At 32.3% G+C, this 269,549-nt stretch overlaps 22 protein-coding genes, 1 long non-coding RNA gene and 6 pseudogenes across 32 annotated transcripts; 12 read left to right on the top strand and 17 right to left on the bottom strand.

Annotated features, from left to right (window-relative positions):
- Window positions 1–23,491: 23,491 nt before the first annotated feature.
- On the bottom strand, window positions 23,492–27,864 carry LOC105776131 (disease resistance protein RPP8-like). The gene is made up of 2 exons (XM_052622947.1): window positions 25,087–27,864; window positions 23,492–24,468 (listed from the first exon to the last, which is right to left on the bottom strand). The coding sequence occupies exon 1, from the start codon at window positions 27,862–27,864 to the stop codon at window positions 25,108–25,110; it is 2,757 nt and encodes a 918-aa protein (XP_052478907.1). The 3' UTR covers window positions 23,492–24,468; window positions 25,087–25,107.
- Window positions 27,865–35,656: 7,792 nt separating this feature from the next.
- LOC105776138 (disease resistance protein RPP8-like) lies at window positions 35,657–58,532 on the bottom strand. Of its 2 annotated transcripts, XM_052622946.1 has the most exons (3): window positions 56,573–58,532; window positions 36,057–36,960; window positions 35,657–35,783 (listed from the first exon to the last, which is right to left on the bottom strand). In XM_052622946.1, the coding sequence occupies exons 1-2, from the start codon at window positions 58,450–58,452 to the stop codon at window positions 36,078–36,080; spliced, it is 2,763 nt and encodes a 920-aa protein (XP_052478906.1). In that variant the 5' UTR covers window positions 58,453–58,532; the 3' UTR covers window positions 35,657–35,783; window positions 36,057–36,077. The 2 variants fall into 2 exon arrangements, with proteins under 2 accessions (XP_052478906.1, XP_012454091.2); XM_012598637.2 differs by lacking the exon at window positions 56,573–58,532 and having other exon boundaries at window positions 36,057–39,014.
- LOC105776139 (protein NEDD1-like) lies at window positions 52,308–54,592 on the top strand. Its single transcript, XM_052622949.1, has 3 exons — window positions 52,308–53,742; window positions 53,920–54,096; window positions 54,183–54,592. Exons 1-3 carry the CDS (start codon window positions 53,569–53,571, stop codon window positions 54,288–54,290), a joined length of 459 nt encoding a protein of 152 aa, XP_052478909.1. The 5' UTR covers window positions 52,308–53,568; the 3' UTR covers window positions 54,291–54,592.
- Window positions 58,533–59,006: 474 nt separating the features above from the next.
- On the top strand, window positions 59,007–68,544 carry LOC105775696 (protein NEDD1-like; annotated as a pseudogene).
- Window positions 68,545–68,951: 407 nt separating this feature from the next.
- On the bottom strand, window positions 68,952–72,301 carry LOC105776132 (disease resistance protein RPP8). The gene is made up of 2 exons (XM_012598630.2): window positions 69,366–72,301; window positions 68,952–69,101 (listed from the first exon to the last, which is right to left on the bottom strand). The coding sequence occupies exons 1-2, from the start codon at window positions 72,119–72,121 to the stop codon at window positions 69,092–69,094; spliced, it is 2,766 nt and encodes a 921-aa protein (XP_012454084.1). The 5' UTR covers window positions 72,122–72,301; the 3' UTR covers window positions 68,952–69,091.
- A 12,439-nt stretch (window positions 72,302–84,740) lies between these two features.
- On the bottom strand, window positions 84,741–88,205 carry LOC105776133 (putative disease resistance protein At1g50180; annotated as a pseudogene).
- Window positions 88,206–95,939: 7,734 nt separating this feature from the next.
- Window positions 95,940–96,779, top strand: LOC105776140 (protein NEDD1-like). Its single transcript, XM_012598639.2, has 3 exons — window positions 95,940–96,078; window positions 96,146–96,211; window positions 96,377–96,779. Exons 1-3 carry the CDS (start codon window positions 96,052–96,054, stop codon window positions 96,557–96,559), a joined length of 276 nt encoding a protein of 91 aa, XP_012454093.2. The 5' UTR covers window positions 95,940–96,051; the 3' UTR covers window positions 96,560–96,779.
- Window positions 96,780–97,576: 797 nt separating this feature from the next.
- Window positions 97,577–101,260, bottom strand: LOC105775694 (disease resistance protein RPP8-like). Its single transcript, XM_052622948.1, has 2 exons — window positions 98,338–101,260; window positions 97,577–97,866 (listed from the first exon to the last, which is right to left on the bottom strand). Exon 1 carries the CDS (start codon window positions 101,122–101,124, stop codon window positions 98,431–98,433), a length of 2,694 nt encoding a protein of 897 aa, XP_052478908.1. The 5' UTR covers window positions 101,125–101,260; the 3' UTR covers window positions 97,577–97,866; window positions 98,338–98,430.
- A 634-nt stretch (window positions 101,261–101,894) lies between these two features.
- On the bottom strand, window positions 101,895–103,650 carry LOC105776135 (probable disease resistance RPP8-like protein 2; annotated as a pseudogene).
- A 4,027-nt stretch (window positions 103,651–107,677) lies between these two features.
- LOC105776213 (probable glycosyltransferase At5g11130) lies at window positions 107,678–109,052 on the bottom strand. The gene has a single exon (XM_012598753.2). It carries the CDS (start codon window positions 108,959–108,961, stop codon window positions 107,915–107,917), a length of 1,047 nt encoding a protein of 348 aa, XP_012454207.1. The 5' UTR covers window positions 108,962–109,052; the 3' UTR covers window positions 107,678–107,914.
- Window positions 109,053–117,586: 8,534 nt separating this feature from the next.
- Window positions 117,587–120,825, top strand: LOC105776216 (uncharacterized). Of its 2 annotated transcripts, XM_012598754.2 has the most exons (6): window positions 117,587–117,803; window positions 117,952–117,988; window positions 118,091–118,168; window positions 118,765–118,930; window positions 119,358–119,631; window positions 120,195–120,825. In XM_012598754.2, the coding sequence occupies exons 1-6, from the start codon at window positions 117,747–117,749 to the stop codon at window positions 120,387–120,389; spliced, it is 807 nt and encodes a 268-aa protein (XP_012454208.1). In that variant the 5' UTR covers window positions 117,587–117,746; the 3' UTR covers window positions 120,390–120,825. The 2 variants fall into 2 exon arrangements, with proteins under 2 accessions (XP_012454208.1, XP_012454209.1); XM_012598755.2 differs by lacking the exon at window positions 117,952–117,988 and having other exon boundaries at window positions 117,590–117,803.
- A 2,857-nt stretch (window positions 120,826–123,682) lies between these two features.
- On the top strand, window positions 123,683–131,126 carry LOC105776210 (delta-1-pyrroline-5-carboxylate synthase). The gene is made up of 20 exons (XM_012598750.2): window positions 123,683–123,875; window positions 125,004–125,075; window positions 125,180–125,283; window positions 125,459–125,561; window positions 125,719–125,880; window positions 126,318–126,595; window positions 126,985–127,135; window positions 127,299–127,463; window positions 127,675–127,752; window positions 128,003–128,092; window positions 128,361–128,447; window positions 128,546–128,632; window positions 128,730–128,826; window positions 128,931–129,034; window positions 129,152–129,227; window positions 129,539–129,689; window positions 129,801–129,869; window positions 129,959–130,025; window positions 130,110–130,180; window positions 130,732–131,126. Exons 1-20 carry the CDS (start codon window positions 123,819–123,821, stop codon window positions 130,811–130,813), a joined length of 2,151 nt encoding a protein of 716 aa, XP_012454204.1. The 5' UTR covers window positions 123,683–123,818; the 3' UTR covers window positions 130,814–131,126.
- A 388-nt stretch (window positions 131,127–131,514) lies between these two features.
- On the bottom strand, window positions 131,515–134,020 carry LOC105776217 (uncharacterized protein At2g39795, mitochondrial). Its single transcript, XM_012598757.2, has 3 exons — window positions 133,688–134,020; window positions 132,759–133,096; window positions 131,515–131,923 (listed from the first exon to the last, which is right to left on the bottom strand). Exons 1-3 carry the CDS (start codon window positions 133,955–133,957, stop codon window positions 131,764–131,766), a joined length of 768 nt encoding a protein of 255 aa, XP_012454211.2. The 5' UTR covers window positions 133,958–134,020; the 3' UTR covers window positions 131,515–131,763.
- Window positions 134,021–143,315: 9,295 nt separating this feature from the next.
- Window positions 143,316–144,604, top strand: LOC105776215 (NAC domain-containing protein 1-like; annotated as a pseudogene).
- A 542-nt stretch (window positions 144,605–145,146) lies between these two features.
- On the top strand, window positions 145,147–152,690 carry LOC105776211 (uncharacterized; annotated as a pseudogene).
- A 4,900-nt stretch (window positions 152,691–157,590) lies between these two features.
- LOC105776214 (NAC domain-containing protein 1-like) lies at window positions 157,591–158,870 on the top strand (annotated as a pseudogene).
- A 335-nt stretch (window positions 158,871–159,205) lies between these two features.
- LOC105776212 (uncharacterized) lies at window positions 159,206–163,524 on the top strand. Its single transcript, XM_012598752.2, has 11 exons — window positions 159,206–159,549; window positions 160,268–160,311; window positions 160,766–160,846; window positions 161,051–161,158; window positions 161,263–161,354; window positions 161,529–161,603; window positions 161,670–161,739; window positions 162,011–162,112; window positions 162,334–162,442; window positions 162,876–162,938; window positions 163,207–163,524. The coding sequence occupies exons 1-11, from the start codon at window positions 159,330–159,332 to the stop codon at window positions 163,308–163,310; spliced, it is 1,068 nt and encodes a 355-aa protein (XP_012454206.2). The 5' UTR covers window positions 159,206–159,329; the 3' UTR covers window positions 163,311–163,524.
- Window positions 163,525–164,252: 728 nt separating this feature from the next.
- On the top strand, window positions 164,253–166,626 carry LOC105778559 (CASP-like protein 5B2). Its single transcript, XM_012602280.2, has 3 exons — window positions 164,253–164,592; window positions 165,412–165,544; window positions 166,263–166,626. Exons 1-3 carry the CDS (start codon window positions 164,465–164,467, stop codon window positions 166,458–166,460), a joined length of 459 nt encoding a protein of 152 aa, XP_012457734.1. The 5' UTR covers window positions 164,253–164,464; the 3' UTR covers window positions 166,461–166,626.
- Window positions 166,627–172,596: 5,970 nt separating this feature from the next.
- On the bottom strand, window positions 172,597–175,271 carry LOC105777133 (mannose-1-phosphate guanylyltransferase 1). Of its 2 annotated transcripts, none has more exons than XM_012600209.2 (5): window positions 175,104–175,271; window positions 174,078–174,210; window positions 173,922–173,984; window positions 173,577–173,816; window positions 172,597–173,484 (listed from the first exon to the last, which is right to left on the bottom strand). In XM_012600209.2, exons 2-5 carry the CDS (start codon window positions 174,186–174,188, stop codon window positions 172,813–172,815), a joined length of 1,086 nt encoding a protein of 361 aa, XP_012455663.1. In that variant the 5' UTR covers window positions 174,189–174,210; window positions 175,104–175,271; the 3' UTR covers window positions 172,597–172,812. The 2 variants fall into 2 exon arrangements, with proteins under 2 accessions (XP_012455663.1, XP_012455661.1); XM_012600207.2 differs by having other exon boundaries at window positions 175,090–175,268.
- A 10,574-nt stretch (window positions 175,272–185,845) lies between these two features.
- On the top strand, window positions 185,846–188,382 carry LOC105777287 (uncharacterized). The gene is made up of 2 exons (XM_012600464.2): window positions 185,846–186,280; window positions 187,668–188,382. Exons 1-2 carry the CDS (start codon window positions 185,947–185,949, stop codon window positions 188,204–188,206), a joined length of 873 nt encoding a protein of 290 aa, XP_012455918.1. The 5' UTR covers window positions 185,846–185,946; the 3' UTR covers window positions 188,207–188,382.
- An 895-nt stretch (window positions 188,383–189,277) lies between these two features.
- On the bottom strand, window positions 189,278–193,547 carry LOC105777916 (wall-associated receptor kinase-like 20). Its single transcript, XM_012601431.2, has 3 exons — window positions 192,743–193,547; window positions 192,593–192,652; window positions 189,278–190,494 (listed from the first exon to the last, which is right to left on the bottom strand). Exons 1-3 carry the CDS (start codon window positions 193,512–193,514, stop codon window positions 189,437–189,439), a joined length of 1,890 nt encoding a protein of 629 aa, XP_012456885.1. The 5' UTR covers window positions 193,515–193,547; the 3' UTR covers window positions 189,278–189,436.
- Window positions 193,548–196,624: 3,077 nt separating this feature from the next.
- On the bottom strand, window positions 196,625–202,573 carry LOC105777001 (ultraviolet-B receptor UVR8). Of its 3 annotated transcripts, none has more exons than XM_012600023.2 (12): window positions 202,214–202,573; window positions 201,243–201,316; window positions 201,047–201,131; window positions 200,493–200,624; window positions 200,172–200,408; window positions 199,802–200,041; window positions 199,253–199,296; window positions 198,115–198,297; window positions 197,800–197,890; window positions 197,674–197,717; window positions 197,298–197,553; window positions 196,625–197,015 (listed from the first exon to the last, which is right to left on the bottom strand). In XM_012600023.2, the coding sequence occupies exons 1-11, from the start codon at window positions 202,422–202,424 to the stop codon at window positions 197,335–197,337; spliced, it is 1,560 nt and encodes a 519-aa protein (XP_012455477.2). In that variant the 5' UTR covers window positions 202,425–202,573; the 3' UTR covers window positions 196,625–197,015; window positions 197,298–197,334. The 3 variants fall into 3 exon arrangements, with proteins under 3 accessions (XP_012455477.2, XP_012455479.2, XP_012455480.2); XM_012600025.2 differs by having other exon boundaries at window positions 197,298–197,457; window positions 202,214–202,569; XM_012600026.2 differs by lacking the exon at window positions 202,214–202,573 and adding an exon at window positions 201,813–201,881.
- Window positions 202,574–210,568: 7,995 nt separating this feature from the next.
- Window positions 210,569–213,875, bottom strand: LOC105776254 (BTB/POZ and MATH domain-containing protein 3). Of its 2 annotated transcripts, XM_012598817.2 has the most exons (5): window positions 213,206–213,875; window positions 212,343–212,475; window positions 212,127–212,267; window positions 211,588–211,864; window positions 210,569–210,999 (listed from the first exon to the last, which is right to left on the bottom strand). In XM_012598817.2, the coding sequence occupies exons 1-5, from the start codon at window positions 213,595–213,597 to the stop codon at window positions 210,785–210,787; spliced, it is 1,158 nt and encodes a 385-aa protein (XP_012454271.1). In that variant the 5' UTR covers window positions 213,598–213,875; the 3' UTR covers window positions 210,569–210,784. The 2 variants fall into 2 exon arrangements, with proteins under 2 accessions (XP_012454271.1, XP_012454270.1); XM_012598816.2 differs by having other exon boundaries at window positions 212,127–212,475; window positions 213,206–213,874.
- Window positions 213,876–219,087: 5,212 nt separating this feature from the next.
- Window positions 219,088–225,396, top strand: LOC105776252 (probable methyltransferase PMT11). Its single transcript, XM_012598810.2, has 9 exons — window positions 219,088–219,936; window positions 221,132–221,284; window positions 221,387–221,657; window positions 222,063–222,173; window positions 222,402–222,561; window positions 223,240–223,497; window positions 223,586–223,708; window positions 223,956–224,033; window positions 224,630–225,396. The coding sequence occupies exons 1-9, from the start codon at window positions 219,226–219,228 to the stop codon at window positions 224,835–224,837; spliced, it is 2,073 nt and encodes a 690-aa protein (XP_012454264.1). The 5' UTR covers window positions 219,088–219,225; the 3' UTR covers window positions 224,838–225,396.
- A 1,191-nt stretch (window positions 225,397–226,587) lies between these two features.
- Window positions 226,588–230,336, bottom strand: LOC105776253 (protein HESO1). Of its 4 annotated transcripts, none has more exons than XM_012598814.2 (10): window positions 230,171–230,336; window positions 229,848–229,953; window positions 229,266–229,413; window positions 228,777–228,941; window positions 228,446–228,624; window positions 228,275–228,370; window positions 228,043–228,112; window positions 227,712–227,842; window positions 227,461–227,571; window positions 226,588–227,359 (listed from the first exon to the last, which is right to left on the bottom strand). In XM_012598814.2, the coding sequence occupies exons 3-10, from the start codon at window positions 229,402–229,404 to the stop codon at window positions 226,766–226,768; spliced, it is 1,485 nt and encodes a 494-aa protein (XP_012454268.1). In that variant the 5' UTR covers window positions 229,405–229,413; window positions 229,848–229,953; window positions 230,171–230,336; the 3' UTR covers window positions 226,588–226,765. The 4 variants fall into 4 exon arrangements, with proteins under 4 accessions (XP_012454268.1, XP_012454266.1, XP_012454267.1 ...); XM_012598812.2 differs by having other exon boundaries at window positions 229,266–229,429; window positions 230,171–230,334; XM_012598813.2 differs by having other exon boundaries at window positions 229,848–230,336.
- A 3,464-nt stretch (window positions 230,337–233,800) lies between these two features.
- Window positions 233,801–235,634, bottom strand: LOC105776034 (uncharacterized). The gene is made up of 3 exons (XR_001127832.2): window positions 235,506–235,634; window positions 234,984–235,056; window positions 233,801–233,969 (listed from the first exon to the last, which is right to left on the bottom strand). It is a non-coding gene; the product is annotated as an uncharacterized LOC105776034 (long non-coding RNA).
- Window positions 235,635–241,543: 5,909 nt separating this feature from the next.
- On the bottom strand, window positions 241,544–243,488 carry LOC105777578 (protein phosphatase 2C 37). The gene is made up of 4 exons (XM_012600923.2): window positions 242,904–243,488; window positions 242,494–242,817; window positions 242,153–242,258; window positions 241,544–242,058 (listed from the first exon to the last, which is right to left on the bottom strand). The coding sequence occupies exons 1-4, from the start codon at window positions 243,363–243,365 to the stop codon at window positions 241,715–241,717; spliced, it is 1,236 nt and encodes a 411-aa protein (XP_012456377.2). The 5' UTR covers window positions 243,366–243,488; the 3' UTR covers window positions 241,544–241,714.
- A 19,364-nt stretch (window positions 243,489–262,852) lies between these two features.
- On the bottom strand, window positions 262,853–263,473 carry LOC105775912 (probable transcriptional regulator RABBIT EARS). Its single transcript, XM_012598407.2, has one exon. The coding sequence runs from the start codon at window positions 263,471–263,473 to the stop codon at window positions 262,853–262,855; it is 621 nt and encodes a 206-aa protein (XP_012453861.1).
- Window positions 263,474–266,296: 2,823 nt separating this feature from the next.
- LOC105775693 (probable transcriptional regulator RABBIT EARS) lies at window positions 266,297–266,809 on the bottom strand. Its single transcript, XM_012598177.1, has one exon. The coding sequence runs from the start codon at window positions 266,807–266,809 to the stop codon at window positions 266,297–266,299; it is 513 nt and encodes a 170-aa protein (XP_012453631.1).
- Between the last annotated feature and the right edge of the window lie 2,740 nt (window positions 266,810–269,549).

Raw genomic sequence — 269,549 nt, 5'->3', positions numbered from 1 at the left:
TGCCATTTGGGGTACGGAGGCTGTGGAGGTTTCGTGTAGAGAGGAGCGACAATACGCGCGTTGAATAAGCTTTGATACAGCTCCTTATACGACATCGGAATTGGCGTGAACTGGAGGTTCTCAGTGCCTTGTTTCACATAAGATTCTTTTCTTGATGAACCTTGTTGACTAGCGACCCCTTTACCTGGATGACTTACTAACCTTGAGTAACCTGTGTTGTTCACCTTATTTTCCCTTCTCCTTGGGGTTGACCTCTTATCACTCTCTTCCGCCTTAATTTTTCCGGCTCTTATAGCATTCTCAATCATTTCACCATTCATACCTATGTCAGAAAATCTTTTTGTTGCGCTTCCTAACATATGCGTAATGAACGGGGCCTTCAACGTATTGATGAAGAGCATTGTTGTCTCTTTTTCCAGGAGTGGTGGCTGAACTTGTACGGCAATCTCCCTCCACCTTTGTGCGTATTGCCTAAAACTTTCATTAGGCTTTTTCTCCATATTTTGCAGGGTAATTCTGTCAGGGACCATATCAGCTACATGACTGTATTGTTTCATAAAGGCTTGTGCTAAATCCCTCCAAGAACTAATCTGGGTACCCGTCAATTGATTGTATCACTTAGACGCTGCCCCTGTGAGGCTATCTTGAAAGTAGTGTATGAGCAGTTGGTCATTGTTAACGTATCCAGCCATACGCCTACAGAACATAGTAATATGTGCCTCCGGGCAACTAGTCCCATTATACTTCTCAAATTCTGGCATTTTGAACTTATGGGGCAGTACCAGATCTGGGACCAAGCTTAAGTCTTTAGCATCAATCCCTCGATAATTCTCAATGCTTTCCATGGCCTTGAACCTTTTCTCGAGCCATTTGCATCTTTCTTCTAACTATTTTGGCAATTCTTCTATCGTTTTTTCTTTCTCAGCCACTTCGTCGAAATCTGGGACGATAGGGTTGGTAGGGTTTTCTCCGGGGTTAGAGCTTACTCCAATTTGGAAGTTCGTTGGCATCGAGGTGCCTGTCGGAAATAGCTGAGGTCTAATTATAACAGGGGATTTGTGTAGGTACGCCTCAGTTTGAGCTTGCGCGTGCGGAGGGGTGAAACCTGGGGGATAGAGGGGGCTATCATTATTTCCTTCTTCTGTATTAACCACGGGGTCCTTTCCTTTGTCGTTTCCCCTTTCAACAACGGCGTCAATTCAGCTATCATGCTTTTTTGAGACTCTGTCATTTCGTTCCTCATATCTTGTTGAATCTTCTCTAACCGCTCTTGCATTTGTTCTTGCATCTCCTTTTGGAGTTGTTCGAATCTTTCAAATATTTGATCCATGGCTTTTGTTTTGCGACGGGTACCGTAGTGATAAACGGTTGGTGAATTTTTGTTAGTTTCCAGGGTACTTCTGTCATAATTTTAAATTAATTAGGATCCCTTTTTAAAACTTTAATGCATATGATGAATGATGATATGTAGATGCATGAAATGAATGCCTAAAGAGACGTTGATTCTAATTCAATTACATTTAGGAAACTTTTCTAGAAAGCAAATTCCTTTACATAAAGCAAATTTATGTACGGCTTCGCCCTTATATTCCAAGAGGCAACATCGATCTTTTTCTTCATCCGCAAGTTGGAGATAATCTCGCCAATTTCCAAAAGATGCCACTACTAGCTCCTTTTCTTAATCTTTTGTCGCGATCCATCATCTGTCCATCTTCATAAAGCTCGTCAGCTTCTTTAAGGGAGTTGGAATGTCAAAGGCTCTTGGACAATCGTCTTGAATCCTTAGGCCACGAAGTAAAGGTCACGAACTCTTTCATCATCCTTCTTGAGTTTCTCAGAATATATTCGGGAAGTCGTATTGTTTTCCACTTTATCAAGGAATTCGTATTCCATGACAAGCTTTCTAAGTTAGTAATCAAACTTGAATCAATATCTCCTTCCTAAGATGCTAATGCAATGCAATCATAAACAAAACGAAACAAGATAGGTTAGTACCAAATAGAAACAAACAAGGAAAACAGAAAGTACCTAATCAGGTAACCACTAGGGATTTGGAGTGGCTCTACCTAGGTTAAGTTCCTAAGTCCACTATATGAGGGTTGGTTCTAAAGTCAAGGTACCCGAACCAGCAGATTCCTCGATCCTCACCCATTATAGGCTCATACGGACTGAGTTCGGTTCAGGGGAATACATTTCCTTATGGCCATGCGGAGATGAAAATCTCACGAAGACATAGGTACGGATGTATCCTGGAAGCGATTCACTATCCCATGCGGAGGTGAAAACCTCACAAAGGCGTAGTTTCTCACTCCCACTTAGAAGGGTGTGACCAACGGTTATGCAATGCAATGTGCAGAAATATACATCTAAACGCAGTAATTACAAGCAAGATAAAAACTGAAATAAAGACGAATGAAATGCAACACAAGGATCGTGTCAAGTTTTCTATCTTTGACAAAAAGACAAAGTAACCAACACATGGCTCGACTCTCTTTTTGTTTGTCCCCAGTGGATTCGCCAAGCTGTTGACACCATTTTTTGGATGGAAACGGGGTCGACTTGGATTTTGAAAACGAAAATAAAAATGGGAGTCGCCACCAATATTTTTTGATAAGGTGTGATCGGATCACCTTGAAAAAAATGTTGTTTTCAATAAACGATTTGATTTTATTAAAACAACGATTTTGGTCCACGAAATTCAGAAAAAACGGATTCGGGAGTCGGTTACGCACGAGGAAGGATTAGCACCCTCGATACGCCCAAAATTGGTACCTAGTTGATTACTTAATGTCTTAATGTCGAAAATTGAGAACTTTGGAGAATTTTAAAAATACAATCCTTGTATTAAAACATTGAAAATTTCCAGGAAAATGGCATGTTTCACGTTATTCGAGAAAGAGAATCATATCCAGTAAGTTAGGACACGATGTCTCGAATTTCCGATACGCGAATGAATGCCAAAATTTTATTTATTTAAAAGATATTTTATTATCTCGGGTTTAGGAAAGGGATCATGCCCAGTAAGTTAGGACACGATCTTTTCTTAATTCCCGAGATCATTTAAAAACTTGAGTTTGAAAAGATTCGTAGATTTAGATTTATTGTGAAAATCGAAACCCAGTAAGTTAGGGTACGATCTTCTCAAAACTAAACACGAAGTGCCATTTTTTAAAACAAATTTTGTTATATCAAGTGAAATAAAAACACGAAGTCGTAGTAAAAATGTGAAAGCAAATTACATTATTATGCATGGAAAAACCATGATGAATACAAAAGTATAAAAATAATATGGACAATAATACTAAAATAAAATAAAAAAAGAACAAATCGATAACATGTGAAATAATAAACTGTAACATATAAATAAAATGCTAAATACGTATAAATATTATATAAATATATATATAAAATATATATAAAAATGTGCATGTGAGATATACATAAAAAATAATAAAATAAAATAAGATAAATATATATATATATATATATATATGTATAGATATAAAAGAAGCCATATAAAAATATATAAATATGTATACTTATATTCGTGAGAAAAATGGAAAGTATATAGATAGACATATATATAGATATACATATATAAAAAAGTATTTATGTATATATTAAATAAGTTAGAAAAGAATGCATATACACATACGTATATACATATATAAGCAAATATATAATAATATTAATATAATAAGACACATAAATTTAAAATTACATAAGTAAATATAAATGAAAATATATAATGAGAATAACAATGATATATAATAATAATAATAATAATAATAATAATAATAATAATAATAATAATAATAATGATGAGGACTAAATTGCAAATAAAACAAAATCTCAGGGGATAAATCAGAATCAAATAAGGCAAAGGACCGAATTACACTACGCTAATGAAATGGAGGGACTGAAATAGTAAATATCCCGTACTCCAAAACGCATCACTTTGCGTAGGACTAAAATGAAACAGCATTAAAGTTATGCGACAAAATTGAAAGATAAAAAAAACTCGATTGCAAACAACTAAAAATGGAGAAGGACTAAAAGGGTAAATAACCCAAAAGTTGAAAACGCGCGGATCCTCCCTGGAGCGGGTCGGGTTGCCCGCGGGTCTCTCTTGCCGAAACGGCGCCATTTTGAAATGATTATTTAAATCCAAAAATTTTTATAGCTTCATTTTCTGCGTTTTTTCTCAAAAAAACTGAAACAAAAACCTAGGACTCATTTTCTCTCCCTTTTCCCCCTCAATCTCAAATTTTAAGTTCAGCATCCACCGCCTCCATGGCCATGGGTCGGAGTTGCGCAACTTCTTAGCCCTCCCTTCACGGCGTCCCTGAAGGCTAAGCCTTCTCAACCGCGGGACCGAGAGGAAAAAGGAGGCTTTCCTCCCCATTCGACTCCGGTGACGGCGAAGGAGGGCTCTGACTCTGGCCCCCGAAATCAACAGGTATTTCTTTTTTAGTTTCGTTTTCGTTAAGAAAGATTGTAGAAAAACAAACAAAAATAAAATAAAATAAAAGGAAAATAAAGAGAATACAAAAACGCAAGAACAGAAAAAAGAACCGGAATCAACCTTTTTGATCTGTTTTTCTTTTTTGAATTCAAAACGCTGTAAAATTGTACAAAGATATTATTTGGCTTTTATAGCCAATTTAGATTGTATTTGACTGTATTTTGTTGTCTTGCATTATCTGTTGCGTGCTCCTGCTTTCTTTCCTGCCATTTTCGCAGATGTTGATGGCGCTAGTAGCGGTGGGTGGCGATGGGACAAAGCAAACAATGATGGCAGAGGGATGGGTGCGGCGCTAGGCTTGGCTAGGGTTTCCACTTTCTGAAACCCTAGTCTGACTGGATTTTGGGCCGGTTGGGCTTATTGGGCCGTTTGGGCTTTGCTAATTGGGCCCGGGCAATAATTGGACTGTACAATGAAGGTGCAAAGAAAGAGCACCTACCCAATGATAAGAAGCCATCCTCCCTGCTGTTTCCTTCTGGCAGGAGGTTTGCTTTTGCTGATGATGGAGCCAGTGATCACCCAATACTTGATTGGAAGTCCAGTTCAATGTCTCAACAGGTTTTTTGCTTTTTGCTTTTTTGTTATTGATAACAGTAATGCATAACATATTTATTTTGATTTTTTTGTACAAGATATTACTTTAAATCTTCATGATAATGTTCTGATAGTTTCATGCAAGTATATGAGTTGATCCTAAGTTGTCATTTTTGCATAGAATGGGCATGTAATCTTTTTGTGCATTATGTTGTATGTTTGGAGCATTATGAGTGTTTGTATTAACAAGTCCAATAGATCAATTGTGTTTTAGTATGGATTTGCATGTTTTGAGGATTTCTCTGATTTACAATTGCAGACAACTTATTATCATCTGCTGGGATGTCATTTCCAACAACTTTCATTTCTCTTAATAAATGAATTAGCTGAGCTTGATTCACAGGCTATTATATCCTATGTTCTTTTGTCATAGAACTGTTTCTGATACTTAATTTGGTTTTTTGAGAGCAATTGATATGGCTTTCCAGTCTTTTTCCCCATAATTATGTTTGTACACCACTTATCTTTACAGGATGTGACGAAGTCTTTTACAGTATTGGAATTTACCCCTACACCATCTTCCAAGAGTGAAGAGACCTCCATCACTCCTTCAGAAGCTTGGGGTGGTGAGAAGATATCTGACAAATTTGCTCACCTTCGCCAGCTGCCATCTCGTTTTGGGATGCCAGCTTCTGGTGGTCTGACAACGAGCTCTATTTATGCTGGACAAGATCAGTCTTCAATGCTCAGCCAGACCATTTCTAACATGAGCTATGAAAACGTACACACGAAAGATGTCTCTTCAAATCAAGAGACTTCTTCATTGGAATTTCCTGAACATTTCTCCTCGAGCTCCATGTCTGCTTTATCTTTTGGTTCAAAAGGCATTACTAGAGCTGGCAGCCTTGACTCTCCAAAACTAGCATCTTTAGCACTGCCTCGAATGTTTTCAACATATGCTGAGAGAATTAGTACTACATCTGCTTTTAGTGATGGAACATCCCATTTGGTGGCTTCTCCAAAATAAAGAAAATGAGAGTGAAACCGAGAAGATCATTTAATAGCCTCGTTATCGAGGTCCGATTCATTGATCAGCAAAGATCGTGAGTTCTTCCAAAGAATGAATGTATGATATCCGGTTTGGTTAAATAACTATTCACTACATTAATTTCTCTAATCACTTTGGTCTTTTGATGCATTTGAGTATTGAAGTCATCCCGGATGAAGGATTTTTACAATTTCTATATATTTCATAGTTTTTTTCCGCATGACATCGCATTGATTGTGACCTTAATAGGAGGAACATTACAACCCCCAAGGCATCTCAACAAGATCCCCAACAAGGAAGCAACTTTACTCTTCAGCTATTTCAACGAACTCTAGAAGAAACCCTCGATTCATTTCAGAAATCCATTCATGGGGATATGAGGAATTTGCTTATTGAAATTTTAAGACAATTCCACATGCAGGAGGTATTTTCCTATCAGTCCTTTCCTTTATGTTTCTTTGGCTTTCATGTACATATTCTCAGCTCTAATTTGCGGAAATTATTGGAACAGATGGAGATGTCTCGTGTGATGAGCTCCATATTACAGAACCAAGCTGAACTGATGGAAGAGGTGAAGTCTCTCCGGAAAGAAAATCAGCAGCTTCGTCAATTGCCTTGATCTCTGATTAAACAACATTATCGTGTGAGGTTAGTGAATGCCTCTTCTGATCACCTTGCCGTAACTTCTGTTTCATCAGTAGGCTTGTCTCATATCAGAGTAAAACTGCTTACAAATGTGAGGCTAAGATTTTTACTTTTCAGAAACATGTATATAAATGTTTCTCGGTTGACTGAAAATGAAGCATTTAACACGATTATCTTAGTACATAGAGTTCCCTGAATTTACTACATTTTGATTTGTGTAACCTTATTAAAACAAGTCTTCAATAGAAAGTTGAGTCGCTACTTTGTTCTTATTGTTTATAGGAAGAATAAATTATGTGAAACTCAACTTTCTTAAGCACACAAACTTTTGTGAATTTAGATTAAAAGGGAGTTTAGTTCACAAAATGTTTGATTAACCTGATGATTAGCGAATTACGAGATATGTTACAGTACCGTGTTTGGTTCAAGGTAAAAGTTGAAATAAATCTAGACTCAAAGAAATTTAATTATCGGTTTATTCTTAGTAAATATTAAATAAGTAAAAAGTATTTAATATCTTGTGTGATGATTTTGATTAAAAAACTTTATGGAATGATTAATATCATTGATTAAACGGTTAAAAGTTTCAAAATGATTAATGTTGACTCTTTTATATAATATTCGGTGGGGATGGAGTCATATAGTTTGAACTTGTGCTAAACGGGTACTTGATAAAAAGTTTAATCATCATTCCACATAAGTCATTTTATACATTTGGTTATAAAAATCGTATATATTTTTGTTATGTCATATAAAAGTATACACGTTATATGTTATATGTTTTGATTGACATTGAATCATCTAATTTTAATAGAAATAGTGAGTTGTAAATTTAAAGGCGTTATTTTACTATTTAAATAATGAATTTAACCATTTAACATCTAATGAGTTACTTAGAATTTCTTTCTTTGGTTTAAATTGATTAATTTCAATCAAATAGATGCAAATGACCAATTAATAAGAAGATAAATGTTAAAAAAAAAAGCAAATTGGGAAGCATTAGATATATATCTATCACTTTAATCCTTTCTTTCAATGACCAAGATATTCCTCTTAAATTCAATTCTTGGAGAGTAGTAATGTACCTCAATCCTTCTGGAAGCATCCTTAATCTCCAAACTTGGACCAACCCCAATTCTCGAAGGCATGTCATTGCACCTTCTTCTATTTCCCATTCCTCCAACTCAAGTAACGAAGACATTTGAAGATAATCAAGTTTAGGAAATCCATTTGCAGAGCACACCATTTTACTCCCAATATATGCTTCCGTCAAATAGAGAATCTTCAAATGACATAGCTTTTCTAATACCGCCATTGGATCTTGTCTCAGCTCATAGCCAACCAAAGTTAATTTGACAATATTTGATGGATGAAATTTCAAAACATGACCGTTCGGACGTGGCTCATCTTCTATCCGCCCCCATAATTTAAGTTTGGAGAGGTGATAATATTGAGAAAGGGGTTCTAAGTTTAGGTGTGAGCCACCAAAAAAACATAAGGACAGTGACCTAAGGCGTTACAATTTGGGTAGCAAGATTAGGGTAGGCTTCACATATTCTGCACCAGTAAATGCTATTTCTAAACTCTGAATATTAGTCCACCTAAGAACCGCATTATTTTCAGCCGCCTTCTCATCCACCACTATGAACTTCAAAGTTTCAATATTTTTTGAAGTGAACCTTTGCCGCCAACGATATGCGGTTAACTTAAAATCCACTTTTATTACAAAATGCCTTAAACGTTCTAACTTAAACACACCATCTGGAATTACAATGTCATGACAGTTGATGTATAAAGTGTACAGATTCTTCAACCTGCCAATAGATCGAGGCAAAATCATGTTTTCAGTGTAGTATAACTTCAAGTATCTCAAATCTTGGAGATTACCAATTTCAGTCGACACATGCCACCACTCATCGCCCCTTTTTGCAAGAGTCAACACCCTTAAAAATTTGAAGCTTTTGTATTTTGAAATGCTTAATTCTACCCATTTCTTATTCTGAGAAAACAACAAAGAGCGTAATTTTGGATGCTCTTCCTTCAAATAAACTTTCGATTTACTAGGATGAATAGAAATTCTTCGTAGCATAGATTCTGCCAATGTCACTTCAAGTTCATGCAGTGGTTGTTGAATAATTTCCAAGAACTTCTCCTCTCTTGCTTTCTTCATACACAAGTCCCTCAAGAGATCATGCACTCGACATGTCTCCACATTTGTTCCTGTATAGTCTCGCCTGCTAACTTCAACCAAGCTCCTATCTATAAGCTCTTCTAGGAATTTTTCGCCTAAATCCTCCATTAAGAATTCTTCGTTTTCCAAAATGAAACCTTCAGTGATCCATAAATGAATAAGTTCTTTTTTCGGTATCTCTCAATCTTCTGGATAATGACTAAGATACAAAAAGCATGGTTTTAAAGGATAAGGCAAGTCATTGTAGCTTAAAACCAAAATTCTGTTCACCGCACCATATTGACGATCTTGGTGTGGGAGCTCATTTAAGTGTCCATGGATGTTTTTATGAACCATCTCCTATTGAGCCACTGACTGTTTTGTTGCCGACAAGCAACCCAACACAACAATTGCTAAAGGCAAGCCTCCACATTTTTTACCATATCTTTCCAAGCTTCACAAATTCTTCCGAGCAAGATTGAGAACCCATTTTGCTCCGTGGGAATGCTTTCCTACATAAAAGATTCAAACTTTCATCATCTCAGAAGTTAGAGCTCCACGGAGTGCTCCAAGGATCGCACGTGAAGCTACATTTTTTATTCGTGTTGTGAGCAATATTTTGCTTCCCTTTCTTCCTCGTGGAAAAGCAGGTTTAAGAATATCCCAGTCCTCGCTTCTCCAAATATCATCGAGGACCACCAAATACCGCTTTTCTTTCAAAGCATCAAAAAACGTTTTCCTTAGATCAATCTCATCCATTTTCTCAATTTTTCTCTTTCATCGTTAGAAGGAGGGAGAACTTTCATCAAGACACTAAGCAAAACTTCTCTCGGCTTCCATTGTTGAGAGATAGAAAACCAAGCCAAGAAATCAAAATGGCGTTTCACATCATGATGATTATATACTTTTCTGGCAAGAGTTGTCTTTCCGAGGCCCCCCATACCGACTATGGAAACCACAGCGTGGGGCCTATCTTCTTCAGTTATAAACTTGGTCATGACATCCTTCGTGCTAACCTCCAAGCTAACAACGTCCTCTTCCTCAGCATGTGAGTATTCCCTTCTTAACTGTCATTGCAGGTTGAGAACTGAGCTAGAACCTTCTCCATCGCGGGATATCTCATAAGCTGAAAGATTCTTGGAAATGTTTTGGAGCTTGGTCTGGATTGCTTTGAGCTGCACCCCGATTTTGTGCAGATGATAAGGTTTGGTGCAAATGGAGGTGAATCTCTTGACGATTCCTTGAAAGCCTCCTTGATGTGCATGTTCAAGGATGAAGGAGTCGATAACCGTTGAAAGTTGGGCTGCATTACAACACAAAACCAGCAGCCACTTACTGTCAAGACCAGCAGCAGTTATCGAGTTCAGCCGATTTTACTTGGTGCGCAAGTTTGAATTTTGGACCGAATGAAGCAACCAACTTTGTTCTTTTGTTCTGTTGTAATTTGATTTGGTTCAACTTTAGTTTACTCACAATGTTATTAAAATTAAGCTAGTGATAAGATCTTTTGATGTAATGGCTGATTGGTCAGCTATATTTTAGCTAATGTTTAGGTTTATATTAGTTGGGGGCAGTTAAACACATTAGGTAACTGTCAAATTGTATTGTAACTCCTTTATATTTCAAATTTTGAATGAAAATGGGCAATGTTCAGTTACAATTTCTGCTGTGCATTCAAATTTCATTTTGCTGTTTTGCTTGTTTTCTTTTCCGCTTCGATTTTTCTTTGCTCTGCTTGCAAATTTAATTATTGTATGTTGCCAATGTTCCAAAAAATGGTATCATGAGCCTGAATCTTTAAGGGGCCTTTGCATTTTGTTGTTTTCAAACCAAAAGCAAAAGCATAGCTTAGAATTAGAAGAGATCGAAGCCTTTGAACTCAGTTAAGCAGAATGAGTTTCACTCTACCACCTCCATCAGTGTTCACTGGAGAAAACTATCACATTTGGATAGTCAAAATGAAGACTTACCTCCAGGCACATGATCTTTGGAGTGTAATCGAAAATGATGCTGAGCCACCTCCATTGAGAGCTAATCCCACCATTGCACAGATGAGACAACATGCTGAGGAGCGAGCCAAGAAGCACAAGGCTATGGCCTGTCTATAAAATGGAGTGTCTGATGTGATATTCACTCGCATCATGGCCTGTGACTCATCAAAGCAGGCATGGGAGAAATTGAAGGAGGACTTCATGGGAACTGACAAGACAAAGTAACAGCAGGTGATCAACCTCAGGAGAGACTTTGAGAATTTGAGGATGAAGGAGTCTAAGACCATCAAGCAGTACTCAAACAGGATAATGGCCATTGTCAACAACATAAGGCTCCTAGGAGTGGCCTTCACAGAGAGCAGAGTTGTTGAAAAGGTCATCACAACTCTCCCTGAGAAATTCGAGTCAAAAATCTCCTCACTTGAGGACTCGAAGGACTTATCATCCATTTCATTGTCTAAGCTGATAAACTCCCTGTATGCACTTGATCAAAGGAGAGCAAATAGGCAGGAGGAGTGTAACACCCCTTACCCGCATTCCTGATCAGAACAGAGTATGAGGTATTACTAAATTTAAAAAAAAAATTCGACAGCATTTCTGCTTATTTTTGCTTAAACCTCCTGCAAGTTTTCAAACACAATTCAATATTCCAACCAAGTTCAGTTGTATAAACATACACAATTTAACCATTAATAAACACTACATTTTAAATCGAACCATAACATATATTTACATGGTGACTCCACATTACATAAGTCGTCTATACATGCCATAATTTCCGGAATACTAGTAACAAAATACCCAAACGTGGATGATAGTGTAGATGATTGTCTGACTCCGTTCCAATTCTGAGTTGATGGAAATCACTATAATCAAGAGAAAAATAAAAACAAGTAAGCATATAGCTTAGTAAGTAAGCATATGACAAATAAGTAATTTCTCACATGACTACACCATAATATAAATTTATTCACAAATAAATTTCATTGTTTGTGTAATTTCCAGTAAGCTGGTTTTCTGCATCATGACCACTAATTTATTTTTATCCGGAGCTACAGGGCTCCAAATTGAATTCTGTAAAATTTCCCTGAAACTAGACCCATAAGTATTTCTACCATAAAATTTTCAGAATTTTTGGTCAAGCCAATCAGTACAGTTTATTCTTTAAATCTTCCCCTGTTTCCCTGCCCGACAGTCCTGACCTCCCCTTACAAAAATTCACATAACTCTCTGTACAAGTTTCAAAAATGTTATCCTTTGTTTCTATTAAAAATAGACTCAAAAAGTAATCCAGGAATATAGATTTCAAGCCATAATTATTTTTTTATAATTTTTAGTGATTTTCCAAAGTTGGAACAGGGGATTTCGAAATCACTCCAGCCCTGTCTCAGTAAAATTCAAATATCTCCAAAAATACAACTCTTTTACTTGCTCTATTTCTTTCATATGAAAATAGACTCATCCAGCTTCAATTTCATATATTATTAAACCTCCCATTCATTTCCCGCCATTTATGGTGATTTTTCAAAGTTTCCCAACTGTTGTTGTTCAACACAGTTTTGTATTTAAATTGTTTCTTTTGCATTTTTGATATTTCCTCCCATCTTATACATGGGTTGATTCTGTATCAAACCCAATATTCCTCCCATAAACTTGTCCACCACATACATGAATATTCACCTTCCCAATTTACTCGTTGAAGACTCAAAATGTTAACCGTTTTCGGTGGATTCCGCACTTAGCAACCACCAATGAATCGGGGAATCAGCACACAGCAACCCCTTGGGGGAATCAGCACTTAGCAACCCCCTTTACATTTCAAAGATATGGTGGAATCAGCACTTAGCAACCACCAATAGGTAGGGGAATCATCACTTAGCAACCCCTCGGGGGAATTAGCACTTAGCAACCCTCTTTCACATTTAAAAATACGGTGGAATCAGCACTTAGCAACCACCAATGAATCGGGGAATCAGCACACAGCAACCCCTTTTTATGCAATATGCTCCGGCCTATTCCGAGTGTTCAACCAAAAACCGTGTTTTGCAACCCCTTACCACATTTCTCTATTTAACAAAATTTTTGGAATCTTGCCAAATATTTATTTTATATTCAAATAAATCTCAACACATATCAAATAATATCAAAATAATACATTAAGTCACGTGTTTACTTACCTCGGTGCAAAATATCGTAATTTTGCAATTTACTCCACTACTTTCTCTTTTCCCCGTTTGAGGTAGTTTTCTCGTCTTTCTTGATCTATAATAGCAAATTTAACTCATTTAATGTTCACATTTATTAAAATAATCCACCACCCAACTTTTTGAAAAATTACAATTTTGCCCCCAAACTTTTGCATAATTACACTTTTGTCCCCAAGCTCGGAAATTAAACTTCATCTCTTATTCTTATATTTTATGACATACTGAACATTTTTCCCTTCTATGGTAACATCAAATTCCCACTCTAACACATACTTTTGAACATCAATTATTTTTACCGATTATGTCTATTTACCCGTTTTCGCTTAAAATCGCTTAGCAAAAGTTGTTTAACATAATTTCTAGCTTCATATTCTGCCATAAAACAGCAAAATAAACACTTTTCACCTATGGGTATTTTTCCAAATATGAACCCTAACACGAATTATTGCTAGAATAAGCTAAACCGAGCTACGAGGATTCCAAAAATGCAAAGAACATTAAAAACGGGGCTAAGATGCACTTACTATGAGCTTGAGAAAGCAAAGAAACCCTAGCTATGGTGTCTTCCAAAATTTGGCAGCAACTATGGAGAAGATGACACAATTTCTCCATCTTTTTCCCATTTTATTTCTTTTTATTACCAAATAACTAAAATGCCCCCATTTAAAAAAAATCTATTTCACCCATTCCTTATGTCTATTTTTGTCCATCAATTACTAATGGTCTAATTACCACTTAAGGACCCCCAACTTATAATTTCATAACAATTAGACACCTCTAAGATGTAGAACTCAATTTTTGCACTTTTTATAATTTAGTCCTTTTGACTAAATTGAGTGCCCAAACGTCGAAATTTTCGAACGAAATTTTTACGAAAATTTTCCGTGAAATTGTAGACCATAAAAATATAATAATAACCATATTTTCCCTCGTCAGATTTGTGGTCCCGAAACTACTATTCCGACTAGGCCCAGAATCGGGCTGTTACAAGGAGAATCCAGAGGCAGCTTTTCAGGCCAAAGCCAGTGAGGGCTCGAGTGTGAGTGCAAAAGGCAAAAAGCCTTGGCACAATAGGAGGACCAAATCAGGAAGAGATGAAGCAAAAATGGTGTTTCCACCATGTGCTCATTGTAAGAAGACAACACACTCAGAAAAGTACTGCTGGTTTAGGCCAGATATCCAACACAGAAAGTGCAAGCAGTTTGGTCATGTGGAGAAAGTGTGCAAGGGCAAACCAAAGGAGACCACTCAGCAACAGGCTCGACCAGCTGAGGATTTGCAAGCACAGGAGGAGCATGTGTTTACAGCAACATGTTTTGCTGGCACAACAAAGGCCAGCAATGATTGGCTACTAGACAATGGCTGCTCACACCATATGGCAGCTGATGAGAAGCTGTTTAAAGACTTAGACAGAAGCTTCCACTCGAAAATCAGAATTAGAGATGGTAAGCTGATTGAGGTTAAGGGCAAGGGCAATGTGCTGGTAAGCACTGGTTTAGGTAACAAGCTAATCACTGATGTGCTATTTGTCTTGATTTAGATCAGAACCTGCTTAGTGTAGGCCAATTAGTGGAAAAAGACTATACTTTGGTCTTTAAAAATGGTTGCTGTATTGTTCAAGACATGCATGGTTAGGAGCTAGTCACAGTCTCTATGGCTGATAGGTGCTTTATGCTGGATGTTAGCCAAGTGGAAAGAAAGGCATACACTAGTCTGGTTGATAATACAAACTTATGGCATAGGAGACTAGGCCATGCCAATTTCAGATCCATTGGTCTGTTGCATAGGCTGAATTTGGTTGATGACATTTCAAATATTGAAGCTAATGAGACTGTTTGTGAGGTTTGTCAGCTTGGCAAGCAGGCTAGACTGCCTTTTCCTGCTACAGTGCTTGGAGAGCTTAAAACAAGCTCGAATTGGTGCACTCTGATGTTTGTGGTCCTATGAAAACACCTTCAATCAGTGAAAACAAGTATTTTGCTCTGTTTATAGATGATCTAACAAGGATGTGTTGGGTCTACTTTATGAAGCAAAAGTCAGAAGTATTTGAAGCCTTCTGCAGATTCAAGGCATATGCTGAAAATCAATCAGGCTGTAAAATTAGAGCCTTAAGGACTGATAATGGCTCAGAATATGTGAATGACAAATTTCAAAAGCTTTGTCACGGTGCTGGGATTCATCATCAGCTCACAACAGTTTATACTCCTTAACAGAATGGAGTAAGTGAAAGGAAAAACAGAACTGTGTTGAACATGGCCAGGTGTCTGTTATTTCAAAGCAAACTTTCAAGTCAGTTTTGGGTTGAAGCAGTCAACACCTCAGTATACCTGCTAAATAGGCTGCCAACTCGAGCAGTCAAGGGCAAAACACCTTTTGAAGCTTGGTATGGAGTCAAACTAGTGGTAACACACCTGAAAGTGTTTGGCTGTGTGTGTTATGCTCTTGTTCCAGTGGAAAAGAGAACCAAGCTCGAGAGTAGAGCTATTCCAGGAATCCTTGTTGGCTATAGTAGCAACAAAAAGGGTTATAGAGTGTATGACCCTACAGCAAAGAAGGTCTTAGTCAGCAGAGATGTGAAATTTGATGAAGAAAAGGTGTGGAACTGGAATGGTGTTGAAGCAGGCATGTTTGAGATGGACCATTTGGACTTGATAGCTGAGCATACAGAAGAGGGACCAATTGATGATGTTGTTGATGATATACCAGTGAGGGGCACCAGAACTTTGACTGATATTTATCAAAGGTGCAGTGTTGCTGTGATTGAACCTTCAGATTTTGAGGAGGCTGCCAAAGATAGGAATTGGATGAAAGCTATGGAGGCTGAATTGGAAATGATTAACAAGAATTAGACATGAGAATTGGTGAATAGACCAGAACACAAGAAGATCATAGGTGTTAAGTGGGTGTATAGAGCCAAATACAATGCTGATGGCTTATTGAACAAGCACAAGGCCAGGCTTGTGGTGAAGGGCTATAGTCAGCAATATGGTGTGGACTTCTTGGAGACATTTGCTCCAGTAGCAAGGCTGGACACAATCAAGCTCCTATTTTCTTTAGCTGCTCAAAAACACTGGAGGGTTCACTAATTGGATGTAAAATCAACATTCCTGAATGGCTTTCTCAAGGAGGAGATCTTCATCGATCAACCAGAAGGTTTTGAAGTTACAGGACATGAAGACAAAGTGTACAAGCTGAGAAAGACCCTTTATGGCCTAAAACAGGCACCAAGGGCCTGGTATGACAGAGTTGATAGTTACCTGACCAAGCTTGAGAGTCCTAGTGAACCAACCTTTTCTGTTAAGAAGTCAGAACAGGAAACTTTGATGATTGTCTCCTTGTATGTGGATGATTTGTTAGTGACAGGGAGTAAAGTTGAGCTCATTGACGAGTTCAAGGTTCAAATGCAGCAAGTGTTCGAGATGACTGATTTGGGAATCATGACATACTTTCTTGGCATGAAAGTTCACCAGTCTGATCAAGGCATCTTCATCAGCCAACACACATTTGCTTTGAAGATCCTTGGTAAATTCTACATGCAAAACTGTAAAACAGTAAGACACCAGTGGCTCAAAGAGAAAAGCTGACAAAAAGTGGTGATCAGCAAAGGGTTGATGAGAGACATTATCGAATCCTAGTAGGTTGCCTACTGTATCTAACAGCAACTAGGCCAGATATCATGTTTGGTGTCAATTTGCTATCGAGGTTCATGCACTGCTGCAATGAAGCTCATTTGAAGGCAGCAAAGAGGGTTCTTAGATACATCAAAGGCACTGCCAACTTTGGTGTAATGTTTAAAAGTGGAAAGGAATTGAAACTTGAAGGTTTTTTAGACAGTGACTGGGCAGGATCCCTTGATGACATGAAGAGTACCTCTGGATACTTCTTCACACTTGGATCGGGCATGTTTTGCTGGAGTTCAAAGAAGCAATAGATCGTTGTTTCACCCACACCAAGCAGAGTACATCTCAAAGAGAGCGATCAATCGTGCCATTTGGCTCATGAAATTGCTTCAAGACCTTAATGAAACACAAGCTGAAGCAACTGAAATTTGGGTGGACAACCAGTCAGCAGTTGCTATAGCCAAGAACCCTGTGTTCCATGGTAAAACTAAGCATTTTAAAATCAAGTTGAATTTTGTTCGAGAGGCTGAACAAACAAGAGAAATCAGCCTTGTTCATTGTAGCTCAGGTGCACAACTGGCTGACATGCTAACCAAGCCTTTAAGAACTGCACGATTTGAAGCATTGAGAAGTGCAATTGATATGTGTTGCATACAGTCCAAGGAGGAGTGTTGAAAGTTGGACTGCATTACAACACAAAACCAGCAGCCACCTACTGTCAAGACCAGCAGCAGTTATCGAGTTCAGCTGATTTTGCTTGGTGCGCAAGGTTGAATTTTGGACCGAATGAAGCAACCAACTTTGTTCTTTTGTTCTGTTGTAATTTGATTTGGTTCAACTTTAGTTTACTCACAATGTTATTAAAATTAAGCTAGTGATAAGATCTTTTGATGTAATGGCTGATTGGTCAGCTATATTTTAGCTAGTGTTTAGGTTTATATTAGTTGGGGCAATTAAACACATTAGGTAACTGTCAAATTGTATTGTAACTCCTTTATATTTCAAATTTTGAATGAAAATGGGCAATGTTCAGTTACAATTTCTGCTGTGCATTCAAATTTCATTTTGCTGCTTTGCTTGTTTTCTTTTCTGCTTCGATTTCTCTTTGCTCTGCTTGCAAATTTAATTGTTGTATGCTGCCAATGTTCCAACAATAACATCTTCAGCATCGTAAGCAAGATCTCTGATTTCGGATACCCGATTACGGAGACGCGCATCTTGTTCCGCCTTCCCATTAACGTCCTCCAAGAAACACTGCATTCTCTTAAGTTCAGTGTTTAGGCTCTCAACTTCTTCCTTGACATCTTTGAGGAAAACTGCTTCACGGATGAGTAATTCTGAAATTCTTTCAACAGCCAAGGACACAATAGCCTCTGCCATTTCTCTAGTTGATGAAAAAAAAGAGTCTGAATTTCTTTTTTTTTTTTGGTGTGGATGTCCAACGGATTGATAATCAGTCTGTGTGTATTTTCTGATTCCCTTTTTTTTTGTTATTGTTGTATCAAAAGTAAATGATAATTAAAATTGAACAAGAAGAAAGCAAAAGTAGATTCTTCTTTCCTCTTTAATTAAATTCTAATTTGCTTAAGAATATGGGGATTCTTTTTCTAACTTTCACTACTCCTTGATTCCTTGCTTAGCAATGAAATAACCCCAAATGAATTCCCAAAGCTTTACTAATCTGAAACTGAAGCATCCCTCATACCTCTTCAAATATCTTACAAAGATATGATATTATAATTATAAATAACTTTAAATTAAATTAAAAATAAAATTCTATTCTATTCTATTACACCCATTTTTAAAATTTGTATTTTGTTAACCATTCGAATACTTTAATTCATCAATTTATCAATATTCCCCGTAAACTTTAGTTTGGAAAGACTGTGACACTAAAAAAGTTCTAAATTTAGATCTAATGGTTTCAACCTTATTAAGTATAGCATTAAAATTAGAAATAATTTTAGTTTTTCTAAATTCGAGTCTATAATTCATAGTAATTATGAATAATTAATAAAATTATTAATAACTACTAGATAGTTAATAGATAGGATAAATACTAAAACTATACATGAACTATGGGTTAATGTGTAATTATATACATAAAATTTTGATTTGATCCAATTCTTGTTAAGTATTAAAATAATTATTGATATAACATCATTTTTTATTTATAAATTGCATATATAAATAATTATATCTATCCAATATAAAAATAAATTGATATATTTTTTTAAATGTATAAGATTAAAACAAAATTAAAGTTTCAAGTATACATTTGAATTACAATTAGAGTTTCACGTGTATAATTGCATCAAATTAAAATTTATTAACAATTATATATTAAATAAAATTTATGTATAATTGTGATATTTATCCTAATAGATAATACGGTAATAATTTGTTGAATTCCAATGAGTACAAAATTTCTTTATCATTTGAGCCCACTTAGCTCATAGGTTGAAGCATCATGCATAAAAAAGACAACTTAGATGCTAATATTAAATTCTTTTAATTAATATTTTATTAATTAAAGTATTTAAAAATTTATTTTTGGTAAATTTAAACATTTAAGACAAAAATGATGTATTAATTAATTAAACTATTCAAAATTCCATAGCATTGTTTCAATGTTTTCTTTTATTTTCTCAGCGAAAGTCCATTTTATTAAGCATAAAAAAAAAAACAATGTTCTAAAACTGTGATAGAAAACCGTAATGAAATCAGCATCATGCATTGAAGCAAGTAATTTTGTACACTCTGATCCACCGGAAAATTCGGCGACATATTCATTGACGAGGCACGAGAATGGCACTTGTCGACGGCAGCATTGACTAAGTCTAGTGGGGTCTTGGTAGTAGAGTTGCCGTGGGGAGATTGGTTGAGAATGCAGAAAGCTGGTTTACTGGACTAGGAAGTACACCATGAATTTACTAGAACTAGCGGTGCAACTAAAACTGTCATCAAGCTTATTCATTTTCAAACAGACAAAATTACATTGCAACTACAACTGAAAACTTCTTAATGTAGCATGCACAAGAGCTGCAACATGCAAATAGACTGCATGCACTTCAACAAAAAGGGAGGAGAAATGAAAACAGAAGGAAAGGGGTATTCTTCATTGTTTCTGAGTGGTAAAAGTGAGGATGAAGATGATTAGATTTTATAGAGAGCACTAGTAGTCTAGCAACCAAACTAAATTCGGGGTAATCGAGAGCCGAGCTTGAATAATAGTAAGTTCAAGTTTGAAGGGGCTCAATACTAAGTTCAAACTTGATTGTACATTAATCTTTAAATTTAAGTTTGACTTGAAATATAATCAAGCTATTTGAACTTAAGTTTAATTAAACTCGTTTGTATTTAAACTCGAGCTCACTTGCACTATTCATACGTAAGGTTTTTAGCTGCGAATGCATACATCACGAAATAGAAGTTACCAAATGGGATGTGTGTTGTTGATTGGCAGCTGACTTAAAAGATATTTTGAATAACACTCATTGCAGATTATAAAATCATGTAGTAAATTGAGTAACTTATGAACAAAAGAGACAAGTTTCTTCTTTATTAATGTCAGGCCTTGATTGGTTTACATGGTTACTGAAGTCAAATTTAGCAAGCACGTTAGTATCTCAGGCTGCAACTATTTTTAAAAAAGTAAGACTAAGTACTAGGGAGATTTGTTAGCTTGCTAATAGGAGTAGGAGTTGTTAGCTTGCTAGTATGAGTAGCAATTTGAATTTTTGTTGAGGTTGTTACTTGAGACTTGTATATAAGGGCTGCATTGGTAATGAATTAAATCATCTTTTCATTTCATCTTTTGTTCTATACTTTAATTAAGTCTTTGCTAAACCAACAGTGGCATCGAGAGCCATTTTTCTTGAGGGACTTGTGAGAAAAGTTTTGTGAGAGTTTTGAGAGAAAATTTGAGAGATACACTTGTGAGGTTTTGAACTTGATCAGAGAAAATCTAAGAGGATCAAGAGCATGAAGGTGTTGAACTTGATCAGAGAAATCGAGAGGCTACAAATGAAGGAGTCTGAGTCAATCAAAGAATACCCAGACAAGCTGATGGATATTGCTAGCAAGGTACGAGTTCTTGGGACTGATCTCTCTGATTCTAGACTGGTGCAGAAGATACTTGTCTCTGTGCCTAAGAAATATGAAGCAACTATTGCCTCTTTTGAGAACACTAAGGACTTGACTCAATTGGGAGTAGTGGAGTTGATCAGTGCTTCATAGGCACAAGAGCAAAGGAGACTAATGAGGCAGGAAGGAAGCATAGAAGGAGCTTTAAAGGCTAAGATGCAATAGAGTGAAAGAAGAAAGGACCAAAAGTGGAATAGAAAGGACCAAAAGTGGAATAGAAAGAAGAGTGGTGGCGGTAGTGGTTCAGAAACTGCTGCAAAAGGTAATGGTATTGGAAATTTTCACAAATATTCTCCATGTAAGTTTTGTGGAAAACATAACCATCCTCATTTCAGGTGTTGGAGCTCATTTCAGGTGTTGGAGAGGGCTAGATGTAAAGTGCAGAAAGTGTAACTCGATGGGGCACATTGAGAGGTTCTGTAATGAATCAAAAAATTATCAGCAAAGTGGAGCACATGCTACAGTTAAAGAAAAAGAGGAACAACTATTTGTTGTCTCTTGCTTCTCATCAAGTACTCCATGTGAAAATTGGTTAGTTGATAGTGGTTGCACCAATCACATGACTTGTGATGAGAAGTTGTTTAAAGACCTTGACATGTTATTGAAGTCAAAAGTAAGGATATGAAATGGAGAATAACTAGAAGTGAAGGGAAGAGGCACAATACCAATAGACAGCTGTGCTGGAACTAAGTTGATTTCAGATGTTCTATTTGTACATGAGATTGATGAAAATTTGTTGAGTGTGGGGCAATTGGTAGAGAAGAAATTCAAGGTGATGTTTGAAGAGGGAATGTGTCTGATCCTTGACTCTAGTGGCAATGGATTGTTTAGAATCAAGATGCAGAAGAAGAGTTTCTCATTGAATCCATTTGAGGAGGAGCAAGTGGCATCCAAGTGTCAGGAAGGAATGACATCAATGCGACAAACAATTACGAAATTGATGGCACAATGTAATGAAAAAAGTTTTGAGCTTGAGATAAAATCGACAGATAATCGTATAGTGCAAGAACAACTGCAAATCAAGTGTTTTGAGAATAAGGAGTTGCATGCAAAGGTAACTGTTGACGCCATTTTTTGGATGATGAAAAAACGGGGTCTACTTGGGTTTTAGAAAATGAAAACGAAAATGGGAGTCGCCACCAATCTTTTTTTGATGAGGTGTGATCGGGTCACCTCGAAAAGTGGTTGTTTTTAATAAACAATTTAATTTTTATTAAAACAACGATTTTGGTCTACGAAATTCAGAAAAATAGGTTCGGGAGTCAGTTACGCACGAGGAAGGATTAGCACCCTCGATACGCCCAAAATTGGTACCTAGTTGATTGCTTAATGTCTTAATGTCGAAAATTAGGAACCTTGAAGAATTTTAAAAATACGATCATTGCATTAAAACGATAAAAAAATTTCAGGAAAAATGGGCATATTTCACGTTATCCGAGAAAGAGAATCATATCCAGTAAATTAGGACACGATCCTTTTTAAATTCTCGATATCGTTTAAAACTTGAGTTTGAAAAGATTCGTGTAATAAAGTTTAAAAGAATATTCAATTGTTTAAATCAAATGAAGAAATCGCAACCCAATACGTTAGGGCACAATTTCTCAAAATATTAAACATTTGAATATTACCCTTATTTCGAAAAATCCTTGTCTCGAGAAAACAACGGGTCACATCCAATGCGTTAGGACACAACGTATTGAATTCTTGATAACAAGCTTTTTATCATTTTTTTTAAAAGAGTAATCTCGATTTTTTTTAAAATTCAACGAAGAAAATCAGAACCCAACACGTTAGGGCTTGATTCTCTCGGAGATCTAAAATGCCGAATATTACTCATATTTTTAAAATTCCATTTTTTAATCTAAATAAAATGGGTGTAATGGAATGATGATGATGTAAGCAAAATAATACAGGCAAAGGTTACGAAGTAAAATAAATATAAAGACAAATTAATATAACACACAATCGCAAGCATAAGCAATAAAATTAAAACATTTATTCCAAATAATGAAAATGTAAATAAAAAACAAAAAATATAAAACTATAAAAATATAAAAAGATATATATATGAGTATATCCATAAAATTATTAAAATATATAAAACATGTGTATATAACAGTATGTATATATATATGTATACTTTTATAAAAAGAGGAACTATGTGCATATAAATATATTATGTAAATGTATTCACGTGTGTATATATATGTGCTTTGAAATTATAAAACATATGTACATATTTTAAAATTATTATATAAAATATATATGTAAGTAAGAATATACATATTCGTGAGAAAATATAAATATACATATATAAATATATATATATATACAAAATGAGTATTTATGTATGTATTAATATATATATATATATGTAAGCAATTATATAATAATAATATAATATGTCACATATATCTAATATTTATATAAGTAAATATGAGTATAAATATAATGATAGTAATAAATATATTAGTAATAATACCAATAATAATAGCAAGGACAATAATAATAATAGTAATAATAATAATAATAATAATAATAATAATAATAATAATAATGAGCAACATAATAAAACTACTAAAAAAGGACTAAATCGAAATAAAATAAAAATACTGGACGAATTTGAAAATAAAAAAGGACCAAAACGCGACGCGCGCTGAAAGGAAAAGGGCTAAAATGGAAAATATTCCAATTATTGGGACATGTGTCCCTTTCAGTGCGTTAGTGGGTTAGGGACCCGATTGGAATCCAAACAAAATTACAGGGCAGAATTAAAAGAAAATGAAAATAAGAGAAAAGGGAGCAAATTAAAAAGAGCATAAATGTGGAAGGGCCACGATTGTAAATAACCCACCCGTACAAAAACACGCGGACCCTGGGTTGCGGGTCGGGTCGACGCGCGGGTAGGAGTCCTTAAGGCAAAACCGGCGTCGCTCCGGCCACCGTGTATTCAAAACGGTAAAAAATTTAATTTTTTTGTATTTTTTATGCTTTTGCACAGATAAAGAAAGAAATAAAAAGGCTAATGCGTAAAAAAAAAGTCACCTTGAGTGTTTGATTTTTTTTTAGATCTGTTTCTTTATTTTTTTCTTTCTTGAATCTTTTTTTTTTTTTTTGCTTTATCTATGAAAATGTTAGAAAGAAAAAAAAAGCCTTCCCCTCCGATTACAGTAAAAAAAAACCCCCTCGAAAATGATAGCCGAGTTCGGCTTTTATACACCACTTGTGCTATCCTTTTCCCTTTTCTTTTTGCTTGCAGGTACTCATTGGTGCAAGTGGAGATGCGGTGGCTGGCAGAGGCGAGCTGTAAAGGGCGGTGGCAGCATGCATGTGGGCGACAAAAGGCTGCGGCGATGGTGCTAGTGGGGCAACGGCGCAAGTGGGTGGGGCACTAGGGTTTCAGTTTCTGAAACCCTAGTCTGATTGGGCTGGAAGATTGGGCCGGCCTTTTTTGTTTTGGTTTAAAATTTAAATGGGCTAAGGGTTAAAATGGGCCTGTAACAGTAACTCTCTTGGAGCAGCAGTTGACATCTCTCTCTGATAAACTATCATCTTTTGCACATGAAATATCTGAAGAACATGCTGATGAGACACGAAAAAAGAACTTATCTCAGGAGATCAAGAGTAATGTGTAACTTTTAGAAGAGAATAGTAGGTTATGTTTCCAAAATCAAAAGCCGACTGAAGAAGCTTCATATGCTAAAGAATTGACATCTGTAGATGTTATTGAGTTTAAAAATTTAGTTGGTAAGGTGATCAAGCTTTCAGTGCAAAATACAAAATTGAAGGAATTATTAGCTGCGAGAAACGAGCCTTAGATATATAGCAAACAATCACTTCATTCAAAGCTCATACTATATAGTAATCTAATTCTTATAAAAAATACATACACACACTTAATGAAATTAGATATCTCGGCAAAGTGTATTCCAGGTAAACTTACATCAAGAAAAAAATGGTATGGATATATTATCATCTCTTATGTATTAAAATATGAAATAATAAAATGATATTAAAATTTAGTTTTTCTAGAAAAATATTCAAAATTATTATTTTTATATTTTAATTATAATTTTTTTGGTAATTAAAGATATATTCTTCTATTCTGTTATTTTATCAATATTATATCAATCTCTAACTCTATGGGTGAAAAAGAAAAGAAAAAGAATGTAAAAATTATTATTTTATAGAAATAAATACCTCACGTGATGTTGGCTCCTATTATTTTGGGATCGAATTAATAATGTGGATGGAGGGAATGTGGCGCACTTTATAGAATTCCTCTCCTTCTCTTCCATCTATCACTTCAATCCTTTCTTCCAATGACGAAGGCAGTCCTCTTAAATTCAATTCTTGGAGAGTAGTAATGTACCTCAAGCCTTCTGGAAGCATCCTTAAACTCTCAACATATACCAACTTCAATTCTCGAAGGCATGGCATTGCACCTTCTTCTATTTCCCATTCCTCCAACTCATGTAAGCAAGACATTTGAAGATAATCAAGTTTAGGAAATCCATTTGCAGAGCACACCATTTCACTCCCAATATATGCTTCCTGCAAATAGAGAATCCTCAAATGGCATAGCTTTTCTAATACCGCCATTGGATCTTGGCTCAGCTCACAGTCAACCAAAGTTAATTTGACAATATTTGCTGGAAGAAATTTCAAAACCTGACCGTTCGGATGTGGCTCATCTTCTATCCGACCCAGTAATTTCAGTTTGGAGAGGTGATCATATTGAGAAAGGGGTTCCAAGTCTAGGTGTGAGCCATCAAAAAAACTTAAGGACACTGACCTAAGGCGTTGCAATTTGGCTAGCAAGATTAGGGTAGGCTTCACATATTCTGCTCTGGTAAATGCTATTCCTAAACTCTGAATATTAGTCCACCTAAGCACCGCATTATTTTCAGCCGCCTTCTTATCCACCACTATGAACTTCAAAGTTTCAATATTTTTTGAAGTGAACCCTTGCCGCCAACGAAATCCATGTACACCCAATTTTATTACAATATGCCTTAAACGTTCTAACTTAAACACACCATCAGGAATTACAATGTCACAAAAACACTTGATGTATAAACTGTACAGATTCTTCAACCTGCCAATAGACCGCGGCAAAATAATTTTGCTTTTGCAGTGTAACTTCAAGTATCTCAAATGTTGGAGATTACCAATTTCAGTCGACACATGCCACCACTTATTGTAGTTGCCCCTTTTTGCAAGAGTCAACACCCTTAAAAATTTGAAGCTTTTGTATTTTGAAATGCATAATTCTACGAATTCCTCATTCTGAGAAAACAACAAAGAGCGTAATTTTGGATGCTCTCCCTTCAAATAAACTTTCGATTTACTAGGATGAATAGAAATTCTTCGTAGCATAGATTCTGCCAATGTCACTTCAAGTTCATGCAGTGGTTGTTGAATAATTTCCAAGAACTTCTCCTCTCTTGCTTTCTTCGTGCACAAGTCCCTCAAGAGATCATGCACTCGACATGTCTCCACATTTGTTCCTGTAGAGTCTTGCCTGCTAACTTGAACCAAGCTCCTATCTATAAGCTCTTCTAGGAATTTTTGGCCTAAATCCTCCATCAAGAATTCTTCGTTTTCCGGAATGAAACCTTCAGCGATCCATAAACGAATGAGTTCTTTTTTCGGTATCTCCCAATCTTCTGGATAATGACTAAGATACAAAAAGCATGGTTTTAAAGGATAAGGCAAGTCATTGTAGCTTAAAACCAAAATTCTGTTCACTGCACCATATTGGCGATCTTGGTGTGGGAGCTCATTTAAGTGTCCATGGATGTTTTTATGAACCATCTCCCATTGAGCCACTGACTGTTTTGTTGCCAGCAAGCAACCCAACACAACAATTGCTAAAGGCAAGCCTCCACATTTTTTCACCATCTCTTTTCCAAGCTTCACAAATTCTTCTGAGCAGCATTGAGAACCCATTTTGCTCCGTGGGAATGCTTTTCTACACAAAAGATTCCAACTTTCATCATCTGTAAGAAGTGAGAGCTCCACGGGAGTGCTCCATGGATCGGCACGTGAAGCCACATTTTTTATTCGTGTTGTGAACAATATTTTGCTTCCCTTTCTTCCTCGTGGAAAAGCAGGTTTAAGAATATCCCAGTCCTCGCTTCTCCAAATATCATCGAGGACCACCAAATACCGCTTTTCTTTCAAAGCATCAAAAAGCGTTCTCCTCAGCTCAATCTCGTCCATTTTCTCAATTTTCTCTCTTTCATCGTTAGAAGGAGAGAGAACTTTCATCAAGACACTAAGCAAAACTTCTCTCGGCTTACATTGTTGAGAGATAGAAAACCAAGCCAAGAAATCAAAATGGCGTCTCACATCAACATGATTATATACTTTTCTGGCAAGAGTAGTCTTACCGAGGCCCCCCATGCCGACTATGGAAACCACGGCGTGGGGTCTATCTTCTTCAAACATCAACATGGTCATGACATCCTTCGTGCTAACTTCCAAGCTAACAACGTCCTCTTCCTCGACATGTGAGTATGTCCTTCTAAACTGTTGCTGCACCTTGAAAATTGAGCTAGAGCCTTCTCCATCATCGGGTATTTCAAAAGCTGGAAGATTCTCGGAAATGTTTTGGAGCTTGGTCTTGATTGCTTTGACCTGCACCCCGATTTTGTGCAGATGATAAGGTTTGGTGAAAATGGAGGTGAATCTCTTGACAATCCCATGAAAACCTCGTTGATATGCTGCTTTAAGAATAAAAGAGTCGATGACATCTTCAGCATCATAAGCAAGATTTCTGATTTCCGACACCCGATTCTGGAAACGCGCATCTTGTTCAAGATTGCGATCCGCGTCCTTCAAGAAACACTGCATTCGCTTCAGTTCAGCGTTTAGGCTCTCAACTTGATCTTTCACATCTTTGAGGAAAACAGCTTCATGGATGAGTAAATCTGAAATTCTTTCAACAGCTAAGGACACAATAGCCTCTTCCATTTCTCCTGCTGGTCCAGAAAAGATTCCACAAACTGAACTGCAAGTATTAGTAGAATATTTTATGTATTAGTGGAGAAGTATTTGTCTTTGTCAGAAGTTTTGAAGAGCTGTTTTTGGGGGTGAGGTTGGTAATTACTGTTCTTTGGACAGCAAATAGCTGAACTTATTATTATTATTATTATTATTGTCCTAAGTTAGTCAAAGCCCTTCTAATATCGATCTTGCTTAAATTTTAAACACTTCATATTTCCTAATGTCATCGACTAATCACATAACTAATTACTATTAGCATTTTTAATGACTCTTCCAATTACAACCGTGTGAGCTCTAGACAAAATTGTACAATCTGTATTAAGCTTAACCCAACCACTTTTCGGAGCTAACCATTTTGAATCAAAAGCCATAGAATTCGAATGGAACATAGCCATTGAGGGTGGCGAATAACTTCTCGTCCAACTGATACTTGTATCTACCACATCCTGAACAGAGCTATAACTATTGGAAAGCACAAACATATTCTTATTTTTCTATAATAACCAACATAGTTTTATTGATTAATAGTAATGTTTATAAATAAAATATAGAGTAAATCAAATTTATTTTGATATCAATAGATGTTGATTTAATAATGAAAAATTCATAACAATTATAAAATAGTTTCTTCCAACTAAAAAGCAATATATATTATTCTTAATTTAATATTTAATATTTCTAATAATATTTTTTATTAAAATTGAAATTTATACAATATTTTTTATGTTTAAATAAAATTTATACAAAAGTCTAAAGTGAGTTTGTAACACCCCTTACCCGTATCCAACACCGAAGTAGGGTACGAGGCATTACCAGAACACATACACTTGTAAACGTATTTAACCGAGTTATAAAATTCCATCTAAATTAAAATTTTCAAATTTATTAACATGCTTTTATAATTCTTCAGATCATATCCCAAAATATTATATTCATAATAAATAGGGCCTACGAGACCCAGTACATACTTAAACAATTCAATGCATCATTCCCGTTTCATTCAAATCACAATTTCTCATGCTCACAATTCAAATCATATCACTAACAATTTCCGTTTAATTCACGTACAATTCAATATCATTAAGTTCAATACTAATATGCATTTACCATTTAACTCATTATTAATCCCGTTGAACACTCGAAATATACACGGATACGTAAAGAATTAGCACATAAGTGCCACACTGATATGTAGCTGAAGCTACCACTGATACGTAGCAGTTGCTACCACTGAAATGTAGTTGAAGCTACCACTAATATGTAGTCGTAGCTATCACTGAAATGTAGCCGAAGCTACCACTGATATGTATCCGTAGCTACCACTGATATATAGCCGTAGCTACCATTGAAATATAGCCGAAGCTACCACTGATATGTAGCCGTAGCTACCACTGATCAATAACACTGGAAAAGTCCACGGGCCTGCTCACACAAGCTATCAGGTGTCTGCAACACATGCTAGATCACCCAGCACCCGGGATTCACTGTAACACTGCAACACTGGTATCTAGTCACATGTCACTTGTATCCACTTCTATTCCTATATTCAACTGGGAATTTACACTTAACACTTAAACACTTTATTTTAAACACTTTATCACTCGAATAATTCAAGAACAATTTTCCTTCCACATTCAATATTAATCCACATATCAAATATAATTCACGAAATTAACATTTAATCATTAAATTTCCGCCATATGAACTTACTATTTTATTACCTTTCCACACTCGTTTCCTATGCACATCACACAAGATATAAACATGTCATTCAACCAAAGTCGCAAGCTAGTGTATTTAAACATAACTCCTTTTGGAACTAACTGCATGATAAACCATTTCACTAGAGATTACATAATTTAAACCTTACCATCCTTTTCATGATCACAAGCATATTTCCAATTAGGCACTTATCATTTCAATGCATAACTTATAAATTTAACGTGGCATAATTCAACCACTACTTGGCCAAAGCCTAAGCATGTATACCAAATATGTTATCCAAATACACATATAGCATAAGCATTATAAGCATGGATGAGCACAACATTTATTAATGTACCACACTTACCAACATGTGTTAATTCATAAATCATTCATGACATTACTTCATGCCAAATCATATACCAAATATACTTTCACACATACTATGAAACTTTATTTTCACACATGAGCTTAAACCGTGTCCAATAATGCACAAATATAAGCATCATTTTGATAACACTCTAGAATAACATATTTTTATGTATTAATTATGTATTTATTCTGAGTATGATCCTGCTAATTTGAGCTATTTATGATCTTTTATCTCATACGGACTAAATTTGAGGCAAAAACAAAATTAAGGGCCAAAAGCGTGAATTTAGAGATAAAATGGGCCAATGTGCAATGCAATGAAAAGTTGGTGCCAAAAGTGCAAGCATGGAGGACACAAGGGTTGAAATGCAAAAAGAAGAGATTTTATTCTATTAAACTCTATTTTAATTATATTAGGATAATTAATATTGAGATAATTATTAAGGATTATTTTTAGGATTTTATTTTATCTTTATTTATCTTCAATTAAATGTATTTATCTTTTAGGAATTTAAGTAGGATTAGACTATCTCCCCTAACACTATAAATAGGGGGTGAAGTAACTCAAAAGGGGATCCCATCTTTTTCTGTAAACACTCTCTCCCCAAAAGTCTGGGCTTTTGTTCTTCTCATATTTCCTTTCAATAAAATTTCTATTTTTATTTTATTTTATTTATTTTCTTTTCTACCCCAACCATGAGCCACTAAACCCATCTAGCCTAAGGTTGTCGAAAATCCCCAAAAAGGTTTTTGAGGCTTAGAATCCGTACTTAGCCTTTTCAACGAGTATTCATCGTTTCTTCGCACTACGGGGCTGACGCTTCTGTCCATGTCTCTTAAGAAGTAAGCTTTTCAATGTATGCAAAGGCGGCCGCTTTGTATGTTTTGGGAAGGTTGCACAGTCGGTTCGTTAGCTTACTGCGTCAGAGGTTGGTGAGCCCAAGAGACAAAATGGCCTGGGATTCACCATTGAGAAGCATTGATCTAGCATAAGACGATCCCATAGAAGCGATTGTTGGCTAAAGTCAGGTTCTACCACATCATAAGTCTAAATCATTGGAGCTGGTGGTCGTAGGCGTCCTCTTCCACTATAACTGGTTTATTCGGTTTGGGAAGGATCATCTAAAAGCTTAGGATTGAACCCAAGGCGGAACGAGACAACTGGAGGCTGGAATCTCCCATAAGAATTTCCTTTCTCTCAACTCTATTTTTAATTTCTCTAATTTTCGATTCAATATTCTTAAAATTTTTTTTATTTTATTTTTCATTTTCAAATCCAAACATTTAATTCTGTTATTTTTTTGTTTTTATTTTTTTTCAGGAACGCAGGTTGTCTTGGGCAAGACTCTGCATGGGATTCCACAGAACAAGATATTGTGCAAATCCAGTCCCTGAGGATTTGACCCTACTTCCCTTTTACTATTATTTTTCATTATTTATTAGGGATAGGATATTTTTGGTGCTTTCAACGACCGCATCATGTTTCTATTTTATCGTTTATCAATTATAATCAAGCATATGACCAATTATACACAAATCATTCATATATTTCCCAATTATTCTCCTCCTCCTCTTCATTCCACATCGTTAATGTGTATAACACACTTAAACAACATTAACTATAATTTCACTATTCACTCACATGTATATTCAAAGCTGTTTATTCGAGTCAGAGTCACTAAATTATTTTTATCCGGAGCTACAGAGCTCCAAATTAAGATCTGTTAATTTTCCCTAAAACTAGACTCACATATCTTCTTGCCATAAAATTTTCGAAATTTTTGGTTTAGCCAAATAGTACAGTTTATTCTTTAAAGTTTCCCTTGTTTCGCTGTCTGACAGTTCCGACCACTCTTCACTATTCACTATTTCAAAAAATTTCCTAACTTCACATTTAACTTATACTCACTAAATTAATAATATTTTCTACTCATTTTTCGAATTTAGTGATCTCGAATAATCGTTCCGACACCTCTAAAAATTCAGGCCATTACAGTTTTTTTCCTCGTCGAATTTGTGGTCCAAAAACCAATGTTCCGACTAGACCCAAAATCGGGCTATTACAGGGTTGGGTTTAGAGGTGATCATGGGTTGGGCTACCCAGCCCGGCCCGAAGGTCTGCCTGAAAAATATGAGGGTTCGGGTAAAAATATAGGCCCGAAATATGAGTTTGGGCAAAAAAAAGAGGCCCGTTTAGAAAACGAGTCGGGCCTCAGGTAAAACTATTTTGGCCTGGGCTCGAATTATATATTAAATATATATTTTTTATTTTTAATTAAGTATACCTCTAATTCTAGTTTGTTGATTATATTTTGCAGGTTTTTGATGCTATTTTGGTGTTGTAAAATTTAATATGGGTTGGGCCCGGCCCGACCCATAATCACCTCTAGTTGGGTTAGATTTGAGAAAGTTGAAGCTTAAGTACCACGCATCCTACTCTCCTACATCCATTAATCGATGGAGTAGTTCTTAATTAATGCAAAAGTTGTATCATACTCAATTCCTACGGGACTTTAATCATCCGACCTAAAAAGAAACAAAGAGACAATCTAAAAGAATCAAACCCTAAAAATCAACTACATCCTAATTTTTAGAAGAAAACAAAAACCCCATCACTTTCTCCTTTAGCAATCCACTCTTTCATCCACCACCATCGTTCCACCTTGAAATGATCTATACTTTTAGTATCCTTGATGGAAATTCTTGTTGAAAAAAGAAATCGTTTTATTCGGTTTTGTTTTTTTTTATATATAAGATGGACATTTGAGCTTAAATAAATAATTGAACTCATAAATAGAGGCTTTTTTTATAAAAATAATTCAAAATTTTTGATTATTTATGAAAATAATCCATTTTTTATTAAACATGTAAATGATCTAAAACTTACAGTAAAAGTTGGTGGAGTCAAAGAGTTTGACGTCACTAACATACCACGTCAGCAATCGAGATAAAAATTTATTTTTTTGGTAGAACCATGTAGAATGACGTTACCTGTATAAATATTAAAAAAATATTACTATTTTTGAAAAATTGGGGGACCTTAAAAAAACTTTTTTTCTGGTAAAGCTAAATAATTTGACGCTACCAATTTCTAAAACTACCTGCGTCATCCATTTTTGAAATGTGGTTATTTTATGTCATTTATGTATTTAATAAAAATAAGTAATCAAATTTTTTGAATTATTTTTTTATAAAAAAGCCTTAATAGATCAATTACCTAATCAATCAAGCACCAATTATCAAACTATTCAATCAAACAAGACAGGTTTTAGCCTCACTCGGAAAAGCCATAATAAATTTAATTATTCAAAAGCAGTGTGCCGTTCGACTAAAACAAAACTCCAAATCAAGAAGCAATTTTTTAAAATAAAAACAAACTTGCTTGTAGAAAAAGCTTTAGGTGGACACAAAATTCCAAAATCACCAACACATTTTCCACACATTGGGAATAAAACTTGTTTGCAATTCATAATTGATTGGATAAGACCAAAAGAAAATAAAGATAATTATTTGGATAAATTATACTCAACTATTAATAAATTTATATTTTAATTATTTAACTTCAAAAAGTTACAAGATAGTTATTGAACTAAGTCAATTTGATGGTCGGTATCGAAGAACTGTTTAGATTTTAGTTCGTAGATACATGATATTTAAAGTTATTTTATTAAAAAAACCCTAAATTGTAGAAGAGTAAGGGCAAAGAGTTTATTATTGGTGCAGACGATGTGAACAATAAATACCATATAACAAAGATTTTCATAGTCCAGTTACTTAAATGAAAACTTTCGAATAATTTAGTGACTATATTGTAACTTTATGAAATTAATTGACCGAAATAGTAATTTAGTGACCTTTGGTGTTATTTAACTACTCCAATTATTTATTATTTTTACTGTGTTATTTTTTATACAATACTTAAATTAATCATAAATAAAATTCACAATGCGGATATTACACTCTTATTAACGTTGAAACCCAAAATGTTTTTTTGCCCGATTAATAAAATTTTTCTATCAAAAATTAAAGGACCACTTTGAACACCCAACAGCCGTTGCTCATAATCGATAGGATAAGACCAAAAGAAAAAAAATAATTATTTGGATAAATTATACTCAACTTCTCTAAACTATTAATAAATTTATATTTTAATTATTTAACTTTAAAAAATTACAAGATAGTTATTAAACTATTCAATAGTTTTTATTTAAGTTATTAAATTATTCAAAAATTTTTGTTTAAGTCATTGAACTATTAAGTTCTTTTTTTTTTTAAAGCAGTTTGACTAGCTAGGTTCAAGCGACAATTCGATGAACAGTACAATGGATCAATACTCATCAACGAGTAAAAGAACATATATGGTCGGTATCGAAGAACTGTTTAGATTTTAGTTCGTAGATACGTGATATTTAAAGTTGTTTTATTAAAAAAACCCTAAATTGTAGAAGAGTAAGGGGGTTGCAGGCAATGTGAACAATAAATGCTATATAACTTAAATGAAAACTTTCGAATAGTTTAGTGATTATATTATAACTTTTTAAAATTAATTGACCAAAATAGTAATTTAGTGACCTTTGGTGTTATTTACTCCAATTATTTATTATTTTTACTGTGTTATTTATTATACAATACTAAATTACTCGAAATATTTTAAAAAAATAACATATAATCGAAATATTCAAGGATTGGGGATGGAACAAAAAATAACAAAAATTAAAAAAAAAAAGATTTGCCGTAACTTCTGTTTCATCAGTAGGCTTGTCTCATATATATCAGAGTAAAACTGCTTACAAATGTGAGGCTAAGATTTTTACGTTTCAGAAACATGTATATATAATGCTTCTTGGTTGGTCGAAAATGAAGCATATAACACAGTTATCTTAGTACATAGAGTTCCCTGAATTTACTACATTTTGATTTGTGTAACCTTATAAAAACAAGTCTTCAAGATCAGTCGCTACTTTGTTGTTATTGTTTATAGGAAGAATAAATTATGTGAAACTCAACTTTCTTAAGCACACTAACTTTTGTGAATTTAGATTAAAAGGGAGTTTAGTTCACAAAATATTTGATTAACCTGACAATTAGTGCATTACTAGATATGTTAAAGTACCGCGTTTGGTTCAAGGTAAAAGTTGAAATAATTCTAGACTCAAAGATATTTAATTATCGGTTTGTTCTTAGTATATAGTAAATGAGTAAAAAGTTTTGATTAAAAAACTTTATGGAATTATTAATATAATTGATTAAACAGTTAAAAATTTTAAAATGATTAATGTCGACTCTTTTTATAAAATATTCGGTGGGGATTAGTATAAATCTGTTACAAAATTTAATCATCATTCCACATAACTCAAGGTTAATATAAATCTGTTTTATATATTTTGTTATAAGAAAACACACATATTTTTGTTATGTCATATAAATATACATGTTATATGTTTTGATTAACATTGTATCATCTAATTTTTAATTGAAATAGTGAGTTGTAAATTTAAATGGGTTATTTTACTATTTAAATAATGAATTTAACCATTTAACATCTAATGAGTTATTTAGAATTTCTTTCTTCGGTTTAAATTGATTAATTTCAATTAAATAGATGCAAATGAAGAACCAATTAATAAGAAGATAATTTTTTTAAAAATAAGCAAATTGGGAGGCCGGAAACGAGCCTTAGATATATAGCAAACAATCACTTCATTCAAAGCTCATGGTATATAGCAATCCAATTCTTACAAAAAATACATATACACACTTAATGAAATTAGATATCTCGGGAAAGTGCATTCCAGTGCTGATTAGATAACCTGCATCAAGAAGAAAAATGGTATGTACATATCATCATCTCTTATGTATAATAATTAAAAATATGAAATAATAAAATGATATTAAAATTTTAGTTTTTCTAGAAAATGATTCGAAATTCTTATTTTTTTATATTTTAATTACAATTTTTATGGTAATTAAAGATATATTCATCTATTGTATTATTTTATCAATATAATATTAATCTCTAACTCTATGGGTGAAAAAGAAAAGAAAAAAGAATGTAAAAATTATTATTTTATAGAAATAAATACCTCACGTGATGTTGGCTCCTATTATTTTGGCATCAAAAAATGTCGGATGAAGGGAATGTGGCGCACTTTATAGAATTCCTCTCCTTCTCTTCCATCTATCACTTTAATCCTTTCTTTCAATAACGAAGATATTCCTATTAAATTCAATTTTTGGAGAGTAGTCATGTATCTCAATCCTTCTGGAAGCATCCTTAAACTCTCAACATTGGCCAACGTCAATTCTCGAAGGCATGGCATTGCACCTTCTTCTATTTCCCACTCCTCCAACATAATTAACATAATTAAAAGATAATCAAGTTTAGGAAATCCATTTGTAGAGCACACCATTTTACTCCCAATATATGCTCCCTTCAAAAAGAGAATCCTCAAATGACATAGCTTTTCTAATACCGCCATTGGATCTTGTCTCAGCCCACAGTCAAACAAAGTTAATTTGACAATATTTAATGGAAGAAATTTCAAAACATGACCGTTCGGATGTGGCTCATCTTTTATCGGACCCAGTAATTTCAGTTTGGAGAGGTGATAATATTGAGAAAGGGGTTCTAAGTCTAGGTGTGAGCAATAAAAAAAACACAAGGACACTGACCTAAGGCGTTGCAATTTGGCTAGCAAGATTAGGGTAGGCTTCACATATTCTGCTCTGGTAAATTCTATTCCTAAACTCTGAATATTAGTCCACCTAAGCACCGCATTATTTTCAGCCGCCTTCTCATCCACCACTATGAACTTCAAAGTTTCAATATTTTTTGAAGTGAACCCTTGCCGCCAACGAAATCCATCTACGTGGAATTTCCCAACCGATTTTATTACAATATGCCTTAAACGTTCTAACTTAAACACACCATCTGGAATTACAATGTCATCACAAAACTTGATGTATAAAGTGTACAGATTCTTCAACCTGCCAATAGATCGCGGCAAAATCACTTTGTTATTGTAGTAAAACTTCAAGTATCTCAAATGTTGGAGATTACCAATTTCAGTCGACACATGCCACGGTTGATTGCAGTCGCTCCTTTTTGCAAGAGTCAACACCCTTAAAAATTTGAAGCTTTTGTATTTTGAAATGCACAATTCTACCAATTTCTCAGAATGAGAAAACAACAAAGAGCGTAATTTTGGATGCTTTCCCTTCAAATAAACTTTCGATTCACTAGGATGAGTAGAAATTCTTCGTAGCATAGATTCTGCCAATGTCACTTCAAGTTCATGCAGTGGTTGTTGAATAATTTCCAAGAACTTCTCCTCTCTTGCTTTCTTCATGCAAAAGTCCCTCAAGAGATCATGCACTCGACATGTCTCCACATTTGTTCCTGTATAGTCTCGCGTGCTAACTTGAACCAAGCTCCTATCTATAAGCTCTTCTAGGAATTTTTCGCCTAAATCCTCCATCAAGAATTCTTCGTTTTCCGGAATGAAACCTTCAGCGATCCATAAACGAATGAGTTCTTTTTTCGGTATCTCCCAATCTTCTGGATAATGACTAAGATACAAAAAGCATGGTTTTAAAGGATAAGGCAAGTCATTGTAGCTTGAAACCAAAATTCGGTTCACTGCACCATATTGACGATCTTGGTGTTGGAGCTCATTTAAGTGTCCATGGATGTTTTTATGAACCATCTCCCATTGAGCCACGGACTGTTTTGTTGCCAGCAAGCAACCCAACACAACAATTGCTAAAGGCAAGCCTCCACATTTTTTCACCATGTCTTTTCCAAGCTTCACAAATTCTTCTGAGCAGCATTGAGAACCCATTTTGCTCCGTGGGAATGCTTTCTTACACAAAAGATTCCAACTTTCATCATCCGTAAGAAATGAGAGCTCGATGGGAGTGTTGCAAGAATCGGCTCGTGAAGCCACATTCCTGTTGCGTGTTGTGAACAATATTTTGCTTCCCTTTCTTCCTCGTGGAAAAGCAGGTTTAAGAATATCCCAGTCCTCGCTTCTCCAAATATCATCGAGGACCACCAAATACCGCTTTTCTTTCAAAGCATCAAAAAGCGTTCTCGTTAGCTCAATCTCGTCCATTTTCTCAATTTTCTCTCTATCATTGTTAGAAGGAGAGAGAACTTTCTTCAAGACACTAAGCAAAACCTCTCTCGGCTTACATTGTTGAGAGATAGAAAACCAAGCCAAGAAATCAAAATGGCGTCTCACATCAACATGATTATATACTTTTCTGGCAAGAGTAGTCTTACCGAGGCCCCCCATGCCGACTATGGAAACTACGGCGTGGGGTCTATCTTCTTCAGTCATCAATTTGGTCATGACATCCTTGGTGCTAACCTCCAAGCTAACAACGTCCTCTTCCTCGACATGTGAGTATGCCCTTCTTAACCGTTGCTGCACCTTGAAAATTGAGCTAGAGCCTTCTCCATCACCGGGTATCTCAAAAGCTGGAAGATTCTCGGAAATGTTTTGGAGCTCGGTCTTGATTGCTTTGAGCTGCACCCCGATTTTGTGCAGATGATAAGGTTTGGTGAAAATGGAGGTGAATCTCTTGACAATCCCATGAGAATCTCGTTGATATGCTGCTTTAAGAATAAAAGAGTCGATGACATCTTCAGCATCATAAGCAAGATCTCTGATTTCCGACACCCGATTCTGGAAACGCGCATCTTGTTCAAGATTGCGATCCGCGTCCTTCAAGAAACACTGCATTCGCTTCAGTTCAGCCCTTAGACTCTCAACTTGATCTTTCACATCTTTGAGGAAAACAGCTTCATGGATGAGTAAATCTGAAATTCTTTCAACAGCTAAGGACACAATAGCCTCTTCCATTTCTCCTGCTGGTCCAGAACAGATTCCACAAACTGAACTGCAAGTATTAGTAGAATATTTTATGTATTAGTGGAGAAGTATTTCTCTTTATCAGAAATTTTGAAGAGCTGTTTTTGGGGGTGAGGTTGGTAATTAACTTATTATTATTATTATGGAACGTAACTTTTTTTAAATAAAATAACATATATTATCGATAACCCTTGTTCTAAGTTGGTCAAAGTCCTTCTAACATTGATCTTGCTTCAATTTTAAGCACTTCATATTTTCTTAATGTTATTAACTAACCACATAACTAATTACTATTAGCATCTTTAATGATTCCTTCAATTACAACCGAAATTGCACCATCTGTATTAAGTTTAACTAAATCACTTTCTGAAGCTAATCATTTTGAATCAAAAGCCATAGAATTCGAATGGAACATAGTCATTGAGGGTGACGAATAACTTCTCGTCTAACTAATACATGTATCTACCACATCCTGAACAGAGCTATGACTATCAAAAAGTACAAACATATCCCTATTTTTTATAATAACCAACATATTTTTATTGATTAATAGTAATGTTTATATATAAAATATAGAGTAAATCAAATTTATTTTGCTATCAATAGATGTTGATTTAATAATGAAAAATTCATAACAATTATAAAATAATTTCTTCCAATTAAAAAGCAATTTTTAAAAAGGACTAAAAGAAAACTCGCTTGTTTTTTTTTTTTTATTATCTTTTTAAGAAAGAAAAGGTAAGGTGTACACAAAATTCCAAAAGCACAATAGATTTTCCACATTGAAAACAAAAGCTGCTTTCAATTTCCACATTGGATTCCACACAAAATCGATAAAGTAAAATGGCATGTGAAGAAAAATTATAATCACTCACGTTAGTAGGCCAACCCTCATAACAGTCATTTCTCATAACTGATCTTATAAGAGTGAATTTAGATGAGCGGTGCGTCTATTTGTTATTAGTGTAAAAATAACGGTGGCGATGAGATTAAATACTGTAGCAACATTATAGCGTGACGCACCGTACCACACCTAATCGCCCATCCAAACCCAACTTAAGACAAAAATTATATTATAACTTTTTAATATTAATTGACCAAAATAGTAATTTAGTGACCTTTGGTGTTATTTACTCCAATTATTTATTATTTTTACTGTGTTATTTATTATACAATACTAAATTACTCGTAAATAAATTTCACAATGCGGATATTACACCCTTATTAACATTGAAACCCACATCCCAAATGTTTTTTTGCCCGATTAATAATTTTTTTTATCAAAAATGAAAGGACCACTTAGAAAATATAGTATAAAGGATGTTGAAAGAAAATAAGAGAAAATTGAGTAGTACAATAAACAATAAATAAATTTCTAAGATTTAAATCTAAATCTTTCCTTAAAATCCATCAACTTAAATCGACGAAGAATCAATTAATGTTGAGCTTCTTTGCAGGCTTGCATTTGGAGATGAAAGAAAGCATCCAACCCTACCACCACCAACATGAAATTGGTATATCATCTTTTATCTATACTAATAATAATGATAAAAAAGAATATAAAATAGAAATTATGAAATGATATTGCAAGTTTCGTTTTAGAAAAAACGAAAAAGAAGTAGAGAAGAGTATTATTTTGGAGAAATAAATTTCTAATGCACCTATTTAGATATAAGCAAATTACTGTATTTGGATAGAGGGAATGTGGCCTACTTCATAGAAATCCTCTCCTCTTTCATCTATCACTTTAATTATTTCTTTCAATGACTATTAACATTGACCAATTCCAATCTTTAAAGGCGTGCCATTGCGCCTTCTTCTATTTCGCACTCCTTCAACCCTGGTAGAAATCTAATTTCAGGAGCATCAAGTTGAGGAAACCCATTGGCAAAGCATATAATCTTACTCTCATCATATGTTGAACTCTCTAACTTCCGAATCCTCAAACAATGTAACTTTTCCAACACACCCATTGAATCATGGATCATCATAGAGTCATCTAAAGTTAACTTGACAATACTTGACAGAAGAAATTCCAAAACATGATGGCTCAAAACATGATGGCTCTGATGTGGATCTTCTTTTATATGCCCTATTAACTTCAATTTGGAGAGGTGACGACACTAATAAAGAGGTTCCAAGTCTAGATATGAAGAATGAGTTCACTTGTCATGGTTCATATAGTCAAGCAAACACATGTACGATGACCCAAGGCGATCCAATATGATTAGCAACAGTAAGATAGACTTAATATCTTTTGAACTCTTAAATATTATTCCTAAACATTAAATATGAGTCAACCTAATTGCCTCATTATTTTCAATAAACCTCTTATTTACCATCATGTGCTTCAAAGTTTCAATATTTTTTGAAGAAAAGCTTTGGCACTGTTAGTACAAAACTCCGGTAAGGAAAAGAAAAGAAGAAATAGGACAGGCTCCAAGGCGTGTATCAAGCCACTATCTTTAAGGTTATATTCGCCCCCACTTATCTTCAGTGTGCAAACGAGTTCCAATTCCAATGAAGCCAATGACTATTTGTGTTTTGCACTGACGAGAATAGTCCACTATGCACTGAGTAATGTATAACAAAAACTCAATTTCTACAAAGGATTTCTGCAGCAATACTTTATAGAATAATCTAATAATATTAGAAAATGAAGGAAGAGAAGAAATAAAATTAGAATTTGTTGATATCTTTCCAAATGAAATCCCATTCCTATTTATAGGAATTTTCATGTCTCTTCATAGAGACATCTTTCAATAGGTGTCTTTATGAATAAATAAATAATAATATTTATTTATTTAATTTTGTAACTATTCAAATAATATTTTTTGAATAGCTATAATTCTTTTATAAAATCAATGGTATAACTTTTGACCAATGGCCAAAAGTTTTATCTTTTGATTAATTACACCCATTCATTTATAGTTATTGGAATACTATAAATATTTGAAAATGTTCCAACAATCTCCCCCCATTTTCAAAATATTTAGATTTTGATATTCTTGGAAATCAATTTGCATAAATGAAGGTGTCTTACGATTGAACCTTCACTTAGTGAAAACATGTTAAAGTTAATCGAAATTGCATGGTAGACTAAGCTTTGAACCAACTATTCCATTTGATTAACTGAACACATCTCACACAATGATTTCAACATCAGTCAATGCATAGTATCTAGGGACACTATTATGGCCATGTGTCTATGTCCTCTTTTCATGAGTGCTGTCAGAGCCAAGCCCTTAAGCTCCTAGAAGCGGCCACACTTCTACTCACATAGGTAGATCCCATCAAAAGTGTTCCCATAATTATAACACTCTAACATATTTATGTTATGGGTCCATTAAGAGTATATTACTCATCCTTCCCTTATCATTACGGGTACCTAGCACTTTAATCTTAGGATGAATTTATTTATAGTGCTAACAGTCACATACTAATGATGTACTTTGTCTCATTAAACTTAAGACTTGACGTTATACCAAGCGTTGAGTCGAGTTTCCATCATGGGTGACTCTAATTAATAGGCTTGAGTCCCATCCCTTTTGAGGTCCTTTTTATCGCATCTCTAGCAAGACTTTTGTCAAAGGATCTGCCAAATTTTCACTTGACCTCACATAATTAATAGTGATCACTCCATCAGAGATTAATTGTCGGACATAACTATGTCTTAATCCAATGTGTCTAGACTTTCCATTATATACTTGGCTATATGCCTTTGCTAGAGTAGCCTCACTATCACAACGGATAGAAATAGGTGAAATTGGCTTAGGCCATAAAGGTACATCATAAAGCAAATTTCTTAACCATTCTCGCTTCTTTAGATGCAATGCTAATGCAATAAATTCTGCGCCATGGTGGAATCAGTAATACATGTTTGTTTCTTGGAACCCCAAGAAATGACTCCTCCACCAAGAATAAAGATCCATCCACTAGTAGATGCATGATCTTCCAAACTTGTAATCCAACTAGCATCCGAATACCCTTCTAAAACTGGAGGATATCCATTATAACACAATCCATAGTTAATAGTTTTCTTTAAGTACCTACGTACTTTATTCAAAGCTTGCCAATGCAAACTACTTGGATTACTTGTGTACCTACTCAATTTTCCAACAGCATATGCAATATCTGGTCTTGTACAAGTCATTATATACATAAGACAACCAATTAGACTTGCATATTTCAATTGATCAATTTTCCTACCACCATTAGATACTAATTTTAATTGAGGATCCATGGGTGTAGATGCTGGTATACAGTTGAAAAGATCAAACTTTTTAAGCACATTTTCAATGTAATGTGATTGTGATAAAGCTATAGTGCTTTCATCTCGGGTTATTTTAATCCCAAGAATAACATCTGCTACACCCATATCCTTCATAGCAAAGTTGTTTGACAAGAATTTCTTTGTGTTTTCTATTTGTTCCAAATCCGTGCCAAAAATGAGCATGTCATCTACATATAAGCAAATTATGACACCCTTTCCATTATCAAATTTACTATATATGCACTTATCAGATTCATTTATTTTATAGCCATTAGCTAAAACAACCTTGTCAAACTTTTGGTGCCATTGTTTTGGTGCTTGTTTAAGCCCATATAAAGATTTAACAAGCTTACATACCTTATGCTCTTGTCCTGGAACAACAAATCCTTCCGGTTGCTCCATGTACACTTCCTCTTCCAATTCACCATTTAAAAATGCAGTTTTAACATCCATTTGGTGAACAACCAAATTATATATAGAGGTAAGTGATATTAATAGTCTAATTGTAGCAATTCTTGCTACTGGAGCATAGGTATCAAAGTAATCAATACCTTGTCTTTGTGTAAAACCTTTTGCTACCAACCTTGCTTTTTATCAATGGTTTCATCGACCTTCATTTTCTTTTTGAAGATCCATTTACAACCTATTGGTTTGGAACCTGGTGGAAGATCAACTAAGATCCAAGTTTGATTTCCCATTATTGAATCTATTTCATCATTTATTGTTTCTTTCCAAAAAGCAGAGTCTTGAGATTTCACTGCTTCTTCAAATGTAATAGAATCAGATTCGGTATTATAACAATAAGGTATCTTATTGCATATACTTTCACATTTTCCTTCTATAAGAAACATAATGAAATCTGGTCCAAAATCTTTGACCTTTTTAATCCTCTTACTTCTTCTTAATTCTTGACAAGATTCATCATTATTATCAATTTGTTTCAATGGAATCTCATTCTCATTTGAAGAATGAATCAATTGTTGTGGTTGTAATTGTCTTGATCTAGAATTAAATCTATTTTCATCAAAAATAGCATCTCTTGATTCAATAACCGTATTAATTGAAATTGAATCATTTGGTTCAATTACTATGAACCTATATGCCTTGCTATTATGTGCATAACCTATAAATATGCATTCACTTCCTCTTTCACCTAACTTTTTACGTTTAGGTGTTGGAACTTTTACAATAGCTCTACAACCCCAAACTTTCAAATAATTAAGGTTTGGTTTCCTTTTCTTCCATTGTTCATAGGGGGTTATTTTAGTTTCCTTATTAGGAACTCTATTCAATATATGACAAGCTGTTAGAACAGCTTCTCCCCAAAAACCTTGTCCAAGACCGAATATGATAACATTGAATTTACCATTTCAGTCAAGACTCTATTTTTCTTTCACTACACCATTTTGTTGTGGTGTGTAAGAGGTGAAACTTGATGGACAATTCCAGTGAGTTCAAAATAACTTGGATTATAGTATTCTCCACCTCTATCCGATCTTAAGCACTTGATAAATGATTCACATCAAGTTCAACTTGATTTATAAACTTTAAATTTATCAAGCGCTTCATCTTTTGAATGCAATAAATATACATAACAATATCTAGAACAATCATCAATTAAAGTAATAAAATATTTCTTTCCACCTAATGTAGGAGTATTATGCAAGTCACATAAATCACTATGTATCAAATCAAGCAATTTTGTTTTCCTTTTAACCTTATGGAAATGATTTCTTGTAATTTTAGTCAACATACATGTATTGCATTTTTCAATATTATTATTAAAAGCAGAATTAAATCTAATTTATACATGTCATTCAATTTCCTATAATTCAAATGACCTAATCTATAATGCCACAAACCAAAAGATTCAACCATATAAGCAGAAATAGTATTTTTATTCTTATTAATAATATTGAGTTTGAACATGCTCTCATACATATACCCTTTCCCCACAAAAATACCTCCATTAGACAAAATAAACTTATCTGCCTCAAAAACAAGTTTGAAACCAAACTTATTCAACATACTTCCAGACACTAAATTCTTCCTAACTTCTGGTACATAATATACATCATTTAAGGTTAAAACCTTTCCAGAAGTGAATTGTAGTTCAACAGACCCTTTGCCTTTAATTGCTGCGATGGAAGAATTTCCCATGTACAAGACATTGTCATTTTCACATTGTGTGAACTTTGTGAACATGTTTTTGTCTTTGCACACATGTTTGGTTGCTCCGGTATCAATCCACCATGTATTATCATCTTGTGCCATATTAATTTCAGATATCATTGCAACGAACTTTTCGTTATTATCAGCCTTAGAAGATGATTTCTTCTTTAAAAATCGACATTCATTCTTGAAATGTCCTGGCTTTCGACAATGATAGCATGAGCCCTTTTGTTTCTTTTTAAACTTAGGTGCTCTATCAGTCTGATTGAACTTTCTCTTGAATGGTTTAGTAGTCTGTACTTCCTCCGTAACATGTACTTTGGCATTTTTAGAATTTAAGTTCTGATCTTGTTTTCGATACTCTTCTTCAATACGAAGATGATTTGCCAAAGCCTCAAGAGATATTTCCTCTTTCTTATGTTTTAGACTTCTTTTAAAGTCTTTCCAAGATGGAGGAAGTTTGACTATTATGGAGGATACCACAATCATTTCATCCATTTTCATATCATATCGCTTAAATTGATTCAGCATCTTTTCAATATCACGAAATTGTTCCATAACAGAACGACCATCAACCATTTGATAATTATTGAAATGACTGACAAGAAATTTCTTACTTGTAACATCTTCGGTCATGTATCTTGTCTCCAATTTGTCCCATAATTCTTTAGCGGTGACCTTGTTTTGGTAGGTGTCGAACAAACCATCAGATAAACCATTCAATATGTGGCCCATGCACATGTAATTAGCATTGTCCCATTTTTGTCTTTCTCGGGTTGCAGCAACAGATTCGTTTTCATTCTTTTCAGGTCTTGGAGTATTCAAAACATAAGCAATCTTCAAAATTGATAACAAAAAGTGCATCTTTTTCTGCCATCGTCGAAAATTGCCACCATCAAAACGATCAAGTTTAACAAAGTTGGAAGCCAACTCCCTTAGTGTTCCACTTTCATGTGTTGTGGTAGTCATCATGAATTATAACCTTAAAATTGTTAGTACAAAACTCCGGTAAGGAAAATCTCGAACACACGATCGGAACTTGAAAAGAAAAGAAGAAATAGGATGTCTCCAAGGCGTGTATCAAGCCACTATCTTTAAGGTTATATTCGCCCCACTTATCTTCGCAGCAAACGAGTTCCAAGCAAATTAACCTCGAGGATACAATGAAGCCAATGACTATTTGCGCTTTTGCATCGATTTGAGAATAGTCCACTATGCACCGAGTAATGTATAACAAAACTCAATTTCTACAAAGGATTTCTGCAGAATACTTTATAGAATAATCTAATAATATTAGAAAATGAAGGAAGAGAAGAAATAAAATTAGAATTTGTTGATATCTTTCCAAATGAAATCCCATTCCTATTTATAGGAATTTTCATGTCTCTTCATAGAGACATCTTTCAATAGGTGTCTTTATGAATAAATAAATAATAATATTTATTCATTTAATTTTGTAACTATTCAAATAATATTTTTTTGAATAGCTATAATTCTTTTTATAAAATCAAATGGTATAACTTTTGACCAATGGCCAAAAGTTTTATCTTTTGATTAATTACACCCATTCATTTATAGTTATTGGGATACTATAAATATTTGAAAATGTTCCAACAGGCACAGGAGAAAACAACTTTTTTAACAAGGGTATGTATACCATTTCATCACAAATTGCCTTAAACATTCCAACTTGAACACTACATTTGGAATTACAGAGTCATAATGGCATTAGAGGTATAAAGTGTGTAAATTCTTCAGCTAATTTCCAATAGCCCATGGCAAGAGTATTTTGAGTTTGCATCTTAAGCTCAAATGATGGAGATTACCAATTTCACTTGACACATGCCACTCCTCAACATTCCTCGTCAGTTTCAAGAATAGAAAAACTAACGTTTGATGGAAATTCTTGTAGAAAAAAGAAATCGTTTTATTCGGTTTTTATATATATATATATAAGATGGACTTTTGCGCTTAAATAAATAACTGAACTCATAAATAAAGGCTTTTTTTTATATAAAAATAACTCAAAAATTTTGATTATTTATGAAAATAATCCATTTTTTATTAAACATGTAAATGATCTAAAACCTACAGTAAAAGATGGTGGAGTCAAGGAGTTTGACGTCACCAACATACCACGTCAGCAATCGGGATAAAAATTTATTTTTTAGTAGAATCATGTAAAATGACGTTACCTGTATAAATATTAAGAAAATATCGCTATTTTTGAAAAATTGAGAGAACTTAAAAAAAATTTTTTTTTTCTGGTGAAACTAAATAATTTGACGCTACCAATGTCTAAAACTACCTGCGTCATCCATTTTTAAAATGTCGTTATTTTATGTCATTTGTGTATTTAATAAAAATAAATAATCAAATTTTTTGAATTATTTTTATAAAAAAGCCTTAATAGATAATTCATCAATCAAACTATTCAATCAAACAAGACAGGTTTTAGCCCTACTCGGAAAAGCCACAGTCCACTCCCGTAGAGCAGCCATAACATATTTAATTATTCAAAAGCCGTGTGCCGTTCAACTAAAATAAAACTCCAAATCTAGAAGCTATTTTTTTAAAATAAAAACAAAATTGCTTTTAGAAAAAGCTTTAAGCGCCAACAGATTTTCCACACATTGGGAATAAAAGTTGTTTGCAATTCATAATTGATAGGATAAGACCAAAAGAAAAAATTATAATAATTTGGATAAATTATACTCAACTTCACTAAACTATTAATAAATTTATATTTTAATTATTTAACTTTAAAAAATTAAAAGATAGTTATTAAAATATTCAATAATTTTCATTTAAGTCATTAAACTATTAAAATTTTTGTTTAAGTCATTGAACTATTAAGTTTTTTTTAAAAAAATAGTTTGACTAGCTAGGTTCAAGCGACAATTCGATGAACAATACAATAGATCAATACTCATCAACGAGTAAAAGAATATATTTTAGACTAAGTCAATTTGATGGTCGGTATCGAAGAACTATTTAGATTTTAGTTCGTAGATACGTGATATTTAAAGTTATTTTATTAAAAAAACCCTAAATTGTAGAAGAGTAAGGGGAAAGAGTTTATTATTGGTGCAGGCGATGTGAACAATAAATGCCATATACTTGTAATGCTCAATTTTAGCCCGGGCTCACAAAAAATAATAAACCCAAAATAATAAAATAAAGTCTAAGTCTAGTATAAAATTATATCATTTGGCCCGATCGGAATGACCCAGTACTTGAAAAGGTTGAAGGTCCATCTACAAGCTTATGGAAACATAATCTTCAAGGATATGCAATCTTAGATATGATATATGTAATCTTGAATATGATATGCAATCTTAGAAAATATGATTTTGTAATCTTAGAGATTTAATTTGTAGATACCCTTTAATCTTAATCGTTGATGTAATTGATCTGTACCGTTGGATTTGGGGAGGCTCAGCTATAAATAGAGGCATCTCCCTTTATTGTAGAAGGAGGAGAAAAATCAATAAAAAAATGGAGAACGATTGGCAGTTTTTTAAAGGTGGCTTACTGTTTTTTTTCGATTATTTTTTACTTATTTACGATTTTAAAAAAGGGAGAAGGTGATACCACTACGAATTTTATTTATTTATTTATTTAGTCCTAATAAAGTGACGCGTTTCAAAGGATGGATATATTTTCCCATTCGAGCCCTATAAGTCATTCGCGCCTTTTAATTGGGCCCTTCATTTTTTTTTCCTTTAATTCTGTTTGGAGTTCAATTTAAATCCTTATTAATTCAATGTGCTTGATTTCTTACTCCACTATTTTTAAAAAAATATATATATTTAATTTTGAATCTAATACTATTTTAATGATTAAGCTTAGTATTTTCTATTTTATTTTACGTTTTATATGTATTATGGCTATAAGTTTATTGAATTATATGTATATATATTACCCTTTTTAAAAATTATAATGTATCATTATTTTGAAATTCAATATATATTGCTATTATTTGATTTATCACACTTTTTATATTTTAGGTAAATTCAACATGATTTGTATATATTCTTTGATATTCCTATTTTGTAATATATTTTGAAATTCACTTTACATGTTTATATGTCTTAAAGATTTATATGAAAATATTTTTATACAATACTATTTTATATATACATATATAATTTGTAATAACTTATTTTTATTCTATATATTATTGATTTCATATTATTTTAGCTATTACCTTTAAATTCTCTCTTAAATAGGTTTATGTATTTTCTTTCGAATTCATTTGTTATTTATCATTCATTAGTGTATGTTTTATTTACGAATTATCGCTCCCTGTTGTATATTATCATTTATTGCATTCTATTCGCTTAAAAGGCTATGTTCGATATCATTCAAGCATCAAAATCATTTTATTCAAAAGTTTTCAAAATAAAGGCAATACTCGTATTTAGAATCTTCGAAAAGATTGAGCCCTAACGCATTGGGTTCCAATTTTCTTCGTTGAATTTAATTATCGAGAATGTTTTTTAATCAAACAAAAAAACTTGTTGTCGGGAATTTAATATGTTGTGTCCTAATGCATTGGATGTGACGTGTAGATTTCTCGAAATAAAGATTTTTTTTTCTAAAAATTAGTAAAGGAAATATTCAATATTTGGGATTTTGAGAAATTGTGCCCTAACGTATTGGACCGCGATTTCTTTATAAATCTTAAACAAATGAATATTCTTTTAAATTTTATTATACGAGTATTTTGGACTAATTCATTTTTGAGGAATTAGAATGTCGTGCCCTAACGCATTGGGTGTGACATTTTTTTCTCCGAAATGATAAGAGTCTTAATAAGTAACTTTTTTAAGTTTTTATTAAGGATCATATTTTTAAATTTTCGACATTAAGACACTAATTAATTAACTAGGTATCAATTTTGGACGTTACGAGGGTGCTAATCCTTCCTCGTACGTAACCAACTCCCGGATCCATTTTTCTAAAACTCGTAGACCAAAGTTATTTTTTAGGTGATCCAATCACACCTCAATAAAAGATTGGTAGCGATTCCCAATTTTTAATTTTTGTTTTTTAAAAAAAAATTAAAAAAATGGTTTCGACAATAATAAAGATTTCAATAGTCCAATAACTTAAATAAAAACTTTCGAATAATTTAGTGACCATATTGTAACTTTTTAAAATTAATTGACCAAAATAGTAATTTAGTGACCTTTGGTGTTATTTACTCCAATTATTTATTATTTTACTGTGTTAGTCTTTATACAATACTTAAATTACTCGTAAATAAATTTCACAATGCGGATATTACACCCTTATTAACGTTGAAACCCACATCCCAAATTTTTTGCCCGATTAATAAATTTTTTATCAAAATGAAAGGACCACTTAGAAAATATAGTATAAAGGATGTTGAAAGAAAATAAGAGAAAATTGAGTAGTACAATAAACAATAAATAAATTTCTAAGCTTTAAATATAAATCTTTCCTTAAAATCCATCAACTTAATAAATCGACGAAGAATCAATTAATGTTGAGCTTCTTTGCAGGCTTGCATTTGGAGATGAAAGAAAGCATCCAACCCTACCAGCAACAACATGAAATTGGTATATCATCTTTTATCTATACTAATAATAATGATAAAAAAGAATATAAAATAGAAATTATGAAATGATATTGCAAGTTTCGTTTTAGAAAAAAAACGAAAAAGAAGTAGAGAAGAGACTATTATTTTGGAGAAATAAATTTCTAATGCACCTATTTAGATATAAGCAAATTACTGTATTTGGATAGAGGGAATGTGGCCTACTTCATAGAAATCCTCTCCTCTTTGAAGACCCAACGGTCATTGCTCGTAATTGATTGGATAAGTCCAAAAGAAAAAATGATAATTACGTGGCTAACTTATACTCAAAGCCATTAAACTATTACTAAATTTATGTTTTGATTATTTAATTAACTCCAAAAAATTACAAAATGATTATTAAATTATTTGAGGATTTTCATTTAAGTCACTAATTTATCCAACAACTTTTATTTAAGTTATTGGACTATTAGTTTTTTCTTTAAAAAAGTCCGACTAGCGAGGTTAAAGCGACAATTTGATGAATGGTACGATGGATAAATACTCATCGACGAGTAGAAGAACATATATCAGATCAAGTCAATCTGATGGTTGGTGTCGAAGAACGGAGAAAAAAAGCTATTTAGATTTTAATTCGTAGATACGTGACATTTAAAATTATTTCATGAAAAAAAACCTAAACTATAGAAAAGCAGGGGTAGAAGAGTTAGCGGGCAAACAATGAATGCCATATAACTGTGATTTTAACAACCTGATGACTTAAAAGAAGACTTTCAAATAATTTAGTAACTGTTTTGTAACTTTTAAATGTTAATTAACCAAAACGTAAACTTACTAGTAGTTTAGTGACCTTAAGTGTACTTTACTCCAATTATTTGTTATTTTTATTATATTAATTTTTTTATACTATACCTAAATTACCCATCAATAAACTTCACAATTTTAGTACTTGTTTATTAACGTTCAAACCCACGTCCTCCAAATCTTTTTTGCCGGCCAGTAAAAAATCTTATCAAGAATAAAAGGACCACGTGGAAAACAACAGTACAAAGAATGTTGAAAGAAAATAAAAAAAAAATTGAGAAAATAAAACAATCACGATTTTTGTTTAATTTTAATGGTGAAAAAAAGGTTTTAAAAGAGAATTTATTTATTTGAGGGGTTTCATATATAATTTATACAAAATAAAATTTAGAATTTAGAATTTCAAAATTCCTAACAACTCAATCTTATCAGTGAGTTGGCGAGCTTCATCTATTTTAAAAAATTCTATTAAATCGATGAAATAAAAAGCTAACCATTTTACTTTTATTTTAAAAAATTCGATTAAATCGATTAAATAGAGCTTCATCTGTGCAACACTAACCATTTTGAAAGTGACTACTGTAGATTTTCGTAACTCAAAGCTAGTACAATAAATAATAAATAAATTTCTAAAGTTCAAATTTAAATGGGTTGTTTTACTATTAGAAGCCAATTAGAAGCCATCTATGGCCAGGTGAAACACTAACGAGATTACATGCTCCTCGTTCTACATTCAATTTTAAGGATGATATGGAGGTATTTTCCCCTCTTGTGGATGTTCATCCTATTACACCCTCGCTGGATAAGCTGTGGGATGGTCATGATGGTGCAAAAAAAGAGCACCTACCCAATATAAGAAGCCATCCTCCCTACTGTTTCCTTCTAGCAGGAGGTTTGCTTTTGCTGATGATGGAGCCAGTGATCACCATTACTTGATTGAAAGTCCAGTTCAATGTCTCAACAGATTTTTTGCTTTTTGCTTGTTTATTATTGATGACAGTAATGCATAACATATTTATTTTGATTTTTTTTGTACAAGATATTACTTTAAATCTCCATGGTAATGTTCTGCTAGTTTCATGCAAGTATATGAGTTGATCCTAAGTTGTCATTTTTGCATAGGATGGGAATTTGCTTTTTTTGTGCATTATGTTGTATGTTTGGAGCATTATGCATGCTTGTATTAACAAGTCCAATAGATCAACAGTGTTTTAGTATGGCTTTGCATGTTTTGAGGATTTCTCTGATTTACAATATAATTGCAGACAACTTTTTATCATCTGCAGTGGGATGTCATTTCCAACAACTTTCATTTCTCTTAATAAATGAATTAGCTGAGCTTGATTCACAGGCTGTTATATCCTATGTTCTTTAGTCATAGAACTGTTTCTGATACTTAATTTGGTTTTTTGAGAGCAATTGATATGGCCTTTCAGTCTTTTTTCCCCATAATGAAGTTTGTACACCACTTATCTTCACAGGATGTGACGAAGTCTTTTACAGCGTTGGAATCTACCCCTACACCATCTCCCAAGAGTGAAGAGACCTCCATCACTCCTCCAGAAGCTTGGGATGGTTAGAAGATATCAGACAAATTTGCTCACCTTCGCCAGCTGCCATCTCGTTTTGGGATGCAAGCTTCTGGTGGTCTGACAACGAGCTCTATTTATGCTGGACAAGATCAGTCTTCAATGCTCAGTCAGACCAGTTCTAACCTAGCTATGAAAATTTGCACACGAAAGATGTCTCTTCAAATCAGGAGACTTCTTCATTGGGATTTCCTGAACATTTCTCCTCGAGCTCCATGTCTGCTTTATCTTTTGGTTCAAAAGGCATTACTAGAGCTGGCAGCCTTGACTCACCAAAACTAGCTTCTTTAGCACCGCCTCGAAGGTTTTTGACATATGCCGAGAGAATTAGTACTACATCTGCATTTAGTGATGGAACATCCCATTTGGTGGCTTCTCCAAAAACAAAAGGAAACAGGAGCTGAAACCAGAGAAAAGCGGTTTAATAGCCTGTTATTGAGGTCTGATTCTTTGACTGCAGCGGCCTCAGGAGTTCTTCCAGCAATGAATGTATGATATCTGGTTTGGTTAAATAATTATTCACTACATTAATTTCTCTAATCACTTTGGTCTTTTTATGCATTTCAGTAGTGAAGTCATCCTGGATGAAGGAGTTTTACGAATTTCTATATATTTCATAGTTTGTTTTTCCCGGGCATGACACTGCATTGATTGTGTCCATAATAGGGAGGAACATTACAACCCCCCAAAGCATCTCAACAAGATCCCCAACAAGGAAGCAACTTTACTCTTCAGCTATTTCAACGAATTCTAGAAGAAACCCTCGATTCATTTCAGAAATCCCTTCATGGAGATATGAGAAACTTGCATATTGAAATTTTAAGACAATTCCACATGCAGGAGGTATTTTCCTATAGTCCTTTCCTTTATGTTGCTTTGGCTTTCATGTAAATATTCTCAGCTCTAATTTGCGGAAATTATTGGAACAGATGGAGATGTCTCGTGTGATGAGCTCCATATTACAGAACCAAGCTGAACTGATGGAAGAGGTTAAGTCTCTCCGGAAAGAAAATCAGCAGCTTCGTCAATTGCTTTGAGCGCTGATTAAACAACATTATCGTGTGAGGTTAGTGAATGCCTCTTCTGATCACATTGCCGTAACTTCTGTTTCATCAGTAGGCTTGTCTCATATCAGAGTAAAACTGCTTACAAATGTGAGGCTAAGATTTTTACTTTTCAGAAACATGTATATAAATGCTTCTCGGTTGATTGAAAATGAAGCATTTAACACGATTATCTTAGTACATAGAGTTCCCTGAATTTAATGCATTTTGATTTGTGTAACCTTATTAAAACAAGTCTTCAATAGAAAGTTGAGTAGCTACTCTGTTATTGTTTATAGGTAGAATAAATTATGAGAAACTCAACTTTCTTAAGCACACAAACTTTTTTGAATTTAGATTAAAAGGGAGTTTAGTTCACAAAATGTTTGATTAACCCGATGATTAGCGCATTACTAGGTATGTTTCAGTACCGTGTTTGGTTCAAGGTAAAAGTTGAAATAATTCTAGACTCAAAGATATTTAATTATCGGTTTATTCTTAGTAAATAGTAAATGAGTAAAAGTATTTAATACTTTATGATGATTTTGATTAAAAAAACTTTATGGAATGATTAATATCATTGATTAAACGGTTAAAAGTTTTAAAATGATTAATGTTGACTCTTTTATATAATATTCGGTGGGGATGGAGTCATATAGTTTGAACTTGTTTTAAACGGGTACTTGATAAAAAGTTTAATCATCATTCCACATAAGTCAAGATTAGTATAAATTTGTTTTATACATTTGGTTATAAGAAATCGTACATAATTTTGTTATGTCATATAAAAGTATACATATTATATGTTTTGATTGACATTGTATCATCTAATTTTAATAGAAATAGTGAGTTGTAAATTTAAAGAGGTTGTTTTACTATTTAAATAATGAATTTAACCATTTAACATCTAATGAGTTACTTAGAATTTCTTTCTTTGGTTTAAATTGATTAATTTCAATGAAATAGATGCAAATGACCAATTAATAAGAAGATAAATTAAAAAAAAAAAAAGCAAATTGGGAGGCCGGAAGCGAGCATTAGATATATAGCAAACACACAATGACATTAGATCTCGGCAAAGTGCATTCCAGTGCTGATTAGGAAAACCTACATCAAGAAAAAAATGGTATGTATATATCATCATCTCTTATGTATAATAATTAAAAATACGAAATAATAAAATGATGTTAAAAATTTAGTTTTTCTAGAAAAATATTCAAAATTCTTATTTTTTTATATTTTAATTATAATTTTTATGGTAATTGAAGATATATTCTTCTATTATGTTATTTTATCAATATTATATCAATCTCTAACTCTATGGGTTAAAAAGAAAAGAAAAAAGAATGTAAAAATTATTATTTTATAGATATAAATACCTCACGTGATGTTGGCTCCTATTATTTTGGGATCAATATTTAATGTGGATGGAGGGAATGTGGCGCACTTTATAGAAATCCTCTCCTTCTTTTCCATCTATCACTTCAATCCTTTCTTTCAATGACGAAGATATCCCTAACATTAAATTCAATTCTTGGAGAGTAGTAATGTACCTCAATCCTTCTGGAAGCATCCTTAAACTCTTAACATGGATCAACTCCAATTCTCGAAGGCATGGCATTGCACCTATTTCCCAATCCTCCAGCTTTCTTAAAATCATTCCAAGAAAATCAAGTTTAGGAAATCCATTTGCAGAGCACACCATTTTACTCCCAATATATGCTCCCTCCAAATAGAGAATCCTCAAATGACATAGCTTTTCTAATACCGCCATTGGATCTTGTCTCAGCTCACAGTTTATCAAAGTTAATTTGACAATATTTGATGGAAGAAATTTCAAAACATGACCGTTCGGATGTGTCTCATCTTCTATCCGACCCAGTAATTTCAGTTTGGAGAGGTGATAATATTGAGAAAGGGGTTCTAAGTCTAGGTGTGAGCCTGAGCCATAAAAAAAACGTAAGGACACTGACCTAAGGCGTTGCAATTTGGCTAGCAAGATTAGGGTAGGCTTCACATATTTTGCTCTGGTAAATGCTATTCCTAAACTCTGAATATTAGTCCACCTATGCACCGCATTATTTTCAACCGCCTTCTCATCCACCACTATGACCTTCAAAGTTTCAATATTTTTTGAAGTGAACCCTTGCCGCCAACGAAATCCATAGACATACGATTTTATTACAATATGCCTTAAACGTTCTAACTTAAACACACCATCTGGAATTACAATGTCATCACAAAACTTGATGTATAAAGTGTATAGATTCTTCAACCTGCCAAAAGATCGCGGCAAAATCATTTTGTTATTGTAGTATAACTTCAAGTATCTCAAATGTTGGAGATTACCAATTTCAGTCGACACATGCCACCACTTATCGTAGTTGCCCCTTTTTGCAAGAGTCAACACCCTTAAAATTTTGAAGCTTTTGTATTTTGAAATGCATAATTCTACCAATTCCTCATTCTGAGAAAACAACAAAGAGCGTAATTTTGGATGCTCTCCCTTCACATAAACTTTCGATTTACTAGGATGAATAGAAATTCTTCGTAGCATAGATTCTGCCAATGTCACTTCAAGTTCATGCTGTGGTTGTTGAATAATTTCCAAGAACTTCTCATCTCTTGCTTTCTTCGTGCACAACTCCCTCAAGAGATCATGCACTCGACATGTCTCCACATTTGTTCCTGTATAGTCTCGCCTGCTAACTTGAACCAAGCTCCTATCTATAAGCTCTTCTAGGAATTTTTCGCCTAAATCCTCCATCAAGAATTCTTTGTTTTCCGGAATGAAACCTTCAGCGATCCATAAACGAATGTGTTCTTTTTTCGGTATCTCCCAATCTTCTGGGTAATGACTAAGATACAAAAAGCATGGTTTTAAAGGATAAGGCAAGTCATTGTAGCTTAAAACCAAAATTCTGTTCACTGCCCCATATTGACGATCTTGATGTGGGAGCTCATTTAAGTGTCCATGGATGTTTTTATGAACCATCTCCCATTGAGCCACTGACTGTTTTGTTGCCAGCAAGCAACCCAACACAACAATTGCTAAAGGCAAGCCTCCACATTTTTTCACCATCTCTTTTCCAAGCTTCACAAATTCTTCTGAGCAGCATTGAGAACCCATTTTGCTCCGTGGGAATGCTTTCCTACACAAAAGATTCCAACTTTCATCATCTGTAAGAAGTGAGAGCTCCACGGGAGTGCTCCATGGATCGGCACGTGAAGCCACATTTTTTATTCGTGTTGTGAACAATATTTTGCTTCCCTTTCTTCCTGGTGGAAAAGCAGGTTTAAGAATATCCCAGTCCTCGCTTCTCCAAATATCATCGAGGACCACCAAATACCGCTTTTCTTTCAAAGCATCAAAAAGCGTTCTCCTCAGCTCAATCTCGTCCATTTTCTCAATTTTCTCTCTTTCATCGTTAGAAGGAGAGAGAACTTTCTTCAAGACACCAAGCAAAACCTCTCTCGGCTTACATTGTTGAGAGATAGAAAACCAAGCCAAGAAATCAAAATGGCGTCTCACATCAACATGATTATATACTTTTCTGGCAAGAGTAGTCTTACCGAGGCCTCCCATGCCGACTATGGAAACCACGGCGTGGGGTCTATCTTCTTCAAACAGCAACATGGTCATGGCATCCTTCGTGCTAACTTCCAAGCTAACAACGTCCTCTTCCTCGACATGTGAGTATGTCCTTCTAAACTGTTGCTGCACCTTGAAAATTGAGCTAGAGCCTTCTCCATCATCGGGTATTTCAAAAGCTGGAAGATTCTCGGAAATGTTTTGGAGCTTGGTCTTGATTGCTTTGACCTGCAACCCGATTTTGTGCAGATGATAAGGTTTGGTGAAAATGGAGGTGAATCTCTTGACAATCCCAAGAAAACCTCGTTGATATGCTGCTTTAAGAATAAAAGAGTCGATGACATCTTCAGCATCATAAGCAAGATTTCTGATTTCCGACACCCGATTCTGGAAACGCGCATCTTGTTCAAGATTGCGAGCCGCGTCCTTCAAGAAACACTGCATTCGCTTCAGTTCAGCCATTAGGCTCTCAACTTGATCTTTCACATCTCTGAGGAAAACAGCTTCATGGATGAGTAAATCAGAAATTCTTTCAACAGCTAAGGACACAATAGCCTGTTCCATTTCTCCTGCTGGTCCAGAACAGATTCCACAAACTGATCTGCAAGTATTAGTAGAATATTTTATGTATTAGTGGATAAGTATCTCTCTTTATCAGAAGTTCTGAAGAGCTGTTTTTGGGTGTGAGGTTGGTAATTACTGTTCTTTGGACAGCAAATAGCTGAACTTATTATTATTATTATTATGGAACGTAACTTTTTTTAAATAAAATAACATATATTCAAACTTAACATGTGGATAACCCTTGTCCTAAGTTAGTTGTAGCACTTCTAACATCGATCTTGCTTTAATTTTATACACTTCATATTTCCTTATAATGTCATCGACTAACCACATAACTAATTACTATTAACATAGTTAATGACTCCTTTAATTGTAATTGAGTGAGAGCTAGACGAAATTACACCATTTGTATTAAGCTTAACATAACCACATTTTGGAGCTAACTATTTTGAATCAAAAGCCATAAAATTCGAATGGTACATAGCCATTGAGGGTGGCGAATAACTTCTCGTCCAACTGATACCATCTACCACATCCTAAACAGAGCTATAACTATGGAAAAGCACAAACATATTCCTGTTTTTATTGATTAATAGTAATGTTTATAGAAAAATATAGAGTAAATCAAATTTATTTTGATATCAATAGATGTTGATTTAATAATGAAAAATTCATAACAATTATAAAATAATTTCTTCCAATTAAAAAGCAATTTTTTTTCTTTTTTTCTTTTTAAGAAAGAAAATACTAGTGGACACAAAATTCCAAAAGCGCAAGAGATTTTCCACAATGAAAACAAAAGCTGTTTTCTATTTCCATGTTGGAATCCACACAAAATCGATAAAGTCAAATGGCATGTGAAGAAAAATGGGCAGAGGATTGGAACAATTCCGGTTGATGGGACTGATAGTGGAGATAACATTGAGGTAATCCTTCTCTAGACTTAGTTAACTGTTGAATATTGTTGAAATACTTTTATTTTTATTGTTTTGAATCGAAGCCAAAATTTTTTTGGAGTGGGATATAATGTTCATTTCCAGGTAGATTATGCATGTTAAATTCCGAAATTGTTATACTTTATGTTTCTAACCATATTGTCACGCATAAGGTTTTTAGTTGTGAATGCATACATCACGAAATAGAAGTTACCAATAGGATGTGTGTTGTGGATTGGCAGCTGACTTAAAAGATATTTTGAATAAAACTCATTGTAGATTATTAAATCATGTAGTAAATTGAGTTACTTATGAACAAAAGAGAGAAGTTTCATGCTTTCTGAACTTTCTTCTTTATTAATGTGGACGAGTTGTGCTATGCATTATTGTCTGTAGTGTAGGACTATAATGTGCAAAATATCATCGTGACTTGAAATTTCTGTCTATACAATTACCATATGTTTCTAGCTGACATTAGTGGAGGTACTTAGCAAGAGAGGAGGATGCGCTTAAGTAGCATGGACAGATAAGCTTGCTTCAAACATTTAGCACTTTGCATTGCATTTGAATGATGTCCTTTTCCTCAAATTTGATGTCACAATGCTTTAGGCAAAAAAAAAAAAAAAGGGAAAAAAGAAAACGAGTTTGTGGCCTCATTTGCGTAACTAAAATCCTCAAGTTTTTTACTCGACACCCAAAATTGATTATTCGTTGATGACACCTGAAATTGCTTATTCATTAATGTCAGGCCTTGATTAGTTTAAATGGTTACTGAAGTTATATATAATTATTTCCATGGCATTCTTTGTCAAATTTAACAAGCAGAATATCCCTTTTATTTACAGGAGTCCATTTTAGCTATTAGCTTTAGCAACAAGGGATCCAGATACATATGTTCAGGAGGAAGTGGTCAAGTTGTAAGAATATGGGATTTGCAGCGGAAGCGTTGCATCAAATGGTTAAGAGGTCATACCAGCTCAATAACAGGTGTTATGTATAACTGCAAAGATGAGCACTTGGCCTCCATCAGCCTAAGTGGGGATCTGATACTTCACAACCTTGCTTCTGGGGCAAAGGCTGCTGAATTAAAAGATCCCGATGCACAGGTTGTTGAGTTTGTTGCATTTGGGTGCTTATGTTAAGTTCTTAGTCATGTTTGCAAGCTAATTTTCCTCTGATGGATTTAAGACCAGGAACTAAAGGTACTTGATTATTCGCGGATTAGTCGACACATTTTGGTGACTGCAGGTGATGATGGATCTGTCCATTTATGGGATACCACTGGTCGTAGCCCAAAGGTTCTCTTCTCTCTGTCTGTCTTAATATTCTTGATGTTCTAAGCATATATGTAATCCACTGGCTTTTACAGGTCTCTTGGTTGAAACAGCACTCTGCTCCGACAGCTGGCATTAGTTTCTCACCCTCCAATGATAAGGTCTCATTGTTTCTTCTTTTCCTTATTAAGGCTTAATTAAAGGAATAGGCTGACTTTTTCTGGAAGGTTGAGATGAAGGAATTTTTTTTTTAATGGTTAAGATATCTTTCAAAAATTGTTAAATATTCTGACATTTCATTATTCTTTTTCCTTTTCAACAGATTATTGCTAGTGTTGGGTTGGATAAGAAGCTATACACTTATGACTCAGGGTCTAGAAGACCCTCAGCTTTCATTTCATATGAGGCACCTTTTTCTTCATTGGCATTTAAAGATGATGGTTGGACACTGTCAGCTGGTACTGGTAATGGTAGAGTGGTGTTCTATGATATTCGGGGAAAACTACAGCCTTTTACTGTTCTTCGTGCTTATAGTAGTCCGGAGGTTGGTTATCTTTTGCTCTATTATCACTTTTTAATATAAAAAGAGACCCAGGCCCTGATAAGTTCTTGTAGTTTGCACTTGCTTTCTATTTTCCTTCAAGAACTCTAACTTGATATGGAATTTTGAATGGTATTTGTATAAAAGATCATGTTCTATAATGGAACTAATGATATTAATTGGATGTCACTGCTTGCTTGTTTGTGCTCCAACTTCAACGTGTTTTGTGTAAATAGAAAGTAATAAGCCTTATTCCTTTAACATTTTAAATCCTAAGTGTTTATAGCATCTATCAGGCTGTTTCAAGTTTATGTTGGCAAAGATCAAAACTTGCCATTGTTAATGAGAGTACTTGCACTGCTGAGACTGCTCTTTTGGGAGGTGCAATAGAGGATTCTGTTCTTATGCCAGACCCACTTCCATCTGCGACATCAACAAGCCTTTCGTCATCCACAGCAGTTTCTAGTTCTCGTATCACTGGCTGTTCAGGTCCTGCAGAAGTATCTTCTCTTATTAGTAGTAGTGGATTGTTAAAGATAATAAAACGGTTAGAGAGGTAGTTAGTGAGGGCTGGTAAGTTAGCTAGTTTGTTAGAGATAGCAAGTTATAAATACTATCGTCTGGCTTTGTATTGAGCCAAGTAACAGTCTAAGTTCATTTTATAAACAGTTTGTTTAGTAAATTTCTGAAGGTTACCTAGTTTTCTTCATGGTATCAGTCGCTAGGGGTTCTTGATCATGGCAACTACAAACTCTGCTGCGTCGGATTCTGCTGAAGTGCATGGCTCGGTGTTTGCTGCTGAGCGTGTGGTGAATTCGCTTCCTAGACATGACGTTGTGAAACTTGATGAAGGAACGTTTCTTCAATGGAAGCAACAGGTAAGATTCATTGTTAATGGCTATGATCTCTTCGGTTTTCTTGATGGATCTATTGCAGTGCCGTCGAGATTTGTACAAGCACCGGATGGTGCGCTTGTGGTCAATCCAGTGGCATCAGTGTATCACCAACAAGATAATCTGCTCACGTCTTGGCTTCTCTCCACCATAAGTTCATCAATTCTTTCATCCTTTATGGATGTCCAATCGGCGAACGACGTATGGACCATGGCGTTGGAGATGTTTGCGGCCGATTCCGATCAAAGGCAGTCACGATTGCGTCATGAGCTTCACTCTCTCAAGAAAGGAAGCATGTCGATCCGTGATTATGTTGCGAAGTTAAAACGTGTGTGTGCTCTGTTGGAATCCTCTGGATCTTCCATTTCAATGGCAGAAAGGACGGCGGTGCTTCTTGCGGGGCTTTCGTCTGAGTTTGAAGGCATCGTCTTGTCGGCTTCGTTGTCTCCGACTCCGTTGCCGTTTCCACGACTAGTTGAGGCGTTACTAGAGTGTGAAACTCGGCATGCTCAGACCAGTCAAGAGGTGGTGTATGCTGCAAATCTGGTGGAGGATGTGTCTACAGATGCTGCGTCGCGGGAGGGCGATCGGGGGTGCGTGGTCGTGGAAGGACGTTTCGGCCGCGACTTCAATGCCAGATCTACTCTCGGTTTGGACACGTGGCTCAAAAATGCTATTATAGGTACCATCGTGATGAGTCGTCTCCGGTGCCACCTCCGCAGCAAAACCAGATGCTGAATCTTTACTCCGGTGATGGTGGCTGGCCGTCTTATCCAAACACTAGACCTAAGGTTTCTAATTTTGGTCAACAGCATTATGGGACTAATCAAGTTAATTGTGCTACAGGTCAAAATTGTTTTGGGCCTGGTCAAAATTCATATGATTTTGGTCAAAATTGGTGTGCTGAAGGGGGCTTCAATGCGCAGCGTGGAGGCCAGTAGGTTGGGCCAAATGGGTGGCCTAAGCCGAGTGATGAACGGCGAGATTTTAGGCCTCCAACTCCTGGGCCGCAAGCTGGTGGGCCAAATGATGGTGTACATGGAGGGTTTGGCATGCCGTCTTATGTTGGGCCAAATATTGGGCAGAATGTTGGACCAAATGTTCCTCCTTCGATACCTACAAATCCATTTGTCAATAATGTTCAGCTCAATCCAGCTAATCCGATCGGTACCACGACAGTTCCATGGCGAACCAAGCTGCGTGCGCGAGTATTTTCCGCCTCAAACCCTTGTTTTGGACTTCCTAGGTTGGGAGATATACATGCGTCGGACTATTCTGATCCGTCGATCTCTAGTTCTCATGCTAACTCCGATCGACATAGAGTGAGTGGGGATGCGTCTGACTCGCCGATTCCTGGACCAGTTGGGACGTCGTCTTGGTATCCTGATTCAGGAGCCAGCAATCATGTTTGTCAGGATACGTCAGATATGCATAATGCTACTCCTTATTCAGGTACGTCTTCTATTTTAATGGGTAATGGTACGCCCGCATTAATATCGTCTGTTGGTCAAAGTGTTTTGCCGACATGGTCTATGTTGCTTCGGTTGTCTAACGTGTTATGTGTCCCAACTATTCGAAAAAATTTGTTGTCAGTATCACAATTTGCTACTGATAATGGGGTATTTTTTTAGTTTCACTCTACTTATTGTGTGATAAAGGACAGCGTGACACAGGAGGTTTTACTGACGGGGCATATTCATAATGGGCTATATCGGTTTACTATGCCGGATGGTGGTTCTTATCTGTCTGCTACTCAGGTAGAATGTTTGACCTCGACTGCTGACAGTGAGTTGTTTTCGTTATGGCACAAGCGACTTGGACATCCGTCGTCAACTGTTGTTAAAAATGTTTTACATAAATGTGATGTTCCTTTGAATAAAATTGCTGTTAGCGATGTTTGTACTGCTTGTAAAAAGGGTAAGTTTCATAAGTTGCCATTTATGGCTTCCAAGACTGAATATACTGATCCCTTTACGTTGGTTGTATCTGATGTATGGGGACCTGCCTCGGTTGCTTCTAGTAACAATTGGTATTATGTGTCGTTCATTGACATGAGTTCTCGGTTTACTTGGGTATATCTAATTCGACAGAAGTCTCAAGTTATGAATTGCTTCATTCAGTTTCAGAAACTTGTTCACACTCAGTTTGGCAAGACCATCAAGCAATTCCAGAGCGACTGGGGTGGTGAGTATCGAGCGTTGGCTTCGATTTTGGCGTCTCAAGGCATCGTTCATCGTGTTTCGTGTCTGCATACTTCTGAGCAAAATGGTGTCGCCGAGCGTAAACATAGACACATTGTCGAAATGGGGCTTACTCTTTTAGCTCAAGTGGGTCTTTCGATGGAGTTCTGGGCATATGCGTTTACATGTGCAGTTCATTTAATAAATCGTCTTCCCACACCAGTGTTGGATGGTAAGACTCCATATGGTGTGCTTTATGGACGAGACCCTACTTATGATCACCTGCATATCTTTGGATGTTGTTGCTATCCGTTTTTACGCCCGTTTCAGGGTCATAAATTAGAATTTCGGTCTCAACCTTGTACATTCTTGGGCTACAGCCCTTGTCACAAAGGGTACCAATGTCTGTTGCCGGATGGTCGCGTTATTGTTTCTCGACATGTGGAGTTTGATGAATCTAGGTTCCTCTCTCCACCAAATATATCTCGGTCACGCGAGGTGAGTACTATACCTACTTATTTTCCTGTTCTTGAGACTAATCCATTGTTACAACGGAACTCTGTTATTGGTCCTGTTTGTCAGCCTAGTGTACCTGGGGCTCGGAGTCCTTAGAGTAGAGTGGATGTTAGTCCAACAAATACTAACTATCGTAATACTCCCTTATTGAATGAGTTTTTGACTGAAGAAGATATTTCTCATCATGGTGTCTTGCATTCTGAAAATCAATCTCCCACGCCCACTGTTCCAATTCCGTCTGACCCTACAGGACCAGAGGTGTCTGTGCCTAATGTGAATATTCATCCTATGACTACTCGTTCAAAAGCTGGCATTTTTAAACCCAAGGTTCTTGCTGTTGAGGTTGTAGAACCGTCAACGATTGAAGAAGCTGTCGCTAGCCCTGAGTGGCAAATCGATGCTCAAACGGAATATGATGCCTTAATTCGTAATGGTACCTGGGAACTGGTTCCTATGCCATTAGGTCGCAAAGTTATAGGTTGCAAATTGTTGTTTAAAGTAAAGAAAAACCCAGATGGATCGGTTGAACGGTACAAGGCCCGTCTGGTTGCGAAAGGCTGTTCTCAAGTTCTGGGGTGTGACTTTCAAGAAACATTTAGTCCAGTTGTCAAACCTGCCACTATAAGGGTAATCTTGTCGATCGCGGTTACTAAAGGGTGGTCACTTAGACAAGTTGATGTTAACAATGCCTTCTTAAATGGTGATGTTGATAATGAAGTGTTTATGCAGCAACCTCCGGGATATGTTAAGCTTGGTTCTGACGGGAGACCTTTGGTTTGTCGATTAAAGAAGGCGTTATATGGTTTGCGACAGGCTCCACGAGCTTGGTTTGAGAAGTTGAGGACATTTCTTTTGCAAGTTGGGTTTGTTGGCTCTAAGTCGGATGCTTCTCTTTTTGTTCGAGTTCGCTCAGACTCTACTCTCTATGTTCTTGTTTATGTTGATGACATTATCATTACTGGTAATTTGGCGTCGGCTATTGACTGGTTTGTACAGATGTTGAATGATGAATTTTTGTTAAAAGACATGGGTGATTTACATTACTTTTTTGGGAGTTGAGGTTACCAGGTCGCCTTGTGGGAGCCTTCATCTGTGTCAAAAGAAGTACATCCGGGATATGTTGAAGCGTAGTGGTTTGACGAATGCTAAAGGCGTACATACGCCCATGATTAGCTCGTTCCATATTTCTAAAAATGATGGTGAGTTGTTATCTGATCCGACTGAGTACAGGAGTCTGGCAGGTGCGTTACAGTATGTGGTCATTACTAGGCCTGATATTGCTTATGCGGTTAATAGGGTATGTCAGTTTATGCATAGTCCAACCACAGTTCATATGACTGCTCTTAAAAGGATATTACGATATTTATCTGCTACACTTGATTTTGGAATTGTTTTTCGACGGTCTGATTCTCTGTCTTTAGTTGGGTTTTCTGATGCAAACTGGGGATTAGATTTTGATGATCGGAGGTCTACTTTGGGGTCTAAGTTCATTTTATAAACAGATTGTTTAGTAAATTTCTGAAGGTTACCTAGTTTTCTTCATGGATCAACATCAAGCACACTCAATCTCTCTTCTTCTCTCGAAACACCAATTAGAAGCCATCTATGGCCAGGTGGAACACTAATGAGATTACACGCTCCTCGTTCTACATTCAATTTCAAGGATGATATGGAGGTATTTTCCCCTCTTGTGGATGTTCATCCTATTACACCCTCGCCGGATAAGCTGTGGGATGGTCATGATGGTGCAAAGAAAGAGCACCTACCCAGTGATAAGAAGCCATCCTCCCTGCTGTTTCCTTCTAGCAGGAGGTTTGCTTTTGCTGATGATGGAGCCAGTGATCACCCAATACTTGATTGGAAGTCCAGTTCAATGTCTCAACAGGTTTTTTGCTTTTTGCTTTTTTGTTATTGATAACAGTAATGCATAACATATTTATTTTGATTTTTTTTGTACAAGATATTACTTTAAATCTTCATGGTAATGTTCTGCTAGTTTCATGCAAGTATATGAGTTGATCCTAAGTTGTCATTTTTGCATAGAATGGGACTGTGGTCTTTTTGTGCACTATGTTGTATGTTTGGAGCATTATAAGTGTTTGTATTAACAAGTCCAATAGATCAACTGTGTTTTAGTATGGCTTTGCATGTTTTGAGGATTTCTCTGATTTACAATTGCAGACAACTTACTATCATCTGCAGTGGGATATCATTTCCAACAACTTTCATTTCTCTTAATAAATGAATTGGCTGAGCTTGATTCACAGGCTATTATATCCTATGTTCTTTAGTCATAGAACTGTTTCTGATACTTAATTTGGTTTTTTGAGAGCAATCGATATGGCTTTTCAGTCTTTTTCCCCATAATGATGTTTGTACACCACTTATCTTTTCAGGATGTGACGAAGTCTTTTACAGCTTTGGAATCTACCCCTACACCATCTTCCAAGAGTGAAGAGACCTCCATCACTCCTCCAGAAGCTTGGGGTGGTGAGAAGATATCTGACAAATTTGCTCACCTTCGCCAGCTGCCATCTCGTTTTGGGATGCCAGCTTCCGGTGGTCTGACAACGAGCTCTATTTATGCTGGACAAGATCAGTCTTCAATGCTCAGTCAGCCCAGTTCTAACCTGAGCTATGAAAATTTGCACACGAAAGATGTCTCTTCAAATCAGGAGGCTTCTTCACTAGGATTTCCTGAACATTTCTCCTTGATCTCCATGTCTGCTTTATCTTTTGGTTCAAAAGGCATCACTAGAGCTGCCAGCCTTGACTCACCAAAACTAGCATCTTTAGCACCGCCTCGAAGGTTTTCAACATATGCCGAGAGAATTAGTACTACATCTGCTTTTAGTGATGGAACATCCCATTTGGTGGCTTCTCCAAAAACAAAAAAAACGGGAGCTGAAACCAGAGAAGAGCTGTTTAATAGCCTTTTATTGAGGTCTGATTCATTGACTGCAGCGGCATCAGGAGTTCTTCCAGCAATGAATGTATGATATCTGGTTTGGTTAAATAACTATTCACTACATTAATTTCTCTAATCACTTTGGTCTTTTTATGCATTTGAGTAGTGAAGTCATCCTGGATGAAGGATTTTTACGAATTTCTATATATTTCATAGTTTTTTTTCCGGGCATGACACTGCATTGATTGTGACCATAATAGGGAGGAACATTACTACCCCCCAAGGCATCTCAACAAGGAAGCAACTTTACTCTTCAGCTATTTCAACGAACTCTAGAAGAAACCCTCGATTCATTTTAGAAATCCATTCATGGAGATATGAGGAACTTGCATATTGAAATTTTAAGACAATTCCACATGCAGGAGGTATTTTCCTATCGTCCTTTCCTTTATGTTGCTTTGGCTTTCATGTACATATTCTCAGCTCTAATTTGTGGAAATTATTGGAACAGATGGAGATGTCTCGTGTGATGAGCTCCATATTACAGAACCAAGCTGAACTGATGGAAGAGGTTAAGTCTCTCCGGAAAGAAAATCAGCAGCTTCGTCAATTGCTTTGAGCGCTAATTAAACAACATTATCGTGTGAGGTTAGTGAATGCCTCTTCTGATCACCTTGCCGTAACTTCTGTTTCATCAGTAGGCTTGTCTCATATCAGAGTAAAACTGCTTACAAATGTGAGGCTAAGATTTTTACTTTTCAGAAACATGTATATAAATGCTTCTCGGTTGATTGAAAATGAAGCATTTAACACGATTATCTTAGTACATAGAGTTCCCTGAATTTACTACATTTTGTTTTGTGTAACCTTAATAAAACAAGTCTTTAATAGAAAGTTGAGTCGCTACTTTGTTCTTTTTTGGTTAAACGGGTACTTGATAAAAATATTTAATCATCATTCCACATAAGTCGTTTTATACATTTGGTTATAAGAAATCGTACATATTTTTGTTATGTCATATAAAAGTATACATGTTATATGTTTTGATTGACATTGTATCATCTAATTTTAATAGAAATAGTGAGTTGTAAATTTAAAGGGTTATTTTACTATTTAAATAATGAATTTAACCATTTAACATCTAATGAGTTACTTAGTATTTCTTTCTTTGATTTAAATTCATTAATTCAATCAAATAGATGCAAATGACCAATCAATAACAAGATAAATTTTAAAAAATAAGCAAATTGGGAGGCCGAAAGTGAGCCTTAGATATATAGCAAACAATCACTTCATTCAAAATTCATACTATATAGCAATCTAATTCTTATAAAAAAACATACACACACTTAATGAAATTAGATATATCGGCAAAGTGCGTTCCAGTGCTAATTAGGCTAACCTACATCAAGAAAAAAAATGATATGGATATATCATCATCTCTTATGTATAATAATTAAAAATATGAAATAATAAAATGATATTAAAATTTAGTTTTTCTAAAAATATATTTAAAATTCTTTTTTATATTTTAATTATAATTTTCATGGAATTAAATATATATTCTTCTATTCTGTTATTTTATCAATATTATATCAATCTCTAACTCTATGGGTGAAAAGAAAAGAAAAAGAACGTAAAATTATTATTTCATAGAAATAAATACCTGTCAATGTGGATGAAGGGAATGTGGCGCACTTTATAGAAATCCTCTCCTTCTTTTCCATCTATCACTTTAATCCTTTCTTTCAATGACGAAGATGTTTGTATTAAATTCAATTCTTGGAGAGTAGTAATGTACCTCAATCCTTCTGGAAGCATCCTTAAACTCTGTCCATCGGCCAACTTCAATTCTCGAAGGCATGGCATTGCACCTTCTTCTATTTCCCACTCCTCCAACTCAAATAACCAAGACATTTGAAGATAATCAAGTTTAGGAAATCCATTTGCAGAGCACACCATTTTACTCCCAATATATGCTTGTTGCAAATGGAGAATCCTCAAATGACATAGCTTTTCTAATACGACCATTGGATCTTGTCTCAGCCTACAGGTGCACAAAGTTAAATTGACAATATTTGATGGAAGAAATTTCAAAACATGACCGTTCGGATGTGGCTCATCTTCTATCCGCCCCCATAATTTCAGTTTGGAGAGGTGATAATATTGAGAAAGGGGTTCTAAGTCTAGGTGTGAGACATCAAAAAAACTTAAGGACACTGACCTAAGGCGTTGCGATTTGGCTAGCAAGATTAGGGTAGGCTTCATATATTGTGCTCTGGTAAATGCCATTCCTAAACTCTGAATATTAGTCCACCTAAGCACCGCATTATTTTCAGCCGCCTTCTCATCCACCACCATGTACTTCAAAGTTTCAATATTTTTTGAAGTGAACCCTTGCCGCAACCGAAATCCATATAAGGGTAATGTCCCATTCAATTTTATTACAATATGCCTTAAACGTTCTAACTTAAACACACCATCTGGAATTACAATGTCATAACAATACTTGATGTATAAAGTGTACAGATTCTTCAACCTGCCAATAGATCGCGGCAAAATCATTTTGTTATTGTAGTATAACTTCAAGTATCTCAAATGTTGGAGATTACCAATTTCAGCTGACACATGCCACTCTTCATAACTGTATTTTCCTTTTTGAAGAGTCAACACCCTTAAAAATTCGAAGCTTTTGTATTTTGAAATGTGGAATTCAACCGGTTCCACATTTTGAGGAAACAACAAAGAACGTAATTTTGGATGTTCTCCCTTCAAATAAACAAAATTCCGTTCACTAGGATGAATAGAAATTCTTCGTAGCATAGATTTTGCCAATGTCACATCATATTCATGCAGTGGTTGTTGAATAATTTCCAAGAACTTCTCCTCTCTTGCTTTCTTCGTGCATAAGTCTCTCAAGAGATCATGCATTCGACATGTCTCGACATTTGTTCCTGTATAGTCTCGCCTGCTAACTTGAACTAAGCTCCTATCTATAAGCTCTTCTAGGAAATTTTCACCTAAATCCTCCATCAAGAATTCTTCGGTTTTCGGAATGAAACCTTCAGCGATCCATAATCGAATGAGTTCTTTTTTAGGTATCTCCCAATCTTCTGGATAATGACTAAGATACAAAAAGCATGGTTTTAAAGGATAAGGCAAGTCATTGTAGCTTAAAACCAAAATTCTGTTCACTGCACCATATTGACGATCTTGGTGTGGGAGCTCATTTAAGTGTCCATGGATGTTTTTATGAACCATCTCCCATTGAGCCACGGACTGTTTTGTTGCCAGCAAGCAACCCAACACAACAATTGCTAAAGGCAAGCCTCCACATTTTTTCACCATCTCTTTTCCAAGCTTCACAAATTCTTCTGAGCAGCATTGAGAACCCATTTTGCTCCGTGGGAATGCTTTCTTACACAAAAGATTCCAACTTTCATCATCCGTAAGAAATGAGAGCTCGATGGGAGTGTTGCAAGAATCGGCTCGTGAAGCCACATTCCTGTTGCGTGTTGTGAACAATATTTTGCTTCCCTTTCTTCCTCGTGGAAAAGCAGGTTTAAGAATATCCCAATCCTCGCTTCTCCAAATATCATCGAGGACCACCAAATACCGCTTTTCTTTCAAAGCATCAAAAAGCGTTCTCGTCAGCTCAATCTCGTCCATTTTCTCAATTTTCTCCCTATCATTGTTAGAAGGAGAGAGAACTTTCTTCAAGACACTAAGCAAAACCTCTCTCGGCTTACATTGTTGAGAGATAGAAAACCAAGCCAAGAAATCAAAATGGCGTCTCACATCAACATGATTATATACTTTTCTGGCAAGAGTAGTCTTACCGAGGCCCCCCATGCCGACTATGGAAACTACGGCGTGGGGTCTATCTTCTTCAGTCATCAATTTGGTCATGACATCCTTGGTGCTAACCTCCAAGCTAACAACGTCCTCTTCCTCGACATGTGAGTATGTCCTTCTAAACTGTTGCTGCACCTTGAAAATTGAGCTAGAGCCTTCTCCATCATCGGGTATTTCAAAAGCTGGAAGATTCTCGGAAATGTTTTGGAGCTTGGTCATGATTGCTTTGAGCTGCAACCCGATTTTGTGCAGATGATAAGGTTTGGTGAAAATGGAGGTGAATCTCTTGACAATCCCATGAAAACCTCGTTGATATGCTGCTTTAAGAATAAAAGAGTCGATGACATCTTCAGCATCATAAGCAAGATTTCTGATTTCCGACACCCGATTCTGGAAACGCGCATCTTGTTCAAGATTGCGATCCGCGTCCTTCAAGAAACACTGCATTCGCTTCAGTTCAGCCCTTAGGCTCTCAACTTGATCTTTCACATCTTTGAGGAAAACAGCTTCATGGATGAGTAAATCTGAAATTCTTTCAACAGCTAAGGACACAATAGCCTGTTCCATTTCTCCTGCTGGTCCAGAACAGATTCCACAAACTGATCTGCAAGTATTAGTAGAATATTTTATGTATTTGTGGATAAGTATCTCTCTTTATCAGAAGTTTTGAAGAGCTGTTTTTGGGTGTGAGGTTGGTAATTACTGTTCTTTGGACAGCAAATAGCTGAACTTATTATTATTATTATGGAACGTAACTTTTTTTAAATAAAATAACATATATTCAAACTTAACATGTGGATAACCCTTGTCCTAAGTTAGTTGTAGCCCTTCTAACATCGATCTTGCTTCAATTTTATACACTTCATATTTCTTTATAATGTCATCGACTAATCACATAATTAATTACTATTAACATATTTAATGACTCCTTTAATTGTAATCGAGTGAGAGCTAAACGTAATTACACCATTTGTATTAAGCTTAACCTAATCACTTTCTGAAGCTAATCATTTTGAATCAAAAGCCATAAAATTCGAATAGAACATAGTCATTGAGGGTGGCAAATAACTTCTCGTCCAACTGATACTGTTTACCACATCCTAAACAGAGCTATAACTATGGAAAAGCACAAACATATTCCAGTTTTTCTATAATAACCAACATATTGTTATTGATTAATAGTAATGTTTATAGAAAATATAGAGTAAATCAAATTTATTTTGATATCAATAGATGTTGATTTAATAATGAAAAATTCATAACAATTATAAAATAATTTCTTCCAATTAAAAAGCAATTTTTTTTTCTTTTTATCTTTTTAAGAAAGACAAGGCAAGTGGACACAAAATTCATTAAATTTTAAAAGTTATAAAATGATAATTGAACTATTTAAATATTTTTATTTTAGTCACCGATCTATTCAATAATTTTTATTTAAGTCATTAGATTATTAGCTTTTTTTTAAAACGTCTGATTAGTTAGGTTAAAGCAACAATTCGATGAATGGTACAATGGATCAATACTCATTGACGAGTAGAATAACATTTACTAGATCAAGTCAATTTGATGCTTGGTGCCGAAGAACGGAGAACAAAACTATTTAGATTTAGATTCGTAGATACGTGACATTTGAAGTTGTTTCTTAAAAAAAAAAACTTAAACTATAGAAAAGCAGGGGTAGAAGAGTTAGCGGGCAAACAATGAAGACCATATAGTAGTGATTTTAACAGCTTAATGACTTAAAGAAAACTTTTGAATAATTTAGTAACAATTTTGTAACTTTTTAATGTTAAACGATTAAAACGTAAACTTACTAGTAGTTTAATGACCTTGAATGTAATTTACTCCAATTATTTATTATTTTTAATGTGTTGTTTTTTTACATTACCTAAATTACCAATCAGTAAACTTCACAATTGCAAAAAGTGAAGGATAGTGCTCGTTTATTAATGTTTAAACCCATGTCCTCCAATTCTTTTTTGCCCGGCCAATATAAAATTTTATCCAGAACGAAAGGACGACTTGGAAAACAACAGTACAAAGAATGTTGAACGAAAATAAGAGAAAATATTGAGAAAATAAAACAATCACGATTTTTTTTTTTGTAAAATTTAATGGTAAAAAAAAGGTTTTATATAAGAGGAGAAATTTATTTATTTTGAGGGAGTTTCATATATAATTTAAATTTAGAATTTCAAAATTCATAACCGGCCCGACAGCTCACACGTAAAATGGGAGAGTTTGGGTAAAAATATAGGCCTGAAATATGAGTTTGTGAAAAAAAGAGGCCCGTTTAGAAAACTTATTAAAAATTTATTAAAATTTTAATAAATATGGATCAATACTCATCGACGAGTAAAAGAATATATATTAGATCAAATCAATATGATGATCGGTGTTGAAGAATGAAGAAAAAAAGTATTTGGATTATAGTTCATATATGACATTTAAAGTTACTTTATGAAAAAAAAACTAAATTGTAGAAGAGTAGGGGCAAAAGAATTTTTTTTATTGGAGCAGGCGGTGTGAACAATGAAAGTCATATAGCAATATTTTAACAACTCAATAACTTAAATAAAAATATTTAATAGCTTAGTGATCATTTTGTAACTTTTTGAAGTTAATTGAACAAAACGTAAACTTACTAGTAGTTTAGTGACCTTTGGAGTAGTTTACTCCAATTATTTATTATTTTTTGTGTTTTTTTTATATAATACCTAAATTACCCATAAATAAACTTCACAATTCTTAAAGTGGAAGATATTAGGCAATTCTTTTTACTCAGCGAATATAAAATTTTATCAAGAATGAAAGGACCACTTAGAAACCAGTAGTACAAAGAATGTTGAACGAAAATAAGAAAAATTTGAGTGAAAATTGATGAGTGAAAAAAAAAACAATAAAGCCCGTGACCATGGCACAAGATGCGCCCCATTGAGATCTGTCGATAAGATGTGGATCATTTAGCCCACTAGAACTGACCCGATTCAAAGAACTATTGAAGAAGACTGTTAGATTGAAGCCTGGTTGGCTCGATAATGAAGATATGGCAACTTAAGCTATTTTGGTAACTAATCTTAGAAGATTGATATGAATCATATCTTGTAAAGATTAGATTAGATTTGATATATGACATATCTTGTAAATCCCTAAAATCAAGGGATATGGTTAATCTCGTCCGTCGATGTAAATGTATCTTGACCGTCGATTTTGGGGGAGCTCAACTATAAATAGAGAACCTCCCCCTCATTTGTACGGACTCCATCCATTGTAACTTAAATTCTTAGGAGTAATAAAATTTTGAGAGCATTTACTCAAACACTTTGTTTGTGTTCTTTTCTGTAGCTTTCTGTTGTTCTTTGTGGCTTCTTTTGACATTATTTGCTTCTGCTATATAAACTGGTGCGTTTGAGGAGTTCTTAAGGAATCCTCACTTAAGTGAAGGCTGACTTAGGCGAGTTTGGAAGAACGGATCGCCTAAAGTCGCACGGATTGCGAGATGAAAGACTTAGCCCCGTGACAAGTGATATCATTTTGAGTTTTAATGGTGATTTCTTTAAGAAGGGAAATTTATTTATTTGAGGAGGATACATACATAATTTACATAAAATAAGATTCAAAACTTAAATTTAAAATTTCAAAATTTATAAGACTTCAACCTTATCATTAAAATAATGTGTTGTTAAAAAATTTGATTAAATTGATAAAATAAAAAGTTGTTGGATGTGGCATTGCGTCTTTTTATTATCTCTCACTCCTCTAATTCCTTTAGATCACGCTATGAAGAGAATCAAGTTGAGGAAATCTATTTACAGAACAAATAATTTTAATCCCCTCGCATTCTTCACCCTATAATCTAAGATTCCTCAAACAAAGTAGCTTTTTAATGCACTCATCGGATCCAGCTTCATCAAATCATCACTTAATTAACTATCAGTTAAAAGATGATTATAATTTAAATTTGACATTATTATAAAAATATTTTTTTTTTTATTTAAAAAATTTATGTTAATTTTATTTATATAAAATAAAGTTATTAATTAAATAAAATTCTAACAATTTTAATTATCATTTATTTAGTAATAAAATTAAATGTCAATTAATTCCACATTGGATTGGCGTGCAATAATTTTGTAGGAAACAGACATTAAATTCTATGGTTTTCAAATTTAAAACTTTGAGATACAAAATCAATAACGTAAAATGACATGTGAAGAAAAGTTAGGATCGCTCACGTTAGTAGGCCTACCCTCAATTCATTTCTTCCACCCAACAGTCATTGCCCATAATTGAAATATTTGGGTAATTTGCATTCAATGTCACTAAAATATAATAAGTTTACGTTTTGGTTATTTAACTTTAAAATTTTATAAAATAATCATTTAATTATTCAAAAGTTTTCATTTAAATCATTAGCTGTTCAAAAGTTTTTTATTTAAGTCGTTGGACTATTAAGTTAAAAAAAAAAAAGAGTCTGGCTTACATGGTCCAAGCAACAATTCGATGAACGGTACGATGGATCAATATTCATTGACTAGTAGAAGATTATATATTAGATCAAGCCAATATGAAGGTTTGTGTCGAAGAACGGAGAAGAAAACTATATGAATTTTGGTTCGTAGATATGTATCATTTAAAGTTGTTTTATGAAAAAAGAAACCTAAACTATAGAAGAGCAATGGCAGAATAGTTTTCTATTGGTGTAAGGAGTGTGAACGTTAAAGGCTATATAGAATTGATTTTAATAATCTAGTAATTTAAATGAAAATTTTCAAATAGTTTAGTAACCATTTTATGTATAACTTTTTTACGTTAATTGAGAAAAACGTAAATTTACTAGTAGTTTAGTGACATTAGATATAATTTAATCCAATCGTTTATTAATTTTATTATGCTATTTTTTATACCATACCTATGTCACTCATAAACAAACTCATTTCTACCAAATTGAATTTCCAAATTGAAAGCAAAAGATGTTTTGAATTTCCACATTGTAAGGCATGCAAAAGTAAAATGGCATGCGAAGAAAAGGTAAGGGGAAGTTATTATCACTACATTAGTAGGCCAACCCTCAAATTCATATCTTCCAAATAATAAGATGAAGTTATTATGACTGACATTAGTAGGACAACCCTCAACTCATATCAGTTATTATTACTGACATTAGTAGGCCAACCCTCAACTAATTTCTTCCAAATAATAACTCAAAAGGAAAAAGATAGTTATTTGGGTAAATTACACTCAAGGTTATTAAACTATTAATAAATATATGTTTTGATCATTTAACTTTAAAAAATATAAAATGATCATTAAACTATTTGAAGGCTTTCATTTAAGTTACTGGTCTATTCAAAAGTTTTTATTTAAGTAATTGAATTATTTTTTTTAAAGTCCGACTAGCGAGGTTAAAGTGGCAATTCGATAAACAATACGATGGATCAAAACTCATCGATGAGTAAAAGAACGTATATTAGATCAAGTCAATCTGATAGTGGATGTCAAAGAACAGAGAAGAAAACTGTTTGGATTTTGATTCGTAGATACATGACATTTAAAGTTGTTTCATAAAAAAAAAATCTAAACTATAGAAAAGCAGAGGTAGAAAAGTTTTTTATTAGTGTAAGCGGGCAAACAATGAAGGCCATGATGACGTCACGAACTAACTAAAATCACGACAAATGCAAGCGCACCTATCGAATGGTAGTATAGCTATTGTGAGTCGGGAATATAGTATCTACGAGGACTAAAAGTACTAGTAGTTACTATCTTTTTATTATCTAGCCGAATAAATTGAAGGGATTTATTTTAACCTAATCTTAACTAACCTAATTACTAAGACGAAACAGAGAATAAAGTAGGAAAATATTTGAAGAAAACCGATGAGAGAGACAATAACCCAGGAAAGAATCCGCCTAGACTTCACTTATTATTCTAAATATGAATTAAACAATTTATTCACTTGTCTTGATCCGTAGAAATCCCTAACTTATGTTAATATCTCTTTCGAGAATAAAAACAACTGACTCTAGGTTGATTAATTGAAATTGCTTTCTAATTAAAACCTCTATTGCCGCATTAACTCGATCTATAGATTACCCTTTTAGATTTGACTCCAATCCGGTAGATTTATGTCGTCCTATTTCTAGGATTGCATGCAACCCCACTCAATTATGTCAGATCTACTCTTAAAAATGGACTTTTGCTTTACTGAATAAGCACATCAATCATGAACTAATATCCTGAAAACATTAAAACATGAAATAAGAACACATAATTAAGATCAAGAACAAATATTTATCATGTTTCCGAAACATCAAATAATAAGATCTGTCTTAGGTTTCATCTTCCTTAGGTATCTAGGGAATTTAGTTCATACTTTGGGAGGAAAACATCTCCTAAGAAAACAACAAAACATAAAAAAACCCAAAAACTTTGAGAGAAATTGAATGGAGATCTTCAGTCTTGAAAGAGATCCTACTTTTGAGTTTAATCCGTTGGCGTTCTTCGAGTCTTTTCTTCATTTAGCTCTGTATCTCCTCTTAGGTCTTCTTCTAATAAGTTTTTATAAACTTTAGAATGCTCAGAAACCCTAAAAATTAGGTTTTTCTGCGTAACAGGGAAGCAGGGTGCAAAATCGACACAGGCTGGCACATGGGCGTGTGGCCAGCCCGTGTGGAAATGCCTAGGCTGTGTGGATCCTGAAAACAGCTCTTTTTGCCCGAATTTGGCTCGTTGTCCCTATGCTCACCTAAGTATAGAAACATTAATTTAAAGGATTAGGAGCATCAAATTCACTAATTCACATATAATAAATCATCCAAAAAATGCATCAAGAATGGGATTAAAAACATGTTACTTTTATGGCTTATCAAATATCCCCACACTTAAGCGTTTGTTTGTCCTCAAGCAAAATCCACAACTCACAATTAAAATTAATCTTTCTCAACTTGTAATTCTCATCAATAATGTTTTGTCATAATTCACAAATAAGCATACATTGATAATTCAACTAAAAGAGCATTAAAGATTCAAACAATCTAAGTCGAGTATTTTGAAATCATGAAAACATAGGTATTTCCCCTTATTTAAGTAATTACCTTTAATTCAAAATCAAAAACAATTGACATCCTCACTAAAGATTCACTCAAATTACTCAAAGTATTTAAGGTTCAAAAATTAAGTACTCAACAGTCAAACATGAAAAGTCATTACCATAGGCTTGCATGAAAATCAAATCTCCACCACTATAAAATGAGATGATACACAAATCAAAAGGTCTTTATAAGGTTGTAATGGGGATTAGGTTAAAGGTGTGGAGAAAGGCTGAAAAAGAAGGTTAGAATTGAGATTGAATTGATAAATTACCAAATTACAAAAATAACAAATGCTGAATTAAAAATAATTACATCAATCGGAACTATTCAAGAATAACACAAGCTTCTTCTCAAAATATGAATTTAACTATTCAAGCTCAAATAACAAAGAACTAAATAACTATATATGTATTTTTTTTATATGTAAATAAGAAGAAATAATTCAGCAACTTAATCAAGAGGCTTAATCAGGCAATTAACTAAATCAAAGCTCGATAAAAATGGAGTAAATAAAATGGGAAAATTTCTCAATGAACAAAAAATGAGTTATGGGTTATTATCATTAATGGGTAAATCAAGAAACGGTGTGTTAGGCTCGAAGGGGTTTACTAAGGGTTAATTATGTAGGTAGGCTTTTTATGGAATAAGTGAGTTAAAACCTAAGTGTCTTTATCATCTCAGTATATCAACTCAAAGGTGTGGTCTTGACATGCATAATCGAAGCAAGTTCTAGAATAATAAATCAAATTGACACACTCATAACCAATAATAAAATAAGCAAGAAAAGTGTATGCTCTAAACGCTCAAAATCTCACAAAAAATTATGGTTTTTGATGTCAAACTTGTAAATTTAAAACTTCAAAATAATACATCAATTCAGGGAAACAACCTAAATTTTTTTATTCTGAAAATAAACTTATCATGCTTGATTCTCTTATGTCGTAAAGTTTAAAACAACCAATGCACAAATATTTATGAATTTAATCCAAAACACATGAATAAAAATCACAAATCGATAAAAATTCATTCTAATAGTAGTATGAGAAAATTACTTAAATACAAGACATAATTCATGGATTTTCTAATAATTATATGGATAACCTCCCCACACTTAAATGTACATTGTCCTCAATGTACAAACATATATAATCACAGTATAAACAGAATATCATAAGAGAGGGAGAAAACTGAAAGAGCCCTGAATATTGGATGAAATACTCAGAATAGTAAAAAGCAGAATTGAAGTCAATCTAAATGTAACGCATGATTCCGAGCAAACTAATAAGGAAATAAACACAAATAATAAAGAAGATTAAGAGGTTATAACTCGATTAGAAACAACCATATATATTTCAAAAGATAATAATGAAAATAAGTTGAAGAAAATAATAATAATAAAATAATAAAGCAACTAAAACAAAATTAAAAAGAAAGATAAAAATAAAACGAAAAAAAAACTTAATGATACCAATAAACTTAAAGGTAATTGTAATAATAATAGTAAAAAAATATTAAAAAATAGAAATAGCAAAAAAATTTAAATATAAGTATAAGAATAATAAATAAAAAATAAAAAATTTAGTAAAATAAAAATAAATAATATAAGAAATAATAATAAATAAAATAAAATAAAAATGGGGTGATTAACCCAGTGTCACATGGCCATGGACATGCCTGTGTGTCCAGGCCGTGTGGGTCATACGGCCATATGCCAGACTATGTATGTTTTCCTTCGCTTCTCCAAAACACCTAGCGCGAGCTTACGCTCCCAACTGGTATCCTAAGGCTCGCAGGTTCAATACTGCAGTCTCTAAAATAGTAAAACATATATAGTAAGCCCCAAATTACACGCACTTCATAAATATCAGATAATTTAAGAAGAGTTACAATATAACTCTTCTTCAGCTAAGTGGGGGACAAATTTTTATAAGATGATAATAATTTTTATATATTTATATTTTATTATATAATAGCCCAACCCGGTATAATAAAAAGAGACGGACTTTAGACCATTTGGGGGATCTTTCTAATGGCTCTGCTTCTAGACCACTGTCTCACCTTTCCATTTCTCTTCCCATCTCTCCATTTCTGTTGATAAATAATATCAACAAAATTTATAAAATATAAGCATGAATTTGAAAGAAAATTGAAACGATGAGAATATCCTTTATTTTCATACTCATTATGTTGATTTTCAGGTAGATCATGTTGGTTAAATTCCAAAATTTTTATATATTATGTTTTTAACCATTTTGTCATGTGTAAGGTTTTTAGCTACGAATGCATACATCACAAAATAAAAGTTACCAATGGGATGTGTGTTGTTGATTGGCAGCTGACTTAAAAGATATTTTGAACAACAGTCATTGTAGATTATTAAATCATGCACTAAATTTACATATGAACAAAGAGAGAAGTTTCATGCTTTCTAAAGCTTCTTCTTTATTACTGTGGACGAGTTGTGCTATACAATTACCATATGTTTCTAGCTGGCATTAGTGTAGGTACTTAGCAAGAGAGGAGGATGCGCTTAAGTAGCATGGATGGACAAGCTTGCTTCAAACATTTAGCTCTTTGCATTGCATTTGAATGATGTTTTTTTTCCTCGATTCTGATCTCATAATGCTTTATGCAAAAAACAAAAGTTCATGGCCTCATTTGCGAAACTAAAATCCTCAAGTTTTTGACTCGACACCCAAAATTGATTATTCGTTGATGATACCTGAAATTGCTTATTCGTCAATGTCAGGCCTTGCTTGGCTTACATGGTTACTGAAGTTATATATAATTAATTCCATGGCCTTCTTAGTCAAATTTAGCAAGCAGAATATCCCAGGAGTCTATTTTAGCTATTAGCTTTAGCACTCTGCTCCGACAGTCTTCAATGCTCAGTCAGACTAGTTCTAACCTGAGCTATGAAAATTTGCACAGGAAAGACGTTTCTTCAAATCAGGAGACTTCATTGGGATTTCCTGAACATTTCTCCTCGAGCTCCATGTCTGCTTTATCTTTTGGTTCAAGAGGCATTACTAGAGCTGGCAGCCTTGACTCACAGCCTAGAACTAGCATCTTTTGCACCGCCTCGAAGGTTTTCAACATATGCTGAGAGAATTAGTACTACATCTGCTTCAGTGATGGAACATCTCATTTGGCAGCTTCTCCAAAAACAAAGAACACAGGAGCTGAAACCAGAGAAGAGCTGTTTAATAGCCTGTTATCGAGGTTTGATTCATTGACTGCAGCGGCATCAGGAGTTCTTCCAGAAATGAATGTATGATATCTGGTTTGGTTAAACAAATATTCATTTCTACATTAATTTCTCTAATCACTTTGGTCTTTTTATGCATTGGAGTAGTGAAGTCATCCTGGATGAAGGATTTTTACAAATCTCTATATATTTCATAGTTTTTTATTTCCGGTCATGACACTACATTGATTGTCAATTGCTTTGAGCGCTGATTAAACAACGTTGTCATGTCAATTGCTCTAATTCACGAAAATCATTGGAACAGATGGAGATGTCTCGTGTGATGAGCTCCATATTACAGAACACAGCTGAACTGATGGAAGAGGTTGAGTCTCTCCGGAAAGAAAATCAGCAGCTTCATCAGTTACTTTGAGCGCTGATTAAACAACATTATCGTGTGAGGTTAGTGAATGCCTCTTCTAATCACCTCGCCGTAATTTTTGTCTCATATTAGAGTAAAACTGCTTATAAATGTGAGGCTAAGATTTTTATTTTTCAGAACCATGTATATAAATGCTTTTCGTTGATTGAAAATGAAGCATTTAACACTGTTATCTTAGTTTCCCTGAATTTACTACATTTTCATTTGTTAACCTTATCAAAACACTATGCTTCGGTTATTTTGAACATGTAGAGACGTTGTTTTAACACTAACCCGTTGGCCAAGAATTTCCAGTTTCTTCAATAATGTATACATTATTTTTTCCTTCGGTAACTTTTGTAACATATTATTTGTTAGACATAATTGAATTGTGAATAGAACTTTTTTATCTAACCTATCTCATTGTGATTGATCCATGTCTGTGGACATCTTCTCTGTAAGGATTCTTTCAAGATCGCTCTGAATCAGTATTACTGACATATGAACTTACCACATATTGAAAATTTGTGATGTCGTCAAACTTATCAATATCAAACCTTGATGCAGCAATCTCCGAATGAGTTAAATGCGAAAACCAAACTATCTCTGATATCAGTTAATTAGGAATTAACCCCGGTGTATACAACGAACAAGTAAATAAAGTAGAAATCGAAAATATTGAACACACAAATTTACGTGGAAAAACTCCTTAAAAGAGGATAAAAACCCATGGATAAAAGGAAATTTCACTATAATAAAAAGAGAGTACAAAAGAGGGAGAATAAAAAAAACCCAAAGCCCCAAAATAAAAACCTTTCAAACTCAAAGAATAGAATTATCTCGATCTTAATATTTCTATTGTATAAAACCTAGAGTAACTAAGACTATTTATAGGTTGAAATTGATAGCATATATGATTTGAATATTATTAGGTTAATCAGAGTTTAAAGTGGGAAACTAAAACAAAGTTTAACTGATAAAAGAAAGCCAAAAAACTTAAGTAACATGTCGCCAAATTGTGATGTAGCGTTTAGTTGTCGGGACGAAGGAGGATCACGTCGTTGGGATGAGGACTTTCTTCTTGCCGTGACGTCGGCTCCTCATCAGGACGAAGAGCTTCTTCTCGTTGCGACGTCACACACTGTTTTGATCAAAATGCGAGACATATTTCCACATATAACCATATCTATATTAATAATAATTAAAAAAATAAAATGAGTAATTCTCATACTTTTTTTTTTGTATTCTCCATGTTCGTTTTTTGATCAGGGTTGGTGGCTACCACTCCCAAACAAAGTACTCCACTTGTAATGTATAGGTTTGTACGTGCATTCCCTCCTTGAAATATCATCGATTAAACGGTTAAAAGTTTCACAATAGTTAATGTATGGATCTATTTTTTATACAATATTGGGTGGAGATAGGCGTTATACGGTTTTGACTCTGTGTCAAACAGGAGATTTGGTAAGAAATTTAATCATTATTGGTCCGTATAAGTCAATGCATGTATGAATCTGTTTTATATATCATTAAATGAAAATAAGTATTAATAATAAGTTTTTTTTTTGTTATAGGAAATTTTAAATAGTTTTATCATATCATCTAATTTTTAATTTTAAATAGTGACTTGTAAATTGTAATGTTGTGCTACTTCTTTTACTTTCGGTTTTGTTTTTCAGTGCAAGGGATATATACACTATGGGTCATTCGGAATTTCTTTTGTTTGGTTTAAATTGATTAATCTCAATCAAAATAATTAGATGCAAATGAAGGTGAGCATGGGCCGGGCCGGGCCCAAAAAAATTTTCAGCCCATGTCCTAGGCCTGGCCCAGCCCGGGAAAAAATTCTAAGCCCGAGCCCAGCTCGGCCCGGCCTTTTTTTTAGTAAACACCAAAATTATATAAAAAATCTACAAAATAAAATCAACCAACCAGAATATTCATACATTAACCAATCAACATATTTAATTTTATAATAAAATATAAATTGTAAGCTAAATTAAATTTTCAACAATTAGAAATGAAGTATCCTAAAAAGCAACCGAAGAAACATCATCCTCATCGTCCTCATCGTCCTTTTTGCAACCAATTTATTATATTCGGAAATGTATTTTAAAATTAAAAAATTAAAAAAAGTATTTTAAAAATACTTTAAAATAAAAAATATATTTATTATATAAATACTAAATGTCTAATGGGAAATGGGGAAATGGGAAATATATTTTAAAAATAAAAAAATATTTATTATATATTCGGGCCGGGCCAGGGTCAAAAAAGTTTTACCCGACGATGGGCCTCGTTTTTTGCCCAAACTTATATTTCGGGCCTATAATTTTATCCAAACTCTCTCATATTTCGGGCGGGCCGTCGGGCCGAGCCGAGCCGCCCAACCCATGATCACGCAAACCAACCACTTATTAAGAAGATAACTTAAAAAAAGAAAAAGAAAAAGCAATTTGGGAGGGTAGAAGCAAGCACTAATGCTAAAAGACAAATGAAGAAAATATTGAATTGATCTCAAAACTAATATCATAAGCAAGAGAACTCTGATCAAGTTATTGATAAACAATCACTTCATTCACCAATCCAATTCTTAAAAACACACATTATGGAGTTGAATATCCCGACTGAGTGCATTTCAATGCTGAGAAGATTACCTACATCAAGAAAAAAAATGGTATACACATATCAACATCTCTGACGTATATCAATTAAAAATATGACATGGAATTTATGAATTAATAGAGTGATATTAAAATTTTAGTTTTTCTAGAAAAATGATTTCAAATCCTTTTTATTTTATTTTAATTACAATTTTTATGTTAATTAAATATTTTTATTTTTATTTGGTTATTTTATTAATTTTATATCAATCTCCAACTATATGAGTGAAAGGAAAATAAAAAATATATTATTTTACAGAAAAAAAAATACCTCGCGTGATGTTGGCTCCAATTACTTAGATCAAAAAACGTGGATCAACTCATATTTTGGGATCAATTAATGTGGATGGAGGGAATGTGGCGCACTTTATAGAAATCCTCTCCTTCTCTTCCATCTATCACTTTAATCCTTTCTTTCAATGACGAACTCATATTTGTTAATATCATTTCTTGAAGAGTAGTAATAAACCTCAATCCTTCTGGAAGCATCCCTAAACTATCAACATCGGCCAACTCCAATCTTCGAAGGCATGGCATTGCACCCTTTTCTATTTCCCACTCCTTCAACTCTTCTAGACCAATCATTTGAAGAGACTCAAGTTGAGGAAACCCGTTGGCAGAGCACATCATTTTACACCCGTTATAGACTCCTTCCAAATAGAGAATCCTCAAATGACATAGCTTTTCCAATACACCCATTGGATCCTGGCTCATCCTACACCAAAACAGAGTTAATTTGACGATATTTGGTGGAAGAAAATTCAAAAGATGACAGCTCGGATGTGGATCGTCTTTTATCCCCCCAGCTAATCTCAGTTTGGAGAGGTGACAGCACCGAGAAAGAGGTTCTAAGTCTAGATATGATAGGTTTGAATCGTCTAAAACCTCCAAAGACACTGATCCAAGGCGTTGCAATTTGGCTAGCAAGATTAGGATAGGCTTCACATATTCTGTTCTTGTAAATACTATACCTAAACTCTGAATATTAGTCCACCTAAGCACCTCATTATTTTCAATCGGCTGCTCATCCACCATTATGTACTTCAAAGTTTCAATATTTTTTGAAGTGAACCCTAGCCGCAAACGAAATCCTCTTCCGAACAACGCAATCCTTTTTATTACAATATGCCTTAAACGTTCCAACTTGAACACAGCATCTGGAATTACAATGTCAGTATGATACTTGATGTATAAAGTGTATAAACTCTTCAATCTGCCAATAGATTGCGGTAAAATCATTTCGTTCCAGCATTCTAACTTCAAGTATCTCAAATGTAGGAGATCACCAATTTCATTTGACACATGCCACTTTTCGACGTTCCTTTTTAAAAGAGTCAACACCCTTAAAAATTTGAAGCTTTTGCAATTTGAAATGCAAAATTCTACCAATGTCTCATTTTGAGGCAACAATAAAGAACGTAATTTTGGATGCTCTCCCTTCAAATGAACTTTCCTTTCGCTAGGATGAATAGAAATTCTTCGTAGCATACGTTCGACCAAAGTCACATCAAATTGAGCCGATGATTGTTGAATAATTTCCAATAACTTCTCCTCTCTTGCTTTCTTCGTGCACAAGTCCCTCAAGAGATCATGCACTCGACATGTCTTAACATTTGTTCCTGTATAGCCTTGCCTGCTAACTTGAACCAAGCTCCTATCTATAAGCTCTTCTAGGAAGTGTTCGCCTACATCCTCCATCGAGATTTCTTTGCTTTCCAGTGATGGTGAAATGAAACCTTCAGCGATCCATAATCTTATGAGTTCGTTTTTTGATATCTCCCAATCTTTTGGATAATGACCAAGATACAGAAGGCATGGTTTTAAAGGATAAGGCAAATCATTGGAGCTTGAAACCAAAATTCTGTTCACTACACCATTTTGATCTTGGTGTGGGAGCCCTTTTAAGTGTCTATGGATGTTTTTGTAAACCATCTCCCATTCAGCCAATGATCATTTTGTTGCTAGCAACCCTCCCAACACAACAATTGCTAAAGGCAGACCTCCACAATTTTTCACCATCTCTTTTCCAAGCTTCTCAAATTCTTCCGAGCAGCATTGAGAACCCAGTTTGCTTGATGGGAATGCTTTCCTACACAAAAGATTCCAACTTTCATCATCAGTAAGAACTGAGAGCTCAATGGGAGTGTTGCAAGGATCGGCATAAAAAACCACATTCCTATTGCGTGTTGTGAATAGTATTTTGCTTCCCATTCTTCCTCGGGGAAAAGCAGGTTTAAGAATATCCCAATCCTCGCTTCTCCAAATATCATCGAGGACTACCAAATACCGCTTTTCTTTCAAAGCATCAAAAAGACTTTTCATCAGCTTACTCTCGTCCAGTTTCTCAATTAGCTCTTTTTCATCTTTAGAAGGAGAGAGAACTTTCATCAAGACACTAAGCAAAACTTCTCTCGGCTTACATTGTTGAGATATATAAACCCAAGCCAAGAAATCAAAATGGCGTCTCACATCAAGATGATTATATACTTTTTTGGCAAGAGTCGTCTTACCGATGCCCCCCATGCCGACTATGGAAACGACGGCGTGGGGTCTATCTTCTTCAGTCATCAACTTGGTCATGACATCCTTGGTGCTAACCTCCAAGCCAACAACGTCCTCTTCCACGACATGCGAGTATGTCCTTCTTAACCGTTGCTGCAACTTGAAAACTGAGCTAGAGTCTTCTCCATCACTGGGTATCTCATAAGCTGGAAGATTCTTGGAAATGTTTTGGAGCCTGGTCTGGATTGCTTTGACCTGCACCCTGATTTTGTGCAGATGATCAGGTTTAGTGAAAATGGAGGTGAATCTCTTGACAATCCCATGAGAATCTCGTTGATCTGCTGCTTCTAGAATAAAAGAGTCGATGACATCTTCAGCATCGCAAGCAAGATCACGGATTTGCGATACCAGACTATGGAGACGCTCGTCTTGTTCTGGCTTACGGTCAACGTTCTCCAAGAAACACTGCATTCGCTTCAGTTCATACTGTAGGCTCACAACTTGATGTGCCATATCTTTGAGGAAAACTGCTTCATGGATGAGTAGATCAGAAATTCTTTCAACAACTAAGGACACAATAGCCCCTGCCATTTCTCCTGCTGGTCGGTAAATAATTGTATAATATTTGATGTATTAGTGGAGGAAGTATTTCTCTTTATCAGAAGTTTTGAAGAGCTGTTTTTGGGGGTGAGGTTGCTGATTATTTTTCGTTGGGACTTAAATTTTTAAAATAAAATAGCATATGTTCAAAGTGGACGGAAATAGGAAATTTGGAGGAAGCTACCTGAAGTTTAACTGGGGAATTTTTTTTAATTATTATTATTTATGAAATTCAGAATAATAACAAGAAATTCAAAATAGAAAGTTTAATAAATCCAACTTATAATTAAGTCATAAATTTTTATTTTTAAAAAACGTTAGGTGGACACAAAAAGTGATGGGTGACAAAATTCCAAAAGCACAAGAGATTCATGCAATAAATTTGTAGGAAAGTGACATTAAATAGCTGCATTCATGTATTTTTTTTTTTATGATTTTCCATAGTCAAATGACATGTGAAGAAAAGTCATGATGAGTGACATTTGTAGGCCAATACAACTATTTGAACACCCAGCAGTCATTGCTCATAATTGATAGGATAAGACCAAAAGGAAAAAAAATTTTAATTTGGGTAAATTGCACTCAAGATTACTAAACTATTAATAAATTTATATTTTGATTATTTAATTTTAAAAAATTATAAAAGAGTCATTGAACTATTTAGTGATTTTCATTTAATTCATGGACCTATTCAAAAGTTTTTATTGAAGTCATTGGACTATGAAATTCTTCTTTTTTTAAAGTCTGGCTAGCGAGGTTTAAGCGACAATTCAATGAATGTTACGATGGATCAATACTTATCGACGAGTAGAAAAACATATATTAGATCAAGACAATCTAATGGTCGGTGTCGAAGAACGGAGAAGAAAGCTATTTGGATTTTGATTCGTATATATATGACGTTTAAAGTTGTTTCATAAAAAAAAAACCTAAACTATAGAAAACCAGAGGCAGAAGAGTTTTTTTATCAGTGCAGGGGATGCAAACAATGAAGACCATATAGCCCGATGACTTAAATAAAACTTTCGAATAGTTTAGTGGTCGTTTTGTAACTTTTTAAAGTTAATTAACCAAAACGTTAACTTTCTAATAATTTAGTAAACTTGGGTGTAATTTACTTCAATTATTCGTTATTATTTTTACAGTATTATTTAAAAAAGTTATTTGAGGAAGAAACTATACATAATTTATGATTTACATACAATAGATTTCAAACAATGTGTTGGCGAAGTATTTTAAAATTTTGATTCAAACGATGAAATAAAAATTTGTTGAATGAATATTTTCATCTTTCAAATTTACTTCATTGCAGCACCAACTATTTCGAAAATGACTAAATGTCTTGACTCAAAGCTAGTACAAGAAATAATAAATAAATTTCTAAAATTTAAATCAGAATATATATAAGATGGATAAATCTAAATCCTTCCTTAAAATCCATAAACTCAAATCGATGAACAATCAATTAATGTTGAGCTTCTTTGCAGACTGGCATTTGGAGATGAAAGAAACCATCCAATTATAACCCTACCACCAAGAACCCCTACATTAACATGAAAATGGTACACCATATTTTATCAATACTAATAATAATGATAAATATTAGTCCGCTTCATCCTGTAAGCTAAGAATCCTCAAACAAGGCAGCTTTTCTAGTGCACTCATAAGATTTAGTTTCATGCAATTATCTCTTAATTAATTAGCTATTATAATTATATTTTAAATTTGACATTATTATAAAAGATGACTTTATTTTTATTTAAAAATGTGCTAATTTTATTTATATGAATACAACTCTAATAATTTTAATTATCACTTAATTAGTATTAGAATTATATACCAATTAAAATTTAATGTTAGCTTTATAAAAAACATATTCCATCATTAAGTATATATATTTAATCAAGTAGCATTAAAGAAAAATAACTTAAAATTATATAAAAAGAATGAAATGTTAAAGTAATGATTCTTTGAAAAGGAAACATCGAATCATACTCAAATAATAATAACATTGAAGAAAGATAGAATATTATTTTTAAAATTTTTTAAAAAATTTAAATTATCTATACTATGTGAAGTAAAAATTTTAAATTTATTTTTTTATTTATCCATTTTTTTTGTTACAGATGAATTTCAACCATTATTTGTTACCTAATTAGATTTCAAACTGATCGGTAAGTATTAGTGGAGGAATAGTTTATGTATTAGGGGGGGAATATATTATGTATTAGTGGAGGAATATTAATAGTTTATGTATTAGTGGGGAAATATTGGAGTAGGGGGCTAGGCTAAGGCTACAAAAATTCGTCTTTGCTTTCTTAAAGCTTGGTCCAAGTTGGACCCAAAATTTTAAAAATAATTCATAGGATAATATCTTTAAAAATTAGTGCAATAGTAAATTTAATTCTCAATATTTACATATTATGTTAATTTAGTCTTAATTTTTAAAAATAATTTTATTACATTTTTTAGTAATTTTACTTTTATTTGTGACATCAAGAGTTAATTTTAAAATAATAATATAAGATTAAAATTATAACGTAAGATTTTGGGCATTTCCATTTTTTATATTTTTAATTAAATTTAGCTAATAAATTTGCTTTTTTAGGTGGAAGGTCGCAAAGAAAAACAAAACTATATAGGAGATCAAACTATACAATGTGTAAATATTGCGGGATTGATTTTTTAGAATCAAGTCTAAATTGATGCAATGTATACATTTTGAGGGTTATGTCAATTTTAAATGTTATTGTCATTAGCCAATTTGTGCTCAAAAAAGGCAAAATTGAACAGTTGAGTGACAAATTTATAATTTTTATAGTTAATTGGATCAACAAAAAGAAATTTACTAATAGTTAGATTACCATTTTGTAACTTTTCATAGTTGGACAATCGAAAAGGAAATTTAATAATAATTGAGCGACTACTAGTGCTGTTTACCTTAAATTTACTAATAATTAGGTATCTTTTATATTTAATTGAAACAAAATATTTTTTATTTAATGAACACTAATCCAAATTAGGTAAAAGGAAAGCAATGTTCAATTAACGTTGAAGTTTAGTAGTTAACACATAACACCATTAACTTAAAAAAAGAAGGCGGGCCGAAATTGAGAGAGCTTCAACAATATACGCTTTGTGAATTTACATTAAAGATTAAACCACCACTTTACTAATGAACGCTCATAATTGATAGGATAAGACCAAAAGAAAAAAAAAATTTATTTGGGTAAATTGTACTCAAGATCACTAAACTATTAATAAATTTATATTTTGATCATTTAATTTTAAAAAATTACAAAATAGTCATTGAACTATTCAGTGGTTTTCATTTAAGTCATAGAACTATTCAAAAGTTTTTATTGAAGTCATTGGACTATTAAATTCTTTTTTTTTAAAGTCTGGCTAGCGAGGTTCGAGCGACAATTCGATGAATGTTACGATGGATCAATACTTATCGACGAGTAGACAAACATATATTAGATCAAGACAATCTAATGGTCGGTGCCGAAGAACGGAGAAGAAAGCTATTTGGATTTTGATTCGTATATATATGACGTTTAAAGTTGTTTCATGAAAAAAAAAACCTAAACCATAGAAAAACAGAGGCAGAAGAGTTTTTTATTAGTGTAGGGGATGCAAACAATGAAGACCATATAGCCCGATGACTTAAATAAAACTTTCGAATAGTTTAGTGATCATTTTGTAACTTTTTTAAGTTAATTAACCAAAATGTTAACTTACTAATAATTTAATGAACTTGGGTGTAGTTTACTTCAATTATTTATTATTATTTTTACAGTGTTATTTAAAAAATTATTTATTTGAGGGAGAAACTATACTTAATTTATGATTTACATAAAGTAGATTTCAAACTTAGAATTTCAAAATTCATAAAAACTCAACCTTATTATTAAAACAATGTGCTGGCGAACTATTTGAAAATTTTTGATTCAAACGATGGAATAAAAAGTTGTTGAATGAATATTTTCATCTTTCAAATTTACTTCATTGCAGCACCGACTATTTCAAAAATGACTAATTGTCTTGACTCAAAGCTAGTACAAGAAATAATAAATAAATTTCTAAAATTTAAATTAGAATATATATAAGATGGATAAATCTAAATCCTTCCTTAAAATCCATAAACTTAAATCGGTATGATGCAAATGCTCAATGCGAGTACCACGCAGGAATAACGAGACATTCAATTGAAAACTGTATTGTATTTAAAAAGTTAATTGAAAGGTTCATCAAGATGGGTATCGTGAAGTTCAACGATCCATCGGGACCTAATGTGGCAAGAAATCCGTTACCCAGTCATTCAGACCTAGGGGTAAACGCGATAATTGAAAGTAGAGGAAAGAGAACCAAAACCAATATTGCAAAAGTAAAAACCCCACTGAAATGGGTTTTGAAACAAATGATAGACATGAAATTAATCATTTAGGATTCGGAGGAGATACCCAAAGGGATGTGGAGCTGTTGTGAGTTCCACGCTGAAGAAGGTCATGAAATCCAAGAGTGCACTGAATTCAAAGTTTTGGTGTAAAGTCTAATGGATAACAAAGAGTTGGAATTCTTTGAAAATGTCAAAGGCTCGGAAGGAATGTTAAGAAATTTGAACATAAATTCCATATCCGAAGAAGGAATTGGGGAAGAGAATTTATCAGACATTTGCCCTTATATACTCAGGAGTGTTTTGAACAATTGGACTGCTAAAGAGATCTCTGTAATTTTTAGAGCTAATTCAGAGTAATGTTCAAAACACACTTATTGCTCTAAGCCTGGGAGCAATAAGAATCCTTTTGTGAAAAAGGCATATGTCCAACATCTTTATTTTAATAAAATGCATCTTTGTGTCTCATTTTGAGCAAAATTTCTTTTATTCATTTCATTTCATTCATAATCATACCATACAAATAATTATTCTTAGATTTTTTTGTTCTTTGGGTCTTCCTCCGTTCCTATAACAGGTCTCTAGATATCAATAATATGAGTAACGCTGCCACTAACTCAAAATCTCTTTTTGAGCAAGATATGTGTCTAGAGGAACCTATGGATTTTGAAGATGATCGAGACTATAGTTTATCTCCTGATTTGTTAAGGATGGTAGAACAAGATGAGAAACAAATCCCACCTTACAAAGAGTCAATAGAAATTATAAGCTTAAGAGAAGATAAAGAGGTAAAGATCGAAGCTTACATCATCGCAGAGACAAAGCGAAACCTCGTTGAGTTACCCAAAGAATTTAAAGATGTATTCGCATGGTCGTATCAAAATATGCCTAGGCTAAGTACTGATATCGTGGTACATCGGCTCTCCATAAAGGAAGACTGCAAGCCAGCTCAACAGAAGCTTCGAAAGATGAGGCCCAATGTTTTGCTGAAAATAAAAGAAGAGATCAAGAAATAATTAAACGCTGGTTTCTTAGAAGTGGTTAAATACTCAGAATGGGTAGCTAATATTGTCTCTGTCCTTAAAAAAGATGAGAAAATACGAATGTGTGTAGACTATAGGGACTTAAACAAGGCTAGCCCAAACGACAATTTCTCATTGCCTGATGCGCGTCTGTCTCATTGCACCAAAATAGTAAAGTGCACCTCTTCCCAACCTCCGTTGATCACTAATTCCTGCAAAAAAAGGACAAAAAAAAAAAGAGAAAGCAGAAGCATCTGAGAAAAGCAACAAACAGTAGTATAAACAGTAATAGAACAGTGTAATCGTGGCCATAAAAGCCACGAAAATAACCATGTAATGTTCACAGATAAATATATACAAAAACAAAAAAAAAAGCAATCAGAAACGAACAAAGGTGATTCTTTTTTCTTCGGTCTTATTTCAAAAACAAACAATAAATAAAAAGTATAAAATCGATTTTTATTACCTGCGTCGCTTCATCTTCCCTGGTTCTCGGAGGCCGTCTCCGACATAGGATCCTCGAACCCATTAGGGTTCGGCCTCGGCTTTGACGGAGCAAGACTGTAACGGCTTGAAATGAGGCGAAAGTTTCTAATTTTCTTTTTTTTTACGGTTTCTTTTTTCTTTTTTTCTAAAGAGGTTTAGATCGGGCACGAGAAGTCGAAAAAACCAAAAAAAAAGGGAACTTTTTATTTTTCGGCCACCGTGGACGGCTGTGCCATTGTCGATGACCGACAGCCGCCACAGTAGCCGATGGCCGAAGCTATGGCTGGACTAAGATGACTTTCAGAGAAAAAAAGAAGAGTTTTTTTTATTTTTTTTGTTGTGAAGGCTGAAATGATTTTTTTTTAAAAAAAATTGACTTAAATAGGGGTTGTAAAACGGCATTTTGGGTTTTAATTTCAGACACCAAAACGGCGTTGTTTTGACTCGACCCGCGTCTAACCCGACCCGAGAGCTAGGATCCACGTGTTTTCTTAGCGTATGAGTTATTTACGCTTTTGGCCCTTCCGCTTTTTGGACGATTTACAATGCAGTCCTATTTATTTTTTCTCTTTTAATTTTACCACAATTTTATTTTCATTTCACTTTAGTCCTTAGAAACTGTGCGTACAAGGAACTTCGAGAATAATTTCCCATCTAGCCCCTGTTATTTTTTGCGCATTTTATTTTGATCTTATTTCTATTTTATTAGTTTTTTTACGATTTATAATCTGTACCCCTAATTTCATTCTGATTTCAATTCAATTCTTAGTCTATTTAACTTCAATTTTTTTAAACTGTTTCATGTATTATTTTGTTTGATTTATCTGTTTATTTATTTAATTTCAATTTTAATCAAACTTTTATTAGTATTCACTTATTTATTTACTTATTATCTCCTTTATTGTTTTTTTTTTGTATTTCAAATTGGCTTGTTTTTTCCATTTATTGTGCATTCTTTTTATTTATTTTTTATTTTTATATTTGTATATTTTTATTTTACTTTACCTTTTATTATTGTTATTATTACTCCACTATTTATTTACTTACTTATTTATTTATTATTTTTATAAACTTTAAAATTATTTATTATTTATTGTTATTGTTATTGTTAGTATTATTATTATCAATGTTTTATTATGCATATTATACCATTATTACTACAAATTTATGTCGCATTATCATTACTCGCTAAGCATGACATTTTCTTTCTTACTTTTTAGCCATTTTTTTATGCCATACCCAAATAAATTAAATATTTATCATTTTAAGTGTCACATTAATTTTTGCCCAATACATAAAAAAGGAAAATTTTTAAAATTAAGGCAATATTCCGTATTTGGAGATTCGAGAACTTGTGCTTTAACTTACAGGGTTTGATTTTCTCTTTGAACCAAGATAACCGAACATTCCTTTTAAAATTAAAACACATGAGATTTTAATTAAGATATTTTCGAGAATTCAAGGTATCGTGTCCTAACTTATGGGGCATGGTCTTTCTTCTCAATTAACTCAAAATAAGGCATTTTCCATTTAATTTAATTAAATTGTATCTTAATAATATTATGCCAAAAGGGATCGTATTTTAAAATCTCCTCAAATTTTCAATTCTCGACACGAAAAATGTCAAGTAATCAACTAGGTACCAATTTTGGGCGTAACGAGGGTGTTAATCCTTCCTCGTGCGTAACCGACTCCTAAACTCGTTTTCTAGATTTTTGTAGACCGAAAAACATTGTTTTAGTAAATCGAACTTTTTATTAAAACGATCAAATTATGAGATGATCCGTTCACAACTCATAAAAAAAGAATAATGGCGACTCCTATTTTCATTTTTAAATAAAAAGTCGACCTTCAAAAAAATGGTTTCAACAATGAACACTTGGTCTCCATCAGCCTAAGTGGGGATCTGATACTTCACAACCTTGCTTGTGGGGCAAAGGCTGCAGAATTAAAAGATCCTGGTGCACAAAGTCTAGCATTTGGGTGCTTATGTTAAGTTCTTATTCATGTTTGCAGGCTAATTTTCCTTTGATGGATTTAAGACCAGGAGCTAAAGGTACTTGACTATTCGCGATTAGTCGACACATTGTGGTGACTGCAGATGGTGCTGGATCTGTCCATTTATGAATACCACTGGTCGTAACCCAAAGGTTCTCTTCTCTCTGTCTCAATATTCTTGATGTTCTAAGCATCTATGTAATCCACTGGCTTTTACAGGTCTCTTGGTTGAAGCAGCACTCTGCTCCAACAGCCGGCATTAGTTTCTTACCCTCCAATGATAAGGTCTCATTGTTTCTTTTTTTCCTTATTAAGGCTTTAATTAAAGGAATAGGCTGAGCTGTTTTGGAAGGTTGAGATGAAGGAAGTTTCTGTTTTTTAATGGTTAAGACATCTTTCAAAATTTGTTAGATATTCTGACATTTCAATTTTCTTTTTCCTTTTCGACAGATTATTGCTAGTGTTGGGTTGGATAAGAAGCTATACACTTACGACTCAGGGTCTAGAAGACCCTCAGCTTTCATTTCATATGAGGCACTTTTTTCTTCATTGGCATTTAGAGATGATGGTTGGACACTGGCAGCTGGTACTGGTAATGGTAGAGTGGTGTTCTATGATATTCGGGGAAAATGACAACCTTTTACTGTTCTTCGTGCTTATAGTATAGTTCGCGGGTTGGTTATCTTTTGCTCTATTATCACTTTTTAATATAAAAAGAGACCCAGGCCCTGATAAATTCTTGTAGTTTGCACTTGCATGCTATGGAATTTTGAATGGTATTTGTATAAAAGATCATGTTCTATAATGGAACTAATGATACTAATTGGATGTCACTGCTTGCTTGTTTGTGCAACTTCAAAGTGTCTTGTGTAGATGGAAAGTAATAAGCCTTATTCCTTTAATCATTACCTCGTCAGGTTAGTGAATGCCTCTTCTGATCACCTCACCGTAATTGCTGTTTCATCAGTAGGCTTGTCTTATATCAGAGTAAAACTGCTTACAAATGTGAGGCTAAGATTTTTACTCTTGGTTGATTGAAAACGTAGCATTTAACACAGAGTTCCCTGAATTTACTTTGTTCTTATTGTTTATACAAACTTTCCTACGCACTTCTGTGAATTTAGATTTTGATTACCTTTGCTAATATGCCATCATTATATACATATGGTTGAAGGTAGAAGTTGAAATAATTTTAAACTCAGATATTCAATAATCCGTTTGTTCTTAGTAAATATTAAATGAGTAAAAGAATTTAATATTTTATGATTATTTTAATTAAAATGAACTTTATGGGATGATTAATACAATTGATTAAACAGTTAAAGGTTTGATAATAATTACTGTTTTTTTATATAATATTGTAGTGTAAATGAGTTGTCGTGCGATTTGAAATTATGTCAAACAGTGATTTGATAAGAAATTTAATGATCGTCCCATGTAAACTAAGGCATGCATGAATCTGTTTTATACATTATTAAATGAAAAAATGTTATTAATAAGTTTTTCCTGTTATGAGAAATCTTAAATATTTTTGTTAGATCATTTTTTTGTTATTGGAAAGTAAAGATCCGTCACATTTCAAAATCTTTAAATGAAGCGGCTGATCATATGATAAATAGTACTGTAAGTGGACTCTCACTTCTACTGTGATTTAAGAAACTACCATCCTGTGTGATTAATTTAGTATAAGCAGATCACAACCCTTCCATATAAATTTAGATTTTTAGTGGCTTGAAGCAAGTACTAATGCTAAAAGACAATTGAAGAAAATATTGAATACATTAATTGATCATAAGAACTATATACTCTTACCAAATTATTAATAAACAATCACTTCATTCAAGCTCATATTATATAGCAATCCAATACCTAAAAAAAAAATAGACACACTTGATGAGCTGAATTTCCAGTGAAGTACATTTCAGGGTCGATTAGGTTAACTGCACCAAGAAAAAAATGTATATATATATATCATCAGCTCTTATACATATCAATTAAAGAGAAATGATTGTATAAATTTATTATTTCACGTTATCCCTATCTCTTTCTAATAGAAGAATGATAAATCAGATTTTTCGTTCAAACTTTTAGTATTTTTAGTTGGATTTAAATTTTAAGAGAAAAAGCTAAAAATCAAGAAGAAAAATTGATTTGTCATTCTCATATTGAAAAGGATAGGAATAATGTGTAATCATAATTTCATACAATCCTTCTCATCAAGATACTAGTCTTTTAGTTTTTCTAGAAAATATTAGAAATCCTTATTTTTATATTTTAATTATAATTTTTATGTTAATTAAAGATGATCATTTTCTATTCTGTTATTTTACTGATTTTATATCAGTATCTAATTATATGGGTGAAAGGAAAAGAAAAGAATAGAAATTTTATTGTTTTACATAAATAAATACCTCATGTGATGTTGGCTCCAACTATTTGGGATCAAATGTGGATGGAAGGAATATGGCGCACTTTATAGAAATCCTCTCCTTCTCTTCCATTTATCACTTTAATCCTTTCAATGACGAACTCATATATGTTAATATCATTTCTTGGAGAGTAGTAACATGCTTCAATCCTGCTGGAAGCGTCCTTAAACTACTAACATGGGCCAACTCCAATCTTCGAAGGCATGACATTGCGCCTTCTTCTATTTCCCACTCGTTTAACTCTTTTAGACCAATAATCATTGTAAGAGAATCAAGTCGAGGAAACCCATTGGCAACGCAGATCATTTTTCTCTCATTATATGTTTTAAACAAATAGAGAATTCTCAAATGACATAGCTTTCCCAATACACCCATCGGATCCTGCCTCATCTTACAATCACACAAAGTTAATTTAACAATATTTGGAGGAAGAAATTTCAAAACATGATGCCTTGGATTTGGACCTTCTTCTATCGCCCCCATTAATCTCAGTTTGGAGAGATGATGACATTGAGAAAGGGGTTCTAAGTCTAGATATGATGGGTATGAAAGGTCTAAAAACTCTAAGGACAATGACCCAAGACGTTGCAATTTGGCTAGCAATATTAGGATAGGCTTCAGATATTTTATTCTTGCAAATACTATTCCTAAACTCTGAATATTAGTCAACCTAAACACCACATTATAATCAATAGGCTTCTCATCCACCACTACGGACTTCAAAGTTTCAATATTTTTTGAAGTGATCAACTCTGGCCGCAAAGGAATTCCTCTTTCCATCCACTCCGCCCCCCCTTTTAATACAATATGCCTTAAACTTTCTAACTTGAACACGACATCTGGAATTACAACGCCATAATTAAACTTGATGTATAAAGTGTACAAACTCTTCAACCTGCCAATAGATGGCGGCAAAATCATTCTGTATCGGCATCCTAACTTCAAATATCTCAAATGTAAGAGATTACCGATTTCAGTCGACACATGCCACTTTTTGTAGTTGCACCTTTTTAGAAGAGTCAACAACCTTAAAAATTTAAAGCTTTTGCATTTTGAAATGCACAATTCTTGCAATGTCTCCTTTCCAGGCAACAACAAAGAACGTAATTTTGGATGCTCTCCCTTCAAATGAACTTTCCGTTCACTAGGATGAATAGAAATTCTTCGTAGCATAGGTTCTGCCAATGTCACATCCAATTCAGCCGATGGTTGTTGAATAATTTCCAAGAACTTCTCCTCTCTTGCTTTCTTCGTGCACAAGTCCCTAAAGAGATCATGCACTCGACATGTCTTGACATTTGTTCCTGTATAGCCTCGCCTGCTAACTTGAACCAAGCTCCTATCTATAAGCTCTTCTAGGAATTTTTCGCCTAAATCCTCCATCGAGAATTCTTCGGTTTTCGGAATGAAACCTTCAGCGATCCATAAACAAATGAGTTCTTTTTTTGGTATCTCCCAATCTTCTGGATAATGACTAAGATACAAAAAGCATGGTTTTAAAGGATAAGGCAAGTCATTGTAGCTTGAAACTAAAATTCTGTTCACTACACCATATTGACGATCTTGGTGTGGGAGCTCATTTAAGTGTCCATGGATGTTTTTGTGAACCATCTCCCATTGAGCCAATGACTGTTTTGTTGCCAGCAAGCATCCCAACACAACAATTGCTAAAGGCAGACCTCCACATTTTTTCACCATCTCTTTTCCAAGCTTCTCAAATTCTTCTGAGCAGCATTGAGAACCCATTTTGCTCCTTGGGAACGCTTTCCTACACAAAAGATTCCAACTTTCATCATCTGTAAGAAGTGAGAGCTCCTTGGGAGTGTTGCAAGGATCGGCAAGTAAAGCTACATTCCTGTTGCGTGTAGTGAACAATATTTTGCTTCCCTTTCTTCCTCGTGGAAAAGCAGGTTTAAGAATATCCCAATCCTCGCTTCTCCAGATATCATCGAGGACTACCAAATACCGCTTTTCTTTCAAAGCATCAAAAAGACTTTTCCACAGCTCATTCTCGTCCAGTTTCTCAATTAGCTCTCTTTCATCTTTAGAAGGAGAGAGAACTTCCATCAAGACACTAAGTACAACTTCTCTAGGCTTACATTGTTGAGATATATAAACCCAAGCCAAGTAATCAAAATGGTGTCTAACCTCAACATGATTATATACTTTTCTGGCAAGAGTAGTCTTACCGATGCCCCCCATGCCGACTATGGAAACGACGGCGTGGGGTCTATCTTCTTCAGTCATCAACATGGTCATGACATCCTTGGTGCTAACCTCCAAGCTAACAACGTCCTCTTCCTCGACATGTGAGTATGTCCTTAACCGTTGTTGCACCTTGATAATTGAGCTAGAGCCTTCTCCATCACCGGATATCTCATAAGCTGGAAGATTCTTGGAAATATTTTGGAGCTTGGTCTGGATTGCTTTGACCTGCACCCCGATTTTTTGCAGATGACAAGGTTTGGTGAAAATGGAGGTGAATCTCTTGATAATCCTAAGAAAACCTCGTTGATGTGCTGCTTTAAGAATATAAGAGTCGATGACATCTTCAGCATCATAAGCAAGATCTCTGATTTCCGACACCCGATTCTGGAAACGCGCATCTTGTTCAAGCTTGCGATCCGCATCCTTCAAGAAACACTGCATTCGCTTAAGTTCAGCGTTTAGGCTCTCAACTTGATCTTTCACATCTTTGAGGAAAACAGCTTCATGGATGAGTAAATCTAAAATTCTTTCAACAGCTAAGGACACAATAGCCTCTGCCATTTCTCCTGCTGGTTCAGAACAGATTCCACAAACTGATCGGCAAGTATTAGTAGAATATTTTATGTATTACTGGAGAAGTATTTCTCTTTATCAGAATTTTTGAAGAGCTGATAAGGTTGCTGATTATTTTTCTTTGGACAGGAAAAAGCTGAATATATTATTATTATTATTACTGAACTTAATTTTTTAAATAAAATAACATATATTATTTGGAGGAAGCTACACTTTTTGAGTGATTTCATTTTTTTTATATTTTTAATTAAATTTAATTAATAAATTTATTTTTTTAATTCTTTAGATGAAAGGGTCTTAAAGAAAAATTATATAAAAGATTAAATTACACAATATTTAATGTCGAGAAGTACATAGCCGTGGAGAAACATTCTCGTTCCCGGTATCTGGCACGGACATGTTGGAACAATTAATTTGATCTCTTTTCCCTTTAAATCTGGTTGATTAATACGTTGTTAGAATAGGTGTAATCAAAGATCAGCTTTTAATCCCTATGAAATCACAAACAATAAAAATAGAGACATGACTACTATAGCACCATAATGCGAGGAACTATAAATTTTAAAGCTAGAAAATCAAAAGAATTAAATTATGTATAAAATTATTTTTTTTAACACAATCTTAAAAGTGGGGATGAGGTTAAATGGTTTGAACATGTATCAAACGGGTGCCTGACAAGAACTTTAATGAAATATGTTCTCGTGATGATGACTTCAATTTTTCTGAATCAAATGAAGTTTGTCATTGTAGAAAGATGTTTATCTATAGTATGTGATTTGGATGGAGGGAATGTGACTGCACTTTATAGAAATCTTCTCCTTCTCTTCCATCCTCCACTTGAATCCTCTTTTCCAATGAACGGCTCATTGCTGATAGTTTCAATTCTTGGAGAGTAGTAATAAATATCAACCCTTCCGGCAACATCTCTAGTTTTAAAATAAATCTCAACTCCGAATTTCGAAGACGTGGCATTGCTCCTTCTTTTATCTCCCACTCTTCTAAATTTTTTGCATAGTCCATGCAATGAGAGTCAAGTTGAGGAAAACCATTGGCAGAGCAAATCATTTTTCTCCCATCATATGCAAAACCTTGTAAGTTAAGAATTGTCAAACAAGGCAAGTTTTTCAATACACCCATTGGATCATGAGTTAGCTCAGAGAAACTCAAAGTTAACTTGACAATACTTGGTGGAAGAAATTTCAAAACATGATGGCTCCGATGTGGATATTCTTTTATAGGCCCTATTAACTTCAATTTGGAAAGGTGACAACACTAAAAAAGAGGTTCCAAGTCTAAATATGAAAATGAGCTTGACTTGTCATCGTTCAAAAAGTCAGACAAACTCATGGACGATGACCTAAGGCGATTAAATTTGATCGCAAACATTAGGATAAGCTTAAAATCTTCTGAACTCTTGAATATTATTCCTAAACACTGAATATGAGACAACCTAAGTGCCTCATTATTTTCAATCAACTTCTTGTCCACCGACATGTACTTCAAAGATTCAATATTTTATGAAGAAAAGCTTTGCCACCAATGGAAACTACTTTTGATCCTGGGATATGCATCCCCTTTAATCACAAATTGCCTTAAACGTTCCAACTTGAATGCAACATTTGGAACTACACTGCGAGAAAGGCATTGGAAGTACAAAGTGTGGAAATTCTTCAACTTTCCAATAGCACATGGCAAGATCATTTCCCCAGTGCATTTTAACCTCAAATACCTCAAATGATGGAGATTACCAATTTCACCTGACACATGCCACTTCCTAACATTCTTCGTAAGTTTCAACACTCTTAAAAGTTTAAAGTTCTTCAAATTTGAAATATGGAAATTTATGAATACCTCTTCTTGAATCAGCAGAAAAGAACGTAATTATGGATGCTCTCCTTTTAAATGGACATCCCTTTTGCCAGGATGTATAGCAATTCTTCGTGGAACAGATGCTACCAAGGTCATATCAAGAGAATTTCCAGAGTTTTCAATTAATGAAGGTTGAATAAATTTTAAGAAATTCTCCTCTTCTGCTTTCTCCATGCACAAGCCTCTAAAGAGATCATGTATTCGACATGTTTTCACTTTTGTCCCTATAGAGTCTTGCCTCCAAACTTGAACCAAGCTTCTATCTATAAGCTCTTCTAGGAATTGTTCACTTACATCCTTCATCAAGATTTCTTTGCTTCCTAATAATGGTGAAATGAAACCTTCAGCGATCCATAATCGAATGAGCTCTTTTTTCGATATCTCCCAATTTTCTGGATAATGAGCAAGATACAGAAAGCATGGTTTTAAATGATAAGGCAAATCATTGTAGCTTAAAACCAAAATCCTGTTCACTGCACCATATTGAGGATCATGTTAGTGTCCATGGAAAATGTTTTTGTGAACCGTCTCCCACTGATCCAGTGATTGTTTTCTTGCTAGCAACTTTCCCAAGACAACTGTTGAAGTTGGCTTCCATACAACACAAGGAGCAGCACAAGGAGCAGACCATGCAGCCCGAGCCATGCATGTAGCAGCTAGAGCCTATGCTATTAATTTTGTTACGTCAAGGAAATATTTTGTTGCTTAGTTAGATTTGAACTAAGTTGGTAACATATTTGATGTAATTAGGTGTTGATAGATTGATAAATCAACTTTACTATGTGTGCAAGTTCTGTTTATCAATTTACTAGGTTACTTAGTGATGTTAGGTAAATGTTTAGGTGACATTTGCTTATTTTAACCAGCTTATGGACTGGTATATGTAATGGCTTTATGCCTCAATTCATTGTTAATGAAATCTTTCAGAAATTCTTCTTCATTCTCTAGTATTAATTCAAGTTTTTACTCAAGTTCTTAAGTTGAATTATCTTGTTTATTCAGCAAGACATCGATGCTTCTTGCTTAAGCTTCTGTTAAATTTCTCATTCTGTTTTCTTAGTTCCATCAATTGGTATCAAGAGCTCATTTCTTAGTGGACCTGTCATTTTTCAATCCTCAAAATCATGTCTTCATCCGGTTTCTCTCCAACTCCACCACTAGTCTTTAATGGTGAAGGCTACCACATTTGGGTAGTAAAAATGAAGATCTACCTGTAGGCATTTGACTTGTGGGAGGTTGTCAACTCGGATGTTGAACCACCACAATTGAGAGCCAACCCCACTGTGGCTCAGATCAGGTAGCATTTTGATGATAGAGCCAAGAGATACAAAGCAATGTCATGCATCCAAAACAGTGTGTCAGACTTGATCTTCACAAGAATCATGGCTTGTGAGTCTCCAAAACAGGCCTGGGATAAGCTCAAGGAATAGTTCAAGGGACTGAAAGAATGAGACAGCAACAACTCTTGAATTTGAGAAAGGACTTTGAAAATTTAAAGATGAAGGAAGAAGAAACAGTGAAGCAATACTCAGATAGGATCATGTCTGTTGTGAACAACATCAGATTGCTTAGGGACCAATTTAGTGAAGCAAGAATAGTTGAAAAAGTTATTGCAACCTTACCTGAGAGATATGAATCCAAAATCTCTTCCCTTGAAGACTCAAGAGATCTATATAGCATCTCTTTGACTGAGCTGGTCAATGCTCTTTATGCTTAGGAGCAAAGAAGAGCTAGCAGACAGGAAGAGCATCAAGAAGGTGTTTTTCAAGACAAGAGCAGACTAGCCTTGAGCTCCTCTAGCTACAAAGGGAAGAAGACTTGGTCAGACAAGCCTAGAAGAGATGGAGCAAGAAGAAGATATCCACCTTGCCCACACTGCAGAAGTCATCCCGATTGCGACCCCCATCCTCGGCCTTCGCCCTCACAGATCCCCTTATCTTGCCACTGTATTTTTTCTTTAATTAGAATTTGTGCCACACAACTCTAACAGTCTAATTATTTTATTAGCCATGCCAGTTCTTAATAGTAGAAATAGACTAATTCTTTAACTAAAAAGATCAATTTACTTTTTAATCTGACATACAATGACTAATTTGCCTATCTTTTAAGCATATGAAGCAAAATGCAATCTAACTCTTAGTACAAGTATTTTCATAGTACATTTATCTAGTTTATAATTATTTTATTAGTATTTGTACCTCTATATTGTTGTGTTGATTGCTTGAACACCAAGTAATTGGATTTTAAAAATTCTAATTTCATATAATTTTGCATGTTCCAATTTACTTTTTGCCTTGCATTCTACAGGTTTGTCTCTTATTCATTTAGATTAAAATTTTAACATTTCATTATTGACTTTAGGTATTCTTTAATTTGTTTTGATTTTTTTATGCTCCTTCAGTATCAATTATTTTAATTTATTGCTTTGTAAATTCAGAATCACAAAAATTAATAATTGGAACAAAATCTCAGTTGATTGAATCAAAACTAGGAAAATTACATTTCATGGTCATTTTAAAATAGGTTTTCTTCCTATTTTAGTTATTTTAATTTTTTTCTCAATTTAGTCATTCTAATTAATATAATTGTTCGAATTAATCATTATCGTTAAAAATTTTGTTAATCCACTAAAAGGTAGTTGATGTGGCACATTAGCCTATTGAGTGATTGAATATGTTGTACGGTGATGGAGGATGTTGGTTGGTGATGAGTATTGGTGGTCGAGCTTTAAAAAGACAGAATAGAAAAGAGAAATAAAGAGATAAAAAAATCCTCATGTTGCAAATAAACACAAAAAAAAAAGTATTTTTGACTAATTATAGAGAGGTCCCTAATTTTAGCTAAAAGTAAAAAAAAAAATGTCATGTGTCAATCATTCAATGGACTAATCTGCCACATCAAAAATCAATTAGTGAATTAACAAAACTTTTAACATAAGTGATTAATTCGAACAATGACCTTAATTAAAATGATTAAATTGAGAAAAAAATAAAGTGACCATAGGTATAGTTTACCCTTAAAACTAATATTGGGTTTTGTATAATTAGTCAATGAATCGATGTTATATTAATTTTCAAGTAGCAATAATACTTTTGGGCGAAATTTGCAAACAAATTGCAAACATTTGGTATTTGAATTTAGTTTCAAAGTTCAAATTGATACTTAAGGTTTTTTTTTATCTAATTAGATACTTAAACTTGGTTTGAAGGTTCGATTTAGTACCTGAAGTTTATTTTGGTCCAATTAGATATTCGAACTTGGCTTCTTGGTTCAGATTGGTACCTAAACTTGGGGGATTTTTTTGTCCAAATTAGTTCAATAATTGGTACCTAAAGTTTATTTTAGTCTAATTAAGTACCTAAAATTGGCCTCTTGGTTCAAATAAATACCCGAACTTGATTTTTTGGTCCCATTATTATTTATGGTTAATTACTTATTTAAACCAATTTGAACTATGAAGCCAAGTTCAGTTATTAATTTAAATCGAAAGGCTAAGTTCAACTACCTAATTGAACAAAAAAAAAAAAGCTTAGATACCAAATTGAACCTTGAGGGCAAGTTTATGTACCAAATTAGATCCAAAAAAATGTTTAGGTACCTAATTGAATTGAAAAAAAAACTTATGGACCTATTTGAACCTTTAAGCCAAGTTTGGGTACCCTTTATAATAATAGTGTTATGTTTTATTAGTATTTTTTTATGTATTTGATTAAAATATTATTTTATATATTTATTTTATAATTCATCCGTGGAGTTCCTTGATTAAATTAAGTTAAATTCCTTGTTTAGTTCAATAATCTTAATTCAATCTTTGGACATACTTAAACTTAATACGTTTTAATTTAATTGGATTGGATTTAAGGAGTAAAATGTAATTAGACCAATTTTAGTAAAATTATTTTATGAAAATTAGTTACCATTTATTTTTATAAAAAAATTCTTCATACTGGATTTTAATCATTGATAAGCACTTAGCTTTATTTTTTCACTTAATTGGGTACTTAAACTTTCAAAATGTATTAAAAATGCCTTCAAACTTTTTCAAGAAAGCAATTAAGCTCGTGCTTTTTTCTTTTTTCTTTTTCACTCAATTAGGTACTTAAATTATCAAAATGCATCAAAAAGACTATTTGACCCTAAACTTTAACAATTGGTCGTTAAAGTTTTTTAGTTAAAATCACCCGTATCACACCCACAGTGTGACATATGGCAAAAAGTTATAAAAAATCAATAAAAGTTATAAAAATTATAAAATTATTAAACTTTAATAAATTATATTTAAAATATTTAAAATCACTAAAATTAGAAAATTATATATATTGTAAAAATATATAAAATTGGTAAAATTTTATAAAAATCATAAAATTTATAAAATGCATCAAAAGTTAATTTAACCATTAATTTTAACTGTTGATAATTAAAGTTAACGACGTTTATTTTTAGTAAAACCATCACGTGCAAGAACATAATATAACATGTGACGAAAAATGAGAAAAATAAAATCAATAAAATTATAGAAAAATTATAAAATGCTTCTTTTTGGTATGGTAATTTTTATAATTCTTTTATGAATTTTAATATTAACAAAGTATTATATTATTACATATTTAATTTTATGTAATATAAAAATAAAATTAAAATATATTACAAAAACATAAAACAAATCAAGACAAACTCAAACTTAAATCCAATCTTTTAAGTCTCATATTTTTTCTAATCCCTTTACCATTAAACCTGAATGGATAACCCAATCACCAACAATGGTTTTAATGATTTCAATGTGGAACTTTATTTTAGTTCTTATTTTTATAAAATTAATTCACAAAAGAATTACGTGATCACCACCGTGCAAAGTTTAGAAGTCAACAACAAATCAACGGGCTAAAACTCTTTCAATCCTTAAGCTCTCTTAAGCCCATTCTCTCTCAGCATATCTGATGGTATGTCTTCTCAACCATAATTGATACATCACCATATGGAATGCATCAAACGGCTGTGGCGTATCGTTCCACACAAAATGCTTACTCGCGACCGCAGCTGATTCCCTCATATCCTCGTACTCTGCCATCACCACTCGCCCCAAAACCCTCTTGATCTCATTAACTCCACCGCTTGATCCCACGAACACCGCGATCTGTTGCCACGTAAGCAAATCCATCAACGGCAAGTCCTGGATCGGACGGTCAGTAATCACCACGGGCACACACCCGAAACTCATCGCTTCACCGATCGCCGATATCTCCGGTCCGTACTCGAACAAACAAAACTTACTCCCGGCAAGTCTTTCCTCATAAGTCACCTGATCCGACGGTTCAGATTCAACCTCAAACTCGGGATCAGCTAAAAGCTGTTCCTTTATATTCGACTCTTTAACCCAATTATACTTCACGTAACCTAAATAACTCGAGCTCTTTCTACCCGGCGCGTGTACCGGAGCGTGAACGTTAGCAAGTGGTGGTAAACTAACATCCTTATGAGGAATAAACAACCCAGCCGTCGTCGGAAAACACGAGACCTGAACCGAGTTCTTCTTCAACTCCACAACATTCCGGTCCGCACCGTGAACAATACCAGAGCAGGAAAGGAAAAAATGATCAGCTCCAAGAGTCCGATTCCAATAAATAAACTCCGTACGGTAATTTCCAACAACATACGCGGCGGCGCGTGCGGAAAGGCCGGAGTGGAAAGAGAAAGGGATGAAGAACAAATGGGCTTCTTCAGGGTTTTGAGTAATGAAGTGACTGTGGATAAGAGAAGAGTAAAAGAGGGATTCAACTTGGGAGTCAAACGACAACGTTTCCGGAGGTGGGTAAGCGTAAATTTTGAAGTTTTGGGTCATTTTTTGGTAATTTGGATGGAAGATAGTGGGGGAAAGGTAAGGGGATGAAGTGAGAGGAGTGGAAAGTGGAAGGAAAGAAACGAAGAAAAAAAAACAGAGAAAAGGGGGGAAAGACATTTTCTTGTTTGGGAGGAAGGAAAACTGGAAGGAAACAGAAGGAAAATTTTGGGGGGTTGAATATTGTGGGAATTGTTTGGGAGGGTTTAAAAAAAAGGAGATTTTTTAATTTAATAACGTGAAATGTGACAGCACGTGAAAATTGGGTTACTTGAATGTCTATTTTGATAGTGATTGGGATCGTTACAAAATTAAAAATGTTTTTTTAACAAAATAAATATTATGAAAGGTAAATGATTTAATTTCTTTTAAATTCGACAGGATTTGTCAATGGATTAGATTGGAAATCGGTCGATACGTTTACAGGTGAGTCAAATTGTATTTGAATAAATAAAATAAATAAATAAACTTTAAATTTAAAATTATTCGATTTTTTGAGTCAAATCGAATAAATAATTTAAGTTTGAGTCGAATTAAATTTTACAAGTTGAATAATAGATTAGTGTAAATTCCCTTTAGTCCTTATCAAATTTTAAAATTAACAAATCAGTTTCTCTGTTAACAAAATTTCAAAATAAATTTTAAAATTCAAATTTTTATAAAATTTTGAATTTTATATTTTTACAAAATTTTAAAAAATTAAAAATCTAAAATATATAAAGAAAGTTAAAATATTTCTAAAAAATTGGGATCTAAATAAACTAATTAATGATTCAAGTTTATCATACTTGAAATGTTTTTTTCTTCTTATTTTGCTTTGATGAAGTTTTCAAATTTATGTGCTCTATCATAGGTTAGTTATATTGTAACGAGATTTTAATTTAACATGTTTAATTTTTTTTTAATTTAACTCAAACAATTTCATTCGATTCAATTCAACTCAACTCGACTCGAATTTCATTTCACCCGATTCGGTTAAAAAAATTCAAATCGAGTTAGAATGATAAAATAGGACTTGTCAATTTGATTAACTTGATTTTTTTTACTCGATTTGATTGAACGCTCACCCCTAAATATGTCAGTCTAGAGCAAGGGATAGAATTGATTGACTAGTATGAATTGGTTGAACCGGATTAAAAAACCAGTTGAGTTGGCAATTGAATTAAAATTTTTTATATTTTTTTTATTTTAAATTTTATGAATCTTTAATAATCTATCTAATTGAATCTGAATTTGACCACCTATCTAATTCCAAAAATATTGGTTTTGTTATAATATTTTTAAATATTGTTAGATTATGTCACGATCATGATGTGAGTGCAAGAAAACATTCTATGTAAAAAATATTTTATTTTAAAATTTATTCAACAATAATCATAAATGGAATAGTATTTTTTTTCTTGAAAGGGTTTCCACGTAAAATCTGTGTGTTCTTTATTTTTATTTTTATTTTCTTTGCGATATATTGTCATTACCAAAGTTATATTTCTTCAGGTTAAAATTATTAGTTAATTTTATTATTGTTTTGGATTTACACTACTAATTTGTAACTCGACTAGATTAGTACTTAATTTCTGTAATTAATTTAATAGTGATTTTCTCCAATCAATAATCTATTGGGTACGATCCTCGTAATACTTAATAAGTGTTTCGTTGTAAACAAAACCTGCAGATACCGCACTTAACTCTACATATTTTATTTGTGTGATTTTTAGCCGAAACATTCACACGTTGGGCTACGGTCTATCAGACCTTAGTGAATGACTTATAAACCATTTAGTTAAATGACTATTATTATCATTTTGATGGCCTTTTTGTATTTTCATACGTTTATATACTTTTTAGTTAAAAGAACTAAATTTACCATGTTTAGGGATTGGAACTTGTGTTTAATGGATTTACAGACAAATTCTTTACCACTACATCAATAATATTTCTTGAGTTAACTTCTAAAAATGATTTTTAACACAAAATGTTTTCTCTCACCAAGTTTGTTATTATTTTTAGTTTTGAACCATACAATTCATTATTTATTGTTTGTTAGTTTTAAAACATTTATATTGTAAATACGTAATTTCCACAAGTATACGATACGATAGAATTTCTAATAATAAACAAAATAGAAGAAATAATAAAACTAAAGTTAGCATAAAGAAAATAATAATAGTAAGCTCTTAAAACTATAACCCAAATTTAACCTGGACAAAATAGGATTACCACATGCTTTAGGAAATAAGAACAAAAAAAAAGAGTGAATTATTTCAAATAAAATTGCACATTTACCTTTAGTCAAATAAATGATTTTAAAGTTGTACGTGATAGTAACAGTTTGTAGAAAAGAAAGGGATGAGATTTCCTTATATTTACATTGAAAAATATTACACAAATTGGTAGTTGATAAAGAAAAGTGACATTTAACATGTCATTTTTATCTAGTATTGTATGTATAATTTTGGAAAGGATGAATAGCGTTGCAAGAGACTGGCGAAATCTGTTATGAATTCATCATCTTATTTACTAAAAATGTCTAAAAAAATGCTGAAATCTTGTATTTATGGTAAACATTTTACTAAATATACAACTACCATGAAGCTATAAAAAACCCAAACTTTTGATTGAAAGATAGTGTAAAGTTTTAATTAAATAAAGAATTGGATATTTCTTAGAAGAAAATGGGAGTGGAGAAGAAGATCATGGTGTTGTGGATTTGTTCATTGGTGATAAGCTCAATGGTGATGGAAGAGGGTGCAAATGCGACACCAATTAGCTACGCAGGATTGAGAAAAAACCGTCAAGTTCCATGCAAATTAGGAGGCGGTAATTGCCTCCCACCACCATCCAACGATTATGACAGAGGATGTTCACACCTAAAAAGATGTCGAAGTCATCATTTGACCGATCAATAGACAACGCCCATCCTTCATTGAACACAGCTAGAAAATGCACATCATTAGCTTCTCCCTTTTTTTTCTATAAAATTATATGAAAAAAAACCAAGAACTAATCATTTCATATGTTAATTCATTCCTTATTGTTGTAACCCATTAATTTCAAAAATATATACTTCAACTATTTTTTAAAAAAATTTGAGCAAAGGTCTTATTTATATTTTCTCTAATTCATATAAGTTGTCTTACATTCTTAAAAAAGTAACATAGAAATAGTTTTATTTGCACAATGAAGAAATACTTCAGTAAAGCAGTGCGAACAATGGAGGTCTTATTAACTTCAATAAGTTTGGTTGATAGAAGTGTTGTCATGCTCTAGTTTCATGGGTCGCGCGAATGAGCCTGCAACTGAAGCGTACATCTTAAACTCTTCATGTCCTATTGGGAACATTTGGCCAAATGATCACCGTCAGATGTGCGAACGTCTGGGTTGAAAATACTGCAGCTAAAGAGCTAATTAATAATGTAGTGTGTCAACAAGTATACGAGTTAAATTATGATATAGAATAATGTTACAACGAAACACTTCAGGATCTATTTCAAGGATCATACTCAAGGGAGGTTGAATTGAACCAAGACTAATATTCTACACTAACCGAGCTAAAAAGTAGTAATCTAATATTATATTACCAAAAACTAAATTAAAGGCAATCAATCAAAATAACATAAATTAACAAAAATTAAAGACAATCAATTTTAACAATCGAAATTAAATTCAATTAAGCAGGCATAAGATTAAATCATTTCAATGTTCCTAATTAACTTTAGAACTCAGGTTTTATCAAGTTAGCTATTAATTGCCACCTATTACCTCTTAGCCTCTAACTAATTAACTAATGGACCAATACTGTAACACCCCTTACCCGTATCCAACACCGGAATAGGGTACGAGGCATTACTAGAACACATACACTTGTAAACGTATTTAACTAAGTTATAAAATTTCATCTAAATTAAAACTTTCAAAATTATTAACATGCTTTTATTACTCTTCACAATATATCCTCAAAATATTATAATCTTAATAAATATGGCCTATGAGACCCGATACATACTCATGCAATTCAATGTTTCATTTCCATTTCATTCAATTCGCAATTTCTCATGTTCACAATTTAAATCATATCACTAGCAATTTTCATTTAATTCACATACAATTCAATGCCACTAAGTTTAACACTAATATGTAATTACCATTTAACTCAACGTTTATTGATTATACCATTCATTAACACATTTATGAAATTCTCAATTTTGCAATGAAAATATCACTTTAGCTTAATTAACAACATCATCCTGGTATAAATACACTACCACTTATCCATTTATTTTAATTCTTTTGGGCCCATTTGTCACTTACCATCCTTAATCAAATTAGGGAACGGTTATAGAAAATTGAGTACTTCACTTTCACTTTGCCATAGTATAACTACGGTCTTGCGTATGATCACTTATCACTTGTCACTGATCAGATAAGTGTAGCTGAAGCTATCACTTATCACTTGCCGCTTGTCACTGATCAGATAAGTGTAGCTGAAGCAATCACTTATCACTTTCCATTTGTCACTTATCACTGATCAGAAGTACTCAAATCTGGCGTTCCGCTCAATTTGATCATTTATTCAGTTTTCGCACTTTTATTTTATTCTCATTTTAACAAATATATATATATATATATATATATTTCATCATACATTATATAATTCATGAAATTAACATTTAATCATTAAATTTTAGCCATATGAACTTACTATTTTATTACCTTTCCACACTCGTTTCCTATGCACATCACACAAGATATAAACATATCATTCAACCAAAGTCGCAAGCTAGTGTATTTAAACATAACTCTTTTTTTTGGAACTAACTACATGATAAACCATTTCAATGCATAACTTATAAATTTAACGTGGCATAATTCAGCCACTACTTAGCCAAAGCCTAAGCATGTATACCAAATATGTTAGCCAAATACACATATAGCATAAGCATTATAAGCATGGATGAGCACAGCATTTATCAATGTACCACATTTACCAACATGTGTTAATTCATAAACCATTCATGACATTACTTCATGCCCAATCATATACCAAATATACTATTCACACATACTATAAAACTTTATTTTCACACATGAGCTTAAACCATGTCCAATAATGCACAACTATAAGCATCATTTCTATTTTATTGTTTATCAATTATAATCAAGCATATGACCAATTATACACAAATCATTCATACATTTCCCAATTTTCCTCCTCCTCCTCTCCATTCCACATCCTTAATGTGTATAACACACTTAAACAACATTAACTATAATTTCACTATTCACTCACATGTATATTCAAAGCTATTTATCTGAGTCAGAGTCGATAAATTATTTCTCCCCGGAGCTACAGACCTCTAAATTAGGATCCGTAAATTTTTCCTAAAACTAGATTCACATATCTTCTTACCATAAAAGTTTCCCCTGTTTCACTGCTCAACAGTTCTGACCTCTCTTCACTAAAAATTAATTATCTCATTTTACAGAATTCGGATGATGTTTTCGTTTATTTCCTTTGAAAATGGACTCATTAAGGATTCTAAGCATATAAATTAAAACTCATAATTATTTTTGTACAATTTTTAACAATTTTTCAAAGTCAGAACAGGGGATTCCGAACTCATTCTGACTCTGTCTAACTAAACTTCAAATATCTCAAAATTTACAATTTCATTACTTACACCATTTCTTCTATGAGAAACTAGACTCAATAAGCTTTAATTTCATATTTTATTCATCCTCTAATTTAATTCCCACAATTTTTGGTGATTTTTCAAAGTTAAACCACTGCTGCTGTCCAAAACTGTCTTAGTGCAAAATGTTGATTTCCATTTAGCCCCAAATTTCATAGTTCATACAATTCAGTCCTTGCTCAATTAACCCCTAAAATAAGATTTTTTTTCTCAATTAGCACTTTACCTAGACATTATAAGTTATTTCACAACTATTGAAATTCAGAATTTCCACATAAAACCCTAACTTCAAACTCTTTTACTATTAGGTCCCAAACATTCACTTTCTACTCAGTTCTTTCAATAAAATCAGCATATGAACAATTTAAAGCTCTAATTCCATGCTAAATCATCATATAATTCCAGCACATATTCATAGCAACTTTCAAATTCTTTCATAGAATCAAAAACTAATGAATTCAACAAGTGGGCCTAGTTGTAAAAGTCACAAAAATACAAAAATTTCAAGAAATAATCAAGAATTGAACTTACTTGCAGTAAAAATATGAAAAAACCAGCTTGAGGAAACCCTTCTATGGTGATTTTTCTGATGAGAATGCAGAAAAATAAAGAGATCTCTAGATAATTCCACTTTGGTCCTAACTTTATTAAGTAAATTTTGCAATATTCCAGTTTTACCCTTAATTCTCCTTACTTTGTTGCTGATTTCCTGCCTTTGCCGTCCAGCCCAAATAGACCTTGGGTTTATTTTCCTTTTAAGCCCTCTTCCTTTTATCATTTAGGCTATTTAATCATTTCCCACAATTTTGCATTTGTTACAATTTAGTCCTTTTTGTTCAATTAATTATCAGAACTTTAAAATTTCTTAACGAAAATTTAATACTAACTTTTTAACACTCCATAAATATTTATAAAAATATTTATGGCTCGATTTAAAATTTTCGAGGTCTCGATACCTCGTTTCTTATTCTAATTATTTTAATATTTATTCTAGTGCACTATTCGTTATTTCAAAAATTTTCCTAATTCCACATTTAACTTATACTCACTAAATTAATAATATTTTCTACTCATTTGTCGAATTTAGTGATCTCAAATCACCATTCCGACACCTCTGAAAATTCAGGCCCTTACATTTTTCCTCGTTGGATTTGTGGTCCCAAAACCACTGTTCCGACTAGATCCAAAATCGAGTTGTTACAAATACATGCTTATCTCTCGAAGTTAGTCGATCGCGAGCAAAGGATGTTCTGAAATAATGCCTTTTCATCGATTAATTCATGAGCATTCTCGTCCCTTTAATCTTCTATTTATATTGCATTTTATTGTTTTATTAATTCAATGTTTATATAAATCATGGAATGTATTTTGGGCTTCATACTTATTTTGAACGACTTGATTATTTCGTTAATTAATTGATTTAATAAATAGTAACCAAAAATTGAGTTTTTATTTGAAAGTACTTAATATACTAGGAAGTGACACCCATAGTAGAAGATCTAGACAAGTGAGACCGGGAGGGTATCCTGTTGAGTAGAACTTGTACTAAGTAGTGAGACCGAAAGGGTATCCGTATGCTTAGGTAAGACCGAAAGGGCATCTTAGGTGGTAATTCTTTGTGAAGATGAAACCGAGAGGGTATTCTTAGCTAAGGGTAGTAAATACTTAATTAAAGGTTATTGTTTACTTAATTAATAATTAGTGTTAAAATTGATTCTTGGCTGAGAGGGCTCATGTTGTCGAAACTAGGAATAAGAGAAACGAATAATTAACTTAGGGTTAGTTTTAGTTTTCGGTTAAAATAATTAGTTAATTTTATTATTGTTTTGGATTTACACTACTAATTTGTAACTCGACTAGATTAGTACTTAATTTCTGAAATTAATTTAATAGTGATTTTTCCAATCAATAATCCATTGGATACGATCCTCGGAATACTTAATAAGTGTTTCGTTGTAAACAAAACTATATTGCAATTTCACATGTTCACCTGTAGATACTGCACTTAACTCTACATATTTTATTTGCATGATTTTTAGCTAAACATTCACAAGTTGGGCTACTTTTATAATAGTTGTTTTTAAAACGTTGAAGCATTTGAAAACTCCAATCATTTAAAGTTCGTGACTTTGAAAACAATTATTATTTTAAAAATTCATAAGTACATGTTCAATCTTTAAATATATTAGATTTTTAATTATTTTATTTAAAGTATAAAAAGATAAAAATATTATCTTAATAACATTAGTTATCATTTAAAAAAAGATATATTTGTTTTTTTCTTAATCAAATTGTTAATTAACTTGTGACATATAGAGTTACGAGATCGTGGGAGAAAATGGTACAATGTCAAAAAAAATGAGTTTGAGATCAATGACTTCAATATCAATTTGGTGGAGAATTGGAGAGACCAGACGAAGATCTAAACGAAAAAGAAAAAATGGAAATATTGAATGTCGAGAGTTAAATTTTTTAGAAACTAAATTGATAAAAATGTATAAATGTTAACGGTTAAAGTTGTTATCATGTCAATCTCAAAAGCTACCATCGATAGCCGACTAATGATAAAAAATGACAAATTTAAATAGTTAGGTGACTAGTAATATAATTTATCTGAAAATTCTACTAATTATGTATTTATATTAATAAAGAAAATTCAATTACGATTTTTTAATGAAATTAAATTAATGTGTTGAATGTATTACAAAGACATATTGTATTCTTAAAAAAATGTTTAAATTTTAGAGACGATATTATTGAAGGTAATCACAAACTTCGAACAAGACCCACAAAATGGATATGGAGAATAAAAAATTTTAAATTAAAAAAATATAAATAAAATGTTAAGATTATACATAATTTTTTTCTTAAAAAAATCATACAATAAGACTCATTATTAATCCAAATAATATGAACCTTGCTGGAAAACAAGAAAAAAGAGCAACAAACGCGTGAAGCTCATCGCTCCTAAATGGCGCGTAACAAGAGAGAGAAATTTCAGTTATGTGCCGTTGATCAGTCAGTATTTTGATATTTTCCCTTCCTCGTCGTCTCCGTTGCCTCCAATTTACGGCAAAACGCATCGTTTTCCTCGTTTAAACTGATTTCCACTTTCCAAAAAAATAATTCCCAAATTTTCTTTTAAAAAATACAGTTTTCTGCTTAGAAAAAAAAAACACTTTTCTTAATTTCTCGATTCCACCTCTTATTTTTCAATGGATGAATCATCGTTTTTAAATCTTCCAACCAGTCATTTACTCGGCTCAGTTCCCGTAAGCTTCTTAATATTCTCTTCTTCTTCTTCTTTTTCCAATTTTTCGGTTAATTTTACGATTTTATTTCTTTTTTTTTTCGAATTAAATTGTTAAGATTCGGCATTTTTTATGTAATTTAAATTTTTTTTTTCATTTTGGATTTCAGTCTGTTATAAATGAAGAAAAGAAATCCTCATATGCAGGTGCTTTTTTCTATTAGTCTTTTAGATTTGTTTTTTTGGAAAAGTTTGTTTAAATTAATTGCGAATTTGATTTTATTAATTATTTTATTTGAAATTTTGTAGCTCCTGAAGCAAGCATGCAAATTTTTCCTCCAAATAATGGTAGTGGCCGAGGTTATCAAACTCTTGAAGCTCCAGCTGGTATATTCTATTTTTTAAAATTAATTTTTATTGTTTTTATAGAAATCTTAGTTAAATTTATCAATCTTCTTTGTTTCTCACTCTGGAATGTTAGGATTGAAGTGATAATTCTTTTTTATTTCTTAATATTTTAGTGATAGAATTGAAAATCGCCTATATTTGCAACGATTAATGTCTTAGTGAATGATTTTAATAAGCCCAATTTGTTATCGATGTTGATTGAAGGAAACAGAAACTTTCAAAATCACAGCATCTAAAATTGAAATATTGGAGATTTGATCATTGAACTGAGTGGATCTTCTTATTGGAAGTTACATCTGGTATCTTAGGGAAATTTATTCGAGGAAGATTTATGTTTTCCATGCCTTTAAGTTTGAATGTAGAGAATACTCAATCCTCTGCATTTGCCGTTATTGAATTGTGTGTGTACCTCTTGTAACTAAGGAATATAAAGCACTGATTTTGCATTCATGTTCTGAAACACCTTTGGGCTTAGGATATGTGGCTAATTCACTTATGGTAACATTTTAATGCTTTCATTTAGTGTTTCTGAAGGAATGTTAATGTTTGATCATCCCTTTGTCTATCCTATACAGAAAGCTTTGAACAACAACCACCAAACAACTGGAAGGGAGTGTTTAATATCTCATCCTACACACAGTATTTTAATGTGGATACAGATGTTGTAATAAACAGACTGATAAGTTCCTTTCATCCTACAGCTGGAGATTTTTTCAACAAGATCGAGGCTAACCCTGATTTGTGAGTATGCTTCCCCTCCCCCTTTCAATTCTTCCTTTGATGCCATTGTATCATAAAATGAGACATGCAAAGCTGTTTTCTTGGAAGCTTCATCATTCTATTTTTGGAATTGAAAGTTATCCTTGGGAAGAGAAAAGTTTATGGAGTTCTTTGACCTTATAGAAGCATATTATCTCTAGCAGTATAGTATGGGATAAAAAGTAGGATAGAAAGCAATCAAAGCACCCATTGACCTACGCATTCTTCCATTTGCAAGAAACAAGCTTTGTGGAAATCAGGACGAGCTAACTAATTTGGTTCATAAACTTAAAAAGTTAGAAGTCTTAGTTACTTGGTTCTTTATTTTGACATGAATGTAAGAAGCATTGAAGGGAGCATGCTAAAAATGAAAAATGCTTTATTTGTCTTGATTTTTTGCATATATTAGGTATGGGCTTATCTGGATCACAACTACATTGGTTTTTATGCTTTCTTGCTTTGGAAACTTTGCCACGTACCTTATGCAAAAGCACACTGATGGGACTACTACTTGGAGCTTTGATGTTGGCTATGTAAATGTAGCAGCTTCTGGAATCTATGGTTATGCAATTGCGGTGCCAATGGCATTTTACTTCTTGCTTCAGTATCTGGGTTCAAATGCTAGCCTTATACGATTTTGGTGCATGTGGGGTTATTCTCTCTCCATTTTCATGCCCACTGCGGTAAGTTTGCCATTCAAGTCCAAAAAGCCATCGTCTTGTTAATTTATTCTCTCCTAATTAGAGAACCTTAAATGCTAATTCTAAAGTATTTATGCCCCAAGGATAGCATATTCATTGATGCCTACGAGGTTTTGTAATTGCCGATCACATCTAGAAAACCTTAAGGTAGTGTTTGGGAACTTGGATTTTAGAATTCGGATTTGGATTTCAAAAGTAATGTAAATTGAGTAGGAAATATTTAGAAACGTAACATCCATAATAATTTCTCAATTCCATGGATTTGTTAGATTCATATTTCGTAATGAATTTGAAATTCTTAAAATACTTTTAGATTTAACAAATCCATGTTTTAATACCTTTTAGATGTATATTACACTGAATTCCAATTAATTCATCCATAATATATGCGTTTAATTTTTACCATTTACATAATAATGAAATCCAAATCCATGTTCCCAAACAGAGCATGAGTTATATCATGCATTCTTATAAAGCTCAAATTTATTAATCATTCATAATTTCTTTTACAATCATCTGAGCTGTATTATATGACATATTTGCAGTTCCTATTGCTTATTCCAGTTGAGTTTCTCCGATGGATAATTATACTAATTACTGGTACAGCTTCATCATGCTTTGTTGCTTTGAATTTAAGATCTTATATCGAAGGAGGGAATGATCTTACGATAATAGTGATTGCTGCATTCTTGTTGCAAATGGCCCTTTCAATCTTCATCAAGGTCTGGTTCTTTCCCTAAACCTCACTAAGTCATCATGTATGGTCCAAACTTTGTTGTTGATTCTCCATTTCCGTGAATTACGCAAAAATGAGGTTAGTTTGAGCAAAATTCCTATCGGAGAAAAGCTTGTGTGTGTGGAATTCCTTGGTCAGCTAGTTTTAGTGATATTGGAACATGTAGCAGAAGTGAGTCCCAGGAGTCAATGTTTTCCAGTGAGGTGTTGCGGTGCCACTAATATGATTTTGGAGTTGGTTGATCTAATTGACAAAGGTGGTGTTGGCCTACTATTAAGAGACCAACATCATTAGAACAACTAGAAGTAAATGTCAATATGATTTTTTTAAGTTTGGAAGTACTCTCTCTTGCACTTGCTTATGTAAATATAGGTTGTCACTGTCTTCATTTGTCAACTGTAATTGTTACCTAGCATCATAAAGCAGTTTTTTGTGTCAAATATTTTGGCTCCATTGAAATATAAACAATAAGTAGCGTGACATGACTACGTAGACTATCTCATTTGCCCTAGGAGAACCATGAGCATCAAGGTTCGTAGATCGACTATGAAACTTTGTGCAATAAGTGGAATGCATTAGCTGTTCAGTTTTAGGTCCGGCAATGAGGGTCAGAGATAGGTAAGCAATGATTCTTAAGACTACCAGAGCCTCTTCATTCTTAGTTCTTTATGTAGCCAGATTCTTTGGAACCACAATAGTCCTTTACTAGAAAGGGGGGAGATCGACTTGTCTGTTTGGTTGATTCGGTTAAAATTTTAAAGAGAAAAAACGACTGACTAACCTATTTTAATCACCTTAACCCTTATAACTGATTTGGTTGAACCGACTCAATAAAAAATAATTGGATAGGTCAATTTGAATTGATTTTTGCTCGTTTAATTTAGGATTTAGAGTTTAGTACTTTTTCGTAACATGTGCAGACTAGAGGTGCTCATGGGACGGGCCGGTCCAAAAAAATTCCTGCCCATGTTCTAGGCCTGAGCCCGGCCCGAAATATGGGCTTGAATTTTTTTTCCAAGCCCGACTCGGGAAAAATCCTAAGCCAGGCCCTTTTAAAATAAATACCAAAAATTTATTTTAAAAATAAAAAATATATATTTATTATATTCGGGCCGGGCCGGGCCCAGGCTAAAAAGTTGTACCCGAGGCCCGACCTGTTTTCTAAACGGGCCTCGTTTTTTACCCAAACCCATATTTTGGGCTTATATTTTTTCTCAAACCCTCCTACATTTCGGGCGAACTGTTAGGTTCTGGCCAGTCCGCCTGGCCATGAGCACCTCTAGTGCAGACCACAGAATAAGGAAGGCAGAACAAATGGTGGCAGTTGGTGCGGTCAGCCCAATCTAGTTTGGGCCCAATCTTTCATGGCCCATGGTTTGTTGGTTCGGTAGGTGTTAGGTCACATAGATCAGACCTATTCCATACATGATATTCAATTCATTTTTAGATGATATTCAATTCATTTTTTTAATTAATTGGTTGAAGAATGAAGAATATATTATATTAAGATATAAAAGCAATATTTAGTCTTGAATTTGGTAATTTTTTTAATTTAGTCCTTAATTTTTTTTTCTAATGTTAATTTATTTGATGATGTTTGTGCCACATCAGCATCTATTTTTTTTAGACGATGATGTAGTATGATATTACAATACCACATCATCATATGATTATTAAAATCAAGCACCAAATTCAAAAAAAAATTATCAAATTTTAAGATTAAATTTTATCTCTACTTTTATTTGTTCAAATTAATTAATAATAAAATCCCTACTAACCCAAAAAGTGGACTTCACGTAGCCAATATCAATGGTTGATAGGTAAGCCTGAATTTTGGGTAGTCCTATCCAATAGGCTAATATTCAGAGTTAATTAAATTTTTCAAGGGTTTTTGACTTTGGAATCAGTGTTTGTTTTCGTTTTCCCTTCATTTAATCTAAATCTGGCTGGCTTTAGTTGTATACTTCATATATTTATTGGTCATCCGCAGGAGTAAAAAAATATTTTTAAAAAATATTTTTAAAAAATCTAGATAATTATTCAATTATTATTTTCATAATGTGCTGGTTGGTGATGCAGGTGGATTTGGTATTGAACCCATTTTAAAAACCTTCTTCCTGAATCAAGCTGTTTTTTTGCTAGTATTTGATTTCAATTTTCAAGAAAGAAAAACAAATCAAACTAAACAAAAATAAATATTATTACCACCGTTTAATATGGATTCAAATTATTATTTTTTTAAAAACCCAGCAAGTAAATATTAATTTATGGAAAATTATTTTATAAACTTGGCAAGTAGATTAGTGAGGTCATGTACCATTTTATTAATTCTGCTGGTGAAGTGTTTAGTTTGAATTGATGAAATTAGTTTTTAAATTTAATTAAAACTATTATTTGATAATTTTTTTATTTTACGAGCAAACTAAAATTTATCATGCGTATCAATTTAAAATTAATAATTATTATCTTCACAAATAAATTCTTATCATGTTTTTCTTTTTAATTTTATTAGGACATATAACAATTTTCTATATATGCTTATGGGTATATAAAAATTACCTTTAAATCAATTCACTTTTTTTATCTCATTAAGCTAATTGAACTCAAATCTTAAACTCGAAATCTAAACATTGAATCTTGGGTTTGAGTTTGAAGTTCAGGATTTATAGCTTAGGATTTGGGGGTTAGGTTTAGAGTTTAAGGTTCAGAGAAAAAAATTATCAAAATTATATATAAGTGAGTGGAAAAAATTGTTAAAATGTCATTAAATAATTAAAAAACCATGTATGATGTGATGAGAATAATTCATAAAAAAAATTACCTATTTAATTGACACAAAAAAACTTATTCGAGATGACATTATTACAAAGTTTTCAAATTAAATTAATGATCAAATCGATCAACCATCGATTCATCAGTCCAAATCAATCTGATCATCCGATCAATTCAATTAAATAAATCATTAAAATTTTACAAAAAATTTTATTTAATCGTTTGATTCAACTAATTTTTAAATCAAACAATTGAACAATTTTTTTTTCCAAATCGATATTCTAATTAGTTCTTGATCTAATTTATCCGAACCAATCTGATATGAATCAGCAGTTTTTAAGAAGACACTAACGTTAAAACTTCAATAAAGTAGTTACTTTTTTTTATATAATTAAAAAGAAATTAAAGAAAAGAAATAGAAAAATCCAAATAACTTTTTTTTTTGTTGTCCCATGTGACCTCTCATCCACGGTCCACCGCCGACTGTTTTAACCCAAACAAATACAAAGCCCACTAAACACTTCTCAAAATCTCAACCATCCATGTCTTCGTGCACCGTTTTCTAATTACCAAATAATCAAATCCTCTCCTTAAAAACCCATCGCCGAATTGAAATAAAAACGCACAACTGAGTCACTGAGTCGAATCCAATCAGCAACCAATGGCTGAGGATAGTTCAAGAGCTTTTGTTAAAGACGTCAAGCGTATCGTCATTAAGGTTTGTTTCTTTTCTCTCTCGCTTTCATTCTTTTTTGTTCCTAACATTGTTTAAGTTTTGACTTTTGACTAGCTTAATGAGATAAAGAAATGAATTGATTTTAAAGTTTTTCTTCTTCTTCTTTTTTGTAGTTCTCTTTTTAGTGGGTTTATGTTGGTTTTTGAATTTGGGGGGAGGGGGTGTTTGGGTACTAGGAAAGATGTGGAATTGCAAAGAAAAATGGATGCCTTGATTGTTTTCTTCTTACTCTTTATGCGTCTTTTGTAACTAAGAAAATGTGGGGTTTTTTAGTATATAAAACATGCGTTCTTTTACGAAAAAAAAGAGATAGGAACACTTAAAATAGGTAAAATGAAGTATTTTTTGACAAGGCATTTTCCAATGCTTTCTCCTAAATTGTGCTAAAAGTATTTATATAGTTTTTGAAGATCTTAAAATGGGATTAAGGATGCTGGATGCTATTTTAAGCTAAGCTAAGCTAAGCTCAGTACATTTTTTTTTTCTGAAATGGGTACAAGGATATTAAAATCTAAAAATAGAGTCTGTGTTTATTTCACTGCAGATTGTGAAGTAAAATAATTTTTTCTTTAGAATAAGATTATATGTTTTTTTAGAGCCAGAAAAACTGAAAACTGGGTTAACATAGTTTTTTTAGAATATTAAAATTTTGAAAACGAAAATGAAAATTAGGCCTTTTACATTGCCATGGAAATCATTTTTTATGAAGATGGGAAAAACTGAAAACACGTAGAACTGTGTATGGCACGGCACATTTTATGGAGATTAAATTCGTCCCTTTAAAAAGTATGTTTTAAAAGAGTATAAGATCTCTCTTTTGGAATCTTGGGTTTCTTAATCATTGGAAATTGCCCTGAAAGTGATGTCTACTTAAAAAAAAAATGGTTTTTAGATAAGAAATTTGTCACTTTCTGCCACTAAAGTGGGCCATTTATTATTTTTACAATTAATTTTTTAATTTTAATTTTATTTTTATGGCTTGATCAAGAACAAGAACACTTGTCTCGATATAGTAGTTACAGATTAAACATCTTAGCATCAAATGAGAGAGAACTTAATATTTTAGATGGTTGGAGTTCTGATAATTGAGTGAACTGAATTATATTGAAGGTTGGGACTGCTGTTGTTACTCGAAATGATGGACGATTAGCACTTGGAAGATTAGGAGCACTATGTGAGCAGGTATGCTATTTTTTTATGCATCATTGTGAATAAAGCTTGGGTGGTTGCACTTATTGTTTTATTTGCCTCGAAATAACATGGTAAAACCTTCTAACAACGTGCAGATAAAAGAATTGAACTCTCAAGGATATGAGATCATTTTGGTGTCATCAGGTGCTGTTGGCTTAGGTCGCCAAAGGCTTAGATACAGGAGACTAGTCAACAGCAGGTTTTTTGTTTCTCCTTTTCAGCTCTGAACAGTGATGTTTGGATGTATTTTCTAAGCCTGAAAATCAATATTGATGCGATGCATCAGAAAAAGAAAAGGGGAAAAATTAGTATTTGAGATGTGAACTCTTTTACCTTGGTATTATTCTTATTCATTCTTGTCTCATGTTTTGCAGTTTTGCTGATCTTCAGAAGCCACAAGTAGAACTTGATGGGAAGGCATGTGCAGCCGTTGGACAAAATAGTCTTATGGCTTTGTATGATACATTGTTCAGTGAGGTGGTTACGCATTTTCCATTTCATGACTGCATCAGACTACCTTGTTTTGAAGTTCATTACCAAAATTCATTCTTTCTTTACTAGAACATAATATGCATGTTTATATCACAAGTGCTTGGAACTTATTTGAAATACATTTTCTTTTTCTTTCTTGCAGCTGGATATTTCATCAGCTCAACTTCTTGTAACAGACAGTGATTTTAGAGATAGAGATTTTAGAAAGCAACTAAATGAGACAGTGAAGTCTTTATTATCGTTGAAAGTTATTCCTATATTTAATGAAAACGATGCTGTCAGTACCAGGAAAGCTCCATACGAGGTATTATGCTGATAATTTTTTCTATGTGATGGTGTCTCTTTATATCATTACCTGGACTAATGCTATCCCTTTCTACCTTTAGTAGTTTTGTGCAAAGCTGTAATGAAAAATGATGTTCCTCATCATCAGTAGAAGCTTAATCTTAGAAGGCTGTACCAACACATTCACTGCATGTTAACACATTACATTCAATGAGTGTTAATGAATATTTTAATCAATACCTGGATGAATACTTTCCCTCTGCCTGCAGCATTCTAAACTGCTGTTCTTCATATTCATAAGTAGAATCTTAATCTTAAAAGGCTGTACCAATATACTTAATGCATCATAAATAGAAGTTTCATTCTCAAGCCTCCAATGCATCTTGTAAAGTTGGTAAAATAATGCTTTAAAAGCTTTGGCTCATCTTGAAGTTCATAATGTGAGCACTTTTTCAGGATTCTTCTGGTATATTTTGGGACAATGACAGTTTAGCAGCTCTACTCGCTCTGGAACTAAAAGCTGATATTCTTGTTTTATTGAGTGATGTTGAGGGTCTTTACAGTGGCCCTCCAAGCGATCCAAAATCAAAGCTAATCCACACATATGTTAAAGAAAAGCATCAGGGTGAGATTACCTTTGGAGACAAGTCAAGGGTAGGTAGAGGGGGTATGACTGCTAAAGTAAAAGCTGCTGTCAATGCAGCTTATGCTGGCATTCCTGTTGTTATCACCAGGTTTGGTTCTGTGCAATGTTTTATTGTGTCGTGACACATGTTATATATAATAAATAGGATTACTGAGATGATTGAATGCTGTTTTTGTTAGGATTATAATCATGTAAAATGAAATTAACATACTGGCTACTGTCCTGCCAGTAATTACATAGAGAGTTAGGAAATTGCAGCAATTTAACCCTCTTGCCTCATCCCATCTAAAAATCTTCATGCATTGTTATCTGTATTCTTACTCAAGGAAAAAGACTGAAAACTTATTTTGTTTGGAACTTGTAGCTTTTCCTGTATAGGATTATTCTTCCTGCATTTATATGCTATGTTGCCATTCTAGTGTCAGTCACTTGCCTTCTGCCTAACCATGAGTATTTTTTCTTTTGTTTCTTATGAAGTGGAAGTGCTCCTGAGAACATAATAAGAGTCCTCCAAGGTCAAAAAATTGGTACTCTATTTCACCAGGATGCACATTTGTGGGAACCAACTAAAGAAGTCGATACCCGTGAAATGGCAGTTGCAGCAAGAGAAAGTTCCAGACGACTTCAGGTAATATTGTGTTGCTTTGTCGCTCCAAATGTTCTATGTGCTCAATGTTTGAGAACATTCCTTTACTTCTTCCTTGTGGTTCCGGCTGCCAACTTATAATGTTGAGAGTCAGATATACCTTCTTGACTAGTGGGAAAATAACTTAATAGCATTTGGTCTACAGGCATTGTCCTCACAAGAGCGAAAAAAGATTTTATTAGACATAGCTGATGCCCTTGAAGCAAATGAAAAATTGATCACTGTTGAGAATGAAGCTGATGTAGCTGCTGCACAACAGGCTGGATATGAGAAATCCTTGATATCTCGACTAGCTCTGAAGCCTGGAAAGGTTGGGTGCTAAATCTAATTCGCCCATTTTTGCTTATTGAAATTTAATTACTATTGCTGGTTATTACCTCTCAGCTTTGACCTTGTCTGCAAGTACCAAAAGCCGATGCATAACTTGTGCATCAAATTCCTACTGTGCCTTATGCCTTCTCAGATAAATTTATAGTCATGATCATGTTCTGTACTATTGAATTTATTCCTATACTCCCCAGATTGCAAGCCTTGCAAAGTCAATTCGTGTGCTTGCGAACATGGAAGACCCAATCGGCCGTGTTTTGAAGAAAACACAGGTAAGAAGTAGTTTATATGTTCAGTACGTTTATACCTCAAGGTGTGTAGTATCTGGAGATTTATTTGGTCTGAAATATGGTTGTTTAATTTCTGAACCTTTAAATAGAAATGGGGAAAGAAGGGTTTCTTTTTTAGGGTTGGGGGGATTATATAAGAGACAAAACTATGTTTGGTTTTAGCCAAAGCTATTAACGAAATGCTTTTAACTGTTTGAACTAATAGTTATCTAATGGTTGTCTTTGCATTCAGCTTGCAGATGGACTTATTTTAGAGAAAACCTCAAGTCCTTTGGGTGTTCTTTTGATTGTTTTTGAATCTCGACCTGATGCGCTTGTACAGGTAAACAAATAGAACTACAACTTGGAAAATCAGTTCACTATTTCTCGATGGTGTAGTAAGAAAAATGTTTAAATAAATTATTTAATTACCGAGGTGGACATATGTTCATATCCCCTAGTATGTTAACCATTATTTGGCTTGACCAAGGCAGGAAAATGCTATCTGCATTGTGTGAGGTGGAGCTAAGAGATATTTCTTGTTTGCCTATTAAATTTATATGCTTCTATTTCCGAATATACTCATCTGGCTTTATGTATGATTTGAATAGATAGCCTCATTAGCTATCCGAAGTGGTAACGGGCTTCTCTTGAAAGGGGGAAAGGAGGCCAAGCGGTCCAATGCTATTTTGCATAAGGTTTGGATTCTAATATGAGTTTTCTTGAATGTGCTGAAATGTAATTTCTTGTTTATTTTTCTTTTCTGGTATCTTATCACCTCCTTTTGCATTCATAGGTAATAACTGAAGCCATTCCAGACATTGTTGGGGGTAAAGTTATTGGACTTGTAACTTCAAGAGATGAGATTCCTGATCTTTTAAAGGTTAGTAGATCCTAAAGTAACCAATTAGTAGAACAGATACTATTACAACAACAGTTCACAGTTCAACTTGTAACTTGGCTTTAAATTTGTACTTCAGCTTGATGACGTTATTGATCTTGTGATCCCACGAGGCAGCAACAAACTTGTTTCCCAAATCAAGAGTTCAACCAAAATTCCTGTTCTTGGTCATGCAGGTTAGATGGGTTACTTTTGTCTTAAACATTCATCATATGCTTGGCCTGATTAAAGGATACTGCTGCCCGGTTCTCATGTAGTGAAAGTATACTGTTTGTTTCAGATGGAATTTGCCATGTATATGTTGATAAGTCTGCTAATATGGATATGGCAAAGCGGGTTGTTTTGGATGCAAAAATAGATTACCCAGCTGCTTGCAATGCAATGGTTATTCATCATTCATTTGTCGATTTTTTTCTTTCGGGCTCTCTTTTGTTTGAATATTTTCAGATTATGCCGAGCACATTATGTAGTTCTTTAATGTTTCTCTTTTACTTATGACAGGAAACTCTTCTTGTACACAAAGCTTTAGTGACAAACGGTGCACTTAATGAGCTAATTGTTGATCTTCGTATACAAGGTACATTGCAAATACCTTCACTTATTATATATTGTACTTCGATAGTTTTTTGAAATAAACTTCAATTATCCATGATCACCAAAAAAGTTCAAATTTCAACTGAGTTAATATTTTGAAAGCTTTTTATGGTTCTGCAAATGAAAAAATTAATTTTCATGGCATTTTATAAACTGTAAATGTTAACTCTATTGCAATCTGGTCCCTATAGGGACTTGGCAGGTACTTTCACCAATTTCCACACATTTCCATTATATTGTAACACAATATTTGGAATACCTAATGGGTAACCAACAGTAATGCATCTTTTGCAGGTGTTACTTTATATGGTGGACCAAGGGCAAGTTTATTGATGAATATCCCACAAGCACGCTCTTTTCATCATGAATACAATTCAATGGAATGCACTGTTGAAATAGTGGACAATGTGGCTGCAGCCATAGATCACATCCATCACCATGGCAGGCATGTTATTTTCTCTTGTCGAAATCTCTTTGTCTGCAATTCTATGTGCTGTGTGTTGTATGATTATTTCCATGAGCCAATGGACATGAATTGCCTTTTACTTTTTTGCAGTGCGCACACAGATTGTATCATCACTGAAGACCAAGAAACTGCAGAAATCTTCCTGCATCAAGTTGACAGGTAAGACTTTAATTATCTTGCTCCATACTTAGACCGGCTCCTTTTGATTTTTGGTCACCCTGTAATATGTTCTGTATTTAAATGGTCAGCGCTGCTGTTTTCCACAATGCAAGCACAAGATTTTGTGATGGTGCTCGATTTGGTCTAGGCGCTGAGGTATTGCATCCATCATTTTCAGTACCTTTTTAATATGTTAAAGTTCATTTGTTAAGTATTTGGTTTTTCTTAAATAACCAATAGGTTGGGATAAGTACAAGTAGGATTCACGCTCGGGGTCCTGTTGGAGTTGAAGGATTGTTAACAACAAGATGGTATGGATCTATTAAACTGCATACATTCTATATAATATGCATTGTACATATAAGTTCCCTATAGGAAACCGTTTTTGGTAACATAAAGTTGACTGATCTTAATATTGATGATAACATTGTAAGGTCCCTAGTTAAAAAAGGGTAAATATACATTTTAGCACTTGAACTTGGCTTTAAGGTTCAATTTGGTACCTAAAGTATATTTTGTTCCAATTAGATACCTGATCTTGGTTTCTTGGTTCAAGTTGGTACTTGAACTTGCCTTTTTGGTCCAAATTAGTACTTACAGTAAATGACTTATTTGAATCAATTTGAACTATTAAGCCAAGCTCCATTACTAATTTAATCCAAAAAAACTAAGTTCAAGTACCTAATGGGACCGAAAGAATTTTTAGTACCAAATTGAACCTTGGGGCTAAACTTAGGTACTAATTTGAACATTGAAACCAAGTTCAGGTACCAAAATTATATTTACCCTAAAAAAAAAGAAATAAACCGCACATGTGCGTATTACTGTATTGTAAATCCGTATTTTTCTTCCCGAAATACAGGATTCTGAAAGGAAGTGGGCAGGTAGTAGATGGTGATAAAGGGGTCATTTACACCCACAAAGACATACCTATAAATTCTTGAAAATGTATCAGAAAAGACCCCTAAAATGCAAAGGGGAAAATGGCTGAAGCTGCTGAATTGGTTTCTTGAAGGGGGTTGAATTGGGATAAGAGTGTTAATTGTTATACTATAATATTGTGAAATTATTGCTAATGCTATGGTTTTTTCTTATGTTTTTAAATTAGGAAGTAGATTCTTTTCTTTTCAAGTGTGATAATTAGAATTTAGGATTTGAGTAATCTGTGTCAGGAAAATTTCTGAGTAGAAAAATAAGAATGTCAAAGTGTTCTGATGTAAATTTATTTCTGTTATACTGCAAAAGCATTTGAATTTGAATTTCTAGCTCGATTCAAAATTGAAGTTGATTCAATTTATCATAAAAATCAATAATTAAAATTAAAATTTAATGTTTTAAAAATTAGGATTGAACAATTCAAATTCTAGAAGTTCAAAAATAACTAGAAAATTTATAAAATGCGAAGAATAATAAATAATAAAAGAAATGTAAACATATATTCTATAAATTATAGAAATCCAATTAAATATTCAAATTAATTTAAATTTGATTCAAGCTGTAATTCAACCGGATAATCCAGTTCCAAAATGATTCGAGCCTAAAACAAGTGTAAAACTAAATTAAAATGAATTCAAAATGACTTAAACACGAACAAATAATTTATTCAAAAGTAACTTGAAATAAAACCACCTAATCAAACTAAAAATACCCAAAATCAATGTCAATCAATTGATTTATAATTCCCATCGAACAAAGATTAAACAGTACCTCAAATCCTTACTACATATACACTTTCACAAAAATGGCTTTTTTTCTTATTCAAAAGGTAAACAATGTTCCACTCAAAGCAAAATCTCTGAGCCATAATATAAAACAATCTGCATATTGTGTTATTTCAGTTCATAATCCTAGTTTCTCATCATAAACAATAATATAAGAAACTATTATAAACCCTTCATTCTTCAACAAATTTCTTGAGATTTTTCAACCATAAAAGATACTCTCTGTTATCCTTATCGGCCATGTACTCACGCAAGTAATTTGTTGTACTTGGCTTGATTCCTCTAACCTCCAAGTATTTGTAAAAACCCTTTTGCAAATTCTCATCCAAATCACTGCAAATCACACATGAAACAATAAAAAAGCAATCAATATCCAAACTTTCCCATGCAGTTACACAAAACTATAAGAAAAAAAGATCAAATTACAATCTTGGTCCTTTTACAATACTCCAATTTGAGATTTAACCCATTTGGTTTAATATCTATTTCGGTTAATATAACTTCTAGTCTCTAAACTTGGTATTTAGGTCCACTTACCTGAACTTAGCAATTATGTCCATTTTGGTCCCTTTGGCAAAGGTAAAAGCATTGTGCAACATCATCACCAGTCGTCATCAAATTCTTGATGGAATCCAAGTTCAAGGATCAAAATGGATCTAGTTGCCAAGTTCAAGTACCAAAATTGAAAAAAATATATAGGAACCAAAGTGAACCTAATTGCCAAGTTCAGGGGCTAAAAGTTATATTAACCCTATCTATTTTTATAATATCTACCAGTAAGTCCAAATAACTGACCATTAACTATTTTGAGTAAAAAAATATACAAGCACCAAAGTGGACCTAATTGCCAAGTTCAGGAACTAAAAGTTATATTAACCTTATCTATTTTTATACGGTCTAATGTCTATCCGTTAGTCCAAATAATCAGCACCAATTAACTATTCTGATTAAATTGCAGATGTGAGCTACTTCTAAAAATATTTCTACCTCATCGTTATGACATAAATCTTTTTCATGTAAAAAATCCAGACATTTTAACTGGAATGATATTTAACTTTTTGGGCTAACTACGTTATATGCAAACTAAAGTACAAACACAAAATCTCAAATTAGAGTATACCAAACGAACCATAACCATAATTTGACCCAAAGGAAAAAGGAAGCTTACTTGAAATCAGGGCCTTCATAAGCAAGTTCATCATCCCCAGGGTTTGGATTTCTAAAACTCAAACTGTCGATTCCAATCCCATCATGTAAAGCAGTGCAACTGAACTCCAAACTCGGACCATCTTTCTTCGAAACGGTGACAACGAACGGGATTCTAGCATTGTTATTATCCCCATCATTGTCTTCAACTTCATCTTCATCTTGCTCGTCTTCGTTAAGATCAAGCATGTGAACATCAACTTTTATGAGCTCACCATTATATTCTCTTGTCAATGTTACAGTTTGAGTCCCAGGGTTATCTTCGACTTCAAAAGGGAATCCACTAGGAGTTCCTACAACCTGTGAAAAACAACAAAGCTTAATATATGATGACCATTTTCATTTCAAAGAATAAAAACCCAAAAGCAAGAAAGAGAAAAAAAAATCAAGAATTTTCTATGCTTACAGCAAATTTAGTTCAAAAAATGCTATTGAAATTACAAAATTTATGTAGAAATGGAAGCATAATTTTAAACAACCATGTTCAGAATTTATTTTCAGCAGCTTCAGGAAAATAATGATTTTTTAAACAAGATTGCAATCTTTTTACCATTCTTATGAAGATCATCACCATCTTCATTTTAAAGAATTAAAACCATAAACATGAAACCTTTTAACCCCCCACAACAATTTACTATCTTTACACTAAATTTAGTTTAAAATAAGGGGAAAATGATACTGAAATTACAAATATCTTTTTCCAGCACCTTCAAGTTCTTTTAGAGGAAACTTCTGATTTTCAACAAGGACGCAAATTTTCCCATTTTTATGAAACAAATTTTAAAAATAAAAACCCAATATACATCAAATTCAAAAATTCATGCTTTACCCTTAATTCCCCATTAACAAAAAGGAAACGTTTTAAAAAAAAAAGGTAAAATAATTAGTCACCTGATCAGAGCTATCACCCTCAGCAAACTGAATCTCGGACTCAAGAACTCGGATGAGAGACTCATCAGAAGAGGGTTTCTTGGAAGCAACGGCGGTAGATAAATGGAAGCTATTTGGGTAAAAACGGTTAACGGCCGGTTTCTGAGACTGTAACCCATGGTTCAAAGCCCTGAAGATCGAAGAGTGGTAGTTCCTCTGGACTCGGGTGAGTCGAATCGCGAGTGGAGCCAACGCGTTAGCTGATTTACGGAAAACCGAAGCGAAAGCCATGGGAACTGAGCTGAGAAAACAAGAGGGTTTTCTAGGGTTTTAGAAAAAAGCTTAATTCTTTGTATCGAGGGTTTTAAGGTTTTAAAAGGCAAATATTTTAGCCCTTTTTTGTAAAGTTGGGCCTTAATTGGGCTTGATTTTGCACCATTTATTTTAGGGTAAATCACACCTAAAATCACTATACTATTAATAAATTTATATTTTGGTCACTCAACTTTAAAAAATTACAAAATAATCACAATTAGCTTTGTCATTGAAGTGATATTGTAAATTCGCATTTATTTCTGTTATTTATTCACACAGTTAGAGCCAAGTGAAAATCCAATCAACTAATAATAAATATATTTGTTGGTCAAATGCTTAAACTAAAAATATTATCAATTTGACCTAATAAAAAATCATATCATGTAAAATTAAAAATAAAATTAAAGGTAAACTATACCAAATTATTAATAAATTTATGTTTTTGTCACTTAACTTTAAAAAGTTACAAAATGATCATTGAACTAATCGAAAATTTTTATTTAAGTTACTAGGTTGTTAAGTTTTTTTTTTTTTTTATAAAGATCAATTAGCAAACTTCAAACAATGATTCAACGATCAATACGGTGGACCAATACTAATCAATGAGTAGAATAACATATCTTTGATTCAAATCGATTTGATAATCAGTGTCGAAGATTAGAGAAGAAAGTTGTTCGATTTTGGTTCACAAATTCGTGACATTTAAAACGGTTTCATGAAAAAAATTTAAACTGTAAAAGAAAATGGAAAAGAGAGGTTTATATTGGTGCAGACAGTGCAAACATAAAAGGTCATACAACAATTATTTTAACAACTCAGTTATTTAAGGGGGCATTTGATTCATCGAATCTTAGATTACGTTCCTTAAAATGATTATAAAAATGTAATATTATGGGTGAAATATAAGATTACATTGTTTGATTTCTTTGTTGAAATGTAAGATTCAAGTATTTTGGTCGACAAAATATAAGGTTAACTAAAAGAAAATTATAATTTTTTTTGTTTTACAAGTTCACTTATTTCTCAAATTTTATAATATTAAAATAACTTAATAAATTCATTTTGTTAGACCTTTATCATATGAATTCAATTGAGTCCCATAAAATTTATTTATATGATTTTTCAATTTGAAATTTGTTACAAATGTTGGTGCTAATAAAACAAAAATGATATAAATGATATATATAAAAATACTTTAAATATAGTTATAAAATGAATAATACATAGGTACGCGAATAGAGGTGCTCATGGATTAGGTTGGGTCGACTCAACACGAAATCTAGGCTTAAAATTGTGTCCAAACTTGTCCTTATTTGTAAAAGACTAACCCAAGCCCATTTTAGGTCTGTTTATATTATTTTTTTATTTTAATATTTAATAATTTTATATATTTTTTATTTGTTGAAATTTTTATATTTAGTATAATTTTATTTTTTAATGTGTTTTAAATTACATAATATATAAAAATAAAATAATATAGAGTATTATAAACTTAAAAAGGGTCGGGTTGGGTCGGGCTGAATTTTTTTCTCAAATCTATTTTTCGAACCTAATATTTTTGTCCAAATCTCCCCAAATTTTAGATGAACCTTTAAGACTGTACAGGTAACCTGAGCCATAAACAAGTCCGATTTCTCAAATTGAATAACCTTAAATATTCTCATATTATTTAATTTTACTCTAAATGGCTCATGTTGTGGTGTGCTTTTTTTCCAGCAAAAGTAAAATTAGGATTGCTTTGTACCATTAAGAGTAGGAAAAAAAATACACACCTTTTAAAAGTTTTATATCCATGTTTATTGTTTGGATACAAAATATATATATTTAATGGTTTATACTTACACATTGTATATTTACTTTAAATTGCCAAAAATTAACAAAAATATAAAATAAAATTTGAATAATTTAAAGACAAATTATATATATGTTTATATATATGAATAAAATTTGTATATGTAAATAAAATGTATATTTACATTTTAAGCATCTCGTTTTAATTTTGTGTAAAATTTGAATAAAATGTGAATAAAACTAAAGCAATGAATTTACAAACTTCCTTATTATTGATCTAAAAATTAAGGGTAATTTTGTTTTAAAATTCAGATTCCGCCCTTAATTTAATATTACTCCAGAAAGAGGTCATAATGAGATTATACCTTATGTTATGAGGTGATTATAATGTGAGATTACGAGATGGTCGGAATGTTGAAATCCAAACACCATAATCTCATTTCGGAATATAACATTACGGGTCGTAATATTATATTCGTAGAACCGAAAGTCTCCTAAATGAAAACATTTGAATGGTTCAGTAACCATCTTGTAACTTTTTAAACTTGAGTGACTAAAACATAAATTTGTTAATAGTTTAGTGACCTTTTGAAATTTACCCAAAAATTAAATATCAAATTTTGAGGGACAAAAACAAAAATTAATCAAAAGTTGACAAATCACCCTGTCAACGTCATTGGTTTATTTTTTTCATTTATCCATTTTCACGGCCAAAAAGCCAAAACATTAGCAAATATCAAATACAATCACACTAGACAAGTTGTGTACTAATGTATTCAAAAATGTAAATAAATAAATAAATAAAGCCATTTTTTGAAAAAAAATACGGAATTGATGAATTTTTAAAAAACGCTTTTAGCTGGAAACGTTTCCAAGTAATTTACAGGAAAAAATTTCCAGTCGGAAGTACTTTTTGCCAAATCAGCTAAAAAAGCTTCCGACTAGAAGTGTTTTTCCTCTAATTTTTTCTAAGATTAGGATTTTTTAAATAGGAGTTTAGTTTTTAGGATTAGGGTTTTAAGTTTGTAAAGTAGGGTTATTTGGATTTTATGGGTTTAGGGTTTTTTTTTTACTTTTAAAAGTTTTTATACATTATATTTTTTAATATTTTTGAGATATTAAATAATTATTATTTAATTTGAAATTAAAACATTGTTTTACAACAATTGTATATTTGAATTGGAAAGTTCAATTTGATTCATAATCGAAACTCGAACTACTCGATAGGGATGAAATATTAGTTTCTTTTTCTTTTTAATCTTAGTTTGATCCAATTTTTAATAAATTATTTATTCCAAAGCATTATTTTCAAATAGATAGATTCAAACGTTTTTGCCATACAATACAAATCAATAAATTATACTACTTTCTTCCCTTGAGTAGTTTGAGTTTTGATTATGAACCGAATTGAATTTTTCAATTCAATATACAATTAATATAAATACGATGTTTTAAATTTCAAATTAAAACATTATTATTTAACATCTCAAAAATTTATTAAAAAATAAATAATATATAATAAACTAAAAAAAGTATATAAAAAACCCTAAACCCATAAAATCCAAATAACCCTACTTTACAAACCCAAAATCCTACTTTAAAAAAACCCTAACCTAGAAAAAAATTAGAGGAAAAACGCTTCCAACTGAAAGCCGTTTCAGTTGTTTTAGCAAAAAGTGCTTCCAACTGAAAACTTTTTTTCAAATCACCTGAAAACGTTTCATGAATAAGTAAAATGAACAATTTTTTGCCGGTTCCGTCTGAGCAATCGGCGACACTACCCTCACCTATCACCAATCATTTGTAATGATTGGAATGTTAAAAAAATATTTGTAATTAATTTCTACTTTATCCTATTTTAGTAAAAAAGATTTTTTTTATATAATTTAAGTAAAAAATCCAATGATTGAGTGAGGCATATTTTAGATAAATAACTTAAAAAATTTTAAAATTATAAAAATAACCCTAATATTAGATTATTTAAAAAAAAATAACCTAGTTTCTACCATAAAAGTAGTTCCCCACCTTAAATGGTGGCATCATCCCAAAATTATTGTATCACCATTACAAAAAATGATAGGAACAAAAAAAAAGTAATTTTTTCTTTGTGCCACCACTTCTCAAGACGGCACAGGTATAAAATATGATATTTTTAACTATATTTCTAGAGTTACATAAAAAATATATTTTTTAATATTTATGGTGCCGCCATTTTATTTAAAGGCACCAAAATAAAATAAAAAATTATTTTTTGGTGCCACCACATTATTTAGAGGCACCCAAATTGAATAAAAAATTATTTTTTAGTGCCGCCATATTATTTGAATGCACCCAAATTGAATAAAAATATTTTTTATTTCTTCATTTTTCTTTAAATGATAACTAATTTTAATCACTTAATCTTCTTATTAATTATTTTTAATAAATTAAGTTTTTTCAATTAAATTTTCATATTTTTATTTCTATTATTATTTTTAAATTTCTTTATTTAACTCAATTTAATTTTATTAAACTCCAATTCTTTTACATTTTTAAAGAACAAAATAATTCTAAAAGAAAAACATATTTTTATTTATGTATCAGATAATATGGAACAACAAATTTATTTTTCTCATCATCTAAATACTTTTTCCTTTCCACTAATTGTATTTTATATAAATAATTAACCGATTAAATATTTCTTAACACAATAACATTTCAAATATTACAATAATAATAAAAATTTCAATTGAAATCATTACATAATAGAGTCGGTAATATAGTAAAATAAATATTTTGATTGATTCCATCAACTTCTACTTGAATCAGGTCTGTAACACCTCTAACCCGTATCCGTCGCCGAATTAAAATTACGAGGCATTACCGAACAAACACAACCATCCTTAATAAACAAAGACATTAAAATCTAACTAGTATAGACATTGCAAACTAGCAAATCCATAAGAAAATAAACCATTTTAGTATGGCTATTATAATCATATATAATACAACAAAATACGACCTCCAAAACATTTATCTAGTCTATACATGCCATAGTTAGAATTTAAATATTTAAAATACCGAGATAATAGATAAGGTGATGAACTTGTTGACGATCCCCGAGCTTGAAGCTAGATCTAAAATCTATAAAATAGAGAGACGTAAACGAACAAAGTAAGCTTATATAGCTTAGTAAGTCTATAACATAACTAAAATATATATAAGTCATATAATTTCCAAATCAAATTCATTTGAATTAAGTAATTAACACAAATAATTATTTTATTAGCATTTGTTGTCTTTAAACCATTTTATTTATAATCAAATATATATACCTAATAAACATTATAACTGAATGCAAACATATTCATCAAATACTTATAAACAATTGTATATACACCTCAAATACATATATATACTTATCAAATGCATTTGCGAATATATATATATATATATATATATATCAATTGCTTATCAAATGCATATACCAAATGCATATATATTTAATATATGCATGTACCAAATGCACATATATATAGATATTTAATAATTACTTAGACCGAATATATATGTGCTCATCAATTTAATATAGCCAAAATCATAGCTATATCAATTGCATATTCTCACATAATTTAAACAGCTTCACCGGCACTTAGCCTGCTAGGTTTTAAAACCTGATTCGGTACACCGGCTTTTAGCCTGCTAGACTTATAGTCTGAAATGTATCACCGGCATTAAGCCTGCTAGACGTATAGTCTGAATAATTTCACCGGCATAAAGCCTGCTAGACATAAAGTCTGAATTATTTCACTGGCAATAAATCAGATTAGTACTGAGCTTTAACAAAAGAATCTCAATTCACAGAAGTTGTATCTCATATTTGTATATAAAATCCACTTAAAATTCAGCTCAATAATTTATAAACCATATCTTTAAATAACATAGATAATATAAAGTTCAAACATCAATTCCAGCTCAAAAATTTCATACTTCCAATGCTATTCAAGAACTTTACATGAATAAACATACATAATTTATTACAAGAATATATACTTGTATATTAACATAACCGAACCTCATGTAACCTTGTATAATTGTCATACCTAATTTCACTATAAAATCATATACATGTATGTATACCGATCATTCGAATATATCATATATATATATATATATAATTACCAACTCACATATATAAATATAAGTTACATATCTTAATCAAATCTAAGAGTTTATTCATATATATATATATACATATATTCGAACCTAATATACATATATATGTATAAATCATACTTACCTTGGATTAAAACCAAGAATTTATACATATACAACATTCATACTTCCACTAAATTAAAAAAAACTATATATATATATATACACAAATGTATATATATTCGATCATTATGTATATAATTATAAATATAAATATATACATATTCGTACCTTTATCTAAATTCAAAGTTTATTCATGCTATTACATATATTTTGAATCTATCATATACATGTATAATTTCATACCTAATTTCATTACAAGAGATTTTCATATATATATACATGCCTATCCGAATCTCACCTTTACTTATATAAAATTTAAACCTATAATTTAACTCACAAACTTATACAAGATTATACTTGTATATTCGAAACTATCAAATACTTATATAAAATTCATACTTATACTTCAAATTATAAACATTTAATTACAGCTCATCAAGTATACAATCGATATACATGTATAAATATTGATTTAATAACTTTTAAATTGCTAATAGACTTACCTCTGACAACGATAATCGAAACGGAACGATTAGTCAACGACTTTAGTCTTCCCCTGATCCAAGTCCAATTTCTTTAATTCTTGATCTTAAATCAAGCATCAAAGATGGCCGAATAGCTTGGTTGTTCTTCTTTTATTTTTTTTTCTTAGTTTCGATTAGATGATAATGAAATAAAAGATGATGGTGGTCTTTATTTGTTTAATTATAATATTATAATATAATATATATATTATAACATTTATAATTAATATAAAAACTATATATATTATACACATGCCGCCCACTATTCTATTTAATGGTTAAATTGCAAAACAAAACCTCCATATTAAAAGAATAACCACTATTCAGCCCCCTTTTTAGAAATAACCATTAAATTTTTATTTTACGCGATTTAATCGGACATTCAAACGGCGAAATTAAAGCACGAAATTTTCACACTAGTAAATTAACACATAATAAACACAGAAAATAATATTAAAATATTTTTCTAATTCGGATTTGTGGTCTCGAAACCACTGTTCCGATTAGGGTAAAAAAATCGGGCTGTTACAAAGTCGATCAGGAACCCCACAGTATTCATCTTTGGTTTCTTTAAAGGTATGACATTCTGCTAGCATTTCTCCTGCCTGAGAGCACTTTTCATGTCGACTCTTCTCCCTCCATAGCATAACTCAATTGCAGTCGTGACCGCGTAATCACTGCCAACAGAAACTCTTGACTACGTAACCACTACCAACTAAAAGCCCATCTCCCTTAGTGTTAAATAGGGTATTTCGATAGGGGATGGACCATTAACCGCATAACCACTACCAATAAAAACTCTTAACCGCGTAACTACTACCCTAAAAACGACATATTTTTCGTGTTTTTATATATAACGGTCATGACGAAATAATTTTTTCGTTAAAGAACATCATCATAATAAATATCTCTCATTTTTTCAACATAACACATTTTTTTCTTTCAACATAACAAAAAAAAATTTAAAAACTCTACGTGTGCTAAGTTGAAGTTGGATATATATAGTTGGTGGTGCCGCCACATTTATAGTAGGCAACAGGAGAAAATAATTTTAAATTATTTAGGATACAACATATGAAGTGGCGGCACCAATAAATTACAAAAAAAAATTATTCAATTTGGGTGCCTCCAAATAATGTGGTGGCAATTTTTTTTTTCATTTTGGTGCCTCCAAATAACGTGGTGGCACCACAAATATTAATATATATATATATATATTTTCTGTATAACTCTGAAAATATAGTTGAAAATATCACATTTTATATCGATGCCAAGAAAAAATAATTTTTTTTTGTTCTTACAATTTTTTGTAATGATGATGCAATGATTTTGAGGTGGTGCCATCATTTGAGGTGGGGGAACCCACTTTTATTGTAGAAACTAGGTTATTTTTCTAAATAATCTAGTATTAGGGTCATTTTAGAAAATGTTTAATTTTTTTAGGTCATTTATCTCAAATATTCTTGAGTCGAGTGTGGAGTGTCCGGTCGATCCAATCCAATTTAAACAACAATGGCCGATGCTTTTATTTTCATCACTACTATTTATGAAAACACATTTGTATTTGAATAGGATAAAACAACAATTAACTCTTAAATTCAATATTTTTTTCGATTTGGTCCTAAACATTTTTAGTTCAAATTAGACCCAATTTTGGATATGGTAGAACAATTTAGTAGTTTCCAACACATTTAAGAGGTGATGATACGGCTTTTTGAGTTTGTGCCATAGCATCACTCAATTATTTTAAAAATTATATAAAATTTACAAATACATAAAATTATAAAACTAGAAAATTATAAAAGATTATCTTATAAGTTTCTTATTTTTTATATAAAACTTAAAATGATGACGTGACATTCTTTTAAAGTATCGTGTCATTAACTTTTAATAGTGTTAAAAGTATTTAAATATTTGATGAAATCCATTATTTAAAATCAACCAGGAGCAACAAAAAAAAATCAAGTTGAAAAGAAAATATTAAATTCAAGGATTAAATATCATTTTATCTCTATATAAATTTATGTACTCTTTGCTTAATTTTTATTGAATTTAGTGGTGGGTTGGTATCACTATTTTCAAAACCAGAATAATCGATTAGGCTAATTGCTTACATCATAAATTGTTCGAGATATCGGTTCAAATCAAATTTTTTTATGTTTTTAATAGTTTTATTGATTTATTAAATTAAATCGGTTAAACTGATCAAATCGATTTAACGATGGATCCAATTCTAATTTTATAATACTTTAAAAATTAAAATTTTATAATACTTTAAAAATTAAAATTTTAATAATTGAGATAACTCTTAAAATTGTTATGAAAATAAAATAAAATAAAATTTTAATTTAATTTTATTTTATTGATAATTAATTTTTAAATGCCAACCTCTGTCATAATATGAGATTAAGAATACAAAATCTATCTGAACCCCAATTTCTTATCTAATATTATTTTATAAATTAATATATTCAAAATAATAATACTTTTTCTCAATTAAATATTAAAATTAAGTGCTTCCGTCATTAATAATTAATTAAAAATACAAAATACAAGATTAGGAATACAAAATCTATCTCAACTAAAATTCCTTATCTAATATGATTTTATAAATTGATATATTTAAAATAATTATTTTTCTCAATTAAATATTAGAAAGTTAATTAATTTGTTGAACTCAACCTGAACTCTTCCCAAGATCAACTAACAAAATATTTACATTTTTCTTTCTGTACCGGAAATCACTCTCGGGGCACAAAGGAATGTCGAATAATGAAAATTTCCAGGATTCAATGTTGAAGAAGCAGAAAGAAGAAGAGGAAGAAGAATACTTCAGGTTGTTGCCTCCCGGTTATAGATTCAAACCAAGGGATGAAGAGCTTGTTAATTATTACTTAAGACTAAAAATTTCGGGTCTTCCATTGCCTCCCAATAGAATAAGAGAGGCTAATCTCTACAGACATGATCCTGAAACTCTTACAGGTTTGGATTCTTGTTTATTTATTTTCTCTGAAACTGTAAAACATTAGTTTTCTTTTTTAATTTTGTATTATTGATTATGTTTTGATTAAATAGCCATGAACAAGTACACATCGTCGAATGAAGTCGAAAAAGAATGGTATTTTTTTACGCCACGAGAACGGAAATATACAAACGGATCAAGGCCGGCGAGGAAAGCCGGTAGCGGATACTGGAAAGCGACCGGAGCCGATAAGGAGGTCATATTGAAAGGAAAGAAGATAGGATGTAAAAAGACTTTAGTCTTTTACGAAGGCAAACCTCCGAGAGGGTTTAAAACCTATTGGACCATGCATGAATATGTATCAAGCGAAGCTCCTGTCAGAGTAAGACATGGCAAGGAAGACATGAAGGTATCATCTTTCAAATATGTGAAAATTTGTATCTATTAGTACTTAATTTCGAAAAATTTTTGTTTTCTTTCAGCTGGATAATTGGGTCTTGTGTAGATTATACAAGAACCGAAGGGAAGCAAAGCAAAAACATAGAATCCCACAAGAAGGGAACGGTCTTGAATGTCAAGAGAAAGTTGAACCTCACAAAATGGCTGAACCTGTTAGTGAACCCATTAATAAGGTTGCACCACCTGTTTATGATCAATATCAACAGCGTGAAGTCCAACCATTTAACATGAACATTGGACAAGACACTAATTGGTTTCCTGAACTAGACAATCTAATGCCTGTTTCCGATGAATACGGTAATTATTATATGTTTGATAATAATCCCACACATGGAGGAGGGTTCCAGCAGGTTCCAAATTATGATGATTTTGTAACAAATGCTGCTGCTGCTGCCCCTGCTCCATTTTCTTCAACGTTTCCTCTTGATAATCAGTTTCAGTTCATGGGCAATGCTGGTTTTAACTTGCCACCGCCGCCGCTGCAATTTCAGCCACATTGGCCGGCGCCGCCGTCACCACCGCAGCAGTTTTCAGGAGCCAACACTGGTTTTGATTTTTCGGTTGATGAATATCTTTTGGATCCTGAGTTTGGCATGTCACCATCAGAGTTTTGTTGAACTGATAGGTTATTTTTAGGGTTTGAATATCCTAACTGTAATTGAACTATATTTCATAGGGTTTGCTTTAGCAAGGATAGATTTAAGTTTAATGATTTTCTTAGAAGGGGAAATCAACCCAAAACTTTCGAATGGTTAAATAATCATTTCGTCATTTTTTAAAATTAAATAATTAAAATGTAAATTTATCTTTTTAAGTGTAGTTTACCAAAAATTAAATATCAAAATTTGAGGAACAAAAACCAAAATTAAACCAAAAGTTTACAATTACACTGTCAACATCGTTGCTTTATTTCGCCATTTATTCATTTTCTTGGTCAAAAAGCCAAAACATCAGCAAATACCAAATACAATATCACTACGCAAGTTAGCTCTTCAAATTCTACATATTCTTCCCCTCTTTTTTCTTAGTCTTCATCTCATTGAATTTTTTTTAAATAGAGAGAAAAGGGTGAGAAAATCCGCCATGGCTTTAGCAAACATAGCTATCAATCTCGCAAGTGTTGGCTAAAATTTTCCTTCTTCTATTGATAAGCTGAAGAATTCATCAACTAAAGCTCAAATAAATTTAAGGGTCTCGAGAAATTCATCAGTAAAGCAGTTCAGAGCTCATCTGTGGAATCAGATGCTGGAAGATGGGTTAGAAAAAGACGACCCCAGAATGTAGATGGCGACTTCTTTGTAGGTAAAAATCATATTTTGATAATTTCCCAGAAAATTTCATCTTTATGGGGAGCTTTTTTTCTTTATAATATACTGTAATCGGTGGGAAATTGTTACTGAACTAGTTCATTGATTGAAGGGTTGTTAACGTCTTTTTTTATGTAGGATGATATATTCTTAGTTCTTACGGTGGAAAATGAATAGGATATAGGTGTTAAATATATGTTTTTAACTCTTAATAGATGCTGGAAGCTATGTTACTCTGACTGTGTGAGTGTTGAATACGGGCAGGGGCGAAGCCAGCAATTTTGTTTAGGGGCCGAAATAAATTTGTAAAACTTGAGAGGGGAGAAAGCTAGATATATAGTACTATTTACTTTCTATAGGGGCCAAACTTTGAATTTTTCCATTTAACTAAAGGATTAAAATGCTTAATTTAATGTTTTACTTATTGGAGGGCCCTATATAGAAATTTCACCATTTGGCCAAGGGGCCAAGGCCCTTGCCTCCCCCGGCTACACCTCTGGATACGAGTATGGTTAATCTTTTTTCTATGTTTTTCCATGTATTTGGAGAATCTTTGGAGGTGATACTTTAAGAAAAATGAGTCCGAGCAGTATAGACAGTGAGGATACCAATAGGAAAAAAGTATATTATTTTTTAGTGCCATCTCTGCTAATTTTGGTATATTGGTTTTTAATCTATTTTGCAGATCATACATGCATAGATTGTGGTACTTGTCGTTGGATGGCTCCGGTAATCGCTTAACAATCAAGCTTTTTTCCTTTTGGAGTTAACTTTTTGGATTAGATGAATGTCAGTTTACTGCTAGTTGAATATAAGTTTCAATGATCTGGTTTACAAGGTATAGAACAAGACTGTTCATCAACAATTTTAGTTTCTGAATGCATTGAGACTTGAAGAAATGATAACTATGTTTAACTCTTCGAATTGCTGTTTTTTACTGTGTCCGAGATGGCATATGGCAATATGAATTGAAAATAAAAATTGTTTGATTAGCAATGGTATATATATAAGCTGAGAGTCATGGAAGGCATCACGCTTGCCATTAAATGATTTCTTCCTTTCTTTTGCCCAATCACTTTCCATATAATAACAAGATCCGCAGACCACCGGCTGAGAGTTATTAACTATGCTGCATAACAATATTCTCACTTTAATGTTTCTTTATTTCTTGTTTGTTTTTCAGCAAGTCTTCACTAGAGTTGGTGAAATGTCTGCAGTTTATAAACAGCCAACTTCTAGCGAAGATCGATTAAAGGCTCTCCAGGTGCCGTTTCATTGGTTCCCTTTCTTGTATATCTATAACATGATATATCATAATTTCACACATTCATACGCTTGCACACCTTTATGCATTTCTCATTTTTGTTTGTATCAATTATCATACGGCCTGTTTGTTACCGAGATACGTTAGTTTGATTTCTGTTCCAGAAGAAACTGCAATGTTATCATAAACATTTGATATTTTCAGGCCTTGCTTTCCTGTCCAACAAGCTCAATCCGTACGAAGTACCTCCTCCTGATATCCTAGAAGCTCAAAAGACATTTCCGATTCCAGTAGATGAAAAGAAACTACCTGTAAATCATATCATTAGTGTGTTCTTATTTTGCATTTTTATATTATACATTCTTGGATTAGCATGCCAACCTGATCACTATGTCTATGATATAATTATTTTCAGGGTGTTTATCACTGTGGATATCATTCTGAGAAATCATACGGAGCTGCTTCGTACTTGATCATTCACCCTGGTGGAAATATACTTATAGATAGGTAATATTATAGTACTCATGTCTAACACCTATACCTGACATATTTCCGAGCATGGGTATGGGATATGACCCTCTAAAGACCCTCCAAATGCATAGAAATGCTTCTTTTTTTTTCCCACTACGATCGCTTCGCATGTTAGGTTGAACTAATTTGTCTAATATAATTCTCTGCAGCCCCAGATTTACAAAGAAACTTGCAAAGGAGATTGAGACAATGGGTGGAGTACGCTATTTGTTCCTAACCCACAAGTATGTCTATAATTTTAATTTTGATTGTTTATTTTTGAGGTTTCTGATCCATGTTGTTATGGTCAGGGATGATGTTGCAGAAAATGCAAAGTGGGCAACACAGTTTACCTGTGATCGAATTCTGCACTCGAAATATGTTAGTTTCATCATCCTTAACCTCTGATATGCACTATCCATTTTTATGAAATAAATTTTAAAAATAAAAACCCAATATACATCAAATTCAAAAATTCATGCTTTACCCTTAATTCCCCATTAACAAAAGGGAAACGTTTTAAAAAAGAAGGTAAAATAATTAGTCACCTGATCAGAGCTATCACCCTCAGCAAACTGAATCTCGGACTTGTTGAGAATTAATTCAAAATAATAGATTAGTGGGATGTTTAGAAAATCTTGGTAGTATCTTGGTAATTTCAGAATTTTTAGGTTGATCAAATGAGTTGTTAGCTATTTCTGTGTTAAGTTAGTTTCTATGTAAGCCTATAAATATAGGTATTTATGCTTTATTTTTATTCATTCAGAATTCATCAATAAGAGAGCAACTTTCCTACATATGATTTTATCTCTCTTATGTTTATTTCTCCAACAAATTTTGCATCGGAGCCAGGTTGGATCCTTTAGGCAATTGAGTGAAAGTGAGGATTGGGTCCATTAGGGATTTGAGAGAAACACTTTGTTTGGGGTCTTTGGGAAATACGAGAGAAGAGAGTGAGTGTTTTTGGAATGGCATCAGCTGGTTTTTCTTCCTCTTAACCACTCATACCCATTTTCAATGGTGAGAAATATGAGTGGTGGAGCATCAAGGTGAGGACATTGCTCAGATCGCAAGAGCTATGGGACTTGGTGGAATACGAGTTCGTTGACACACTTGAACCTGATGAAGAAGGTAAGAGGTTGAAAGAAGTCAAGAAAAACGATAGTAAGGCATTGTTCATTATCCAGCAAGTAGTTCATGACTCTATTTTCTCTCGAATTGCAACACAATCACATCGAATGAAGTATGGTCAATCTTACAGAAAGAGTATCAAGGTGATTCAAAAGTTATAGTAGTGAAATTATAATCACTACGACGTGATTTTGAGACCTTGATGATGAAGAATGGTGAATCAATTGCTAATTTTTTGTCACGAACAAGGAAAATAGTCGGTCAATTGCACTCCTATGGCGAGAAAATTTCAGACGAGACAATTGTAGCGAAAGTCTTACGAAGCTTGACGACAAAATTTGATCATGTTGTGGCTACTATAGAAGAGTCCAAAGATCTGTCAGTTCTTTCCGTTGATGAACTGATGGGATCTCTCCAATCTCATGAGGCGAGAATTAATAGATTAGCAGAAAAGAGTGAAGAGAAGGCATTTCAAGTGAAAGGCGACAATAACCGTTCAACAAATAGAGGTCAAGGAAAAAGAGGATTTCGTAGAGGTCGTAACGGTGGTTATGGCAGAAGCAGAGGCAGAGGAAGGTATGATGGACAAAGGCAATCGAATGAGCAAGGTAACACAAAAAATGGCATTCAATGTTACCATTGCAATAGATATGGGCATGTAAAAGCTGATTGCTAGTATAAAGATCAAAAAATGAATTTTGCATCAGAAAGTGAGGAAGAAAACAAGCTTTTTATAGCTTGTATTGATACTAACCATAAGCCAAGTGATTGGTGGTTTGTGGACAGTGGTTGTTCGAATCACATGACGGGCACCAAATCCTTATTCAAGGAGCATGACGAGTCACAAAAGATAAAGGTGCAGCTTGGGAACAAAAGAGAGATGCAAGTTGAAGGAAAAAGCACTGTGGAAATAGTTAATAGCCATGGAGAAGGAAAAATGTTGGACAATGTTCAGTTTGTTCCTGATTTAGAATACAATTTATTGAGCGTTAGACAACTAATGGCTGGTGGATATGTTGTCGTATTTGATGATGATGCATGTATCATCAAAAATAAAAAATCAGGCAAACAAGTCCATGTCAACATGACACCAAACAAGATGTTTCCGTTGGATGTTTCAAACATAGAGAACTTTGTTCTTGCTGCAAGTACTAAGGATGACTCGAAGCTATGGCATTTAAGGTATGGTCATCTCAATATTAAATGCCTGAAATTACTGAGTGATAAAGGTATGGTTCTTAGACTACCGAAAATTAGCTCTCTTGATTTATGTGAGGGATGCATTTATGGAAAGCAAAATAGGAAGCCATTTTCTGTTGGAAAAGCATGGAGAGCTACTGAATGCTTAGAATTAATTCATGCTGATCTATATGGTCCTACACAAATCGAGTCCTTGGGTGAGAGCTATTACTTCTTGCTGTTCATTGATGATTATAGTCGCATGAGCTGGGTGTATTTTTTGGAAAACAAGTCAGAAACTTTTGAAAAGTTCCAGAAATTCAAGGTTATGGTGGAGAATCAAAGTGGCCGCCATATCAAAGTTCTTTACACAAATTGAGGTGGAGAGTTCGTGTCCAAAGAGTTCAATCTGTTTTGTGAGGACAGTGGCATCATAAGGAGTTAACAATTCTTTACACTCCTAAGTAGAACGGTGTCGCTGAGCGGAAGAACCGAACTATTGTGGAGATGGCGAGAAACATGTTACAAATGAAGGGACTCTCAAATCAGTTTTGGGCGGAAGCTATGGCAACATACGTCTATCTACTGAATCTCTCACCAACAAGGGTTGTCATGAACAAAACTCCATATAAAGCTTAGTGTGGTAGGAAACCCAATGTATGTCATTTAAGAATTTTTGGGTGTGTTGCATATGCTTTGGTAAATTCTTATGCTCATAAAAAGCTTGATGAAAAGTTTGAAAAATGCATTTTCATTGGTTATTGTACTCAATCTAAAACATATAGATTGTATAACCATCATAGTGGAAAATTTACAAGTAGAAGAGATGTAGTGTTTGATGAAAATGCAAGCTGGGATATGACTGTAGAGCAGGTACAACAGGAGATTTCTTTTCCCATCAAAGATTCTATAGATAAAAAAGAGGAGCTTGCACCAGCAACATCTACAACACTTGAAGAATCTTCTGACAAGCCAATTCCACTAAGGAGATCAACAATGGTCAAAAAGCCGAATCCGAAATATGCTGATGACACTTATGCATCCTGTCAATTTGCTCTAGCCGTTTCAGATCCTCTGTATTATGAAGAAGCTACTGATAAGGAAAAATGGAAAAAAGGCAATGATGGAGGAGATACAATCCATCGAAAAGAATAGAACTTGGGAGATGGTCGACTTGCCGGAAGATAAAAATGCAATTGGTTTGAAGTAGGTGTTCAAGACAAAATTCAGTACAGATGGAAGCATCCAAAAGCACAAAACTTATCTTGTAGCGAAAGGTTATGCACAGTAATATGGTATTAATTTCGAAGAAACTTTCTCTCCAGTAACTCGGTTCAAAATGGTGAAGCTTGTTCTAGCAATGACTGCACAATTGCAATAGCCTGTTTACTAGTTTGATGTCAAATCAACGTTCCTCAATGGAAATCTACGAGAGGAAGTTTATGTAACACAACCAGAAGGTTTCATAGAGAAGAGAAATGAAACAAAGGTTTACAAGCTGAAAAAGACGTTGTACGGATTGAAGTAGGCCCCTTGAGCATGGTACAACAAGATCGATGGGTATTTTTAGAAGAAAGGATACATGAGAAGTGAGAATGAGCCCACCTTGTACGTGCAAAAGGAAGGTAAAAATGATTTCATCATTGTTTGTCTTTACGTTGATGATATCATTTATACTTGTTCCTCTAACTTACTTGTTGATGAATTTAAGTCTCAAATGATGAATGAATTTGAGATGTTCGATATGGGTTTATTGTATTATTTCCTCAGTCTTGAAATTCATCAAGCTGACGATGGAATTTTTAGCTCACAAAAAAAATATGCCAAGGACCTTCTCAGTAAATTTAGTATACTTAATTGCAAGCCTGCAGCTACACTCATGAATGTCAATGAAAAATTACAACAAGAGGATGAAGAAGAAATGGCAGATGCAATGAGGTTTAGAAGCTTGGTTGGAGGTTTAATCTATTTTACTTACACTAAACCCGATATTGCATTCCTGTTGGTGTTATTTCCAGGTTTATGCAGCAACCTTCAAAGGTTCATTATGGAGCAGCAAAACGAGTCTTGCGATACATTCTGGAACTTCGGAGTATGGCATTTGGTACTTAAAAACTTCAGATTTCAGATTGTGTGGGTTCACAGATAGTGATTGGGCGAGTTTTGTAGATGACAGAAGAAGTGTATCAGCATTTATTTTTACTCTAGGTTTTGGGGTGATCACTTGGACTTCTAAGAAGCAAGCTACAACAGCATTGTCAACCTCAGAGGCTGAATATGTAGCAACAACTGCAACAGCTTGTCAAGCCATTTGGCTAAGGAGAATGTTAATCGATCTTCAACAAGAGCAGAAATGTGCAACTACCATATTTTATGACAACAAATCCACTATCTCCATGACAAAGAATCCAACATTTCATAGTAGAACAAAGCACATAGATATTCGTTATCATTTCATTCATGATTTGGTAGCAAAAGAGGAGATATCTTTAGAGTATTACAATATTGAAGAGCAACTGGCAGATGTGTTAACAAAAGCATTATCAAAAGAGAAGTTTTGCTATTTTAGAAGTTTGCTTGGTGTCTGCAACTTTGAATAAGGGGGAGTGTTGAAATTAATTCAAAATAATAGATTATGGGATGTTTAGAAAATCTTGGTAATATCTTGGTAGTTTCAGAATTTTTAGGTTGATCAAATGAGTTGTTAGCTATTTTTGTGTTAAGTTAGTTTCTATATAAGCCTATAAATATAGGCATTTATGCTTTGTTTTTATTCATTTAGAATTCATCAATAAGAGAGCAACTTTCTTACATATTATGTTATCTCTCTCACGTTTATTTCTCCAACAGGACTCAAGAACTTGGATGAGAGACTCATCAGAAAAGGGTTTCTTGGAAGCAACGGCGGTAGAGAAATGGAAGCTAGTTGGGTAAAAACGATCAACGACCGGTTTCTAAGCCTGTAACCCATGGTTCAAAACCCTGAAGATGAAGGAATGGTAGTTCCTCTGGACTCGGGTGAGTCGAATCGCGAGTGGAGCCAACGAGTTAGCTGATTTACGGAAAACCGAAGCGAAAGCCATGGGAACTGAGCTGAGAAAACAAGGGGGTTTTCTAGGGTTTTAGAAAAAAGCTTAATTCTTTGTATCAAGGGTTTTAAGGTTTTAAAAGGCAAATATTTTAGCCCTTTTTTTTGTAAAGTTGGGCCTTAATTGGGCTTAATTTTGCACCTTTTATTTTAGGGTAAATTCCACCTAAAATCAGTATATTATTAATAAATTTATATTTTGGTCACTCAATTTTAAAAAATACAAAATAATCGTAATTAGTCATTGTCATTGAAGTGATATTGTAAATTCACATTTATTACTGTTATTTATTCACACAATTAGGGCCAAGTGAAAATCCAATAAACTAATAATAAATATATTTGTTGGTCAAATGCTTAAACTAAAAATATTATCAATTTGACCCTAATAAAAAAACCATAGCATGTAAAATTAAAAATAAAAAGTAAAAGTAAACTATACCAAATTATTAATAAATTTATGTTTTTGTCACTTAACTTTAAAAGTTACAAAATGATCATTGAACTTTTAAAAGTTAGAAAATGATCATTGAACTAATTGAAAGTTTTTATTTAAGTTCTTGGATTGTTAAGTTTTTTTTTTCAAAAGATTAATTAGCAAACTTCAAACAATGATTCAACGATCAATACGGTGGACCAATACTAATCGATGAGTAGAATAACATATCTTTGATTCAAATCGATTTGATAGTCAATGTCGAATATTAGAGAAGAAAGTTGTTTGACTTTGGTTCACAAATTCATGACATTTAAAACGGTTTCATGAAAAAAAAACTGTAAAAGAAAATGGAAAAGAGAGGTTTATATTGGTGCAGACAGTACAAACATAAAAGGTCATACAACAATTATTTTAACAACTCAGTTATTTAAGGGAGCATTTGGTTCATCGAATCTTAGATTACGTTCCATAAAATGATTATGAGAATGTAAGATTATGGGTGAAATATAAGATTACATTGTTTAATTTCTTTTGTTGAAATGTAAGATTTAAGTATTTTGGTCCACGAAATAAGAGGTTAACTAAAAGAAAATTATATATATATTTTTTGTTTTTACAAGTTCACTTATTTCTCAAATTTTTATAATATTAAAATAACTTAGTAAATTCATTTTTATTAGACCTTTATCATATGAATTCAATTGAGCCCCATAAAATTTATTTATATGATTTGTCAAATTGAAATTTGTTATAAATGTTGATGCTAATAAAGCAAATATGATATGAATGATATATATAAAAATACTTTAAATATAGTTATAAAATGAATAATACATAGGTACACGAATAGAGGTGCTCATGGGTTGGGTTGGGTCGGAGCATGATATTAATATACTTGATGCTTACTCAAGCTTGACTCGGCACGAAATCTAGACTTAAAATTTTGTCCAAACTTGCCCTTATTTGTAAAAGATTAATCCAAGCCTATTTTAGGTCTGCCCATATTATTTTTTTTATTTTTTTAAATATTTATTTTATTTTATTTTAATATTTAATAATTTTATATATTTTTTATTTATTAAAATTTTTTTATATAGTCATCTTAACATTATTTTAATGTTTATATTATAGCAGTAGTATATATTTAGTATAAGTTTATTTTTTTAATGTGTTTTAAATTACATAATATATAAAAATAAAATAATATAGATTATTATAAACTTAAAAAGGGTCGGGTCGGGTCGGGCTGAATTTGTAATGACCCCAAATTCACGGGCTTTAGAAAAGTGTAGTATCGGGCCTCCGTCTTAGAAAATTAAACCTGTAGATAATTATTAGGAATATTTGTGAGTTTAGTTGTGTGTTTAATTAGGTTGTAATTAGGTGAATTTAGCTTAATTTAAGGTAATTAGAAAAAAAAGACTAAATTGAGTAAAGGGTAAAAGTTTAATTATAGATTAAAAGAAAGTATAAAGGATCAAAATGGCAATTAAGCCAATTCGCAAGCATGAGGCGGCAATTACTTCATAAAAATCTTGATATTAATTAAAATTATGATATTATATTATAAATTAAATCAAATAGTGGCAAATGTAGGGTGATAATGTTGTACATATGTAATAACATGTGTATATACATTTGTATTATAATTATTTATTTACTTAAAAATTAAGTTAAAAGGTATTTTGATAAATTATAATTATAATTATTATATTATAAAATAAATTAAATTAAAGACAAGTGTTTGGTGATTAAATAAAACATGTGTAAAATATATAAAACATACTTGTAATAAAATAAAATATTTTCTTATAATTTAAGTAAAAGATATTTATGAATTAAATATTATTATAATTATAATTATAATTATAATTATAATAATTATTATTATTAACTAATACATAAAAGAAATAAAGTAAAGAAATAAAAGAAACAGAGAAGAAAAGAAACAGAGACCATTCGAAACAGGGGAAAGAAAAGGAAAAATTAGGGTTTAAGGATTTAAGCTTTAATTTGGTAAGTCAATCAAGTCATTTTCTCTTAAATTTGATGTTTTAGAAACTTTAGAATAGAGTTTTGTTGAAATTAAGTTGATATTTTAAGAGTTCATAGGTTTTCAAGTATAGTTTATGTTGAACAAAAGAGATGAATTAGGGATTTAATTGAATGAATTTCAAGTTAGAATTGATAAAAGGATTAAATTGTGAAGTAAGCTATAAGTTTTATGTTTTAGGGACTAAATTGAGGGAAATTCGAAATTAGGAAAATATGCTGAAATTTTGATAGTTAAATTTGAGTTTCGATGAAATTTGAATAGAAATAGAGTGTGAATTGAATTAGAAAAGTAAGAAAACTTAATTAGGATTAAATTGAGAACAAGGTAGGAATCGATTAGAAATTCAATTATTTATCATACTTAGTGCTGTAATTAATAGTGTAAATTATTATTATTTTTGTAGCTAGTAAAGAACCAGAAACATCGGCACGGAAGGGAAAAGAGAAGATTATCGAGGAGTAAACTCGAGAAAATCACAGTTTGTATTACTATAATTCAAATTATTTATTATTTTAGTGTTGAATTTAAATTATGTGTGTGGCAAGCAAATAATAAGGTAAGTGAAATATAAGGTAAGTATTATTCTTAAGTTGAAAGAAATTCAATTGAATAATGGATATATATATATAAAGAAATGAAATGAATATTGACTTGAAAATGGAAAAATAAATTTGGAATTGAATTATGATTGGGAATTGAATTTGGAAAATTAAATTGAATGAGAAAAGTATATGCTGCTATTGAATTGTGTTTTGATTAGTGAATGGAAAAGTATAATTGATATTGAAAATGAATTCTTGAAATAAAAGTGAAATTTTGATTGTGAAATTGAAATACCCTATTAACTAGTCGGGCTAAGTTGGATATAATTGACATGCCATAGGATTTGTAAGAGTACGGGATTTATTGGCTTGGCCGATCAGGCACTTTATGTGTTGTACATCAAACACTTTATGTATTGTATCTCAGGCACCTTATGTGTCGTATCAGGCACCTCGTGTGTCGTTTCAGACACTTATGTGTCGTTTACTGATCAGGTACTATGTACCGTTTTAGGCACAATGTGCCATACTATTTAGACAACAGTGGCTGATGCTTTTATTTTCATCACTACTATTTACGAAACACATTTGTATTTGAATAGGATAAAACAACAATTAACTCTTAAATTCAATATTTTATTTTAATTTGGTCCTAAACTTTTTTTAGTTCAAATTAGACCCAATTTTGGATATGGTAGAACAATTTAGTAGTTTCCAACTCATTTAAGAGGTGATGATACCGTGTTTTGAGTTTGTGCCATAACATCACTCAATTATTTTAAAAATTACACAAAAATCTACAAATAAATAAAAATTATAAAAGAATATCTTTATAAGTTACTTATTTTTTATATAAAATTTAAAGTGATGACGTGACATTCTTTCAAAGTATCGTGCCATTAATTTTAATGGTGCTAAAAGTATTTAATTATTTGACGAAATCAAATTTTTATGTTTTTAATATTTTTATTAATTTATTAAATTAAATCGGTTAAACTGATCGAATCAATTTGATGATCGATCCAATTTTAATTTTACAATACTTTGAAAAATTAAATTTTTAATAATTGCGATAATTCTTAAAATCATTATGAAAATAAAATAAAATTTTAATTTAATTTAATTTTATTGATAATTAATGTTTTAAATGCCAACCTCTGTCATAAAATGAGATTAAGTATACAAAATATATCTGAACCCCAATTTCTTATCTAATATTATTTTATAAATTAAAATATTTAAAATAATAATTATTTTTCTCAATTAAATTTTAAAAGATTAAGCGCTTCGATCATTAATAATTAATATATTATTTTATAAATTAAATATTATCTAATGTTATTTTATAAATTAATATATTTAAAATAATATTTATTTTTCTCAATTAAATTTTAAAAGATTAAGCGCTTCGATCATTAATAATTAATATATTATTTTATAAATTAAATATTATCTAATATTATTTTATAAATTAATATATTTAAAATAATATTTATTTTTCTCAATTAAATATTAAAAATTAAGTGCTTCGATCATTAATAATTAATATATTATTTTATAAATTGAATCTTATCTAATATTAAAAATAAATTAATATATTTAAAATAATAATTATTTTTCTCAATTAAATATTAAAAATTAAGTGCTTCGATCATTAATAATTAACATATTATTTTATAAACTAATATATTTAAAATAATAATTATTTTCTCAATTAAATATAAAAAATTAAGTGCTTCGATCATTAATAATTAATATATTATTTTATAAATTAAATATTATCTAATATTATTTTATAAATTAATACATTTAAAATAATAATTATTTTTCTCAATTAAATATTAAAAATTAAGTGCTTCGATCATTAATAATTAATTAAAACACAAAATATAAGATAAAGAATACAAAATCTATCTCAACTAAAATTTCTTATCTAATATTATTTTATAAATTGATATATTTAAAATAATTATTTTTCTCAATTAAATATTAGAAAGTTGATTAAGTTGTGGAACTCAACCTGAACTCTTCCCAAGATCAACAAACAAAATATTTACATTTTTCTTTCCGTACCGGAAATCACTCTCGGGGTTTAAAGCAATGTCGAATAATGAAAATTTCCAGGATTCAATGCTGAAGAAGCAGAAAGAAGAAGAGGAAGAAGAATACTTCAGGTTATTGCCTCCCGGTTATAGATTCAAACCAAGGGATGAAGAGCTTGTTAATTATTACTTAAGACCAAAAATTTCGGGTCTTCCATTGCCACCCAATAGAATAAGAGAGGCTAATCTCTACGGACATGATCCTGAAACTCTTACAGGTTTTTATTCTTGCTTCTTTATTTTCTCTGAAACTGTAAAACATTAGTTTTTTTTTTTTTTAATTTTGTATTATTGATTATGTTTTGATTAAACAGCCATGAACAATTACACATCGTCGAATGAAGTCGAAAAAGAATGGTATTTTTTTACGCCACGAGAACGGAAATATACAAACGGATCAAGGCCGGCGAGGAAAGCCGGTAACGGATACTGGAAAGCGACCGGAGCCGATAAAGAGGTCATATTGAAAGGAAAGAAGATAGGATGTAAAAAGACTTTAGTCTTTTACGAAGGGAAACCACCGAGAGGGTTTAAAACCAATTGGACCATGCATGAATATGTATCAAGCGAAGCTCCTGTCAGAGTAAGACATGGCAAGGAAGACATGAAGGTATCATCTTTCAAATATGTGAAAATTTGTATCTATTAATTAGTACTTAATTTCGAAAATTGTTTGTTTTCTTTCAGCTGGATAATTGGGTCTTGTGTAGATTATACAAGAACCGAAGGGAAGCAAAGCAAAAACATAGAATCCCACAAGAAGAGAACGGTCTTGAATGTCAAGAGAAAGTTGAACCTCACAAAATGGCTGAACCTGTTAGTGAACCCATTAATATGGTTGCACCACCTGTTTATGATCAATATGAACAGCGTGAAGTCCAACCATTTAACATGAACATTGGACAAGACACTAATCGGTTTCCTGAACTAGACAATCCAATGCCTGTTTCCGATGAATACGGTAATTATTATATGTTTGATAATAATCCCACACATGGAGGAGGGTTCCAGCAGGTTCCAAATTATGATGATTTTGTAACAAATGCTGCTGCTGCTCCTGCTCCATTTTCTTCAACGTTTCCTCTTGATAATCAGTTTCAGTCCATGGGCAATGCTGGTTTTAACTTGCCACCGCCGCCGCTGCAATTTCAGCCACATTGGCCGGCGCCGCCGTCACCACCGCAGCAGTTTTTAGGAGCCAACACTGGTTTTGATTTCTCGGTTGATGAATATCTTTTGGATCCTGAGTTTGGGATGCCACCACCAGAGTTTTGTTGAACTGATAGGTTATTTTTAGGGTTTGAATATCCGAACAGTAATTGAACTATATTTCATAGGATTTTTTTAGCAAGTATAGATTTAAGTTTGATGATTTTTTTAGCAATGTAAGGGGAAATCAACCCCAAAAGTTAAATGATTATTCTGTAATTTTTTAAAATTAAATAATCAAAATGTAAATTTAACTTAAGTGTAGTTTACCCAAAAATTAAATATCAAAATTTGAGGGACAAGAACAAAAATTAAACCAAAAGTTTACAATTACACTGTCAACATCGTTGCTTTATTTCGCCATTTACCCATTTTCATGGTCAAAAAGCCAAAACATTAGCAAATACCAAATACAATATCACTACGCAAGTTAGCTCGTCAAATTCTACATGTTCTTCCTCTCTTTTTTCTTAGTCTTATCTCATTGAATTTTTTTTAAATAGAGAGAAAAGGGTGAGAAAATCCACCATGGCTTTAGCAAACAAAGCTATCAATCTCGCAAGTGTTGGCTCAAATTTTCCTTCTTCTATTGATAAGCTGAAGAATTCATCAACTAAAGCTCAAATAAATTTAAGGGTCGCGAGAAATTCATCAGTTAAAGCAGTTCAGAGCTCATCTGTGGAATCAGATACTGGAAGATGGGTTAGAAAAAGACGACCCCAGAATGTAGATGGCGACTTCTTTGTAGGTAAAAATCATATTTTGATAATTTCCCAGAAAATTTCATCTTTCTGGGGAGCTTTTTTTCTTTATAATATACTGTAATCGGTGGGAAATTGTTACTGAACTAGTTCATTGATTGAGGGGTTGTTAACTTCTTTTTTTATGTAGGATGGTATATTCTTAGTTCTTACGGTGGAAAATGAATAGGATATAGGTGTTAAATATATGTTTTTAACTCTTAATAGATGCTGGAAGCTATGGTACTCGGACTGTGTGAGTGTTGAATACGGGCAGGGGCGAAGCCAGCAATTTTGTTTAGGGGCCGAAATAAATTTGTAAAATTTGAGAGGGGGAAAGCTAGATATATAGTACTATTTACTTTCTATAGGGGCCAAACTTTGAATTTTTCCATTTAACTAAAGGCTTAAAATGCTTAATTTAATGTTTTACTTATTGGAGGGCCCTATATAGCAATTTCACCATTTGGCCAAGGGGCCAAGGCCCTTGCCTCCCCCGGCTACACCTCTGGATACGAGTATGGTTAATCTTTTTTCTATGTTTTTCCATGTATTTGGAGAATCTTTGGAGGTGATATCTCGTATTCTTGTGTCGGACACAGATACTTTAAGAAAAATGAGTCCGAGCAGCATAGACAGTGAGGATACCTATAGGAAAAGAGTATTTTATTTTTTTAGTGTCATCTCTGCTAATTTTGGTATATTGGTTTTTAATCTATTTTGCAGATCATACATGCATAGATTGTGATACTTGTCGTTGGATGGCTCCGGTAATCGCTTAACAATCAAGCTTTTTTCCTTTTGGAGTTAACTTTTTGGATTAGATGAATGTCAGTTTACTGCTAGTTGAATATAAGTTTCAATGATCTGGTTTACAAGGTATAGAACAAGATTGTTCATCAACAATTTTAGTTTCTGAATGCATTGAGACTTGAAGAAATGAAAACTATGTTTAACTCTTAGAATTGCTGTTTTTTACCGTGTCCGAGATGGCATATGGCAATATGAATTGAAAATAAAAATTGTTTGATTAGCTATGGTATATATATAAGCTGAGAGTCATGGAAGGCATCTCGCTTGCCATTAAATGATTTCTTCCTTTCTTTTGCCTAATCACTTTCCATATAATAACAAGATCCGCAGACCACCGGCTGAGAGTTATTAACTATGCTGCATAACAATATTCTCACTTTAATGTTTCTTTATTTCTTGTTTGTTTTTCAGCAAGTCTTCACAAGAGTTGGTGAAATGTCTGCAGTTTATAAACAGCCAACTTCTAGTGAAGATCGATTAAAGGCTCTCCAGGTGCCATTTTATTGGTTCCCTTTCTTGTATATCTATAACATGATATATCATAATTTCACACATTCATACGCTTGAACACCTTTATGCATTTCTCATTTTTGTTTCTATCAATTATCATACAGCCTGTTTGTTACCGAGATACGTTAGTTTGATTTCTATTCCAGAAGAAACTGCAATGTTATCATAAACATTTGATATTTTCAGGCCTTGCTTTCCTGTCCAACAAGCTCAATCCGTACCGAAGTACCTCCTCCTGATATCCTAGAAGCTCAAAAGACATTTCCGATTCCAGTAGATGAGAAGAAACTACCTGTAAATCATATCATTAGTGTGTTCTTATTTTGCATTTTTATATTATACATTCTTGGATTAGCATGCCAACCCGATCACTATGTCTATGATATAATTATTTTCAGGGTGTTTATCACTGTGGATATCATTCTGAGAAATCATACGGAGCTGCTTCGTACTTGATCATTCACCCTGGTGGAAATATACTTATAGATAGGTAATATTATAGTACTCATGTCTAACACCTATACCTGACATATTTCCGAGCATGGGTATGGGATATAACCCTCTAAAGACCCTCCAAATGCATAGAAATGCTTCTTCTTTTTTTCCCACTATGACTGCTTCGCATGTTAGGTTGAACTAATTTGTCTAATATAATTCTCTGCAGCCCCAGATTTACAGAGAAACTTGCAAAGGAGATTGAGAGAATGGGTGGAGTACGCTATTTGTTCCTAACCCACAAGTATGTCCATAATTATAATTTTTATTGTTTATTTTTGAGGTTTCTGATCCATGTTGTTATGGTCAGGGATGATGTTGCAGATCATGCAAAGTGGGCAACACGGTTTAGCTGTGATCGAATTCTGCACTCAGAAGATGTTAGTTTCATCATCCTTAACCTCTGATATGCACTTTCATCTATTTAAGGATCTGAGCTAGTTCTGCTAGACAGAAGTGATCTTATTCTTGCTTTGGTTCCTTCTATGTTCGTAAATCTTTCACAGTTTGCAAGTTCTAAATTATGAGAGGTCACTTGAGTTTACTAGTAAGCCCATGAATGGAAGTTACTGTATTGTTTATATCAAACATTAGTCGGACCGTGAGTGCAAATTTTAAAGCTATTATACTATGTGTACTTCATCTCTGTAGGTAGAAATTTGTACTGCTGATGTTGAGATGAAGCTAGAAGGGAATGGTCCATGGAGCCTCGGAGATGACATTATGCTTGTACATGCTCCCGGCCACACAGAAGTGAGTTCTTAATCAAATACATTCGACTTCCATATGGCTTTGAGAAACACTTCCATCGATTCTTGGTTGACATTTCAATATTTATGTCTTTTTTTAACATCTGCAAATAATCACTATATATGAATAAAGTTTTACGAATTCAACTCCGGATATCTCAGTAATTTCTTAAACAGTTTAAGATGAACAAGGCTTATAATAATACATTTTGTAACTTGTTGCAGGGTACTGTTTGCTTGCTTTATAAGCCACTGAAGATTCTATTTACGGGTGACCATCTGATGATGACTGAATCTGGACTCAGCATAATGGAAATGTACAACAAATACTCTGGTAATACTACGTAAACATGGCTTCCTTTGTACCAAAAAAATTGTTATTGCATGGAAATGTTTGGTAAGTTATATTTTCTGGTTTATATGCCTATGTTACTCGAACTCGAGTGTGTTGGATGCAAGACACTTGATCTTATTCAACTTATACAAGATTTGATCACATAAACTTGTATCATTTGACTTCAAACTAATGCTGGCATTTCATCATACGATTACATCTATGAGTAAAACTAAAAACAACAACATGAGCTATGAATATGATCTTAGGGAACATGAACATGACAGCATAGGCAGCCACCTTGTCAACAAATCATCATCATCTAGCTGGATATGTTATTTATGGAGCCTGTCTTTCTAACAGTTCACTGGATTCCACTTTCATCAATTACCATTTTCTTCACTTACGCTCACTATTTTGTTATTTTTAACAGTTCCTAAACAGGTGGATAGTGTTCAAAAGTTGATACAATTCGATTTCGATTGGATTATACCAGGTTGGTGTCAGTTGTCTCGTAAAATTTTCGGACTATTTTGATAGTATATATCAAAACTTTGCATGCTTTTCAAGAACAGCCTCCTGCACATGTCGTCCGATCCGAACTATATACTTTTGAAACATTAACATGTTTCCATTGTTCCTTGTAACCACATTTTGCACATGAAAACTCAACATAAGTTGGATTCATTGTCTTCCTCCTTTTCATATTTGATTAATGTTCGTAACGGTCAATCTTGAAAGTTTTTGACATCTATATTTTGCAGGTCACGGTTGGAGAATCGAGTTCAAAGATTTTCAGGAGAAGAACACCATTCTCGAAGCTTTTGTCCGGGAAAAGTATAACCAGTATTCCTCAAGCTACAAATAAACAAGAACTATAGGTTCCATGAAAATCAAAGTGAATTAAAAAATGAAATCTGTTGTAACTTGTACCATGATTGCTAGTTTCTCTATGCAAATAAAAATTTCTAGTATGCAATCATAGCTATGAAACCACTGGATAAAAATGCTATGGAGAACTTGTACTAAGAGATATATTGTATTTTCTTCCCTCTATTCAAAAAACAGGTAAATTAGTCCTAGTACGTTACATCAAAGAGTAAATTGGTTAGTTTTGTTAAAAATTCCAATAATTTGTATTGTTAAAAACTGGTATGATTGACGGAATAATCAAATAGTGACATGTGATATGTCATGTGTACTTCATGTTGATAAATTCAGGAGGCTGGCAGGGCAGTTGGTCTCCTAGAATGGAAAATTTTCTATTTAGGTCCCTTTATAATTTATAAAATTTTAAATTAATAATGGTAAAATTATATTTTTTTGAATTTTTTAAAATTATAAAGATATAGACTATTAAAATGGTAAAATTATATGTTTACTATTGCAAAAGTATACAATTTAATTCTGCCCAAAAAAATTCTAGGCTTTGTCCTTGTGCTAACATACAAAGATTATTCGTTCCCATAAATAGGAGGATAATATGTTTTAACACACTTGAGTCCACGTCTTCCTATATTGATAATAATGCTCATACCAATTGAGTTAAAATTCAATCATCATGCCTCTACGGTACTTTTATAAGAACAATTGTTATTGACTAAAATATCCGTGTCCATCATACTTTCAAGCATGCTTATTCGAGACATTCACACTTGAATTTATATATATTTATATATATGTAAATATACTTCACATGAAAAGAAAAAGATGAATGCAACTTTACCAATCAGCAACCAAAAATAATTAAAAGGAAACAAAAAAAAAAAACAGCTTTAATCCATAAAAAAGGGATAAAGAGAACACAAATAGTCAAGCTGCTGTCACTATCCAACATGAAATCTCAATGTCACTTTCCTAGAAAGAGAGCATTCGTTATTGCAGTCAATAGATTCCAAACTAAACCCAAAAATCTGCAAAAAAAAAAAAAAATCTCTTGAATGGTAGTTAAGCTAAAGCTAAAACAACCCCATCATCCCATTTCTTCATTGTTCATGCTTTAGAGACCTTTGACATGTTCATATGGCCTTGTTTGGTAGTCCAGGAAAATTAAGTGGACTATTATTAAGAATTGGGCAGTGTTTTTCTGCAGCTGCTTCAATTGGTTTCATGGTTTCTGCTCATGGCTTTTTTAACTCCACTGCTTTCTGGTATTGTTTTCCTTCTATTATCTTGGTTATATCTTCACTTAGATTGATGATTATTTGTATATGATTCTATTGATTAATCCATGTGGCATGGGTTCGAGTGTGAATGTGAGGCACGCTACCTGTTCGAGTATATTTCAGAGAGAACTTGAAGAATATATGTCCAGATATGGTAAAAATATCATGAAAATTCTTGTACTAAGAGTTGATTGTATTTTACTCTATTTATTCAAAAAAAAAGTAAATTAATCCATATTAATTAGATCAAAGAGCAAATTGATTTTACTTTACAGTTAAAAATTGCTCTTTGTACCTCATAACGAGATACACGATAGATGTCAGGTGTAACTATCTGGTGATTCTATTAGCTACACTAGTTTTTTAACTATAAAAATAGATGAAGCTTTTAACAAAAAAAATATTTACTCTTTAATAAAACGTATAGGACTAATTTATCTATTTTTTTAATAGAGGAGTAAAATGTAACTCAACTCTTAATATAGAGGTTGCCATAATACTTTTACCATCTAGATATCGAGAACTTCAAGAAAATGAAAATCAAAAGATTACCATATTGCATTTCTTTGTTTTCTTCATTTGAAAGACTAACTATTATAGATTTCTGGATTTAAATTTTTTTTCTTTTCGTATATTCGTGTTTAATATCTGTATCCTACATATATACTAACATGAGTATAAAGACATAACCCCTCAAGGCTCTCATGTATGACAATTACACCCTAGTCTGTGTAGCTTAGATACTTGAAATGGCATGTTGGTTTGTGATGTTTTTTTAGTTGTGCATTTCTTTGTTGGTTTCAGCTATTTGATTGCGTCAATGGGGATTCAAGTTTTATGGAGCTTTGGACTTGCATGTCTCGATTTCCATGCTTTGAGGTCAAAGACAAACCTACACAATCCTGTCTTAGTAAGCTTGTTTGTTATTGGTGATTGGGTAATAATTTTAACTTTCTTTTCTAAAATTTACTTTGTTTGCTGTTGGATGTGTGTCTGATATTGATATGTGTTAAATTCGAAGTTGTTCATATCGCCATTCTAATGTCCAGATATACAATAAGCATGGATGTCATTCATTCATACATACATACATACATACATACATACATACATACATACATAAAGATTTTTGTTGATAATCTAATTGGTTAAAAATAATGTCATGATGATGATGATGATGATGATGATGAAAACTGCAGAATGATCATATTGCCATGTAATCTTTAGAAGTTCATACCACCAAACTCATGTCCAAACTCCAAATATGCAACAAACATGGATGTAATTCATTCATACATACATACATATTCATGCTGATAATCTAATTGGTTAATGATAATGTCATGATGCTGATGATGATGATGAACTACAGAATGATTGTATTGCCATGTAATCTTTTAGAAGGTCATATCACCATATCATGTCCAAATATGCAACAAACATGGCTGTCATACATACATACATAAAGATTTATGTGTCATGATGATGATGATGAAAATTGCATAATGAGCGAATTGCCATGTAATCTTTAGAAGGTCAGATCACCATACTCATGGTCAAATATGCAAGCGAACATGAATGCAGGACATACATACATACATATTCATGCTGATAATCTAACTGGTTAATGACATTGACGGTGATGAAAAGTGCAGGTAACAGCCATATTATCACTTGCAGCAGCATGTTCATCTGCAGGTGTAACAGTTCTTTATTCAAGAGACTTGGGTTACTGCAGATCACCACAAATACCATGCTCCCATTTCAAAGCTTCCATTTTATTTGCCTTCATCTCATGGTTCCTCCTTGCCGTATCTTCCCATGTCACATTTTGGCTTTTGGCCGCTGTATAAATCCATCCCATTTATGTTACAATTCCCCCTTTTCCATTGAAAATAGTTCCAATTTTCTTGGAAACTTGTCATAGTTGGTAATCTTTTGTCAGTTTCATAGATTTTTTCTTTTTCTTCTTGTACATGTATATACATATATATATATATGTTCATTGAATTTCAACAACTTATTCTTTCCACTCAACCATTTAAAAAGGTTAAAATATAGTTTAAGTCCTCTATTCTTCATATATTTGAAATTTAGTCCTATTTTTATTTTAAGGAATTTAGTCCCTTTACTTTCCAGGTTTAAAATACAAGTCTGATTATTAACACGATTAAAATTCTTTTGTCAAATTTTGTTTCAGTGTAATGATTACCAACTGATATTTTTTAATCATTTCAAAATCTTACACCAACAAATTTAAAAAAAAAAATTTAACAATACTAATAAGTGTACTAAATTCCAAATTTACAAAAAATATATATATACGAGGTCAGTTAATTCAAGTTTCAAAATTCTTCAATCACAGTTTTTAAGTACGAGTTAGTTTTGGGTTTTGGCTATTTCGAGTTTTTCAGTCAGATCGTTTTGGGTTACTTCTTGAAGTCATTTCGAGTTCAAATCATTTAAAAGTATAATGCATTCTAGATTTAAATCGTATCTAGTACAGATCATTTACAAGTTCGAATTGAACAAATTAAAAATATTGACTTTTTATTATCAAATCAAATTTTATTTATACAGCTCAAGTGTTGATTAAAAGCTTAATCATATTTAGTTCGATTAATTCATTAATCATACATAAAAATATCGAAATAAATTTAAAATTTTAATTTTAATTTCCATATTTCCAAATCTCTTACGTAAAATTAAATAAATTGGGTTATTTATTTAGCTTCAAAAATATGAAAAGGAAAAATGTCTGTAACTCAACCATGATGGAAACAACTCAGCTAAAGGGAATTACAGCTATGCTGTCACATGAAATTTAGCAATTTTCCATTACCAAACAAGAAAAAAAAAATTTTTGGAAACAACAATTTCAACAAAGTCAATATCTTAATAATTTTATGTTCCCCTGCTGTGGTCCTATAATATTACAGTGATGATAATGACTTTAGAATATGCTATTTAGCCTCTTTTTATCCTTTCCTTTTTGGTCAGCAAAATATATATTGGAAAGTGAAATTTATTAATAATTAAGGACCATAGGTTTCCAATTGGTACTTTTTTCCACATTAAAAAAATTAAAATTTATTATTAGTCCTTGTACTATGTGTAAATTATTAATTTAGTCTTTATTTAATCAAATTTAATCCATACACACAATGACGTAGTGTAATAGAGGCTTAGGGGGGCCATGGCCTTCCAGGGTTTAAGATTTTTGTAATTTTTCCCTTTGTATAGATACTATAGCCCTCCCAAAAATATAAGTAGGCCCCTCTAATATTTTTATAGTATTAAAAATAATATTAAAAATAAAGCAATAGGAAGCAGTATGTTTAAATCGAGTTTCTATGTTAGAATATTGCTTCTTTTGAATTGATCGTTACGTAGCACGTCTAATTTTAGCTTAGCTGCCCAATACTAACATCTTGCCTCCGCCACTGCATACACACTTTCAAACTGATCAATTTCGGTCCCTGTACTTCTTGAATTTTAAATTTTCAGTCTTGACTCAAATAGTAAGAGTTAAATCGGTTGGTTAAATTTTACTATTAATCACGTACTATATGTAAAGTTGTAGATTTAATCTGTGTACTTCAATTGAATCATTATTAAATTCTTCTATTAAATCCAGTTTCATTACAAATTTATAAAAGATTATTAATGATGTTACTAAATTAGACCTGAATTTTAAAATTTCAAAAGTAAAAAAAAAAATTTAAATTTCAAATATAAAAAGTACAAGGACTTAAAGCAAAATTTAACCTATTTTATATTATGATAGTTGAATCTCAATAATTAAGGACCAGTAGGTTAAAATTATTTTATTTCTCAATGTATCTACTAGAGTAAGCCCAATAACTAATCTTTCGCATTTTGTAAGTCCATTAAAAGGAAAATGACGGCTCGCCCGAAATATGAGAGGGTTCGGGTAAAAATATAGGCCCGGAATATGGGTTTGAGTAAAAAATGAGGCCCGTTTAGAAAACCGGCCGGGCCTCGGGCACCACTTTTTTTGGCCAGAGCCCGGCCCGGCCCAAATATATAATAAATATATATTTTTATTTTAAAATATTTTTTATTTTTAAAATATTTTTTTGGTATTTATTAAAAAATGGGTCGGGCTTGGGCTTAGAAATTTTTTCTTGGGACAGGCCTAGACAAAATTTTAGGACCATATTTTGGGCCTAGGATGTAGGCTGAAATTTTTTCTGGGCCCGACCCGGCCCATGAACACCTCTACACAAGACAAATGTCGAATATTTAAGGTCTATTTTGATATATAATGGAAAACATCTTTAAAGTGATAAAGGATATGGTGGGTATTTTTTATTCCACTTAATATGTAATAAATAAATAATTTTTTTTATAAATGTGATTAATGTGATATAATTTGAATAAAAATAATACATGCTGACGTAATTACTTAATTATTCTTCTATCTCTTGTCATAAAAATCTAAAATTGGATTCGAATTTTATGCTTGAAAATTATATTTATTTTTTTAAGAAGGTAGGTCTACCAACTACACTTTTAATAATTAATTTTCATCATCACTTAATGAAAAGAAAATATTGAAATAAACATATGTATGCCCCATAATATATCAAATCCAATTCTTCACATGGTAGGACACATTATTTCATCCAACTTTTGTGCCCCGCACTCCAAATTTATAAAAAAGTTTATTTTAGTTTTAGTCCTTCATCTAATTTTTCGTCTCCTTTAACCCTTAAATTTATATTTTTTTTATCAAATCACCCCCAAATGGATACAAATGTTAATGTGTGTTGTTAACTTTACTAACATAACATCTTCGTCATAGTCAGGGGCGGAGCCAGAAAAATTTTTTAGGAGTATGAAATTAAATTGTAATTTTTACGATAGTAAAAATGTAATTTCACTATTTGAGTAGCCTATATTTTTATAATTTTTAAAGAATTAAATTAAAATTTTATTAATTTTAAGGGGGGCTAAAGTACAATTTTACTTTTACTAATTTAAAGTTTTTAAATAGACTAAATGAAAACTTGTCCATTTTAGGGGGGCTGGCACCTTTTCCAACCCCCCACCACTAGTCATAATCCACATGTATGACACACTAGCATTAATCAATTTTTTAAAAATTAAAAATATATTTTTTTTATAATTTTTATACTTTTTAATCATTTCTAATTTTTAAAATATATTTCATATTTTTTTTTCAATTTTAAAAAAATTAAAAAATAATTAATTGTTAACATAGCATAACCGTCAACTGCCACATATATGCCACGTCAGCTAAGTTAACAGACATTAATTTTTCCATCCATTTTGGGGTAATTTGACAAACAGTGCAAATTTAAAAGTTAAAAGAGACAAAAAAAGAAAGAAAATTAAATGGAAGGCTAAAATATATTTTTTATAAAGTTGGAGGCCAAATAAATCATTATACTTTTTTTATTAAATATATACAAGAAAATGACTGGTTGAAGAATATACTAAATAAATGACAATTAAAGGATTCCATTATCAAATCTTTAGAAGATTTTGATAACTAAAAGCTATAGTCCTCATATATAATAAACAAACCCAATTTTCCACTATACATTTATTTATTTATTTATTTTAATTGCCTTTATTCTAATTGCAATTTGGAACCAAGGAAAATTGCATTTTACCAAATTAAATTGGGAATTTTTTTAAAAGCCTCCATCAAAATTAGGTAAGAAATTGAGAGACCATTCAAATCATAATAATTCTAAATGTGGACAAATTTGGACTTGGTTAGTCTATAGAGTTTTCTTAGTTTAGAATGTCCAAAACCTAAATAGAATCTTAAAAATATTTTTTATTTTTTATAAAAATATAAATTATTGAAATTTGAAGCACATTCAACATCACACATCTCTTTCCTTATTTTCCACCTTTAACTTAATTAAGGTTTAATTTTGCTCCCAATCTTTATACTCTTTGAAATTTAATTATTAATTTTAGGTTTTTTTCTAGAAATATTATTTTATGACTTTAATCTCTATACTTGTTTGATTCAAAAAATTAAAGTTTGACTTTTATTAAATTTGAATATATGCTATTAAATTTTAATATTAGAATCTAACTAATGCTCATTAATAATATTATCAATTGAATTTTGATTTTTAAATTAGACAAATAAAAGGATTAAATTTCAAGATTTAAAAACATAAGGGATAAATTTCAAAAGTTAAAAAGTACAGATAGTGAGTGCAAATTAAACCCTTATTTAACCATTAAAATTTTATTTTAAAAATCATATTAAAATTAAAATTTTTAAAGAAATTGAAAAAAAGGGTTAAGACTTTTCATTAGTTTAATTAAAATGTTGAATTTTAGGTGAATAGATAGTTATTTCAAACTATTGGACAAGTTGTTTAAATTTTTTAAAATATTTAATTATCTTTTTTAAATTTCAATATTTCATTGACGTCATTCATTACGTGCAATCAAATTTAGGCCCACACAACTAATTAACAGTATAAATGATAATAATTATGAGGCTAATCAATTAGGATCGTGTTCAAATGTGATGATGCATTTCTAGTGGAATTATTGTTGGCGGATGGATCTGTCAATAACACAATGGTGGAGTTACATTCGATTCATGATATCCTTAATCATGAATGGACGATGTTTCTAGATCCCAAAACACGGTTGCTGATCATATGGCAAGACTTGCAGTATCTAATACTTCAAATCTAGTCATTTTTTAATAACCTTCATAATCCATAAGATGTGTGTGTTTTTTAATCGTTTTATGCTTTTCTTTTCTACCAAAAAAAGAAGAAGAAAATATCGAATTTTAATTTTGGAGATGTTATTATTAAAAAATAGTAATCATAAAATTTAAATATAGATAATAAAATTAATATTAAATATAATAATAACAACCACTTTAATTTTGAAACATTAGCCACAACTAGTGATAATTGTGGTTAGTAATTTAGGGGCCACAAAATTTAACTTTGATTTTGGGTCCGTATGAATATGTACCCTTTAGTACCTATCAACTTTAATTTTTTTGTTGCCTAACACCCATTGAATTCTTATCATTGACTCGGTGGGATTATAATTATGTTTTTTACATTTTTTTTATGGTAAAGAAGAAGGGTAATATGCAAATAATGCTCTTCTTTTGTCGTTTTAGCCCCTCCAAGATTGGGGAAAAAGATTTCTTATCCTATGCTGCCGACAGAATAGGTGCATCTTAGACTTATCACTTAGATGAATCAGATTGGTTTTGGATGAAATAAGGTCCAAGGATTTTGAAATTTACGGATTACTTTGGTTTGGTCATTTTGGTTTGAGAATTAAGCCTTTCAAATTGAGTCATTTCATATTATATAATCGGATTTTTTTTTTATTCAAGATGTTGCGGTTAAGTCTTCGGATTTGAATTAGTTCGAAATTAGATTGGGTTTTTTTCGGATTTCTAAAGTATCCATATAAATTTAAAAAATGTCATAAGTTTTTATACTCGAAAGTTTGAACTTTTATTCATATATTTTATTTCCAAAAATTTAGTTATTTTATTTTCAGATTTTAAAATTTAAATCCAATTGTTAATATAGTAAATTTTGTTGTTAAATTCAAGTAAATTATAAGTCATTTTTAATTACATGACTACCATATGAGTATTTTTTATTTTAAAATGTTACATCAATAAATTTAACAAATAAAAAAAACAATAGTATTAACAGTTGAATTTAAATTTTGAAATCTGGAAAGTAAAGAGACTAAATTAGAAATAAAAGTATTAGGAATTAAATTCCAGAATTTTAATAAGAATGGGAACTTATAGCATATTTTAACCTGCATATAAATATACTCAAGTCCACTAAGTGTAGATCCTTTCCAAGTTCAGATATATTTCAATTATCAACCAAAATGACCAGAAAATAGTGAAATAACAATAAAATAAACAAAAATAAACAAATTATTGCTAATAAGTTTAAAAAAAAAAATCCCGGATAAAACCAACAGATGTAATGTTTATTTGTAATATACACATTAAAGTTACACATTTCACACCAATGATTAACTTAAGCAATTGACAAACAGAAAATGACCCTTGAGACTTAGCAGAAAACTGGGATTCAATACTTCTTGTTGGAGTGAAAAAGAAGGAATTAATAAAAAAAGAACAAATACATTCTTTAATTTTACCTGGAAAACGAAAAAACATCATCACATGACGATTTCCGGCTTCAAGATGCTTGATTTGATCTCTTTGTGAGGCAAAACCACGCCGCCGTTGCTGTAAATTTCGTCACATACGTGAACGTCTTCTCCAAGGATGGTCATGTTTTCTACTCTAGCCCATTGACCAATGGTGGAATGCCATCCGATGATACTGCTGGATATGCATGCGTGTTTCTTGATGCGCACTCCACGCATCACCGTGCAACGAGAAAGTCTGACTCCGGACTCGACAACGCAGCCTGGACCGATTGCCACGTCTGGTCCGATCAAACATCCTTCTCCGATTTTGGCAGTCTCATGAACCAAAACGTTTCCTACAACGTTTGGACCACTGGCCAACTTAGGTGAAGCTTTCTTTCGAAGGGAGTCTAGATAGAGTCTTAGTCCGGTAATATAGTCCCTTGGTTGACCGATGTCCATCCAAAACCCTGGTAGGACCATTGCATACAGCTTCTTCTCGGCTGCAATCTTCGGGAAGACCTCTTTTTCAATCGAGGTTGGTCTCAGTTCGATTCTATCAAGAACAGAAGGGTTCAGCAGATAAATCCCAGCATTGATTTTGTTTCCAACGAACAATTTAGGTTTTTCCACGAATTTGTCCACTTGTCCTGTTGATTCTTCCATCACCACCACACCATATTTCGATGGTTCATCCACCTATATAGTTTCAACTCGACTATTACAATCTCTCCATAGAAAATAACTCAAAACTGAAAACAAAGAAAATCTTAAAAGAGCCGAATTGTTACCTTGGTTACCATTATGGAAGCTTCTCCACCATGAGCTTTGTGGAATTCAATCATTTCTTTGAATGGATACTCACTGATAACGTCACTGTTAAGGACAAAAAACGGTTCGCCGGACTCGTCAACAAGTTTGTCCCTAGCCAAAGCAAGAGGACCAGCAGTGCCGAGCGGCTCAGTCTCTTGAGAACACGTGATCGTGATCCCGAGTTTAGTTTCGAATTCCTTCAAGAAGTTCAACATCACCTTCAAAAAATCAAGTTGCCCACCAGTCAGCCTATGAACAGTAATAGCCACTAAAACTTTCAGATCATTGCATCAAATTTTACACATTAAAAACCTCTCATGTACCTCAGGTTGGTAATTAATAGCCAACACAACTTCAGTTACACCAACAGCCTTGAGAGCCTCAATCTACAAAAAAATCCAAATATATACTATCTTGAGAAAACAACAATCATAAGCCCAAAAAAAACTGCTTCCAACAATCATAAACCAGAAAAATACCTGATGCAGGATCATGGGTTTATTAGCGAATTCGACAAGTGGCTTCGGAACACTGAGAGTCAATGGCCTCAATCGAGTTCCAAACCCTCCAACAAGAATAAGTGCCTTCATTCTGATACAGTTTCTGATTTACCTGCAAATAATATAATCAGTAACTTAAGCAATCCAATTTAGATCCCAAATAAAACCCCAAAAACTCTCCTACTTGTACATAACAAGGAAACCAAACACTAAAACACACGCCATAAGCCTTGATGCGATAGTCAACCATCTGATTTTTTTCCCTTTATTTCCTTCCTACCAAATACATTGATTGGAATGACTTTAAAACAAAATCCAGCCATAGAGTAAACCCTGCTTCAAGTAACGGAACATGGTTTAAGTTACTTTATTTTAATAATTTTCAAGGGAAAAGAAATAGTGTTTTTTTTTTAAAAGAAAGACCATTCAAATGTCCATAGAAATTGCCTTTCTCGCTTCCACCGAGCCATGAAAAACAGGAGATCACCACAAGATCACGCGTAGAAGGTTAAAATAAAAGGAAGCATTTGAATTTGACAATTCCAAGTAAAAAATCAAAACTTAGCCAGAAAATATAAGCCGAGTCAGTCTTGATCTAGCGACACGCAAATTCTTGACTTTTTACAAAGCACTTTAACAACTAACATATCAAAAAAGAAACGAAAAACTTCAGTAAAATTCATAAGTTGGATTCTGTGGCTAAACAAGAACGAGATTAAGTAAATTAAGTTAAATCCCCTGTTGTTTTTTTCTCAAATTTAACCACGCAAAACCTCAGATCTAACAAAAATACAACACTGCAAATCAAAACAAACTTCAAAATTCTCCACAAAAACGCAATTAAAGCAACGAAATCGAACAAAAATAAAATAAAAACGCCGAACAGGAAATCACATTGTCAACTCCACTGAAACATTCAAAGCTAGACTAATATAAACCTTGAGAAAACGACTCCATACAGAGCTCGAAAACACCATAATTCAGTGATTACCTTAAAAGCCTTACCAGATCCAAGCACGAACTGAGTTCCAAAAACTCGAGACCGATTCGAGACAACAAAAAAGGCGGGGAACCGAGTCAACAAGGACGAGTTGTAATTTTTCAGTTTTTTTTTCTTTTGGCGTCGGAAGCTGAGGTGGCAGCTTAGAGAGGAAAAAAAATGGGGCATCGTTTATGGGAAAGGAGAGCGGTATTTATATTAACAAAGGCGAGAATGTGATGAAGATAACTAACGTGAAGCTTTCTTTCTTTTTTCTTTTTCTTTTTTGGCGGATTTGAATTAATTTATTAAATTCAATTTTTTATTGAAAATAAAGGGATGTTTCGAGGCGGTTTCGGGTTTTGGATGGGTTACGGGTCGGGGATAAAAATGTACGATTCGGATTTTAGTTGGGGCGAAGGTGTGTGGTTATCTAATGATGGAAAACGGTAAATGATGATTGGCTTTCATTGTAGTAAGTGTCACAGTCAGTGAATCTTTAGAAAATTCGAATTTTCTACTTTTTTATTTTTATTTTGCTTACAACGAGAATTTATTGTATCACGGAACGATATGAGCGAGGTTTATCAGATGTCAATTAATGGATCAATGATAAATAAAAGGAAAATTTTGTTTTAGTCCTTGTATTTGAATGAAATTTCAAATTAAGTCCATGTATTTAAATTTTGTTCAATTTAAAAATATTGTTCTTGTTTTTGACACCGATTTCATAAATTTAGCAAATATACTTGATAAATAAGTAAATTTCAACAAAAATACTAATGGTATAATGACTGAATTATTTTAGGTTTGGGAATTAAACGTTGGTTGAACGAGGGGTAGAGTGACAAATAAAATAATTTCATTTCAAACTTTTCAGGTATAGGATTAAATGTCGATTGAATTAGTAGTAGAGTGATAAAGAATTTGTGTTCATGATCCCTGGATAACCCCTACCGAGTACAATTTATTATTAAAATGGTTTAGGGATTAAATCTTAAAATTTTCCAAAGTATAGGGATCAGACATATTTTGACATAAAATAAAATGAGAAGTAATTAAAAAAAAAATTTACACATTACAACTGGATAGTGAGGAATGATGACAACAATGTCAAGGTTTTAATTTAGGGGTGTTAATAGTTCGGTTAAAATAGAATTAATCGATTGAGTTGATCTTAATTTGTCGGTGGTTGAATTTAGTTTGATCAGAGGTTGGTTGATGATTCGTTTAAATTTTGATTATCTGTTAATTCGGTTTGAAATTGGGTAATTAATCAAAATAAACTATTTATATTATATATAATATATTTTTATGTTAGCAATGTATTTTTTGAACTATTAAAAAATGAATATTAGCAATGTATTTTTTATATATATATTTTATACTTATTTTAATCAAAAGACAAAAATATATAAATTTCGGTTAACTGACCGAATTAACCAAAATATTTCAGTTCAGTTAATGTATTTGAAAAAAAAATTAGTTCGATTAACGGTTAAATATTTTTACATTTCGGGTAATTCGGGTAATAGTAATTCGATTCGATTAATAACCGAACTAATCGTTTGAACACCCCTAGTTTAACCATCATATTAGTTTTTTTTTTTTTAACATTAACCTCATTATAGGTTCTTATCATATCTGCTCTTTTGATCCACATCTAAAATTACTTATAGCCTCTCCCCAACCCTTAAATAGGAGGATAATGCGCTTCAACGTACTTAAACCCATGTCTTCCTATTTTAGCAACAATACCAATACCAATCGAGATAAGACTCAACCGGCTTTAACATATTGATTTTTAAACAATTTTAATTAACTTGTAATTCAATTTTATATAGTTGAAAATTGAGAAATCGTAGTGAAAATCTAATCAATGATATCAAAATCAAATCAAACTAATTGATTAAATAAATAATTCAATCGAATCAATGAATAATATAAATAAAATCATATATAAAATAAATTATTATCAACTTATTAAAAACCAGAAGGGTAAACTATAAAAATAGTCACTTATATTTACCTTAGATTACATTTTAGCCACTTATATTTGAAATGTTATGTTTTAATCACTTATGTTATTGTTTTGTTACGAAGTGGTCACTCTACCATTAACCTCTGTTACTTCCCTAATGACGGTCCTACGCGGCAGTCCGAATTAAATTTATTTAATTAAGAACATATTTTCATCTCAGTAACTGGACATTCAAGTTGGCATTTAAAACCCATTTGGACTGCCACGTAGGACTGCCGTTAGGGAGGTAACGAAATTTAATAGCAGAGTGACCACTTCGTAACAAAACGATAATGTAAGTGACTAAAACATAACATTTCAAACATAAATTACTAACATGTAATCAGAGTCGAACAAAAGTAACCAGTTTTATAGTTTACCCAAAACCAGAAATCAAGACAATTAAACCGTAAAATTATAATGTAAAAATTCAACATGGGTCGGATTTTTCAACGTTAAATCCAATTTCCTCGTCCATTAAACATTCAAATCTGATTCCACGTAAATTGACTTAGTTAGTTATAAGGGGAACCAATAATTGCGGCTGAACATACGCGCAGAGAGCAACATTGCCCGCCCCACGAGACTCGAAGAAACCAAATCTCACCAACATTAAAAATGCTTAATTAATGCTTCCAAATAAAAATGTTTAAAATCCCAACCCAAACCAAAATCTGTGGGTACCAATATTTTAAAACGTGTGACCAATTGATTCCTTTAAAATCTAGAATTAATTAAATAAATAAAATTAAAAGTAGTAAAAAAGAAAAAGAAAATTGTGTGAGCTTATGACAAAACTCGAAGTTTCGGTTCTTGAAATGGCCAAAATAAGGAAAAGGCGTATCGTGCCATTGCCGCGTTGACATGGTTTTCTTATTTATTTATGGTTTTTGGCTTTTTGACAAATTTTCAAGTCAGAAATAACTGGCTAATTAAATTAGTATTTCTTTTTTATCTTTAAGTAATTGGCCTAACATTTCTAAGTTTTGTACCTCTTTATTTCAATATAAAGCCACCACATACATAAAGATGTGGAAAATATAGGGTTTTTAGATTTTATAAGGAGGGATAGAAGATTGGTAAGTAGATTTGTTCATGGACGGGGCTATTTGTTTAAAATATGGGTTGAGTTTAGGTTAAAACATTTAAGCTCAATTTTAACAACTCAATGACTTAAATGAAAACTTTTGAATAATTTAGGGACCAAATTGTAATTTTTTAGTTAAGTGATCAAAACAAAATCCTATTATAATTTAGTGACTAATAGCGTAATTTACCCAAAAATAAAATCAATCAAAACCCACTCATGATGGGGCTTGGACATTGGATGCTATGGCCTTCAATTTTATTATTTTAATCAATGATTCCTATGCTTCTTATATTAAATTTTAATGATTATTTATTTTACATAAAAAATTTTATCCACGTCGTGAGTATTATAATCTGTGTTGGAGAAAAATTATATATGTACGTGTATGTGTGGGACTAGTCTGAACTCGAAAACCTAATTTGATCTGTCAAAAGTTAAAATTAATTCAAATCAAAGTCAAATTTATTTAAATGTGAAATGCCCAAGCCTAAAGTGATTATAATTCAAAATAATCCGAACTCATAACAATCCAATTCGAAAAATCAAACTTATAAATATTTAAATTCAAAATGATCTAAACCCATAATTCACCGGCAACCAAAAATGACCCGAGCCGGAAAAGGATTATTAAGTTCCTCAAATATTTTTGATAAAAACATTTTAAATATTATTATATAGATTTTAACCATTCAAGTAACTATCTATTAATATATAATCAAGGATCTTCAAAGGAATCAAAAGGAATAAATTGAAATTCACTCCAAAAATTGTAAAATAACTTATATATCAAGGATTTAGATTCCCAAATAAACAAGTAAAGTAGATTAAAATTTACAATCAGTCCCTACACTATATGTAAATTATAAATTTAACCTTTATATTATAAGTTTGGTTTATTGTAATTCTATATTTTTCAAAATTGAAAACTCAATTCTAACTCAAATGGTAATCGTTAAATCAATTAACTAAAATAACTTATCGGTGACATGACATTACTCATATAATAATATATTTGTCGTATAAGATTTTAGAAATAACATAATTTAACTTATCGAATTTAGCGACCACCGTTTGGACCAGAACTGAAATTTCAAAATTCGAAAAGAACAAATACTAAAAAAGACCAGATTAAAATACAAGAATTAAACTTATAATTTATGCATAATGCAGGGACTAATAAAAAAGTTAACAAATAAAGAAAGATTAAAGGAAAAGGAAAAATGAAAATTCCATAATGGCAGAGCTTGGGTTGGTGCCACCGACACTGGTGTTAGGCCAAAGACAGCTCACAGTTCAGGCCATATCAAAGTTACCAAAACATGAAGCAAATTTCCCACGTGCATTCTGTAATATTATTACGTAAACTTATGTTGCCTTTGCTTTTCGGTATTTTTTCACAAAATATGCACTGCGCTTATTGCAGCAACAATTGTGCTTTGTATGCCAATGAATCCTTGTATTGTAAGCATTTTCTTTTCACCTTTTTAGGTTTTTTATTAATATCCATTTTTAAAACATGGGAATATACCAATTTTTTTAATAAATCACTTTTTATATATATAAAAAATTACTTTCTTTTATGATTAATAAAAATACACAATTTTTATTTACAATGTTTTAATTCGATCCAAATTTAATCTTTTCTATCTATAAACTCGACTCAAATCCTTAAATTAGAGAGAAATATATTGTTATAATAGTAAAAAAGTCAACTAAGTTAAGACTTAATCGGCTTTAAAGTATAAAAATATTAAATTTTGAAAAAAAAAAGTAGAAACATACTTGAAATATCTCACATGATATATGTATTGGGACCAAGGCTACCCTAAGGCTAAAGACTTATGTCTGACCAGTCAAGATGTGATTTATGGATGATATTTATTGTGCATCATAGTCATGGTTGAATTTAGAATATTAAAGAAATTGAGATTAACTTAACTTTGTGAATAAGGTTGGTGCTTATCCTCGTAAATTTATGGGCTGATTTTAAGAAGATTAATCTTAATTTATCTTGAGATAAGATTGGAGGCTATTTATCCATTTAAAGTATTAAAGAAGTTGAGATCGACTTAACTTTGTGAATAAGGTTTGTGCTTATCCTTTGCACTTATCCTGGTAAATTTATGGGCTAATTTTAAGGAGATTAATCTTAATTTATCCTGAGATAAGATTGGAGGCTATTTATCCTAATTATTTTATTGACGAAGAAGAATCTATCTTGGACTATGCTGAACGAATAGATTGCCATATTAAGTCTATAAATTGACGGCCAATTAACACATGGAAGATGAATCTTTTGAAGGGATGTTGCGTTGATTGGATTGAGCTATCTTTGTTATTTTTCTTTGTATTTTCGCACTTTATTAGTAGACATTCTTTATGAGATATTAAATCTTTGTAGTTGAGTAGTTGTAATAAGTTAGGATTCGTTATTGGACCTATAATTACTTATTTGTGCAAGGGTAGATTGAACTTTTCTCAATAGACGATTAGATTAATTGTAGAATGAAACCATTCACTAAGCAAGGCTCTACAAAATAAGATTGCTTCCAAACTGCATTAACAAACGATTGTGTGCAAAATCTCTTTTGATTTTTGTTTCTGTTTCGTTGACTGTTCAATTACATATGATCAAATTAAATTTATAGCAAATTAACGTGTTTTTCATACCCAAACTTCAGCAAAATTAATTGATGGATTTGGAACAAATTAAAAAATAATAATGTTTTATTGAAGGAATTTTTATTGCTCGTGAAGAAATTTAAAAATGTGATCTATTGATAAATTGCATCATTAAACTCATTAAGAGAATTTCTAAAATTATCAATTTTATCTTTAAATTATCTTTCGACTCAACCAACATAAACACCTCGAGCCTGATATACTTTGACAAAATTCTCTCCTAACAATAAAAAAATCACCTCCACTAATTTAATAATGAAATTTACCCTGAATTTAGAAAACCTTGAGATTTATTTTTGTTGATTTTGATGTTTTGACTAAGCATATATATATATTCATTAGGACTAAAAAAAATGGGGTCTAGGCTCATGTTTACAGTCATCATGCAGGTGAGCTAATAAATCAGATGTAACTTGTAATCTGTAAAAATATAAATAAAAAATTAGGTTAAACAAAAGTGTGACAAAGCATTGTAGAAGAATAAGTGGATTTTAGTCTTAAGTTCCCATCATTGCCTACTTCTTCCTATTAATGATGCATTACCTACTTTCCAATGTTGACTCAATCAATAATTTATTTATAATTATTAACCCATGCAAATCTTAATAAACCCATATAACAAAACAAAGCTTTCAAATATAAAGGATGTTTGGGCCTATGGCCCATAGAGGTTTGAGGAGCCTGCCAATCTTTTTTATTGGGCTCCCAGATAAACTTTTTAGGCCTTCAAAATTTTAATCACATTAATTAATTTAATAGTTTACTACATTATGAGAACATATTAATGTATTTGTTAACCATATAATAACCCTTGAATTGACAATTTTTTTTCATACTTTGGACAACTTTTAAAAAATATAAATATTATATGAAAGCGAATTATATAAACTTCTCATGATAAGATCTGATTTTACTCCATTAGATATAATTTTTTGATATAGCACATTTGGTTGCACAAATTGCATAGTATATAAATGTATATATTGATTGAGTCTTAACTCAATTGGTATGTGTATTGTTGTCAATACAGGGGGACGTGAATTCGAATGCGCTCAAGCGCATTATCCTCCTATTTATGGGTAGGGGAGGGGCTATGGATAGTTCTAGGCATTGTGTCACAAAAAGTAGATATAATCAAAACCTAACAATAGGTGAAAATGGTAGTTAATACTTCGTTGGCTAAGGAGAAAAAGGAGGAATTCGCCTAAAGAGGGGCTCATGTCTAATTAGTTAGTTGGTGAGGCAATAGTTTACCAAGGCGATGATCGATAGCTAGTTTGAGAGGACGAGCAGCCACACCAGGACTCAGCCATGGCTTATACAAATGATGCAAGCGCTATCCGAAATGATTGGGCTTAAAGTGTTTGTAGGTGGCTTTTTAAGTCTGTTGTCAAATCCCAGGGCTCAACCCTGGTTAGGCAGTGGAAACTACCAAGTTAGAGTACAATAAAGGTAGAGGAAATTTCTGGTGGAGCGGTGAAATGCATAGAGATTGAAAAGAACACCAATGGCAAAAGCCCACTTCTTTCCTATACTACGAGTGAAAGGAAAAATCTAAAGACTACCATTATAGCAGCCCAAAAAAGACTTATTATATCCATGTGTATTATGTCCCGTATCTCCATGAATAAAAAACAAATATGAAGTAATTTAATTTTTTCATTATTGTTTACTAATAATAGGTGGAATTACTGGCGTAAAGTAAAAAAAGAAAAATTTGGGACACAACACCGTTGATTTTGAAACAATTGCTCAGCTTTCTTAGATCTGTCCCCACACGGATTTTACTTAGGTTTACAATTTAGTTTGTTTATAACTTTCAAGTGGGCCATGTATATGCTGCACTTCAAGTGGAGTGGATCAATGCTGCACCCAGCTTTTAAAATGTTGATGTTCAAGTGACATATTTATAAAGAGAAAAACACAAGATGTGGAAGACAATTCCAAAAGCAATCCCAACTGCTCTCGGGACAGCACAATCCCTAACACTAACGTTGACACATCACACCAACACCATCACCAACACCAACACCAACACCAACGTTAAAGAGAAAAAGAATCAAACAATTGGTGTAATGGTGTTTTTTCTTAATAAAAAAAAGTTTTTGTGTTTTAATATTAATTTTTTTAGTAAATTATAATAATAGGATAAAACTTGAACAACTAACGTGATTAGCATAATTTAAACTCAGATTATATCTAGGACAGTGGACACTCTTAATCATCAGGCCATCATAAAGGGTTCAATAATATCTAAAATTTTATTAAATAAATAGAATTACCTTTTATTAAAGTTTATTGTATAAAGAATATGAATATAACAAAGTGGCAAAGAAAATTAATAAAGAACACTCGATGAGATCATAACAAAAATGACGTGCTGCTGGTTTGGCTATTGGAAAAGAGAGCCTTAAACAGTTTAGTCTTCCGTAATTTTTTTGTGCCTCGAGTGCACTAACGTCCGCATCACTTGACGTAAGCATTTTTGAGCTATAAAATTTCGTATATCAGAACGAGACATTCCATCGTTAAGGTGACTTAGCTCTTCACTTCCCCCTTTTTTCATTCCCCAGTTTTTAAAGCATAATAATTATTTTGTATAGTTGGCTTATCTCAGCGCCATGGCCAACCATAAGCTTAATAACTTCAGCTTCCGGATTGCTGTATTCCTCGCTCTCTTGAACCACAAATTCAAAGCCGAACGTAATATTGAATCCCCGTTTGAGACGCAAAATGTGATAATGGCCACATTTGTGATTTCCATCCTTGTTTACGCCATTACTTTGTGCACTCCATATTTCCCAGGAGCTATCGATGACGTCAACCTCCTAGCTGGACGTCTTGCTACTGTTTTACTTGCGTTTACCTTATTCCCCAGTCTAGGTTGGCTACTTCTTTTCATCTGGACCATTCACTTCGTTAAGCTAATATATCGTGCAGTTCGAAAGTTTCGTCAGCAATATCATGCAACTCCATCTGCGTTCGATTTATTCAATCAATGTCGCCATGCCCAACATAATGAACAAAGGTAAGTAATTCATTCTATCACCTCTTCATGCAAGTCTTCATAAGTACGAGGTCCCTCCCCAAACTGCACTTCACCGAAGATTACAAGTATGAGGTGAGATGAGTTGCACGTGAGGCACTAAGTGCACTTGTGGCACTAAGTGCACGTGTGACTGCACTTCACCAAAGATTACAAGTATGAGGTGAGATGAGTTGCACGTGTGGCACTAAGTGCAATGTGGCACTAAGTGCACGTGTTGCACAAGTGAAATGTGGCACTAAGTGCACGTGTGACTGCACTTCACCAAAGATTACAAGTATGAGGTGAGATGAGTTGCACGTGTGGCACTAAGTGCAATGTGACACTAAGTGCACGTGTTGCACAAGTGAGATATGGCACTAAGTGCACGTGTGGCACTAACTGCACGTGTGACTGCACTTCACCAAAGATTACAAGTATGAGGTGAGATGAGTTGCACGTGTGGCACTAAGTGCACGTGTTGCACAAGTGAGATGTGGCACTAACTGCACGTGTGACTGCACTTCACCAAAGATTACAAGTATGAGTTGCACGTGTGGCACTAAGTGCAATGTGGCACTAAGTGCACGTGTTGCACAAAGTGCATGTGTGACTAGTGCACTTCTCCAAAGATACAGCTTCACCATTTCTCAACCAAATTCGTATTGATTTTTTCTATATTAATGTATTTAATCTTGTTTAAGGAATGTTTCTTTACCCAAAATAACATGTTTTTTTGTTGTTGTTATTGAATGTAGCAATAGGGGCTCAGCCAACAAAAATTTGCATGCTAGTTTGGTCTTTGCGATAGGTCTACTCCTCGCTCTCATGCCACTAAAATATCCTCAAAAGACCCTTGAGACCCACAGTGCCATCGTGTCGATATTTATCACCCTCATACTTGTTTACACCGCAGCTTGGGAAACCGAACATCATCTTCAAACCAACAACAGTAACTCATCAATTCACCGCATCATAGTTACCAAAATCAGTCTCTTTACTGGAAGCCTCGCCACCGTTGTACTAGTATTTCTTATCGTCCCGGCAATTGGGTGGTTTGTTCTTTTTGTTTGGACCTTCTTCTTGGTCAAGCAAATTTACGAGGCATGGAAAATGTTCGACCTCCTCTACAGGTCAACTTTATGGGTTACCTATGTGTTCTATCCCGTGTTTGATCTCCCTGGTCATTACAACCAAGCAATAAGGGGGTTACCCGTTTAAGCTTTGGCTTTGTTGATTGTTAAGCATTAAGTAATTAGAAATATATGTAAAATATAAATTAGTGTTTATAAACAATTTATTATAATTATTATTTCTGCAAATACTTGATTATTAGTCAAATAATTTTTTTGCTAACATATATATATATGTGAGCGTGTATTGCGAAAAAGTTGTATATGTACTAGTGTGAGGAGAAATTATTTTGTGGATCCTTCCCGTCACATCATTCATGGTTCATTTTTAATTATTTGATGACATTTTAACAAATTTTCTCATGACATTAATACATAGTTTTGATAATTTTTTTACTCTAAACTCCAAATCCCGAACTTTAAACTAGAATCCTGAGCTTGAACTTTGAACCCATTCAAGATTCAAGGTTCAATGTGAGGTTGAGGTTTAAGGTTTAAAGTTTAGGTTCGAGTTCAAATTCGAGGTTTAAGATTCTATGAATTTTTTGTAATTAAAGTCGTTTTTTTAAGAAAACTTATATTATCATTTAGAACGAAACAGTTAAAGATGTTAACTATTTGAGTTAACTAATGACGTTATAAAAGTTGAGGATCAAATTATGTTGAATCAAAAGTTAGGGACCAAATCTCAAATTCGAGCATAGTAGAAAGATCCAAATCAGAATTCGACCAACAATAAATGCGTTGCCGTATATTCCCAATTGTGATACAAAAGAAACGGCGTCGTAACAAACATATAAACTCTAGCAAAACCCTTTCATCTCTTCAACTTACCCCTCTCTCCCTCTTACATCGTGTAATCTCAATAGCCCCATCAGGCGCCGCCCTCAAGCTCTCTCTGACTCGAAACCCTAAAACCATGGCGATCGACAAAAACGAACCCAGCAAGCTCCGTTGGGGAGAGCTTGAGGAAGACGACGACCTGGACTTTTTGTTACCCCCAAAAGAAGTGATCGGCCCAGACGAAAACGGGATAAAAAAGGTGATAGAATACAGGTTTAACGATGAAGGAAACAAGGTGAAAATAACAACGACGACCCGAGTCCGAAAGCTGGCGAAAGCCCGGTTGAGTAAACGGGCTTTGGAAAGAAGGAATTGGGACAAGTTCGGGGACGCCGTGCGTGAAGATGTTGGGAGTCGGCTCACTATGGTTTCTACTGAAGAGATCCTTCTTGAACGACCTAGAGCCCCTGGTTCGATTCTAACCACCCTCTTTTTTTGTTAAATTTTTATTGGGTTTTTGTCGTTAATTATAGATTTGATGAAATTGAATATATTATTGTTAGATTTCTTCTATTAGATTTGATTATGGTTAAATTTCCTTTGTTTAGGGTATGATTATTGTTAAATTTGCTTTGGGTATAAATTTCTAAAAGGGTAATTTTTTTGGGTATAGAAGAGATTTGTGATTGATCTTTCTATAGAACAATTTTTGTTAGCATTGGTGTTTGACTAAATAACATAATTGAAGGATTAAAAGTTAGGATATTGATTTATCGGGTAATGTATTGCATAATTTTATCTTTATATGGATTAATTATGATATAAGTAATGTTGCATTGCAGTTATATTATTTATTTCAATCTATAATCACATTTCTATATATTTGTTAATGCGTAAATATGGGTTTGGCGGTTGATGTCAGTTCACCCAGAGTCCGAGAGCTGCAAGTGGTCTTCTAAGAGAAGGGGGAGAGGCGCTCTCGCTTTCTCCTGATTTTCTCTTGAGTTGGGAATGAGAGAGTCCTTTCACTTGGGCCACGAGGGGAGGCTTATATAGCCCTCAAGTCCTGTGGGACAACTATGGGGTGTGTAAGGGCCATGTGTAGAGTACCACTTGCGGCTCTCGGCCTCCAGGGGAACCGCCAGCAACCACTGATCCCATATTTACTCATCATCAATATTTATAATAAATTTTAAGAACATTTCAAGCAATTAATGGTATATGAACTTTATTTGTTCATTTGATTATGGTGGTCAATTAGCCAATCACATACCGGCTGTTGTGTGGCTGTTTATTTGTGTGAATGGTCAGTAAGCCACCTATAGCAGTTGTTTGTGGCCCTTTTTTTCACAGTGAAACATGTCCTTTTTTTTTCACTTTTGAGCCACTAACTACATTCATTGGTATTTTGCCACTCTCCCTACTAGCAATCTAAACCAGAACTTCAACCCCTTTTTTCCGTTCAATCACTTGGTTATTTGTTTTAAAAGTTAGCGCTTTTATGTTTCTTATAGGTTTTTGTATTTCATTTGAACATGGTTGATAAGTTCTGCCTATCATGTTTTAATCAAATTGCTTTTGTTTAATGTGGAATTCTCACGGGGTCTCGAGTAGCATATTTGCTTAGCCAGCATTCAATTGTTTAACTTCGAAACCAAGGAATTGGTGTCATTCCGAGGCCGTTAACAACATCCAAGAAACATTTATTTTTTAAATTTTGTGGTTTCAGCATAAACCTTGAAAGTTTTGTTCTGACACAAGCGTACTCTGTGGTTGTAAACTTCCAAATTTTTGGGTTTTCGTCCCTTGTTTGGACTTTTGGATGTGAAAACTTTTGAAATATTGAGTTGTTTACAGGTACCAAACCGGAAGAAGCAAAGGCTTCCGGTGACGGCTTGGCTCAGCTTAGCAAAGGAGGTGCTGTTCTCATGGTGTGCCGAACATGTGGTAAGAAAGGTGATCACTGGACCTCCAAATGTCCTTACAAGGATCTTGCTGCTCCAGTCGAATCCTTTGTTGATAAACCCGCGGCAGCCGAGACGTCGGCAGCTGCTCCTGGAGCTGGAAAGGGAGCCTACGTTCCACCAAGCATGAGAGCCAATGCAGAGAGAACAACCGGATCAGATATGAGACGTAGGAACGACGAAAACTCTGTGAGGGTAACAAACTTATCTGAGGACACTCGGGAGGCTGACTTGCATGAACTTTTCCGATCGTTCGGTGCTGTGACGCGTGTGTATGTTGCTATGGATCAGAAGACAGGCACAAGTAGAGGGTTCGGTTTTGTCAACTTTGTGAACAGAGAGGATGCACAAAGAGCTATTAACAAGCTGAACGGATATGGTTATGACAATCTCATCCTGCGAGTCGAATGGGCCACACCAAGAACAAACTAGAACATTGTCATCTTCATGGTGTTTAGCTTTTCTCAAACATTGTTAACAGTTGCAATTCACTGTCTGAAGTGCAGATTTTGGCCTTTTTTCCCCCTTTTTTTCTTTCAATTTTAATTTACGTTCGTGCATGACTGTTATACTCGAGATCTTATTTATTTAAGTTGAATTCTTGGTTATCCTGATTCTGTGTTTCCCAGTTGAGCATGTTTTATATGTATTAACCTTTTCTATTTTTATTCTTTTTGCTTTTTTTAAAACTTATTATCTTTGGTAAAAAGGTGAGCAATTAGGCAGCCACATAATTTGCCCATTGTTCTTTTTAGTGTGTTTGCGTGTGCGAATGGTCAGTATTCCACCATTATCGGCTCTTTTTGGCCCTTTTATTTTCCTTTGTGGAAGTTCAACTGAAATTCTGGGTTTTCACTCAGTAACACCGTTTATGCTATGGGTTATCTCTCAAACTCAAAGTATAATTTGAAATTTAAGAAGATTTGGATAAAAATGTTAAACCCGGAAAATAGGCTTAAACAAAAAAAATAAGCTCGTTTAAAACATGGACCGGACTCAAGCTTGAATATTCAAAGTCCAAACTTAACTTGGTCGGTTTCTACGTTTATAATATAATACATTATATTATGTTATTTATATATTATATAATTTATAACATAAAAACTAAATCTATAATAATATACTAGAAATCCTATTAGACTCGTGGAAAGTACGTATTTAAAATACGAAAGTTAGTTAAAAACAACATATAATAAATAATGAAATGTATGGTTTGAAACTAATTACTAATAACATATGAAATATATACGACATTTAAAATGAAAATAATAGATTAAAAGTCTCATAGATTGAATTGCGAACAAAATGAAATTTAAACACCTTAATACATCATATTAAAAATATTTATCATGATATGTCATCAATCTTGTGTTAGTATCAAATTGACTTGTGACAGAGCCTCAATTAACAACATTATCAATATTAAAAATTTTATCACACTCGTAAGCGTATTAAAATTTTGTATTTAAAACACAAATGTGACTACTAATATATACAAATATATAACAAAAATATATTAAAGTTTCACATAAAATTAAAAATTGCTTCATAGTACATACTAATAATCAATACACCAAAAACCATAAATAACAACAAAACAAAAAAAAAGTGAAGCATAAACAGCTACATATTACTTACTATGAAAAAAAAAAAAAACTAGTTTTAAACAGTCTTACCTGTAGCAATGCAAATGATGTACTCAATTTCTTCAGTAACTTCTTTCATGGAGGGTCTACTTTGTCTACGTTCTTCCAAGCAACTCAATGCAAGAAATCCCAATGCTTTCATAGTATCTATCTCTAATGGACTCGCTTTTTCTTTCAATATCGGATCAATCACGTCCATCAGTTTCTCTTCATCCGTCATTCTTTTCACGTATATCGCCAAGTTCACATCATCAGCATCTCGGTTGAAATCAATGGCTTTTTGTGAAGTTAAAAGCTCTAACAAGACGACCCCGAAACTATAAACGTCACTCTTATCGGTTAATTGGTAGTTTCGGTAATATTCCGGGTCAAGATATCCGAGGGTGCCTTGAGCACAAGTCGATACGTGGCTCATATCGGTGTGAGCTAATCGTGATAACCCGAAATCCGAAACTTTAGCATTATGTTTCACGTCAAGTAGGATGTTACTAGATTTGACGTCTCTATGGTATATAGGAGGGACTGCGGAGAAATGTAGGTATGCGAGACCTTCGGCTGTGTCGCGAGCAATTTGGAGACGACGGGTCCAAGTGAGTAGACCTCGGTCATTGATGTTTGGGCTCTGGAGATGATCTAAGAGGTTACCGTTTTCGATGAACTCATAAACCATTATAGGTTGGTCGAGTTCGACGCAACATCCGAGTAGTCCAACAAGGCTTCGATGATTGACTTGGCATAGGATTCGTACTTCATTGAGGACTTGATCGGTGCCTTTGGTGTTGCCGAGTTTGGCACATTTGACAGCAACCGGAGTGCCGTCGTCGAGGATCCCTTTATAGACTTCGCCGTAGCCACCAGCACCTAAGATTCGGTCTTTCGAGAAATTGTTGGTTGCTTTCTTGATCTCTTTGCCCGTGAAAACCTTGGCTGCTTTGCCTCCATTGTTGGCATTTAGGATTGTTTCACGTTCCTTGCGTAGGCGCTCTTGAGCTTCGACTATTCGCCTATGTCGTCTGTAGACCAAAATGCCAATGATCACTGCGACAAGCGCCGTACCAAGTCCGGCTGTTAAACCTACAAGTGATTTTCAATGCAGTGAAGACATTGGATTGATGATGTTCTTAACACAACAAGCAAATTCAGAAACCATTCACAAATAACTATTACCAAACTCAAGGGCTAAATTGATAGAGTAATTTATCGTTTCAAGTTGGTTTTAGATAACGTCAAATCTGGTTTTATAATTTTTGAGTCATTTTAGGATAAATTTTCAAATATGGACCGGTGATCGAACTTCACAAATTGATTTGACGAATTTAATTAATATGTACAATTTAATTAACTAAATTATTTAAAAAAAACAAGAAAATCAATTCAACCAATTTTATAGCCTGGTTCAATCGATTTGTGGGTTAATTAATCTAACCTTATTTTCCGGACTAATTCTGTCCAGTTTAAACAATATTGATTCAGAATAATTTTTTATCTGAGTCATTCTAAGTTTAAATCAATTTAAAATTTAAGTTTGAGATTTCAAACTGATAGATCAAATCATTATAGACTCGAGCTATTTCAATGCGGGTTTAAATTCAGATCGAATCGGAGTAGGATTCGATTTAGGAGTCAAAATCTATGAAAGGGTTGAGCAGCCTTCATAACTTGATGTAAATGAGAATGCACCTAAATCTTGTTGGAACTTAATACTTGTTCGGTGGTCAAAGATATACTGCAAATCGCCTAACAACATATCTAGAAACCTGAAACAAAACATGACATAAAGGCTTCGCTATGACTTTTGACTATTCAAATGTCAAACCCCAAATCTATGATATCAGACAAAAGTGACGTTTCCCAAAACAAACATGGGATGTTGTTATCGGATTACACCCCATCCTCAACTTTCTCACTCCATCCTCAACTATTTTTAATCATAAATATTGTAATTTATTAGTATTAATTACGTTTATACTGACTGCTTATCTATTTTCTAACCTCACTCCCATATAAAAAGAGAAAAATATAACATTGTAGTAAATTCTCAGAAGAAAATAATATCTATTGAATCGGATGATAAAAAGTTCGATATCTACAAAATAAAGTGTGAAAGTTTATGACTCGAAATAAGTGTGAACAAAATTTGATTCGATGCAAAAAATTCGATAAAAAAATTAAATTTTGAATTAAATAGTTCAAATTAATTGAGTTATTCAATTAAGTCGAATACTAATTACATAATTTAAGTTATCTACAAATCCAAATAAAAAAGTCAAAACTACGTCGTTTTGATAAATATTTACCTTTTCTAAAGTTACAAGTAAAAACCACAAACCCATCAACCTTACTTTGCCAATACACTTCATTTCCTTCCTAATCCCTATATTATACTTTTGGTATATCATTTTGTTATCTTGTATATTGGTATATCATTTTATTATCTTGTATATAGGGTAGTTCTTGACACGTAACTATGCACCATGTAAATATAACTGTGCATGTTGTGTAAATAGCTTATGTAGTTTACTCGAAGTATGACCACAATGGTCGTCTTGCAACGTTATGTATAATTACTTTGCATGCCTAAAATAGTTCTTTACATGTAAAGATTAAGTAAATTATATTTTTTATGTAGTTAAATAATTTTGTATTTCATCTACTAATTAAATAATTGATTCATGTAAACGCAAATTAAGTATAAATAATAAAATTTGTTAACTCGACTCGACTTGACTCAAAATTTTTTTATTCGATCGAATACTCACCCCTACCTCGATTCTAGTAATTAGCAAACTATTCTTATTTGAACTTAATCAAGTTAACTTAAACAACTTAATTTTTATCTCTAATCAAGTATGAACTTATTCGATTAAACTTGAGCTAAACTTGTAACAACTTAAACTCGACTAGATTTTTTGTTCAAATCTTTTAGCACTATTTTGAAATATTATGACCCAACAACCTTCCTAACTTAATTATTAATCCAAAGAAATATCTGAATTTCCACCAAAAAAGGAAATAGATATTTTCCGAGAGAAATCCTTTTTAAGTCTCTTCAGCTCTTATCTGCTCCAAATTGCCTCAATTTTCAAACAAGTTGGCATATTTTACTAAAAAAACTTTCAAAATTAATTAAAAAATTTTAAAAAAAATGTTTTTAAATCTTTGTAGTATTTACCTGCGATCAAAGCAGTCCGGTTTGAGTCGCTGCAACCATCAGGATTCTGACACGTATTAACTGAAAGAAAAAGACCCCACAAATCAGCCAATGAAATCATGCCACACTTAAATACAACCGCGAGAGTAAAAAAATTAAATAAAAACTTACTCTCAGTACAAACCCCTTCAATCGGATCCCAAAACAAGCCAGAATTACAAAAACACCTCCGGGTCCCATTCGAATTCGGGTCGGATCCACAAGTGGAGTTCCTATCACAATCCGCTTGGGTACCACAAACCGGTTCAGGTGGCGAAACCCACTGCAATTCCATTCCCGGTTCAGGCCACCGGTTTACCGGCAAATCCGATTGCAAGTTAACGAAGCTCGTATAAGCCCTACACCCGGTCTCCCTCGCCCGAATAGCATACGCCGTCGCTCCTCCGCCGGCTTTGAACGTACAACAGATCGGCGACGCCTCACAAGCCGCGACTCTCGAACTCTCGTTGACGTACTCGTGGCACAACCCGTTGGAGGAACAGTCTAACGGGGAACGGAGGATCGAGTCCGTACAGTTCAAGAACAAGACGGTGTTGCTGCTGGTGATGTTGAAAGGCAAACTACTGTTGAGCTGCACGCCTTCGAAACGGAGATCAGTGGTGACGCACGTGTTGGGGATGAGACTCGCTGGTTGGATCACGAGCCGTTGATTGAACCGATTGATGGACGTGATCGGGTAGGTGTTGTTAAGTGTATCGAAGACCAGTGAGCCCGCGTCGCAGCGGATTTTGTAGTTTTGGTCGCCGCAGGAGGGACCGGTGGAGAGAGGGTAAGGGACGGCGGTGGACCCGCAGTTCGGACAGCGGTTGACGGAAACAGTTACGCCGACGGCGCACGTTAGCAGAAGCAGCGCCGTCGATAGGAGGTTAAGCGTTACCGCCATTTTTGTTGAGAATGTTTGATTGAATTGAAGATGCTTTGTGTCTGTGACTTTTTAAATGTGTCGGATTTTGGAGGTATAATTGTAAATGTTGGATTTGTGAAGGTTAATATTGGAAAATTAAGGAAGATTCCTAAGTTTACGAAAAAATTTGACCTTTTGTAGGTTTTTCTTTCAACATTTCCTGCTATAAAGTGAAGTCAACTATTAAAATTTTAGGTCTATTTCTGATCTCATTCCTTTATTCAACCAAAATTGAGAAATTAACCCATTTATTTTAATTTATTATAATTTGATCCTCATATTTTATGAAAATGTGAAATTAATTCTTAGCTCAATTTTTATCATTGCTATTGTAACAATTAAAACAACGTGAATTTGAACGCACTTAAATGCATATATTTTTTCAAAACTTTTGAAGTTATAAATACGAGTAGTATAAATTGTATAAAACTTCTTTTTTGTAAAATACGAATTAAATATCGTAGAGATTTTTTTCAGTGTATCACATAATAACTTATTTGTGAATATTTAAATGGTATTATCGAATAAATTATTTATATCGAAAGTTCCATTGCACATTAAGGACTTGCCAAATAAATATATGTTAAATGACGATGATCGAAAAAAAGTATAATAACTTTTTTACCTTCCAATTTTATAAAAACTATTTTAGTCATTTATTTAATTTTTCGTCTTTTTATCCTTCAAACTTACATTTTTTTATCAAATCACCTAAAATAGATAAAAAAGTTAATATTTCTTAACTTTGTTGATGTGACATACACGTGAATTGTCATGTAGATGACATATAGGTATTTGATTAACTTTTAAAATTTTAAAAAATCTTTATAATTTTTATATTTTTAAAAATAATTTTATAAATTTTTTAAAAATTCTTACGTGTCATCCACATGGAAATCCACATGTATGCCACGTTAGAAAAGTTACAAAACAATAAATTTTCCATATAATTTGAGATGATTTAACAATAAATAAATAAATTTAAGGGCTAAAAAATGAAAAATTAAATAGAGAACTAAAATTACTTGTTTTGTAAAATTGGAGGACTAAATAAGAAATTATACCAAAATTTATTTCCAATTATTTAGATTTAATATTTAACCTATCTTTATAATTTTCGTTTAATATGTTGGTGGAGTTTAAAATTTATATATTATTAAATTTAATTTAACTAAAAATTTATTCAAATCCAACTGTCCAATCTACCGTATTGTAGACATTTTGTTTTAATTTTCATAAAAAAATGTTCTTGTAATTATTTCCAGTATTATTTTTTTTACTTTTTTATCTCATCGTATTTACTATAGACCATGCACTTAATAATTGTTAGTAAGTTGAATATCATTGACACTTTTAAACAAAGTTCGAATCTCACATGCAGCCTCATTTGATTATTTAAAAAAAATCACTGGCAATTAATTTAATTCATCAAATTCTCATTAGCATTTTAATAAGTAATTTTGGATTTGAATTTATGGTTAAATTAATTAAATTATCAGTTTTCGATTCAATTAGTCCGTCTAATTTAAGTCAATAAATTATTAAAATTATATAAAATCTGATTTAATTGATTCATTCATCAATTTAATTAATTTTGACTTGATTCATATTACTTCATAAATTTATCGATTTTATTTTACTTTGCTCCAAATAGATGTACCGATTCAACTCACCAATTTAATCTGATTCTTAAAACACTCTTCAACACGTACCAAAATTAAAATGATGGTGCTACTGCTATGTAAATGTAAAGTTTTTAAAATTTGTGTATGTATTATTTTCTCAGTCGCCATGCTTTTTGAAACAATGGGCATCGTTGAAGTTTTAACTAAATCCGGGTTCCACGAAATAAATATAAAAAAAAAAAGATAATATAGTTTTAGACCCCTTATCTTGATATTAAATTTAATTTGATACTTAAACATTTCTTGATACTTAAATTTGACATAATCGGGACTAAACAAATTCTGTTAAAATTAATGATGTGATTAATATTCTTGGAACATGATTGAATCAGTCGATCAAATTGATTGAACCGAAAAACAACCATCATATTACTCCAAACAAAGATATTGAATTGATTGAATCGGGAGTTACTCAAAATGATAAAAATCGAAAACTAAAACAAAAACCAATAATTGAATAGATTGAACCGATTTAATAATTTCTTTTATTTTTTAATATTTTATAAAATTTTATTTATCTATTTAATTTGATCTAACAATTAAACCGATCAAACTATCTGAATCGAAAACCAATGATTTGGCAGGTTCAATCACTGGTTCAATTATTAGAACACTATGTGTTACACAATCTTAAAGTGTCGCATTATCAATCTTTTATGTTTTTCAAGTTCAGAGACCAAAATAAATCTAGTTACTAATTTAAGTACTGAAGTAAAGCTACTTATTAAGTTCAAAGGCAAAAAAATATATCATCCCAAATAAAACAATTAACTCAAGCATTTTTACATAATATCTACTTGTACTTAACAATTTTTAAACCCTTAATTTAAAAGAAAACACACGATTAAGCATACTCTAACTTACATGTCACGTCTTCCTAATCATTACAATAACAACAGTTTCAACTAACATAGCAATGGAAGTATTTTTCCTTTATATTAATACATACAAATACCGATATTTCATTATATACATAGAAATATATTTCTATACAAATATAAATTTTAAAATTATCAATTCAAGTCAATAGCTTCATTAAATTATATATTATTTTTAAATATAATTATAAAAATAAAAATAAGATATAAATTGTGTACCGAGTTATTAATCAAAACCAATCCAATTTTGACAAAACAAAACTTAAATTCCTTTATACCAAAACAATACCAACTACCATAATCAAATCCATTGTCCTAGCTAACTCTTTTCTTTTTTTCCTTTTATCGTTTTGGTTAAAAGGAAAAAAAAATTCTTTTAAAAATTTAACCAAGGTTAAATCGATTTTGATTTTTACTGGTTAAACCGTCAAAAACTACTTGTTACCTCGGTTGAATCCAATTTTTATAACCATGATCATATCTCAGATTTATATACGAATATGGGTTAAACACAAGCCTCAGACGCTGATAATAAAAAATACTATTTCTTTAGTAATCAAGATTCATTAATGGTGGAACCAACTAAAAAAAACAAATCAGTTCCATATTTTTCAAAGGCCAAACCCTAAAACTTAACCACAAACTACCCCTTCAACTAATCATATCAGAGTTCCTAATTCTACTCTAGAATTCTAAACATTCAAAGAGATTCCAACACTAAAATGAGTGGGAAAAAAAACTGCAGTTAATATATGAACCAGTTATTTTGTCTTTTCTCCATTCTAAATTATTTTTCACTTGCCTGTATGAAAAATCCTGTTTGGCTTCCGGGAAAGTGAAAAACACAAAGCTGAAATCATCCATTTGAAGTCGAGAGCCAGCAGCCTAGTTTTCTGGAAGTAAAATGCGAAATCATCCTGGAGAAACTTTGATATATGAGGAGAATAATTATGGTATTGGGCTTTTACCAGAGATGTTTCATTTACATGAAGATTAATGATAATATATAGCGAAGGGATATAAAAATATACACAATGAAGTAATGGACCCTACTTAATATTTTACATCTCTTGCAAAAGTCAAACCTAGTCATGGTGAACCTCAGCCATGAAAGAATCAGAACATGCATACATGTATATTTATATGTATATGAGCTACGGTATGTATATATACATATAAACTTAAATAAAACTGCTAACCTAACAAAACTGTTTCGAGGCCTGGGTCAAGGTACTCTCAGGTGGGTGATTCAGCCAGAAGCAAAGTATGCCACCAGCCGCATGCGATGTTTTTCGGACTGCAACCCTCGATAGTAACTTCAGATGGAATATTGCGGTCAATCACGTCACCAAGACCAAGCTGTTTCAAACACCGAGAACTCAGGATTTCAGTTTTTAGTTTCAGCCAGACACCACAACATTGGGAAAGATATGCAAAAATGTACTTCCATGGATCCTATTTCGAAAAAGTACATAAAAGTGTATGTAAAATCTATGGGAGTATCCCTCGACAATGGAATAAGAAAGAATATAAAGGATATTCCAATGTTATAAAGACAAGCTGGAAGCATTATACCTGACCATACTTGTTCCATCCCCAGCAAAATATTTTCCCATCCTCTGCAAGCAACGGACGCATAGAGTCAACAAACTAGCAAAGAATGGAACAGTTCAAATATTCAAAAATACATTGCTGGTATACCTGTGATTATTGCACTGTGACGAGCTCCACACGAGACAATTTTAACATTTGTATTTTCCAGACTCGGAGCATCCAAGAGTCTCGGGAGAGTCTGATTTTGAAATTCAAACACTAAGATTAATTGGACAACCTTTCTTCACATAAAACTAGTAAAAAAGAGCTAAGAGCTTATAGGACCCTAGTTATCCATTTTCATTATCATTTGAAACAAGGTAGAAATCTAATCCTTGCACTAAAACACCCGAGAAAGCTGCATGAAGTAACTGATTTACGATGTCTTAAAAGGAATTCAAAGAATAGAAACTTGGTGCATACCTCAGCTTGATCGCCTCCAGTTCCCAACTGCCCAAACTGATTCCCACCAAATGCGTACACATCACCGTCAGTGGACACGCAAACTGTGTGCCACAGTCCCACTGCAACCGACTCTATCCTGATTCCCAGTAAGGAAGATACACAAGTTGGGCTTAATTCATCATCTGTACTTCCTTGCCCACACTTGAAAAAAACAATAAAATCAAAAAGATTTTAACTCCCTATATCACAACACTTGAGGACAGAACAAACATTTTATCTAACTGAGGAGAGATGAATTTAGGAAAAAGGAATCGAGAAGATTATCCCTTATTAGATTGAACCTCATCTTCAACTTTACTGAGCTTTTTTCTCCACCAATTTCTACTTTACCTACATATTGATCCCGAAGAACAGTTAACTTTGAGAAATTCCAATGAGTGTTAGGGATGGATATAAGGATTGAAACATTTAACATGCCAGTGGAAGAAGAGGAATATGTTTTACTTTATAATGTTACAATGATTGAAGGCCATAAACAGAGGACCATCCTGAAGCATTTGAACGTACGGTTAATTAAGGATCATGCATTTAACGACAGAAGAAAAGGTGCAACATCTGCTTCAAGTGGACTACATCCATCCCTGGTTAAAGATAGTTGTACTTGTAGGCACTAAACAATAAGAGCTAATAGTAACCTCAGGAGGCAATTCTATAGAGAGAGGACTGAATGAAAACAGCAGTATTAGAGTATACCTTGGTAATTATTGTTAAGCTATTAAATCTTTAGAAAAAGTAAATATGAAGGAGAACAGACAAATGGGAATGGTTCGGATATGTTATTGGTTGGTACAAACACCTAAACTATGACGTGATTAGGATCTCAAAGAGGAAAAGGGCAGTCCTTATAAAAATTAGCACTAAAATCTCCTTTCATTTTGGAAAGCAAACTCATCTGTTATTTTTTCAATTCTCTGCCTCGTTTTTGCTGAGGGATTGTTTTCTGGGGATGTGATGTGTGACCAACTCGAAGTAAAAATAAAAAAAAGGCTAAGCCTTGAGGAAACTCGAGTGACTATGTCTTTAAGAAGAATTAAACCAAGTCACCAGACTATTCAATGTGAACTGCTACTATTAAATTATGATGACGGCATCTAACCTGTCCATAGAGGCCCCAACCAAATGTAAGCAATGCTCCAGCATCTGTTCATGCAAAAAATTGCTTAATGTGATAATGGTATCAATCTAATTTGAGATTAACAAAATATAGAAAGATATACAAGCAAATCAGACATTGGACGAACAGAACTTCTCATGCCATGCAACATTCTGATGAATGACTATTAACACTTCAAGTTCACACACATATCCATGGATACCTTGCAGGTCAGTGGATTTAATGAATCACTGAGCATCCTAAGCATTTTTAGTAGAGTTGGTTTAATTCCAAAGTTATTAATGAGCCTTCAAACATTTGTTATATAGGATGAGCCATACCTGATCAATTGATCACCGTAAGCTTTTCTTATTTTAATGAAACTATGTTCAATTATCTTGCCTTATCTCTCTTGGACTTCTAAAGGGTATCAAAATTTAGACCAACTTCATCTCCAACAAATGTAACCATAGACAATAGCTTTTCCTAAAAAACTATTTTTTTTTCATAGCAATTTAACCAGTTAAACAAGGAATGCAAATAAAGGCTTACCTGTGATTACTGCACTGTGTCGCCCCCCACAGGCAATCCCCTTCACATAACTTCCAGGAACTCTAAAACTCTGCCTTTCTGAACTCAAGCTACCTCGAGAAAGTGCAGAAGCTCTATCTTTCCCCAAAGAAGAGGGCTCGATACAAGGTACAGGATGAGGCGAGGATACCATACGTATCCTGGAACCCAAACCAAGCTGTCCCTCACCTCCATAGCCCCAACCCCAGACCTGCCCAGTATCTGAAACTTAAGGAAAATTAGGATACATCCGGTATCTAGCTTCACGAAAAGAAACCATTTACAGCTTGAAAGGTAATGCTAGAGGATACCATCCACATTTCACTGGTAGTCCAAGAGCTGGACAAAGTACCTGATAATGCTAGAGTATGGCGCCCACCGGTAGCTACAGTCGCAATCCTCACTCCCGGATTCAAAGTTACTAGACATGGCAGTGCCGATAGAGTTTCATCACCGGACGATGAGCTTTCAGCAGAATGTTTTGCTGATGATGTTCTTCTTCTTTTTGTACCTTCCTCTCCGCCTCCTTTACTATCGGCAGCAGAAAATGTCCCACCACTTGATCTTGAGCCTTGAGACCGAGGGCTCACTTCAAGGATTTCACCCTTCATAAAATGAGTATACCAACAAGAACAGATATCAATCTGTTTATCTTAACCCAAAATATATTTACCTTGTTCTGCCAAAAGTGAGTTCTGTCTTTCAAATACATCCTTCTCTAAGCTTGTCCCCATGGGTAGATCACCAAATACCTTCCCTGAGGGAATACACTCTTTCCACCCCCATGTATAAACTTCTGCAGTTTCTGTTAATAAGAAAGTCAATCAACTTATCAGCTCACTCTTTTACTAAGGCTCCGACTAGTTGCTAGTTCTACCAGTTAAAGTTCTAAAAAGCAAGTCATATTTGATAAACAAACAAGTGAAACATCAAATCTACAAACTTATGTTTCTTATTAGTAACAAAAATTCACTTTCGTTTCCAAATGCACTTCTTTAGCCTGTTGCTTCCCGAATCATATACCAACTAACTTTTAATCGCTCTCAAAGTATATGTCCCAAACTCATGTCATCCAACACAATCTGGACAAATCTAATGGGGAGAAAAAACTGAACATTACCGTATTAGGAATATACTCTTATTTGATACACACATACTTGATATACACTTAGTACAAGTAACAAATAGTAAAACAGGTGAGAGTATCAGAGTCGGTCTCAGTATTACCTGTAACTGCAGCACAGTGAGCCCAACCAGCTGCTGCTTTTACTACAGAAACTTCAGTTGGAAGTGGAAATGGCTCTGGAATTTCCTGAAACAAGCAAATTACAGACAAAGGAATATAAATTTTAGTTCTCTAAACAAATATAACCCCAATAAAAAGGAAAAAGAAAAATATGGGAAAATTAGTGCATTAAGATACCCCATGCTTCCCGGATGTGACGTAGCTTTGACCCAAATCATCTGTTGAACCCCATGTGATGAGCTTCCCTGAATCTAAAATTTTAAACAAAAAAACAATTAGTTTCATATAAGGTTAAGCAATGCATAAATATATTATTGTACATACCAAAATACAGCATAAACCCATTTTTAACAAGAAAATGAAGAAAAAAAATGTTCACTACTTAAGTTTATCTATTAACAAGTTTAAACTTCAAAGCTATCTTTTTTTCAATGTAAAGAACAACTACAAATCTAGTTAAAACTCAGTGAGACAGAGAACTCAAGTGAATTCAGTCTAGCTAATTTAACTCAACTGAGTTGACTTCGAGGCAAAACAAAACAAAAACAACGGAAATATTGAAATTTCTGTTCCTCTCCTCTCCTACATTTTCTCGCCAACCAAACAGCTCAAAATGTACTAATTCAAATCTACACCAAACACAGCCACGATTACATATCATAATATTAAAAATTAAAAAAAAATCTTTTCAACAATGTTTCATATAGGAATAAAATTGAAATTTAAGAAATATTAATAATAAGCAACCAGAAATGGCCATGGCGAATCCGCAACCGCCACCGCATACGTCGGTCCAACTCAATAACAACTTGAAACTTCAAAGCTATCTCTATTTAATACACAGAACAAAAACAGATCTGTAACTAAAACTCAGTAAAACAAAGAACTCAAGTGAACTCAGTCTAGCTAATTTAACTCAACTGAGTTGACTTCGAGGCAAAACAAAACAAAAGACAACGGAGAATTTGAAATTTCTCTTCCTCTCCTTCTCCTACATTTTTCTCACCAATCAAACAGATCAAAATGTACCAATCCAAATCTCCACCAAACACATCGACAATTACATATCATAAATACAAAAAGTCTTTTTAATAAAACAACGTTTCGTATATGAAAACTGAAATTAAAAGAAGAAAATAAGCAAGTACCAGAAATGGCCATGGCGAATCCACAACCACCACCACAGACGTCGGTCCAAGAACAACCTGCGGAAGCCGGAATCCGTACATTCACCGGCGACAAAAGCGGCGTCCGTTGAGGTAACGCGCCAGGCAAATATCCCCACATGAAAACCACGCGCTCCTTGTTAACTGCTTCCTCCATTTTCACTTCCTTACTTTCTTTTCCTTCTCCATTCATCTCCAACAGAGAAAGGAAAAGAAATCCAGAAAAAGAAAATAATTCAAAAAAAAATATTTTTTTATTTTTATTTTTATTTATTTATTTTCGGGAGAATTTCAATTTTCGTAATGGGTGTATAGAGGGGAGCTCTCTAAATTTTTGGGGCGAATAAAAAGCGGAAGCGTATCATTTTTTTTTCAACTGAACGGGTAGGATGATCACGCGGAGCTCAAAATCCACGTGGCAAAATATGAGCCGCTAGATTTATAAGCGATTCTTAGCCAGTAGTTGAAGAGGAAGTTTCTGGAAGTCCTCCTCTTTTTTGTGAAGTTATGTACAGTCTTTACAGAGCACTCGTGGTTGATGGCGTGTTTTATTAAAATTACGACACGTGTCTGATAGAGCTCAATGTCTAATCATTGAGGTCAGACACGTGTCGATAAATTAGAAGGGTGTTATTGAAAGTCTCCTGACACGTCATTAATGGGTCCCATTTTTTGCTCTCTCAATTAATTTTGGCTTTTCCTTATTTGTATTTTCTTTCTCTTTTTAAGCTTTGTTATGAAAGGGACAAATAAATTTTTTTTTCACTATTTTTGGAATCGAATTAGACTACTTGACTCATAAACGAATGAAATTGAGCTAAAAATCATTAAATTTGAACTTTTTTTTCTTTTTAATATATTTTAATTTTATAATTTTTAAATAATTTATTCAATGGACAGAATTTTCATGAAAATCTTAGATAAAAATAATTAAAGAAAATTGGCTATAATGATTTTTTATTATCAAACAATATTTTGAAAAATAAGAAAAATGCATTTTAAATGTGTTTTATGTTAGAAATTATGTTTTTTGGTTATATTTTTAAGGTTTAAGGTCTAAAATTTTAAAATGTTTGTTAATTTAAATATTTAATTTTTTTGTTAAAATCCTCAAATGAAGATTTTTAATAAAAATTAAATTAAAATAATTTATGTATGAATCCAAATTTGATACAAAATTTGACTAAATTAGTTGTGTTGGTCAAATAAGCAGGCTTTTTGAAGATTTAAAAAATATGTTGATTTTGGAGAGAGAGTATGAAAAGATCGATTTTAGATGCATTTTCACATATTCTCTCTAAAATTGGTCTATTTCTCTAAATATTAAAAAACGACTTATTTAACTAATTAACAAATAAAGTTGGTACAAATGTACAATTTAACTACAAAGTTTACCTTTTAGTAAGCAACAGTATTGATTTTAATGAGATTAAAAATAGCTATGATTATAATTTATTTATAAATAGTAATAAAATATTGTATATTAAAATACTTTTTAGATTTAAGTGCAACTTTATCCGTGAGGAAACAATAAAAAAACCACTAAAATAATTATTTTAAAGATAAAATGAGAATAAAAAAGGGGGTAATGTTGTAAAATGGAGGTTCATAGAATTTACTAGAATCTCTTATTTGAATTGTGAATCTATAGTGAAATTTAAAAGAGAACTTGAATATATAAAATTAATTGGTCAATTAAGTCTTAACTCGATTGATATGTGCATTATTGTCAATGTAGTAGGGCGTAGACTCGAGTGCACTGAAGTACATAATCTTCCTATTTACGGCTTGGGGATGAACTATGTATAGTTCTAAGTATTGTATCAAAAAGAGCAGGTACCTATGAGGAAATTGTTCACAAAATATTCAAAATCAATTATCAGTTCGCTTAAATTATAATATAATCCTAACTCGATAGAGGTGCTCATGGGCCGAGCCGGGCCCAGGAAAAAAATTTTGGCCCGCATTCTAGGTCCGGCCCCGGCCCGGCCTGAATTTTTGTCTAGGCTGAGCCCGGCCCGGCTAGACCCATTTTTTTAATAAACACCAAAAATTTATTTTAAAATAAAAAAATAAAAAAAATATTCTAAAAATATTTTAAAATTAAAAAAATAAAAAAATAAATATTTATTATATTTGGGCCGGGCCGGGCCAGGCCAAAAAATTGGTACCCAAGGCCGGTCCCGTTTTCTAAATGGGCCTATTTTTTTGCCCAAACCCATATTTTGAGCCTATATTTTTACCCGAACCCTCCCATATTTTGGGTGGGTAGTCGGGCCGGGCCGCCCGGCCCATGAGCACCTCTATAACTCAATAACTAAAAATGATTTAAATTGAAAATAATTTAAAATTACTTTTACATATCGAAAAAAAAGTACAAAAAATGAAAATAGATAAAGTTGATAGCTTTGGGAACTTCAAAAGAAACACAATATTCATGCATTATTGCACAGAACTTTAAAGATTTATTTCCATTTTAGCTTCAAATGAGGAACAAGAATTGGTGATAATGTGATGTCTCGATATGAAGAGATATAAGAACAAGAACTAGTTAAAATAACAATACAATCCCACTTTATTTATTTTTCTTTTCAATTTGATCCTATTTACCTTTAACATTTCCATGATTTATAGTTTGGCCATATTTAGTTCACAAGTCTAGTCATGCAAAATAGAAAATAGAAAAATAATTAATTAGATTACGGTACATTTACAATATGGGTAAAAAAATTATGTAATATTTGTAAAATTTGATAATAAAAAAAGATCAAGTTTTTGTTGAAATGATGAAATTCAAATATTGATATTCATGATACCTTACGTTCAAGGGCGAAGTTAGGAATTTTTTTTCAGGAGAGTCGAAATTAAATTGTAATTTTTACGATAGTAAAAATGTAATTTTCAAATGATTAAATCAAAATTTTATCATTTTTAGGGGACAAAGTATAATTTTACCTTTTATTAATTTAAAATTTTAAAAATTTTAAAAGGCCAAAGTTTTCCATTTTAAGGGCGGGCCAGGGCCCCTACCATCCCCCCTTAGATTCGCCCCTGCTTAAGTTCAAATTGGAAATTTTAAGGGTGTGAATCAATATTTTTGGAATCGGATTAGTAGTCAAACTAATTAGACTACCAATCCCCAGTTCGATTAATTCGTCCGGTTCAAAGCAGATAAATTATTAAAAATTCAAAAAATATATAATATATAAATTCTGACTCAATAATCAATTCAACCATACCGATTTTCGAATGAACTGATTTTTTTATCACTCTTTGAATCGATATCCTAACTAATTTTCGATCCAATCGATGAAACTGATGAGTCCGATTGGTAGAAACATTTTTGAGCCGTCCATAAGCAAAACCTCAAGGTTTTTTTGGGCCATATTTAAGCAATGAAACATGATGACCCAAAAATCTCTAACGATGTTGATCTTGATAGCTTTTGCATCTTTTTTTTAAGATAATCTTTGATGATTTTGATTTAAGGGGCCCATCCAACAATCATGTGGTTAAAATTGATGGGCTTATCATTAGGCACAAACGATCATGTGATGGAGAACTGAGGCCCAATCATTGTTGTTTGAGTTTGGGCCCACATCATGGATCAAATGATTGATGTGGATTGGATCATATGTGATTGCATAGGGAACATGTTGGGCCTTAAAGCTATTGGATTAGCAATGCACACGTTTCCCATTTCCCCAATATTAAGGGTAGAAAAGTTACAAATGTTGGCTAAATAATTTAATTTCCAACTTGTCTTCAAAATTTTGATTTATTCAAACTTGAATTTAAAAAAACTTATTTGAATAAGTAAACCAAAATATTACTTGGTAAATTCAAAATAACTTTAACTCGAAATATCCAAGACCCAAAAAAGCTTAAATCTAAAAATGACTCGTACCCAAAAATTAGGGATGACAATGGAGAGAGGTGGGGACAGATATTGCCAGTCCACCACTTCTTCACAACTGGCACGTTCTACCCCACTACTCACCCTTTTCCATGGTGAATGTTTAATTTTAAAAACCACTATATCTGTTAGATACATTCATTTCTGTCTCACCTCGCTTTACTCTATCTTAATCCAAACATAATTCTCTTTGGCCTCAAAGAAAATAAACTTGAAATGGAAAACACCCATTTTATAGTTATATAAAAAACTTTTTCTTTTTGCAATATTACCCTTCTAATAATTGTATATTTATAAAGGTAAAATAATAATTTCATATGATGAACAGCGTAGGGCAAACAATTGTCATAATCGCATCATATTCACTGTAAAAAAATTCATCTCGTTTCACATCCATCTTTCAAAAAAAAAAAAAAAGGCTTCATTTGAAATTGATTAATTTAAAATCTAGCATGCGGTTCAGATTTTGTTATCCCTACTCAAAATTTGATCTAATCCCAAATTAACCTAATCAACCCATTTGATAAGGCTATTGGATAAACATGTACAGTCCCCCACCAAAGCACCACAGTTTAAAGCAGCTGAGATGTGGGCAAAAAAAAGAAGAAGAAGAAAGGCAGCTGAGAAAGTGAAAAATGATGTTCCCCCCCACCAAAGCACCACAGTTTAAAGCAGCTGAGATGTGGGCAAAAAAAAAAAAAAGAGAGAGAAGAAGAAAGGCAGCTGAGAAAGTGAAAAATGATGTAAACCATTGAATTTTAGTAGGTTTTGCTTTGACATTGGAGGGCTGAGTTTAAACCACTCGTTTTAGTATGCCACTCGTGTGGTTAAATTAATCATTTGGTCCAATGATTGCTCCTATAGGATCCGATTCGAATAAGGCTTCCTTTGGTTTGCTTCAGTACATCAGTAAGGTGCAGTTGAGGGTGCCAACCTCACTGCCATGGTGTTTGGAAAAGCAAAACAATCCAGTGAGAATTCAATTCCACCGCACTGGACAAGTAATTTTTGCTGGAGGTTTCAGTAACAATTGTAACCCTTGGGTGCTGTTGGTATTTTTAAGAGACAAAAATACCATTACTTTTATTTATTATTTTACCATTTTATCCTTGAAAGTTAAACTAATTTCTTTCTCAAATTTGATCCAAGTAAAATGTTACTATTTGTGAAAATAATATTTATCATTGTTATAAAAAAATATTTAACTATAAAAAATAAAAATAATTATCATTTTATCTAATAAATAATTTAAATTAATTATAAAAATCATTAAAATATTGGAAGATACATTTTAATATTTTATTAAATGAATTTATAAATTCACATATTTTAATAATTTTAAAAAAGTAAAATAATTTAAAAAACTTCTATTATATATCAATTCTAATATGATGTCCTTAATAGTCATTTTTTATTCTCACCTCACCGCTACAGCTGCATTTGAATCCAAACACACACTCCACCATTGTTTCTAATCTCACCGCTACAGTATCCAATCTCACCGCTACAGTAACTAATCTCACCGCCACCGCTGTTTTTAATCTCACCAGAGGTAAACACACCGCCCATCCAAACTAGCCCCAAGTGTCGGATATAATATATATTTAAAAGTAGGATATGATTATATATAAATATTGAACACCAATATGTTAAAATGTAGATATATAATTATATTTGACACTTATTTGAATCCAGTATTGAAACATAAGAAATATGACTCGATTGACTCAAATGATTAATTTAATCTTACAATCCGATTAAATTAAATTCGAATCTAATCTAAATTTCAACTCGATTTTGATGAGAAGAAATCAACAATCCAAACTTGAAAATGGCTCAAGTTAGAAATGATTCGAATCTCCGATTGAGTCTTAGCTCGATTGACATCAACATTGTTGCTAGTGCAGGAGGACGTGGGTTATGGATAATTCTAGGCATTGTATCAAAAAGAGCATATATGATAAGAACATGTAATAAGATTAATGTTCAAAAAAGAAGCAGAAATGATCTGAACCTAAAACGACTTAGTGATTCAAAATTACCCAAAAAGATATGAACTAGTGATTCAAAATTACTTAAAAAGATGTGAACTCTAAAAGAGCTAGCAGAAAAAATCTAATCAATAAATTCAAATTATGCGAACTCAAAATAACCTAAGCCCAAAATAAATTCAAACCCGAAATGACATCAAAATTTTAAAATCCGAATTGACTTGATCAAAAACCGACTCGATCAATATTTAAAAAGAATTAGGTCTTAGGAGACCTTTGGCTCCAATTATATGATTGAGGTTCATAACAATAGCAACAATAATATAGTATTGTCTTTTTCTTTAGTTACAATTAAGAATTTTTTTTAAGGTAGCAGGGATTTTAATTATATATTTTATTGGTTAAAATGTAATTTATCATAAATTAATTTATAATTCCATCATATTTGAAGGGATTAAATAAAAAATTTTATTTTTAAGGTCAAAATGTAATTTAACAATATATTAATCTGTATTTTTATTATTTGTAAGAAGACTGAAATGAAAATTTCTCATTTTTAGGGGTAAGTCCTCTACCCATCTCCTTGGATTCAATTTCACATTCACCTCTAACAATTAATTATATTAGCGATTTGAATTAGCTTTAATCATTAAAATCATTTTACCGCATGTTAATACCTGTAGTTGATTCATATTTCACTCATAAATCTTTGAAAATTTTTTGAGATTTAACAAAGATGTCAAACTAGTTCAATGATATGCAAAAATGGATGGAGAGAGAAAGTTCGACAAGAGATGAACTTTGAGACTTTACTTTTGCTTTTTAAAAGTGGTTCTACGGCCACTAACTTTGTTATTATGATATAATGTAACCGTTTTTTCTTCTTTTTATTAATGGAAACTGGCTGGATATCTTTCAAAGAAGAAAAAAATTATTAAAATCATTGACTTAATAATTTTAACTCAATTAACTAATTAGCCTATACGTAATTTTCATAAGTCGAGACTCAAACTTAAACACACAAGATAAAAACTTCAACCACTTTTTTTTTCTTACGTCTTATGTTACTAGAAGCTTTCCAATCTCAAACTCTTTCATTTTTTTTTCACCATTAAAAATGCAAAACCCAAAGACAAAATTGTCCCATTTTTCGTCGACGGTTAAACCAGCTAAACCACGGCTGAAACCTGCAAAAAGAAAATCCATGGTGAGCAGTCCCATGGTTGCAAGCATGTGTGCTATTCATGCAATCCTCGCCTCCAAAACACACACACACAACAAAAGTATTGCCATTTGCCACACGCAGTGAGCTTTTATCCAAGATGGTACACCAACCAAATCTTGTGATATATCCCTCAATAGGGTCATATAAATTGCCCTCTAACTAGTGTTGCCGCCATTGATATGAAACTTAAAAGCTTTGAAACTGAGATGGAGAGTGAGAAGCAACAAATAAATGGAGTTGGGTACTTTCAAATGCCACTTCATTATCCAAGATACACCATGAAGGATTATCAGAACATGCCTGAGTGGAAGCTTGATAGGCTTTTGGCTGAATATGGATTGTCAGCTACAGGTGATTTAGATTATAAGAGAAAGTTTGCAATGGGTGCTTTTCTTTGGCCTGATGATTTCCATGCTAACCAAAAGCCCAAGGCTTATTATGGTTATTAAGTAAAACCTTTGATAATATATATATAGGTTTTGTAGTATTGTTTCATAATCTTGAATTCTGTATGTTCTAGTTTTATGTCTTCAAGAATCCTAAAAAGGTGTACCTGTCTTTGGTTCTTTGCTGATCATCTGGTATTTTAATGAAAACATGTATACTCGTGTTTGATGCATAGTCGGACATGATATAATAATATAACATTCTAAAGCATTATCAACTTATACATGAACTTTTAAAAGAAATCAAATCTATTGTATACAACACTTATACTCGAGTTTGAGTATCACCCGAAAACACATGCCCCTCAACGGGTCAATATCGCCCTTGATAGAAGTTTGTCACTTGACTCTAATGAAAGCTCAAGTGCTTGAGGCTGCAAGAAGAGATAACAGGTTCAACAAAGCAGGAGCACTTTATTGGGACAGACCATACGTAGCACACAGCTACCTACCAAGAAAATGTGAGCATTTATGCTTGGTAGGGTTCAACATTTAAGGCACCACTTGAACCCGCCACCTCTTCAAGCAACTTCAGGCACTCAGGTTATCATTACAGTCAAGCGACAACCCCGACCGGAGACAAGGAGTTGAAAATCCCTTAGCAAATATGTGCTTTATAGGTTTTGACACTTCTATATTCATATTGTATTCATGTTTCGGGTGAAAACCGTGCAGACTCCCAACTATTTTTTCATAAAAGACTGCCAAATTGAAACGATGAACAGTTGATAAATAGTTCCGTAAAACACAACAGAGCTATTAATTTGCCCCAGAAATAACTGGTTAAGCAAAAACTGGACCGAATATACATTTCATCCTCCTTAAAGCAGAGTTACTTTTTACAGAGGGGGGGAAAGCAGTACAAGAACTAATATTAACATGAAATACATAATTGGGGTTTTGTTAAAATTGCAGTCCAGAGAAATATATGGATGTTAGTCCTACAAACAGTTCAAACACACTTACTGCTGGGATTTATCGCCTCCGAACACGCCTGTCGTTGGGATTCACCGGTTCAGCCACATGGACTTCTGCTGCTAGATCTATCCCGTACACACTGCTGCCACTCCTCTTCTTACTTGATAGCATACTTGCACACTCCTCGACGGATGCAAAGGCCTTCAATAGCTCCGACAACAAAGATGGGCAAGATTCCTCCAAGTGCCGGAACCCTTCTGATTGCATTACCGCTGCAGTACATTTGAAAAATACATTAGTTTAAGCAGTCACCACTGCCAAACAAGAAAATATGTTAGTTTATAATATAACAATTAATCGACCAGCCATAAGTAAAATATAAATATATATGCCTGCGTGCATGCACACACAATAGAATTGATTGCAAGATAAATATCCAGCTCCAGTCCATTTCTCAGCATTGGGTAAGAAAACTATTTCCAATATCGTCATTACATCATAAAGAAGACACTGCAATTTTTCTCAGTCTATAGTCTGGATTTCAAGGGGACCAAAATTGAAAGACGAGCATGTAATAGGCAAATGACCGAATTACAACATGAAAAATGTGGTACAGAGGTGGATAGTCAGACATCCATGTCTATTTTTTTCTCCCTCTATCTATATTTCCCAGGTTCACAAATTTGTGGTTAACTCAATATCCCTTAGGCCTTAACCCTAAGGTTTGGCACTTGAAATATACGCATCTTCCCAGAGTTAGATATGCATGGGGAAACACCAAAAGACTTCTGAAGAGCAAACAACAGAAACCAAGTTTACAGAACATGAAATTTGCACCAGTAGTGTCTACAAACACATACCTCCCAAGTTTGCTGGAGTGGCAGCAAATTTCAAACATACGGCCTTAAGCTGTGAGCAATGGTGCTGCTCAGCAAGTGCAAGGGTCGTTGCCACAGTGTCGGCATTAAGTTTTTCACACAATTTTGCCTCGCACAACACTTTGAGCCTATCTAAATTGTACAGATCAGCGGCAGCTAAAAGATGCTGCACCATGTTGGTAGACATACACGTAGACCCAGAGCCTGTAATCTCTTGTATATCTGGAAACTTGTCAGAGTAAATAAACAAGAGCATTGCCTGGAAGAACAAGAAGCACACAAAAGGGGAAGGATGAATTAGCCAATAAATGAAAATGGCACATCTATAGAACCAATCTATACTTGGATCATTGCATCCAGGGAAATATAAGAACCACTATTTGTTGGATCATATTTCTAATTCAGTGAATCAAGAAAAAACATATATTCAGTATTATTAACATCAAGAGTTTGCTTACGCAACATAATCAATTCTAGGTTCATTCTTCAAATTCTGAAAGAAAGTAAAAAAGAAGCATCACCTTGAAGACAGAAGGCTCAACATCTTTCACAACTACTTTATCAATGTTAGGATCCCCAACAAGCCCAAAAAACTGTGCTCTAAAAACAGGTGAGCGAGCAGCAAGGATCAACTTATGTGCTTTAAATGCCTCATCCCCAACCTGAAAAGTTATATCACAACCAACTTCAGATTCTAACAAAGCTTTAAGGTTCTGACCCATGTCTGATGGCAATACATGAATAGAACACTGTTTCGGCCCCTCGAGGCGAGTTCTGACTACTCCAACAGTGCAGTTCATGATTAGGCAATCATCCTTTATATAGTCAGAACTTTCTAAAGTTGTTCTTCTATAGAAACGCTTGTAACCCCTGAATTGCATGAAAGAAAATATATAAATCAATACCTTACTAAATAAGACCTGACAAATGGTTCCCTATATTATTGAAACATTTAGTTACTTATGCAGTGAATCTATGCGTAACAAATGATTTTAACATCTTAAGGGATGATCATAAGAATCTTCGCAACAAACTTCAAGCTCATGAAAATAAGATGAACATATTTCAATAACAATATGAATGGACACATATAAGATTTATAGCAAAACCAAATGGAAGTTACCAACATATCATTTTGTTGAAAATAGCCAAGTTACAGGTTACTACATCTAGAACTGTCCCCATTTTCATTTCCTCATTTTCGTCATTGGGTCTAGTCCATGGTTCACTTCAGTTCATACTAACAGCTTCTATGTGGCATTTAAATTTTACGAGAATGATACTTCTTAGACAATTTAAATAAATTTCAGTTCAATGCTTAGATTCTCGAACAAAATGTAAAAGAATTTGCCCTGCCCATGTCTATTAACCGAAGCCATATTTACCAATTCATTAAACAAAAGCATGTGAACAAATTATATCCCCTCAACCTCAAGTTCAACACCCCATTTTCCATAAAAAATTACCCAACAAGTAACTTAATAATTATAACACGAATAAAAACACCAATTACCTTCGTAAATTATCAAATTCATTCTCAAAACAAACATAAAATTACGAACAAAACCCTAAATTCCAAAAAAAAACACAAAATTATTACCACATGCTTCCTCTATACTTCAACGTATAAGGCCCACTCTCCAACGCTCGATCAAAGTGACTATGAACCTTATGCTTCCCTTTCCCACTCTGGTCCACAAGGGTAAGCTCAAAAAGTGCTCGTACATCGGTACCTTCACTAGCCAACGCAATGAAAACCGAAACATACATGGCGGTATCCTCCGGATTTTTACCGTCGGGGTAAAAGTAAACCGCCCAATCGTAACCTCCTACGGTGAAAATATCGCTGGCTATACATTTTCCGGGACCCATCCCTTTCGCCAATGAGTAACCCTTGATCGTGAACTGGTGTGAACCGTTAACCGTCTCGCTCACTGATTTCGATGCCGAGTCCTTGGAATCGTCCATGGTGCTTTTCTTTCTTTTTCTCATTGAGTTCCTCGAAACCCTAATTCTAGAAATTTCATTTCTCGGGTATATTTTGGACGATTTTGTGAGAATAAAACGGGGAGAATTGAAGAGGTCAGGGCAATTTACATTGTGTAGTTGTGGTGATGGAGGTAACAGTGGTGGCGGTGGCGGCAGCAGCGTTGCTAAAATGACCGAAGGGAGATTGTGAAATAGTTTGTCTTTTTTTCTTTTGAGATTTTTTTTTCTTCGGTGGAGTTTTTGGTTTGGATCAGATAAAAATTATATAATTTGTGGAAGAAAAAAAATAGTATAGTGTTCTTTTTTTTTATGTAAAAATTAAACTATGTGTGTCCGACTTTGATTGACTCTTTAGTACACTTACAAATGTCCGAGAATGATAGCATAAAATGAAATTAACTATGAAAATAAGAGGAAAATCGGAAAGTCAGATGGTTGAATCGAGAATTGATTTAAGTATTAATTTGAAGTAAAATATTAGATCGATTAATTTAAGAACTAGTATAGATCAACTGAATTAGACTAAAAATTGACTAAATCTTATTTTTTAATTTTAAATATATTTTTTTATTTTTATGAATTTTTAAAGAGATACCGGTTGGACTGATAAATCGTTTGCCTAATAGGTTCGATCATAAGTCCGGCTCTGAAAACTTTGGAATCTTGAACTTGATAACTCAAGATCCACATTTCTTTAACAATTATGTCAAAGTCTCATTTGCTTATTTTCATATAATATCTACTTTTATCTATAATTTTTTTCTACCTTTAAATTGAAAGAAAAATGTATTTGAGAGTGTTGAAACTCACTTCCTATTGGTTATTGCAATAGCAATGATGCTAACTAAATTAAAGCTTGATCGACCTTTTTTTTAAGAAAAAAAATAAAATTCATTCATGAGAAAAACATTAAAACAACAAACAGACTAAGGATACGGACAAACTAAAGCCTGAAACAGTAGGCTCACCCCGTACACCTGAACCTATCATCTGCACTCTCCAACCATACTATCTTCCGTTACATACGAAACATTCTCATTAAAAGAAGCGAGGGGAAAGTCATCCCATTCCATGTGGTTAGCATATAACAAAGTTACTCGAGCTAAGGGATGAGCCGTCTTGTTGGCACGCTGACGAGTCTAACAGAAGGATAGGTGCTGAAACTAATTATTCATTAGTAAATAATCACGTAGCAACACACCTAGTTCAGAAAAATCAGATGATGGGCATGACAAAATTTAAATTACAAGTAGGCAATTCAACTTAACTATAACATTATTGAAGGCCAAATATTTTAATCATGACAAAGACTCCCTAATGGCAAAAGTTTCAACAATGGAAGAACTAAAACAAGCATAAATAAAATATGAAAAACTATTAAACACACAACTCGTAGAGTCCCGAACTACGAACGCATACCCCGTAGCACACTCTTGCTAGAAACATGCAGAATCTACATTATATTTTAGTAGTCCACCTTTCAGAGGTACCCAATCAGCCCTTCTTCGATTACAACTCACTTCGTCTCAGTCACCCATCCCATCAGCCGCAGCAAACACTCCCATTGACTGCTGGCAACAAGTCCGAAAAGCATCAACAGCCCAAGTGACTGATACCGCGACCTCATCTTCCCCGCTCTAAATAAAATAAGTGTGATTAGACTATATCATTCACTATAACACCAATACACGCTATAGATGCTAAGGAGTTGTCGAGTCGAGAATCTTGCAGAATATGTTAGTCATTGTTGACTGACCAAATGGAAAACAAGCAGCACTCCAAACAACTTGTTTATCCGGACAAAGCAACACAATGTGATCCGTACTCTCAGCCACCATGTGAGTAAAAAACAACAACAAATATATATATTAAAAATTCACATAGAAATTATTTGATGTTTTGGTTAAAATAGTAAAATTAATTATTGTTTATTATGCATGATATTTCGGGTTCAAATATCATCATGATTAAATTTTCATTGATTTTTTATATAAAATTGACAAAAATACTCTCATGAAAATATAACTTAATTTACCTATCAAAAGTATATTAGAAATTTTATAATTGAGTCGATTTTCGATTAAAATTGAGAGACAAATTTTATAAAACAAAATATCTATAAATGGATAAATGCATGCAAAAATTAATAATAATAACAAGGAAAAATTAAGTGAATTACATTACTCAATAATTATTTAAATTATTAGTAAATATTTAACCTTTTATTCACATGAAATATGAGATTTAATTCATTAATTGAAAAGTTAAAAGAAAATTATATTTCAAAATTTCAGTTTGATCATTGATAATTTTTAATATTTTTATTAAATTTTATCTTCAATACAGGAGGGTCGTTATAGATGTTACTAGCTATTGAAAAGATATTTTAGCTCTTGAACTTGATAATTTATAACTACTTAGTATCTAAATCTATTAACCAAATCAATACTTGTTTTAGGTAACTGACTAAATTAAAAAAGTTCAAGTACCTAAAAAGTATTACTTTGACTAACGGTTTTCAAGTTTAAGTATCGTTAAGTAAAAAAAAAATTAGACACTAAGGATCTGTTTGATTGCTAGTAAAATATTTTCCGTAAAATGATTTCGGAAAATGTTTTACTTTTCTCAAAATGATTTCTTGGAAAATATTTTACGGTGTTTGATTGAATCATGTAAAATATTTTCTACTGTTTGGCGATTTCTGAAATATTTTTCAAAAATTGTTTTTACATATATTGATATATATTAATAAATTTTATATTTTAAATTATTTTTACATATATTGCAATGATTTATTTATAAATTATAATAATACTCAATTATTAAGCTACAATATTAATCGTTATAAATTGAAAAAATTAATATCAAATAAATTATTTGTAATTGTGTTAAAAACAAGTATTGAATAATTAAAAAACAAGTTCTTGGAAAATCGATAAATGAAGCAATTTTTACCGAAATGAAGGAAGGAATGAAGGAGGCGATAGAGAGGAGAGCACGGAAAATGTCTTACGGAAATTGAAAGGGTAAGACATTTTCCCTAAAATGTAACCCATTTTCCCTTGTTTTGGAGTTCATTTTCCAAATGGAAAATGTTTTCCGCCAATCAAACGTTGGAAATGTTGGAAATGATTTTCCGGAAAATCAATTCCTTCAATCAAACAGACCCTAAGTAGGTACAAATTACCAAATTCAAGAGCTAAAGTGTATATTATAACCTTTCTTAAAATAGAATTTTCATCAATGAAAAAAAAACAACAATTGAAATTTCAAAACTATACAACGATAAATAGTAAAATCTGATTTTAATCATGGATATGGTGTCTGATTAAATTATAATATTGACCAGATGGCTTATTATGGTAATATGTAAATAGGATATTGGCGCTCACAAACTATTCCAATTTTATTTGAAAATTTTGAATTTAATTTGATAATTCTTGAGTTGAATTAGAGCTCAAACAACTTTAGTTATCAATCGAGTCGAAATCAAGCATTGTAATACTCGAGTTGAAAGGCTTGCAAGCTAATCCAGCTTTTTATTTTAATATATTTTATATTATGAATCATATTATTACACTTGTCATATGAAATGAATTTGATTTTAACAAATTTAATTAAATCTGAGCTCAAATGACTCGATTAAGACTTGAGCAAAACTGAAGTTTGAGCTTAAAAATTGATGTATCGATCCAGCATAGCACTTTGCTTTTTCGATTTTCAATAATTCTTTCCTTCGGATAACAAAAAAAGAACAAAGTTTATTTCATTAATTAATCATATATTCTTTAGAAAGATAAAGCGAAATTAATCATATTTTCATCTTAAAAATAAAATTAAAGTTAATGATAAAGTTTCGAATATGGCTTGCTTTGATGACCTTTCAAGTGGTTCAAATTGGTTTAAAAATCAATTTCAATATTTTTAATTATATCAGCTCTTTTTAATACAATATTTAGAACTATTTACATAGTTCATTCCTAACCCATAAATAGAAAGATAATATGTTTCAGCACATCCGAATCTACGTCTTCCTACATTGGTAACAATACCCATACCAATCGAGTTAAAACTCAGTCGACAAAAATCACTTTTAATGTTTAAAAACATTTTTTTTCTGAATATACAGAGAAATAATTATTAAGAATAGATTAGTTTATATCTGTAAATTTGATAAAATGAGTTAATTTTGGATATGCCTGCTTTTTACTATACTTAATATTTGTAAATTTATAAAAATTAAATTAAATTTGAGAAAAAAAGTATTAACAAATTTTGAAATATCCAAGTATAAAAATAACAAATAATCAAATAAAGTCTTATCCATGTAAAAGGATAATCCAACAAGATTAAGATTTGAAAATACCTTATTTTTCTTTATCTAAAATTCTTCCTTCATTATTATTTTCAGTTTATTATTATTATTATTATTATTATTATTATTATTATTAAATAATAACCAAACGTAAAAGAAAAGTTAATTGCATCCAGTGGCAAAATCATAAAATTTTTTAGGGTCGAAATTAAATTGTAAATTTATGATAGTAAAATGTAATTTCACTATTATATCTTTATAATTTTAAAGGATTAAATTAAAATTTTATATTTTTAGAGGAGCCAAAATATAATTTTACTTTTATTAATTTAGAATTTTAAAAAATTTTAAAGACCTAAAATAGAAAAATTGTTATTTTAGGGAGGGGCCATGTGAGGCCCTAATTTCGCCCCCGATTGCATCCAACTTGCTTAGATTTTAATTTGGTTTCTAGCTTTAAAATATTTTGATTAAGTATTTAATTATGTATGCTTTTTTAATAAATTATATTTAAGTTGTACATATCATAAATATGAATATATTTAGAAATTAATTAAAACATTTTAATATTTTGAAGAAACTCTAAGGGTGGATTTAGATGGGTGATTAGGTGTGCTGTGGTGCGTTTAGCTTGCTTTTTGTCTCACAGTGCAGTATCGCTACAGTATCTAATATTACTGCAACTGTTGTTTTTACACTAACTACCGATAAACGCACTGTCTATTCAAACTCACTCTAAATTTCTATCATAGTTTAAAATTTCAAAGAAAATGTAACATTTAACCCTTGTATTGGATAATTTTTCTCACTTTGATGTACGAACTCTTTCTATTTCACATTAGTCACGGAACTTGACAGAATTTTCTAATTTAGTTTTTAAACTTAGATCTTGTTAAATTACGATGTCGCGATACTTTGAGATTTATTATATTATCAATTAGCATTTTTTAAATTTTTTTTTATATATTTTTAGATTTTATAAATAATTTTTAAAATTTTCATGTAATGCCTTGATGCTCGGAGACACAACATCTTAATGGAATCGAAGTTTAAGGATCAAAATAAAAAAAATCACAAAGTTTGGAGACTAAAATAAAACGTGGGTTTATGAAAAAAAAAATCAAAAAATCCCTTGATAGTCCCCAAAATTCCGTTATTTGACACGCTACGGTCTCGTTTTTCCATTTCCAAAAATCACCAAAATGCCACAGTAGTTCAAAATATTTTGTATTGCTCTAGATTCAAAAAGGACGCCCCAGAATTCCAGATCTACGCAACTCCGCCACCGCTCACTGCCGTGGGTTTTTTTTTAAACGATGAAACTTCTCGGCAATGTCGATCTCCTCACGAGCCAAACGGCGATCAAATTCGCCGCCTTCATTTTCATCTCCGTCTCTTTCTTTTACTTAGGTAAACACTGGTCCGACGGTTCGCGCCAGCTCATTTTCTTCTCCCGCCAATCACCTTCCGCGACGGCTTCGCATATACCTACCGTCGGTATTTCTCCCAATTTCAATAAAGAATTCAATATTTCCGCTCTCATTAGTGCCACAGAACCGGAAACCGAATCGAAACCGGTTGATCCAGTAAAAAATGATGGGAAACCGGTGTCGGCATCGGAGGCACATTCACCTCAGCATCCACCTATGACTCCGCCCCCGCCGCCGGTGATAAAGAGTTACGGAATCGTGGATGAGAATGGTACGATGTCGGATGAGTTCGAGATCGGGGAGTTCGATCCGAATTTGGTGGAGAATTGGGGAAATGGGACGGAGACCCAGGAGGAAACGAAAACGGAAGGTGCTACGTCTACGTTTAGGGTTAAGAAGTTTGGGCTCTGTGATGAGAGTATGAGAGAGTATATTCCTTGTTTGGATAATGTGGAAGCGATTAAGAGGCTTAAATCGACAGAAAAAGGAGAAAGATTTGAACGGCACTGTCCGGAGAAAGGGAAAGGATTGAATTGCTTGGTTCCGGCTCCGAAAGGGTACCGGCCTCCGATCCCTTGGCCTAGAAGCCGCGATGAGGTAAAATATTTGAATTAATTTCCAAATATATATTAATTACGCGAGAGAAAATGGAAATATAGAATGTTTTATGTATTTTGTTTTTCTTAATAATTAACTATTTTGTCGCAACTCGGACAAAACTCTAAGCTCCGCATGCTGTCTATCAAGCTGAGTTGATGTTACGAGTTGAGAATTACTGAATTAGAAACAACAGGTAGTGGGTTTATTCGTTAGGTTTTTCAGGTTTTGGGTGTTTTTGAAGGACTAATTAAATGGTTCGGTTTAATGGAATATGGTGAATTTGAGTTTTATTGGGAAATTATATCCGTTGAAAGTATTAATAGAAGGATTGGCTATCTTTAGAACATTAATAGAAATTTAGCTTTGTTCTAGAAATGGGAAATGCAGTTAAGCTTAACTAGTTTTCCGTTTGAGAATTGAGATTAAAGCTTTTTTGGGGTTTATTTAAGTTCCGTTGCTGAGAAGCAAAAACTAGAGAGAGAAATGAAATGTTGGTTGTTATAATTTGCTGGTTTTAATTTCTTTTTTCACCTTTTGTTGCTGAGGAATTGAAGGAAAAGATAGTCTGAGTTGCTTTTGATGCTGTTTGATTTGTTTAAAAACAATAATGGAAATATAGCCTAGGTCGAGAAACGGGAAATGTAAATGGTTTGGTTCAGTGGAATATGGAGACTTCGAGGTTTATGGGGAAGTTATAATGCGGTGAAAGCATTAAAGAAGGATTTGGTATCTTTAGAACTTTTAAGGAAATATAGCCTAGGTCAAGAAACGATAAATGTAGACAAGCTTAATTAGTTTTTTTGTTTGAGAAATGGGATTAAAGCTTCTTGGGTTTGATTTAATTTCCGATCCTGAGAAGCACAGAACTAGAAAGAGATGAAATTTTGGTTATATTTTGCTGGTTTTGATTTCTTCTTTCATTTATTGTTGCTGAGGGATTAAAATTAAAGGAAAAGATAGTCCCTTTGTTTTCTTTTTCCTTTTTACCGTTCTTTTTCATTTTGCGCTTTCACTGGTAACTTTTGTTACTTGACAGTTTGTTTTGAAGTTGCTTTTGATACTGTTTGTTTTGTTCATTCTTTCACTCAGTTGTAGTGTACATAGTTTTCTAATAGGATATCTTGCGTCAATGGATAGGTATGGTTCTATAATGACATAGTTTTCTAATAGGATATCTTGCGTCAATGGATAGGTATGGTTCTATAATGTCCCTCATACTCGACTGGTAGATGACAAAGGTGGTCAAAATTGGATTTCCAAAAAAGGGAAGGATAAATTCAGCTTTCCTGGAGGTGGCACACAATTCATACATGGGGCAGATCAGTACCTGAATCAAATTTCTAAGGTTGTGAAAATTTTGAAACCTTATATGTATGCATAAAAAAACTCAAGCAATTTAGTCTGTGGATTTTGTTTCTGACTACCAAGTTGTAATCTGTATATCCAGATGGTCCCTGAGATTACATTTGGTCAGCATATTCGTGTTGTTCTGGATGTTGGATGTGGTGTGGCAAGTTTTGGAGCTTATTTGTTATCACGGAATGTTATAACCATGTCAATAGCTCCCAAAGATGTCCATGAAAACCAGATTCAATTTGCACTTGAACGTGGAGTGCCTGCAATGGCAGCTGCATTTGCAACTCGTCGTTTATTGTACCCCAGTCAAGCCTTTGATTTGATACATTGTTCTAGATGTCGTATCAATTGGACCCGTGATGGTAAGTTTTTGTTCCTGTCTTATCTAGTCACCTTTCGGTAGCAAAGAAAAATAAGGAAAATATTTTAAATCTGATTAAAATTTTCTGCACAATTCTGAATATCATCTCCGCACTAAGCCCAGGATCTGGCTACCCTATATGCTCATTCTTTCTTGTCTCTTCTTCTCTTTTCCAGTAAGGAAGTTCTAACACAATACCAGTTTATTTCTGCTTGCCAATAAGCTTTCTTTCTTCTTCTACCTCTTCTTTGTAAATAAGAACTTCTCATCTATATTTCATACATTTTATTATGCTTCATTTGATGTTTATAGAAGATTATTCTCACATTTCTTCTTTTACTGCCATATGATCAACTTCTGCAATATCTTCTGATGTATCCTTCCGTTCTTGTGCTATGTAATGAAGATGGAATTTTGCTCCTTGAGGTGAACAGAATGCTTAGAGCTGGTGGATATTTTGCTTGGGCAGCACAGCCTGTTTACAAACACGAACAAGCCCTTGAGGAACAGTGGGAAGGTAGAAACACTGGACCTAGACTCATGTTAAGCGTTTTAAGAAATGTGATAACTAATGTACTCACTATGCATTTGCAAATTCAATTTTAAATTACACAGACATTTTTTTTCCCGCTTTACCATTTTTTCTGCTTGGCTTGTGCTCATTTGTGAAACATGTGGCAGTTTGTAAGAAATTATATATTAGATTTGCTATGCATGATTATTTTCTGATCTTCTTTATTTCCAGAGATGCTTAACCTTACTACTCACCTCTGCTGGACTCTTGTAAAGAAGGAAGGGTACATTGCAATATGGCAGAAGCCTTTTAATAACAGCTGTTATTTAAGCCGGGAAGCTGGGACTATTCCTCCTTTGTGTGATCCAAATGATGACCCGGATAATGTTTGGTATGTCATACTCTTCCTTTTATTTGAAAAACAATTGATAATTTGCCAATATCATCAAACTGGAATGACTGATTTTTGGTTATACATGTCTTTTGCATCGGAGGTGTTTTAGATACTTGTTCTATACAACTTCCTGTATTGGAGAATGACTGATTTTTAATTATACATGTCCTCCTTGCATCTGATGATGATTTTAGTATCAGCAATCATATGATTGAATGCTTGAAGTTTTAGATTCTTGTTCTATGTGACATGACATATAAAAGAATGGAAACTATCTGTTTCTTGAAGGAATTTGTGCATATAATTGCTTTTCTGAGTACATGTTGGAGTTTTGCCTATAGTCTCTTTTACCATTGTAAGTTTTACTGACTGACAGCAGTATGAGATTGACCACTGGCATGATTTAAATTTACTATGCTGATTTTGTTTTTGATGGCTTCCATCAGTTGAACAATGTTTTCACTTGCATATAAATATTATTTCATTAGTCTATCTGGGTTAATTTCTAAACCTACTTCGGAATCTGGAATTGCTTGTTCTTGTCCTTATTGTAGGCCATAGTACTCCTTGCCTATTATTTAGGTCTTCCACACTCAAGGGCGCCGGTTTAAATTTTCTTTCTGCTTAATATGAGTAGTTTTAAGTTAGTCTTGGGATGTTTGCGTAATCTCTCAGGTATGTTGATCTAAAGGCATGTATTAGTCGAATTCCTGAGAATGGATATGGTGCAAACGTTGCTCCTTGGCCTGCTCGTTTGCAAACCCCACCCGATAGGCTGCAGAGCATACATATCGAATCCTATATAGCTAGAAAAGAACTCTTCAAGGCTGAATCAAAATACTGGAATGAAATAGTGGCAAGCTATGTCCGTGCTCTACATTGGAAGAAGTATAAACTAAGAAATGTAATGGACATGAGAGCTGGCTTTGGAGGGTAAATTTATTAAACCTTGTCTTGCAGTTTACAATTAAGATATGTTTCAGTCTTTCTAAAATCTATAGTTTTATGTATTTTTGTGCAGATTTGCTGCAGCAATGATTGACAATCAACTCGATGCTTGGGTTCTAAATGTAGTCCCTGTTAGTGGGCCCAATACCTTGCCTGTTATATATGATCGTGGATTAATAGGGGTCATGCATGACTGGTATGTTGTCTTAACCATAACTCCGATCAGTAATGGCTGTACTTTTTCATGGATTTACTTTTAATCATTAGTTAGGGTCTTGTGGCCAAAAAGATCATTATTTAGGATCTCAGAGACATTATCTATGCCTTCGAATAAACCCTGAAGGATACTTGTTTAATATTTTTAGTCTTAAACTTTGAAGTATGCTATGTTTATTAACACTGCTTGAACTGAGTTATTAACTAAATCGTGTCTAATTTTCCAGGTGTGAGTCGTTTGATACATACCCACGGACCTATGACTTATTGCATGCAGCTGGCCTCTTCTCGGTTGAGAGGAAAAGGTAACACCCTTATGATCTTTTATACCTGGTCAATTTTTCACTACTAGCTTACAATTATAACTTCCGATCAAGTTGAGAGAAATTGTTTTTGCTGAAAATAGAAGACTTCTTTATAAATAAATTAGTGCGGTGTAGGAGAAAATATTAGTAAATCAATAGAATTAAGGCTGAAAAACGAGTAAGAAAGAAGTGGAACTCTTGAAAATGTAGCTTTGTAAAACCCCCTTTCTATTAATTGGATAATAATAATGTTGCCCGTAAAGATTACATTTTATTATAGGCTTCCTTGCAAGTAAACTTATTAGCCTTTCTTGCAAATAAAGTTTATTCATGATCATCTATCTATATATACAATAATAAATAAATAAGACCAATAATAAATAACATAATTAAAAAGAAAAAGATCCCGCGTCATAAATATTAAAGGACCAAAATTTGTTTATTTTATGGTAAGAATACATGGGTTAGCATATCCTGGTTAGGTTCATTGTCACTATGTGTGACTTGGAAGTTTTATTGACAAGGCGAAGTGCTAGTACATGTTTAAGCGGCTGGGTTTGTTGATAAATTTGATTATTTTCTGCTTTTTACATCAGATGCAATATGTCTACCATCATGCTTGAAATGGACCGGATATTACGACCCGGTGGACGAGCATACATCCGCGATTCTCTTGATGTTATGGATGAACTTCAAGATATCGCAAAAGCCATGGGTTGGCATCCTACTCTACGCGATACATCCGAGGGTCCTCATGCAAGTTATAGGATCTTGGTATGTGACAAGCGCCTACTCCGCAGTTGAACCAACAGAACTAAAGACTCGAACGCCAAAACCTCACCCCTTCCGCAAATTGAAGACAGCTAAAGCAAGCCTTGCAAATGATTGTTTCCAAATAAAATACAAGTCGTCAATTACAAGTGTCTTAATATCATCCAGTCGTCGGACCGGAGGAGGATGGAGGAGGACATCAGACACATTGAGGTTCTTAGAGAGATTTGATTTCTTCAGCCAAAATGCAGCCTGGTATGGTTTTTTACAGTTCCTTTGTAACTTAATTCTACTATATATATATATATATATATATATGCAACTTTTCTTTTAAAATTGTTTTCTCAGGGTAGGGGTAGGATCATTGTTTTTTAATTTATTTTATTTCATTGGTTAGATACAGTCAAAAATATTTATTTGTTAAGTTAAATTCATCTTTGAGTTCCTTTTTTTGTTATATAGTCGTTCCTTTTTACTTGGTATGATTTTGTGATACCCTTTCATGGTAGGGTGAGATTAGAACTGTTGTAATTCAAGTTGATATAATCTTGCCTGAATTACATTTAATTATAAAAATATATTTTTATTTAAATTATATAAAATAAATTTAGTAATATTAGTAATTTTCATATTTAAAATATAGTTAGTGATTTTAAAAATAAAATAAATAAACAATGTATAATAATATTAAAATGTATAAAAAAATCAATTGAGGAGTTATTGATGTAGGTGCTATGGGTTCAACATGGGTTCATATATAAAGTTTTAATGATTTTCTAAAAAATATAAAAAAGGAAAAATATCTTTATAACAATATAATTTTTAAATATAAAGAGATTAATTAGTAATTAAAAATACATATTCTTTTCATACTTCTTTTGTTTGTTTGACCTAAAAACAATGAATGCATTTCGGCCAATTTGTATCTTTATGCTTTATAATAAAATTTTGATATATAAATTATAAAACCATACGCATATATTATAAATTAATTAATTAATTGAGCTTTAAAATAATATATATTTGAAAAAGTATAAAAAGTATGAATTCATCAAGGTTTAGCACCTCATTGGTACCCCCAGAACCAAAGTTTAAGCCATTTTGTTATCATCCCTCCTTATATTTTTCAATTTATAATATATATCAAAAATGAATCTATGGATTTAAAAAATAATTATGAATATTATATTCTTACATGATTATTATTCAATTTACTATTTTAATATATTTGCTTTTAACTCAGATTTTTGTATTTTGTATTTTATTCATGTAAGTGATATAGGGTCATTGCTTCTTTCCAAACATGATTGGATGTGCAGCGCATCCGATTACATGTCCAACTATCTTCCATTTCCTTTCTTATATGAGACCATTGTATCTTGCCTACTTTTTTAAAGTACTTGGTGTGACATTTTCCTCACTCAATCTCGTCACGCTCTTGTCATTGCCTCTTTTGTTACGGTTAGTTTACCTTGCTTGCCTCACTTATAAGGGCGCTCGACGTGAAATCAAACCGCTAAAAGTCGCTTTAATATCAATTTTCATGGGACTACTATACTTTCTTGGGGAAAGGGTAACAATTTTTTGACACTTGAAAAGATGATAATGGCCTCATGACAAGTGGTATCAGAACGATCCTTGATTGTCCGATTTCACAACAAGTGTTCCAAAAAATAGAGTAGGCAAGATAAATCAACCGTGCCAAAAGCATCACGAGACTGAGCGTGAAAGAATTTCAAGCCAGGTACTCTAAAAAAAAATTGAGTGTTGGGCAAAGCTCAAATACTTTTAACCAAAAACATTTCACTATTCATTCTTCAATGCAAAAATATTCTTACACTCGCTCAAAAATCAAAATATGCTTTTGTAACACAAGGTGTATACATATAACACTGTTTTGTAAGTTTTGAAAAACATTAACTACATAGTAAATTGAAAATATGATCTTTTATAAGCTCTCTCTATTTATCATATTTTGGCCTCCACATTTGCCCTTGATTATGCTGCACCTGATGAGGCCCTCTAGTCCCAAACTTTACATTATAACCTTCTGTCCTTGGTCTCTGAATCTGTGGTTGCACTTGCACTTGAACCTGATCTTGTGGGACCGAAGGGTTCGGCTTCTGAAATTGATGGTTTGGCAGGCGCGGTCCATTCGGCACCCTCATTCTCGCAAATTGAGACTGCGGTTTCGGTGTTGAGGGCACCATTCTCGGACCTTGATGCTGCATTTGTGAGGTTGAAGGCCTTGAGTTCGTGTACTGCGGCTGCCACAGATGGTACTGCGTTTGCACAGGTGATTGCACAACCCGATGTGCCTGCGGAGGAGTATTTCGGTAGTACCTGTAGTTGCTGTTTGGGTACACGGTTGGGTGTTTTTTGATGAGGAATCGTGATATTTGTGGTCCAACTAATGTGGGGAGGAGAGTATTTCGGGTGATATTGGCTGAGATTAGAATACAACGAGTCGTCTCAAATACTTCAGCTATCTTTACCAGTTGTTTCTGACCGACTGCCCTAGCAGAATTTTCAGGCTGTTCGAAAGGATCTTCAATCTAAAACAATCGTTAAAAAAAAAAATACTCATTTTAGTTTTCGGTGCCAAAGCCGTGAAGTGTTGTAAGAATATCACACAAAGAGATGGAGAGGGTCTTACGAATATTGCATAAGTCCGGGGCAACCATCTCGTATTGTTTGCTATATACTCCCATTGTCCAGTAAATGTGCAGATTCCCAACTCTGAGGCCTTCAAGTTTATCTCTGAAAACTGCGAAAAATATTTTAAAACTTGGCATAAACAAAGCCTATATGGTGCTTCCGAGGAGAACTGATCTACGAAACATGTTGCTGTACAAGTCAAATACGGCTTTAACAAGCAAAATAGATGACCGTAATAGGAATCAATACCTTTGCAATGAAGGAAATAAACAGCTCGGACAAAGAACTTCGATTTACGATTCTACTTGTGCTTGATTTAAACCTGGCAATGTTAGACGAACATACTTGTGCAATACGTCTCTCCGCATCAACTTTGGCACCTGCAATCAAGAACTTGCTTTCATTTTTAAATCATGATTTGTTTTTCATTAAGAGCTGAGCTCAAATTTTCAAATCATGGCGTATTTTTGACCAACTTCCCTACCAGGATCTGATAATGGAGGATTGAAACCTTAACATGAATCCCTATTCTGAAACAGGGCATAACGAGAAAATCAAATAGAATTTGAGATTAAAATACCTGTAAGATCATCGACAACATTCGTTGGGTATATATCTTTTAAAGGAGGTAAAATTGGAGGTACACATGTCTGCAAGAAAAAGAAAATAAATGAAATGAAAAACAAACATGTGTCTACTACAGGTATGTATCCGACAAGGGTATGTTCAATTTTTTTTTTCTAAATTCGGAACAACATAGTCCTACAACTTTTCCTAAAATGATTGATAACAGATTTAATCACAAAATTCACCTGAAAATGGAAAATCACTAGCAAACTGAGAGAGTACGAGTTGAAAGTCCCGGTTTTCGGGTTATTAATACCATTAGCCTTTGCCCATTCCTTCACCTGCATAGCATGAACAAGAAATGAGAGATACATTCCTCTCCATAACAGGAAGTGTTTGGTTTTAACGACAGTTACCAGTAAAACCATGTCACGAAATCGACCATCAATCTCATTGAGCCAAAACAAGAACTTGGACTTAATTTCGCCCTGGATATTATCAATTGAAATATCACAAGAGATGTTTTGCCATTTGCTTACGATTTTCAAAATGGGAACTCTTGCACTGGGAATAAATTTTAACCTCGACCATCCACCTGTAGATTAATGTTACTTAAAAACGATAAATCAACAATGAACGAATAACAATTTGACGCCACCTCCAACCCCAAGAAAATAGTTTTTCTTTACTCCCCTCGTATATGTTTCAACAAGAACATGAAAGCATGAAAATTATACTCGAAATCACCTTGTATTCTTAAAGCTCGTAGTAACTCTCCAAGTAAAGTCTGTTTCCGTTTCTTTCCAGCTGATGAAACACATTGACCGAAAGATACCTCTATAGAAATATCCAAGTCTCCCCACCGTGAAAAGAGATTAGACACAAAGGATCCAAATGGCTCCACAGTTGCACCTGTTTATGCCATTTAAACACACGTTAGTTATCCGTAAGTACTCAATGCCGTAAATCAGCTAGAAATTCAGAATGATATACAAAAAAACCACTTGTTTAGTTCGTGTTTCTTTTCACGGGGCCAAACATTTTATGTTTGCATACATAAAAATTATCCCGGTTTGCAAATTGTTCGCCACATCCATCACGGAATGCAAAATATAGCATTTCTGCGGCCAATATCAATCAATAAACTTGCGTAGATTTACTCGTAAGACGAGTTACTAAGAATCACTATTAGCATTTCCCATGGAACAATCAAAATAAAGTAACATAAAATTTTACCTCTTAAATTTTCGATAGATTGAACGACTTCACGCAGTTCATTGATGATCTTAAACCGAGTAACCCAGTCTTCATGCAACGGCTTGACCACTTCGAGTATTTCCTTGAGAGTTGACTCCACTTGACTTTGTGAATTCATCTTTTTTTACTATATAACAATATCACTTAACAACAAAAATTTGCTCCCTTTAAACTCAAAGTTCATAATTGAAACATTAAACACACACAACACACAAAAGTAAGAGAAATTATCACATAGAGATCATATGCATCAATATTCATAAGTTATATTAACAAGAAACAAAATAAAAAAGCAAACCTTTATTGACTTAATTATCAAATCGTTCAAAAAAAATGCAGGCATTGACCAATTCACAAGTAATAATGGCACTAAATAGTAAATCCAATAAATGTAAATTTACAGAACATTAGATGAGAAACTTTGGGTTAAATTAAACCCAACAAATCAAAATAAAATCTTTTTAATAATAGAGCTAAAGGTTACACTCAGGCATTTAAACAAACACTTGGAAGACATAAAATAATCACAGAGAAAATAAAGAACAAAAACAAAGAATTTACCTTGAAAAAATCAATAAAAAATCAACTCCAACTCCCATTAATCCTCATCTTATAGGGTTCTTTTTCTTTTTTTAGATTGAATTTCTTCTCTCAGATTTTGAAGATCCTGCACCATAAAGAGAAAGAAACACACATATACACCTATAAAAGACAAACCCAGAAATATTTCCCATTGCTCTTTCATAGAAAATAACAAAACAAATTACTATTATTTGACTATGGACATTAACTGTTTAGTACAGAAAAAAGGTGGTTTTTTTTCTTTGATTTTAATTCCTTAAGGAACGGGTAATCTTTTTCTTTTTTCAATTTTTTTTCTTTACCTTTATGGAATTAAAGAATGATTCGGAATTTAGAAGGAAATAGAGAAAAAGAAAATAGAAAAAAGGGGGAAACTAAAGCCAAGAGTCAATATTAGTGCTTTGCTGAGTGGTAAAGCTTGTGGAAAAAAAAAAGGGATAATGAATTGATGACGATGATGAGGTTTATTTCTTTTTCTTTTTCTTTTCTGGATTTGGGTTTTTTTTACCTCGGAAAATTGAAAAGAAAAGAATACTTGGGTTTTGCCTTTTGTTCTTCGTTGGATTCGGCTTCTTATTTTCTTTTTCCATTTTCCATTGGGCCGGCTATATATTTTCTTTTTCTCGAGAAAATTTGGGCTTTGAGAAGAAATGAAGGTGAAGAAATAAGCTTGGAAAATAACGCTCATAGACACTATACTAGTGACCAAATCAAAATCAATAGAAAATATTAGTGACGAAATTGAAATTTTTATGACCAATTTGATAAATTTGTAAGGGATTAAATTTGTTGAATTATTTAGAATTAGGGCCAATTTGATAAATGTGTAAGTATTGAGAACTAAATGTATTATTATACTAATTAAAACAATTAGTATGGTTTCCTACCCATGCTTCGTGTTAAGTTAACTATTTTTGGACTAAATAATTAAAAGGGATAAATCTTAAAATTATACATAAGTTTTGGTCTAATGTGTAATTTTATATATAAACTTTAAATTTGTGCAATTTTATACATGAAATTTGATTTGATTTAGTTCTCATGAATTATTAACACAATTATTGCATACACATGTAATTATATTTATCCAATATAAAAATAAATTGATGGATTTATTTCTTGAATGTGTATAATTGAATCAAAATTAAAGTTCCATGTATACATTTGAACCGCGACTAAAGTTTAATGTGTATAATTGCATCAAATCAAAGTTCATGTATAATTTTGAGATTTATCCTAATTTAAATTTAAAACTTATAATTTTAAGAACTTAGTCCTATTTTTGAATTTAAATTTTAGATTCAATTGTTAACACCATCAAAATTCTTCTATTAATTTTACTGGTGTGACCTTCTAAAATTTAAAAAGTACTCATTCGATAATCATGTGACAAAAAATTACATTGTAATGGACATGAATTTAACAAATAATTTTAACGATGTTAATAATTCTTAAAATTTATTTCAGCATTTTAATCGAATAAAATATTTAGATTAACTAATGTTGTTATAAACATTGAAGTACCAAATTAAGTAAAAAATAAATAAAGTATAAAGATTAAATGATAAAGTATAATTAATTTATGGGTCACAAAGATTAAATTGGTTAGGAGTTTATTAAAGTTTTTTAAAAAAATTATATTATCAAATATAAACACTTGTAAACTAAATGGGCCAAAGTAAAATGTTATGAAAGATACAATTAAAATAAAATATTTAACAATTTTTTTTTTAAATTATCCTATTGTGAATCTCATATGATGGTTTGATGGTCAAGGGTGTTCGTTGCCTTAGATGTGGTCTGGGTTTGAGTCACACTAATTGTGTTTGTTGTTCGGGTTTTACCTTATTATTGTAATTTACCAAAAAAAAAAACCACTCTATTGTGATTATTTTTTAATTTATTATTGCTATTGTGTTATTTGTTATTTTTGACTTCTCGTAAACTTCTCTAAATTAAAAGCAAAGAAAAAGAGTATTTTCATTATATTAAATTTCGGTTAACTGATTGAATTAACTGAAATTAATTCGATTCAGTTGACGAGTTTCAAAAAAAATTTGGTTTTATTAACAGTTAACGGGTTTAAAATTTTATTTAATTTAGTTCATGGTAATCCGACTCGGGACATTAATTGAATCTATCATCTGAACACCCCTAATCTCACTACAATGTCACTAAGCATTTATGGGTAACTACTCTAATGCATGGGTCAGGCACAAAATCTAGCTTAAAATTTGGGCAAAAATATTAGGTCCAATAAATGAGTTTAGCAAAAAAATTAGGCCTGTTTAAAATATGGGCAGACTCGAGTTTGAACATTCAATGCCTAAGCCCGACTCATTTTTAAGTTTATAATATTATTTTTATATATTATGTAATTTAAAACACATTGAAATAATAAATCTATACTAAATATATAATACTACTCTAAGGTAAACATTAAAATAATGTTAAGAAGACTATAAAAATTTTCAATAAATAAAAAATGTATAAAATTATTAAATATTAATATAATATAATATAATATTTTAAAAAATTAAAAGCAATATAATTGGGCCTAAAATGAGCTTGGGTTAGTCTTTTGCAAATATGGGTAAGCTTGGACAAAATTTTAAGCCAATATTTCGGGCCGGGATTTGGCAAGCACAGAGTGTATTAATATCAAACCCGACCCGACCCAACCCGACCCATGAACAACTTTAAATGTCATGATGCATGCGTTAATACTCTTGTATAGCATTCTACTACACTCTTAACATAATAGCTCTTGTTTCGACTTTCTTGAACGTTATAAGCTTAATTTGAAGCGTAAAGTGGTATGCCAATGAAACTAAAATCTCAACACGTGACACAAACATGAATGCTATGATATGATGATGAAAATAGAGTGAAAAAGTAATTAAAATAAAATAGAGCTATGTAATTTTATGAATCAAATTCCATGTAACGTTATTGGGCTTGATGGATGAAATTGCAAATATCATAGTTGGACTAATAAATCATAATTTAATGGGGCTTATGTATCATAAAAGTAGAAATTTTATTTTAAGCTACTAATAGGTTCATTATGGTTTTTGAAATCAGACTAGTGATCAATTAGTTAAGTCACTCGTTCGATGGTTTCAATTAAATAAATTACAGGTAAACTATAGTCAACCACTTGTAATTTTTTTAGTCACCCAACGATGAAGAGTTACAAAATAGTTACCCAATTGTTCGATTTTTTTCTTTTTGGTCACCATTCACCAATCGTTAATTGGCTAATAGAAAGATGATGTGTCAGGTTTTAAAATTAGCATAATAACAACTTTAACCCTCAAAAATTTATACATTGTGTTAGTTTAGTCTTAATTCTAAAAAAATTAACCTTCAATGTTTCGACATTATGTAATTTGGTTCTTTTTTGCAGTTTTGCTTCTTCTTCTTTTTTGTAATTGTATAACCTAAAAAGCTAAAAAAAAATTATCAGCTTAATTTGATAAAAAATTATCAAAATTAAAAACACGTAAAACTCAATATCATAATTTTCACATTTTCTCTTGATACTTTTATTCTTTGTGTAACACCCTCTAACCCCAAACCGTCGCCGAAACAGGGTTACGAGGCATTACCGGACATATCAAACAATTTACAAATAATTCTTAAATAAATAACCAACATATTAAAATAATTCATACATTGTCATAAATTTTACTAATTGATTTCATTCATTTTATAAAAATTTCGGCAACATTTCTGCTTATTTTTACATAAAACCCCCTGCAAATTTTCAAAATATAACTAACCCAATTCCAATATTTCAATCAAGGCATTTATATACTTAAATCTTACTCGACATATCATTTCTAATTAACTCATAAAACTAATCAAGTCATTCCAATTTGATACCAATGCCATAAAGGACTTTTACCATTTTATTAATATAATCATCAAAACACATAATATCTTACTTTACAACAGAACTATATAACATACCAAAATGACTATTATAATTCTTATGTACATACCACTTTCATTTAAGGAAGAAACATCACCGTAATCTCTATGCAGGAGTCGGGATTGACATGGATGCTGACCCGAGACTCAGACCCCTTTTTCAACCTGCGCACGGAAACAATCGTACGCTGAGTATTTTATACTCAGTGGTATTACCATAATTCAAATTATAATAGCAATAAAGAATTATAATTACGAAGCATATAACTATCCGATTTCTTAAATATCAACTAATTCATAAACTTTCATTATTTAACAATAACAATAAAATTTTTAACTATTCCTCAATCTCACTCACATATCACATGTAACAATTTCAATCACTACATAAACATTTGATTCATGCCTTTTATTTTCAATATCAATTTTCAATATGCAAATTTTAAATTTTCTCATATTCAATACCACAATCGATCAAATTCATTTGATTTTCTCATTTCAATTATTCACCCTATTAACAATCTGGACTTTGACGGATACACGGATTCCAACCCATACACACCAGTACGGCACATTGTGCCCAAAACGACACATAAGTGCCAGAAACGACACACGTGGTGCCTGATACGACACAAAGTGCCTGAGATACGACACATAAAGTGCCTGATGTACGACACATAAAGTGCCTGATCAGTAAAGCCGATAAATCCCGTACTCTTCCAAATCCTATGGCATGCCAACTATATCCGACTTTGCCCGACTAGTTAATAGGGTATTCAAATCATTTTTCTATTTCAAAATCAAGATCACTTTTCCACTTTCTAGTCAATTAACAATTTAATACCAATACATATTTCAAATAATCACATATAATCATATTTCAATTAAATTCAAACCACTTTTCAATCAATACACAATTCACATTTTCACACATATTCATAAATTAATTCACTTTATTTAATTCATATTTTAAATTCATTTTTCAACCAAATTCAAATCACTAATACTTTTTAATCGATATACATTTCAAATACTCACATATTTCCATCATTCAATTTAATTTGATTCAATTCAAGTCACTATTATCATTCCAATTGCTTACCTAATTTTACTTACCATGCATTTTAATTAAAATATAACAATTAATAATAAATAAATTTTAATTATAGTAATACAAACCCGAATTTGCTCTATTATTCCTCAATAACCTTCTCTTTTCCTTTGTGTGCCGATGCCTCGAGTTCCTTGTTAGCTACGAAAATAATAATAATTTACACTATTAATTACAACATTAATTTATAATAATAAAATAATAAAATTTCTATCTAATTTATACTTTAATTCTAATTTAATCCTAACTAAATTTATTTACTTTTCTAATTTAATTCACACTCTATTTCTATTCAAATTTATTCTAAACTCAAATTTATCTACTAATTTTTCAGCATTTTTCACTAATTTCGAATTTTACTCAATTTAATCCCTAAAATTCAAAACTTGTAGCTTAGTTTACAAGTCAATCCTTTATTCAATTCCAAATAAAATTTCTATCAAATAAATTCTCAATTCCATCATTTATTCAACATAAACCCTACACAAAAAATCTATTAACTTTCAAATTTTCAACTTAAATCCAAGAGTATTTCACTCTAGGATTCCAAAAACATCAAATTTATGAGAAAAGGACTTGATTTAGCTTACCTATTAAAGATCAAGCTTCAAAATCTCAATTTTCCCCCTTTCTTTTCTTTCCCTTTTTCTTCCCCTGTTTTCGTCTCTTTCTCTGTTTCTTTTCTGTTCTTCTCTTGTTTCTTTGTCTTTTTATTTTACTTACTTTACTTTATTTCTTTTATTTTAATTAGTAATATATTATATATAAAAAAAATCTTTTACTTATTATTTAAGCATATATTTATCTTTATTACAAGTGTACCTATATAATTATTACTATTACACTTGTCTTTAATCTTTACCATACATTTGTCATCTATTTAGTTTATTTAATATAATATAATATAATACAATATGATATAAAATAATATGATATAAAATAATATATAAAACATAAAATCTAAGATTTTTATCACTTATCCTGCCCCATTTCTTGTTAATGGCTTAATTGTCATTTTAGTCCTTGTTATTTTTTATTAATCTATAATTCAACTTTTACCCCTAGTTCAATTTAGTCCTTTTTTCCTAATTTCTCTTAATTAAACTAAACTCACCTAATTAATACCTAATTAAGCACTAAACTAAACTCTTAATTACTTCTAATAATTATTTTCGAACTCAATTTACTAAGACGGAGGCCCGATATTATACTTTTCCGATGCCCGTGAATTTTTGGGTCATTACACTCTACTGTTGGATTGAACACTAAAGGCTGAGATGACTTAGTCTTCGCCAGTTCACTCTTTATCAATTTCATAATATTCGTGCTTGAATCATTCGACATTAGTTTAGCTAAGCTTATTTTGTTATTGTTGCCCTCGTTATTACCATCTTTGGTGAACATAGAGAGCCTCATTACTCATTCAATTAATCCACTAAATTTTAAATTTAAGACTAAATTGACACAATATGTAAATGTTGAGGGTTAAATTTGCTATTATCTCAATTTTAAAGGTGACAATTCATTTTTCATTAGCCATTTAACGACAGGTGAACAAAAAGAAAAAATTGAATAGTTCGGTGATCATTTTCTAACTTTCATAATTAGGTGGCCAAAAAAAGAAACTTATTAATAGTTAATTGACTACCAATGTAGTTTTTTTTCTTCTTCAAAAAATTCATTATAATTTCTAATCATATCTACTATACACGATGCCTAAAACTGCCCATAGCCCCTCCCCAACCCATAAAATAGGAAGATAATGAGTTTCAGCGTACTCGAACCCACATCCTCCTGGATTGGCAACAATACCCATACCAATCGAACTAAGACTCAATCAACACTACCAATGTAGCTAGTTTTCTCCCCTGCGTCACACTGATATACCGACCCATCAATTCAATCTGATTTCGGCCATTATGAGGTTCATAATATTTTTATTTAGAAAAATAGTTATTCATCTAAAATTTATCGAATTCATAACTTTAAAAAAGTATGTACCATAAATTTACAACAAAAGATCATAGTAAATATTGTATTGAAGGAATTTGATACTGTGGGAATTCGGATTAAATTCTTTAGCATATTCTCATTTCATATGATGCAGCACCATATAGTGCATTATTTATGTGACCTAAAATTCCATAGTCATTTTCAGCATATATGTTAGAATTTTCAACCAAAAAAAATGTCTCAAAAAATTTAACATTCCTTCAATCTGACTCGAATTAATCAAACTCGAACTTAAATTTACTTAAACCCAATTTGACTTGAACCAGAAATAACCCAAACTCATAATGATATTATCTAGAAAATCTAACCCTCAAACTAAAATGGCATGAATTGAAAACTATCAAAATCAGAAATGACTCGAAAATTTTAACACTCGAATTGATCCAATCCATATTAACTATGTTTAAAACTGGACTGATATAACCAATTGACATGTCTATCACACGAGCATCACCTAAATTTAAATATATATCGGACAATCATACGTATACACTGAATTATAACACACCTTTGATCCAGGTAATATTTTTTCTTTTGTAAAATATCTTTCTTTTATAAAATTTATATTAAAAACAAGGTTTCAGTTGAAATAGTAAAGTTGAAACTTTTAAGTTCCAGACGTACTAAGTTGAAATTGCATCATATTTGATATTTTTACAGATTTAAATTGATATTATAAATTATTCTATATAAAAATATAAAGTTAAAAAATACATTCATAGTAATATTTGTCACTCTATAAAAAGTTAAAATTTTAACTATTCAATAACGAATCGATATTTGAATAACCCATAAATCGTGACACGACACAATAAAATAAAATAATATATATTCTTAAAAAACATAAAAAAATATTCTAGATGAGGAAAATGCAACAAGCAACCAAATTTAGCAAGTCAATGAAAAGCATAATTAAATATTTGATTTGCTTGGTTTTATTAATCCAATCCAATGTTGAACAAACTTTATTTTGGACCGTATTTTTATTATTATTTATTATAAAAAAAGATGCACGAATATCACTTTTTCTACAAATTGAGTCGACATTTAGTCAATTATATGAGATTTTCTCTATCTCTTGTTTGCCTTTGAATGCTTTTGTGATTTGAAACAAAAGTTATTCACTCCTTTATATATATATTATTAAATCTTTTAAACAAAATGAACGGATAAAATTTAATCACTAAAATTCTTTAAAGTAATATTAAACTATAACATATCGAGAAATCATTTTACGGAATTTTCCCACCATATTTTTCGTGGTCTGTTTTTAATTATTTAATGATATTTCAATGAATTTTTCTAAGTATATGGCACATAATTTTGATGATTTTTTTTATTCTAAACCTGAACTCAAACCTCAAATTGTGGAACTTGAACCCAAGTTATTCAGGGTTTGGAGTTCAAGTTCAAAGTTTAGGGTTTGAGGTTCAGAGTAAAAAAATTATCAGAATTACGTGTCAATGGCATGGAAAATTTTGTTGAAATGTCATTAAATAATTTGAAAGGGGTCATGGATGATGTGGTGGGAATGATCCATAAAATACAGTAATATTAAACTATAACATACCGAGAAATCATTTTATGGACCCTTCCTTTCCCATCACATCATCCATGATCCCTTTTCAATTATTTAACGACGTTTCAACATTTTTTTCCATATCATTGACACATAATTTTGACAATTTTTTCATCCTAAACCCTGAGCCCAGAATTCAAAATCTTGAATCTTATACCCTAAACCCAAACTCAAACCTCAAACCTTGAACCCGAATAGTGAACATTGAACCCAAGTTGTTCAGGGTTCGAGATTCACGGTTTAGAGTAAAAAGTTATCAAAATTAAATGTCAATGACTTAGAAAAAAATTACTAAAATATCATTAAATAATTAAAAATGACTATGGATGATGCGGTGGGAAGGGTCCATAAAATAATTTCTCATAACATATTCATAATGCGGGTGAAAAAATATGTATATTTATTACTTTTTTATATAAAATAAAATATAACTTTAGTTGAAATGATAAAATTAATATTTTGAAGTCTGTAATTTTTAAATAATTATTATTTTAGATTTACTTTAGATATAAATTAAATTTTATAAATATAAATTATAAGATATTTTTTATTATTTTCAACCGAATTAATAATCAATATATTCGTAGTACCAATTTAATAAAATACTTAAATAATTATAATATGCAATAGAATATGAATGTGTTTTCGTTTTAGATGAAGTTACAGATTTTATTTGATTACTTAATTACCCTTATTTCGTATAAGCAAGAAATAAGTGTAATATATATATATATATATATATATATATATATATTATATATATATATATATATATATAAACACGAATTTAAAAATAATTTTGTTATACATGTTATTCAAAATATTAAAATAAAAATTAAGGAAAAAAAATAAGTGGCCGACCAATGATACGTCTTGGCAAAGTACGAGCCATGTGAGTGGGTCATCTAAATTATATTGTATCACATAATTAAATTAAGATATTTTATATTTATTGTATATAGTTTTTAATTTTTTATATTCTGTTATATTTTGATCACAATTATATATTAGGATTGATTAACTAAAGTATGTTGTATCGAGTAGTAAGAATTTGATACGTTTTAAATAATGCTTTAATTCGAGTTTTATAGATAAAGAAAATATAATTTCGGGAGAGATTTATCCCGTTTAAATTTTGACTTTTAATTTAGTCGAGATTCAATATAAGTACTTGATATTAAAGATTTCTTTGTTGTCACTGTAAAGTTTTAGGTTTAAATCTTAATATCGTATATTTAAGTAGTTTTTAATGATTTTATATAAAATAGACTATGGCACGGTAACGTCTAAGGTTAGATTTTATTATAGTGGGATTTTTTTTTAAATCAATGGTTGCGGTTAGAAATTAGGAAATTGTGTTGATGACTTGGAATATGTTAAATCGGTTACTGAATACATTGCTTTTATCTGGAAATCAGTTTCTCTCCTTCTTTAACATTGAAACCGATTGAATTGGTTAAAACGTAAACTCATGTTACTCAGTGCGAAGATCAACGGTGGATTAATGTTCATTTTTATCTCTCTTTTTTTTTTCAGCCGTTGATTCAAAATAATCTGACGAGATCCTACCATAATGGGATCTTTAAATAAATGCTTTGACACCCAATAATACGAGTGAGCAAAATTATGTAGCAAACTTATTTCAAAAATTAATATAAACACCAAACGAGACTTTACTTGTAATGATAAAATTAAGATATGAAAAATTATGATGTTTTTTTATAAATATAAAACAACAAAAATACCAATATAGTAATGTTTGTTACTTTATAAAATGAACGACTTTTCTGTAAATTTTAATTAAGTTTAGATTCGGTTGATGGGTAATACCAAACTTAATTAACGTATTAATTATTAAAAGACATAAATGACTTAATTATAATATTTAGATATTTTTTGATTGAATTAATGTTGGATTAATTTGTAATTATCTCTTATACTTTATTTAACGTTTGATGTAGTGCATTGTTGCGTAGAGAATAATAAAGGGTCGAGCTCAAGGAACAAAGGATAACATTTAAAAGTTTTAATGAATGATTTAATAAAGTTAATTAAAGCTTAATTTGGTCAAACATGGTGGACTCCATAGTGCTGCTTCTTTTGTTGAATGAACATTTAACGCTAATCAAAGATTAATTAATTATATCTCCTACTAACTTTTCTTTAGGGTTAATTATATTCAACTTTTTAAAAATATTAACTTAAATTTTAAATTTATCCTGAATTTCATATACTATGATTGAATCTTTAAAATATTAATATTTTATTAATTTAGTATTTTCGTTAAGTTAATCATCATTAAATATTAGCTCAAATTTTCACTCATAGAATGTATCCTGATGATAGTTTTAATGTCAATTTCTTTTAAACATGTTAAATCTAAATTATTCTTTTTTAATAGTGTTGATACCGGTGTTCAATAGGGAGGAAATGATGGTGGTGATAAGGCGACTGATTCACTTATGATGAGCGAAGAGTCGGAATGTCCGAAGAGGAGAAGTAGGAGGGAGAGGGGAGAGGGGAGAGATCAAGGTTGCTGAAAGAGAAAAGATATCCCCTTATCATTGTGCCCAAGATATATATGGGGAGAAGATCCTCATGCTTAGTAATGCCACATCATTGACAGTACAGGTGGTGACCCATTCGTGTAGTCGGTTTTAGATGGAAAAGATGGAAAATTTGTTGTGTATCAATTGTTGCCCTTTGAAGATAAATGCATAGCAACTAATAGCAGTGACCTAATGGAGATGTGAAACATGCGAGTGGCTAATCGATGGATGACCACTTGGGTGGTGCAAGACGAAAGGCCGTCAAGGAATGTTCCTTCAGCTGTAGGAGAAAGAGGAAAATAAAATTGATAAAATATTAATATATTATAATCTGGTTAAAACGTTTTAAAAATTCTTTAAATCAATAAATTTTTAAAATATAATTTATATACATTTTATAATTTTAATATATTCCATATTCATAAATCCAAATGTTGTGTTAAAATATTTTAATTTTGGTGCTATCTAAAAATAACTAAAAGGAAAATTGCAATTAACCGACTATATACTCATTTATAATTTGCCAAAAACAGTAAAAGCACATCTTACATTTTAATATTTCCTTAAATTGGCAAAAAAATACAATATTTTCTTTCATTAATACTTTTTCTGCGTCTCTTAGTTAAATATTAGTAATCTCTAAAATTCTAATTTTTATTTATAACTGTTGATTTTCCTTCAAATCAACAACGACAACACTAACGTTATCGGTACTATGTCTAGCCAAAGCCAATTTGGTTAATAAAATGGAAGCATCCCAACAAGCCTTATCCGAACTCTCGACTCCAGCACCGCGAACCACAGCGTCACTATCCGGAGACATAGGTGGTGATGCTGGCTTTTGAGCGCGTAAACACATACGCGCCACCCCACAAGCTGTCTCGTTTGTCACCACGTCCCATAGTCCATCGCTTCCTAATATTAAACATTCATCTCTGCTGCTTCTCTCTGTTATTGTTACCTCTGGTTCTGGTATAACGAAGGGCTTTAAATAATTATCACCTGATAATTAAAAAACATAAAAATTAGCTATAAAATTCTAAAAATTAGTAAAAAAATTAAAAAAAAAAGGTTTTTCCTTTTTAAAAAAAAATACCTATTGCTCTTGACATGGCTAAAACACCAAGAACTCGAGCTCCATCCCAGTAAATTACTCGACCACCGGCTTCTTCGATTCGGAGCAGTTCATCGGGTCGATCCGGCTATAATAATAAATATATAAATTAATATGAGAAAAAAACTGGATTTTTATATTTAATTTTAACTTATATTTAAATTAATAAGAATAATTTTGAAAAAACTGATCAACCAAACTAATATTTATCAATGCAATTCGGTTCAGTTTTATTGTTATTTTTAATATTCGATTAAGTTTTAATCAATATAAATAAATTTTAATTTAAAAAAAAGTGAAATTATATGAAAAAGGTAAAATACCTTGTGATCGTCGGAGAGGGGAAGAGCGACGCCGTTTTGGCACAAGACAGCGCGGGAATCACCGCAGTTAGCTACGATGATCTTATCCTGAGTGACAACGGCAACCACAGCGGTAGATCCGACGGCCTCGCACTGTGGAGTTTGGAGTTCGCATCGGCAATTCGGATTCTCTACGGAGTCCACCGTAGATTGTTGAACTTCCATATCCATCCTCTCAAAGCTTCTCTCCATGGTTCGCTTCCACTCCACCGCCTTTTCTCCTCCGCAGGCTTCGATTTCTTCTTTTACTATCTCATGAAACCGATCTCTACACTTCATCGCAACCTAAAAAAGGTAACAGAGGTTGGTTATAAGAAAACTAAATTTGAAAAGTTCACAATATTTTCAAGTCAAGGAGATTCGTTAAGTACATGAGAGCAGCCATGGCCGTCGAACACGGCGAAAAAGTGAATATCCGACGAAATTTGAGCTTCACTGGTTAGTTTACAGAACGACGGATGAATTGAAACGGAGTCTTCCATATCTCGTCGTCGACCACAAACGGAAGTCAAACCAAACTTCGGCAATTCCTTTTCTAATTCTACTATTCCATTAGAATTTAAACCTTCATTAATTTCCTGATCTCCGTTAACCTTGTTAGTACCGGAGCTCTCAACAGCGTTATCACAGTCACGAGGAGAAGCCGGGAGAACGAGATCGAGGTCAAGCTTCTGACGTTTCCGGCCGTTTTCCGACGGCGGTTGAACGGCAGCGTCAGCCACAAACTTAAACGGACGAACTTCCATTCTCCGGCGACGAGATGATTTCGATGTTTGTTCGACCGCAGCTGCAGTTTCACTTTCAGGAACAACTCCACAGCAAACTCCAGCCATTTGGTTACTATAAAACGAATAAAAAATATCGAAACTATTTTACGCTAAAGAACAAGCTTCGTTTCAAAATCAAGAGATTTTTTTTCCTTTTTTTTTCTTTTGCAGATTTGAATTGAAATTAAAGGACCCATGAAAACGGCAAAGGAGGGTGCTTTTGTAGTGTGGGAGCACTAGTTTTGGTTAAATTTCAAATAAAGTCCCTGTCCTATATACCTTTAGCTAATTTAACCTCTCAATTATAATTTATTCATTTTTAATCCTATATTTTCAAAATGTGCATTTAATTTTCATTATTAATATCAAAATTTGAACATATTTAAGTAAATTTAAAAAAAACACATTTTGAGTAAAACAAATTAGAAATTATTGAACTATAATAGAGAGATTAAGTTCGTGAAAAATACATAATACAGGTACCCTTTGTAGAATTTTACGTTATAATTTTTTGGCATCAAAGAACGGGCAGATTGCCCGTCACCGTTCGGGCAACATGGACCCGACACGTACAGTTGGTGTGACGTCGATATACTTGAAATTGGAAGAAGGTAAATCAGGCACCGTCTATTTAATCAGAGTCGTTAAAAAGGTGACACCTGGGGTGAGCCCTCTTTTTTAATAGGGAAAGTGGTGGGGGCAACGTGGGCCAATGATTTAGCGACACGAGTAGGTGAAACGACCTTCCTTTACTGACACGCATGTGGTCCATAAGGGAAGAGGTGGGGACGACCCCGCTATGTCGCTCTTTGTTTTCCTGTTTATTATTATTATTTTTTAAATAATTATTTTATTTTTTAGAAAATTATTTAAAAATAAACTTTTGCGGAGATATCACCACGTGTCGAGATCATGGTATACGAGATTCTTTGCTCGGTTTAACTCTCCACACGCTTTTCTAGAGAGTGATGTTAATCATACGATCTAGATTTTTATCCTTTTTTATTTTACAATTAATCCCCATTGAAATTTATTTCAAATAGACAACATTGTATATTTAAATTTGTAATTATTATATTTTAATATTTAAATTAAAATTTATAAATAATTAATTTTAATTGCTTAAGAATATTTAAAATTTATATTTGACATATCATAAATGTACAAAAATTATTTTTTATATTTTACTAAAATATAATAATATTAATAAATTTAAATATAATATAAATGTATTATTTTATTTTATTACATTACGTCTAAAATGAATATATTATTTCTAAAAATATTTTTCCGTGGTAATACTAAACAGTTAAATCTTAAACTTTATAACACTTTTTACAAATATATTTCAACATGTCTGAAAGTTTAACTTTGGGCTATAAGGTGCTTCTAAGTTAATAGAAGTATTCAATTGAATATCTGAGTTAAATTATTTCACTCAATTAATATAATTGAATTTTCTAAAAGCGAAGAAAACGATAACATAAGTCATAAAAGAAATAAAATTGTAAGTAATTATCTGTAAGTGGTTAGGTATAAATATAAGATATATTACATTCTCAAGGGAAGAACGTAAGTTTGAACATTAGAGAAAATATTATTGGGAGGAACAGTTACGAACCTTGAACATAGTAAAACGGACATACATAATATAAAAAATATAAGTAATTAAATTAAATATAAATTATTGTTTTTTTAAAATGAATATTTTGAATTAATTGTAGTCAGCAATGGAAGGGAGCGTGAGTTCACGCTCCAGGGATTGCGACTAGAGGAAGATCTAATCTAAAACAGGAGGGTATTTATTAAATTTCAGCTACGTAACAGAAGGACTGTGGGGCCCACATGTCAAGGTTCCACTTCGCTTAGCATAATATCTGAGGGCATTGTTTGTCGCAATATTTGACACGTGTCTTTTGCTGACCTGGATCGGAAGGTGCGCACGCGCCAACCGCGCCCCCCCTTCTCGTTGCTAGCGCTATTACACGTTTCTGGCATTGCCTTGAAAAGGAATTTTATAATTTGCCGTCCTTGTTTGCAAATTGAACACGTAGCTATTTCCCACTACTTCACCCTATACTTTTTCTAAATTTCATAACTACCCCCTTTACTTTATTAATTTTCTGCAACAATTTTTTTATTTCAATTAAAATAAGATACATTTTTTTTACGTCTTTTCAATATCCCATTATAGTGGGATGGCATAGGATTTTTCTTAAACCAATATTAAAAAAAAGATCGATTTAAACGCATATAAGATTTGCATTGACACGCGTAAATTTACGTTTTAATTAATTCAACAGGTTTCAACGTTAAAGAAGGAGAGAAATTGATTTAACAGGCTTCAAGTCACCAGCATAATTTTTTAATTTTTGATGTGGCCTGTAATCTTCTCATTTCTGTCTTTTAACCATAGTTGTTGCTTTAAAAAAATTCTCACGAGAGCCCATTATAATAAAATTTCACGTTACACTTTTTTTTGTACAATAAAAATTATTTGATACGTTGCTAGTGATACACATTTTTAGGGTGTAATAAGAAATAAAAATAAAATATTAAAAACAACAAGGCACGTAGTTATGAATCAGGAGTGTTCAAATTTCGGTTAAAACTGAATTAACAGATCGAATCGATCTAATTTTGTTAATCGATCGGAGGTCAGTTAAAGGTTCTTTGAAATATTGGTTAACGGTTAATTCGGTTCAAAATCAGGTAATTAACCGAATTAACCAAACTTAATAAATAATATTATATATTGTATGTATTAGGCTATTACTAATTCAATTAATTAGGTCAAATGAATATCATCAATTTTTTTATTTGTTTTATACTTGTTTTAACAAAAAAGAGGTATAAATTTCGGTTAACCAACTGAATTAACCGAAATATTTCGTATCGATTAACGGTTAAAGAATTAAAATGTTCGGTTAATACTAATTCGATTCAGTTAACTGTTTGAACACCATTAATATGAAAGTTGTCTGTGGAATTAAAATTTTATAATATTTATATTAAGGGTGAACCTCAATTTCTCTTGGTTCATATAATGAAATTATATTTTTTTCTCTTGTAAATTTATAATGGAAGATAACAATACAAGTATACATTTTGATGAAAAATAAATAGAAATGTAAATATTTATGAGCATCGTGAGTTCGCTGTCATTTACTTTATGATGTGAAATTCATGATGTCATCTTATTGCAGGAATTATTATTATTATTATAATTATATCTTAGTATAAATAATGACGAGAAAAGTGTTGGAAAAGCTAAAAACAATATATTCATTAATTCTTATAAATATACTTCGAAACTTTAATTTGAAGTTTAAATAAATCTATTTATACAAAAGAAAGAAAAATTTTAAATTACCATCCCAATAATATAATTATAATTAGACTTGTTTAAATATCAAGTTATTTGCATAGCTTCAAAGGCTCGTGTGAAATTTGAGTCAGGCTCGAACTCAAGCATTTGAAACCCAAGCTTGATCCAACCGATTTTCTAAGTTTGTAATATATTATGTAATTTATGGTATATAAAAATTAAATCCATAAAATACAATAATGTAATGTAAACATAAAATTATATTTTGTCTTGCCCAACGACGGTGCCAGCTCCCACCAACCATTTTTTTTCTTATTCTCATTCACTCCACATGTCTTCTCTCTTTTCAATTTGCAGATCTATGTTGTGAGTAGTTTTGTTGTCTTCACAAGTTGTGATGGACAGATGAATGTGCTTATCATTTGCTAAAACTCTACTGGCCACTAGCAATTTTTCTAGAAAAACGAGTGGCTTTTCGTTAGCTTCTTAATCTGTTTATGTTTTGAGAGTATTTCAGAATAATAAATGATTTCACGAGTCGATTTGGACCCGTGTTGTCTTACGTTTTATATATTTTTTTGTTTGTTTTTTTTATTGTTTGATAAGTCTTCAGTTTTAGAAGTTTTTATCTGCTCTTGTAGCACTTTTTTTAGTCTTACTTATGCATGTAATCTTCATTTTACAAGCGATCTTAAGGATGATTTTGTTGTCATCCTTTCTAGTTTGGCGAATGCTCAATTATTTTGTCGATTTTTTCTCGCCGCTTTGGACTGTCCGGGACTGATTTTTTTATCGTATTAAGTGCTTGTAATTACTCCAGATATGTACTGCTTGAGTTATGACAAAGCCAATTATAAACGTGTCATAATGTTCTATTGATGTTGAAGCTAAAACATTTATTGTGATGATGAAACTTGTACTTCATCTACAACTAAATTTATTTTTCACATGAGCTTAAACAAAATTTTAGATCTAAATATAGAGTTAGGTCAAATTTGAAAAATTCAAACTATAAGTATATTTAATTATAAATAAAATTATTTATTAAAAACTTCATGAAATTTGATTTTTTTTATACATAATGGAAATGAGAAATTAATCATTTGTATTTTTTTAATTTAATTGGTGTTTTCGGCGAAAAAGAAGATATATTAATTGTTAAGGCAACCAATGTGGCAATGTTCTTTCGGCAAACTACAAATAAAATAAATAATTGCAGAAAAGGGCCTGATCACGTGAAAAAAATAATAACCAAAGTACACGTGTAGGGCTAAGGTTAAATCAAGTATTTAGTGATAATGAAAGACGTGGAAATAGACCTCTGGAGTCATAGGCCACCTTAATATATATATATTAGGGATCCACAAGAAGGTTAAAGACCAGTGAAATAGTGCCACGTAGAATATTGGGGGCTGGCAAAAGCATGTGATGTGATAGGCGTATTATTTAATATTTGAGGGTAGCGGACCTAACCTTTTTTGAAAAATAAAAATAAAATAAAAGTATTGAGCTGACCATTATTTATTTATTTATTTAATTTAATGCTTGGTTAAGTCAGTTTCCACGAGTTGACTCGAGTTAGTTAGGTTTTAATTTCTTTTTATAATATTTATTAAAATTAAGTGATCCAAATCTTTATTTAAGTAAAATACAGTAGTAAAATAAAATAAAAGTAAAATCTCTATAGAATTATACTATTTTATTTTATTTTAGAATAATGTTTTTTAAACCTTATTAAACTCTATCTATTTGATATTGATTAGAATAATGTGTTTCAATCTTATTACACTCCTATTAAAATATGGTTTTACAAGCCTACAAATAGACATAGTCTACTCCTCTTGTAATCATTCGAATTCGACATAGTCAATTTTCTTCTTCTCTGCTCGTAGTTTTTTCCTAAAAAGGTTTCCACGTAAAAATTTGTCTATTCTTTATTTTTATTTCTTTTTTTATGATATATTATCATTACCGACATTCTTTTTTTACAAATTGGTATCAGAGCTTTCGGGTTATTTATCTCAATCACGGTAATGACACATTTGAAGTATGAAATTTTGCTGTTGGATCGCAACACCAGATTCACGTTGTGGCAGATAAAGATGTAGGCAGTTCTTACACAGATGAACTTAGAGGAAACCCTGCTAGGGGTAGACAAGTGTTAGAGTATGCTCAAAGATCAATCATGAGATGGTTGTAATAACATACTTGATTTATCATGTTTAATAATATAAGGCGTTACCATTATTATTTCAGTTTCTTTTCTGTGTGTATAAATAAACTGTTTTATAATAATGTCCTAAGAATATAATGATTATTATTAAAAGGTCCTTAGTCAAGTATTATTGTTGAATAGGACAACGATAATGCATTAAGACTAACATGTAATTGATTGATGATAAAGAGTTGTCATTGATATGGAGTGTCAGAATCGATGCACGAATATATGTGTTAGAGAACAACATATTGGACTGACCCGTTATGAGTATGTTTCTTGGATTATTATATAATTATCACGACATTACTCATAGTGATTAATATGTATATGATCCTTAGACTTAAGATCATCATAATCCCAACATCGTGAGTTATATATTTTGATACAGTCAAACGTACACCGTAACTGGTTGTTCTATAAAGGCTGATGTTGGATATACCACAATCTATGTAGAGGGATATAGTTGATCGATATAGGATAAGTCCCTCATACATAATAGGAGTAATATCTTAGGCCACTTGATTGAGTGAGACTAGAAATGCATGGCCATTCTCAAATAAGCTGATATGAGATGTCATATTTTTTTGTATATCATAGTCTACTTAAGATTTCAAGGAACATGAAATGGACTATACAAGTGTGACTATTCCATGACTTATGTTCAATCCAGAGGTAAAGGACTTCAGGATTAGTGCATGAAAAGATTAATCTTAAAAATGTTATGTCGAATCATGATTTCTTGTGACTTAGGTAGCAATGATGCATTGCTAGGTGCCACTCATTGTTTGTAACATTGAAATCGCTCTGACATTACTGCTAACGTTACAAGAACCTACAGGGTCACACATTATAGTTGAAATGAACGGAATAAAACATAATTGGTATTGTGTTTGGTTGTTGCATGAATTAAATTAATTATAGAATTAATTTAATTGGGTAATCAAATGTCGAACACATTATATGTACAAGGTTTTTGTACACATAATGAGAATATGATTTTGGTTCGTATATAAATAAATATAGTTTACCGAAATCTTTATTATAATTAATGTAATTATAATTTTTGATTTTTTAAACATTATTATATTTATTTAATTTTGAAAAACCCTAAAAATAATAATAAGATATAAAATCTCGTTTTTCTTTACTTAGTGAGTCTAGTAGCCGTCAAAGCAAAGTCTTTTCCAAAACTGTATGGGGATTTCTTCCGTTCATAGTCAACTGGGTGGATTACGTAGAGGTCAGAGTCATCAAATATTGCGGCTTGGTTCGATAGTAGATCAGATTACTCATTGCCGAGGAGTCGCTGTCTACTCAGAATCACCGTTCGGTAATTTCGAAACTTTTTTTCACCCTGATTCATTCCTCACACATGGATCCATGGTTAGGATTGCCGAGTGTTTTATTTTTCCGTTGCGCCATAGGGTGCCGCCGTTCCAACAATAAGATGCCTTCAACATTGACGGAAGAAGAGAAGAAGCGCAAGGATCGAAAGACGTTAACACAGTTACATCTGCATTTGTCTAACGAAATTTTACAAGATGTGATGAAAGATGTAGGCAGTTCTTGCAGAGTTGAACTTAGAGGAAGCCCTACTAGGGGTAGATAAGTGTTAGAGTATGCCCAAAGATCAATCATGAGATGGTTGTAATAACATAATTGATTTATCATGTTTAATAATATAAGGCGTTACCATTATTATTTCAGTTTCTTTTCTGTGTGTATAAATAAACTATTTTATAATAATGTCCTGAGAATATAATGATTATTCTTAAAATGTCCTTAGTCAAGTATTATTGTTGAATAGGACAACGATAATGCATTAAGACTAACATGTAATTGATTGATGATAAAGAGTTGTCATTGATATGGAGTGTCAGAATCGATGCATGAATATGTGTGTTAGAGAACAACATATTGGACTGACCCGTTATGAGAATGTTTCTTGGATTATTATGTAATTGTCACGACATTACTCATAGTGATTAATATGTATATGATCCTCAAACTTGAGATCATTATAATCCCAACATCGTGAGTTGTATATTTTGATACAGTCAAACGTACACCGTAACTGGTTGTTCTATAAAGGCTGATGTTGAATATACCATAATCTATGTAGAGGGATATGGTTGATCAATATAGGATAAGTCCCTCATACATAATGGGAGTAATATCTTAGGCCACTTGATTGTGTGAGACTAGAAATGCATGGCCATTCTCAAATAAGCTGATATGAGATGTCATACTTATTTGTATATCATAGTCTACTTAAGATATCAAGGAACATGGAATGGACTATACAAGTGTGACTATTCCATGACTTGTGTTCAATTCAGAGATAAAGGACTTGAGGATTAGTACATGAAAAGATTAATCATAAAATGGTTATGTCGAATCATGATTTCTTGTGACTTAGGTAGCAATGATGCATTGCTAGGTGCCACTCATTGTTTGTAACATTGGAATCGTTCTAACATTACTGCTAACGTTACAAGAACCTACAGGGTCACACCCTAGAGTTGAAATGAACGGAATAAAACATAAATGGTATTGTGTTTGGTTGTCGCATGAATTAAATTAATTATCGAATTAATTTAATTGGGTAATCAAGTATCGAACACATTATATGTACAAGGTTGTTGTACAAATAATGAGAATATGAATTTGGATCGTATATAAATAAATATAGTTTACCGAAATCTTTATTATCCTTAATGTAATTATAATTTTTAGTTTTTTCAACATTATTATATTTATTTAATTTTGAAAAACCCTAAAAAATATTAATAAGATATAAAATCTCGTTTTTCTTTGCTTGGTGAGTCTAGCGGCCGTCAAAGTAAAGTTTTCTCCAAAATTGTTTGGGGATTCCTTCTGTTCATAGTCAACTAGGTGGATTACGTAGAGGTCGGAGTCATTAAAGATTGCGGCTTGGTTCGATAGTAGATCAGATTACTCATTGCCGAGGTGTCGCTGTCTACTCAGAATCACCATTCGGTAATTTCAAAACCTTTTTTCACCCGATCCGTTCCTTACACATGGATCCATAGTTAGGATCGCCGGGTGTTTTATTTTTTCGCTGGCCCATAGGGGTGCCGGCGTTCCAACAATAAGATGTCTTCAACATTGACGGAGGAAGAAAAGAAGCGCAATGATCGAAAGGCGTTAACACAGTTACATCTGCATTTGTCTAATGAAATTTTACAGGATGTGATGAAAGAGAAGACCGCTGGATTATAGAAGAGGTTGGAACAAATATTATGTCGAAAACTCTAACTAGCAAGCTGCATATGAAACATTGTCTTTATGCTCATCGTTTAGAAGAAGGTGCGTCTGTACACAAACACTTAACAGTGTTTAAAGAAATTCTCTCAAACTTGGAGGCCATGGAGGTTCAGTATGATAAGGAATATCTAGGGTTGATTCTACTTTGTTCATTGCCCCCGTCTTATTCAACCTTTAGAGATACAATTTTATATAGTCGCGTGTCTCTCACAGTTGATGAGGTTTATGGTTCTTTAACCTCGTATAATAAGATGAAACATATTGTGGTTAAAATCGACTCTCAAAGAGAGGTTTCATTGTTCGTGGAAGACAAAATCAGAATGCTGATGATGATGATGATCGTGGAAGTACACAGGAACAGAATCTTCGCTGTAAATCTAAGGGTAGATCGAAGTCTTCAAACAGAGGTAAAACTTGTAACTTCTGCAAGAATAAATGACACATTAAATCTGAGCACTATAAGCTACAGAACAAGATCAAAAGGGAGGCTGCGAATCAAAATGAAAAACAACAAGAAAATTCCAGTAAAGTTGATGTTGTAGAAAACTATAGCAATGGTGAACTTTTAGTCGATTCTGTCAACAATTCTAAAGTGAGCGAGGAGTGAATCCTTAATTCGGGTTGTACTTTCCACATGATTCCCAATCGGGATTGGTTTACAACTTACGAAACAGTGTCTGAATGTGTTGTTTTGATGAGAAATAATGTTTCATGTAGAATTGTAGGTGTTAGAACAATTAAAATTAAGATGTTTGATGGAGTTGTCAGAAAACTTAGTGACGTACGATATGTTCCCAAATTGAAGAAAAATTTAATTTCGTTGAATACTCTTGATTCAAAAGGGTACAAATACACAGCTGAAAGTAGGGTTTTAAAAATTTCCAAAGGTTCCCTCGTTGTGATGAAAAGGCAGAGAAATACTACCAAGTTATATGTTTTGCAAGGTTCTACTGTTACTGGTGATACAGCTGTCGCATCATTTTCCTTGTCAAATGACGCATATAAGTGAAAATGACATGACAGAATTGAGCAAAAGAGGACTTCTTGATGGGCAAAGAATTTGCAAACTAAAGTTCTATAAGCACTGCGTTTTTGGGAAGCAAAAGAGAGTTCAATTCACCAGAGGAATCTATAACACGAAGGAAACATTGGATTATATTCATTCTGATTAGTGGGGGCCATCCAGAGTGCCTTCGAGAAGTGGAGCTAATTATATGCTAGCTTTTATTAATGATTTTTTTAGAAAAGTGTGGACTTTTTTCCTGAAGCAGAAAGATGATGGGTTTTCCGCATTTAAGTCTTGGAAAACTATGATTGAAAAACAGACGAGAAAACAAATAAAATACCTCCGCACAAACAATGGCTTAGAGTTTTGTTATAATGAATTTAATAAACTGTGCAAGTCAGAATGGATCATGAGAGACTTGACAGTTTGTCATACTCCACAGCAAAACGACGTTGCAGAACAAATGAACAGAATGATCATGGAGAATGTTCAATGTATGTTGTCAAATGCCAACTTACCGAAGTCATTTTGGGCTGAAGCAGCCTCTATTACATGTTTTTTAATCAACCGATCTCCATCCGTTGTCATTGAGAAAAAGACTCCACAAGAGGTATGGTCTGGTAATCCTGCTGACTATTTTGATTTAAAGATCTTTGTGTGTCCTACGTATGCTCATGTTGATAATGGAAAATTGGAACCGAGATCTAGTATACTTCTTTTATTTTATTTTAGAATAAAGTTTTTCAAACCTTAATAAACTCCATCTATTTGATATTGATTAGAATAACGTGTTTTAATCTTACTACACTCCTATTAAAATATGGTTTTACAAGCCTATAAATAGACCTAGTTTACTCCTCTTGTAATTATTCGTATTCGACATAGTGAATTTTCTTCTCCTTTACCCGTGGTTTTTTTCCAAAAGGGTTTCTACGTAAAAATCTGCGTGTTTTTTGTTTTTATTTCTCTTTTCCTTGTGATATATTGTCATTACCGATATTCTATTTTTTTACAATATTTTTATTTTACAATTAATCATGTTTGGTCTGAAATGTTTTTTAAATAAAGTTTTTAATTAGTAACGATTCTAAAATTCGAAGGTAGTTAAATTTATTGTTTGGTAGATAAGTGTTAAAAATATGAATATTTGGTAACATTATATGGAAGCTTTTGTATTAGAAGGTAAATTGCATTTTACTTTTTTTTATTAAAAAATAGCTAAATTAATCTTTGTACGTTAGATCAAAAGGTAAATTGATCATTTTGTTAAGAATTTCATTAATTTTTACTGTTAAAAACTAGTCTCTATATACTAGCTTGAGGTAGACATGGCATATAGACCTTCACATTTATGGGAGTAGAATTTCTTGTATATTTGTTTCATGTGTTTGTGTGTAATTGTGACAATTGGGGGTTAACCTAATTTCTACAATTTTTTTGGGGAATTACAATAAGAGGATAAAGTCCTAACAACAACACGACTATTGCGATTCAAACTCAGGTCATACTTAGGGCGGTAGACACCCAGACCATCACGCCAACTCACGGGAATCTATGCAAGAAGATTTTGACAACCATAAGTGTCGTGTTTTTCTTGAATTAAAGTTTTACTATTTGAAAAGCTTAACTCTAATTGATGCACTGAATAAAACTCAACATACATGAGTATCGAGGTCTTTATTAATTCAATTCTCACCGTTTGGAAAACTAAACCATAATAAACATGCATTGAATGGAAGTCGATACGCATAGATGTTAAGTCCCAGTACCAAATTTTTACCGTGGCTATAATACCCCTCCACATTTTTTTCACAATATTGAAATCTACACCCATAGGTGTCGAGTTCTTAGGCCTAAAACCTCCACAAATTCTTACCTTTCACCTTTTACTCCCATAGGTGTTGAGTTCCCATATATGTTATGACTCTGGTGAGGGAAAAGAATCATATTACTTAACAAACTACAAACATTGAAATTTTTCAACTTACCATTAAAATTTGTATTTATTTGTTACTATTACAAAACTTTTAGTATTAATAAATTTATATTATAAAAAAATAATTATAGGTTTATCTATTATCTCTTATTAGCTAGAATGAGCAATGAAATGTTTGGATATGATGAAATGTAAATTTTTCGATGCAGAATGAAGATCAACGCAGACTAGCAGTTGATGTTTTTGAAAGTAGCTGAAATACCTCACTTTCCAATACAACCACTAATGCATGCAACCATAGTGGAAATTTGGAGCTCAATGATCTTTACCTTCCACCTTTCTTGCAATTGGCCTCAAATTGTTACTGAGGATGTAATGATGAGGTTAATAAAGAATAATCCAATCGATAAGAATAATATCAACGAGGTCAAGGGAAGTTCATTTGGCTGCAAACATTTATTGAGGAGTCGTCAATAGCCAACGTGACCGATGAAGATTTTGAATAATATGTTAGAGTGTGCACATACTTATACATATGATCTAACTATCTTTGCCATTGCATGTATTTTCCCTTACTAGGGTGACCAATTAAGACATCGTCAAATTAAACAATTGTTGTACCCTCCTCCTATAAGTTGGGGTGAGGATGCAGATACCATTTATAGTGTCGATGCCTTTCTACTAATGAAAATGTAAGAATATATTTATATTTAATATTTATAATGTATTCTAAGTTCTAAATATTTATAAGGTTAATATATGTAATTTATCCCTTAAACTCGTCCAAAAGTATCTAATTGGTATCTGAATTTGTATTTCGTCACCCAGGTTAGTACTTCCACACTAACATCGTTAGTTTGTGCTGATATGACATTGATGGCCAATCCTATAATGACATGTGGTAGGCATAAATTAAAAAATTTTAAAAATTTAAAAATATAAAGTATATATATTTTTAACAACTTAAGGTACCAACTGAGTTCTTTTTGGACAATTTCAGGTATAAGTACTTTTGGACAAGTTCAGCGAGCAGACTACATGTTAACCTTTAAAAATTAATGTTGTTAACAAATTGAGGCAATGTGTGTGACGAAATACAAATTTGGGTACCAACTAAGTACAAAAAAAGTTTAGGTACCAACTAAATACTTTTACACAACTTCAGGGGTAAGCTACATATTAACTCATATTTATAATATGCCTTGTAAATATTTAACGTAATTTTAGATTTCAAACCAATTTGGATTATATCTCTTATTATCGAGAGCTTATACAATTCTTGAAAAAGAGTGTTCATATTCCTGTTTATTATTGAAACGGTGCACCATAATTTATACAATCAAAATGGATGCGAAATTGATTACATTAATTAATTTTAATCTGATCTATGCCAAAGTAGAAGAAGAAGATCAAAATATCAAGCATATCATCGAATTTATACACACTAGTTCTTAATGCCACACACATTATATATGATTTTATGTGTTTATTTTTTAATTCAATAAACACTACATTTAATTTCAACAATGTAAAGTAACATCATTAAAATGTTTAATTTAATTAAAATATATAAACTATTTTAAAATTATAACCATCTAAAAATTCAATCTATAATTTATTTTTGAATGAAAATAAGAATCACATTTGGATTTTATGATTTTTAGCAATTAATTGAACAAAAATATTAATGCATCAATTTTGTAGTAATAAGTTTTAATTTTATATTATTGAAATAATAGTAGAGGTGATCATGGGTTAGGTTGGGCTTTAATATAATTTTAGACCCTTTTTTAGGTTCGACCAAAAATATAAGTCTAAAATTTTTCCCAAACCCGGCCCAACTCACCTGTATTAATTTTGTTTATATTATTTTTATATAAAAATAAAATTTAAAAAATATAATACATTAAATACACTAAAAATATTAAAATAAATATTTCCCGATAATTAAAAAATATTTAATATTTATACTTAAATAATACTAAAATAAGTGTAACTTAGCAAGCAAATGCCTCTAAGCAAAATTAATAATAAAACATTAGTTATACAATATTAAGACAATAACAACAAAATAGTAACAATATAATAGTGAAACGACAACAAAATAATGACAAAACAACACCAAAACAGCAGCATGTTTCTTTTTTGCAAATTTGGTTGAGTCGGGACGAGTCTAGGCAAAAAAAACTTACTTGAAGCCCAACTCATTTAGAAAACGAACATAATCTTTTACATTCACCTATTTTCTTAAGTCTATATTTTTACCTAAAATAGATTAATATCTTAAAAAATGTTTGAAAAAGATATAATAGCCTTCAAAATTTGACCAAAATAAATAGTAGCCCTAGAAAAACATATTATTTTGAAAATAATCTAAAAAGTAGCTTACTTTAAAAAATAATCCAAAAAGTCCAAACATTGGAATAAAAATCCCCAAAAGTGCATTGACAATTTTGCATCATTATTTTCAAAGTAATTACAAGGTTTTAGGACCAAAGAGGGGATAGACATGGAGATATTTTTGGAGAAACCAGCTCTTTATTAGATGCCATCATTAGGGCAAAAGAATTGTGGGGACTATTGCTGAATTACAAAAAGCATGGCACCTAATGTGGGGTCTAAATGATTACCTTCCTCCTATCATTTATTTCTTTGATTTGAGGGGTTAAGTCAATCAACTCCTTGATGTAAGTCACCAAAGATTTTTGTGGAAACAAATGGTATTTAAATCGGATTAAATTGATTAATTGGACCGATTAGATTAGAAATAAGTTGATATGTTGATTCAAATACTAGAGTTGAACTGAATTTTAAGTGAATTGTTCGGAATAAATAAAAAATTAAGATAAAAAAATCAACGGTTAAACTAGTTGAATAAGTTTTTATAAATGTTTCATATTTGTTATTATATTTAACTGTTTTATTAAATTGATATCACTCTCAATCAGGTCACCAATTCAGTAATGAATTTATCAAAACCCCTCATTTTTATAAGCTAATAAATATCATCTATTACCATATTTAAGTGTTTTACTGAGTTGATGTCACCCTCTATTGAGCTATCAACTCAACAATGAATTTATTGCAGGCCCCTCGTTTTTAATAAGCAAATGATGTTTCTTTGAGGGAAATTTTATCATTTCATATAAGATCTAGAAAATGGGATTCAACCCCAAAATTTTACAATTTTTATCTTTTAGTTTTACCATTCCAACCAAAACTATTTATTATTATATTATTTTTAAATTTGTTATATAAATTTAGTATATTTTACCTAATCAGTTATTGGGACATTATTTGAGTTGAAAATCGATAGTTTAATTAGTTCTATCATTGATCCAATTATTAAAACGTTGATTTTTAAACGATATAAGTTTGATTTTCAAACATCGCTATTTCTTCTTTTTATAAAAAATGTTAAATATGTATATGTGTTTTATACAAATATTTTTAATTAATTTTTTTTCATGTACTTCACATACTTTTATAGGATATCACATCTCTATATAATTATTAGAATATAAAAAAGTACAAATATTTATTTTAAAAAAAATAATAGAAATAATATAGGCTGTGGGACAAGTTTTTGAGAACTCCATGTGATGGAGACCAATTGAGCATAATAAGTATTTATTTGACTAATATTTTGTATGACACAAGTCCAATCATAAAAAACATTAACCCCACTTAGGGTTTAAGGTTGTCTCTTGGGCTTGGGCTTACCAACTTGGAGATTGGGCTTAAATGGGCTTCTTCAACCTTGAGACCCTTTCTCTTTTTTTTTCTTCCGTCTTCTTGGAATATATTTATTAATTTAAATTTGATTATAAAAATATATTAATATTAATATTTGAAATCTTTTTTAATTTAAATTTAATTATAAAATATATAAATATTTATGCAAAGCAAAAATACCTATAAAAATTACCGGTTGAATTAATCGATTGAATTGGTTGGACCGAAAATTAGTGGAGGTATTGATTCGAAGAATGGTTTTAAACCGGTTAGACCAAAAATCGATTATTAATCGAACCGGTCATATCAACGAGCTAGTGACCGGCCAATTCAACTACCGGTTTGGTTTAAAAAACGTTATTGATAACCTTTTCCCTCTTCTTCCTTTCATGATAGTACAACAAAAAAAAATACTCAATTTTGAGTTCGTTTATTTCTATACAAGGTCAAGTCATGACTTTAGTCCCGCTTCTATGCTTAAAGTTAGAATTTAGTCTTTATACCTTGATTTGATATAATTTGATCCCTTTATTTTTATAATAATTTTATTTTGTCAAAAACACCCTTTGCGAGAAAAAATGTGTTAATATGATGAGTTGGAAGCATTTTTTCCCCAAATCACATCAATATTTTAACTCAAATAATCAACGATGTTAATTATTTGGACAACATTATTATAAAAGTAAACTATTGAGACTAAATTTCAAGTTTGAGCATAAATATAACAAGATCAAAATTATAATTTATCCTTTCAAAAACCAGTTAATTTTTCTCCGAATTAATATTCGATGCAATCGATAGTGTATAATTCTATGTGTACAAAATGATAACATACCATTGAAATGGAAAACTAAGTGAATTTGATTTTTAATTTTTATTATTATGTGCCATCATCTCATTTTACTAAATAGTGAAGTTAGGTGAATATATTTATACTAATATTTAAGCTTATGAAAGAGTTGGTGTCACGAGTAAACCGAACATTAGTTTAATTGAAAAATTATAAAATATCCTTTTATATACACATGAGGTTATTTTTGTCTTTTTATATAAAATTAATAAAAATTTAATTATGATGAGATTTAAACTAATGGCACAATGAAATTAAAATATTTAATTTTACCATTTTAACCAAAACCTCGTTAAAATTTTTAACAAATATATTTAATAATAAAAGTTTTCACCCTTAATATGCACATTTTAGTCTCTAAAATATATCGTTTTCCCCACCTTGATCCTAAAATAGTTTTTTTGACCCACTTTTAACTCCTAACATTATTTGAATTTCTTAGTTTTGTCCCTAACGTTATCAGACATTCCCAGTTCAATTCTTTGGACATTAAAAAACCGTCTGAGATACCATCCAATCATAAATTACCACATGGCATATGTTGACGTTACAATCATGTCATCATCCCGAAAAATAAGTAGTTTCCATGAAAGAAAGTAGTTTTTGGTGATAAAAAATGATTAGAATATGCAACTAATCATAAATTACTTTTGTCAATGTGACATTATTCGAATGTCACTTGACAACATATGATTAATTGAATATCTTGACCGTTAGTTCTTAACTTTCGAAAGATTGAATTGGTTTCAAAAAGATTCATTAATGGAGGATTCCTTAACAATATCACGACTAACGCGACTTAAATCCGAAGATTAACAAGTAATGTCCCAAAAAAAACCAGTTTCTCCAGTTGAGTTCTGAAAGACCCATTTCTCATAGTATATACTTCATTCCCCTTTTGAGTAAAATCCTCCATTAATGAATCTTTTTGAAACCAACCCACAAACTGACCCGTCATTCTCCCTTCCATGTGCATCTCTGCCATTGCCATTTTCTCATAAAAAACCCCTTCATTCCCTAACCCAATGCTTCCCCCCTTTTTCAAACATCTTTGGTACATTTCATGGAAACCTAAACCCTAAATCCCCAAAACAAACCCTCACTTAAATTCCTTTTTTTCCTCTTTTTCTGCCTTTTAAAACCCCCTTTTTTTGTGTGGAAAAAACAAAGAACCCTAACACTTCCAAAAACATGAAAAGAAACCATCAAAACAGTGAAGAATTTGTTGGGTTATGACATAAATTCCCTGCATGCATTGCTATGCAACTGTCTTTTACTTGTAGCTTTTTCCTTTTTCTTGTAAGTGTTTAATTCCACCTAACACCCCCGAATTATTGGTTAGGTTTTAAATTAGTACCTAAACTTTAAAAACATTCCAATTGAATTCTTAAAGTATCGATATTATATCAATTAAGATCTTTCGTCAGTGTAGCCATTATTTTGAACATTAAGTACTAATTTAAATATTTAAAAATGTTAATCAAACTGAATAGAGCCATTGATAATTGGATACGACGTATTAAAAAAAACAGATAGTTCAATAAAAATTTATGAGCACTATTTCTTCTTTTTTTTTAAACATGTTAGATTCAAACTATTCATGCAATATATATATAGGGATGAATTCAAAAAAAAATTTAAGGGTCCGAATTGAATTATAAATTTTTTAGAGATCAAAATATAAATTTATCATGTATTACTAGCTTCAACGTTTTTGAAAGGACGTACGTAATAGATTTTTTTTCCCTTTTTTGAGGCTAAAATACAATTTTACTATATACTAACTTATAATTTAATCATTTATTAAGGCTACATTACAAATTTTCCATTTTCGCAGCCAAGGTTCCTGCCTGATCCCTTTAGATTCACCTTTGCAACTACATATGTGTTTACAATTTGATCCAAGTACTTTTAAAAATTTGAGGTAGCATTTAACGCGCAGGCTAATGACGGATATTTTAAGGACTTAATTACAATATTTTAAAGTTTATATACCGATTTAGAATCCAAGTACTACTCTAGAGATGACCGGTGAATTAACCCTTTTTTTCCCTCTGCAAAGCATTAAGTCAAAAAGAGGGTGTTCCTTATAAAGATAAACGTTGAGAAAAAGTAAGAAACAACAAGAAATGAGTCAGAGACCTCTCCCGTGTATTCTGGGACGATCCATCGCCATCACAAGCTTAACTTAGCTTATTAAATAGCTAACACACCCTACCTTCTTCTAGCTTAGGGCAGGTTTCAATTTTTTCATTATTTTTTCAGAATTTGTTTTCTTCTTTTAGGGTTCTAGGTTTGGTTTGTTGAGGAAAGAGTAATAACATGTTGTTATATATTACTCTAAATCTGTTGAAACTCGGGAAAAAAATCGAAAATCGAAATATCTTGAACGATTAATTTGAAATGCTTGAAGTTAAATTGATCAAAATAAATTGATCATTTTATTACAAATTTTATTAACGTATACTATTAAAAGTTGGTGCTTACATAATAGCATGAGTTACACGTGGCGTAATATATTAGTTTTACCCCCCTAATATATAGTTTTGATGTGTATAAATTAAGTTGATTCCATTGCGTGTTAGGTGAAAGATTTTGGACGTTTTGCAGATCATTGAGAAGTGAGTGGATGGGAACATAAAGTTTCTTCAGAATTCTTGGGGTTGATGCATAGATGATATATATATATATACACACTTATGTATATGTAATGACAATAGCAGGTAAAAAACAGAACTACTGTTGTGATATGCATTCCCACAGTAGCAGCACAAGTCAGTTCTTTCACACCATAAAGCTCCCACAGTCAAATCCATGGATCTAACCACTATTACATCTTCATTAACCCAAGAGATTGCAGTTTAACAGTTGTTCACAGTGTAAAAAAGCTGCTTATTTTCACCACCTGCAACAGCATTTACAGTCATCTTGTTCCAAAGGACAGATTCTTATTGCATGTAAATATAATGCAAGAGCTGTTATATATCAGAATATAAGATCCATGTTATATATATCAGAATACTAAAGAAAGCTCAAAAACTAAGATTATTATATATCAGAATATAAGAAACATAATTGATAAATCAGATTTTTTTTCTTTCATTATCTGCACAATTCATAGTAGACCTTGGCTTTTCCAATGATAATATCACATAAAGTGAAAGAAAATCAAAGTTAATTAGACTCCACTCATCATAGAACACCAAGCCTGAGCTCAAGGTCCAAGTCTTCCATGGAGCTTGCAGGCTTGAGTTCAAGAACCTGCCATTGAAGTGGAGAGCATTGCAGTGTTGAAACAGCAACCTTGGGTCTTTTGTTATTGGCTGCCTCCTTATTACAAGTCACAGCTGGTCGGTTTTGGAACAAGACAGAACTCAACCCAACAGACAAGCTGGTTTCAACATCATTGAAAGCCCTTTTTGTTGCAGTAGAATAATCAATGGAGTGATCTAAAGTGCATGCTGCTTCATCAACTGGGGGTTTAGACTTAGAGGCAGCTTCTTCATTGTTGGGATATTGATGATGATCATTAAGGGATTGTTTAAGCTTAGCTCTATCCCTTCTATGAACATTCATGTGACCACCAAGAGCTTGAGCTGACCTGAATTCTCTATTGCAAAAGCTGCAAGAATAGGACCTTGGTGGCCAAATACAACCCCTTAAACACCTGGCCGCATCTTCTGCAAATGCTTGTTCTTCCCATGTATCACTTAAACACTCCATGGATACTTCAAAATGGGACCTCAAAAGCTGTGATGATGATGGTCTCTTCTTCATCATCCACATCCAACACTGTTCATCACCTTGTTTCATATGGGATTTCTTTTTGGGGAATTTGATTGGATTTCAAGACCTAGAACTGTTAATATATATAGATACAAAGTGGGGTTATATAGAAGTAAAGGGTTTCAACCCTATTGACATTTAATACATGAAAGCTACATTGAGAATCTAAGAGGAAGTTGAAAAAGGTTAAGCTGAAAAAGTCTTATTGCTAGCTTTTGTGGTGGGTTTTAAGGGTTAATTTCACCAGAAGTCCTCATGCTATGGCTCATATTCTAAAATGGTCTACGAAATGTAAAATGTAGTATTTCAATCTTCGACAATAAATGCTTGTCTTTCTGTACGCCATTAACTTGGACAATAAATGCTTCCATGACCCTAATTTGGAATTGGTACTAATCTTTAAAACGTTCTAATTAAATCTGTTAAATGTCTAATCAGATTTAACATAGAATATATTTAAAACATGTGGTCCAAATTGTAAAAAGCGTAATATATTAAAAAAAAATTAACTCTTCTAAATTTTGTTGACATTGTATGTTATGTTTAACACCAAATCCAAGCTATTTATGTGGTACGTGCACGTGTTTTTACAATTTAAGTAACGTGTTTTAAATGTGTTTCATGTCAGATTCAAATTGACATTTAACATTCAGAGCGATGGCTAGGCTGATGGAAGGATTTGATTGATGTGATACCGATACCTTAAGGACTAAATTAGAATGCTTTAAGATTTACGGAGCAATTTTGGTGAAATTAACTTTTTTTTTTTTTGTAAAATTTAATTCTCTTCTACTTTGCTTTGGCACATCTAGTGAAGCTATTCTCTTGTTTTTTAGCCGATTTCTTTTTTTAGCTGATTTTTTATACATGGTCATTGTTATACTCAGTATTATTTTTGGTAATTTCTTCAAATGGTCCCCATTTTTTAGAAACTCCTACACATTGACCCACAAGTAAGAAAGAAACAAAGGATCATTAATACATGATGGATGTAATAACTGTTTCATTAAGTTCTCTTTGCTTGGTATACACAATCTGAAAGCAATTCTTTTTCTTTTTTCTTTCTATTTTTAATATAGTTATAATTTATAGAACAATCTTCAATATTTACCCATTTTGAAATATCTATTGTTTTTTTTAAATATTTATATATATTTAAAGGTTAAAACATGCTCTAAGTCTCTACACTCTTCAGTATATTTAGAATTTAGTCCCTATACTTTTTAAATTTCAAGATTAGATCCAATTATTAACTCTACTAAATTTGTTGGTGCGATATTTTAAAATTAAAAAAATCCCTCACTTGATAGCCATATAACAAAAATAATGGTAAGGTAAGGAACATGAATTTAACATAAAAATTTAATGGTGATAATAGTTTGACTTATATTTTTAAATTTAAAAGTAGAAGGACTAAATTTCTTAAAATAAAAATAAAAACTAAATTTTAAATGTATGAAGAGTATAAGGACTTAGAGTCTAGTTTACCCTTTCTTTTCTTTTTTTTAATAAAAGCATATAGAAAAGGTTTTTCAGTCAAATGATTGTGTGATAAATGTACATATAGAAAAAGTTTGGTCATGTTCTTCAAACAATATACTAAAATACAAAATTTGATTATAAAATGACTTAAAACAATATTTTGTTTTATATATCAAATATATACCTCTTGGGGTTTTTCAACTTAATATTTTTTAATATAAATACAGGTCATAATTAAAAAAAAACTCAAATATTAACAAATCGTTGGGTGCAATGGTAAGGCAGATTCCATTTTTAAGAGGAAGATTTAAGTTCGAACCTTAGAGACGACATTGTTGAGAGGGACAATCACAAACCCCGAACATAAAATAAATAAATAAAAACCCAATTTTTTTTAAAAAAAAGGATAAGTGTTTGAAAATCAAACTTAAACTTATAAATATATAGTTAATTTATGTTGAATATGAGACAATTGAGAAGTGACAAGCCACACCTTATTAACCTATTTGATGGAGGGATAACTAAAAATAAAATAAATTTGATTTTGTATGTTAATATAAACTTGAATGGGGCCTTTGTTGTTGACTCAGTATGGCCAGTTTTCAACTCACTCAAAATCATAATTATAGAAATTAAATTAATTAACTAGTTTTGTTTCTTAATAAAATTTTCTAAGTCTAGTGAGATATTAAATATTAAAGGATTCTAGAAGTGTAATTAACACCTTAATTAAGATTATTCTAATGTTGCCAATCAGATATAGGGTTTCTAACATTACGATTATAGGAATTTTGAGATTTTAAGTTTGAGTTTTACCATGTGTAAGCCTCGTTTAAATATATTCTGAATTTCAGTCCAATCAAGCTTTGTAATAATTAGAGAAATTATTTTAACCCTTCCCACCACATCATCCATGGTCTTTTTTCAATTATTTGATGACATTTCAACAATATTTTTCATGTCATTGACATAAAATTTTGGTATTTTTTTTATCTTAAACCCTGAACCCAAATTCAAAACTGGGCTTGGACAAAAATTTAAGCCTATCTTTTGAACCGGGTCAAGACCTATCAAACGGGCTTAGAATTTTATTAGGGCCCGACCTGAGAACAGATTTACTTATTTGTATATATATATATATAGTGATAGGTCTACCTAAAATGTCTTTGATTGTTCAACTTGTTGGGAGAAAGGAAATTTTTAGAAGGAAACATAAATATTATATATAGCTAAACTACTAAATGATTGGACAATTTTGATTTTTTCTTTCATTTTCCAATGATAATATATCAAAAGAACTTGACATAAAAAAAAAATCAAATTTGAACTAAAATTAACACTTTGATCCAGTTAATGATCCATCCATTACTATAGAACACCAAGCCTAAGCTCAAGGTCCAAGTCTTCTTCCATGGAGGTCACTGGCTTAAGTTCAAGAACCTGCCATGTTGAAACAGCAACCTTTGGTCGTTTGTTATTGAACAAGACAGAACTCAACCCAACAGACAAACTGGTCTCACCATCATCAGCATTGAGAACCCTTTTTCTTGGTGTAGAATCTGACCCAAATGACTGTCCTTTATGATCATCAATGGAGTGATCTAATTGTTTGAGCTTAGCTCTATCTTTTCTATGAACATTCATGTGACCACCTAGGGCTTGAGCTGACTTGAATTCTCTATTGCAAAAACTGCAAGAATAGGACCTTGGTGGCCAAATGCAACCCCTCAAACACCTGGCTGCATCTTCTGCAAATGCTTGTTCTTCCCATGAATCATTTAAATACTCCGTTGATACTTCAAAATGGGACTTCAAAAGCTGTGATGATGATGGTCTCCTCTTCATCATCCATATACAATACTGTTCATCAACTTGTTCCATGGGCTGCTAGCTTTTGGAATTTTGATTGATTTCAGGCGAATAAATGATGTATAGAAGCAATTTCAATGGGGAAGTGAGATATATAGAAGTAAATGGTTTGGTCAAATTTTGATTTTTGTCCTTGTACTATACACAATTTCGATATTTAGTCCTGCATTTTAATTTGGCATAATTTAGTTTTCTTGCTATTTTTAACATTACGCCTTCGTTCAAATTTCATATATCATTTAAAAGATGAAATTATGGTTAAAATTAGTTATTTTCACTATGTCATGAATAAAATTCTAGTTCAATTTCATTATTTGGATTTTTTTTCAAACCGATACCCTCTTAATTTAATGGTAAGGTTAAGGTTTTAGAAATTTTGAGGTCCGATATTTGAGCCCACTCAATGTAAATGTACGGGTTTTCATCTATAATTATTATAGTTATAGTTAATTAGTTAGTTTGAACCCCACAGATTTATACTGGTTATAGTCAGTTTGAGTCAAATTGATTTAGTTGTTGAGTTGTTTATTCAGCTCAAGCCTGGAACTTCAAGAAAAATTACGGTGTTAGTGATTTGTACTAAGATGTATCATTATTAATTGGAGGACTAAATCATATCAAATTTCATATTAGTCAACTAATTAAGATAACTTACAACCGGTGCGGTCTTGATTTAATGATAAGGTTAAAGCTTCAGAAATTTTGAATCTGATATTCGAGTCCACCCAATGTAAATGTTTGGGTTTTCGTTTATAATTATTGTAGTTATAACTAATTAGTTAGTTTGAACCCCGTAGATTTAAACTGGTTATAGTTAGTTTGAGTCCAACTCAATTAGTTGTTGAGTTATTTATTTAGTTCAAGCCCGAAACTTCAAAAAAAAAATTACGGTGTTAGTGATTTGTACTAAAATGTATCATTATTAATTGGAGGACTAAATCATATCAAATTAAAGTAAATGGGCTAAATCTTCAAAATGAGTATAGTGCATGGATAAAAATCATAATTTAATCAAAAGGTATCAACCCGTTCACATTGAATACTTCTTGAGTTGGATAGCATTGAAGCTATTCAAACGATTCAAAAAAATATAGATGATCAACATTACTCAGCTGTGACACGTGCTATTAAAAATATGTTACAATTTTTATGGATGGTTAAAGTTACTCATACCTTTAGAGATGGTAACAAGGTAGCTGATGGGTTAGCATTAATGACCGATGGGTAGTTTAAATTATGGTTTAATCCCTCCTCTTTCTACCCAAAAAAGAACTTTACAACCACATTGAGAATCTAAGAGGGAAGTTGAGAAAAAAGGCCAAGATGAAAAAGTCTAATTGCTAGCTTTTGGGGGAGTGTTTTTAATTTAATTATCTTCTGCTTTGGCTTTGGCTTTGGCTTTGGCTTTGGCACATCCAGTGAAGCTGTTCAATTATTTTTTAGCTGAGTTTTGATATGCAGTCATTGTTATTCAGTATTAATTTTTGGCAATTTTCTTCAATGGGACTCCATTTTTTAGCAACTCTCAGACATTGATCCACATGTGTGAAAGAAACAAAGGGTCATTAATTACATGATGGATGCAATAACTGTTTCATTTAAAGTACTGTTTGCTTGGTTTACACAACATGAAAGTAACTCTTTAATAGGGTGCATATAAATTTCATTATTTGTATTTATTTTTAATGATTTTTTAGTAAGGTGTAAAAATGTGGTTCATTTTTAATAGGGTTAAATTACTATTCGGGACCCGAACTCAGTAATTATTCTTATATTGGAGTTTGAATTTTAAGGTTTTCAAGAAAATATCAGGAATTAACTTGGACACAAAAATTTTTAAACCCCAATATAAGAATAATTGTCAAATTCAGAGACTAATTTAAACACTAAAAAGTTTAATCCCTAATATAAAAATAGTTACCAAATTTAAGCCTAAAGAGTGCTTTATCCTGTTCGCTATATAATATTATACAACTAACAATATTTCATTTACTTGTTTTGTATTTAAAAAGTGAATGCAAGTCTCATTATGTTATGACAACTTGTTGTGGTGCACAATATCGTGATAAACCTCGGCTCACGTATTAGCACAACAATACAAACAAAGCAGTAAAATTAGTAGTGCAGTTCAATGCATCACCTACTTTTACGGGGTCTTACCCAGGAAAGAAGTATACTACTAAACTCACAGTAATTTAAGCCCGATTAATGCTAACTCTTTGTATAATTGAGACCTCGCCTTAAACATATTTAATATGAACCTCAAACAACCTTTTCTATTAAAAGTAGTTAACTAATCACTTGAATGTGAATAAACAATAAAAGTTTTTTACCATGAATATACAAGCTCTCATCGAGTTCATTCCTCTCAACGAATTAAATCTTCTATATATAAGTTGTAAAATCTCTCTTGATCAAGCTCGGAGTATCTTATAATGAGATTAAATTCATTTAATTTGAAAGTTTTATCTTTTATGTTATGTTCAAAGTTTGTTGTTGTACTTATAAATTATACCTAAAATGTCTTCATTGTTCAACTTGTTGAAAGAAAGAAATTTTGCAAAGGAAACATAAATATTTTGGTTAAACTATTAAATGAGCCCCTAAACTAGTTTAGTTTTTAAAGTAAGCCCATATATTTTTGTTGTACTCTAATAAATCCCTATAATTTGTGATGCTTTTAAATTATCCCTTATTTCGAATGAAATATTTGGGGATAAATTAAAGACTAGGAGCTTAAGTTTAAGAGATT

This window comes from Gossypium raimondii, chromosome 10 (genome assembly GCF_025698545.1).
Source record: "Gossypium raimondii isolate GPD5lz chromosome 10, ASM2569854v1, whole genome shotgun sequence".
NCBI lineage: Eukaryota > Viridiplantae > Streptophyta > Magnoliopsida > Malvales > Malvaceae > Gossypium > Gossypium raimondii.
This window is presented reverse-complemented; position numbering and strand designations above follow the sequence as displayed.

Excerpts from the sequence above, each read along its gene's own strand:
- LOC105776131 (XM_052622947.1), bottom strand. The coding sequence starts at position 27,864 with ATGGAAGAGGCTATTGTGTCCTTAGCTGTTGAAAGAATTTCAGATTTA.
- LOC105776139 (XM_052622949.1), top strand. The coding sequence starts at position 53,569 with ATGCCGAGAGAATTAGTACTACATCTGCATTTAGTGATGGAACATCCC. Across the intron at positions 53,743-53,919 it reads GAGTTCTTCCAGCAATGAAT|GGAGGAACATTACAACCCCC; the intron begins GTATGATATCTG and ends TGTCCATAATAG. Across the intron at positions 54,097-54,182 it reads GACAATTCCACATGCAGGAG|ATGGAGATGTCTCGTGTGAT; the intron begins GTATTTTCCTAT and ends TTATTGGAACAG.
- LOC105776138 (XM_052622946.1), bottom strand. The coding sequence starts at position 58,452 with ATGGAACAGGCTATTGTGTCCTTAGCTGTTGAAAGAATTTCTGATTTA. Across the intron at positions 36,961-56,572 it reads TTGCCGCGATCTTTTGGCAG|GTTGAAGAATCTGTACACTT; the intron begins GTTGAAGAATCT and ends ATCTATTGGCAG.
- LOC105776132 (XM_012598630.2), bottom strand. The coding sequence starts at position 72,121 with ATGGAACAGGCTATTGTGTCCTTAGCTGTTGAAAGAATTTCAGATTTA.
- LOC105776140 (XM_012598639.2), top strand. The coding sequence starts at position 96,052 with ATGAATACCACTGGTCGTAACCCAAAG. Across the intron at positions 96,079-96,145 it reads CCACTGGTCGTAACCCAAAG|GTCTCTTGGTTGAAGCAGCA; the intron begins GTTCTCTTCTCT and ends TGGCTTTTACAG. Across the intron at positions 96,212-96,376 it reads TCTTACCCTCCAATGATAAG|ATTATTGCTAGTGTTGGGTT; the intron begins GTCTCATTGTTT and ends CCTTTTCGACAG.
- LOC105775694 (XM_052622948.1), bottom strand. The coding sequence starts at position 101,124 with ATGGCAGAGGCTATTGTGTCCTTAGCTGTTGAAAGAATTTTAGATTTA.
- LOC105776213 (XM_012598753.2), bottom strand. The coding sequence starts at position 108,961 with ATGTCTTTCCCCCCTTTTCTCTGTTTTTTTTTCTTCGTTTCTTTCCTT.
- LOC105776216 (XM_012598754.2), top strand. The coding sequence starts at position 117,747 with ATGGATGAATCATCGTTTTTAAATCTTCCAACCAGTCATTTACTCGGC. Across the intron at positions 117,989-118,090 it reads AAAGAAATCCTCATATGCAG|CTCCTGAAGCAAGCATGCAA; the intron begins GTGCTTTTTTCT and ends GAAATTTTGTAG. Across the intron at positions 118,169-118,764 it reads AACTCTTGAAGCTCCAGCTG|AAAGCTTTGAACAACAACCA; the intron begins GTATATTCTATT and ends TATCCTATACAG.
- LOC105776210 (XM_012598750.2), top strand. The coding sequence starts at position 123,819 with ATGGCTGAGGATAGTTCAAGAGCTTTTGTTAAAGACGTCAAGCGTATC. Across the intron at positions 125,562-125,718 it reads ATGATACATTGTTCAGTGAG|CTGGATATTTCATCAGCTCA; the intron begins GTGGTTACGCAT and ends TCTTTCTTGCAG. Across the intron at positions 125,881-126,317 it reads CCAGGAAAGCTCCATACGAG|GATTCTTCTGGTATATTTTG; the intron begins GTATTATGCTGA and ends GCACTTTTTCAG.
- LOC105776217 (XM_012598757.2), bottom strand. The coding sequence starts at position 133,957 with ATGGCTTTCGCTTCGGTTTTCCGTAAATCAGCTAACGCGTTGGCTCCA. Across the intron at positions 133,097-133,687 it reads AGGGTGATAGCTCTGATCAG|GTTGTAGGAACTCCTAGTGG; the intron begins GTGACTAATTAT and ends TGTTTTTCACAG. Across the intron at positions 131,924-132,758 it reads TATGAAGGCCCTGATTTCAA|TGATTTGGATGAGAATTTGC; the intron begins GTAAGCTTCCTT and ends TGTGATTTGCAG.
- LOC105776212 (XM_012598752.2), top strand. The coding sequence starts at position 159,330 with ATGGCTTTAGCAAACAAAGCTATCAATCTCGCAAGTGTTGGCTCAAAT. Across the intron at positions 160,847-161,050 it reads ATCGATTAAAGGCTCTCCAG|GCCTTGCTTTCCTGTCCAAC; the intron begins GTGCCATTTTAT and ends TGATATTTTCAG. Across the intron at positions 161,159-161,262 it reads TAGATGAGAAGAAACTACCT|GGTGTTTATCACTGTGGATA; the intron begins GTAAATCATATC and ends AATTATTTTCAG.
- LOC105778559 (XM_012602280.2), top strand. The coding sequence starts at position 164,465 with ATGGCCTTGTTTGGTAGTCCAGGAAAATTAAGTGGACTATTATTAAGA. Across the intron at positions 164,593-165,411 it reads TTTAACTCCACTGCTTTCTG|CTATTTGATTGCGTCAATGG; the intron begins GTATTGTTTTCC and ends TGTTGGTTTCAG. Across the intron at positions 165,545-166,262 it reads TGTTTGTTATTGGTGATTGG|GTAACAGCCATATTATCACT; the intron begins GTAATAATTTTA and ends TGAAAAGTGCAG.
- LOC105777133 (XM_012600209.2), bottom strand. The coding sequence starts at position 174,188 with ATGAAGGCACTTATTCTTGTTGGAGGGTTTGGAACTCGATTGAGGCCA. Across the intron at positions 173,985-174,077 it reads AACCCATGATCCTGCATCAG|ATTGAGGCTCTCAAGGCTGT; the intron begins GTATTTTTCTGG and ends ATTTTTTTGTAG. Across the intron at positions 173,485-173,576 it reads CTTCCATAATGGTAACCAAG|GTGGATGAACCATCGAAATA; the intron begins GTAACAATTCGG and ends GAAACTATATAG.
- LOC105777287 (XM_012600464.2), top strand. The coding sequence starts at position 185,947 with ATGGCGATCGACAAAAACGAACCCAGCAAGCTCCGTTGGGGAGAGCTT. Across the intron at positions 186,281-187,667 it reads TGAACGACCTAGAGCCCCTG|GTACCAAACCGGAAGAAGCA; the intron begins GTTCGATTCTAA and ends AGTTGTTTACAG.
- LOC105777916 (XM_012601431.2), bottom strand. The coding sequence starts at position 193,514 with ATGGCGGTAACGCTTAACCTCCTATCGACGGCGCTGCTTCTGCTAACG. Across the intron at positions 192,653-192,742 it reads TGAAGGGGTTTGTACTGAGA|TTAATACGTGTCAGAATCCT; the intron begins GTAAGTTTTTAT and ends TTTTTCTTTCAG. Across the intron at positions 190,495-192,592 it reads CCGGACTGCTTTGATCGCAG|GTTTAACAGCCGGACTTGGT; the intron begins GTAAATACTACA and ends AATCACTTGTAG.
- LOC105777001 (XM_012600023.2), bottom strand. The coding sequence starts at position 202,424 with ATGAATGGAGAAGGAAAAGAAAGTAAGGAAGTGAAAATGGAGGAAGCA. Across the intron at positions 199,297-199,801 it reads ACACAGTGCAGTAATCACAG|ATGCTGGAGCATTGCTTACA; the intron begins GTAAGCCTTTAT and ends TTGCATGAACAG. Across the intron at positions 197,891-198,114 it reads CTGGAGGCGATCAAGCTGAG|ACTCTCCCGAGACTCTTGGA; the intron begins GTATGCACCAAG and ends TTTCAAAATCAG.
- LOC105776254 (XM_012598816.2), bottom strand. The coding sequence starts at position 213,597 with ATGAGAAAAAGAAAGAAAAGCACCATGGACGATTCCAAGGACTCGGCA. Across the intron at positions 212,476-213,205 it reads AAGTATAGAGGAAGCATGTG|GGGTTACAAGCGTTTCTATA; the intron begins GTAATAATTTTG and ends CATGCAATTCAG. Across the intron at positions 211,865-212,126 it reads TTGAGCCTTCTGTCTTCAAG|GCAATGCTCTTGTTTATTTA; the intron begins GTGATGCTTCTT and ends TTGTTCTTCCAG.
- LOC105776252 (XM_012598810.2), top strand. The coding sequence starts at position 219,226 with ATGAAACTTCTCGGCAATGTCGATCTCCTCACGAGCCAAACGGCGATC. Across the intron at positions 219,937-221,131 it reads GGCCTAGAAGCCGCGATGAG|GTATGGTTCTATAATGTCCC; the intron begins GTAAAATATTTG and ends GTCAATGGATAG. Across the intron at positions 223,498-223,585 it reads ATGAGAGCTGGCTTTGGAGG|ATTTGCTGCAGCAATGATTG; the intron begins GTAAATTTATTA and ends ATTTTTGTGCAG.
- LOC105776253 (XM_012598813.2), bottom strand. The coding sequence starts at position 229,404 with ATGAATTCACAAAGTCAAGTGGAGTCAACTCTCAAGGAAATACTCGAA. Across the intron at positions 228,625-228,776 it reads ACGAGCTTTAAGAATACAAG|GTGGATGGTCGAGGTTAAAA; the intron begins GTGATTTCGAGT and ends ATTAATCTACAG. Across the intron at positions 227,572-227,711 it reads TTATTTCCTTCATTGCAAAG|TTTTCAGAGATAAACTTGAA; the intron begins GTATTGATTCCT and ends TATTTTTCGCAG.
- LOC105777578 (XM_012600923.2), bottom strand. The coding sequence starts at position 243,365 with ATGGCTGGAGTTTGCTGTGGAGTTGTTCCTGAAAGTGAAACTGCAGCT. Across the intron at positions 242,818-242,903 it reads ACGGCCATGGCTGCTCTCAT|GTTGCGATGAAGTGTAGAGA; the intron begins GTACTTAACGAA and ends TACCTTTTTTAG. Across the intron at positions 242,059-242,152 it reads AGCCATGTCAAGAGCAATAG|GTGATAATTATTTAAAGCCC; the intron begins GTATTTTTTTTT and ends TTTAATTATCAG.
- LOC105775912 (XM_012598407.2), bottom strand. The coding sequence starts at position 263,473 with ATGAAACAAGGTGATGAACAGTGTTGGATGTGGATGATGAAGAAGAGA.
- LOC105775693 (XM_012598177.1), bottom strand. The coding sequence starts at position 266,809 with ATGGAACAAGTTGATGAACAGTATTGTATATGGATGATGAAGAGGAGA.